This window comes from Pleurodeles waltl, chromosome 8, assembly GCF_031143425.1.
Source record: "Pleurodeles waltl isolate 20211129_DDA chromosome 8, aPleWal1.hap1.20221129, whole genome shotgun sequence".
In the NCBI taxonomy this organism is placed as follows: Eukaryota; Metazoa; Chordata; class Amphibia; order Caudata; family Salamandridae; genus Pleurodeles; species Pleurodeles waltl.
Genome location: NC_090447.1, coordinates 1,387,870,939 through 1,388,159,296, shown reverse-complemented (window position 1 = coordinate 1,388,159,296; position 288,358 = coordinate 1,387,870,939). Strand labels below are relative to the sequence as shown.

Below are 288,358 nucleotides of genomic sequence, written 5' to 3'. Positions count from 1 at the left end.
ACGCCCCAGATACAGACACAGACAATTCCGAGATACACCACCCCTATTGCAGGATCACAGCCAGACATGTTCACCCTGACAAATCATAAGGCAGGAATAGTGCAACCATGAGAGCCAAATGTCAGACCAAGCCCAGATGCAGTGTCAGTACCAGTTACCATAGGTCCCGTCATACCATTGTTCACCCAGGGAAATAGTGAGAACAGTGTGCAGAAGTCTCGGAACCTGAGCGTAGAAAGGGAGAGATACAATGCGAATGCAAGCATGACGACTCCCATGAGACCAACATTTGATGGAACAGGTCCGTTAATTGATTTATGTCCTTTCAGGACTCCTCCAAACAATGAGGTGAGATCATACATAGGTCCAAATCCAAACATGGTGGCACCAGAAACCCCAAATCTGGCAGTACAGCAATTGCCAGGTGTGAGTCACAACAATATTACATTACAAGAGTTGACAGCCCAGCAATTGCCTGAATGTTTAGAGAATTTGAGTACCCCTCAAGGAGATTCTAGCAGAGGAAGTGCCCTGAATCTGACCAGGCTTAGACTAGAAGTAGAAGACCTAATTGAGGGAGCAATACGGTTAGACAGGATTGACACATACAAAGAAGGTGAGTTATGTTACTTGTGCCAGTTGATTACTACAAAGCAAGACTAATGCACCAGAAACTCACAGAGGTAGCAGACAAATATGGCATAAAGATTGAAAATACAAACCACTAGAAGAGGAGTTACAGATTAAATGTTGACTCAAAAAAGTTTGAAAACTTGAAAATGCTAGGAGGATTGAAGATTCACATTAAGGAGCTAATGGGTGAAGAAAAGAGACAAATGTGTGAAGATAAGAGGCGAAAGGGAAAGGGATTCTGAAATTCTTACTGCAAATGTGCTGCAGGTTAAAGACCCAGTGAAAATTCTATCAATGAGAGAGATTCCAGGAGGGAATTTTGTTCATGTACCTTGGGGCAGAAGTGATATTCTGTTATTTACAAATGATTATCTCAGGTTGAGAGAGAAGCAAGTAGAATGGTAACAACAGACAGACAGGTTTGTGAAACTCACAAAATGTCTGTGGGAGAATTTGAACACCCTGTTAGAGATAGCTGTTCAAGCAGACTTATGGGTTGAATGCAAGAGAAGCGTAGATTGGCTGACAAGAGAACCTCAGAGAGATCCAGTAACAGGTGCACCATCCCCCGATGTAATGAAAGAACATGACTGGCAGAGAATAAACAGGTCAGCTCAGGAAGCGAAAGAGTCAATACATGGCTATTACGAAAGATTGTTTCAGGCGTTCAAACATTACAGTGGTACAGAAACAATTGAACTGAAAGACATGATTCATTTTGTGTTCAAATTCGTTGAAGGATTGAGACCTGAAATTAGCCAGATGATTAAGAGTCATTTGGTTTGCTGGTAAGCAAAACCAATGAGGTATTGCAGTATGCGAAGTACTGTAGCAATGAAATTGAGTTGAAACAGAGGAAATGGTGATGCAGATTAAAGCAGCACAACCAAGCATGCAAGGAAACTTTCCACTGCAACAGCTGCAGGGAAAATGTGGTGTTTCAGAATTAAGTAAGAGGTAGAGGTCGTGGAGGAATTGGGAGTGGAAATCATAGGCCCTCATTTTGAACATGGCGGTTCGGCCCGCCATGCCGGCTGGCGGGCCGAACTGCCACATTATGTACATGGTGACGGCTGCCTCCCGCCGTCAGGCAGCCTGGCGGTGGGTTGAAACACCATCCGCCAGGGTAGCTGCGCTACCGTGCACATAATGTTTCCTATCCCGCCAGCCTTTTCCTGATGGGATATCCTACCAGGAAAAGGCAGGCGGATGGGGTGCCCCGGGGCACCTGTGGGGGCCCCTGCACTGCCCATGCAAACTGCATGGGCAGTGCAGAGGCCCCGGTGCAGAGCCCCATTGCGCAGGTCGGCAGTGATCTGCGCGACGGGTGCAACTGCACCTGCCACACAGAGGCATTGACGGCGGCTCCACTTCAATGTCCCAGCCGAGCCTTTCTGTGAGCCGGCGGTAGGAAACAAGGTTTCCGCTCTCCGGCTCACAGACAAGTTTATTATCTGGCCGGCGGGGTTCCGGGGTCGCTGGCGGTCAGTGTTTTGACCGCCAGCATGAACACGGCGATTGTTTCCGCCGTGTTCATAATGACCCCCATAGTCCTGATTTGAATACTGTAGTGGTTCAAAATGAGGTGCAGGGAATGAAGAGATTGTTGTCATGTCACGCTTGCCGAGGAATCAGACATTGAACACAGGAGTGTCCAATGTTAGAACAGGAAGATGTTGTTCAGCAAACAATCGACATCAACTTTTTCTAAAACATGAGAAGACCGAGAATGAGAGGTCATAATCCAAATTTTCAAAGCAATGCGAATCAGGTGCAAAATGTTCAGCCCATGCAACAGATGCAAATGCCACGTTTGTAGATACCCCAGTCACAGCAAATGCATCTGCAAATCCAAATACCTCAAGCCCCAATGATGCAGCAGGGTTTGAATCTTCCTCAGCAGGGCACAGGTCAAAGGTTCAATCAGAGTAATAACACAGTTCACCAATTCCTGTTACGCAGTGAGAATGGAATAAATGATGATTGGGTGAGTGAGAGTTCAGATGAAGAGGAATGTGTGTTATCAGCTTCCCTAGAGATAGATCAGAAATGGCTATATGTATAGTGAAAACTAATGGGTCATAAGGTTTCCTTCTTGGTTGACACAGAAGCTACAGCTCTCAGCAAGAACTGCAGAAGTTCCAAACTTGCCCCTTTCAGGGAAAACAGTCCATATTGTAGAAGTCGCAAATCAGCATTTGACAAACCCCATTACAGAACCATTTCAGGTTTAATTTGGCAACTTTAAAGGATTGCACAAATTCGTAGTTTGTGATTTAAGTCCAAAATCCTTACTGGGAAGGGACTTATTGTGCAAAACAGGATGCTTAATTTCTTGCTCAAATGATGGAATTGAAATCAGACAAACAGTGATGATGAAGATGACCTGACTCCAGAAACAGATTGTGACACAATAAACGAAGAGTACCCTTTGATTAGCTTCTTTCCAGTTTCACAATGAGAGATCTTACTTTTGACTTACAGGGAACTGTTAAAATGAAAGTGTGGTATTCGACAGGAATGGACATTGGCCTAATAGGAGGAGTTGAGCCAGTTAAGTTCCTGATAAAGCCAAATCCGATTTTTCCCCAGATTCCTCAATACCATATGCCACAGGATACGATTGAAGGGATTGCACCCATAATTGCAGATTTTGTAAACCAAGGAGTTTTGAAAGAAGTGTTGAGCAGTCCATGTAATTCACCGATAATGGGATTGTGAAAGTGCTGTGGGAAATTCCAAATTGTTCAGGATTTTAGAAAAGTAAATGACATTGTAATTAAACGTTGTCCTGTAGTACCAAATCCAGCAGTGATTTTGTTCCAGATCCCATGTGATGCTGAATGGTCCACCATCATAGGCTTGTCACAAGCATTTTGTTCTGTACCTCTTCATGAGGACAGTCAGTTTCTCTTCTGTTTCAAATTTTTTGATTGAGTCTACTGTTAATGTTGAATTCCTCAAGGGTTTTCAGAGTCGCCTTCTATTTTCAACCAGAACCTTTAAAAAGGATTTGGAGTAATTGGAAATGCATTTCTAATCAACGTTACTACAAAACCTTGATGATTTGTTGATTGCATCCAAAACAAAGGAATAATGCAAGTATGATACTATTAACTTGCTGAGTCATTTAAGGAAGAATGGTTACAAAATGTCACGAGCAAAATTACAATATTGCCAGAAAGAAGTAAAATATTTGGGTCACCAAATTGAGAAAGGAATTAGGAGAATTTCTAGGGGAAGAGTTACAGCTAAATTACAGATGAACCCCCGAGCCACACAGAGAGATGTCAAGATGTTTTTGGGAATGGTAGGCTATTGTCGTCAGTGGATTCCCAACTTTTCAGTCATTTCGAAGCCATTGCAGAAGCTAACTCAGAAAGTAGTTAGTGTTAGATCAAGCCTGTATGAAAGCATTTTCTGAGCTGAGAGAAAGTTTGTGCAAAGCCCCGGCTTTGGGAATGCCTGGCTACCCAAAACCTTTTGAGTTGTTTTTTCATGAGCGTGATGCATGTTCATTGTCTGTCTTGACTCAAGTCCATGGTGGTGTGAACCGCCCAGTAGCCTATTTTTCAGCTACTTTGGACCCAGTTGCAGCAGCTTTACCAGGCTGTCTGCGTTCAGTCAATGCCGTTGGACTGAGCCTCACTCAGAGTGAGAGCATTGTGATGGAACACCCTCTAACGGTCATCGTCCCTCACTCCATTGAAGTTTTGCTGACCCGAACCAAAATGCAATATCTTACAAGTGCCAGGCTGACTTGTTAGGAAACGAGCATCCTGGGGTCCCCAAATGTGTAATTGAAAAGGTGTACAGTGCTTAACCCAACAACCTCACTCCTGAAAGATAATGTTGAAATTGACAAATTGGAAGAAGTTGAGCATGATTGTCTCGAAGTAACAGATCTGTGCACAAAACCGAGACCTGATATTAGAGATACCCGATTGGAGGAAAATGACAAAATTATTGTTGTTGATGGTTCCTGCTTAAGAGACATCACGGAAACACTGAGAGCAGGATATGATATGTTTACAATTACGAGTATACTTGAAGCATCCTGGCTTCATGGAGTATATTTTGCACAGGTGGCGGAACTGGTAGCTCTTACTACTACGTTTCTGCGCAGCTTAATTTACCATCTATACAAACAGCCAGTATGGATTTGGAATAGTCCATGACTTTGGCCAACTGTGGTCACAGAGAGGTTTCCTGACCTCTTCTGGTTCACCAGTCAGAAATGGTGAAAGAATTCATGAATTGTTACAAGCTATTCAAATGCCTGAGAAGATTGCAGTGGTGATATGCTGTGCACACCTGAACTCACAAGACTTTGTGTCGATGGGAAATGGATATGTGGATCAAGATGCAAGGTTTTGCACATTGAACTGTATATCGTTCAAAGATAAATAGGAATTGCTATCAGATGAAGACAAGATGTGCCCGAGTTATGCATTACATGTCATAGATACCTTAGAAGAATTGAAAACATTGCAGAATAATGTTTAAAGGGAATAAAAACGGTCATGGGTCAAATTGAAATGTGTACAGCGTGAAGATGAATTGTGGTTTTCAGAAGAAGGTCAGCTAGTGTTGCTGAATAGTTTGCTGACTCAAATGACTAGATACTATCATGGTCAAGCACATATTGGGAGGGATGCCATGATTCAAGTGTTCAAACAAAATTGGTTCAATCCAAAGTTTAGACTGGTTGCCGAAGCAGTTTGCCATCCTTGCGTCATTTGCCAACAGATGAACGTAAGCAAAGGGACAGCGGTCAATTTGAGCCACATTGGAAGAGCAGGAGGTCCATTCAGCAGAGTGGAGATGGATTTTATTGAGATGCCTGTATGTGGAGGATTGGGATATGTGTTGGTGATTGTTTGCATCTTTAGTCAATGGATTGAAGCTTATCCTGCACAAAGAAATGACACTTACAGTCGCAAAATTGCTGCTTTGGGAACTGATACCACTGTTTTGGTTTCCGGTCTCTTTAGAATCAGATAGAGGAATTTACTTCAACAATGAAGTAAATAAATTACTGTGTTCAGCTTTAAACATTGAGCAGAAGTTGCATTGTAGCTATCGCCCTGAAACATCAGGACTTGTGGAGCAGATGAATGGTACCTTGAAATCAAGAATGACAAAAACGTGTGCATCCACGAATCTGAAATGGCCTGACACATTACCGTTAGTTTTGATGACGATGAGAAATACACCTGACAGGAAAACAGGACTGTCACTGCATGAGATCCTCATGGGCAGAGCAATGCGGTTGCCAGCGCTTCCTGTAAATGCTCTTGTGAATATGGTGTTGGACTGCTGCAAAGGTCTGGCTGATGTGGTTCGCTCTTTCTCTCATCATGTGGAAGCTACCACACTGCAACCGTCTCAAGATCTAGGACACAACCTGAGAGCAGGTGAGTGGGTTGTGATCAGAAAGCACTTGAGAAAGACGTGTTTGGAGCCTCGGTGGAAGAGCCCTTATCAGGTAGTGCTGATCACTACCACAGCTGTGAAGTACCCTAGAGTTCCGAACTAGATCCACCCAAGCCATACGAGAAAAGTGGCATGCCCATTGGACAATGAAGAGGAGCTGTTGAGAGTACCGACAACATCCAGACCAACTCCAGAACTGGAGAGGGGATAAGTACAGACTGAGACTGAATCTGGCCAAATTGAAAGCGATTCAGCCACTCCTGTGAGAGACGAAGGAGGAGATCCACAGGAAAGTGAAAGCGAACCAACCTCAAATGAGAAAGCAGGAGAGTCTGGTCAGAGGAGGGCTCCCTCAGAAGCAGACGGTCTTGAGAGGCAAACAGAAAAATTGACTGACCCCAGTGGGGAAGAAGTTGAGGCAGATCAAAGCCAATGTGGTCTGACTCCTCCTGAAGCAGTTGCAGGTCCGTCAAGAGAAAATACTGCAGAACAAGGAGAAATCTCAAGTCTGATACTGAGAAGAGCATTGACAAAAAGTCCACTGAAAGGAGGTAAGTAGCCGAAATCACAAGCAAAGAGAAAAGAAGCAATTACAGTGACAACAATTGAGGAAGAAGTAGACACGACAAGGAGAGAAGATTTGAGTGAAGGAGAATTAAATGGAGATCGCAAACTGAAAAGGTAAAGGATTGCAAGTCCAAAGTACGCTCGCCCTGAATGGGCGTATGTAACGACAAGTGATTTGCAGAAATAATTTTTGTCTTTTTGTTTTGATCGAGACATTCCGGATCAATATTTTGACACTTGAAGGAAATTGATGAACTGAACTATTGAAAACTGTAAACTGAAAAAGTGACAGAGATAGAGACTATTCAAAATAACCAGAAAAGACTTTTGATAACTTGACTCTGACAAGCTGCTAAACTGATCAAAAGGATCCTGGAAGAAAGACTGAAAGCTGTAAATAACTGCTAAAGAAGATTGAGGAATGGTTTTTGATTTTGCTGCATAGTTATACATTTTTCCTTCTACTTTCTGATTCTTTACAGATCATGAGAAACCTTAGCCAACAGGGCAGGAAGAATAGGTGCTGTAAATACATGTGTATTGGTTTGGCGATTATATGCACGGTAGTGTGTCTGGTATTGATTGTGGGTGTGTCTCTTTTAGATCAGAGTCTGGCCAACCACACCACAGCTTTAGAGACAACTAATGCATTCACAAACGTAGATAAATTTAGGTTAGATGAGAAATATTTGCATGTAGATAATTTACAAGGAGAACTTTCTTCTAACGTTGTCTTTCGCTTATGGAGTGAGTATGTTGAGACAATGAATGCAAGCGATTGTTAGGTTTGCACGCAGATTCCTTCATCAGTCGTGGAAGGCGTTACTTATCATAGTTTACCCCTTAATTATGGAATAAGTTGTAGTCTGTTACTAACAAGATTCCATAACCAGGAGTACATTCAGTATTTCTATTCCAATCATGATATGGTGTTTTCATTTGTTCCTATAAATAGGTATCTGGGTAGAGGAACGAAGATAATGATATGGTATCAGTGAGAGGTTTCTTTGAAACTACGTTGACGTTTGGCCCTGCATACACGCACCTCAATAATTTGACATGCTTGCTTACACCTATAGAAAATAGCTTCTTAGATCCGACAGACGACAGGCGAAAAGCGTTAAAAGAGAAATTAGAAAAAGGCTTAGAGAAAAGGACATTTAGAAATGATTACGCATTTAGGGGCATATTTATACCCTGTTTGCACCGAATTTGCGTCAATATTTTTGACGCAAAATCAGCGCAAACCTAACACCATATTTATACTTTGACGCCCGACCCCGCGAACTTCAAAATTCAGCAGTGTGCGTCATTTTCTGGATGCGTGAAACCGCTTTGCGTTAATGACATGCAAGGTAGGCATTCCTGTCCAAAAAATTACTTTAAGGCATGTGCGCCTTAATTATACTCCCGCGTCATTTTGACGCACAGGAGGGGGCGGGCCTTCAAAAATGGCACACAGCCTGATTTGCGCCTTTTTCACACATGGGTGAGGGCAGGCGTTAAGGGACCTGTGGGCTCATTTCCATGGTCTCTGACCATGGAAGCAGTCCACAGGTGCCCTTCCCTGCCCCCAGGGACACCCCCTGCCACCCTCTCCCACCTATGGATGGGGGAACCCATCCCAGGTAAGTACAGGTAAGTACAGTTAAGTATTTTTGTTGTTTTATTTGGCATAGGGGGGCCTAACTTGGGCCCCCCTATATGCCACTGTGCCCAATGACCATGCCCAGGGGACAGAAGTCCCCCGGGCATGGCCATTGGGCAGAGGGGTATGACTTCTGTCTTTCCTAAAACAGGAGTCATTTCAATGGGGGTTGTGCGTCAAAAAATGGCGCAAGTCCGGTTAGAGCCAGGATTTTTTACTCTAACCTGACTTGCACCACTTTTTGACGCACAACCCCCATTCTTCCTTAAGCCTGCGTTGCATGGTTAGAGTAATTTTTTGTTACTCTAATCAGGCCGCAGTGGCGGCTAATGTCAATCCATAAATAAGGCGCCCGTCTGGTGCGTTGGAATGGCATTAGCCGGCGGTAAATTGTTTTACGCAAACCTGCGCCGGCGCTGGTTGTGTCAAAAAGTATGAATATGGGCCTTAGTGAGACAAAGACACAGGGGAGATTAGCTTTAGATGTGCAACACATAGGAAAGCTTTGTGTATATAGGCCTAAATCTAGAACTGATACATTGTTTGTGGGAACAAGTGAATGTAGACATGTGTTTTTGTTTCAGAGTAAATGGACATTCATGTTGAATGGACAGGATCTGGCAGTTCCAGGAGTTTATTACATCTGTGAACCAAATGGATGTTACCGTCGTCCAAGAGGATGGTATGGCACTTGTTTCTTGGGGATAGTTTTCCCAAAGATATTTCAACTTGAGCACTTGAATAAGTTATCAAAAATGACTGAATGACATCATGTTAGACAAAAGAGAGAATAATTCCTTCAGTAGGAGTTATCCTAAATTCTGTAAAGATTTGAAAGTTGTCTACTTTTGTGGATAACATGCTGACAAATTTTTCAGGAGCCATGATCCTAATGGATACAGAAATGGCCGCTGTAAGATCTATGACTCTTCAGAACCACCTTGCATTAGATATTCTTTTAGCAAAGGATGGCGGAGTTTGCAAAATATTAAACTTGAGACATTGTTGTTCATTTATTCCTGATAATAGCAAAGAAATTAGAAGTTTGGTTAGTAATCTGACTAATGATATTGTTGATTTGAAAGAGCTGAAAGAACTAGGAGTTTGGGAAAAGGTTGGAAAAGGAGTTGCTTCCATGGGAAATTGGCTTGGAAATCTACAGAAAGGGAAGATACTGAAGATAATACAAGGGATACTGATTATTGCAATTTGTATAATTGGAGCATGAGGACTATGTTAATTGTATCGTATGATTAGATTTAGAAAGTCAAAAAAATGATCAGAGGACAGAAGAAATTAGAATGGAAAATTTGTTGAGGGAAAATACGAAAAGGGAACGAAAAAATAAAGGGGATAGAGAAGACAAATTTTTGCAAAGCAAAAATTTTGTGTGGGAAGATGTAAGTGTGATGAAATATTTAGTCATCAGAGGAGGGATTGTTAACAATGACACTTTACAAATAAATATTCATGTATTCTAAATGTTAAACCTGCATAGAAATTTATCTAATATAGAAGATAATGCACAACTTGGAAAATATGCCTACTTGAGTGGCCGCCAGTAATCACGAAGTATCCTTATTAAATGCCTATTAATATGAAATGTATATTCTTATGATTAAATTAATGTAGTAATATGTTATATTAATGATTACTTTTTATGTATTTGCTTTGTTAATTGTAGGCCTTAAGTTAGCGTGGTCTTCGGCCAAGTTGCACAGCCTCATGTTAAACTGTACTGTTAAGCTAATAATGTGAGAAAATGTTCTCTTGAAGAAATTAAAATGTGAATTGTTTTCCACTGCGTTGACCAAACACTAGTAAATGTTTTTCTTTCCCATGAGAACTGCTTGCTAGAAAGTGATGTACTAATTATTGAAACTTTGTAAAGTTTAATGTGTATCAAAGTGATGTTCCCAGGAGCTAACAATGGATGCACTGACTGAAGGGCAGACGATACAAATGTGTTACCTGACGAGACTGATGATGGGAACAGGAGAAGAGGAACCAGTCATCAATATGTGAAAGACAGTTTAGCTGTATCTTAGATTTTAAGTTTTATTTTCATTGGACTAAATGTAAATGTACGATTCTTTGACTAATAGCAACAAGGAAAGTGTCTTGAAGGATTTTAACTTAACCTGACTGCACTCAGAGAGAATATCCATTTTTTTCCATTTCCTTCTTCACCGATGAAGTGTAGTTGCCTTGAATTCTCTTACTGGGAGAATGAATTCTTTAACTTTATTGCTTAGACTTTTTTGCTGCTAAATGCTGATCCTTAGATGTTGTTTTCCATATGGTTCAGATAGCTTAGAGTCCCCTGTTCTGAACCATTCCCTTTCAAGGCCCATTGCTGATGCTGACCGAACTGATGTCCAATTGACGAAGACAGTCGCAGTTTGCTGATCCATACCGAGGAGAAGTATACGATAAATGTTATTGATTGATGTAATTTGTGTTTTGTTTCTAAGTACCAACTGCTAAATTTGATAGACCCATAGCTAGATGTTTTTCCAAATTCCTGTTGACTAAATCGTTCTGCATGAAGCCCAAACTGCTATTCTAATCAGAATGTTAGTTAGGAGACTCATTGAAGATGTTTGCTAATTATTAGCAACAGTTGATCTCATTTCTTTGCTGAATCTAATGTATGCTATTTCTATTGTTCAGTTATTCTTGCTATTGATTTGTATAGTAACTCTAGAGTGCGTGGCGATCCATGCATTAATTAAACTGAGATTCTTTAGAAGATTTGCAACTAGTGTTGTTTCTGTATGCTTATTTGATATTGAGATTAAGTTACGTGATACTAGCATTGTTAATATATGGAAATAAACATTCTAACTTTACATAAAGGTGTGGTTATTCATGGCCAAAGGGATCATGCTGCGTGTAAATTACTGACTCCAATAATTGTTGTTGTTATTGATTGATATTGTTATTGATTAGTATTAAAATTGAGCCTTATGGTGGGATTTACTCTAAGCGCAGTGAAAAGGTCCATCGAACCTCTAACGCATCCACTTATAAAGTTACTATTAAGAAACCAATTAAGATCAGATAGGGTAACACATCCCAATCACCAATCAGTTTCCAACCATATAGCACCTTAATGCAGACAGGTCAGGGCTCTCAATGCCATCCAGTGTCATGCCCTGCAGCTCAAATCTTATGTACCACAGAGCTGCAGCCTCCAAGCCTTTCCTCAGTAGCTCCAAATTCAAAGCAGGCTCTGCTGCCATGTAGTTGTCAGCAAGCCACAAAACCCTCATGTGCTACTCTCTGGTTCCTCCTCTCCCCTCAGGCTATCACCAAATCTCAAGTTCAACTTGACACCTACCCTGGAACCTTCCAGGCCCACCTCGCATCCATCTGATGGTACCGACACACCAGTCCAATGTCTCCATCTCTCAAGGTTGTCAGCAACACAACTGTGGCCTCTGCCAATCTTCCTGAAGCATTGCTCGGATCGGGGCCATGGGGGAGGGATGCTGTTCTCCGACTGCGCTCCAGCTCCTTGCGGTATTTAGCTCAGGACCTCCCAGTGTCCAGACCTGGCTCACCACCACTCTCTGGTGTCAGTGCCCTTATTAGTCACTTTGCTTCCCTAAATACAGTGCACTGCATAACCGCGGCTTTGTCGTTGCTTAGGGCGCCATGTAGATTTTAGGCCTACAGGGGAGCGTTGCCACCTCATTTAACAAATTTCTCCAGCGTCTCCTTCACATCCCTTCACGCAGGACCTTGTCTTGTCTCCTTGTCTTCAGGCTCAGTCACGTCTGTCTTTTAGGATTCCAAGGGCTTCGAGAGTGGATGATGCGAGATTAGACTATGGGAGCCTCTCTTTCAGGCAGCCATCTTTGCCACTGGTCCTCTTGCACCCCCTACACCATTTCTTCCATTTAGATTCTTGAAAACACAAGGTCTGAGCATCACTATTTCACAGAAAGAAATGATACATTTAAAATAAAGGAGCCCATAGGTTTACTCTTTCATGGGAAGGGCCCACCATTAAGATTCTTGACATAGAGCATTGTTGCTCATGATTACACAAAGGAAGAGGGAAATGACTGAGGAAAGAAGATAAAGAAAAATAACGTAATTTCACTACCAAGAATTTGAGAAAAGTAAGAAAAAACATGGACACCATCACAATCAAACAATCCCCTTAAGCAATATTCACAACACAGAGACAAGAAAAGACTGGGATGGAACCTAGGTAAGCTGACCTTACAGACCACTCCACTCCCATTACCTGGGTGCAGGGTCCCAGGGATCAGGACCATAAGTGTAAGGGGGAAAAGTTAAACATTGTGAAAACCTTAGACTCATTAGGCTAACCTGTGAGACCTCACAATTGGATTCTGAATTATAATTTAGAAGAACAGTGAAGGAAAATTCTGTTTTAGTCTAGCCGACCAGGGAGCTGTTACATAGGGTTTCAGAGGAGTGCTAAGATTAATCCAGACATCAATTATCTTCCTTCGTGAGCATTGAACAGATAGTGATTTACCTTGTTTAGTTCTTGCTCGATGGATTGTGCGGTGACGTCTGAAAGGTCTTTTCATGTATGAATCTCCTTACTTGGTAGTTGGTTTTCATCCTTTTCAGGAAGTTTCAACCCCCATATCTTTTAAACTTCAGACATGGATTCCACCTGATGTTGCTTGGTTTTAGATGTGAACAGTAATTTGAAAGAGAAGCAATTCCTAGGCTGTGGCTTCTTTTATTTCCCTCCATTTAGAAAGAGTCACTGATGACACATCTTGAAAACTATTAATTACTAATAGTATAATAGCAATCCTAGATGCTTTGAACTGAATCTCCACTGACCCCAAAATGTTGCCTTTGAGTTGAAAATAAGGAACATGTATGAGGACATTAGTAGTGAGATTTCTACGCATCTGGAAGTCAAAGAAATCTCTACCAGTCATTTACATGATTTCACAATGGTCGGCAGTATTGAGGAACAGATAAAACAGGGCTTGCACATGACTTTCTAGGTCATTATTGGGTATTTATTTATTCCATGGATCTGTAGATTATTTTTCTGTGAGGGATTTTCTCCGCCTTCAATCCTGTTCCACATTTCTATATGTTGTTGCTTTAAGAATTGACCCTAGCCAATCGTTTATTTTGTTCATGTATCTGCTTTGAAAGGTTAAAGGTTAAAGTCAATTTTTTACTTTCTGTAGAGGGTGATATAAGCCAGATAAGAATTTTGCTTAAGTCTTGTCTCAAGACAAATATATCTTTGCAGAACTCTAATCAGAAGTTAGATGTCTCCCTTTGTATAAGGAGACTATGGCCCTCATAATGAAGATAGCGGCAATCACTGGCGACCGCTGTGTCGACTGTGAACAGAAGACCGCCTGTGGCAGTGAACAGCACACCACCGTATAATGATGCCAAAAAGTCAAACCTCCAAAAATCCCGCAACCTCCAAACAAATAATGATGCACAAATCAGCGTGGCGGATAGTGGATGTCGAATAACCACTGGGGGTACGGACTGCTACGGCCAGCAATGGGACCCAACAACAAATGCACAAATTGGCAAGTTTGTAACCCATGCACCTGACACACATCCACAACACTATAAAAGACTCACATGCACATCCCAACAATCCTTTGCATCGCCAATAGCACAAATGAGACTGACAACACAACATGCATACACTGGACACAACATAACAAAAGTCACACACACAAATACACCTCCAAAACCCATACATTCCCAAAACACCATCACAAGCCACACACCCAACCACACAACAGCACCCTCACCAATACACCCATAACACCACACCCACAACACACACCATGGCACCCCCTAAGCACTCCCGCTTCACAGATAGGGAGCTAAGGACCATGGTGGACAAAATACTCAAGGTTGAGCCACAACTATTTGGGGCACAGGTGCAGCAGACAACCATCGCCAGGAAGATGGAGTTATGGCAGTCGATTGTCAACAAGGTCAACGCAGTGGAAAACCATCCATGCACAAGAGACGACATCCGCAAGAGATGGAACGACCTGCGTGAGGCAGGTGAGGTCAATGGCTTCCAGGCACAACATCACTGTACAGAAGACTGGTGGAGGACCCCCACCTAAACCCCCTGACTACACCGCCTGGGAGGAGAAGGTACTGGCTATCCTGCAGCCAGAGGGCCTCACTGGACTCGGGTAAGTCAACTACAATTTCTTCATATCCACCACACCTGTAATGCGTGTACCACCCCACCCCTCCCACTACCACCAGGACCACACTCCCACCCAGGCCACAACACCCACATTCAGTTACCCTGCATGCCCACAATCCCACTAACAATCCCCCATCCTGCCCCCTGTGCACAGTCACCTACCCCTGCAATAATTCACATTGTCACTACAGCACCCACAACGCACCTCCACCCCCATGCAAAATGAAAGGATAATTCCACGAAAGGACCCTGCATGGCACGACAGGGGAATAAAAGCACAAAATAGGGCAGAGCTGTGCATCCATTTCTGAATTAGTACATGAAACATAAATGTCCATTCCCCCCTACAGGCACCACCACCCATAACACTTAGACGGAAAGGTCAAGGAGTGCCAGCGCCTGACACGGAGACAGAGGCCCCACTCAGGAGACTGGAGAGGGATGTATGGAAAGTGAGGAATACCCTGGCCCGTCACACAGTCCTGGACTGTCACCATCCAGCAGCCCCACCGAGGATACCACTGACAGCCCTACAACCCAGCCACCACCATCAGCTCTGGCCAAATGACCCCACACCAGTGCCTCCCGGTCACAGACTGGCGGCCCACATGTACAGAGGCCAGAGTCTCCACCCACCAACAGGCAGGATGATGATGGCCCCAGTGCAAGTGGGACTGCCAGACCTGTGCAGGGGACACAGGCACAGGGGGCAAGGATCAGTGGGAGGGCCCGGGGGGAAGCCTAAGGATGGATGCTGCAGCCCAGGAGGTGATCTCTGAGGTCCTGGGAGCATACCATCATACCCAGGACAGGCCAGATCCTGGCCACCCTGGAGCAGAATCAAAGCCTGCAGATAGCACACCACCAAGAGACCATGGAGCAATGGAAACAACTCAATGCCACCATGGCCACCATTGCAGGGGTACTGCAGCACCACTACCCTAAGCAGCCTGAGACCCACCTGTAAGCCCCTACCACTAGCCAGCAATACCGTCCATGGGGCATAGGGCCATATCACATAGGCCAAGACCCCACTTGACTCCTGCCTCAATATGGAAAGAACACTGCTGGGGCATCAGGTCAAAAATACACAGGTACCTTAGAGGGAAGGGGGGGCACCTCAGCTGGAAGATGATACAACACCACTGCTCCTGGAGGGGCTACATGCCCTCTGCTTGGTCCGGGGAGTGCAAGGCCACAGTCTCTCAAGTGGGTGGTTTGCCCACTGCTTGGTCCTGGGGAGTGCAAAGCCACAGTCTCTCTAGTGGGTGGTTTGCCCACTGCTTGGTCCTCGGGAGTGCAAAGCCACAGTCTCTCAAGTGGATGGCTTCTCCACTGGTTCTGGAGGGTGCCTTGTGCCAGTATGCTTCATCCTGGCAAAGAGGGGGTGAGTGGATGCCTTCTTCCACTGGTTCTGGAGGGGGCTTTGTGCCCAGTGTGCTTCATCCTGGTAAGGAGGGGGTAAGTTGATGCCTTCTTCCACTGGTTCTGGAGGGGGCCTTGTGCCCAGTGTGCTTCATCCTGGCAAGGAGAGAGTGAGTGGATGCCTTCTTCCACTGGTTCTTGAAGGGGCCTTGTGCCCAGTGTGCTTCATCCTGGTAAGGAAGGGGTGAGTGGATGCCTTCTTCCACTGGTTCTGGAGGGGGTGTTGTGCCCAGTGTGCTTCATCTTGGCAAGGAGGGGGGGAGTGGATGCTTTCTTTCACTGGTCCTGGAGGGGGCCTTGTGCCCTGTGATGCAGCACATGGGGAGTGCAAGGTCACAGTCTCTCACCTGGGTGTCAGATCCACAAGATTTGCTGTGGGCAGGATGTATGATACTCCATGGTGGCAGGACTACAGTCCATCCACCGGCGGTGACGGCTGTACAGTGGTGGCAGCGCCGGTGCTGCCAGCGGTGGGGGGAGGCTCCAGCCCTTCACCTGCAGCCTTGGACGGCTGCTCACTGGGGCTGCTGCTGCCAGTGGTGCTGGTGGCGGTGCTGTTGGCGGTGCCACTAACTGTGCTGCCAGTGGTGGGGTGAGGCCCCAGCCCTTCCCCTGCAGCCTCAGACGGCTGCCCACTGGGGCTGCTGCCAGTGGTGCGGGTGGTGGTGGCGGTGCTGCTGGCGGTTCCAGTGGCAGTGCTGCTGGTGGTGCTGCCAGTGGTGGGGGGGGGCTCCAGCCCTTCCTCTGCAGCCTTGGACGGCTGCCCACTGGGGCTGCTGCTGCTGCCAGCGGTGCTGGTGGCGGTGCTGGTGGTTGTGCTGGTGGTGGTGCTGGCGGTGGTGCTGGTGGCGGTGCTGGCAGTGGTGGGGGAGGCTCCAGCCCTTCCCCTGCAGCCTCAGACAGCTGAAGCGGCATGGTTGGTGGTGGGGGCTCAGATCCTGTCACAGCACCAGGCCTCCTGTCCCTCCTGCCTGCAGGGGCAGGGCCTTTGCCCTTGCCCTTGGCAGCTGGTGGTGCGTCCTTGCCCTTGGCAGCTGGTGGTGCCTCCTTGCCCTTGGCAGCTGGTGGTGCATCCTTGCCCTTGGCAGCTGGTGGTCCCTTCTTGCCCTTGGCAGCTGGTGGTTGTTCCTTGGCCTTGGCAGTTGGTGGTCCCTTCTTGCCCTTGGCAGCTGGTGGTTGTTCCTTGGCCTTGCCCTAGGCAGCTGGTGCAGGCACACTGCCAGTGCTGATGGGTGTCTCCTTGGAGCCGCTCATACTTGCAGTAGCTGCCGAAACTGCAGTGGCTGTGGACTGAGTGGCTGAGGTGTTGGCTTGGGTTCTGCCCACCCTGTCCTGAGATGAAGGACGGGGGGAGGGACAGGGAAGAGGTCAAGGGTGGAGAGGAAAAGCTTCTTAGGGACACTGGTGCGAGAAGAGGGTGAAAGTTTGGGAGTGGAGGAAGAAGGAGTGGTTGTAGTAGGTATCTGTCTGCTGTGTTTGGGTGCAGGTACATGGGCTGGATGCTGTTGTGACGTGGATGGCTGTTGGGTGTCTGAGTGCTTGCGTTTGTGTACTTAGAGGGGGGATCGACACAGTGGGAGAGGACACAGGGGACATGTGCATGGATGTGGGGGTGGTGACTGCCAGTGAGGGGTGTGTAGTGATAGGCACGCTGGTGATGGAGGTAGTGGATGAGGATGTAGTGCATGCAGGTGTGAGTGGAGACGCTACTTGGAAGGAGGTGGACGACGAGGAGGAGGGGGACACAGTGGAGGAAGTGGATGTTGGTGTGTCTGCTTCTGGATGGTGTTTGTGTGAGTGCCTGTGGGATGATGTGTGGTGCTCATGTTTGCCTAAGCCACTACTCTGTGTTGTCTTGAGTGCATGCTGGTCTGATTGTGTGCTTGGGATAGGTTGAGGTTGAGGGGAATGGGACTGGGTAGAGGAAGTTGGAGGGGGGAGGCTAGAGACAGGGACAATGGCTGCCATCAGAGAGGAGGCCAGAGCCTGGAATGATCTATGTTGGGCCGCCACGCCAGAGTGAATGCCCTCCAGGAATGGATTAGATCTCTGTAGGGCAGCCAAGCCACCGTGAATGCCCTTCAGGTAGACATTGCATTGCTGCATCTGGGATGCCAGCCCCTGGATGGCATTCACTATAGTTGACTGCCCTACAGAGATGGATCTCAGGAGGTCAATAGCCTCCTCACTCAGGGCAGCAGGGCTGACTGGGGCAGGGCCTGAGGTGCCTGGGGCGAAGGAGATGCCCACCCACCTGGGTGAGCGGGCACGGGAAACCCGCTGAGGGGCTGCTGGGAGGGCGGTGCTGATTCAGGGGGTGGCGGCTGTACCTGTACTTGGGGTGGCCAGAGAGCTGTCCACCACCAGCAGGGAGCTTCCATCGGAGGAGGTATCACTGTCAGAATTGTCCCCTCCTGTCTCTGCCGTGGTGCTCCTCTCGCCCTCCGTCCCACTGGTGCCCTCACGGTCGGTGGATTCGGCCTCCAGGGCCATGTGGGATGCAGCTTCCTCCGTCGCCGGTGCCTCAGCTCCTCCACCAGATGATGCTAATGCACCAAAGGATAGGGTGACAAAACAAAAAGGGGGGGAAGAGACAGAGGATACACTTGGTCAGTGCCAGCAACAACGCCACCGATGGCATACACAACACACAGGGGACAGCCCTACGCACTATGGGATACACTACCTCTCATAATGCTAGTCACCAGGCCATGGACAGTAATACCTAACGCCAATAGCAGCATGCCCATAGATCCCTGTCCAGTAGTTGATGCCCACTAGCATGTTTGGGAGTGGAGTGCATCAGCCCCTACCAAACATGGAACCTACCCTGCAGTGTCCGGCCTGGCCTAAGGGCAGCCACAGGCACACATCTCTGACCCAGAGATCACCCCTCCACGCGCAAGTAGTATATTGGGAACTGTACTCACCCCCTTGTGGCTGCTGTGATGCCCTCAAGCGCCCATCCAGCTCCGGATAGGCCGCCGCCAGTATGCGGAACATCAGGGGGGTCAGGGTTCGACGGGCACCCCTTCCTCGTTGAGAGGACATCCCCAGCTGGGCCTCCGCCGTCTTCCTTGCCCAGCGTCTCATGTCCTCCCACCATTTCCGACAGTGGGTGCTCCGCCTGCCGTAGACCCCCAGGGTCAGCACGTCCTTGGCGATGGCACGCCATATACCCTTTTTCTGTTGGGTGCTGACCTGCAGAAAAATGGAAGTGGAAAAAGGGATCAGTCATACCGTCTGGCCTGTTACACCCATGGCCCACCATATCCCTCCCATCCCCTTACACACATACATTGCCCACCATATATGCTGCACGCTGCCCAGGACCCCTCCACGCCCCCCCTTACACAAAGCCTTCACACACATCACACCATGCATTCATGCCCCATGCATTGTGCCTACAGTGTACTCACCTGTTGGTCTGGAGGCCCAGAAAGCAATCAGTACTGGGATAGGACCCCATGCACCAGTTTCTCCAACTCCGCAGCGGTGAAGGCAGAGGCCCTTTCCCCATTGACTCAAGCCATGGTCGCTTCCAGACACACCTCACAGCAGCACTTGCAGTATAGGTCCTCTCCTTTTGAAGGTCAGGTAGCAAGTGAGTGAACAGATAGAAAATGGCGGTCACGTCCGCGGGGGTGCATACTGTCACCGCTGGCGTACATCACCATTGGCCACTGTAACCCATAGGGCCCAATGATAACCAATGAGGAGCTGCACAACGGTAGTCGACCGCCTCTCGCAACGGCGCGCAACGTCAGCGGCATTACCTCATTTCCACCTGTCCCTCCACACAAGACAGACGGACGCCATTTCAGGGGGGGGCAGGCCATGCCACCTAACTGTGTCACAGCCGACATAAGCACATTTTGGGAATAAACATAAAGATACTGTTTCTGTCACAACATACAATGCATTGTACATTGAGGAAATGTTAAACTGACCAGATGCTCATCGTTTTGCCCCCTAGAGTATAATCGCTGAGGATGACTAGGAGATGGAGACATCCCCCGTGTGCAGGCCCCTAGTGGACTTGGCAACAATGGAAGATAGGCACATTGGCGGTCATTCTGACCGCAGCGGGCGGCGGTCGCCGACCGCCATGCGGTCACCGCCAAATGGCCACTGCGCGGTAAGGAGACCGCGGATGCCATTCTGGCTTTCCCGCTGGGCCGGCGGGCGACCGCCAAAAGGGCGCCCGACGGCCCAGCGGGAAAGCCCCTGCAACATAGAAGCCGGCTCCGATTGGAGCCGGCGGTGTTGCAGGGGTGCGACGGGTGCAGTAGCACCCGTCGCGATTTTCACTGTCTGCAAAGCAGACAGTGAAAATCTTTATGGGGCCCTGTTAGGGGGCCCCTGCACTGCCCATGCCAGTGGCATGGGCAGTGCAGGGGCCCCCAGGGGCCCCACGACACCCGTTCCCGCCATCCTGTTCCTGGCAGTAAGAACCGCCAGAAACAGGGTGGCGGGAAGGGGGTCGGAATCCCCATGGCGGCGCTGCTTGATTCCCTGGGCCAGGGGAAAACCGGCTTTACCGCTGCGGTCAGAATGGCCCTGGAAGCACCGCCAGCCTGTTGGCGGTGCTTCCGTGGTCCCATGACCGCTAGGGTCGGAATGACCCCCATTATCCTCACCTACAGACTTGATAGGGCCACAATCCAAGGGCTGTGTGCCTAATTGGAGCCAGACCTGATCTCAGCTATCCATCAGCCCACTGGGATCCCCCCTCTTGTGCAAGTCCTATCTGTGCTCCATTTCTTGGCGAGTGGCTCCTTCCAAGTGACAGTGGCCATGGCAGCAGGAATGTCCCAACCAAAGTTCTCAAACGTGCTGACCAGATTATTGTCTGCCCTGATGAAACACATGCACAGATACATTGTTTTCCCCCAGGTGGAGGATTTGACCACAGTGAAAGCTGACTTCTATGCAATAGGGCATATCCCCAACATTGTTGGGGAAACTGATGGTACACATATTTCCTTTGTACCCCTCCCTGGAGAAATGAACAGGTGTTCAGGAATCCAAAGAACTTTCACTCTATGAATGTGCAGATAGTGTGCCTGGCGGACCAGTGCATCTCCCATGTGAATGCAAAGTATCCTGGGTCTGTCTGTGCATGATGCCTATATCCTGATGAATAGCAGCATCCCATATGTGATGGCTCAACTCCAGAGGCACCTGGATGTGGCTAATAGGTGAGCCCATGGTCCCCACCCAGTGTATGTTGGTATATTGGTGTGGGGTTGGCCCTAAGGGTGAGTGTCGGACTAACAGGTATCCCTCGATATTTGCAGGTGACTCTGGTTACCCCAACCTCTCATGGCTAATGACCCCAGTGAGGAATCCCAGGCAAGGGAAGAGGAACATTACAATGAAGCACATGGGCGAACAAGACGAATTATAGAGCAATCCTTTGGCCTCCTGAAGGCTAGGTTTCGGTGCCTCCATCTAACAGGGGGATCCCTGTGCTACTCACCCAAGAAGGTGTGCCAGATCATTGTGGCATATTGCACAACCTTGCCTTACGTCGGCCAAGTGCCTTTTCTGCAGGAGGATGAGGCTGGAGATAGGCGTGTGGCAATGGTAGAGCCTGTGGACAGTGACGAAGAGGAGGCAGAGGATGAGGATGTGGACAACAGAACATCTATCATTTGACAGTACTTCCATTGATACACAGGTAAGACACTGTAACTTCACCTTCCATTGCAGTTTTGTGTTGCAAATTGTCACTGGCAGGCTGCTGTTTCCAGTATTATGGCCACTTACTGCACCCTTTGACATGTCTATTCACAGATATCTGTGCCCTACTCTGGCTCCTGGTGTATTGACTGCAGCACAATACAGGTCATACCTATGTATACATTTCTGTACAGTCTACTTGCAATGTCTACAGATTGTTAAAGGAATACATACTTAAATCATTTGACATACTACATACTTGTATTTTTTAAAGTGGTGTTTATTTATTTGCTGAAAATATAATGGGGATGTGCAATGGGCTTGGGAGATGGTGGAGGAATGTCCATGATAGAGTCCATTCTATATGGATCACGTGGTGCATTGTCCAAGGGGGCATAGGAAGTGGAGCAATGGCAGTTCAAGGTGGACAGGGTGACAGAGTGGGACACAAGGGTGACATTCAGGAGAGTCTTATTTCCTGGTGGGGGTCTTGGCAATGTTCTCTGGCTTCTGCCTGGATGGAAGGGACCATTTGCGAGGTGGTTCTCATTCTGCAGGGGATGGGGTGCTGGTGGCCTGTTGTTCCTGTGGCGGGGCCTCCTATCCACTAGCGTCAGCGGAGGTGGAGGGCTGTTCATCAGTGTGGCTAGTGTCAGGGGCCCGTTGGTGTGCCACTGCCTCCCTCATGGTGTTGGCCATATCTACCAGCACCCCTGCAATGGTGACCAGGGTGGTGTGGATGTCCCTCAGGTCCTCCCTGATCCCCAGTTATTGTCCTTCCTGCAGCCGCTAGGTCTCCTGCAACTTGTCCAGTATCTGGCCCATCGTCTCCTGGGAATGGTGGTATGCTCCCAGGATGTTGGTGAGTGCCTCGTGGAGGGTCGGTTCCCTGGCCTGTCTTCCCCCATCACACAGCAGTCCTCCCAGCTTCCCTGTTGTCCTGTGCCTCTTTCCCCTGAACCGTGTGCCCACTGCCACTTGCCCCAGGTCCCTGATCATCCAGTGTTTGTGGGGTTGCCTGGGGTCCCTGTAGTGGTGGACACACTGCTGATTGACGTGTCCTGGGGACAGATGGATGGGCCCGCTCGGTGGGTGCTGTGCTGTTTTTTCCTGAGGGGGGGGGGCTCTGTGGTGGTGTGTGACTGTGGCTGGGTAACCAATTGTCCGGAGGTCCCTCATGGGCCAGGTTGGTCATCCAGATCCAAGCGAGCAGAGCTGCTGTCATCACTGTGGGCCTCTTCTGGGGGGTCAACTGGATGTTGCTGGCACCTCCTCTCCGGTGACTTTGGGTGTGGGACCTATGGGGATGTAAATGCAGTGTTATTGTTTCTGCGTGTGACATCTTGTGCATGGGTGCGTTGCTCTGTATGGTTGTGATTGCCCTGTGAGCTTTGCCTTGTGTGAGTAGTCATTTTGTGGGCTAGGTGACTCTCTCTAGTGTGCATGCTGTGGTGATGTGTGTCCATGCAGGGCTGTGAGTGGTGCCCATGCATTGGTATGGCATGCAGGGCTTAGCATTGGGATGAGTGGGTTGTGATGGTAGGTTGTGTGGGAGGTGGTGGAGTGATGGGAGTGAGGGCAAGGGTGGGGGTATGTGATAGCATGCAAGTAGGGGGGGGTGATGGTAATAGAGAGTTGACTTACCAGAGTCCAGTCCCCCTGCTACTCCTGCCAGGCCCTCAGGCTGCAGTATTGCCAAGACTTGCTCCTCCCATGTAGTTAGTTGTGGGGGAGGAGGTGAGGGCCACTGCCAGTCCTCTGTACAGCTATCTGGTGTCTTGCAACCACAGAACGCACCTTCCTCCGTAGGTCGCTCCACCTCTTCCTGATGTCATCCCTTGTTCTGGGATGCTGTCCCAATGCTGTGGGCGTAGTTCTGTTGGTGTAACGGTGTGGGTTTTGCTACCGCAAGTTTATCACTGACCTTTGGGCTGGCAGACTTGTGTTTGTGTCCGTTTAGTGACAGATTGCTATGTGTGGGTCATAATATGGGTAGCGGTATTTCCGCCGAAGTCGTTGTATGTTGGTGGCAGTCGGCATGGCGGTAAGCGGGATTTACCACCAAGGTTATAACGAGGGCCTATGTATTAGAAGTAAAGCCAAATTTCCATAAAACAGCTTCACCCAAATAGCGATTATCTTATTTTAAAGGACCCAGAGTCCCCAGTAATTGACGTGAGAGTTTGGTGGACTTCTATTCCACTAAAGGCTGCCATCTCTCAGATTTTTTAGAATGACTTTCTGTGATAGGACATTCCTTTCACTTCTACTTCATGAAACATACAATTTCAAGGACATTTTGGGGGTCATTCTGACCCGGCGGCCTGGCTGGGACCGCCAGAATACCGCTGTGCGGTCAAAAGACCGCCGCGGGTATTCTGGGTTTCCCGCTGGGCTGGCGGGCGACCGCCAGAAGGCCGCCCACCAGCCCAGCGGGAAACACCCTTCCATGAGGATGCCGGCTCCGAATGGAGCCGGCGGAGTGGAAGGGGTGCGACGGGTGCAGTTGCACCCGTCGCAATTTTCAGTGTCTGCATGGCAGACACTGAAAATCTTTGTGGGGCCCTGTTACGGGGGCCCCTGCAGTGCCCATGCCATTGGCATGGGCACTGCAGGGGCCCCCAGGGGCCCCACGACACCCCATACCGCCATTCTGTTCCCAGCGGCCAAAACCACCAGGAACAGGATGACGGTATGGGGGTCGGATTCCCCATGGCGGCGCAGCAAGCTGCGCCGCCATGGAGGATTCCCCAGGGCAGCGGGAAACCGGCGGGACACCGCCGGTTTTCCGTTTCTGACCGCGGCTGTACAGCCGAGGTCAGAATGCCCATGGGAGCACCGCCAGCCTGTTGGCGGTGCTCCCGCGGTCGTTGGCCCTGGCGGATTTTACCGCCAGGGTCAGAATGACCCCCTTTGTCTCATAGGGCATCAATTCTACTTAGAAATGGTGCTCTAAAGTCTGATACCCTGGTCTTCTTGGGTTTCTGTGGCCATGGCTGAATCTTCTAAGAAAGCCTTGTTCTGATTCCACATTTCATGTGGCAAAAAGAGGCTGTAATCAGATGATCCTAATTCCTGCATGTGAGGCACAAAACCAAGAACTGTAAGATTTGCCGCATCTTTTCAAACAAGGATATCAGCAACCTTGAAGGTCATCACCTGAGTTGGTTTCAGGAGACAAATGTGACAACCATCTTCAGGTGAGGAAGTGTTTCCTTAAGTCAAAAAGCTTGACAAGACACAGATGGAAGCAAACAGTATAAGAAGGCAGTGCTTGTAAAAGCAATTGCCCTCCATGTAAAGGCAAGCTCCTGAAAAGGGAGAAAGAGCCAGACTTATCACCACAGTTTGAGATCTCTAAACATGTCAACATGGCTCCTGGATATATGAAAGTCTCATGCCTACTCATTTTTCCGGATTGCTGTGCAATCTTACATCAAGTCTAAACTCCTTTGACTGTCGAACCTTATCAGGCAAAATAGATTTTTTTTTATTTCAGGTGTTAATCAAGAGGTTTACATCCCATAACTTCTAAATCACATCACCTTCTGCTGTATTTGTTGGAATTGGTCAATTCATGGTTTGAAAATGCTTCCTTTAGAATACACTTACCACCAATGTTGTGATTTAGGTGCTCTTCAGATTCCACTTGTACCTTGACTGGATGAATTATCTAAACATTTAAAGGGTTTGTCAGGGCTTCACCACGCTTGTCACTTGCTCCAGCAAAATGGGAAATTAACACTGTTCTTAATCAATGTATAAAATTACCTTTCAAGCCTATAGATAAGGTGGACATTAAGTACTTTCTCTTGGAAAACTGCATTGTTATTTTCCATAACCTTCAACAACAGAGTAAATGAGAGGCAGACTTTTTCCAGTAAAGACCTATATTTGTGTTTCCAAAAGACAGAGTTAGTCTAAGGAATAACCCTAACTGAATCACAAAAGTTCCATTGGACTTTCATCTGTAATTAATGCTCAAGGCCTACTTCCAACATCTTGTGTCTGAGTTTGAAATAACTATTCATTTGTTGAATATTCAATGATGTCTGAAGTTCTCTGTTGTTAGACCTGTCAGCTCATGGCATGGCTTCCCCTGTCTTTTTGGCTTCTGACCTCCTGTTACGATCCTCTGCTGAACTTTGTTTTTGCTGGCCTTAGGACCCTGGGCACTCTACCACTGCTAATCAGTGCTAAAGTGCATGTGCTCTCTGTCTAAATTGTATTGATGATTGGTTTATCCATGATTGGCACATCTGATTTACTGGTAAGTCCCTAGTAAAGTGCACTATGATTGCTCAGGGCTTGTAAATCAAATGCTACTAGTGGGCCTGCAGCACTGATTGTGCCACCCACCTGAGTAGCCATGTAAACATGTCTCAGACCTGCCACAGCAGTGTCTCTATGTGTAGTTTTAAATTGCCAATTGACCTGGCAAGTGTATCGACTTGCCAGGACAATCTTCCCTTTTACTACATATAAGTCACCCCTAAGGCAGGCCCAAGGCACCCCATGAGTAGGGTGCAGTGTATTTAAAAGGTAGGACGTGTTTGGGTATGTTTTACATGTCCTGATAATGAAATACTGCTAAATTTGTTTTTCACTATTGCAAGGCCTACCACTTCCATAGGTTAACATGGGGATTGCCCTTAAATATCTTTTAAGTGCAGTTTCCCATTGGGAGCAGATTGAGATTTGGAGTATGGGGTCTCTGAACTCACAGTTTAAAACTACATCTTTTGGTAAAGTCAGTTTGAAAATGCTACTGTTAGAAAATGGGCATTTTCTTGCTTGACCATTCTGTGCCTCTGTTTGGCTGCTGGATACCGGTCTGGGTCAGACTGACAGTTGGGCTGTCTGTGAATTCACACTAGACAGTGACACAAATGGAGCTGAGGTGTGTCCTGCATCCCCTGAGGAGGCGTTCTGGGCTAGAGTGGGAGAGAGGAGCTGACACCTGCACTTGAAACGGCTTTGCCTATCCTCACACAATACAGTCTCCAACCTACTAAAGTGTGTCTGGGGAAGGGCAAGCAAGAGGCAGGGTCTTGTGCACTACAAAGACTTTCCTTTGAAGCTTGCCTGCTTCAAAGGCAGAAACGAGTATAAGTAATGGACTGCTGACCCCACAACTTCAGAACACTTCTGGATCAAGAGGAACCTCTACCAGGGAGAAGAGCTGGATGCTTGAGGAGGACCTGCCACTCTGCCTGTTGCTTTGCTTTGCTGGCCTGCTGCTGCTACTTCTGCCCTGGGAGTGAAAAGACTGGACTTTGCTGCGTATCCTGCTTGTGAAGATTCTCCAAGCACTTGTTCTGAGCTTGCCTCCTGTTAAGAAATCTGAGGGACATCAAAGACTTCACCTACCAGCCTCTGGGTTTGTTTGCTGTGGACCCTAACTCTCCAACTGGTGACCATTCCAGTTCCTGGGCCCTTGGGAGTGTAAGCTGGCCTAAAAACAGGAAAACCAGGTACACCGACTCCGGACGGCTTCAGGACTGACGTCACTGCCTGCACCCAAAGCCGTGGTCCCAACTTGAGTGTGACGACCGCAACTGACACCACAGACCCGACACCGCTGCAGCCCTACTGAAGTCCAGTGATATCATGAGTACTGAGTGCCGTGTCACCGACGTCCGGGACAGCCAACTCCACCGCCGCACCTTTGGCTCCGTGGTGTAACCGCGACCCCGAGAGGTCGCTCCATCACATCTAGACCCACCAGATTCATCGACCCCGCCAGATCATAAGGAACCAACACCTCGCCCCAATGCCGCATCACCTCGCCCAACGCTGCAACGCCTCCCCTGTTCTGCAGTAAGGAGCAGGTACCGCACCGGATCCAGCAATGCCTCACCTCCCCGACTCAGTGCACCGGGTTGTTTCCTCATTAGCAAATGGTCCATGCGACTCCGTGACTGGCGCCTTCCTCCTAGCGAGTGGCATCGGACTGTTGGGAATGACTCTGTCAACGATACCATGATAGCCCCAGTTGGAGCTATTGTGATTCTAAGTAATATACTGAAGTTTAATCTTTGAAAATTAATATTTTTGCTTGTGTATGTTGGATTTTTGTTGTTTTGGTGTTGTTTAAATTAGATAAATATTGGTTATTGTGTGGAGTCCTTTTGTGGTGTTTCACTGTGTTACTGTGTGTGTTTGTACAAATACTTTACACATTGCCTCTGAGATAAGCCTGAGTGCTTGTGCCAAGCTACCAGGGGGTGAGCAGGGGTTATCTGAGCTGTGTATCTACCTTACCCATACTAGAGTGAGGGTCCTGACTTGGACAGGGTGTAAACTGACTGACAACTAGAGACCCCTTTTCTAACATCTGTTAATCAAACAAAAACATTCAGAAAGTCTGGTGTTTGTTGCATTTTGCCTCCCTTACAATTGGACCCGCTCTCCAAACAAAAGACAATTCAATGGATTGTGTCAGCTAGTGCTTTCTGAGATTTCAAACTGGTTCTTTTTTACACACCTCAGTGTGGGTTCAGTCAATAAGAAGTGTAGTAGCTACTGTAGCATTTAGATGCTTGCGTTCCTTTGGCAGACATTTGCAGGGCAGCAACTGGAAGAGCCTCTACAAGTTTGTGAATCATTACTGCCTATATTCAGAAATGTCAACTCTGTAGTGGGCAGGCAGTCAGCTATGGGCTGATGAGGTCATTAAGGCTGCTGTCACTAAAGTTAATGTAGAACATTTGCGGTGGCATCGCTTGTTGGTGATTCCAGATTCCAGACAGATGATACTGGATCTGGAGGGCTGGCTGGAGACATTGTGTGCTGTTCATACTATTAGCGAGTAAACTCTTTATTTCATGAAGAGACTAAGGGCCTCATTGCAACCCTGACGGTAAATCCCACTTACCGCCGTGCCGACGGCCGCCAACATACTGTGTCCGCGGCGGAAATCCGCAATGGGTATCATGACCCACACTGAGAATTCCGCCACTATACAGACACCCACACAAGTCCGCCAGACCAAAGGTCAGTGATAAACTGGCAATAGCAGAACCCACACCATTACGCCAACAGAAATACGCCCACAGTATCACAACCCACGAATCAACGCAGTGGTCTTTCAACTGCGGTAAACCATTGGCGGTACACACCGCCGCACTCAAAATACACACACATTTACAAAACACCACTACATTAGGCAATTCAAACTACACACACCTGACACACATACACATCCCACACCCACACACTCACACCACTATAAAACACACACCCACATTTCCCACAACCCCTTACAGTGAAAAATTTGGAAGAAGCAGAGAGAGAGAAAAGCAAAGACCACACCAGCATCCAGAGGCACACAACACCAACACTCATACACCATCCACGCACATCACACCACACACCCCAACACAGCACCCCACACATCACATCAACCATCACCTCACACATCATTGCACCTCAAAGACACCCCAGCTTTTCTGAGGAAGAGCTCAGGGTCATGGTAGAGGAAATCATCCGGGTAGAGCCACAGCTATTCGGATCACATGTGCAGCAGACCTCCATTGGTAGGAAGATGAAGCTATGCGGAGAATTGTCGACAGGGTCAACGCAGTGGGACAGCATCCAAGAACAAGGGATGACATCAGGAAGAGGTGGAACGGCCTACGGGGGAAGGTGCGTTCCGTGGTATCCAGATACCAGATTGCTGTACAGAGGACTGGCGGTGGACCCCGACCTCCTCCCCCACAACTAACAACATGAGAGGAGCAAGTCTTGGCGATCATGCATCCTGAGGGCCTCGCAGGAGTTGCAGGAGGACTGGACTCTGGTAAGACAAAACGTAACTACTTTATCCCCCCACCCTACCTGCATGCTATCACATACTCCCACCCTCACCCTCACTGCCATGACTTCACCACCTCCCACACACCCCACCACTCACACAACCAAGCCCTGCATGCAACAACAATGCATGGACACCCATCACAGACATGCATGGACACCCATCACCAAAGCATGTCCAATAGAGACACACCACCACAGAGCCTCCCCCCTCAGGAACAAACAGCACAGCGCCCACCCAGCGGGCCCATCCCTCTGTCCCCAGTACACGTCAATCAGCAGTGTGTCCACCACTACAGGGACCCCAGGCAAACCCACAAACCCAGGACGATCAGGGACCTGGGGTCAGTGGCAGTGGGCACACGCTTCAGGGGATGGAGGCACAGGACAACAGGGAAGCTGGGAGGACTGCTGTGCGACAGGTGGAGGACAGGCCCAGGGAACCGACCCTCCACGAGGCACGGTACTGGCCAAGTTTCAGGAGACCCAGCGGCTGCAGGAGGGACAATATACGGGGATCAGGGAGGACCTCACCAACATATATACTATCCTGGTCACCATTGCAGGGGTGCTGGCTGACATAGGCAAGACCATGAGGGAGGCAGTGTTACAGCAAAGGGCCCCTGACACTAGCCACACTGAAGAACTGCCTTCCACCTCTGCCGGCGCTAGTGGACAGGAGGCCCCACCACAGGAACAACAGCCCATCAGCACCCCACCCCCTGCAGAAGGAGAACCATCCGCAAACGGTCCCTGCGATCCAGGCAGAAGACAGAGAACACTGCCAAGACCCCCGCCAGGAAATAAGACTCTCCTGACTGTCACCCTTCTGTCCCACTCTGTCACCCTGTCCACCTTAAACTGCCATTACTCCCCTTCCTATGCCCCATTAGACAATGTGCCTGTGATACCAAGAGACTGGACTCTACTATGGACCTTCCTCCACCATCACCCCAGCCCCTTGCACATCCCCCTATACTTATGAGCAGCTAAATAAACACCCTTGAATCACAAACCAATCTGGAGTCAGTCTGTTCTTTCACAAATGTATTATTACAACATCACCAAAAAATATCAATGTAAATATTCATTTGCTCATACCAATGTATGACAGTTGTTGGGCAGCAGTACATATAGCAGAAGGCAGAATGAGATACCCAGATCTGTAAAAAGGAAATCCAAAGTGAACTGTCAGTGTTCATAGACAGAGGTGAAGAGGCAGACTTATACAATGTCCTACAGTATTCAGAAATGTGAGGAGCAGTGATAGTCTCTTACCTGTGTGTCACTGGAAGTACTGCATGAATATGTTAGTTCGGTTGTCAATACCTTCTTCCTCTGCCTCTTCTTCCTCACTGTCCACAGGCTCCACCGTGGCAACAAGACCATCATCAGGCCCATCCTCCAGCAGAAAAGGCACCTGGCGTTGTAATGCCAAGTTGTGCAACATGCAGCATGCCACGATTATCTGGCACACCTTCTTCTGTGATTAGTATAGGGAGCCACCTGTTAGATAGAGGCACTGAAATCTGGCCTTCAAGAGGCCAAACGTCCTCTCAATAATACGCCTAGTTCGCCCATGTGCCTCATTGTAGCGTTCCTCTGCCCTTGTCCTGGTATTCCTCACTGGGGTCAGTAGCCATGAGAGGTTGGGGTAACCAGAGTCATCTGCAAATGTTGAGTGAGAACTGTTAGACACACACTTACCCTTAGGGACTACCCCATACCCAGACACCTACTCATACTGTGTGGGGATCCTGGGCTCACCTATTAGCCACACCCGGTGCCTCTGGAGTTGGCCCATCACATAAGGGATACTGCTATTCCACAAATTGTAGGCGTCATGCACAGAGCCAGGATACTTGGCAGTCACATGAGAGATGTACTGGGCCGCCAAACACACCATCTGCACATTCATCAAATGGTAGCTATTTCGAATTCTGTACACTTGTTCATGTCTGCGGGGGGGGGACAAATGCCACATGGGTACCATCAATCGCACCAATGATGTTGGGGATATGTCCCAGGGCATAGAAGTCAGCTTTCACTGTGGGCAAATCCTCCACCTGTGGAAACACGATGTAGCTGCACATGTGTTTCAGCAGGGCAGACAACACTCTGGTCAACACGTTAGAGAACATTGGCTGAGACATCCCTGATGCCATGGCCACTGTTGTTTGAAAGGACCCACTTGCCAGGAAATGGAGCACTGACAGGACCTGCACGAGGGGGGGGATTCCGGTGGGATGGCGGATAGCTGACATCAGGTCTGGCTCCAATTGGGCACACAGGTCTTGGATGGTGGCATGATTAAGTCTGTAGGTGATAATGATGTGTCTGTCTTCCACTGTCGACAGGTCCACCAGGGGTCTGTACACCGGAGGATGATGCCATCTCATCATCTGTCCCAGCGAATGTGCCCTATGACAGAGAATGGTGAGTAGAGGGTCAGGTAACACATAGGTTGCACAAATGTCTTTGCAGTACTGTGAGTAAATCCGTGTGTGGCATAGTTTGTCCATATATATGCCAAATTGCTCTGTGACACAGTTAGGTGCCATGCCATGTGCCCCCCTGAAATGGCGGCTGCCTGACCTGTGAGGAGAGACAAGGGGAAATGAGGTAACTGCGCTGGCATCCTGCAGCGTTGCGGAAGGCAGTCGAAGACCGCTGCGCAATTCAGCATTGGTTATCATTGGGCCGAATGGGTTCCAGGAGCCAATGACTATGTGCGCGGGCGGTGACGGTACACACTGCTGCGGATGTGACCGCCATTTTCTATCTGTTCACTTACTTGATACCTGACCTTCAACAGGAGAGGACCTACACTGCAAGTGCTGCTGTGACCTCAGTCTGGAAGTGACAATGGCTCGAGTGTCTGGGAAAAGGGCCCCTGCCTTCACCGCGGAGGAGTTGGACAGACTGGTGGATGGGGTCCTCCCCCAGTACACGCCACTCTACGGTCCTCCAGACAAACAGGTGAGTACACTGTGAGCATGCTGCGTGGCCGATGCCTGTTTTGAGTCGTGTGGATGGAAGATACATGGGGGGGTCTGAGGCCTGCATGTGAGGATGGTGAGTATCTGCGCAGGGCATGGGTGGGAATTGGTGGCCAATGAGTCTGATGGTCGGGACGGCTGAGTAATTTCCTTTGCTCCTGTACCTTTCCTCTAGGTCAGCGCCCACCAGAAGAAGGGTATTTGGCGTGCCATCGCCAAGGAAGTGCGGACCCTGGGGGTCTATCATAGACGGAGCACCCACTGCCGCAAGACATGGGAGGACCTGTGCCGCTGAAGCAAGAAGATGGTGGAGGCCCAGCTGGGGCTGGCCTCCCAACATGGAAGGGGTGCCCGTCGCACCATGACCCCCCTCATGTTCCGGATCCTGGTGGTGGCAGATCAGGAGTTGGATGGGCACTTGAGGCCATCGCAGCAGCCACAAGGGCGTGAGTATAGTGTCATTATGCTGACTCTGTGCGCCTTACTAATTGTCTGGGCGGGGATGTGGGCTGTGGGTTCCCCTAGGCCAGGGAGGACTTGGTAGGGTAGGTCCCTTGTTGGGCAGTCTCAGGGGCACTCCAACCCCAATATTTTTATTGGCCATCTACTACTGGGCAGGCTCCTGTGGGTTCCAGGTGTGCAGCAAATGGTGTTAGGCATAGTACCCCATGGGCTGGTGACTTTCCTACTAACTGCTAGTGCATGGCCTAGTGCATAGGGCTGCTCCCTGTGTGCTGGGTCCACCAATGGTAGTGGTGTTGCTGGCATTGACCATGTGTGTTTTCTGTCTTTCCCCCCTTCTTGTTTTGTCACCCTGTCCTTGTGTGCATTAGCATCATCTGGCGGAGGAGCTGAGGCACCGGCGATGGAGGGAGCTGCATCCCACATGGCCCAGGAGGGTGATTCCACGGAGGGTGAAGGCACCAGTGGGACGGAGGGCATGGGGAGCTCCACAACGGGGAAAGGAGGGGATACCAGCGACAGCGACTCCTCCTCTGATGGAAGCTCCCTGGCGGTGGCGGACACCTCTGTGCCCACCCCAACAACAGTTACAGCCGCCACCCCCCCACCAGCACCGCCCTCCCAGCAGCCCCTCAGTGTGTTCCCCGTGCCTGCTCCCCTAGGAGGGTGGGCATCTCCTTCGCCCCAGGCACCTCAGGCCCTGCTGCCCTGAGTGAGGAGGCTATTGACCTCCTGAGATCCCTCACTGTTGGGCAATCAACCATTCTGAATGCCATCCAGGGTGTCGAGAGGCATTTGCAGCAAACAAATGCATCCCTGGCGGGCATTCATTCTGACGTGGCGGCCCAACAGAGAGCATTTCAGGCTCTGGCCTCAGCACTGATGACAGCCATTGTCCATGTGTCCAGCCTCCCCACTCAAACTTCCACTACCCAGACCCAATCCCCTGTACCTCAGCCTATCCCATGTACATACATCAACACACAAAAGTGGCTCTGGCAAACATAAGCACCACGCATCCCACAGGCACTCACACAAGCACCATACCCATGCACACAGCACACATACCAACATCCACTTCCTCCACTGTGTCCCCCTCCTCCACATCCTCCACTTCCCTTCCAGTCTCGTCTCCCCTCACACCTGCATGCACTACATCATCAACCACTGCCTCCATCACCAGCACGCCCATAACTATTCTCTGCTCATGTGCAGTCACCTGTGTCCTCTCCCAGTGTGTCTGTAAGCCCTCCTCCCAAAGTACACAAATGCAGGCACACACCCACTCAACAGCCATCCACCTCACAACAGCCTCCAACCCATGCACCTTCACCCAAACTCAGCAAACGTACACCTCCTACAACCACTCCCTCTTCCTCCACTCCCACACCCCCTCCATCTTCCCGTCCCAGTGTGTCAAAAAAACGTTTCCTAGCAAACATTAACCCTTTTCCCTACACCTCCCCCATCCTTCCCCTAGGGCCAGTATGTCTAGATCCCAGCCCAGCACCTCAGCCACCAAATCTGCATCCGCTGTGGTCCCAGCTACTCCAGTATGGTCTAAGGTGGCACCCGTCAGAGCTGCCAGTGTGCCACTGACAGAAAAGAAGGACCACCCTATTCCTCCACTTGCGAAAGGTCAAAAAGGGGCCTGCTTCCAGCAGGGGACAGCACACCACCCACCCAGCAAGACCTCGCCCAAACACTGAGTGGACAGTGCCAAGGTCCATGCAGGGACTGTCAGGATGGGGAAGGGCCACAAGCCAAAGGACACATCACATATGGGCACGATGTCTCCTGGTGAGGGGCTGGTGACCACCATATCATCAGGGATGCCAGCCACTTGCACCCCAGTCACCACTGCCGCTCCGAGCGCCACCTACACCGCCACCTGCACCGCCACTTGCACCGCCGATGCCACAACATCAGTCTGCAGCATCCTCCCGATGGATCAGCCATCCGAGGTTGCCAGAGACAGTATGGTGTCTCCATCCACCACAACAGTCACTTGCACCACCGCCAGCACTGGCAGCATCTCCTCCGCAGCCAACGCCACCTGCACCCCCATCAGCACCGCCACGTGCACAGCCGATGACACTCTGTCGGACGTCAACCCCATCCCCAATGTGCACCCGTCAGGGACTGCAGGTGACGTCTTGGACCCTGGACATGCCACTTAGGACACCACCTCCAGCACTGACACGAACCAGCAATTGGCAGCCTAAGTCGCTGCAGGATGGAGTGTGGCACTGCCTCCATAGAGTATCATGCTACCTGTTCCAGGTACATCGCGTGGCTGAAACACCCTGGTGAGACGAAGTGAACTGCCACACCCCAGGTGCAGCATCACTGGGCACAAAGCCCCAGCCAGAACCAGTGGAGAGATACATCCACTCACCCAGTCTTTGGCAGGATGAAGCACTCTGGGCACAAAGCCCCCTCCAGAACCTGTGGAGAGATACATCCACTCACCCAGTTCTTGGCAGGATGAAGCACACCGGGCACAAAGCCCCCTCCAGAACCAGTGGAGAGATACATCCACTCACCCAGTCCTTGGCAGGATGAAGCACACTGGGCACAAGGCCCCCTCCAGAACCAGTGGAGAGATACATCCACTTACCCAGTCCTTGGCAGGATGAAGCACACTGGGCACAAGGTCCCCTCCAGAACCAGTGGAGAAGCCATCCACTTGAGAGACTGTGGCTTGGTACTCCCCAGGACCAAGAAGTGGGCAGTGCAGCCACTTGAGAGACTTGAGAGACTGTGGCTTTGCACTCCCCGGGACCAAGCATTGGGCATGGAGTCCCCTCGAGGAGCAGTGGGGTCGTACCATCATCCAGCTGAGGTGCCCCCTCCCCTTCCCCCTGAAGTGCCTGTTTTTTCATCGACCTGATGCCCCTGCAGTGTTCTCTCCGTTTTGAGGCAGGTGCCATGTGTGGGCTTCGCCCATGCTTTTTGGGACCACTGGTCCTCGGACATTTCATGGGACAGTGTACAGACTTGTGTACTTGCTGTAAATATTTATGTATACTGTTTATTTGCTGTTCTCTTGGTCTTACTAATTGTTCGAATATTACACTAGTTCAACTCATTTTGTTTTGTCCTTGCGTTCTTCCAGGGGGTGACGGGGTGTATCTGTGATGTTATTGGATATGTGTGTGTTGTTGTGGGTGGGGGGTGGGGGTGTTGCGTGTCGCGTGTGTGTGTCACTCCCTTTTCCCTCCTCCCCTCCCCTGTGTGCTAGGTGCCGTACTCACTGTCGTCGTCGCCACCGCCGCATTCTTTCCACTTCGTGATGTATTAATAGGTACAGCAACATGGGTAGGATCTGCAATTCGGGCTCCATGGCGTCCTGGTTCTTCGTTGAGTGTCGAAAGGCGAGTGGTTTCCCTTCTGTGTTCTGTTTCCGCCGTGCTTTTGATGGCGTTGCTACCGCCCCGGAAAAGCTGGCGGATTGGTGCCTTGTTATAGTGTGGGCGGTACATTGTCTTCCGCCTGTCTGTTGGCGTTTTCCGCCATGGTCGTGATCCCAATTTTTTTACCGCCGGCCTGTTGGCGGTATTACCGCCGCTTTAACACCGACCGCCAGGGTTGTAATGAGGGCCTAATCCTTCATGTGTCACTACACAGTCCTTCAGCATCCTTGTTAAAGTGAACCACTTCCAGCCTTTTTATATATATAATTGCAGTTTTTTGCTTACTTACGATATTTGTTCAAGCATGCAAATCTATGAAAGTTCAAATGATTGAGAAGAAACGTGATTTACCTGTAACTACAGTTCTCTAGCATTGTTATATGTCATGGATTCATAAGGCACTTTCCCCTCTCCCAAATCAGAGTTCTGAGGTTCTTCTGTGTTTACACTCATGCTATAGATAATCTGAGGTATGGGGGGGGTGGCCTTCAGGGCACTCATGTCATCAATTGGACTCTGGATCTTTTCAAATAAGGTGATTGGACTACTGGAGTGAAGCTGTTTCCTGTGCATTTCTACAGCATTTGACTTTACTTAAAATGCCTAAACACCATGGGACTCTTAAGCTCAATGATAGTTTAAGCTCAATGACAGGGAATGATTCAAGCAGAAGAACCTTGAAAGGTGCCAATACTGGAGCAGAATTTAGTACATAGTACTATGCATAGCACTATAAAATGACTTGAATTTAGAAGTAATTTTATTGCACTTGCAGCCGAGTGGATTAATTAAAAAATGCATGCATGTTCACTTTGCCTTACATGTTGAAGCACCTTTTCAGTACCAGTAGCATTGTCAATGTAAGTCCAATAAACATACCAAACAAAATCTTGTGAGCCCTCATTACTCTGGAAAAAATGATCAATAATGAAAAATGTTTCCTTCTCCAAAAATAATGAATTCTGTTAATTGTAGTTTTTGTTTGTGCGGTTATAAACATAAAACTTTCAGCGTGCAAAATGCTGCTGATCCAAAAAGGACTCTTGGGACGGAAAAGTCCTCTGCATGATAGGAGATGTGTACCCTTTCTCTGAGTGCCCAGCTATACTGTTGTCTGGATCCCTAATGCTGATCTTTTGTCATAGGCGAACACGGATCATGCATGTGTGTCATGACATAGGCCTGTTTTATGGATTATGGTCTTGTTGGACTGGGAGTGCCCAGGCACTACCCTCATAGTGGTGGAAGGCTACCACCGTCACCAGGAGTTAGGCAGCACAAGCCTGTGGTGGCAGCATACTGTGTAGTGATTAGTAGTAGTGAACAGGATTGCTTTACCCTTTGTCACTGGAGTGATGCCTACAGGCTCACTCAACTTTTTTAAAGTTCATCTGCTGTGCACTTAACTCACCCTTGGCCTACCTTGGGTAGATTTGGAGTGCTGTACAATGCAAAAGTGGTGATTCTGCATTTGTTGTATGTGGGCCTGGGTAGGTTACAGTACAAAGGTGGGGCAGTACTGTGCAGTATATGTGTGGTTAGTACATATGCTGTATGTATGGCTGCCTGAGAGGAATACAGTACATGAGATATATAGTGCTGTGCATAGTGCATGCATAGGGGCTGTATGTACTGGGTGTATGTGTGCTTGTGGGAAGTATAATACATGAGGAGTTGTGCTGTGCATACATAGTGGGTTTGTGTGCTGGCAAAGCCTGTGCTTTGAACCAACACATATTGGTTAAAGATAGGAAACCTTCAGTGCTGGGCAGTGTGCTCAGACTGAGTGTGTGCTGGATGCATGGGTACATGTGAGGGTACAATGCATAGAGGTATTCATGCTGAACAGAAAGTTGGCCACAAACGTATGCTGAGCGAGTGTGTGTGCAATGGTGCATTGTATGGAGGACCCTGGATTCCATTTTGGGAAGCCCAGGCCTTCCTGATGAAGACACAAGGAGAAGAGGAATCCCCTCAGACAGATTTGTCTATTACTGCATTACTGTGAGCTGTGTAGGGGCACACTGGAGGGAAGGAAGAGACTTCCTTTAAATCTCAAATGACTGCTCATTGATTCAGTGATAGATCACAAGGAAGGAGCTGGTACACATCTCAGGAAAGGAGATGGAGCTTCTAAGAGGATCATAAAGAGTAGGACTGGGGTCTTGAATTAACCCTTTGATGCACACATCACGTTGGCTGACATCCAGGTGTAAACTCTGGTCACTCCCATGAATTATGTTTTGGAAAATCATCTTTGGAGTCATGCGTTCTGTGGCAGACCTCTTTCATGAAGAAAGATGAAAAGAAGTGCCCACTTCAAAAGAAGCAGAACCTCAGCATAACACTTAGAAGAACCAGGCCCCTAAATCACATCTGGTGTTTGGAAAACGACTCTAAGAATGCCGGGGGGCCATCAGTGACTTAATTGGGTAGGTGCGTGAAACTTTAGTCCACTGTGTATAGGGCGATCGCACCAACAAGTCAGCACCCAATAGTGAGCAACATGGTAACCCCCATATGCCAGAAGGGGCTGCTGGTATTACTGTAGCCAACTTTTCAGTTTGTGGCCCGAATGTGGCTCTAGGGCATACACTGTTGAAGGTGCTGCCGCACTATAGATACTTGTGACTGAAAGCTTGAAGAATCAAAAGGGAACTCTTGAGTATGGCCTAATAGTTTGCATTCCCTGATGCTGCATCTATGAATCAGGCATAACCCTGAACATGTGATATGTAGGAGAGTGGGGTAGGGATTCGCTTGTCAATTACTAGAGCTCCAACCTCAAGGGGGCTTGTGTTGTTACATTATACAGGAATTACATGCTATATCTAGCACGTTGTATTTCCTCCTGCATGACACAAAGGCAAGGAGAGTGGAGAAGAAGAAAAAACTTTAGCCCCCTGAGCAAGGGGAGTCTGAAGAATAATTGCATATTTCTAGAGGGGACCTATAATCCGTCATTAAGAAGGCTGTGGATACGGCCATGATGGAGAAGGAGCTCCCTGCTGAAGGATTGAAATTGAACAGACAATCTCTGCTGAAATCTGCCATCTTCAGTGACCTGCCATTTGTCACTTCCTCAATTCAATCTTGTCTGTCTGACGTTTGGGAGCCTGTGGTGGGATCTGTTTGCCTCCCCAGAAAAAACACAATGTCCTCTTTTTTTGCACAGAGATACTATCTCTTCTAGCATGTGAAGTAGATGTTCTGGCAATCAGAACCACAATCTGGAAATCCTTCTGCCTCCGGGGTTGCTTTATGCTTTTCCTTCAATTCCTATCCTGCCAAAGAATTTCCAGAAGTTCAGGATGGAGAACGCCCATGTGATTCTGATTGCACACTACTGGCCCAGACATCAATGATTTCCTCTCATTCTGTCTCTATCCAAGGGACAGTTTTTTCATCTCCTACACGACCAGGCTGCCCTTGAATACCCAGTGGGAAAACGGTTGTGTCTGATGGCGCAGCTGTTGAAAGAGTGAGATTAGGGAATTTGGCTGCTCTTCCCAAGTAGGTCTGAAGATAAATTTTTCTCCGAAATAATCTACCCAGAAATCCTATAAAAAACACTAGAAGTATTTTTCAATATGGTGTTCTGCAATATTTGAGGATCCTACTGTGATTGATCCCTTTAAAATTCTTCATTTCTTAAGTATGGTTTTGTGACAGGATTAACTGAGAGTATACTCTTTCCTCTCAATGGGCGGCAATAAAAGCTTTTTATACTTTTTCTGATGATTTCACCACATTTTCTCTCCTGGTATTAGGGTTACTCAAGAGCTTCAGTTTGCAGAGGCCTTCTGTTAGGAAGGGAATTCCTTCTTAATATCCGTCTATTGTTTTACGTGGATTACGTTGTGCTCCTTTTGAGCCTCTTGAGGATTCAGAGTTGGTCTGGTTGTCTGCTAAGGTAGTGTTCTTGGTGGCATTTACTTTAGCCACATTTCTGGAAAATGTATGGGCTCTCAAGGCTGCCTTTCCCTATCCAAAATTATTTTCTGATCATGCAGTACTTAGTTTAGATCCCAAGTTTAGTCCTAAGGTCTCTTATACCTTCCATTATGCTCACTAGGTTGTTTTACCTGCATTTTCAGACCCATCTTCGAAATCTCCTCCCCCACTCTAGAGGTCAGAAGGGATTATCTGATTTATTTAGAATGCAAAAAACCTTTTTGATTATCAAACTTTTTGTTTTTTTGTGCATGGTTCTGTTGCAAGGGGAAAGTAGGTTTCTACTCAGACTCTGAGTAGGCGGGTTGGTCCGGCCATTCCTGCGCATAATTTTCTATGGGGGAACCCCTTCAGGCTGACGTCCTTTCTCACTAGGTTTCTAACTCCGTGCGGGTGTACTATACTAAGAGAATTTGGTGCTCTGGGACTGGAAGGACTGGACGAGCGTGCAGTCCGTTTTTCATTATAATTAGTGGAGACCCAGACGGAGGCGGGAGTGCAGATAGATCAGCCGGACGGATACCCGCCCGGCATAATTCGTTTTTGAATTGGAACTCCGTCACGGCACATACACATGGAATGATTGTTTGGGTAAGTGTTATAACATAGTGATGTATTTTTGAAAGTTTGAGCGTGGGGGATGATTTGATTGGTGTTGGGAATAAGACGTAAATACTCCTTTGGAAAGCGAGTATTACAATTAGCATTGCAGACATGTTTTCTTTGGATAATCGTAGTGCTGTTGAGTACTTGGCATGGGGGGGTTAAGTGTTTAGGTTGGTTAGACTTAGTTGGTATACATGGTAAATTACTTGATATGTATTGTTGTTTTTGCTTGACAGATGGTATACACACTAGGACAGGCGAGTTTAGTAAGCTGAATACATATGGTTACAGTATTAAAGAGTTGTTATTTTCAACATTTGAATTATGGTAGTAATACGGTATCAGCAATATGCAGGTAAGAAACTGGATTTGGTGTGGTTTTTCTTTCCAACATCTGGGTCTATTAGAGGACCACTACAGTTTGAGGTTACCCTATGGTTCAGAAGGAGTGGTGAATTAAGTTTTGGTCTCCCTATATTAGACAGCTTTTGTGCATTCCCCACAAATCTATACTAACATCACGATTTCTAAATTACTCAATGATGCACAGAATCAAAAATGGATATGATTATATGGCACTAACATGCCTGAGCATGCATGTCTACTAATGCTACAAAAATCATCCATCCCACCCTTTGGTGAACTGGTGGTGGATTTCCATTTATTCATATATTTCTGATAACTGACTCAGATTTTATTGACTAGAACTTATACAATTGCAGCCCTGACGAAGTCATTGGGGAAACCCCCAACGAAACACGTGTTGGCTGCGAGGATGGATGTGAGGTTTAAATGGACGGTGAGGCCCAAATTGAATGACACGCATGGAAAATATATGAGAATCAATTAGGATGACACACATGGAGAACATTGTCGAGCACAGACTTAACGATTTGGAATTTGGAGATTTGGTCATGAAATAGATTGGAACAAGATACACGACGTTCTTTTTGAATCTTCATTGATTTGGACCTGGACTAATATTTCATCACAGAACATTGGAATTTTTGTTGAAGTTTATATGCATTTCATTTTGATCATATTTTCTAGAAATACACGTAATTAGGTTTTGGCTATAGAACACTGACTCTGTAATACTTTTTGATCAATTTTGGTGAAGTCATGTTATTGTACGAGTGCCTCTTGTCGCTCATCCTTTCTCACTAGGGCAGTTTCCACCTCTTGGGCAGAGGCAGGGGGTCTATAGATTAACAATGCTAGAGTCACATAAATCATGCGCAAGACCAAGTGATACATGTACAGAAACAACACAGGCTGACCAAAGCATCTGAAAATTCTCAATCTAGCTAAAGCATCTATCATTTAACACTCAAGAACCACAATGCAAAATAGCAACAATAACAGATGAAAAATGGAAACAGAATATATTTAGCAATCACAGATGAATTTTATCTAACAGTCAAATTTAGAATTTGGCATCCATAACTATTACTCTGATTCGATAAGCATGTTTGGGCTTCATGCAAAAAGAAAAAGATGACAAAAATTAATTTGGAAAACATCTGACTATGGCGCTAACCAAATTTTGGCTGACACCAGGGCAATCACATTTCCCAAAACACACGTTTTCACTTAGGCCTTTAAATACACATTATTTCATTATTTCAAATGATGTTTTAGTGACACATTTTTATTAATAATGTTTGCTCTCTAACACTGCTTACTGTTAATCTTCATTACTTCGATTGGGGTCCTCCTTGTCGCAGTCTTCTTCCCTCCCTCCCTGGTTGCACATAGTTGTCCGCAGCTCGGTGACACAACAGGAGGAAATGAGGGGGGAGGAGTCATATAAACAAAATAGAGTAAATAGAAGAAACACTTTCATGCTGCCCCTGTCGGGGGAGGGACAATCCCTCAGATGTAAGGATTGGGATGAGGAGGATCCCTAATCGGGGTAAAGAAGTTTACCAGTAACAGGGCCAGACTGACCACAGCATTTTCTCAGGAGGCTGGAAGGGTGGGGGCTGGTTGTGCAGCGGTGAGGGCTAGTTTTGAGACTGGGTGCAGTTTTGCAGCAGGAATGCTGCAATATCAGCCCCCCAGTAACAAAAGCAACAGCAAGCTCGCCCGTTGCATACACATGCCCCACCCACCCCTGACCCCGGGACTGGTCCAACAAAATTGTCAAGTCTGCTTTGGGTTGCCAGTCCAGCCCTGACCAGAAAGTAACAGATTCGTTTCCAGACTGTCTGCTGTCTTGTTGCTCTGAAACTAGGAGTGGAAATATGTTTGAAAATGCTCAAATTACACTTTTCCTTGCTGCATGAACTATTGTTAGCAAACAATGCCATGTGAAGCCTGCCCTTTCAAGAGGAGACAGTGAAACAGATGTTATTGCCTGAAATAAAAATCGATGTAAAGGTCTGTGTTTTTTCATTTATTTGGCGAAACCTAGAAGGGAGGCAGCAGAGAGCTCCTTATGAAATTAGGAAAATATTGTAGATTTTGTGCGTACAATTACATAAAATGAGAGTCTTTGGTCTGTTTCACACATATACAGCAATCTTGTTGGACACCCGAAAACTTGCTGGAAACTAACATTGAACAGCCAGAGCTTCATAAAAGATGTTAATTGCGAATTTTGCTCCTCTTTTTGGTGTTTGATGAAAACAGGTCTTGGTATTTTCAAGACAACATCAGGAAGCAACTTTGGAAGACTTCTGAGCACTTAAAAGAACCTGATGACTTTGAGGAAAGCAACAAAATTCATCATGTGTGGTGTTCTGTTGAAAGAAAGACATTCTAAGGAGAAAGAAACCAGTATATGGTATAGGACTTTTAAGGCTTTATAGGAAAAACAGGTTGTGTAGTCACCTGAAACATTTTGCATTACGGTTTTCTACAAAATAACCATTATGGGACTGATTCACAAAGATTTTTGCGGAATTGATTTGTCTTGGGTGGGCCAAAAATCATGTGTGGTTGTATTTTAACACCTGACAAGGAAGAACATTTGACAATGGAAACTATGCAAATATGCAAATATGATAGGATTCCACAGTCAGTAGTTGAAGGTTAGGATGAAAAACGAATGTCTGTGGGGTTGGATTCGGAGAGGTCATACAAGATACGAGGAGCACCAGAACTTTATGGGCATTCACAATCTTTTTGTATTGTTGTTCCTCTTGTTGGCCCTGTGTGTATATAGGAAGTTGGATGCTAATTAAGTGAATTCATTATTTCCTTGTTTAGTGCACATTCACGCTGAGACACCTTGGTTCTAGAAGTACTAAAAGGCAAAACAAAAAAGCAGGTATAGCTAACAAGATATAGGTCTTCAGCCTTTTTCGGACATGTTAGTGTTAGTAATCCACAGTGCGACTCAGCTTGATTGGTAAAGTGTTCCAGAGCTGAGAGACAGTCATGGCTCTGATGAGATGAAGGAAGCCATTCTTGTCGGACTACTAGTGCAAGGTCTGATAGAAACATCTGGCTTGTTTCATAAAATGCCTGGTGGATCAAGCACAGTGAATTGAGAGGAACTTGCTGTTTTAGAGGAAGCCAAAGAAACAAGCAGCGAGCCATAGACTCATGATCAAATTTGACAAACCCACAAACCTGCTTGACAAACAAGTCCTGGAGACGCTAATACGTGTGAATCAAGGACTTTGACAGACTACCATAGACAGCATTGCAGTGGTTCATGTATGAGAGGAAACTTGCATCTATCACTGATGTATGCGTTGAAGCGGTTAAAAAGGGAGAATCTTTAGCACTATTCTGACTTACAAAAATCTGTAGACCAAGACCTTAAATTTTAAGAAATTATTTATATTTCAAGCTTAGATGGCACCTAAAAGTCACCTAGCTTGGCAATAGAGTGTGAAGTCTGCCTTCTGCAAATGAAATGATTTTAATGTATAGACTCTTAGGCATGCCACTGGAACTGACATTTTGTGACTGCTTTGCGTCCTCGTTTACGTAGTGATCCACTTGCAGGGATGCACTTCCTTCATGAAGTGTATCCTCCCAAGATGGCAGCGAAAGTGCAACAACTATTCCCCATAAGATGGCTGCCCCCTGTGAATGACATTGTTTAAGGAGCACAACAGCAAGTCCCCAGTGTCAAATACATCTGTGGCAAAACACAAAATGATGGAGGCCCCCTGCATATTATAAGGAGGGGCCCGAGTCTCCCAAATCTCATAGATATTCATTGACTTTGATCTGACTAGGGGCCTCCTGAAATGCTGATGGGGGCCCTGAAGGGGAGGGGCTCCTTCTCCTAAAATGGCTGCTGGGGCGTGTTTCACCCCTGGAAAGTAGAGGTAGTACAAGATGGACTCTTCAAGGAGCAATTCACCCTCAAATCCCTGTCGCAAATCACAGTATCAGCAGGTGTACTATGTAGAATGCAGAAATCAACTAATCAAACTTTGTCTAGTAATAATTAGCAGCAGCCCAACTGAGTGCACAGTGGAAGTACTCTGAATTTTTGTGTCACAAAAAGTAACACATCTTCTCAAATCGAGGGTGTAATGTTTTATTGGTCAGCCCCTAATGTGGCCAAAAGTGCAACGATTTCTCCTTGTTCTTCTCTTCGCCGGAGTTTTTAAGACCCGAGCACACTTCTAAACTTAATTTTAAAAATCACTCAGGGGAAAGGTTTTAATCGTTTTGGTCATTTGAAACCGCAGAATTTCTCAGGGAGATCGGATGGACTGGATAAACCGGTTTATATTTGTTGCTACCCAACAATCTCGCATTCATTGACGCCCATCACCTCAAGGCTTCACATCGGAATAATGACCTTTGTATCACGTGACAAAAACTGACATCAAACACGTACAAGGGCTGGCCACGCTTTGGAGTTGCACCGAGTCTAGTTCCCTCGGAAAAGCCTCGGTGGGGCGTGAGGAATGTGCACATGTAAACTAAACCCCTCTCTCTAGTGCCTTTCTCAAAAAGCACTTCTAGAATTTCTTTCTGCTTCTCAGCTTGTCTTCTCAATCTCAGGCCTTTCTTAGGGGAAACACATTCTCAGTCTAGTGATTATTGAAGCCTTAAAACATTGCTAAAACAAAAGTTTATTCGGTTTATTTTAGAGCGCAGACTTTAAATGGCCCCTAGTTTGTGTGACATGTGTAAACATTTAGAGGAATCGGCGGCGGTGCTCTCAAACAATCGGTGCTCACAAGCAATGAAAGCGAGGTTGTCGTCTAACTGCCAGAGCTGCTGGCTGTGGAGCTGGAGAATCGGGTTCGAGCCTCGGCGTCGATTCAACATCCTGTGATTCCGCGTAAATAACACCCCCTACCAAAAATTAATGTGTCCTTGTAAAGTGCCCCAATATCTTTGGGTCTATTTCGAGTCACGTAAAAAATACAGAAGGGGCTTGCGGGGCCTGCTCCATCCCTGACTTGTAAAGGGTCTCGCAGAGGACTACCGATAGAGCAGAGTATGGCCAGCGGCTGGGTCCTGGGGCAGCTGTAAAACATTAAAACTTCATGCCCCTTTAGGGGATGAAGTGCATAAGGTTTGAAGTCTTGAACCATCCCCCAGGGGCCAATGAATGTGAAGAGCAGTAGCCATCGAACTCTAGAAGTAAGATGTTGAGCACCAGGCCACCATCGAAGGATAGCTAAAAGATGCACAAACCCATCAAAGAATCTCCCAGAAGCACTGTGACTGCAACCAGTGCTTGTGAAAGTACATTCATCTTTGACTCAACTCGCAGGCCAGCTGTAGGTGGTGTGAAATCATCTGAGACAGATCATGCAAGGGAGAGGATGTGGCATTATGTCCAGAGCTGCCCACTTTGGAACTGGGGAACCAGGTTCAAGTCTTGGTTCAACGTCCTGCATTTCTGGGTAAATCACTTATGGGCAGGTGTCTCATTATTTTGAATAGCAATTACCTAATTGCGATTCTCTACGAGTCGCAACTAGATAATTGCTATTTGAATGTATGAAACTCCATGAGTATCATTTAGCGTTTACTAATAGGTTGTAATTTGACCTACCTCATTAATGTTGATGAGGCAGGTCGCAATTTGTGACCTATTAGGAAACTCTAAAATCACCGGGATGGTGGCCTGCTGGGCTCAGCAGACCACAATCTGTGATTGCTTTTAAATAAAGCAATCTTTTTTTTTAATGCAGTCTGTTTTCCCTAAAGAAAAACAGGATGCATTTAAAAAAACAGAATTTAAAAGTTTTATTTTTATTTTTTAAGAGTAGGCAGTGGTCCGTGCGACCACTGCCTACGCTTAAAAACGCTTTCACTATCATTCACAAAGGGGGAGGGGTCCCTTGGAGACCCCTTCCTGTTTGCGAATAAGTTGCCACCTACTTGAAGTAGGTGGTAAAATGCAAACGTTTTGGATTTAACATGTTACCGAATCACAAAATGGAATTCATACATTCCAAGATGCATTTTTGTAGTTGCAAACAGCCCGATTGCACCGTTTGCATCCGCAAAAATGCATGATACATATGGCCCTTAATCACTTTGTGCCTAAAAAAAAAGCTGAATGTGAACCTTGTGTAATGTAACTGGTGCTTATGTAAAGTGCTCCAATAACTTTGAGTCAAGTTCGCTCTATGTAAGAGTTAAATTAAGATCAGGTACCTGGGAGAGAAGGTTCCAGCGGCATACCCATCAGGGGCAGCTCCTCCTCTAGGCTGGAGGAGCGTCGCCCCTCTGCCAGCAGCAGGAGCTGCAAAACTTTTATAGTAAAACATAATAAACTTTGTTTATCATGTTTTTACTATAAATGTGGTTGGGGCCACGGGCGTCACAGGGACAGAGGGGGAGTGCCCAGTACTCCCCCTCATTGCGCATCTATGTTTGGCCGGCCGTCTTGGCACTGCGTTGCCGGGTTTGAGTGACCAGGCAGAGGCTCCCATTCTGCCTGCGTCAGGATTGACCGCAGGGCAGGCTGGGAGCCTGTGCCTACAAGGAGGGAGGAGAGCAGAACAGATGGAACGGTGCGGGAAAAAGGCACGTTGTATTTATTTTGTCCATCCTCCCTGCCACGCACCACGCTGCCCCGCCCCTTTACCCTCCCGTGAGCTATGCTTGATAGCAATGCACTCCAAAAGCTGCATTTGGAATCATGCAGTGGAGCCAAGGTTTGCCATTACATTTAGAATTTTAGGGATCATTTGTAAAGCATTTCATAGTAATATAAGTTGTGTTTTTACGATGTGAACTATGAAGACTCTAGCAAACTCCATGGTACAGCTACCTTAAGGGCAGAATACTGTATCTAATAAGTATAAAGGGGGTCATTGTCAGAGTTCCGTACAACATAAAACAAGAAGCATCAAGTCTGCTTCAATTATGCTCCAGGATGACATATTCTTTAGACTGTGGTGCATTATTCCATCAATTACCAATTGGTATTTTGTTCATGTAGCTGCTTCTAAGCTTAAGTTAGGAAACATGTTGCAATGTTTGAAAAAGTCAGATTTTGGTCTTGTAAATACAGCTTTCTGGTTTCGGGTGGCCTCTCATTTTTTCGTTCTCAAATGCTTGTTGCATTCTGAGGTTTTGGGTCCCTAACAGAAAGAATGCAAGTCACAGAATAAAATGTGCTGCAGGCAAAAAGTCCGGCATTCGTTGCTTTGATGATAGTGATTTATGGCAAGGGATTCTGGGGCTGGTAACCCGTTCCTCTGGACCTAGAAGGCAGATGGGGTGGGGACACAAAAAAAATCAAGCGCAGATCTGTGTCGGGCTATTGTGTACAGAAAACTCTGACATTGTATGGTTTTCAATTCATGCTTTTAAAATTAGGAGCCCTTGATTTGTATATTTCGTTTTCTGATATTTGTAAGTAGTGCTTACAGTGTATGTAAGACATTTATTTGCAATGCTGTAAAAGGCTATTGCTTTTCTAGGTATGTATTTAATAGGATATGCCGTGGTTCGTGGGGTCAAGTACGGTGTGTAGAAGAACGGTTTTGTTTGCAAAATATTCAGATCCATATTTCAAAAGATAAACCATTGTTGAACATCAGATGTTTTGTTTTGTCACTTTAACAATAAATGGAAAGGTCTATGGACACCATCATGGCTCGAGGATGGTAGAAGGAGAAACGATAAACTGGTCCTTGATGGCACTTCGAAACTATGGTGACAGCTACACTGCCCACTTCCTCGCGCACAGTTTCCTGCTCAGGCTTAGTGAGAACTAAATGTATTTAGCAATCAAAAAACTGTGTATCCGGCGGTAATGCTTGCGAATGGGGAAGTACTGTTGTATCATCCTGATGTATATTCACTGAATGAAAGTAAGGCGGCTACAATTGTGACTTGTAACACAAGGTCATTACAGACAAACACACTTTTCCTAACACCATATAATCTTCTAATGTGAAGAGGAGAATAGTTCATGCCCCACAGTGCTAACCATTGCATGCTATAATGCTCAACATCCAGGGCCACTGGAATGATGCGGCAGGGGAGGACGAAATTATTCTGCAACAAAAAGCAAATTATGAAATGTAATTCAGCACTTTGTGAGATAGTATTACTTCATTATTTTGTCATTTTTACACGTTAATACTGTCTGGGCAAAGGTTTCACCTCATTAGTACGAGTTTAACACTCAAAACCAACAATAAACAATAGAAAGTTGACCGGTCAACCTTTGTGATGTGTCACTATGTTTTTAGTAACTTTTGATCTATTTGATCTCGTTAGAAATGGGGTTTCTGGTTGGCTAGGGTAGGCACCAAAGCCAGGCAGTACCCACTACTCTAGTAAGGGAAAGGGAGCTACACACCTAAGATAACCCCTGCTCACCCCCCTCATGGTGAATGCCCCCACGAAATGCATCCAGAAGGGAGGGAGGCACATTATAGAGAACGGGGCCCTCCTGGGCTCACCCTCGTGCATGATTTCCAAAGGGGGCCGCTTCAGGAGCCCCTCATAGGAGGGATACGGTATGGACGAGTCTCCTGGCTCTGAGATGTGAAGCCCAGCACTCTCACTAGGCTGGCAGGACTCCTCGCACCACTCTGCTCCTGCCACGGCGATCCCACTGAGCAACACTGCTCCAAGGGCAGTGCTCTAGGGCCCACAGAGGAGGGGAACCTCAATGCTCTTCTGTCCCTGGGGGAAGATGATGGCCTCTCCTGTTCCCTTCTAATCTCCTGGGGCTGCAGCAGTGATGGCACCAAAGTAGGTGCCTGGTTTTGCCCTGAGGGCATCAACAGAAGTGCGCTTCGTCCACGCTACAGCAAAGGCTGCCAGAGGCTCGTCTCATGCCGGCAGCGTCTGTCCCTTCACACTCTAGTAGTAGAAAGTGGTTCACACGCTCTGGCCCATGCAAGACCACACACGCTGTGCAGGGCCCAGGGGAGCGTCAGGCCGCACCATAAGAGGCAACCTCCAGCACCTCTTCAGCGCTGGCAAAAGTGATTTATTCTGTGCAAGACAGTAGAAGGTAGGGATAAAAGGGACACACCACCCAGTCCCTGGTGACAACTGGAGGGCACCAAATGCAGGCAAAGCAGGAGAAGGCCAGAACATAGGGCAGCCAGGCAAAGTAGTAGTACCCTCTGCAGCCCATCAAGTACAGGCAGGAGTCCAGGACCACAAGTCCAGCAGTCCATATGGAGGTTCCTTCCTTATAGCACCACAGTCCTCAGGTACAGCATGTACAGCCAGCAGCATCTGGCGACAAGTTCCGTGCAATGTCTAACAACATGGGGAACACCCATGTACCTATACTCATTTTGTCTCTGATCTTAGGGGGCACTTCAAAGTACCTCCAGAAGTGCATAACACCCCCTTGAACTCCAGCCCTGGCTCTAGACATCAGTATGGGTAGATGAGCCCTTTGTGAGGGTGCAAGACACAGCCTATACAAATGTAAGTGCGCCCACCTCCCCTCTCTCAGCTCAGGGACACCATTCAATATGCAGATGTAATCCTGTTACAACTCCACCTTCCATGAGTGATGGCTGTCAGGAAAGTATGCACAAAGCCCAGCTGTCACTCTACCACAGACGTGGATTGGAGTCAGGCTGCAAAGCAAAAGAGTCATAAGCAGAGATAAATGCCCAATTTCTAAATGTGGCATTTCTATAATGGTAATAGAAAATCCACCTACACCAACACACAGCATTGCTTACTGCTGTAGTGAATCCTAGTTTGTTTTAAAGGGAAACAGGAGTTAGCTTAGCCTTTGGCTTGTAGACTTGTGCCCCGTCACCTAGTGACTTTTACCCTACTTAGCTTGCTCTGTTTTAGCACATTTATTTAATTATATCTTTTAAGATGGCTGCCTTGTTTTTAGTTAGGCCAATGTTTTAGTTTCATATCATCAGTGCCACCGCGCTAAGGAGTCAATATCAAGCAACAAAGACAAACAAACTGTAGGTGTTCACATTAGCTACTTTCCCCCTTCATGTCTTCGAGGGAATTGTTTACATAAATTACCGTCCCAAGCATGTCTTGTTATCTATTGTTTGGGAACAGACCTATGTCAGGGGTCCGAGCAGATCTGTGTAAATGCTCCTCACTTAGACAGATAGTCAGAGGGATTCCGATCAAATGCCATCACTGCGATCGATGCTGCACTTCGTCTTGACGCAGACCCAATCTTCGTGTCCCTACGGAGTCTGAGCTAGAGACCTCATTCCAAAGTAATGAGGGTTGGGGGTCTCTTCTCATGGACGTGGCATTGGCAGATTAGGTTTAACACACCTAGCTCTCTTCTAGGTTAGAGATCAGGTTTCCATTATTAGGGTATTAAGACATATTTCACACCTCATGTCATTTCATGTCATTGCAGGATGGTGGGGGTCTTTGTATTAATGACTCTTGTCTTTACCATTCTGTTTCTTGCACTGTCCATTACATTAATCATTGCTGCCCATGCAACTTATCGAAGATTGCAGTTTTGCTAAATAAAAGCTATTGAAATTCTACTGCATCTTCTTCATTGCATGTGTTTGATTGAGACATGTTGTTAATGTGAGAAAGGGGTAATCTCTGTTTAACCACAACACTCCCTGAGATGTCAAACTCTTGAGTCCATGCGTAAAGGCTGCCACAAATCACCTTTTACTGTCTTGGGTTTTTGGTGAGGTGCTGCTTGTGAGCCGGGAGGGTTGGGACGACAGTTGTGACTTGTTGTAGGATTAGTATAGTCGCCTACAAACATAAGTACTGTCATCTTTAAACCAGCAGTCTTGCCTAGAGCAAGAGTCAAACTATGACACTACCATTCCAACCATACCAAACATGCCTACGCTGTTCCTCATAGATAAGAAAAGACCACTTAGACATAGGCAAGGGCATTCCTAATACAAACGTACGAGAGAGGCAGCACTCACAGCAGTGAGAAACCAAATAGACTGTCTGTCACTACCAGGACAGGCCACACAATAAGGCACATGTCCTACATGCATAGTACCCTGCCCCTGGAGCTACCTAGGGCCTACCTTAGGGGTGACCTATATGTAGTAAAAGGGGAGTTCCAGGACTGGAAAGTAAATTTAGATGCCAGGCCACTGTGGCAGTAAACTGCGCACACAGGCCCTGAGGTGGCAGACCCAAGACAGGTTTAAAAGACTACTTCTGTGGGTGATGCAAACTGCGCTGCAGGCCCACTAGTAGCATTCACTGGCACTGGGTATAAGTAATACCACGGTACAAGGATGTTACAGATAAATTAAATGTGAAAAATAGGTGTAAGCCAATCATAACAAGTTTACAGCAGACAGCACATGCACTTTAGCACTGATCAGCAGTGATAAGGTGCCCAGAGTCCTAGAGCCAACTAAAAGAGTTCAGAAAAACACGAGGAGGAAGGCAAAATATTTGAGAATTACCCTGCAAAAAGGGCCAAGTCAAACAACAAACCCCCTTCCCCCACACCACCAGCCTAAAGACAATCTATACCTTGATCGGCTTCCCTTCTTGGGGCGATAGAACATGGACCCTGGCCCGCAACTGCAGGGGCACATTCCAGTTCTACGCCACTCTGAACCCAGTTGGCTCCCTCTGTCTGTGCTTCCCAGACAACCTAAGCTAACCCATGGGGGCTCCCTAGCTGTCTGTGGCCAGAGCCAGGCCACCCCTAGGCCATCCAGGAGTCTCTGAAATCTCTCTGAGTGGAGGGGAGGGGTAGGCTGTAGCCCCAGGTGCATAGCATCCTCTCTCCACTTCCCACCAGCTCAGGGGTTTACCCTGTCACTCGTCTTCCAGCCGAGGGTCTGCACCCATAGGCTGGACAGGAGTCAGGGGCGAGCCTCTACCCTCCATTCTCCTCCTTCTGGGGACCTGACTGGGCCACTCTGAACCTCCCCCACCCTGTGGTAGGGTACACCTGAGCCACTCCTTTCAGGAGTACACCCAAAGGCCTTTCCAGACTCTCTGGCACTCACACAGGGGTCTGCCTCTTTGCAAGCTCCCTGGGGTCATCAAACTTACACTCCAACAGGTGTCGGCATAGCCCTGGAAAACAACAACAGAACATGTCAACCTTACAATCAAACTGGACTACCCTTCAAAACTGTTTGCTGTGCTAACCTTCATCCATTCTTCCAGGTCCATGAAGCAATTCTCCACAAACTCCTCACAAGACTGGTGAGACAGCTTCCTGCTGCCCCTGAACCTCAACCTGTATTACTCAGGAGTAAAGCCACACTTCCTGATCAGTGCCTCCTTCACTTGGGGGTACTTCTGCCTGTCACTCCCTTCCAGGGACAGTATGGCATCCCTCCACTCCTCAGAATATAGCTCCCAAGGCCAGTCCCCTAATCCTTCTCAGGGATCACGTGTGCTACCAGAGCCTCCTCATATTCCCCCAACCACTGATGTATGTCCTACCCATTCCTGAACCCCGGCACCAAATTTGCAGGCATGTGGGGATTGTCCTTGACACTGCACTCACCATTGCTCCCACCACTGGACTCTACCTCCAGCGCTGGAAAGTCCAGACCTTTCAGACTGCGCTCACAAGCAAGTCTTTCCCTGGGAAAGGACCTCTCAACCTCTGCCACCCTCTCCTGGACTAAGGCCTTCTCTACCTCAGCCCTTCTGTCCTCCACAGCCAGCTGTGCTAGCTGCAACCTAAGGTCCCTCTCTTCCTGTCTATCTCTGAGATTCTCAGGAGACAAGGAATTGGAGGTGACACTGCTCCTAGGACTCAGCAAGCGACTCCCTCTCTATGGGGTCCTCCCTGTCAACTGATGCCCCTACCGCAGAGGTCTTCAAACTGGGAGGCGGGCCCCCTTTGGGGGGCCTCAAGTGATCCCAGGGGGGGCGCCAAACTCTGGCCAAAAGAAATATTATATAGATAACATGCCTTTGTTTTAAGCAAAAGCATGTTATTGCAGTTTTAAAAAGGTAACAATACTGAACTGCAATGTTTAAATAGGTTTAGACCTATTTAAACATTGCCATCTTTCTAAAATAAATGTGAAAAATTCTGAGGGGGGGCCCAATGATTTTTATATTTCAATTGGGGGGGCGCGGCATAAAAAAGTTTGAAGACCACTGCCCTACCGGGTTATTCCCTCCTTCCTGGTCAGTCTCTTCAGGGTCACTGCCCACTAGGAATATGGTCTGGGAACCCTCCCACTGAGAACCCTCACTAAGATCGGCATCCTCCTCTGGGCACCTCTCAGAACCACTACCCCATGGGTATATTTTAGTGACCTTATGCAACCTTTTGTAAAACAAAATATAGGGTTTTCACGAGGTCCCCACACTCTGGTAGTCCCCTCTCCCTACAGACAAAATGTAATTCATCCTGAGTGTAATCAATCAGGTTGTCTAGGACAAACGTTAACCCCATTTTGACAAGGTATCAACAAAACAAGTGCAGTAACAAAATACCCAGACGTAAGTGCTGAAACAGGAAAGATGACCAATGAGAGAATCAGTAAAAAACAAAACACGTAATGGTCTAAGTTCAGTTTGTAGTGGAACAATGAGTCACTATGGTATTGTGCATGTGCAAGTTCTAGCCTCACCGCTAATCACCAATGTTTGAAATGGGGGTTCTGGTTGGCTAGGTTAGGCACCTATGCCAGACAGTAACCACCACTCTAGTCAGGGCAAGGGAGCTATACACCTAAGATAACCCTTGCTCACCCCTTGGTAGCTTGGCACAAGCAGTCAGGCTTATACCAGAGGCAATGTGTAAAGCGTTTGAACAACACACACAACCCAGTGACACAATAAATACACCGCAAAAAAGACTTCACAACCAGCTACATAAAAATAAACTGTATTGCATATAAAAATAGACCTTACCAACATAAATCAGTAATGCTGTACCAATCAGGCACTTGTCACATCATCATCATTATGAATGCCAACAAAGGAAAAACATTTCCATATTGTGAATATCAGCAAACACACCCTCCCCATGCCTGCAATCCAGATACTGAAATTATACACGTCTTGAAAATCTACGTCACCCAATAAGGCCAGGACAGCATATAACATTACATCAGGGCATGCCCAATGCGAAATGAGGGCAGAAATCTTGTGGTGAAATGTGGCACCTAAAGGAATCACCACAAAGCACCTTCTATATGAAGGGCACCGTGCATCTCCCCTGCCTCTCTGTGATGGGCGGTAAATACAACACACCCCTTCAGCTCAGGAGCTCCTGTGCTCCTATTATTGTCAGAGTCACCAGATCCTCGGGGTCTGTGCACGTTCCCAACACTTCCACCACAAGACAGCTCCAATACTCTGATTAGATTTATCACAGAGTCTAAGAGAGTCCAAGTGGGGAAAAGGGGATTAGGACGGGAACAGCTGGGAAGGAGACCTGTAGGAAGCAAAAGGTTAAAACACAACATCAAAATTACATCTCATGAAATCAGTACCATGCTACAACTCTAAGCTTCGTCTTTTCCGAAAAACATGAACAACCCTAGAATAGTCCTAAAACTTACTAGGCTTTAGATGACCGAATGCCTGAGGAGGAAACAGGAAAAGTTAAATAGGACTTTCAGATTCGAGTACTTTCTTTAGCATGAGAATCAGGAAACACTCTGAGCAATTTCTAAACAACCATATGAATCTCCTTTTAAGAATATATATCAGGAACACACAGCATTACATCTAGAACACTGGTATTGTTGTGTTCATCTCAGAAAAAACATTGGGAAGTGAATTGCGCACATTGCAGATTTGTATATGAGTATTAAACACCATAAAGGATTGTGCACCATGAAATCACACAACGTAGATTCAAGGAATAAATCACGCAACGTGTCAACTTGAAATGCTACCAAGAAAATGTCTTAGAATAGTAGTGCACGGTAATTTACATTATTTATACACGAGGAAAGAATTGCGCGTCTTGCCGATTCAAATGCCACCATACAAATGCCAAGAAATGGTAGCGCACAATGAACAACATGAAAAGCACTCAGGGAAAGAATCGCGCGTGTTGCCGATTCGAATGCCACCATGTAAATGCCAGAAAATGGTAGCGCACAATGAACAGCATGAATTACACACGAGACGTGAATCGCGCGTTTCGCCGATTCGAATGCCACCATGTAAATGTCAAGAAAAGGTAGCGCGCGCGTAATGAACAACAAAGTTAAATGCTCATGAAACGAGTTGCACGTCTTGCCAACTCGTAAAACATCATGTAAATGTCAAGAAATATCAGCGCGCAATGAACAACAATGTAATAACGAAGTCAAATCTTTATGGAATAAATTGCGCATCCTCCCTATTTGCAAACCACCATACAAATGTCAAAAAATGGCAGCACACAAGTAATCTGTTATTCATTTAAGAATTAAAATCAAGATAATGAAAATTCTCAATTACGGTGTTGGAAAATGTCCAAACACCGTCTTACTGCCTGGAAACAGTGATCACCAATGAGAGATGAGTGCAGAAGACTAGAAAATCCAAATAGGCCGCCGGGACAGGAGCTCAGGAAGAAGCTGCTGCTCTGCACTGGGACCTCTGAATAGTGAGCACTGGAAGTTGGGCTGACTCTCTTTTTTAGAGTCTTGGCCCAGCCTAGAACCACGCCCAGGCATGTTGCAGGGAAAGTCTCTAGAAGGCCCTGGAAAGGGACCACACCCTAACACACTCTGAATGTCTGCAGCAATACATTGCAAATGTACAGTATTTATAAGCACCTTAAAAATGAATCTTTTGGATGGAATTCTGCAATGCAAAAGGTTAAACAATAACATATCATCACAATGCATAAATTACATTATCTTGCGAGTGTTGGGTTTTGCATTCTAGATGCCCGTAGAGCGCACACTGTCATGGTGTTGACAATTATATAAAATAAAGTACTGAAGGGCTCAGCTGTAACGGGACCTCCGTTGTGGACCCCTTCCCATCCTGCGAGCCATACCTTGAATGCCCTAATGAAATGCCAACAGAAGGGATGGGGCAAACACACTATAAAGAACAGGGGGCTCCCCCTCATGCAGGATTTCCAAAGGGGGACAGTTTAGGAGCACCTTATAGGAGAGATATGGTATGGACGAGACACTTGGCTCTAAGACACGAAACTCGAGCACTCTCTTTAGGCTGGTAGGGCTACTCTCATCACTCTGCTGCTGACACAGCACTCCCGCTGAGCCACACACCTCCAGCGGCAGCACTGTAGGGCCCACCGGAGCGGGGGGCGGGGTGATGCTCTTCTGCCCCAGATGGGCGATGACAGCCTCTCCCGGCCCGGTCTAAGACCGGCGGCGGCTCCTCTCATGCCAGCGGTTTCAGTCTCTTCACGCTCTAGTAGGGGAAAGCAGTTCACTCGCTTCGGCCCAGGCAAGACCACACGCTGTGCAGGGCCCAGAGGAGCGTCAGCCTGCACCATGCGAGGCAATCTTTGGGACCTCTTCAGTGCTGGCAAAAGCGCTTTACTCTATGCAAGACAGTAGAAGGCAGGTGAAAAGGGGGCACACTACCCAGCCCCTGGAGACAACTGGAGAGCACCAAATGCAGGAGAAGGCCAGCATATAGGACAGCCAGGTAAAGTAGTAGTACCCTCTGAAGCCCAACAAGTACAGGCAGCAGTCCAGGGCCACAAGTCCTGCAGTCCGGATGGCAGTTCCTTCCTGACAGCACCACAGACCCCAGGTGCAGCACGTACAGCCAGCAGCATCTGGCGACAAGTTCCACACAGTGTCTAACAACATGGGGAACAACCCCTGTACTTCTACTCATTTTGTCTTTGATCTTATGGGGCACTTCAAAGGACTTTCAGAAGTACATAACACCCCCCTTCAACCGCAGGCCTGGTAAAAGACATCAGTTGTCACTCTACCCTAGACGAGGCTTGGAGTAAGGCTGCAAAGCATAAGAGACATAAGCACAGAGAAATGCCCACTTTCTAAAGGTGGCATTTCTATAATGGTAATACAAATCCACCTACACCAATATGCAGCATTTCTTACTACCATTCCAACCATACCAAACATGCCCACGCTGCTCCTCATAGATCAGAAAAGACCACTTAGACATAGTAAAGGGCCTTCCTAATACAAACCTATGAGAGAGGCAGTACTCACAGCAGTGAAAAACCAAGTAGGCTGTCTGTCACTACCAGGACAGGCCACACAATAAGGCACATGTCCTTCCTTTTACCTACACAGCACCCTGCGCCTAGGACTACCTAGGGCCTACCTTAGGGGTGACCTATATGTAGTAAAAGGGGAGTTCCAGGCGTGGCAAGTAAATTTAGACGTCAAGTGGCAGTAAACTGCGCACACAGACTCTGCAGTGGCAGGACTGAGCCAGGTTTGAAAGGGTACTTCTGTGGGTAGTGCAAGCTGCGCTGCAGGTTCACTAGTAGCATTTAATTTACAGGCCCTGGGTACAAGGGATACCCCTTTACAAGGGACTTACAGGTAAGTTAAATGCGAAAATTAGGTGTGAGCTAATGATACCAAGTTCACAGGGGTGAGCACATGCACTTTAGCACTAATCAGCAGTGGTGATGTGCCCAGAGTCCTAGAGCCAACAAAAAGAGGCCAGATAAACAGGAGGAGGAAATCAAAAACGTGGGAATGACCCTGCAAAAAGGGTCAGGTCCAGCAGATTTATAAACAAATACTTGTTGTTAAAATCTGCAGATTATGAAGCAGATGATGGGTTTTAGTGCAGTTAGCACCAAAATGCACCTTTTATTCCCAAAAAAACTTGTGACAGACAATAATTATTACATTCAATAAATATGAAAAACATTGGTTTCGGTTTTTAGCAGGTGCTATAATTATCACATCCGATAGCTAAGTCATAATAAATGCGTGGGCAAAGTTTTTTCGCGGTCTGGTCTAGAAACAGCTTGAACTTTGCTATCTCGCCATCTTAATGTAACCAAAATAATTCATAAATGACAAAAATATACATCCATAGAGGAACTATGGGTCGCCCCCTTCATCCTTTGGTCTATTTAGCATTCATTCATGTTTTACTTCCACCCATAACAGCATAGAGCATGGACCCCACTTCATTCATTGGATCTCTTTCAGTGTTTCCTACTCATGTGTGCATATGCTTGAAAGGAATTGCACTTAGTTGCTACTTCTGGTGGCCAATACATTGCCAACTTTTTTTTTCCTTTTAATTAGGTTTTTGTTTTTTTGTCATTCTTGTGTGTTTAAACTGTGTCTTCAGGTGGCAGTAAATCAAAGCCCCTAATACATTTTCTATGCATCTGTACGAATGAACCAATTACTTACGGATAATATTCATTACCCTTAGGGTAGTCCTCGTAGTGAGAGCCATGACTTGTGAAGCTGTCCCGCCTCTGTGACGAGGAGGATTATCCTACGGGTAATGAAGATTACCAGCAAATAATTGGATCGTTACCCCTAAATCTGTCCTTCTTGTCATAGCTGGGAGAATGTACCTAAGCCATAAAGAAAAGGATGACACAAATATATGCTGCAAAAATATAATCCAACAATTACTTCATTGCTGTTCTCAGTACGAACAAACCATCATTGCCAGACTCATTAGAGAACAAATCCAATTTACAGTGTGCCAAAATGTATTAGTATATGCCCAGCTCTGGGGAGAAGCCTCTCCCATTTCAGCCCATGAAGCTGACACTGCCCTAGTGGGACTTGATAGGACATTACCCAGCAAAATCGACCTCCTAGATGCGTAGGCTTGGGAAACTGCTTGCCTTACCCACCTACTGATTGTCACTGTCAAACCTTTTTTTTAGAAGCAGTGCTTTAGGAAACAGAAAGAGACTGGGAGGACCCGAATATCTTTGTTCTGTCTATGTAATAAACAAAGCTCATCTCACATCCAAAGTTGAAGGAAAATTATCATGATATATTATGTTATCATTATCTGAACTGTGAAAACTTGGAAGGACAGTCTCCTGATTGGTTTGAAAAAGAGCCTTAAACTTTTGGGTCTAGTCCCAAAACCACACAGTCTGGAAACATTTCAAGTATGGAAAAGAAATTATCAAGGACATCAAGTTGAGTAAGAAGGTCACCTTGGCAGATAGTCAGGAAATGCCAGCCTGCTCCAAGAGCTCTAAAGAGTCTTTATATAACCCTTGTAATACTGTTAAGGGATCCCATGAAGAAATCAGCAGAGCTGTAGCAGGTTTTCACAATCAAAAGGTTCGAAGTAGTTTCTTTACTAGAGATTATATAGGACTAAGATTTCCCATTGTCTCTCTGCAAGATTTAATAGCAGCCCATTGAGAATTTAAAGTGGATGGAGAAAGACCTTTCGCAAACCCATCCTTTAAAGAATTCAGAATTTTAAATGGTTCTCCTGTTCTGGTGTAAACTGAGTAGTAGCTTTTCCTGGCGGACAGAAAGGAAGACAGTGAGCAAGAGGGGTGACCTTTAGGCTAACTGGTTACTATGCAGAACAATCACAGACTGAAAAGAAAGGTTGATTATCATTTTTCTGACAGGGGGCAGGGTGGCCTCACAAGTCATGGCTCTGGCAAAGAGTGCACTACTCCACCGACAACACTACCACCCTGATGTAGCACCTCAACTTCAAGCTTTGCATGGTCAACAAGACTACCATCAGAGGTACCCTAGCATACCAACCCACAGGTGCGCACACCAGCTTCTACAACACCATTGCAGACTTCATCGCGCCCCTAGCTTTTGACTCTAAGGATTACATCTTCCTTGGTGACCTTAACTTCTACAATGATGACTACAATGACAGCAACATCACACACCTCCTCAGCAGTATGAGCTGCCTCAGATTAACACAGATCATCCATGGCCCTACGCACACCGCATGACCCACGCTGGACCTCATCTTCACCTCCAGCAACTGCATCACGTACAGGCATGTCACCAAACTCACATGGACTGACACTCCATTGTCCACTTCAGCATCTCCAGCACCTGCATCAATGCCCACAAGACATCAAGGCCCAGATTCTGAAAGGTGTCACGCAGCACAGTGCAACAGCCAAAAATGCTGCACTGCACTGCGTGACAAGGAGAGAGCAGGAGAGCACCATATTCACATAGAAATGGCACTCTCCTCCCCTTTCCCTAGCAACGGCACTGATATCAACTGCAGTGCGCCACGCACATATCTTAGCGCCATAGTGCTAGGGTGTGTCCGTGAGTCTAGCATAGGTTTTGTTCAGGAAGGCTACCCTTCCTGTACAAAATACTATGCCCAGACAAGTGGAAATTATTTTCCTACTTTGTATGTGTGCTGTACAATGCAGCTCATGTGCAAAGTCAGAAAAGCAGGGAGAAATAAAAACATTTTTCTGTTTAACACCTGCTTTTCAGTGGCATTAATATTTGGCACTAAACCCTGTCTTATAATGATTTAGAATCAGGTTTAGTGCAAAAAAGCATGGTAGTGGCATGGGTACGCCCATGTACCACCAATATAATGCCCCCCTTGACGCACTGCAATACAAAACAGCATTTCACGCTGATTTGCATTACTTTGCCACATAAATCAATGCAAATACCAAATTGCGTTGGTATATAAATCCTCAAAAAGTTTAGCATTGGTTTAGTATTACAAAAGTAATGCTAACCCAACGCTAAACATTTGAGAATCTGGGCCCTAGTGCCTCCCACCAGGTGTGGAGCAAAGTTTCAGAGACCTACTGCACTGACACCCTCAGCACCTCTAGCCCCACCACCACCACTGACTTTGAAGAAGGAGTAAGGAACTTCAACGCCTGGATCACCAACTACGCTGATGGCATCGTCCCTGCCAAAAGCAGCATTAAGAGAAAACCCTCTAAAAAAGCCAGCTGGTGCACCCCTGAACTCAGAATAGCTAAACGAGACAGGAGGTGTGCGACAACCTTGCTGATTTCTTTCACAACAAGATTGCAACCATTTACAGAAACTTCGAACCCCAACCGACAACTACGAAGTTCATCGCTAGCCAACATCGCCAGATCCCACGGCCTCAACATAATCTTCTACACAGATGACACCCAACTCCTCTCACTCGCTGACGACCCCACCACCACCAAAACCAACTTCCACAGATGCATGATAAGCATTACCGACTGGGTGAAAGAAAACTGACTGTAGATAAGCACAGACAAGACTGAAGTTCTGTTCTTTGGCAAGACCAGCAAAACATGGAACGACTCCTGGTGGCCTTCCGAACTAAGATCTGCACCCATTCCCTCTGAACATGCCAGAAACCTCAGAATAATCACTGACAACAGGCTCACCATGGAATCACAGATTAACACTGTCTCCTCCGCTTACGTCTTCAGTCTGCGCACCCTACGTAAGATCTTCAGGTGACTATCCCCGCACACGAGTCACACCGTGACACAGGCCCTCATCACCAGTTGACTACACTACGGCTACACCATCTACATAGGAATTGCCTCGCAACTCCTACAAAGATTTCAGACCATACATAAAGCCTCAGCCAGACTCATCCTCAACCTTCCCCAACAACAGCACATCACGCCACTCCTCAGGCAACTCCACTGGCTCCCTGTGCAGAAGAGGTGCATATTCAAGCTGCTGACCAATGCGCACAAAGCTCTACACAACCAAAGACCTGCCTATGTTAATTGCCACCTGAATTTCCACCAACGGTGAAAAAGGCTACACTTCACCTCCCTATGGCTTGCCCACACTCCTCGCATCCAGCAAAGCAGAAATGGAGGACTTGCCTTCTCTCGCGTAGCAGAATAAAGCTGGAATAGCTTTTCCATGCATCTCTGCCCCAGCATCTCTCGTCCGGAATTCCATACAGCACTCAAAACCTGGCAATTCGAATGTGCTGCCGACATCTGCAAGCGCCTGGCTACCCTCGAGGGTGACATGTCACGCTTTACCAATCCTGTTTGATTGATTGAGTGTAATGTTCTCGTAGCCACACTTAAACAGCGGCATATTTATTTCCTTCTTTTTTTGTGGCATTGTCTTGCAATTAAAAAGCAAATTAATCATCACACCAGCCTATGCCAGATATAAGGGTTTTGCCAGTGCTTGGTTTTTTTTTAGCAAGTGTTGCTTTAAGAGAATGGAGACTTTATAATCCCACTGCCAGTTTACTTTTATATATTTGTTGTAGTGATACAACTCGTTTCATAAAGCAACATATACCCACAAAATGTAAAGCACGTGTGCAGCTCTGCTTAGATTCTAAGGTTTCGTGTGAAAAACTTTAAATAGAAAGATGTATATTAGGGAATTTAGCGAGCAGTCATGAAACCGCATGCCACAGTGCTGCACAGTAGACCAGAGGCATTCATCACCAGTCCTTACCCTTTTTAAAAACCCTCTTTGAATACCTAAAAGCCAGCAACAGTGCTCTAACTTGTAAACATGACTACCTATTAATTATAGTGGGAAATGTATGTTTGTTTTCCTGCAAAAAAAGTTTCATGTAAACCAGGGAGCTTAAGTTCTAATTTTTCTTTTCCTACTTGACCACATTTTGTGATCCTGTGGCATACACTTTTATCGCCCAGAGCCTTCTTGTGATTTCTGCCAAAACTGGGAGCACTTTTGTAGCATGCTGACACCCAGTAGTAGACACCAATTCACATTTTTACTGAAAAGGGCCATCATTTTTTAAAACTTATAACAATCACACCATTTATAGTTGTTTATTTGTTTTTGCACTACTGTGTAGCCTTGCTTTCCCCATGGAGTTAAAAGTGAACACATTTGAAAATAATGCAAGATTCGTAATAGCTCCCAAGATGACTACTGTCCCTTGAACGGTGTTTCTGGTGCATACATTTTCCTGCATTTTTCTCTACTAAAGAATATCCTTCCGGACTGGTCTGGAGAACCTTTCCCCCCACAGCAGCTCGGCAGGGCCGCGGAGTTTCAGTTGCGACTCCACCCGCCAGACATGACGACACTGGCACATAATAGGCACCTGCCTTCAAAGACGTGGTTCCTGTTTTACCACACTTCATACGTTTGGTTCATCACGAATGTGCGCAGGAAAACCTGTAGCAGGAAAAGCTAGATGCATGATCTGATTCATCAAGGTCGTTCGAACGAACAGCGAACACTCATTCAGAAATTATTTTACACCAGCCTTTTCGTGTTTCTAACTGTGAAAGGGCAAGACGGTACACTGGGTACGTGCTGTCATTGTTTTGGTAATTTACGCCTAATTTGGCCCGTAAGGTCCTTATGTGTGTTTGTTCAGCATTGACAAATTGTTTCCTATCAGCGTCTCACTCATGAGTCGGCAGTGGCGCCTGGTCTAGTGGCCCTAGGCTGCTTGTGGGTCAGGTGAGGTCTTCCTCCTTTAAATAGTCCCTAGTCCCAGACTTCCTCCTGCATGCCTAAGACTTATACCTATCCCCCTCCAAAGTTGACCTTTAGCTTCGGCTGGAAACATCAGGACTTTTTTACCACATCTTTCTTTGTTTTTACCTTCTAAGAGTGACTTTAACTGATGCTGGACCAGCCGGATACACATTTTGGAAATAGCATCAGTCTATTGGAGTCAAAGTTCACCTCACCTGCCCTCCCTAGTATTACATCTCTGTCCATATAATGGAGCCTTTTCTCAAAAATATGCCGGGAAAGGGAATATGGTGGTGGCCGTCAGAGTGTCACTACATGGTTAGCCCTATTGAGGATGAAATTCTTCTGGTGTATCCATAATTTAAACCATTGGGTGACAAACTGTTTTGACCCATCTGGCCCTATGTGGCATACCCACAATCCTGAAATTATTTCTGAGGGTCCTCCCCTGACCATTTTAACCTCTGTTCTCTAATTGTTTAGTGGGGTCCAAAAATGTATGACTGCTTCTTGTAGGGGCTGAGCATGTTCTCCTCCATTGATATCTGCCCCTCTCCCCAGTAACTTAGTCATCTGTGTTATGGTGCTCTTCGCACAGGAGAAGAACATCCAGACGGACTTCATTAATTCTTTCCTCAAGTGACATCTAGGTCTTCTTATAACTTGGAGAATGGTGCCCAGAGGGAATCCTTTCATATGGGTTTGCCCACCACCGCCACCTCAGAGGGGCCAGGTTGGTCACCCTGGTCTGATCTGATGTATTTCTCCATCTTGGTTTGTTGTACAGTGAAGAGGCTCTTATCTTTGGTCATGGCCAGCGGCCATCACATGCAAGCAAACAACACCAAGGTCCAGTGCACTTGCAAGGCCCAGAGGAATCTGCAGGGCCTACTCCACCGCCATAACCAGCAAGTTGAAAATACACTACCCAACAGTGTGTCGTTCAATGTCTTATGTGGGTAGCTTTTGTCTGAACCTGCTAGGTAATTGCTGTTGCAAATGATTATGTGCCACTCTGGTGTTCGTCTGGGCTTCTGGGGTCCCAAGGCTGATGGCGTACTCGGCCCCAACTGGATTCCTTCTCACAACCCCAGCAGAGACTTGGATCCAACAGATCTCCTCATCTCGTAACTCCTCTGCCACCAAGAGCTTCCGGTTGGAGGCAGACCAATTGAGTTCCCCAATCCATTAAGGCCAGGTGGCAGTCCCACCCCACTGTGCCTCTGTACAACCCATTCTTGCAGGCCTTGACTGGTTCTATGTGGTTAATTCCCACTAAGGCTACCAACCCCTATGCACTGACCGGGCCATGACTTCAGCTGTCTCTGTTTACCTCCTGGAGATCCAAGGCCGGTGTCACCTGAGCAAGCCAGCGACCTACACCCCACAGGGCAAAGGAAGGAAGGCCAAGATCATCAGTCCTTTGCCACTCAGATTCCCTTGTAACCTCATGGATGGAGGTAGAGGGAGATCATGCCCAACTAACTAATCATCTTCAGGGTTTTAGGGGATTGTCATAGTGTCCGGGGCCTCCCTGGAGTTATTTGCCATCTTGGTTCACTGGCTGATCCAATAAGTTATATTTATGCTAAAGTCCCCCGATGATTATAAAAAAAATGCATTGAGACACAAAGAGCAAAATATGTCTATTAAATCCACCAGTCGTAGAGTCACCTCTTCCCCCAATCAATCAATCAATCAATCATCTGTACTTATAAAGCACGGCTTATCACCCCGAGGGGTATCCAGGCACTGGAGTGTTTGAGTGTGCTAGCTGCAGGGTAATCACAGGTCGAACAGCCAGGTCTTGAGTTCTCTTCTGAAGATGGTAAAGGTAGGAGCTGTGCGGAGGTGGAGAGGGAGGTAGTTCAATGCTTTGGCGGCGATGTGGGAGAAGGCATGCCCTCAGATGTGATGGATGCTGGGAATGTAGGCGAGGGTGAGGGAGGCGGAACAGAGCTTTCTGGTGGGCAAGTGGAAGGATAATCTGTGATTGATGGTCTTCGGTCCGGTGTTGTGGAGAGCCTTGTATGCGAGGGTGAGGATCTTGAATTTGCATCTCTTTTGGAAGGGTAGCCAGTGAAGGTTCCTGACATGGGGCGTGATGCTTGCTTTCCTGGGGATGTCGAGGATGATCCTACCTGCGGTGTTCTGAATGGTTTGCAGGTGGTGGAGGAGCTAGGTGGGGAGTCCGGTTTAGAGGATGTTGCTGTAGTTGAGGTGGCTGGTGATGAGCGCTTGTGTGACGGTTTTTCTGGTGCTGGCAGGGATCCAGTGGAAGATTTTTCAGACCATGCAAAGGATGTGGAAGCATGATGGGGCTACTGGGTTAATCTGCTGTTTGAATGAGAGTTCCATGTCGATGATGTTGCAGAGGATGCGAGCATGGTCAGTTGGGGTAGGGAGAGTACCCAGTGTGGTCGGCCATGAGGAGTTGTCCCAGAGGGAGCGGTTGTTACTGAGGATGATAACTTCAGTTTGGTCCACGTTGAGTTTGTGGCAGTTGGACTTCATCCACTGTGTGATATTGGCAATGGTGCTTTTGAAGTTGGATCTGGCGGTGGAGTGTTCTTCCGAGAGGGAGATTATTAGCTGCGTGTCTTTGGCATAGAAAATGATCTTGAGTCCATAGGTTCGGACGATCTCCACCAGCAGGAACATCTAAGTATTGAAAAGTGTGGGGCTGAGGGAGGACCCCTGAGGGATGCCGTAGATGATGTTCTTGAGTTTTGATGTGTAGGTTGATCCTCTGGTTGCGCCCTGTAAGAAAGTTGTCAATCCACTTGGGGGTGTTGCTATGGATTCCCAGGAGGTGGAGTCTAGTAACAAGAGTGTGGTGAGAGACCATGTCGAAGGCAGTGGAGAGGTCGAGGAGAATCTGGGCTGCCTTCTCGCCCCTGGTGAGGAGGGATCTTATGCCGTCAGTGGCAGCGATCAGGGCACCTTCGGTGTTCCCGCTCAGAATGCAACTTAGGAGAGGACCAGGAGGGTGAGCCTTTTTAGGTGGCCCGCAAGTTGACGGTTGATGGCTTTTTTTAGGACCTTCATTGGGAAAGGGAGCAACAAGATTGGACAGTAGTTCTTGAGTTCGTTGGGGTCCACTGTCATTTCATTTAGGAGAGGTTTGACTTCGGACTATTACCAGATCTCGGGGATGGTGACAGTGTTGATAGAGGTGTTGATTAGGGGGGTGAGGATGCGGCTGATCCCCCAGCATAAAAAGTATGCAGTTATCAGATTCAAAGTGTATAGCTAAGTAATGAGATTAGACAAGAAGTCACATGTTATAAAATACTGTGACGCAAACTGCATACAAACAAAACTAAAGGCTTGTTGAAGTCCAATTAGTCCACTGCAATTGCAAAAGGCCTAGTGAGTGTCACTGTGGCAGTGAGACTTCAGCTAATGTTGAAGAAAAGGTTTGAAGTTCCCATGAATGAAAAAGAAAATCAGTTTGCTCGTTTTACCATTTTAAGCTGCAAAAGTGGGGTAAAGATTTAATTAGTAAAGAGCTGCATCTGCTTAAAGCCATGTTTTGCAGTCAATCCTCGTTCCCCTACATAATAACCCTCTTCCAAACTCATGCTGCTTCCCAATGCTTCTGTGAATTTTGCGGGGGAACTTTATGTTTTGGTTGGGGAGAAGGGTAGCCTGCGATTTACAAATGCTGTTCGGTAAAGACAACCGGTCTGCCATGTTTCACGATTGTACAGTCATATAGGCTTGAGACCACGCAGGGAAGTATAACACAATCTCTCAGTAAAGACGTCAAAGATTTTTCCCAATTGTCCGTATGGACCTTTGTTGGTTGACATGAAGCGCTGTAGGAGGGTAGGCATCAACAATACATTTCAGGCTTGTGCAACCAGTGTGACTACACAATGAGGAATCAGGAATCAATAGATGTGATTAAAAGGATTTATTTCAGGATATTAATCCATCCAGAACACAAGCATAAGAGGATCAAGTTCAAAAGATACAGCAATAGATCTGTTAAGCTGAAATATCTTAGTAGGTTTAGGTGCATTAAAATGAGATACAGAGTAGTGACAGCCACAGCAATATAGGAACAGAATATAACAAACAGGTGTTTCCTAAAGAAACTCCTCTTTGGCATGGTTACCCCCTGACTTTTTGCCTTTGCTGATGCTAAGTTATGACTTGAAAGTGTGCTGGGACCCTGCTAACCAGGCCCCAGCACCTGTGTTCTTTCCCTAAACTGTACCTTTGTCTCCACAACTGGCACAACCCTGGCACTCAGGTAAGTCCCCCGTAACTGGTACCCCTGGTACCAAGGGACCTGATGCCAGGGAAGGTCTCTAAGGGCTGCAGCATGTCTTATGCCACCCTGGGGACCCCTCACTCAGCACATGCACACTGCCTCACAGCTTGTGTGTGCTGATAGGGAGAAAATGACTAAGTCGACATGGCACTCCCCTCAGAGTGCCATGCCAACCTCACACTGCCTGTGGCATAGGTAAGTCACCCCTCTAGCAGGCCTTACAGCCCGAAGGCAGGGTGCACTATACCACAGATGAGGGCATATGTGCATGAGCACTATGCCCCTACAGTGTCTAAGCAAAACCTTAGACATTGTAAGTGCAGGGTAGCCATAAGAGTATATGGTCTGGAAGTTTGTCAAACACGAACTCCACAGTTCCATAATGGCTACACTGAAAACTGGGAAGTTTGGTATCAAACTTCTCAGCACAATAAATGCACACTGATGCCAGTGTGTAATTTATTTTAAAGTACACCAAGAGGGCATCTTAAAGATGCCCCCTGAAAACATACCCGACTTCCAGTGTAGGCTGACTAGTTTCTGCCAGCCTGCCACATACCATACATGTTGCTGGCCACATGGGTAGAGTGCCTTTGTCACTCTGTGGCCAGGAACAAAGCCTGTACTGCGTGGAGGTGCTTCTCACCTCCCCCTGCAGGAACTGTAACACCTGGCGGTGAGCCTCAAAGGCTCACCCCTTTTCTTACAGTGCCACAGGGCATCCCAGCTAGTGGAGATGCCCGCCCCTCCGGCCACTGCCCCCACTTTTGGCGGCAAGGCTGGAGAAGATAATTGAAAAAAACCCACCAGTCTGGACAGCCCCTAAGGTGTCCTGAGCTGAGGTGACCCTTACTTTTAGAAATCCTCCATCTTGTGAGTGGAGGGTTCCCCCAATAGAATTAGGGATGTGCCCCCCTCCCCACAGGGAGGAGGCACAAAGAGGGTGTAGCCACCCACCAGGACAGTAGCCATTGGCTACTGCCCTCCCAGACCTAAACACACCCCTAAATTCAGTATTTAGGGGCGCCCCAGAACCTAGGAAGGTAGATTCCTGCAACCTTAACAAGAAGGAGGACTGCTGACCTGAAGCCCTGCAGTGAAGACGGAGACGACAACTGCTTTGGCCCCAGCCCTACCGGCCTGTCTCCCAACTTCGAAGAAAACTGCAACAGCGACGCATTCAACAGGGCCCAGCGACCTCTGAAGCCTCAGAGGACTGCCCTTCAACCAAGGACCAAGAAACTCCTGTGAACAGCGGCCCTGTTCAACAACCCGCAACTTTCTTGCAACAAAGAAACAACTTTAAAGACTTCACGTTTCCCGCCGGAAGCGTGAGACTCTCCACTCTGCACCCGACGCCCCCGGCCTGACCCGCGGAAAACCAACACTTCAGAGAGGACTCCCCGGCAACTGTGAGCCCGTGAGTAGCCAGAGACAACCCCCCTGAGTCCCCACAGCGACGCCTGCAAAGGAAATCCAGAGGCTCCCCCTGACTGCAACTTGCTGTAGCAAGGGACCCGACGCCTGGAACCAACACTGCACCCGCAGCCCCCAGGACCTGAAGGAACCGAACTCCAGTGCAGGAGCGAACCCCAGGTGACCCTCTACCTAGCCCAGGTGGTGGCTACCCCGAGGAGCCCACCCTGTGCCTGCCTGCATCGTTGAAGTGACCCCCGGGTCCCTCCATTACTTCCTAACTAAAACCCGACGCCTGTTTGCACACTGCACCCGGCCGCCCCTGTGCCGCTGAGGGTGTACTTTCTGTGCCTTCTTGTGTCCCCCCGGTGCCCTACAAACCCCCCTGGTCTGCCCCCGCGAGGACGTGGGTTCCTACCTGCTGGCAGACTGGAACCGGGGCACCCCTGTTCTCCATTGAAGCCTATGTGTTTTGGGCACCTCTTTGACCTCTGCACCTGACCGGCCCTGAGCTGCTGGTGTGGTAACTTTGGGGTTGCAGTCATGGTACATGATGAACAGAAGGCTTCTTCTGACCATTAAGTCTCTACGTTTGCTGCTAAGTTCCTTCCTTCAGGCCTCATTATCAGCAGTCTAATACAATATCCCTTTCTCTAACTAATGAAACCATGAAAATCTTCCTGCAAAGGAAAGAAAGAACACACTGGTATAGCTGAATGCATTTCAAAATTAGGCCTACAGTCAAATTAAGCTACCATATCATTTAATATGATTTTGAGTGCATGACTTTACAGACACAAATATAACTTTTCAAAATGAACTTAAACAACATGATTACATGTTTAACTGAATATTAGTGTATTTGTATACAAAAATCTAATTTCAATGATGATTACATTTTTATTAACATGTTTAAATGCTTCACACGTTAATAAGATTAAGCCGCACAGTGAGAGTAATGTAAACTATGAGTATATGATTGTATAATTATGACGGATAAGAGTAAAGCCTAAATTACGCTGCTACAGGCTTCAATCTTTAATGTGACTTAAACAGAGGAGGGACTAGACTAGCTACAGTGAGTCCCGATTACACACCGCTGAAACAATTAAGCATTATAAAGAACAGCAGCAATTGTGCGATTGATAAGAACATTTACTTCCTGGGCTGAGGCACAAGATATTCAGGCATTCAAGAATATACCTTTTACAGATAAGGGTATTTGTTATGCTGATTTATGAATGATATAATGTCAGACATTTGTAATGTTCTCTGGTATCAAACAGAACAGATCTTCAAGGCCCACACACAGAAGATAGCATTACAAAAGGTAGTAATGTTGTCAGAAATTAAAACTGCTCAGAACAGTGTTCGTTAAATAAAGAATTCATCTGAAAATTTTCTCTGCTTCAGGCAGCAGCCTGCTGAGTAGAGCTTTTTGTAAGCAGCCTAGGTCCCAGACAGGCGAAGACCACCTTCATAGCCTTGCTCATCACTGGACTCACGCTTCTGTCGATAGTATTGACTGTCCTTGTCATTCTCAGTGTCCCCCAGAAAAGGATGCTTCACTGATCGTGCTGTAACCCTGAGCTCCCAGTCGATACCCTGGTCTGGTTTGTCAGCGCTGCTCTCTTCAGATAATTATGTGAGCTTCACTAGAAAGGGGTTTTTCTCTGTCTACATGTTCTGATTGGACAGAAGTTGTGTGCTTTCACAAAAAAGTGCTTACCCTCCATGCAGCTGTGACCATTTTGTTTATTTATCCAGCTGCCTGACCTTGACTTTTCAGGGGCGCACATATGATACTGTAATGCTATAAAAGTGTCTTAGATAGTTATATAATCTATGATGTTTTCCTCTGTCAGTAGTACATACAGGAGGAGAGTAGTCATTAACCTGCCTGGATGTTTAGGTCTGGCTTGACAGTGCAACTGTCACTTGACCTTTTAACCTACACCAATATTATTCTACAGTTCTTTGCTTCCACACAAGTACATATGTATTCCCTTGCTAGTTACCTGTGATGCATCACATTACCACACAACAGTAATTTAACGCACAACCTGTTGGCATTGCCAATGCTTGTTACAGTATTACTGGCAGCGGGGGGGCGCTATAATGTTTTTTTGTCACTTGAAAACAGGGTGCAAAAGGAGCAAGCCTTTGGACTAGTTATAAAAAAATAGCTCCAAAATGTGATCTTGTTGTAAGGGTATTATCACCCACCAAACAATTTTACCTTAAATTCAGTCACAATAAAGTTCCTCAGATGTGTGGAGAACAGTAAAGCGAGCTGCTAACTGACTGAAAGTTTCAGCATGATCGTAAATGTTCAAGCATTAACTCAACATAAAATCAGTGTATCCCATGGAATTCAATGGTTGCAAAAAATTCACATTATTCTGTCTCATTGAGAGGTTGCACAAATGTAAGCCTTAACCAACTTCCTTTAGCCACTGTTAATCTCTACGTGTTGTTGTAGCACAATAGATATAGGTAGTTATACGTAACATATGTGGGCTGCAACATTAGGAAGATAATTGGTCTGTTGTCCAAAATTCAAGATCAGATCACTGAGGTTGAAGCTGTTGAAAAGACTGAATACATGAGATCCATCACCTTTAACAGACTACAGTAGTCACATTGATTATCTCTCCAGCACTTCCTCTCACTGTTTTTTAAATAGCCAGTTAAGGTAAGGAGCAGGATTCGGTCAGCTTCCGTGCATGTTTACTTGATCTTCAACCTTCTACCACTGAGGTCGGCTCCCCATATCTCCTCGCACATTGTAAACATGTAAGTCCAGTGTGTTAAATAGATTGAATGGAGAAAGTGTATACCAGAGACAAAAGATAGAAGAACCCTTAAAAATAAGCACACTTCTACTTCAGAGATCTCAATTCATGACGCATGAAGCAGAATTCAAGAGTCCCATTATACAATCCATGAAACAAAAAACATAGCCAAGATTTGCCCACTCTAACTCAAAGACTTTATTCCTTGCAATTAATGTAAAGAAATAAAAGCAGCTTGGTTTCAACTGAGTGCTGTATAGTATAGTTATAGATCACTGAAGACTGTGGCATTCAGTGCTTTAAGAGGGATTAAAAAGATGGAGGAGGTTGTAGAAAGAGCATGAGTTAAGTAACACATTCTGGAGATGGAGGCCTATTTAACAAAACCGTGAGCAGTACACGTAAATAGAATCCCATGACTGGCAATTTAATAAATAGTCTTACAAAGAGGTTTACCAAAATTGGCAAGCAAGAAGGCCCATCTAGACCATTTCTAAATGAGCTCCATTCAGATCGTGCTCCATAAATTCCTTTTTCAAAACATCTTGGAGACTCCTCTGAAAAACCTCACTCAGAAAGTCTCCTTTGCCCCATCTACAACACTGGATTAATACCCCTTTCCAAATCTCCTTCAAAGAGTCCCGGCCAGACCTCCTTTTGTAAAGCCAGTAGAGACACTCTGTAAAAAGCCTTATCCAGCCCTGCTTCATAATGCCCATCTCGTCCCCCTGTTTAGAGCTCCATCCAGTCCCTAGACTGCTTGTTAAAAGTTCCATCCAGTCCATCCTCATCTAGAATTCATTCAAAATCCAAGCCCACTCTGTAGGAAATGGTCCTTTTTGCAGGGTTATCCCCAAACATTTTGCCTCTGACCTCCTGTTTTTGACTGTGTGTTGCATTTTGTTTTTGCTGGCTTTGGGACTCTGGGCACTTTACCATGGCTGACCAGTGATAAAGTGCAAGTGCTCAGTGTGTAAACTGTATTGGTGATTGGTTTATTCATGATTTGCATATCTGATTTACTAATAAGTCCCTAGTAAAGTGCACTATGTGTGCCCAAGGCCTATAAATCTAATGCTACTAATGAGCCTGCAGCACTATGAGTAACGCTGTAAAAAGTCTCGGACCTTCCTCTGCAGTGTCTGTATGTGCAGTTGTGAAACTTTCCCTTTTATTACCAGTAAGTCACCCCTAAGGTAGGCCTAAGGCAGCCCCATGGGCAGGGTGCAGTGCATTTAAAAGGTAGGACACATACTGATGTGTTTTACAAGTCCTAACAGTGAAATACTGCTAATTTTGTCTTTCACTATCGCAAGGCCCATCTCTCCCATAGGGTAACATGAAGATTACCTTGGAATACATTTTAAGTGCAATTTCCCATTGGGAGCAGCTAGCGATATAACCTTTACAGTCTCTGAACTCACAATTTAAAAATACATCTTTTGGTAGAGATAGTTTTTGAATTGTAAGTTTGAAAATGGCACTTTTAGAAAGTGGGCATTTTCTTGCTTAACCATTCTGTGCCTCTGCCTGTCTGCTAAATACACGTCTGGGTCAGGATGACAGTTGGGCTGTTTGTGCATTCACTCTAGACAGTCACACAAAAGGAGCTGAGGTGTGCCCTGCATATCCTGATGGCCCATTACCAGGCTGATGGGTCTTACTGAGCTAGAGTGGTGGGAGGAGCTGACACTTGCATCTGTGTCTGTTCTTGCACAAAGCAGTCTCCAGCCCCCTGGAGTGTGTCTGGAGCCAGGGCAGGGAAGGGCAGCGTCTTGTGCACTACAAAGACTTCTCTTCGAAGTTTGCCTACTTCAAAGACAGAAATGAGTATAAGTAGTTGACCACTGACACCACATAGTTAGAACACTTCTGGATTGAGTACATTCTGCCAAGAAGAAGAGCTGGATGAGGTAGGAGGGACTGCCACTCTGCCTGTTGCTTTGTTGTGCTGGCCTGCTGCTTGCTGCTTCTGTCCTGGGAGTGAAAGGACTGGACTTTGCTTTTTACACCCTACTTCCAAAGGTTCTCCAAGGGCTTGGACTGAGCTTGCTTCCTGTTAAGAAGTCTCAGGGACGTCAAAGACTTCACCTGGGCTCTCTTGCTGAGAGTCCTGAATTGCCAAGTGGTGCCAAATCCAGACCCTGGGCCCTTGGAATTAAGTTCTGGTGTGACAAGGAAGAAACAAGTGCATCGACCTCCAGAACGACTTCGGAACCAGCACCACTCTCTGACCCCGCTCAGCTGCTTGCATCAGAGCTGTGGTCTCCACTGAGTGCAACAACTACGACCGTCACTGCAGGGCCAAGGCCCCCGCAGTGCCCCTGAAGTCCCGCCACAGTGTGAGTCCATAGCGCTGTGTCACTGACGTCTGTGGCACCCAACTCTGACTCCGCCGCAGCACCTGTGGCCCTGTGGTATGATTGCGACACTGCAAAGTCGACGCCTCATGTCTTGACCTGCTGGATTCGTTGATCCTGCCTGGTCACAAGGAACCGATGCCTCTCCGTCGATGCCGCATCACCTCCCCTGCCTAGCAGTAAGGAACCAACACCTCACCTTCCTAGTGGCAGTAAGGAACCGACACTGCACCGGCTCCAGCGACACCTCACCTCCCCAACTCCGTGCACTGTGTTTGTTTCCTTATCATTTTCCAAGGTACTGTAACTGGGGTCCGGGCGACTTCGTGGCTGGTCCACACTCCCTCGTGAATGGCATCAGACTGTTGGAGATGACTCCATCAAGACATCATTATAGCCCCCAGTTGGAGCTATTGTGTTCCTAAGCGCGATACTAAGATTTAATCTTTAAAATTTGTATCTTTGCTCGTGTATGTTGGGTTTTTGTTGTTTTGGTCTTGTGTTACTCAGATAAATATTGGCTATTTTTCTAATTTGGTGTGCAGAACATTTGTGGTGTTTTCACTGTGTTAATGCATGTGTGTGTACAAATACATTAGACATGGCCTCTGAGATAAGCCTGACTGCTTGAGCCAAGCTACCAAGGGGGTGAGCAGGGGTTATCTTAGCTGTATGACTCCCTTACCCTGACTAGAGGGAGGGTTTCTACTTGTATGGGGTGCAAATCACTGCCAACTAGAGATCCCATTTCTAACACACGCCCTTCTGGAAATGTTTGTCCATTCCCAATTTCAATAACAATGCATGCCCCCTGGATGTAATTCATGAACCATCTAGTACCTCTTGAATTACATTTCCAGCTCCCATTCTTCTTCATTCCATACATCTAGTTTACTGCCCCATTATAGCCACAGTCAATGGTCAATGACTGTGATTGACTACCATGTTAAATACTCATTCTAAGCACAGTTCCTCAAGTGTCAGTGGCCAACACACTCACTTGTGCTTTACGAACATAATAAGAACAAAAAAGTCCAAAATACACATGCAAAATTTATAATGTTCTTAGTGATAAAACTTTTCAAATTGAGCCCTCATTCTTGGAACGGTAGGCATTTTTGTTATGATGAAGCCTTGCGCAAGAATATTTAAACTTCTTTTGCTACTGTAAATGGTCGTTTTTTTTTTAACTAGACATAATTTAGCTTTGGAACTACAGATAAGTTGCATGATGTACACAGACTAATTAAAGCACCTCTCTTGTGGTTGTTCAACATCTGCATGGGCCCCCATGACTCACATATGTGATGCTCTCAACATATCAATTCAGGTGTAGGTGAATGGGCACAGATATAGGTGTGTCTTCAAATGAAAAATATGCATGGCCTTTATTCAAGCGTCTCGATGAAAGAACACTGGACACAGGTTCTGACTCATCCATCTGAACTCTAACCTCCACCCTTCCTTTATTCTATCTATGTCTCTCCTGTACCATTCTTACCCCCTCACTGTCCCAAAGAGCCTATCACACTCATTCAGGAAACTGACGTGTGCACAAAATGAAGAGTGTTCATACTTTTTTTCAGCCAATGTAAAGACAAGTTATTTAACACCGAAACAAATCAAATGACGCGTGCCTTATAATTGCAGCAGAGAGGCAAAACTGCTTTTGTGCTCCTGGTATGAAAGTGGTTCATGTACACCCAGCACAGAGTGTGAACATACAGCTATCTGAGATAAAATTCCAATATTTTAACACAGAGATGAATGGCCATGGTTCGCCTGCAGATCGCAGATCCCTTTTCTGGCTATTAAGACTTGCAGCCCAGGTGTAATCTGGCTTTTGTGGCCCTCATACTCAGTTTGCTTGATGAGTCTGACCGCCTTGGTGAGCCTCTGGAATTCACAATACACAAGAATAATATCTGGATCATCTTGCATAAGGAAGATGACAGTATCTTTCAAGTTGACAATCACACAGAGCACACACTACTGAAGAATTATACATTATTACAGGTTAAATCAGCGTAAGATGTTTAAATCCTCTAGGTACCACCAATACATTTTTTTATTGTACGCATATTTATGCCACTATTTAGTCCACATGAGGCCTTTGCTTCCCTGCAGATTTCCACCGTTATTCCCTTTATTTCATTACTCTATTTTTATAGCTCTGAAATTGTGGTACTTTCGCGTGTGTAGAAGACTGTTGTGTGCATTTATGTTTTGTGCGTTATTAACAACTTGCAAAATGTGGTTTCACACTCTACACATGTGCACTCTGATATAGTACTGCCACTTTTTAAACAACTTTTCTATGGTGTGTAGAAGTGGGTTTTCCTGACTCTTGTCAACTAGGCTTTAATTTGGGCCATATTTTCCAGAATGGATGTGACTCCTGTCCTTTTACCCCCTCCTGCAGATCTCACTGTCTGCCATTTCTGCAGCACATAACCTAGCAGAATAATATTTGTTTTTTATCTTGTCATCGTGCACGTTGGTTTCAATGAATTTCCCCCGGCTCAGTCACAAACTGTAACCACATTTCAAGGTCATTCCGCTAGCTCACTGTACCCTATTCATTCATAATACATTCATAGTAGGTTGCTGTTGTTCGTGTACCTAGTTTGTTCTACGAACTCCTGATGACATTAGCAAAGAGGAAGTAAAATAGTTATTCATCTAGGGGCCAGATGTAGGTAGGTAATGGTTTGGGATTACCAAATAGTGAATATTTGCAATTCGCTATTTGGAAATCACAAACACCCGTGTGCAAATGTTTGTATTACACATGTTGCAATTCTAAGTGAGTCGGAAGTAAACTTACCTCATAAATATTAATGAGGTAGTTCTCGGTTTACGATCCATTGGGAATGTGTGTGACTACTTTTAAATAAAGCAATTTCTTTAGATGCAGCCCATTTTCTTTAAAAAATGGGACCACTGCCTACTCTTAAAAAATGTTTTTATAATCATTAACAAAAGGGAAGGTGTCCCTTGGAGACTCCTTCCAAATTGCGAGTGCATCACCACCTACTTGAAGTAGGCAGTAAAATGTGAATGCTTTGCACCTGCATTTTGGTTGCAAAACATCCACACATGCCACTGCGATTCGGTATTAGGAAGGGACGCCCTAAACATGCCTGTAGGAAGTTGGCTCTGTATGAACTATTTCAAAGTAAGGAATAGTATGCACAGAGTCCAAGGGTTCCCCTTAGAGGTAAGATAGTGGCAAAAAGAGATAATACTAATGCTCTATTTTGTGGTAGTGTGGTCGAGCAGTAGGCTTATCCAAGGAGTAGTGTTAAGCATTTGTTGTACATACACACAGGCAATAAATGAGGAACACACACTCAGAGACAAATCCAGCCAATAAGTTTTGTTATAGAAAAATATCTTTTCTTAGTTTATTTTAAGAACCACAGGTTCAAATTCTACATGTAATATCTCATTTGAAAGGTATTGCAGGTAAGTACTTTAGGAACTTTGAATAATTACAGTAGCATATATACTTTTCACATAAAACACAAATAGCTGTTTTAAAAGTGGACACAGTGCAATTTTCACAGTTCCTGGGGGAGGTAAGTTATTGTTAGTTTTAGCAGGTAAGTAAATCACTTACAAGTCTCAGGTTTGGGTCCAAGGTAGCCCACCGTTGGGGGTTCAGAGCAACCCCAAAGTTACCACACCAGCAGCTCAGGGCCGGTCAGGTGCAGAGGTCAAAGAGGTGCCCAAAACACATAGGCTTCAATGGAGAGAAGGGGGTGCCCCGGTTCCAGTCTGCCAGCAGGTAAGTACCCGCGTCTTCGGAGGGCAGACCAGGGGGGTTTTGTAGGGCACCGGGGGGGACACAAGTCAGCACAAAAAGTACACCCTCAGCAGCGCGGGGGCCGCCGGGTGCAGTGTGTAAATGAGCGTCGGGTTCTCTGTAGGTTTCAATGAGAGACCAAGGGGTCTCTTCAGCGGTGCAGGCAGGCAAGGGGGGGGCTCCTCGGGGTAGCCACCACCTGGGCAAGGGAGAGGGCCTCCTGGGGGTCACTCCTGCACAGAAGTTCCGTTCCTTCAGGTGCTGGGGGCTGCGGGTGCAGGGTCTTTTCCAGCCATCGGGACTTTAGGTTTAGGCAGTCGCGGTCAGGGGGAGCCTCGGGATTCCCTCTGCAGGCGTCGCTGTGAGGGCTCAGGGGGGACAACTTTGGTTACTCACGGTCTCGGAGTCGCCGGAGGGTCCTCCCTGAGGTGTTGTTTCTCCACCAGTCGAGTCGGGGTCGCCGGGTGCAGTGTTGCAAGTCTCACGCTTCTTGCGGGGATTTGCAGGGGTCTTTAAATCTGCTCCTCTGTAACAAAGTTGCAGTTCTTTTGGAGCAGTGCCGCTGTCCTCGGGAGTTTCTTGTCTTTCTTGAAGCAGGGCAGTCCTCTGAGGATTCAGAGGTCGCTGGTCCTTTGGAAAGCGTCACTGGAGCAGGTTTCTTTGGAAGGCAGGAGACAGGCCGGTAGGACTGGGGCCAAAGCAGTTGGTGTCTTCTTTTCTTCCTCTGCAGGGGTCTTTCAGCTCAGCAGTCCTCTTCTTCTTGTAAGTTGCAGGAATCTAAATTCTTAGGTTCAGGGGAACCCTTAAATACTAAATTTAAGGGCATGTTTAGGTCTGGGGGGTTAGTAGCCAATGGCTACTAGCCCTGAGGGTGGGTACACCCTCTTTGTGCCTCCTCCCAAGGGGAGGGGGCCACATCCCTAATCCTATTGGGGGAATCCTCCATCTGCAAGATGAAAGATTTCTAAAAGTTAGAGTCACTTCAGCTCAGGACACCTTAGGGGCTGTCCTGACTGGCCAGTGACTCCTCCTTGTTATTCTCATTATTTCCTCCGGCCTTGCCGCCAAAAGTGGGGGCCGTGGCCGAAGGGGGCGGGCAACTCCACTAGCTGGAGTGTCCTGCGGTGCTGGAACAAAGGGGTGAGTCTTTGAGGCTCACCGCCAGGTGTTACAGCTCCTGCCTGGGGGAGGTGTTAGCATCTCCACCCAGTGCAGGCTTTGTTACTGGCCTCAGAGTGACAAAGGCACTCTCCCCATGGGACCAGCAACATGTCTCGGTTGTGGCAGGCTGCTGGAACCAGTCAGCCTACACAGATAGTCGGTTAAGGTTTCAGGGGACACCTCTAAGGTGCCTTCTGGGGTGTATTTCACAATAAAATGTACACTGGCATCAGTGTGCATTTATTGTGCTGAGAAGTTTGATACCAAACTTCCCAGTTTTCAGTGTAGCCATTATGGTGCTGTGGAGTCCGTGTTTGACAGACTCCCAGACCATATACTCTTATGGCTACCCTGCACTTACAATGTCTAAGGTTTGGCTTAGACACTGTAGGGGCACAGTACTCATGTACTGGTGCCCTCACCTATGGTATAGTGCACCCTGCCTTAGGGCTGTAAGGCCTACTAGAGGGGTGACTTATCTATACTGCATAGGCAGTGTGAGGTTGGCATGGCACCCTGAGGGGAGTGCCATGTCGACTTACTCGTTTTGTTCTCACCAGCACACACAAGCTGGCAAGCAGTGTGTCTGTGCTGAGTGAGGGGTCCCCAGGGTGGCATAAGATATGCTGCAGCCCTTAGAGACCTTCCCTGGCATCAGAGCCCTTGGTACCAGGGGTACCAGTTACAAGGGACTTACCTGGATGCCAGGGTGTGCCAATTGTGGAATCAAAAGTACAGGTTAGGGAAAGAACACTGGTGCTGGGGCCTGGTTAGCAGGCCTCAGCACACTTTCAATTCAAAACATAGCATCAGCAAAGGCAAAAAGTCAGGGGGTAACCATGCCAAGGAGGCATTTCCTTACAATGCCCCTTTCTAATACTGAATCACAAACCCAATTTGAGATTCGGTAATAGGTTACGGGATCTCAAATAGAGCTTTGTACATACAAAAAAGCATTTTTCTGGTCACAAATGGTCTAATTCTGTGAATTGGGCCTTTTGCAACCAGAATAATCCTTTGTACATCTGGCCCCTAGAGCAATAGTGCTTAGGTGCTAGAGCATTATGATGTTTTATGAGACTATGCTGATTTTCTATGATTGTAACATTTTCGATAATACCATGATGATTCTGCAGCACAGTTAATTTCATATGTTAAAATAATGTATAAAACCCTTGATTGTGAGGGACAAAGACTTTCCTGCTCTGCTAGGGATGCTGTCAGTTTCTCTCCTGATTTTGCTGCCCATTAGGACTTAAACTAATTTTTGATTTTGTATGGTCTTATTTACTGAGAGCATTCATGAAATTGACTCTGTATCACATTATTTTTTGTAAAAAAAAAAACCTTTACATGGGCCTTTTTACCTAACACTGTATTTCTGATAATGTGATGCATTAAAAAGTGCCTAACTCTGAGACACATTGACTCATGAAATTGAGGTTTAACAGTGTTTCCGATTCATTAAATTGTGGAGATTCTGACTGAGGTAAATATTGGAGTGTGAAAATTGTGGGGTCCCTCGCGCCCACACTTGGCCGTTATTTTAACTTGACACCACTGGAAATCACCTGGTTTGGTATTCTGGAGTGCCTGGAAAGGTTTTTGATTGTTGGCAGAAGGCAAGCGGGAAGACTGTTACTACTGGTACACTGAAATCAAGATATGTTGCCAATAAACCTACCAGCATTTTGGGCTGGGAACAATGAAGATGTTGTGGAGTGAAACTACAGACTCCCATGGCACATCAAGGGCTATAACTGTTACTTAAGCTTTCTTGCCAGGGTTGCCCACAGGATGTGGGGGATGGGCAGCCAGCACACAATGAAAACAAGGGCCATGCCTTGGGTGATTACCTAAAGGAATATACTGTCTACTATGAAATATCATTTATTGGTCCTATACATATTCTTGGGAGATCACAGCTTTGACTAACACAACCCCTTATGCCTTCTACAATATACAACAGACACATTTTGCTCTTGGTGGAGCATTTTTTATGCTCTAGATTGAGGTCAATGGTCTTGTTACAGCAGGATTAGGTCCCATGGCAGGCTTGGGACCCATCGTCGCTGTCCTTAGTCTCCTGAACACCATTCACAACATGTATGAACAGGAACAATACTTTCTCAATCTCTCTATGTACCTTTTCAGGGTTGTTTTCTCAGAATCTCTATTAGTAAAACAATAGCACATCAAATCCAAAACAAACATTCTGTGGAAAAATACCTATAATGAAATGACACGTTAGCAGAAAATAGAAAACAGTTTCTCACGTTAAGGAAATTTTAGGCCTACTCAGGTCAAACTTAAAGGCAGGTTTGATTTTTGTGTTATTCTTAACACACATTTAATTCTATATTAATATAAAGGCTGGTTACGCGTTCTCATTTAAACTTCATGTCGTATTTTATAAAACAAGAATAATATTGTTAACATGTATCAAATTATGATAGAGAAATACATTTTTCAAGGTTAACCTTTTGCATTAGTACACACATTACATAAACTGCTATTCTTTTAAATGTAATGGCATTCACATTTAGTAAGGATGGTTTTAAGTAGAATGCCAAATGATTACATTTCTTTTAGAAATGTTAGAACACACATCTTAATTCCTCCTATCACTATAGTGAATGCACTCTAGTACTGGATTCGAATGTGTCACCTGACGTTAAACAAGGATTAGACCACACAGTTTGTTATGCCTGATGAGTGCATATATTTCATGATTGTGACTTCAGGGGTAACAGCAAATTCTCCACACCACTCTTTAGGAAAGTGAAGGCTCCCTCTAATGACAAGCCATGCAGATTTTCTGGGTAGAGCCAGTAGGCAACCTCCAAAGGCCTGAATCCCATTGTTGTATATCAGCTGCTACCCTTTTTCAGGCACATCTGCAGTAAAGCCTGCTGGGCCAGGGCGACACAGGGCTAAAGTACCAGAGACTTTCAACCCTACATGTTCCAGGTTTTCTTTTTCAGGAAACCCTCAAATTTGTAATCTAATTTGAGCTATGCATTTGAAATTTGATATGTATTTGAAAACTCTATTTTTTTTTGTTTAAAAAAAATCCTTAAGCAGTTTAAAAAAAAAAAAGAAAATGGTCCCCTCGCCATGGGAGTCCAGTCCCATGGCAAGGGAGCATTTATCAGGTTTCACTGGCCTTTATCACCAGGCTTTTCCTGGAGATGATGGACAGAGACAACTGACCTCTAATTCCACTGATCTAAATTAGGTGGGTGGGATTACAGGTCTGCCTCCAATGGCCCTTACTCCACAGGGCCAACGGAGATGTTTAATCATGGTGGAAATGGAGTAGTCTCTGCTGTGATCAAACCAAGATCCTCCTACATCTAAATTTGGACCACATTCTTGGCAGCAAGAGTATTCCATCGCTGTTGAGAAAGAGTATCCTAACGGCCAAGAATTAAATCATGCCCCGTCTCCAATGGTGAGCATGATAGAAGTTGTCAATGTTAACTGAAGTTGCTGCCCCACTTTGAAGTAGATACTGCCGAATTTGTTAGTAGCAGGTTGAGTTTGCTTAAGGTGCAGGCGAACTCATTAGCAATTAGGACCCAATTACGACTTTGGCGAATGGGATACTCCGTTACAAACGTGATGGATATCCCCCACGCTGTTGTACAAGTTCCATAGGATATAATGGAACGTATTAAAAGTTCCATTATACCCTATGGAACTTGTACAGCTTGTATCCGTCACATTTGTAATGGAGTATCCGATCCGCCACGGTCGTAATCAGGCCCTTAATGATCCCCTCCAATCTTAGATTTGAGCTCACAAAGCACCCTTGGAGAATATTTGGTGTGCCTAGGTCAAGGATTGCATCAGTTTGAAATAAAAGAGGAATTGGTGGTACATGTCATGTTTTTATGAATTGATTTAGGGTCCCTCACCTATGTTATGCTAGTTTCTCTTTAAAATAAAAAAGAAACATTGCTTGCCTCCCCACATTTCCCTTGGAATTTCAGAACTTGCTTGAAACATAGAAGACAAACGGCTTCCCTGTCTGCAGCAGGAACACCGTATACTGAGAGCTAAGCAGAACTGGGGTAACCCATTTATTGACCTTTTATAAACAGATGGATATGCTTCTGTTGAATCATGCTGTAAACCTGATGGTGTTAGCTGCAGTTGGAGTTGTTGCTGAGATCTAAATCGTACTTTGAATTCTGATATTATTCCAACTTTACCTGATGAATTCCCTAATAACTTATGAGGTGTTGGGAAGAACAAAGAGAAGACCATTGTGAGTGCCCCCTAATTCCTAGAGAACCATTTTGCCAAGAGGGCTGGATGCCACAGACTGGTACAGCTCCTTAAACTTTTCTATTTGAAATCCACATCAGGGGAGGATTGTGTACCAAATCAAGCAAGCTGACAGTTCTCCAGCTCACCACTCTTTTATGAAGTACCCTAATGGTGTCTAATTTAAGAAATGCTCTGTGAGTACTTCAAAGAAGTAAGAGATGATCTTCTCAGTTAACTTCTCTATTTTGAGTTACATGGATACACCTCAACCAGCTTTACACAACACATCCCAGCTTGCTCCTCAGTCTCCAACTTCCAGCAATTCAAACCCTAACATTCTTAGAACCTATTCTCACCTAGCAACAGCACTAGGTGCATGCAGAGGGTTCTAAGTAACAGATACCACACACCTTCCATTCTTAACAAAAACAACCATTCCTTCCCCAAATTACAATAGCTAAATACAATGAATACATGTGTACATTTTACTTTACAAAATTCTTTAAGGATGATGGTTTGACAGTAGCTCTCAAACTCTTCCTCTGGAATTCATGGCTTCCTCCACCAGTGTTGCCTGTCAAATCCTCTTTTTGTTCTTGTTTCATCTCCGCCATGATGAACTTTGCAACTCTGTTCAAATTCATATTTTATGATCTTCCGTCTTTAGAGCATTTTTCAACAGCTTGACCACTATCATGGGCTTACTATGTTTGGACACACCAGAATTGTACACAGCAAATTTAATTTTTACCCAATCTCCAACACTCACACATCACCTTAACTTTCTTCCAATTGCGAAATTCTTCCATCATCTTTTCCATTCTCGCCTCCACTCTGTTTTTCCACACCACATCCTAAATGTTACTTTCTATACTACTCCCTGTCCTCTAATTCGCCCAACTGGGGCACATTATACTATTAGGTTTTCTACCTCTGAAAAGTTCAAAAGGTGTCATCCCTGTGGTTGAATGAGGTGTAAGTCAGTATATCCTCATTATGTCATATACCTTCTCCAACCATGATCTCTTATTTGCTTGGGAGTGTTGTATGGTTTCCTTCAGTACTTTGTTGAAGCTTTCAATGATCTTGCCATTGCATTCTGGGTGGTATAACTCTGATGTTTTATGTCCAAATCTCTGATCTTTCAGAAAGCTCTCCATTTCTCTTGATGTTAATTGCACACCATAGTCATTCAAAAGCACAGAAAGGTAACCTTCCAGATCAAATAACAATTTCAAAAACGTTATCACAACAAGTTACAACTTCTAGCCCAGGCGAGTACCTGTCTACAAAGCTTGAAATATAATGGTCCACACCGTGGACTTAATGGGACTAACAATATCAAGAGAAATCTGTTCCCAAGGTGCAGAAGGCAAATTTCTCACCACTATAGGCTAAGTTGTGCATTTCAATATTCTGCCACAAGATAAACACTCAATACAATGCCTCACTTTTCTTTCCACCATGGTGTCCATCCCTGGCCACCAATAATCATTTCAAATTCTCATCTGCACTTAGATATTCGAAGGTGGCTCTTGTGACCCAGTGTGATAATGCAGTCTCTTAGAGTGATGGGAGGAATCAATGTATTACCCCTCAAGAGAAGTTCATCACTCACCATACATTCCTCTCTCGCTTCCCAGAAACCCTTCACTACTTCCTCACAATCTTCTTTCTTTGTCCATCCAGAGGAGACCAGATGTTTCACGAGCTGCAACGCCTGATCTTTTTTTATCTCCTCTATCCACTCTTCAGCAACAGTGGATCCACCTGTGATTTCACATACTTTGATCTCCTCATCATATACCTCACCACCAAAGTTATCTTCTTCCCCGTCACACTGATGGTCATTACAACACAGTCGACAAACACAATCTGCTAAGATATTCTTTGTTCCAAGCAAGGCTATGACCGATTTACATATTCTGGACGACACTGCGTTTATACCCTTAGACATAATCATTTGTGATCCATCTTTATTGTAAAGTTACTACCACACAAAAGCTTCCTCAGATTTTTAAGTGCCCAGAACACTCCCAAAGCCTCCTTTTCAATAACTGATTATTGTTCCTTTCTGGACCTCTTAATTTCCTGGAAACAAACAGAATTATTCTCTCTTTGCCATCAATCACCAGCATTAGAACTGACCCAAGCCTTTTGAGCTGGCATCTGTCATTTGCACTGTCTGCTGTCCTGTTTCAAAACTACTAATTAATCTTTATTTTCTTGTTTTGGTACATTACTGAATGCTGTCACCAGCTCTTTCCTTGGACCGATACCACCAGCAGAAATATGGTATACTAAGTACTCTATGTTGTCCTCATTAAGCTCACACTTGCTTAATCCAATTGATAGACCATAAAAATCCAGCATTGTAATGACTGCATGCAATCTTCTGTCATACTCCACCACTGACTCACCAAACACCAATACATCATCCTGATATATTTTGAGTCCAGAAATCCCTTTTCTGAACATCTTCCATCACCCTCTGGAACACCAGAGCCAGAGTGAAGCCAATACTAAACCAAAAAGCATCCTAACATACTTACACATACTATACGGGGTGATAAAAGACGTCAGATCTTGAGACAATGGATGCAACCTCATCTGCTGAAAAAGCAGACACTAAGTCTAGGGAGAAGAAAATGTTTGGCATTCCCTAAAGAGCTCAACAACTCGGTTATGTGGGCAAGGGGGACCTGTCCACTATGACGCACCAATTCAGCCCTCTCAAGTCAATGCACAATCTTGCTTCCCCATTTGCCTTCTTTGCCATCACTACGTGGGACAACCACTCAGAACCTTGCACCCTTTCAATTATGCCGTCTTTCTCTAACCTTTCTAATTCACACAGCATGTCATCTCTTGTCGCGTGGGCTCTCATTATTCTAAATGAGACTACTGGATTTCTAGGTAGCAGGATCGATAACGGTGTGGGGGACTGAGTCTGACCCACGTGTAAAGAACTCTGTCACCCTAAATCCGGTTTTTGCTCCGGCTAACTAGCAGTGCCTCATTTCTCCCATGTGGAAGGAATGATTTGGCAGCCGAGCGCATGACATCTTTGGAACTTCTCAGGGAAGTCGTGGTTACTCAGATCCAAACCAACTCTCCTATTTCCAATATGATCTCATATACAAATGACAAAGACAGTATAAGTTTTATATAATATTTTAATAAAACGACTGTATTTTAGATATTAAGGCGTGAGCCGCAATAACCAGAACGATACAACACAGTAGGATTGTGATAGTTACCAGGAGAGTAAAACATAAAAACAAAGCTATCATATTGTCAAACAGTTTCTACTCTCCCTCTGCTTGTTCTATCTAGAGCACAGCATGTTAAGCTTCTAGCTTGCCTATTAGAATCACTATGGGGATATCAGCCCTCATACCTGAGCAAAGACCTGTGATCTTGGTTCAGCATCTGCAACGAGGCAGTCAGCGTCAAGTTGTGGTTCCCTGGTCGGAATCTCCCTCTTGCGTGTATTGGGACAAGGAAGTGATTTTATAACTAACATGTTATCGTGATCACAAAATGTCCCTACGCAGGAATGCCAAGTCTAAACTCTTACCACGTCTATCGGCAATGTACCAGACTGTATCCTTGACTGAAGCACAGAGTAAATATGTTATGGAGAACTCCAGTGCTGAAGTAGGCAAAACAGTGTGATATGAATAAAAAACAACACCGTAGAACTGGCTATTTGAAAAATAACAGTACGAAGCCTAATAAAAAGCATGTAGAGCAGAGTGCACAGAGGCTCTAAGCTATCAGCAAATGAATAAAATATATTCAGGGCAAAATGCACAAAGGCCTAAAGCCTGAAGCTAAAGCGCAATGAATACGTAAAACTAACCACACTACACCCTCCCCTTGTCGGTAGCAAGTGGTTCCAATAATATAAAAGGATGCCCTAAATATAAACAATACCTAAAACTAGTATTTCGACAAGGTGAGAAGACAACAAGTCATAAATTTAGGTAACATGTGGTCATAAAACCAAATTCAATATACTGTCAATTTTGTAGAAATCCAATCGTCAGATAGAAGCAATAGAACGCAGGAGTTCCTCCACTTCGATATATGTCAATATCGGAAGATCCACGCCACAAAGTACCATGGAGCAGGTGTGATCCAAAGCCCCAAAACCATTCAGGGCGGCACCCCGTGCAGGGCCTATGAAAGAGACAATACCATCTTCCTCCAGGAAGGGAATCTCATAAACTGCCTCACGAAGCAAGCGCATCCGTAGTGCACAAGTCTGGGAATGAGCCCTAATCGGGAACATCAACAGATCAGTATCGACCATTGGAGGGCGCTGCAATGAGAGACAGAGAGCCAGTGCATGTTCAAACGAGCACCAAAGGCATCGAAACACGGGTTGCACACAATCCAAAACCGGTCTGAATGACAGAGACCAGCCGCACTCCAAATGTCCCAGGAGTGTCGCTCCAAAATGCTGCATCATGCGTTCACGACACAGCTGCGCTGATGGGAGCAGCAGTACAGGATCTCGTCGTGACGGGACAGCCATTGCGAAAAAATAGCAACAACAGCAAGACTCCAGCCAATAAAGCCAAAGTAATCGGGAAACCCCCAAAAATGCTTCCGAAAATAGAATGTATAACCGAAGGTATCAAACCGAATATGGAAGAGAAGGTATGAGCAAAACCAACACCAACGACTTTGAAAAAACTGTGCAATACCAGCGGTGCTGGATGCATTAAATATATGTCCCACAAGTTCACCGAAGTGAGTCGGAAAGTTAGTATTCAAAAGGGACTGTATCTCCGCCGATGACCTTGCCACCTGAAGTGCGTAGGTCTCGCTAGCAGATGTAAGGGCCACATGCTTTTGAAACAATAAAGCTTTTAGCCGACTCAACTTGTCGAAATCAACCTTGGAAGTAGCAATATGAGGCCAGATGTCCGCTACCTCCCTAATTTGAGTGGGGGGAAACAACACATTCCCACAGCATGTAACGGCTTTGTTGACAACGACGATGTAAACTATTCCGGCACGCATGCCACAGCAGCATTCGCTGTTAAGAACAATGTAACTGCCGTTAGAAAGCACCTGGAAAGTGTTTTTAATAACCGGGACTGGAACTCCCTTCAGATAACAAGCTAAGTTAGCAATCGAAGCATTACACGCCCCGTGCAAGGACAGCTGTTTACAAACCATTGAATAGCTGACAGAAGCTTCGCATTCGCTGCCGCTAAGAAAAACCTCCTTCAAACCATTAACACATCTGTACTGAAAGGGAAGATCCCACACCTCGTGTATGTAACTGTCTCCCAATAGTTCATATCTACCCACCGGAATGTGCTTCAAACACGAAGTAAATTGCAAAGTAGAGATAGGCAAATTAATAACCCCATGGATCAACCATTCAGCTGACGGAATCTCAGCTACCGTGAAAGGCAGTTTCTCTAATTTTTCAATATTTAACATAACATAGTGTATGTCGCTTCCTTTTTAGCCATCAGTTGTTGTTGACGAGTCAAATTAAAAGAGATAAAGATCTCCCTGGCACGAACGTGCTGCCATGGAACGCGACCCGCCTTCAAGGTCTGAAGAGTCCAACCCAGCTGCATGATGGATCGTGTCTGACTCTGCCCATGATATAAAGAAGACATGTCCGATTTAATAATGTCTATAGCAGAGGACACAATGCTGTCAATCGTGTAAACACGTTCAGAAAGGGTATGCATGCCATTATCAACAACAGACAAAGTCTGCATCAGATTTGCTTGATCAATCTGCCTCAACCGGGCTGCAGCCTCTTGTTGTGAAAGCTTCCAAATCTCATTATAAACCTCGTATAAGAACCTTTTCTTCCGTGGTACTCTGGGACCTGACAAAAAATCTTGTAAATCAGTATTATTAGACAGTAACATGAGATGTGACTTAACTGCATCCAGCGTGGAGGACTTCAACCATTGCTGACAAAGCTTCCCCACACTGTATGTAGTTATAACATCAGCATGTTCTGGTGAAACGTAACGAGGGTCTGCCCTACTAGTCCTGAACCCCCCTGAAGAGGTGACAAAACGTTGATGACACATATTAGTGTCTACAGGCCATAATAACCACCCGCCTGGATGTAACGATGAAGTGTTAAGTGTACCATTCTGGACCCAATGTGTAAAGTCACTGAAAGTAGCATTCACATAGTGCTGCCAATTTGTTAATTTAGAAGGGACAGGTATACTAGGCAAAGTTAACTCCTTAATCGTCGCTAAGCCCAAACAGCTAGTCTGTTGTACTGTGTCATTGAGGAAAATCATCTGCACAGGGATAATACATGCTCTAAATAACGTGTCCCTGCCTCGCATTTGCCAATTTTTCGTACCCCAAACACTTTTCAAGTCAACAGTTTTGAACCAGTATTCATATCCCTCGACCGACAGTTTAGATACAAACAAATTAGAATACAGTAATTATGTATCGGTCAATAACATTTGCTTATTAGAATACGGTGTAACTTTAAAATAGTAGGACCTAGCATTACGTGGATCATGGCCAGTAAAATATGCAAATTTGTCATAATACGTTTTTGAACTCCCTTGTGGAGGAGTCGAGCAATGTTCCCATTGCACATAATTAAACATGGACTTAGGGCTACTAGCTTTATGAATAAAGTGGTGTCCATAATAGTTGTAACAAAACATGTCACCATGATTATTTCTAAACTGGTAAGCATCTTCATCGTCATAGACAGTATAATATTGCAACTCCGTTAGCATAGAATCTACTGTCTTCACATCCCAATCATCAGAAACAATGCCAGGTATAACAATATAATTCATTGATAATTTGAGGACATACGGTATTTGAATCAATTCAGTGGGACCATATATATCAAACATTACTTTATCCCACGCAATTCCATCCGGAACTGGTATAGCAGAAATGTTCACTGTGGACAAGTCTCTTCGAACCATATGAGACGAAAAATGTGGTTTCAACACAGTCTCCACGTGCTCAATGTCAGATCGATCAGGAAGAAAATGACCATGTATTATCAGAAAAAAAGTAACCACAAATCCCAACCATAATAAAATAGTCATCACGGCCAAAAACAGCCAAAAATAGTTCCAAGGAAAAACAAAATATGTTCGTTTAAGCCATCCCAGCAGCCGTCGTGGACCGTGGACAGAAGACATTGAAGACGAGGAGCCGGACCCATCATTATCAGCGTCGTTGAAGCAGCCTGAAGCAGTTCTAGCAAAAGGTGCAACTCTGAACGAAGAAGCAGACGGAGGCTCCCGCCGTGGCACGCTATAAACCACATGTTCAGAAACATCAGTAGAACGTACAGCAATTTGATCACAAGATTCCATATTAATCGCCGTCGGTGGAACGATCGCAAGATCATCATCCACCCTCCCCAAGCTCGGAGAGGAAACAGTGTCGGTGAAAATCACCTGCAGCGGGACCTCATCCCCAGTAGTGAGAGGGATTCCGGAACTACTGGGTGTCCATCTTGGTCTGCTGTGCAGAATCGGCCACATGTTGTAACTTGACATTATCAATGGAAACAAAGCGATTTCCTTTGGCCCCTCGCAGCGGCGGTAAAATCACAGTTCTTGTGCCGCTTACCCCTAACACAGGGACAGGTTCTCGATAAGAAGGACCAAATTCTTTTTTAACTGCGACCTTTTCACGCACCAGATCCCCAATCCTGGGTATCCAACCAGTAGGTGTTACTGGCTCATCCTTAATTACTGAGGAGGCAGCATTGGCAGAAGAGTTATCTTCACGGAATTGTTGTAAATCCTGCAAAACAGTGACACGATCATTTATGTCAAAGGGCGTATCTGCCGCCTCCACACCAGGACCATCTAGATCAGGAACATACATTCGTGTTCCAAACAGGCACTCATATGAAGTACGACCCCCCAGTGACCTTCTAGGCAAGTTATTAAGTGCTCTCTGTACTCCATATAGGTGGGCTAGCCAACCACGACCCGTACCTATAACTCTGGCCGTTAAGGACTGCTTTAAATCATGATTTAAACGCTCCACGACAGAATTTCCCTCGGGATGAAATGGAGACGAGAATTGGAGTTAGACCCCCAACAAAGCCATGGTGTCCCTGAATGCCTTAGAGGCAAAAGCAGGGCCCTGGTCCGAATGAAAAGCCGCAACTGCAAATATATCGACAAAGATGCGCAAATCTTTAATAACAGTGCGAGCGTCAGCCGAGCGTTGTGGCCATACCCATACAAATCTGGAGCACGAATCTACAGCAACCAATATATATTTGTATGCACTATCTGGTGTCAGCGGACCACAATGATCCAAGTACACACACTGTAATGGTTTGTTTGAAATCAGAAGGGGCGTCTGCTGCGGGCGTCTAGCCGACGATGTCTTAATTTGTTGACAAATGTCACAACAAAGGACATACTGTTTCGTCTCTTTATAGAGACCAGGCCACCAGTAACGAGCCTGTAAAAGTGAAATTGTGGCAGCCACCCCAGCATGTGCAGAAGCCACCCCCTATTGTGCTGCAGAAATCAATCGAGGTCTCTCAATTTTATTGGGAATTTCACGTACACCAATGCCTGGAATTGTAACAGTAGCATGTAGCGCACCATTCAAGCAGTAACTATATTTTGAAGGAAATCCTTTAGGAAAAGGCGTGCCATCAGCCGTAGCCTTTATGGCAGCTGAAATTTCTGTGTCTGGTTTTGAACTCGAACGAGTCACTGCGGCTACAGTGGCGACAGCCACTGCCGATTTCGCGGCTTCATCAGCCAAAGTATTCCCAGCAACGTGTATTCCAACGCGCTGGTGTCCAAGTGTATGCACAACATGGATATTAGGAAGCGTTTCTTTTAGATCCGCAACCTTACCCCACAACATTTTATGCTTAATGGCGTTGCCTTTAGAATCTCTGAACCCATTCATCTTCCAATAGTGTAAATATTCGTTGAAAGACTGCACACAGTAGTAGGAGTCACAGACCAGCAAGGTTAAAAGTGCCGGATCCGCGTGCTCCAATGCTAACAATAGAGTTTTGAGCTCAGCCAGCTGTGCTGTGCAATCTCCCAAGGTTTTAGTATAAGTATGTCGGGGGCAGAACACCTCCCCCTCCATATTGCCGCTCACCACCGCACATGCAGCAGAATACTGTTGTTTAGTCCCAACCGCCGGTTGCGCAGAGCCATCGGTATACATGACCACTTCATATTGGTCAATAGGCAATGTACCAGCAGGAACAGGGTATTCTATTTCGTATTGAAGAAATTCTTGAGTCTGCAGTTTAGGGTCAAATACATAATCTACATCAGTGGCTGTCAAAGACGTAGCCCATTGTATCCATCGCGGGTGTAGAGCCTTCGAATTAGGAACACTCGCTTTAGTAACAGCCTCTAAGGCCGGAACCGGGGAAACGACAACAATGCGTTGACCCTGGGCCAGCGGTCTTTCTTTAATAACAGCCGTCTGTACTGCAGTGAGAATTTTCTCAGTTTGTGCAAAACGTTGCTCTGCAGCAGAATACAAGTGAGATTTGTATGCAATCGGGACAGTCTCCCCTTCATTAAAGGTGACATAAGTAAACCCAACAGCCTCAGGTATTACCCTGATCACTAAATGTGTCTTATTGTCCCGAGTGTGTAAGTGTTTAACTGCTAAAAGATCACTCTGTAATTCTCGCAGTATGTCTGTATGTTCAATCGTCCAAAGTTTACTCGAAAAATTCGGGCGAATCAACTCGTATAATGGTTTTATACGCGTTGCATATTCAGGAATGTAAGTTCTGCCAAAATTCAGAAACCCCAACAATGACTGGAGCTTCCGAACCGTATTAGGAGGCTGCAATAAAGCACATTTCTCCAAAAAATGTGGCGCTAAGCTCTTGCCCTCACTCGACAACTCAAATCCCAGGAAAATGACGCTGAGGAAAGCAATCTTTGATTTCTTAAAATTGAACTTATAGCCAATATCAGCAAATCCCACAACAATGCGCGATACACGCCTTAGATGTTGCAGAATCTCATCATCTGTCAGATATATGTCATCAACATATGATAATGCTTCAGGGTCGAACTCATGCAGCATTTCAGTTACACGAGCCGAAAACAGTCCTGGGCTATTCTTATACCCCTGAGGCAAACGACAAAAAATTTTCTGAGAGCCAAACGCACTGAAACAGGTATAGTCCCGACTCTCGGGCGCTATATTCTGGCAGAAAAATCCATTCGAGATATCCAATGTTGTTTTGTATTTTTTACGCACTATATTATTCATAAGCGCTGCGCTATGTGAATTCTGTATTGCATATGTGCGTGTATGACTATTCAAATGTCGGTAATCCACCACTATCCTATATGAATGGTCCGGTTTAGCAACCGGAAACAAGGGATTATTCGTCGGCGAGACACAGGGCTCAATAACACCCTGATACTCCAATTCTGTAAGAATTTTCCTAACCGATGCCCTAGCTTCAAATTTGATAGGATATTGCGGTTGTGGCTGAGGTTCGCCCTTTATCGGTATAACATGATAAGGTGATTGTCTGTCCCACCCCACGTTATTTCTATACAAGGCGGGAGCCTGTGCTAGAGCCCATGATTTACTATAGGACTCCGCTAGTTCTCTCGGAACAAGTGGTGAGAAGGAAGGTGTAATAACCTCCTCCCCAACTGGACAGTCGCGAACAAAGTCAGGTGGCCAATCTTGTTCGGCCAACAGAACATCATATGATTTTACCACATGGTCCCAAAAAATGGCGTTTATAACACGGTCAATGTCCCCTTCCAATTGCATAGTTACTTCATATACTCTATCAGGATCAGAGACTCGCATATCCGCCGTTTCTACTTGTATGAAGTCATCAGTTGCTTTCACCTCCAGATGCTCTAGAAGACTCCGGCGAACTATTGTGACCTCTGCCACGCTGTCTAACAGTGCTAACGCCCATGTCTTGTTCGTCAAGAGAACTCTCTTCTTGAGCGGCATGTCTAACTGAGACAGCTGCCACTTTCTTCTTTTTGAATTGCTGTTTCTGTTGCAGCGGTTTCTCTTCTTGTTTAATAGAAACCTCTGCTGAGCGTTGTGAATCCTGTCTCGGTTTCACGTACTCCGTCCTCCGCTCTGACCGCCCACCTCTCTCACTTCTTTTTTCCGAGGAGTCCTGAAAGGAACGAGATTGGCGTGTATCAGTATATTGATATCTATCAGGCGTCTTCAAAGTATCCCTATTCCTGAGATTATACTTATTCTGTGGGGTCTCCGTTTGCGGAGACTGCCCATCATCCTTCTTAGGTGTTTGCTGTTTCTTTTCCCAGCGCTTTTTCGAACCCTCAGGTTGTTGCTGTTTAGCATTATCTTTAGTATTTTTACCCTGTAACTGGGGTTTTTGTGGTCTAGCCCCTAGGCTATCACGACCAATACTAGAATATGTTTCCGCTATTATTCTCGGAAGCTCCCGCTCCTGTTGAAGTAGCGGAACATCCCGAAGACGCATACGCACTGCTAGTGCTACTGCCTCTCCTTTGAGATTACTCAAAATAATAGAAGAAACTGTGGCAAAATTGCCCAGCAACTGCATGCCCAAATCCAAGGCAGGGGCAGCCCCATATTCTTCCTGAATCTGCTTAAGTACGTCCGGTAAATTAGCTAATGTCGGTGTACCGTGTGCCGTAGTGTAGAGCGCGGCAAATACCGTGCCCCAGGTATTACAAAGGTCCACCGGAGGAACCATCCCGTACGGCAAACACATCGTCAAAATTCTATGTTTATCCTGAGGTCCCGTATGGGGAAATACTGCTTCCAGCGTATTAATTTTTTGCGCCAGCCAAAACGGAGTCTCCTCTCGTTTAGCCGGTGCTTTACCCATAACTGAGTGTACAGTGGCCGGAGTAAGACCCGGAACCACCGCCTGTGGGTGCGCTGGAGCAACATGCGCTGCATTCGTATTTAATGTCTGCATCACAAACTGAACTAATCGTCTATATGTAGCCGTTAATTCTGTATATAAACTACGAACTTTAACCACTGCCAATTGAGCAACCGCAGGATGTGGTGTATATGTAGCCAATAAAGGCCAGGTAGGACCATCATTACTCAGTGGACCTAACCTTACTTGTGCTATTGTGTGTGGGAGGGCGCCATCAAGCCAATTATGGTGTTCTTGATAAGATAGAGGTATTTCTGAATAAGCGTAAGCCCTGTATTGTCCAGGGGCATTCGCAACTGTGTATTCGTGAAAAGTATTTGTTCCCCCATCCACTGCTGGAAAAGCGACCCAAGAATAAAAAAGTTCCGTTCTATAGGCTGCATGGGCGTCCACCACAAAAGTGACTGGACCCCCCTGGACTGTCAGTCCATGTGTCAATAGATGTCCCGTGAGCGGATGTCGCATATTAATTGCTATGTTCACTACATTAGGATTCGCCATTTTATAAAAAACGGCTGCAGGTCAGAGAAGGCACACCAATATCGGGGTTTTTTCCTTTCAAAGTTCAAGCTTGAACAACCGATCACTAAGCAATAGGAAGCACCTATGCCGTGGCGGCGGAAACCCTCAGCCCCACGGACGTCTCCATATACGGAACCGAGGAGTCAAAATATATATGAGACCAAGAGAGTCAGTCGGACCTAATCATTAGAGCCAGACCAAACGTTGGCGGCGCCATGTCGCGTGGGCTCTCATTATTCTAAATGAGACTACTGGATTTCTAGGTAGCAGGATCGATAACGGTGTGGGGGACTGAGTCTGACCCACGTGTAAAGAACTCTGTCACCCTAAATCCGGTTTTTGCTCCGGCTAACTAGCAGTGCCTCATTTCTCCCATGTGGAAGGAATGATTTGGCAGCCGAGCGCATGACATCTTTGGAACTTCTCAGGGAAGTCGTGGTTACTCAGATCCAAACCAACTCTCTTATTTCCAATATGATCTCATATACAAATGACAAAGACAGTATAAGTTTTATATAATATTTTAATAAAACGACTGTATTTTAGATATTAAGGCGTGAGCCGCAATAACCAGAACGATACAACACAGTAGGATTGTGATAGTTACCAGGAGAGTAAAACATAAAAACAAAGCTATCATATTGTCAAACAGTTTCTACTCTCCCTCTGCTTGTTCTATCTAGAGCACAGCATGTTAAGCTTCTAGCTTGCCTATTAGAATCACTATGGGGATATCAGCCCTCATACCTGAGCAAAGACCTGTGATCTTGGTTCAGCATCTGCAACGAGGCAGTCAGCGTCAAGTTGTGGTTCCCTGGTCGGAATCTCCCTCTTGCGTGTATTGGGACAAGGAAGTGATTTTATAACTAACATGTTATCGTGATCACAAAATGTCCCTACGCAGGAATGCCAAGTCTAAACTCTTACCACGTCTATCGGCAATGTACCAGACTGTATCCTTGACTGAAGCACAGAGTAAATATGTTATGGAGAACTCCAGTGCTGAAGTAGGCAAAACAGTGTGATATGAATAAAAAACAACACCATAGAACTGGCTATTTGAAAAATAACAGTACGAAGCCTAATAAAAAGCATGTAGAGCAGAGTGCACAGAGGCTCTAAGCTATCAGCAAATGAATAAAATATATTCAGGGCAAAATGCACAAAGGCCTAAAGCCTGAAGCTAAAGCGCAATGAATACCTAAAACTAACCACACTACACTCTCACCTTCAAAGGAACGTTCCTCACTTTAAACACCTTAGGAATGGACCCTGCTTGATCTTTCTGAAGTGATTGTACTTCTTCAAGCAACCTAAGCCCCCTCTGCACACGTTCGGGTACAAACTTTCATGCTTTTTCCTGCACAACACCACATTTTCTTTTTCTCTCAACTTCACCGCTGGAGTCTCATTAGGATCCAGGTAAACACCTAAATCTCTCTGATGAAACCAACTTATAAGAGATTCTCCCTTCATTGACACATAGATTTTTCCGACATTGATCCTATCCCCAAATACATTGTCTCCTTGGAAGTAGCCTAGGAGCTTAATAGTCTCTCCACCATACCTTCTTTGGTTTATGTCTGCTTTGAACAATTTTACTTTTTCTTGATCATAAAATTATTTTGGCACCAAAGTGATGTTGGCCCCAGAATCAAACAACATGCTTACATTAGACCATCGAATACACACTATAGCCACAGGGCCCACATCACCTTTAGCTCCAACTTTTAACACAACTACATTACAGTCATCATCTGAAATGTATTCCACTTCTCTCAGTTTGACAGTTAGCCATAAAGAGACCTTCACGCCCACATTTCTTGTACACAGACTTCCATCCCGGGCAATCCTTATTATTTGCGAAATGTGAAGAACTACTACAACAGAAACAGAGGAGTGAAGTTTTCTTCACATCTTTGATGTCATCTTTTATACATGTTCTATCCTTGAAGTAAAATTGTATATGTTTCAACCCTCATACTCCTAATCTTATCACCATCACCCATTTCATGCACACTGGCTCCCTTCTTATTAGTATCAACACAAGCCATTGAGTGCTCTAAAGTTTTTGCTGTGGTTAACACATCATTAAGAGATGGATTGTCTTTTTGCCACAAAACATCTCTTGCTTTTTCAATAACACAACGCAGCATGAATTGATCCCTTAATTGCTCCTCGCACATTGCTCCAAAATTGCACGTTGATGCTAATTTGCATAATGTTATATATTCTTCCACTGATGCTTTCCAAAGTGGTACCACTCCAACACGGTGCTCACCTTTGGAAGATAATGCAAATCAAGTTTCTTAACACAAATTTCAAATTCATTCAAGTTAGAAGAGTCTGCCACATTCAAATCGGAAAGATGCTCATATACCTCTTGTACTTCTGGACCCAAGCAGTGCATTCAAAGAGAGGTTTTGCATTCAGCACTCGGAGAAGTGCCACACACCTTCGCGTAATGGGTGAATACTTTCTTCCACTTTGACCAAAGAAGCAAGGGTTCCTAATGGGATGATAGAAAGAACAGAGGAGGGTTTACATTCTGCATTATTGCACAAAGGATGTAAAATCACAAAATAACAAAAGTGTATTATAAAGTGAATCACATATCACAGGTATGCAGTTAATACCCAAGAGTCCAAACCTGTCAGGAAAAAATTGGTTAATTAAATTGTAATGCATCAGCTATTGTTTTTTTTTAACTTGAAGTAATGACTCTATGGAATTAAAAATGTGAGTAATCTGAGTTAATTTGAGTTAATTTGATAAATGTAGAATTAAAGATGCTGTCTAGATGAAGTTAACTAGTTTCTTGTATTGTTTTAACAAAAAAATGTTATTGCTACTTCTAAAGTCAAAGTTCCAATGATTGAAATAAATAAAAAGAAATAAAGTAGATAATGCTGGATGCAATAAAAACTTGTATGCAGGAATTCTTTGTATCAAGTTGCTGTAGAGTCAGGCAGTAATACTCCATAAAGTTAGCTGATGCTTTGCAGTATACTGATTTCCCAACTAAAAATGGCTGCACAGGAGACAGGTGAAGGCTGTAGCTGTTGATATTGGGCATGGCTGGCACGCAGAAGCTTGTTGTTGCCACAGAAATGGCCTGGCAGAAGAGCAGTGGTGTCATATGTGCTTGGAAGCTTGCAGGTCACTTGGATACCTCAGGGGTGCCAGGCAGCGTGCAGATGCTTACTGGGATATAACTGCATGATTAGAGTGGCTGTCGAGGCTGTTGAGTGACTGACAGCGTGAAGAAGTTAAGTGCTGTGAATATCGTGCGTGACCAGGGTGCAGATGCTTGTAATTGCCACAGAAACGGCCTGTTAGAAGCGTGGTGGCATCACACATGCTTAGGAGCACGCAGGTTGTTTGGATACCACACGGGTCAAAGCGCATGAGCATTATGCATCCCAAGATTGTCAGCTTAAAGGGGCCAAATAGCCCAAACAATAGTGGCCGGGCACAGCAGCACATGAAAAAGTCCAAAGCACACTGACCTGAATTAACTCTGAATATTCAATTCACAGAGATCCGGCCGATGAATGTTCTCTTCTAGCTGTTGAGGTGTCTCCTGCGATGTTTCTTTTTCGCTTGTCACAAGTGTGAGAACTTCAAAGAAGTATCTTCTTTGTTACCTTCTTCTTTATTTTGAGTTACATGGAAACACCTCAACCAGCTCAAGACAACATGTCCTAGCTTGCTACTCACTCTCCAACTCCCCGCAATTCAAACCCTAAATTTCTTAGTACCCATTCCCACCTAGCAACAGCACTAGGCGCCTGTAGAAGGTTCTAAGCAACAGATGCTACATGCTTTCAATGCACCTCTGTACCATTGAGCATTTTGGCTAAATTAACTATTATATTGATACTTCCCTTTTCCATAATATAGGATTTATCAGTTTTGCCTTCATTTAACCTCTTCCTTTACTTTAGTTAGCTATGAAATACATTGCACCATATCCATTCAAGAACTGTTACTGTTTAACAGACCACATGGAATATGTAGAACCACTCAAATTGTTTTAAGTATACTTTTATAAGTTTATTTTTATGTTTGGGGATTTATAGAGCTCAACAGCTACTCATGGAGTGTGCGGGCACTATGACAGACACAAATCCTTGAGGACATAGACTTAGCAATGCAAAACTATAAGTACTCTAGGTAACCCCCTAAGAAGTCCATCTGTAAAGATGTTAAAGATGGGTGGTGTATAATGCCCCTATTTTCCCCGAGAGCCCCTGTCCTATAACGGGAGGAATGGCTAGGATCCAAATTACGGATCTTCAAGGGTCATCAGTCTTTATATGGGAAGTTGAGGAACCAGAGTGTTGGAGAAATTAAGATAAAGTACAGCTAAACGCAAAGGTAAAACTGGGCAGATAGGTGAGGGAAGTCCAGTAGGCAGTAAGAACACAATAGGGGTGGTACTTCAAACTGATTGTAGATGGTAGACTCTACAAATGAAAACAAAAAGGGACTATGTTGGTCAGATGTCACCAGGTGTGTTATTTGGGCTAGAGATCCAGGTCCTAAAGCATCCCCACTTAGGCAGATGCTGAAGCAATATTAACTGGGACCAGTACTGAGAATGTAAATGTAAATGCTCAGTATTCAAAGGTACCCTGCAATAGAGGAATGTGTATTGGGATACAGAAATAAGGTGTCCAGTGCTGGGGACTGGTAAAGTATTAGTCTCAAGAAAGTAGGGGTGAGTACACTATGGCCCTCATTACGTCCCTGGCGGACGGCGGTATTTTGGAGAAAGGTACTGCCAACAGGCTGGTGGTACCTTTCCCCAAAATATGAAATTGGAGGTTTGCCCCAAGCCAAACTGCCAATGTACAACTCCGTCATCCAGGGCGGTAACTACCGCCATGGTTTTTGTGGCAATTTTACCGCCACGAAAACCATGGCGGTAGGCACTATCAATGACACTGATAGGGGTCTCCCCCGCCCCCCTCCCTCTACCCAGAGTCTTTCTCCACCCTCCCCCTCCCGAACCCCCATCAACATACGCGCACATTCATGCACCAACGCATACACATACTCATACCCACATTCACCCTTGCATGCATACATTAATTCACACACACTTCAACACACACTGACATACATACAAGCACACACGCATTCACACAACACAACATACACGCACTCACACCCATTCATGCACACATGCATTCCACAGGCCACACACTCGCATGCATGCACACACAAACATACACACACACACACACCCCCACACACTCACACAACACACCCCACCCTCACCCCCCTCCCCTGTCGGAGCACCCAGCTTACCTGCTTGCAGGGGGTCCTTCGGCAGGAGACAGGACTGGCAGCAGCACCACCTCACCGCCGTCCGCCGCCATTATAGTAGCCGTAATTCCGCCAGCCTTCTGGCGGGATTCTGGCTACAATCATAATATGGCGGATGGTAGGTAGCCGCGGCAACGGTGTTTTGGCGGCCGTCGCCGAGGTGGTAGGCAGTCATTACCGCCATTGCCTTAATGAGGGCCTATGTTTTTTAATTTGGAGAAAGTAGCCTGCAAAGTGAAGGTCCATCTTTAGCACCACATTGACCTCTTGGATCTACATTGCAACTTGGCCCTTTGACTAACCTCTCTAGGGCTCCTCGAGATTGTGAAATCTTTATATATGTTTCTTCCCTGCTTTTACCCGTTCATTGGGACATTTCATAATGACAACATTACCAACTGTCAGCTCATGTTCCTCTCTGAGCTTTCCTGCTTTTTCCCCCCAACAAGTCTATTTGGGACCTTTGACATTCCTGTCACCCAGCTCTACCTTGCCATCCTTCTACAGTCCTTCTCTGCTCTGCTTAAGTGTGTCATGATTCCCTTTATTAAGGTCTTGCTGGGAAGCAACCATACTCTGTCCCCGTTAGCCATATCATAGTTCTCAAGTCCCTCTTCCGGTTTGATCACTACTGGTCCCCAAGCGTCTATCTCTCCTACCGTCCCTCTTGCTGATTGCTGCTCCACCTCCACCAGGCCACCTCACTAACCTTGCGGTGGTTGCTGTATTCAAAAGAGGGTAAGACATGATGGGGTAGTTCATAATTGCTCGCTTAGATTGCTCCACCAATGAAACTCCATTTCTGGGTTTTAAGGGGAGTGTGTTTCATGATCCAGGTGTTGCTTCAAGGAAGCACAAAGTCTTCACTCATAGGTCTTCTCTTCTATATTCTGGTTTGGACTAGAAGGAAGCTTCTGACTGGCATTGGCTGATCAAACTCCTCCTCACAGAGATGACAGTTATTGCTCTTTGTATTCCTTCAATAATTCAGTAGTTCAGCATTGAGGACATGGTCTCAGTTCCAGGCTCAACGGGTGAGGGCTCACGTCTTATGGTTTCAGGATTACTACTACCTCAAAGAACCTCATGCTCCCCTAACCTTCACTCCATGTTCACTTTGCAAAGAAGGTACCAGAGTCTCATCATAGTAGTTGAGTATCGTACCCCAAACCTGAAGTCTCTTGGTAGCCCACACGGTTGATGAATGCAGTATCCATTTCCGAGGACCCTTTGGTAGTCTGTGATGGGCAGCATTAGGCTGGATGATCCCATACACCATCATTACCTGCTCCTTCACAATATCCTCTTCTGGATATTAAATACCGTTTCTTACCTTTTCCTTCTGGGCCTTGAATATGCCATCCTCTACAGGCAACTATTCTGATCCAGATTTCACAACCAGAGAAAAGGACCTCAGGTGGAGCAAGGAGCAGGTGAGACGGTGACACCTATATGTCTATATAACTAGTGTGTGGCAGTGTTATGGCTTCTGACTCTTTGCTTTCATTGGAGGCACAGAAACACTGCAAGGCATATGGTGATTTTCTATGCACAGACAGCAAGGGATTAGGCACTCAGAACTATGTCAAGTGCATTTTAGTTCAGAGACGACACTGTACTGCCAGGTGGCACTACTCTGTTTCCATAAATCAGTTGTATTCTCTTAATTTCTATCTTCAAAAGTGATAATTGGTTTTGCTGTGCTCTGTTCTATGGACTGTACAAATTAAAGGAGGTTCTAGATGGCAGTTCAGATAATCTCATGCATACAACATTCCCTTTTCATGTATTTTTCTGTGTGAGACCCTGGAAGAGAGGTCATCTGGTCATGCTCACTAGTTCCAATGCAGGATAAAGAGTCTAGCAAACCTCCAATGGTCATGTGGACTCATTTGGTCTTGTGATGGTGATGTCCTTGAAGGCTGCATGGCTTGTGTTGAGGCACATGGCAAGATCCTTGTGCTACTCTATTTCTGTTATACATATTTAAAGCATAAAAAGAACAGAAAACTGTTGTGTTTCACTTATTCCTCGTGCTCAGGCTCCCACGTGATTCAGTGCTCTGTTCTACCTTTCATCCATGCAAACATCTTAGCTGTCCTAGATATCAGCAGTTGTGATTCTCAGCAACTATGCAGCTTAAAGGATATTTTTAACTGAGTGTTGAACTTCAGCTGCTTTGGTTATGGCCTTCACTAATGCTAACAATTTCGTTTTTTTTATGATTTATACTGCCATTGGATTTTGTAGAAAGGGTGCATGTTGACAACCAGGCACTTGGCCTCCTCTACCCAAGAGCCGCCAGATTCCCAAAGAAGCATTGTTTGATCCAGACATGGAGTTCCTTGGTGGGAAGCAAGCGGGCAGTGTGCAGTAAGACATCAGTCAGGGCTTCCAATCTGGGAGAGTTAGTGGGTACCAAGGCCGTGAAATTCTAATGGGGGTTCCGTCCTACAGCGATTGCCACACTCCTTTGCATATTCCAGTCAGTAATCACATGCATAGCTCAACAGTAAGTTGACTCAAAAGGTTTATTTACCCCTGCTTGCATGAAGAACGGTACCTCCCTGTTTACTATATCACTGCCTAGATTAGCTGGTGAGAAGATGACTGTTCTGGATGATGATTGGGGTGCCACTGGGAAGGCCAATTGAGCCCTGAAGTGATGCTGGCACTTGTCATTTTTGATTTCAGGTTGTTGGTGGAGAAAATACAAGGGCCTTGCAATGATGTCACAATTTACGATGATCACAATGTCTACAAGTCGGCATCTGTTAAAGAAATTGCCACAGCATCCAGAGGCTTAGACCTGATCTGCAGCAGACAGCACACATTAGTACAGTGCAATTGAAGCAGGAAGACAATTTGGTGGGCTACATAGACTATTTTCTTGTCACTGTCTTCCGAACAGGTTCTCTTCTTTTTTCCAGTCTTTGCTCTCTGCACTGCAGGTATGGTTACGAGTGGACTGGGAGCAGTTTGTGGCTTCTGGTCTCAGCAGCTTCTACATCACAAAGCCCCTCATAGCAGTGCCCTGGGTAGAGGGACTCAGGCACAGGTTTAACGAAAGGCAGATTGTCTACACACCAAGCAGCCTAGTGCTTCCTTCTCTTCAGTTTGCAGCAGCAGTTAGATCTTTAATTCCTGGCTTATTTTTCCTTCAGGCATATTTATGAGCCCCTTGCGCTGTGGTTGCATCACTTTTTGTTGTGCAACAGCAGCGCAAACCTTTACATTATTTATATCTATGAAGCCACGCAAAGCCACTTTGCGGGGCTTTGAGTGGCTTCATAGATATTGAGTAAGGCAAGGAAGTGCAAATCACTGCGTTGTCTTAGTCTGCGTTAGGAAAACAATCCATGGGCATTGTGGTGGGTGTTCCCATGCAGCACCTATGGATTTGATGCATCTTTAGGTTTACAAGGCCTTGTAAAACTGGGGATGCACTAAAACCTTACGCTGAGTCCGCACTCCCCTAGCCTGAGATCTGATTCCTGCTGAAAAACAACTGCCCTGCATTCTGTGCTGCGACAAGACTCTGCTCCTAAGTGTCAGATGTGTTTCTTGCAGAGTTTCTACATCCACCTTATTTCTCTGTAAATAAGCCACCACCTTCCGTATATTTTCCTGCAGTCACTAAGCCAGCGAATATTCCACATAACCATGTGCAGCGGTGGGGGACTAGTAGAACCACCAGTTGGTACGTGCTGATCACTTCCCATCCTCTAGCAGTTGACCATTCATTAAAATCTCCAACAATCGTGCACTCAACATTCATAGCTAATGCCATCTCTTACATTGCAGCTGTAAATAAAAGTGGAATCCCTGATCCACGTTGTGAAGCCCACAACAACAAACACAGTGAGACATTTACCTACTTACTCCCACCCATTTCCCGCCCCAGGAGATCCAGTAACGGCAGCTCCACGTAGAACTCCATGTTCTCCATAGGCGTGGATTCCGCCACTCCCACTATTACTGCGAGAGCGGGCTTTCAGGTCCTCAGTCTTGTTTTGGCAGGTAATAAGCAACGTGTCCATCTTTTCCAGAGATGCTGTCAGCATGATCCTCCTGACCCCTTTGCCGCTTCTGCAGATTAAACTTCCACTTGGGTTGCATTTTGTCCAACGTCCCCATGTCCTTCCAACTCCCCACACTGGCCCCAGTCTCCACAGAAATATATTCTCTAAAGCTGTTTCACTTTTGATGACCACTACTCACTGCAGCCCAGTTCAATGGCCACTTCAGATGTACCCAAGAAGGGCCGACGGCAGACCCAGCAGGGAGGGTCCTGGGCAGTGAGCGCTGCTAGTCTGTGGTCAAGTGTGGAAGACGCATACTTGTACTGCTACGCTACCACTGCCTGACAGTATGCCTTCAGATGGGGACAAAACTTGGAAGTCTAGCGCTACACTGTATATGCAGTGAGGTAAATGAATCAGAGTCTCTGTCAACACCTTGCAGGCCCAGGTTCAGGCTCCCAGCCCCTGCAGCGCCCAAGGATCCAGTCACTTTCCAAACGGAGCCTACCTCGTTATATTGCCTCCAAGGCCTGATCCATTTCGTGCAACAACTCCTAACCTTATGAACAGTTTGTAGTGGGAGATCGCAGTGCAGCAGTGTGCGAGGAGGGTCACATTCTCATCAGAACCTCTGTGCATGAACACAGCCACCTCGGAGGCACCCGGGGGTCTGGCCCACGCCTCCTAACACCAGCGGGAGCCCGGCTACCTCCTCTCCAAGTGACACGCTGCAGCTCACCACAGGTCTGCAGGCCGTCAGGAGAGTCAGGCGCAAGCCGTAGACCTCCGTCAGCGGTCCCCGCAGCAGTCGGGACGCTCCTGTCTTTAATGGCCAAATGCGGCCACCACTGTCTCCGGCATCCCCATTCTCCGTCAAGTGCTGCCTTGGGACAAATCTTACCGATCCATTCACCTCAGGGCCTGTAGCTCTGATGCCGTCCCCTCACTCACAAGTGAGCCTGCAGCCACGAGGCAGTCTGCAACTTGCTCTTGCCTACTTCCATCCAGGGCAAAGGCACACTCTAGGGGCCAACTTTTGTAGCCACTATTTGTAGGAAGCAACGGCAGGGGTTCACAGTTGATGTCGATGCAGGATGGGTGTCAGGATCGTGTCTGATTGAGATTCGGCCTGAGCTGTGCTCTGACTACACTGCCATCTTGAGCTCAGCAAGCTCCGCCCCTCAAGTTTAAGAAACTTTTGGATTGCTCCCTATACTTTACCAAATAGAGAGCTATATCAAAAATGTAAAAAGGTTATTAAACTTGGAAAAAGTTAAAATATTTTATGTTAACTATTATTGTAAATTAATATTATATATGTATTTTATATGTAGAACAAACATGTTACAGCATTAATAACTTTATTTTGAACTAAATACTTAATTTTATTATAATAAACTCAATTAACATTATTTTGCTATAGTTTCAATCAAAAAATAACTCCGAACTAAAGTTTAAAAAAATGTTTACTATGCATTCGAAATTATTAAAAGTGGGAGATAGAATTAATGAAAAAGCATTTAATAATGTTTTATTAAAAACTAATGTTACATTATTTCTTAATTTTAAAAAAAGGTTGTTAAAATATTTTATAATTCAATAAGTGTTATTTTTTAACATGAAATTAAATGTATCTATTTTTTTACTTTCTAAAAATAATATAATTTAATTTAACTTTAATGATTTGGCTGTCCCAAGCATCATCTGATTTCCCTGCAGTTTAGTTATCCTGATTTTCTTTGGGACCTTTCAATTGTTAATTCTTTTTGTAGAATCAATTTGGATTTGTTATACATACCTTCATGGATCATGGTCAACAATCTGCTCTTGCTTCAGAGCATTGCATTTGCCCTGATGATGACCCTTTAGTCACTGCAGGTTGACATGCGTCATCTCTTATGACATTGTGAACAAATACATCTATGAGTTGTACCAGAGTCTAATTGTTTGCAACCCTTGACCTGTACAAACTTACTTATTCTGTTGTTCCATTACTCTCTACTCTCTCTACACACTACTGTACTAGTTTATTGGCACCCACCATGTGATTTCTTGAGCACAGAGCACTGTTTTTCGGATCCTGATAAATTGTATGAATCTAAATACAATTAATTAGGATTTATGCAAGTCCACTAGGATTTCCAGTATTATTTCACATTGTTGTTACATTTGAACTATAATTGCTTGTGCATAACGGCATTCCTAATTGTTATGCCATCCATAACCTCTATCATTATGGTTGTTCATATGCCCCTGATCCCAGGTGGTTGTAGGGTGCCCCTGGTGCTTATATTATTTGTGGATATTGGAGGGGGTCTTCTTTTTCATCAGGGTCTGGATTCCCCACCATCCTAGCAGGCCTTTCAGTCCTCTCATAGCTAAGAGCCGAGCTCACAGAGACAATGCCCAGGACAGCAGGGACAACATGTGCAGCTCAGTCCCCCACCCCACAATAATCCAAAGCCGCAAAACCATTTTACTGTGTCCTTGCCAACACACAGCCACCTGGTCGGAGGCAGGATTTGATATTTCCACCAAGGGTGGCAAGCCATCACTTCAAACAAGTGAGTCCTACGAATTGCACATTGAGGTTTTGCCATCCCATTGCTCTCCAACCCGCTGCACCTTCCACGACCATCAGCATTGCTGGCGGAGAACCACCTGTCTATCCTGCAGCAGAAAGTGCAGGCCTTTTTGGCCACATGGGCCATTGAAAGGGTTCTGACCTAGGAAGTGGGAACTGGGTGTTCCTCCCACTACTTGCTTGTGCCAAACAATGACTTAGGCATTCATCCTATTTCAGATGTTCATCTTCTCAGTGCGTTCCTGCAGAAGGACAAATTCAAGATGTTCATGGTAGCTTAGGACCTTAGACACTGGAGACCGGATGGTGATGTTGGTCCAGCAGGATGTGAAAATTTAAGGGGGAACATCTGGCAAAATAGCTCAACTGACCACAGACCTACACTTGACAGAAAATACCACTTTTTTAGATCAGGTCTGCAATTTGGCCTGTGCACTTACTTAAATGCCCATTTTGTAGCCCCCTTGCCCCTGGGCTGGCTTGACCTGCACCATGGCTAATAAATCCAGGCCACATAGCACTTTCATAGACAAATCACAGCCTGTCCTAATAGCAAGTGCCATCCCCTTACTCAAATAACCCAATAACGTAAACTATTCCCTACTCACAAATCCACTTTTTTAACCTTAAGGAGTGCAAGGGTAGAAAAGCTTCCTAGCCTTCTAGAGTGAGAGTAACTGGCCAACTGTGCCAGAACTGTACGCATCCTAATCTAAATAGCCCCCTGGGGCCCCACCCTTTAACCTAAAAATGACCTGTTTCTTGCCCTATCCCCTTCCATTCCTTGTGGCCAGCACTTCCTGCCTGAAGAAACCCAGAAAGAGACACTATTGTCTCTTGGTTCTTCACGGTTTTCCGTGGGGCGAGAGGGTGCAATTGACCACAGACCCATACTCAGCAGAAAAGGAAACTTTATTTGGACAGGTTTTCAATAACACATACTACAAGTACAAAAAAATTACCACACCTCACTAATACACAACCCCTTCCCTTCATCCTTCCTGATTTCCCAGGCTTCTCATTACACAATTCATACCATCAATCACCCTTACTTCCTCTTCTTCCATGCATCCTTCCCTACCAAGCCACTCCCATTCCTTATAACCTTTAACCTTTGGCCCCTGCCCCTTCTGAGATGCCCCTTCTGAGATGCTCCACTTCCTATCCTTCCTCTCCTCTGGGCTGGCCAGACCCTCACCATGGCAAACCAATTCAGAGCACCCAGATAAGGTGTTTTCCTACCTCACCCCAGATCAAAAACAACTTTCGCCTATCCGCACCATAACATCTCTCCTAAAATGCCTGCCATCAATTCTCTGAAGCACAGGAGATAGTGTTTGTTATCTAAAAAACAAAAATGCACACCGCCAGAGCGGTCCAGTGAGAACTCCTCAACAATGTTTGTGTGTATTGACACCCCGAAACCATGTCCTCTACAAAATACTCCCCTCTCTCTATTGATCTTCCTTCCATCTCTGCCCATGGCCTCATGCTTCAAAGCCCCTCTCCACACTCTTCTTGGCCCACCCAGACAATGTGCCAGCCCATAACTGTTTCAAAAGGAATAAGTCCACCTTTACCATCTTAAGAAGAGCCAAATCCATATACTAAGGTTATAATGAGGAGAGGAAAATTAGGTGGGAGTACCTGTTTCAATGGAAAAAACAACTCTCCCTATCTTTACTATGCAATTGTAAACTGTTAGACATGGCAGCTCTTGCCTTGGTTTTCCCTGTCGTTTCACTTCTGACCTCCTGTTTTTGATCCTGTGCTGAATTTCATTTTGCTGGTTATAGGACTCTTGGCACTCTACCACTGCTGACCAGTGCTAGAGTACAAGTGTTCTCTGACTAAATTGTGTTAGTGATCAGTTTATCCATGAATTGCATATTTGATTTACTAGTAAGTCCCTAGTATAGTGCACCACGTGTGCCCAGGGCCTGAAAATCAAATGCTTCTAGTGGGCCTGCAGCATTGATTTTAGGAGTAGCCCTGCAAACATGCCTCAGACCTTCCACTGCAATGTCTGTGTGTGTAGTGTTAAACTGCCATTTAGACGTGGCAAATGCACCCACTTGCCATGATTAAACCTTCCTTTTAATCCCCTGTAAGTCACCCCTAAGGTAGGCCCAATGCAGCCCCATGGGCAGAATGCAGTCTATTTAAAAGGTAGAACATGTACTGGTGTGATTTACATGACCTGGTAGTGAAATACTGCTAGTTTCATTTTTCACTATTGCAAGGCCTATCTCTCCCACAGGGTAACACGGGGATTGCCTTGAAATATCTTTTAAGTGGAGTTTCCTATTGGGAGCCGATAGAGCTGTGGAGTTTGGGGCCTCTGAACTCACAATTTAAAAATAAATGTTTTGGTGAAGAAGGTATTTGAATTTTAAGTACACAATGCAAATCGCTTTTAAATTAATCCTCGTTTCTGTGGGGAGCCAGTGCAGTTCCTTAAGTGCACTAGATCTGCAGGGTCTATTGAAAGCCAGTTTTGCAACAGCACAACTCCAGCCTCTCCTTCACTCCCAATTTCAAACTGCACTAGAGCACCAAAATAGACTTTCATAGGCTCATAAAGGAGTACCATGAGAACTTTTTTTGTTCTTTGGTTATAACTTCTAAGCCATAACTTTGCAGCACATACTGCTACACGTTGTCATTTGAATTCTTAAGTTAGAATGTAAGTCGGATAAATTGTGGTCTGTTGATATGAACTTGCCACTCACTTGGGATACGAGGGTGAAAAAATCCACAAACATTGGAATTCGCAATTGTTTGGAATAAGGTTTTGTGAAGGTTATGTTTTCTTGTCTCTGACATCTACCTCGACGGGTGGGCGGGGCTTGTTTGGGGCGTGTTTTGGCGGAGCTTGGGTGTCATCGACACGGCTTTGTTCCTGGTGAACGGGCTTTGACAACGGTGGGCAGGCTCCGACCAGGAAAAGGGATTGGCCCGGAGGGAAGCGGCGGCGCGTGCCAGGGAGAGGCGAAAGTGAAAGCGAGGGGCGGGGAGCGGCGGACTCTTAAAGCGCCGCGGAGCGTGTGTGTGCCAGGCACATGCCCTGTCAGCGCCCCTGCAGCGACAACCTGAACCGCCGCTCTCCGAGGTACTCCGTCCGCGGGACAGGCAGGCGCAGCCATGGCCATCGCAACCATTGCCAGCCAGTACGTCTTCTCCGACTTCATGCTGAAGGAGTCCGAGAACAAGTACAAGGGGCTGCGGCAGGAGCTGGCCCTGGACAAGATCATCAGCTGCCTGGCCGTCGGGCTACCGCTCCTGCTCATCTCGCTGGCCTTCGCGCAGGAAATCAGCACGGGTAAGAGTCAGGGGCGACCGGCCGGTGTCGGCTATCCACCACCAGCAGCAGCAGGCACGCAGCCCCCCACCCCTCCTCCAGTCTCCGCACCCTCCTCCCAGACATAGCACCCGCCCCTCCGGCCATGCACCCTTCCTCCCTGTTGTAAACAAATACCCAAGATACCTGTCAACATTTTGGGATCGTCCAAGAGCGAGTGTTTTAAAAAGTCAGGGGAGGATTTAATTTCTGCATTTACTTGCATTAGAGTGGAAGACGTTTTAAGTTGAAGAATGCGAAAATAGCATCACAGAAGTCCCCGTCTGAGTAGGGGGATTTTTGGAATGATTCATAAGCGTCTTCTGCCCTGCCCAGATGCGATTTAGGACCGCCTGTACTCAGTGAGGTCTTCTCCACTCGACACTTAATCTCTGCAGACTACCCCTGACCCCAACACAACAAGCACTTCCTGCAGAAACAATGCAACCTTATTACACAGGAGTGAATGTCCCCTCCCCTGTGGCCACATCGGGCCACCCTGTAGCAAGCTTAAGTTACTACACAGATCATATTGTCACTGGCAGTCACTGCTCCGCCATCCCCGCAGAGCTCAAAAGGTCATAAGAAGTATGGTGCAAGGTGCAAGGTATGGCACCCATGCTTTAAATGGGGGCAGGCACTGTCCGGTACTGAGTACCTGCACTTCTTTAATTTGAAAGGTATAGTGCCTGCACTTCTCAGCACTAGTGTAATACACGTAATGGCAGCAGCAATTGTACATTTTCATTTAACGCCCTGCATGACACCATCTGCAGAGATACCACCCACACGTTAGTTCACCGCCATGCGACGCTTTCGCGACATGCAGCTCTTGTCGTAAACATAATTGGACATGTCAGATGCAGCGATTTATCATGCAGCGGATCGGATGTCTGTGATTTCTTAATTTCAGTGGTATTCCTTGTACCAAACATTCTTAAATGTTCGTCTCCAGATCACCCAGCTTTAGTGATATGTTTAATAGTAGGGTAACATTAATTCAGGACCAGCATTGCCATTTCACCTCTTTCTTGTAGTTTCACTGAACCACTAGGAGCAGTGGGCGCGGGGTTCTATATGGAACTTTTTCTGACAACCAGCTCGTGTAGGGAGAATTGCTTAGATAACAGGAAGGGAAACCGGAGGGTTATTTGTTCAACTGCATTTTGAGACCCAGAATAACGAATCCATGAATGCATCCTAAGACGCAGAAAGTAAAATGTAATGGTTGGAAGTATGTTGTACAGTGGGTGAAGCAAAACGTCTCTCTCCAATATAATTCATTGAGATAATGAGACAAGAGAACCGACTACATCACAAACCAGGGTAAAACATTAATTCCCACATTATGTACAGTCAAAAGGAATCTTTGAAGTCATGATCCATCTGCCCAGGACTAAGGAACACCAAAATAAGTTGGCACATACTTGTACTCATACAGCGTAACAGTAACAGAACATAAAATAAGCTCAACTCATCAAATAACAAACAACAGAGGATATCATGAGCACTTCAAAAGGGTATCTTTCAGCTTCTTCTACAAACGGTTACCTTTCAACCCATGAACTCAACAACAGTGGAACAGAGATATTTCAACCAACACAAAATGTTGGATGTAAAATCAAGAGCGCATTACGAGCCCATGATTAAGGACACAAGTTCAACCAAACACAAGTCTTATTGCTGTTTTTCTTTTTTTAGGTGGGGTAACAACCTAACACCCCAATCACTACTCTCACATAACATGAAATATTTATTTATTTAAGACATTTGTAAAGCGCATCAGTGACCATGACTGATATTCTGGCGCTGCAGTAACTATTTGGAAATGAAGAAAAGAACTGAGCATAAGGAAGCCTGGATCCGAGGAGAAAGTCTAGTTGGGAAATAGCCAAGTTTTCAGGGCTTTCCTAAATTTCAGCATCTCAGAATGCGCTTTCACAGTGACTGGAAGCGCATTCCACTGCTGAGCAGCTTTAAAAGGGGAGATTTTCGACCCCCTCCCCCCCCCCCCCAAGGCGAGCACTTCGATATCTTCGTGGCTGCACCAAGTTGGCCGCAGCAGAGCGCAAAGCTCTAGATGGGGCATATCTTGGCAATTTGAGTTGAAGAAGTACTGGACCTTCCCCTGTAGTGCCTTGAACGCAACACATATCACTTTAAAACAAATCCTCTGTTCTGTGGGGAGCCAGTGCAGTTCCTTAAGAGTACTCGACGCAGAGGATCTGCAGGGTCTAATCCAAGCCAATTTTGCAGCAGCCAGCTGGACTCTTTGGAGTCTCTTGAGCAGGAAGTCTGGTGTGCCCAGAAGGATGGCATCGCATTAATCAAGCCCACTAAGTATGACACTTCCGGTGACTAGTGAACTGGCTTGTGTCGGTAATACCAGGAACAACTTTCTAAGGCCATGCAATAAGGCAAAACAGGCAGCAGCCACCTTGGTCACATGCTTCTCCAAAGAGAGATGGGAATCAAGCGTAACCTCCAGATTTCGAACAGCCTCCGAGGAGCTCATCTCGATTTTCGTAGCTAGAAGCCAAAAATCCGGGGGTAGTGTAATTGGGCTCTTGTTTGGGGCACATCAAAGAAATTCAGTTTTATCCCAGTTTAATTTTAGGGAGATTTCATCCATAGTTTTCACAATACTGATCATGCACGATTGAAAAGAAGAAATCTCATCCTGTTGATTAAGTGACATGAGCATTTGTTTGTCATCTGCATAATTTAGAACCAAGATGTTATGACTTTTTACTAGAGTAAAGAGTGGCTTTATATACACATTGAATGGGGTCGTACTAAGTGTCGACTCTTGCGGTACCCTGTGTTGAAGCCTTCTGAATTCTGAGCAGTATGGGGGCAAAGTCACTGCCTGACTCTGGTCCTGTAAATAGGATTGCATCCATTTTAATACAGAACCACCCAAGCCACAAGACTAATCTAGTTAGGAGAGTTTTGTGATTAACCAAATCAAATGCTGCAGTCAGGTCAAGCAGCACCAGTATAACGGCCTGACCAATGTCTGCTCTCCTACGTAGCTTGTCTGCTGCATGCTGCACTCACTAGGGCTGTCTCAGTGCCATGACCGGGCCTAAAGCCAAATTGTTCTGCCTCTAGTATAGAATGAACTTCCAGATAATGTGATAGGACTCAGCTAACGTATCGTTCCATGATGTTCACTGAATAAGGTAGGAAATAAATAGGGCTATAATTACTCAAAATGGCATGGTCTGCTTATGTTATTTTCAGTAGTGTGGCGGGGGGAGGGACCATGGCGTTTTTCCATATTCTGGGAACTTCTCCTGTACTCGGTGATAGATTACAATGTGTCTTCAGGGGAGGAAAAAGCTCTCCTGACCATTTCTTCCATTGTCTAGCTGGTAATGGGTCTAGCGGGAATCCCAACATAGTGGCCAAAGCAATATTAAGGAAGTTTTCCTCTGAGATAGGTTCGGAACAGTCTAGTTGAAAATAGATTCTTACTACCCTATCCTTTGACTGTTGTAACTCTATGTCTTCAGCACAAATGACATTGCCAGAAATTACTTCCCCCGATTAATCGTGCTTTTCCTCGCCAGAATTTGAGTCAATATCCTCTATAATTTTTGTGACAATAATATTTTTCAGGTATTGGGGAGTTAGATAATTCATGGAGAGTTTTTTTTTTTTTGTTTTGCATTATTGGCGGCTGCTAAATTGGAATTAGCGTAATACTCTGCCTTCCCCTCCCAGTGTCCTTTTTATGTTTGCCCAAAATTGTCTTCAGTTCTTGTTTATCCATATCTGTGTGACATCTTCACCATTTTCTTTCCAATTGCCTACAACCCAGCTTATCAGCTCTTCTCAACCCAGTGAACCACTGTGCAGAAGGTTGCTTCCTGTGTCTGTGATGGGAAAAGGGAATACAGTCATCCAATTTGGCAATGATTTCTTCATTAAATCGCCTACAATTTATCTCAATAGAATTCTCTGAGTCAAAGGTGTTATTTAAATCAAAAACTGATCTCTACTCAGGGTTTACCAATTTGTGCCAAGCTCGGGTTAAAGTACCCAAGTTGGATGCCTTCAACCAGTGCCAGGGTTCCTCCTTATCTAGGTGAGGAGATTAATGCATGGTCAGTCCAGCATAATGGAGAGAGATTATTAACCGCAATTAAACCCTCTGTCGCAAAGATAAAGTCCAATATATGACTCTCTTACTGAGTGGGGTCATGGACATGTTGGTTGAGACTTGCAATCTCACAAGCAGTCCATAGCTCTTTCCCCGAAGCAGGCAGCTTGTGGTCGACCCAAAGGTTAAAATCACCTAGTTACAGCCGTGGGCCAAGGCCAAATTGGAGATTACCTCTGTAAAAATTCTGATGAACATCCATTATTTCTAGTTCCACTAGGACCTCCTGTACCCGTGTCTACATAATCCCCCTAGATAGGGTACTTCAGGTGAAACTTTGTGGAGAACAGACTGAAACAGGGAAGCATATTAGCTCCCCTTTTATTATATTTTGCTAATCTCCTGCAGTTTTGAAATGTGATTCTTTACCTTCCTTCTTGAGTAGAAATAAAATCTTTGAATGGTTTAATGTATTCCAAAAAATAAAGTTTTTTTTTTTTTTTTTTTTTTTTTACTTAACCTGGGTTTGCCTCCATAATAAGTTGTACCCTTTTTTCTGAGTATTTGAAATATCTGAGTTTAATAAACCAAGGTCATTATTTTGGTTTTTCTGACAAGTATGAATCATTTAACTCCCTGTTACAATGATAACTTTAGATGCCTATTTAAGGTAAGCTTTTCAATTCAGAATAAGTTCTCTACTAAAAAATTAGTATAAAAGTCAGGCTTCTAAACCCACACATGTTGGTGTGACTTACTACGATTTTTTGCTATTTTCGCAGGCAGGCTGGAAATAAATTCACTTTTAATGGTGTATACAGCAAAGATACCAGAATGTAACTTTTTGCTTTTGAATGCTATGAAATTTCTGATTTATAGTCTTTTGTTAATAGTTAAAAGGTCACTTTAGAAATCATGCCTAATGATCAGGAAAAACTTCCGGCGAGGTGCTACAACTAGAGTTAGACAACATCGGTTTATTTTTCCAGGTATATGATCAGTATCCGCACTTGTAGCAAATCTGAAAAACAAGCAATCAGTTTTTGTTAAGAGTCTTGTTTACAGTGACCTTCTTAATTTCATCCCAATTGTTTTTTATTGTGCTGTATTAAATGCTGCTAAACATCTTTTAATTGAACTTGATGCAACTGATTTTGCAGTGTCTAAATCTATTTGTAAGAAATATCTTAAAAGGCTAGGAAAGAATGAAAGTCGACTTCATGATGTTAATAATTGTTTAAAGGTCAAAAGACTTAGTCTGCTTAGCCATTATTCGGCTACTCATGGTATGCGGTTCTATCTCACAACCATTTCACACATTTATGTTTGCTGTTTTCACGTGGACAAACCTCATCTAATTTTACTAGGAAATTAAGATTTTATTGTATGTTCCGTGGACTGTAGTTTGTTAAATAAACAAACAGCTGCTAATAAGATCATTTACATTGTGAAATGACCACAAAGTATAGGCTGTAAACTATGCCAAAAAGTCTGAATTGTAGCCACCTGGATGCAGGCCCATATAATCACTCTCATGTCATCACACTTCCTTTCTTTAAAATAGTAATTTGCTTGAGATCCACAAGCATCTGCACACAACCACCTACACAGTATGTCACATAGTAGCTTGAAACAGAGATGCTTGCTCAAATATTGGTCACAAAAATTTCCATCCCAGTAGATCTCGGCAACCTGGGTACTGACAAACGTTTATTCTCTTCCTTGGTTTTAGTATGCCGAGCAGTAGGGCATACAAGCATCTTCAGTGCATATTGTAGCAACTGCCGCAAGTAAAGCACAAAAGCCAGTGTTGGGTGGTTCATGCTCAGAAATGTAGTCTGGCACATACTGTGGTACCTCATCTCAGTAGATGTTTTGTGAGGCAGTGGGAAATCCACTCCTTAAACAAACAAGGAGTTACTGGAATCAGGGTCTTTTTTCACCAACAGTCTTGCACCTAATGTTTGCTGTCACGTTTTCAGAGGTAAAACCGCCTGGAATTGTGTGGCAGTGGCAACATCAATGCCAAACACAGACTCTTGCTACAAACGTATAAAAAAAACTTGTCCTATATTGTGGCCAACCCAGCTGACAATAGTCACAAGTGGAACTCCACCTACATGCATGAATCCCTGAAATAAATCTAAGGTCTTGCAGCACTAACTCATTCCTCCTGCAGATGAACTTACAAGACAGGGAACAGGCTAATCGTCTCACATACACTTCAATTTACTATGTAGTCTTCAAGCACATGGCAATCTTCTCAACAATTAGGATCAAATCCAGTAAGAGTACACTGTCTCTAGAAAGTGTGCATCCTCTCCCAGCACCAACCACAATGGTGATCCTCATTAGGAAAAGGCACAAATATTGTTCCATCACAAGTCACAATGCCTAGAGTCTCCCAGGAGCGTCCAATGATCGTTGTAAATTGTGTCTTAGAAGCATCTTTAACCAGCCTTGAGCACAGATCTACAGAAATGGAAACTGACTGATTGTCCCAAGTAACCTCTCGAGTACTGCTGCAGCTGACGGCAGATCATGTTGGCTACCACAAAGGAGAACAGGATACTGACATGCAAATGCTCAGTGTTAAAATTGAACTAATGGCTGTTGTTGGAAAGTGGGTTATTGGTAAGGGCAGGTAGATACCTACACTTAGCAATAGGCCACAGTCCCCCACTATGTCCAGTCAAGATCTCAGTACGTTAGTCCTTACTCAACCCTTGGTAGCTTGACGCACAAGCATTTAGGCTTAACTTAGGAGATAGGTGTGTAAAGCATTTAATATCAACAAAACAGTAAATGAGTAAAACACAACACACAATAAAAATCCAGCATCAATTTATAAAGATATGAAATATTTGTATCTTTAAAATGACACAAAAACAACCAAAGTACAAGGAGGGAACGTGAGATATATATTTTTAAAGATTAAAAGAAAAAAGAAATGTGGTGCAGGGTGACACCGTCTGGTGTGACCACTTCTTCTGAGGTGTGGCAAAAACCAATCCTAGAAAGCACCATTCTCTAAAAATCCAACATGTAGAAAATTAATCCTTGGAGGTTAGATCTGGGCGAGTCCACCCACTGGTATGCCTAAGTCTCCCTTGAAACACCCCTTTCAGCCCCTCTTCTAATCTAATGATTGGGGCTCACATTCGTCTGGGCGAATAGGAAATGGAATGGGGGCAGTTTCTGTCCCAAGTGGCCATCCCTCGTTTGAAAACCAGTATGGCTACCTTCTGCCATCCCGCTTACCATCTGCTGCAGCAGTTCTCCTTCCACCAGATGCTTCCTTTGTCTCAGCGCAGGCAACTTCACACCTCCATTAAGGTAGCTTGGCTCAGGCTGCCAGAGGCTGACCAATTAGGAAAGGGCACTACAGGGCTGAATTTTGTAACATTTTAGAAAGAGTTCTAAAACTTTTTTTTGTGCTACTTATAATAAATTCAACCTTGGCAAGTTGTTGGATGTATTATAATATTTAGTTTGATACCACATTTGATATATTTAGCTCCTGTCTGTCAGAAATAAGACTTTATTATTTTTAAATAAAGTCTCCCTATGTAGCCGTTTGACTGTAATTGGTAAACATGAATTTGGCTGTTTTTCCCTCACCAGGGCTTATAAAACATCTTTTATAAAGTCCCTGCTCATATTTAGACTGCACTCAACCCTTGTGGCACCTAGGGCAGACATTAGGGGTGATGTGCACAAATAAGGTAGTTTGAGACTTTGGAAGTACTTTTAATGCCAAAGTCGAATTTGGGGTTAATTGTAACTTAAAAGCAGCCAGCAAGGCTGGCTTGCCTTTACAATGACAGCAGAGACCACAGCAGTACACCCAGGGGTGCCCTATCTACCCTTGAGTCCCTAAACCCAGATGCCCTACTATATACTACAGACTTAAAGGTAGGTTGTCAGAGCTCATTCTAATTCTGCCAAATTTGCATATACCATTTCAAACAGAACACTGGCCCTGGGACTTGTTAGCAGTGCTCAAGGCACAGACTGAGTCAGGAAGCACCAGTATCGTATAAAAAGGGGGGCAAAAAGTGAGGGGGCTTCTGGAATCAGCCTGGTTTCCCACAGCTTCCACAAGGTCCCCTGGTGTGTAATGGATGGGCAAACCTGGATATGTTGTTGTCAAAGTAATAAAATTACATCCTGACAGTAGTGGGCAAGATGCTTATTCATTCCGTTACCAGCACACCCCATGTAATTTCACTGGCTTTTCCCACCAAGAGTGTATAGCTTTTGCTTGCAGCCCTCTCCTCCCGTCAGCAGCTGACCAGGTGCACTGAACATGGGATTTGCATTTCACAGCATCATAGCTTCCTGCATCCAAAACACAAACAAACCCCCCCCGCTTTGATCTTTACATGGTTAAGAAATATAACACTGGTCATAAGATCACCCACACCTCTCTCCTCACAAAATGAAAACGGAAAGACCAAATGATTTGCATGTAGATTGGCTGTTTCTATGAGCTGAGAAGTGAACTTGGTTTACAGATACCCTTTTGTAGTACTTGTGGATTGATAGACCCTGTTGTGCAGGTGGGAAGAATGGGCACTCTCTAGTAATGTCTGCGGGTAGAGTGATTGTGAGGGTTAAACTTTTCCTGGCATTGTGGGCATATCCGTATTTTTGAGCCCATGAATTGATGGAGACTGTTGTGGGCTTTCCTGGTCTCTGACATCATTGGAGCTGGTGATGTCAGAGAATAGAATGAGAGGACTGTGGGGTTCTGAAGGAGTTGGGAGAAGGTGGCTGGAAGCAGGAATGAAGAGTTGGCACAGACGTGGATGCTGAATAAATAAGGATCTTGACATACAAATCTTGACTCTGTGGATATTGAATCTTAACAGTGGCGACGAGGGTCTTCAGCATCCATTGAACCTGGCGTGCAATGGACCAATGATTGATGGATCTTATGCTTGTAAGAAGAACCGCAGTGTCTGGACACTTTGATTTTACAAGTATCTTAAATACTAATGACTTGGATCTACAATTCTGAGTTTTCCTGCAATGATGACATGATACCGACATGATACTGACTATTGAACTATTGAGCAGCGTTATTATTCTGTGTGCTTAGAAGAAACAAAGGAGTATTTCGTTGCACTTATCATTTTTACTTTACGGAAACGCCTGGTAATACTTTTTGAACTGCTTTATATTTGTTTACATTCTTATATTATTAGCGGCATCAACGACAGAAATACACAGTTGGGCGGTTTGTAGGGTTAAACTGTAACATTCGTAGCGTGCGACTGGAACTGCCTGGTGTTCCTTAAGCCGCAGCTGATCGCGTGAAGCCGTCGTGCACTGTGTGTTGTTGCCGCCGCTCATTGCGGTAAACAGCGGCAGCTGATCTTGAAGTCGCGCGACTGCGTGTGAAACCCTAGTGAAGAAAAACATTTGGAATAATAGCAATCTGGCAGTCAGCAACTCACCTTGAAGTCGCTTGATGGCGCGTTCAATTTCTGGAAGAAAATCATATTTATCTCCTCTTCAATCTCGAGTGAAATGCCTCATACCCACAGGAGTTTTGTTTTTAACACTGTGAAGTTGCTATTTGCATCAAATCTCGCGTGTGTTGAATACTCAAACGACTAGACTGCTAACTTCATTTACTTATAATTTATAACTTCGATGGAAGGTAATTAATGTTTAGTGCTCAATTGTCAGTATTTTGACTGCATTTTAGTGTTATAGATATTGTTATTACTCTTACGTTTTTACGCAATGTCTCAATTAGCTACGCTTAGTTTGGCTCAACCACCGCAATTCTTATCTGAACGTGGAGAACCCATTCTAAGAAGTGGTTTAATCTTTTTGAATCTTATTTAATTGGGATAGGTGGAGAAAAATTTTCGCCTGCAAGGAAGCAAGGTATTCTTCTTCATAATTTGGGTATTGAAGGCAGAAATATTTATGACAGTCTTGATTTAATTGCGCTTGGCACAGCGGATGGAGATCCTAGAGATGTTTATGACATGTCTGTCATGATGTTAAAAAAGCATTTTGATATGCGTATAAACATAGTCATGGAACAACATAAATTTTTTATGAGAACACAAGCCAAAAATGAAAGAGTGGGTAATTATATTGCTGCTTTGAAAACTTTAGCACAGACTTGTGAGTTTGCTGGTTTAACTGATTCTCTCATCAGAGATCAACTAGTGAGATGCACAAATAATCCAAGGGTTCAGGAAACATTATTAGCTAAGAATCCCTCTTTGGAAGAAGCTGTTGCCATTGTGGAAAGTTTAGAACATGCTACTTCTTGGGTTCAGGAAATGAAGAACACCACTTCAGGTTGCTTAACTGAACCGTTGGTTAATCCAACAGTAGCTAAAGTGTCGACTCAAGTTGACAGGAATGTCATACAGAAACCGCTAACGTATCGTTTGAAAGGAGGCAATGAGATGACCAAAGATTCCAGACCAAGATGTTACAAATGTGGTAGTCCTGGACATTTGGCGAATAAACCAAGATGTTTTGCTAGGAATGTCAACTGTAGAAATTGTGGGATGAAGGGACATTTGGCAAAAGTCTGTAAGAATCAAAAGGTCAATGCAGTAGATGAAACTGTGTTAACTCAAGATGTAATCTTAAATGTGAAGGGTCCTATCATTCATAATTCTCTTATAAATAGTGATACTAAGTTAATTATGCCAAAATGTGATATAGAAATTGATGGTAAAATTGTTCAAGTTCTTGCGGATTCGGGTTCTCCTTTCACATTAATAGGAGATAAAAATTGGGAAACAATCTTTGGCAATGATCATATTTATCTTCTTCCTCCAGACATTGATCCCATAGGCTATGGGGGACAGAAAATTGATTTATTTGGCTATTCTCTAATGACAATCAAATTTAAAGGTCGTGAAACGGTTGGGAAGATTTATGTAGCCAAACGAGGTGATAACTTGCTAGGGTGGAGACATCAGAGGGATCTTGGCATTATTCTCAACCCAAACTCTCCGGAACAAGTTCTGTCTATATCTAATTTAGGGAGTGATACTTCAATTGTGAATGAATTTTCTGATGTGTTTAGTAACAAATTGGGTTTGTTATTTGGTTTCAAACATAAGATCATTCTAAAGGATTCAGCTAAACCAGTAGTATATAAGGTAAGAAAAGTTCCTCATTTGATGTTGTCTCTGTTGCAGGATGAGCTCAAGAGACTGTTAAATTTGGGTGTTATTGAGGAAATTGAGGCTTCTGAATGGTTGGCCCCTGTTGTTTTGGTTCCAAAGGATAATGGTTCAAAAATTAGGATGTGTGTAGACTTGAGAGGCCTCAACCAGTGCATATGGGTTGATCGTCAACCATTACCTAACATTAATGAGACTCTGACCATGCTCTCGGAGGCTAAAGTATTTAGCGTATTGGATCTATCGACAGCCTATCATCAAGTTTTACTTCATAAAGACTTCGAGACATCTAACTTCTTTTGTCACGCCTTTGGGGGCTTTCCGGTTTATTAGAATGCCGTTTGGTTTGGCATCGGCTGCTGCATGTTTTCAAAGGGTAATGAAGGAGGTTCTTAAGGGTTTAAGTTCAGTGTTATTTTTCCAAGATGATATGCTAATATATGGGAAGGATGAAGTGGAACATGATATTGCTCTCCGAGCAGTTTTGAGAGAACTAAAAGAAAAGGGTTTAACTCTAAAAAAAGAAAAGTGTAAATTTGGAGTTGGTACAGTCTCTTACCTGGGGCACACCATTTCTGGAGACGGTATCAAGCCTAAGGTGACATTGGCTAAGTCCATTATATCTATGCCTATTCCTTCTGAAAGAGATCAAGTGCGATAATTTCTTGGTTTAGCTGAATACTACTCGAAATGTATTAAAAAGTTTGCTAGTGTAGTACAGCCTTTGAGAGCTATGTTAAAGAAGGGTGTTGATTTTTTGTGGTCTTCGGAGTGTGATGAGGCTTTTGATATTGTCAAATCCAGGATTGCTGAGATGCCCACATTGGGGCATTTTGATACTCGAAGGAAGACTTTGTTGTCCACAGATGCAAGCCTTAAAGGTCTGGGTGCAGTCCTTTCACAGTTGGTTGATGGTGAGGAGAGAGTGGTGGCTTTTGCCTCTCGTTCCTTAAGAGAGGCAGAAACACGTTATTCAGTAATAGAGCGTGAAGCTTTAGCTTGTAATTGGGCTGCCAACCATTTTAGATACTATCTTTGGGGGTTACCATTTGTTATTAGGAGCGATCATAGGCCTTTAGTACAAATGTTTTCATGTCGCAACATAGAGAATATGACTCCTCGCATCAAACGTTGGGTGGAGAATCTAATTGAGTACGATTTTCATGTAGAATATTTTCCAGGAAAGGAGAATATTCCTGCCGATTCTCTTTCTAGATTACCTTTGTCAGACTATGCCACAAATGTTCAGGTTCCAGTTCTGTGGGTAAAGGAGCCAGCTGTTGAAAGAAGAATGGAAACTGGAATGTGAACATGACACTGATTGTGCACTTATTTTAGATTATGTTGTGAAAGGTTGGCCTGATTTACACACTTGTCCGGACAGTATTAAAGCGTTTTGGAATGTTAGGGATGAATTGAGCATTGTGGGGATGGATGTATACAGAGGTGATAGATTGATTCCTCCACTTGGTTTGCATGAGAAGCTGATTAATTTAGCTCATGAGGGACATTTAGGGAGGAATTTGACCAAGTCCAGGATCAGAGAATGTTATTGGTGGCCGGGCTTGGACAGACAGGTTGATGAGATAGTAAAGGATTGTATTTACTGTGCAAGGAGTGATAAATGCAGGAATGTAAGAACTGCTCCTTTATCTCCAATTGGTATCCCTGATGAGCCATGGTGCAAACTAGGTTTAGATCTTGTGGGGCCATTTGAAAATCTATCTCATAAAAAGAGATTTGTAATTGTATTGGTTGATTATATGTCTAAGTGGGTCTCTGCTTGTTGTGTAAGTGGTATTACCACTAAGGTGGTGATAGAATTTTTGACTGACGTTTTTGCATGTGAAGGCATTCCGAAAGTGATAATTACCGATAATGGAGTGCAATTTACGTCACTGGAAATGAAGAATTTTCTCAACAATTTGGCCATCACCCATTTTCGCACGGCTTTATATTCACCTCAAGCCAATGGGTTGGTTGAGAAAATGAACCAATTGGTGTTGGCCAGTGCTCAAACTGCCATGAACAATAATGTTCCTTTAAAAACGTTCTCAGGGAGAAATTATGGGCTCACAGGAATACCCCCAATGCTGTTACTGGTATGTCTCCTTTTAGACTATTGAAGGGTAGATTGGCCGGTTCTAAACTCAATCCCATGTGGTTATTGGCTGACAAGGGTTTTGGGGAGTCATCTCCGGACAAGGGTTCTGTCCAACGCAAAGTTATTGATAATCAGGCGAAGTATAAGGAGGCATTTGATAGGAGACATGGTGCCCATCAAAGGTCATGGCATGAAGGTGATTTGGTGTACATTAAAAAACCTTTTTGGACAAGAAAGGGAACCTCCAAGTTTATGGGTCAGAAGAAAATTGTACAAGTAAAAAGAAATGTTGTTGTTGTTGAAGGAGGTGATTTATGGAGCATGTCGCGTCTAGCTAAGTGTATGAATGGAAAACCAGTATCAGATGAATCACCTAAAGAAGGAAATCTTCGTGATGGAAAACCAGTATCAGATGAATCACCTAAAGAAGGAAATCTTTGTGGGTCTGATCTAGATTCCAATGAGAAGTTTAATAAAGGTGTTAGGAATAGAACAATTCCAAAATACTTAGAAGACTTCATACGTTGAGGATGTCATCGCATGAGTGGACAATACTTGATTATATGTTGATTGGTTATCTAATACTCATGATTTTGTCATTTTATTGTTTCTGTTTGCATTCTTATGAACTGTAGCTGTAATTTCTGTTGATGTTCCTTTTTATTCTTATGTTGTTGAGTTTACAATGTTCCATGTAATGTTCAAACTAAATTTGTTATTATTTCTATAGAAGGGAGATGTGTTGTGGGCTTTCCTGGTCTCTGACATCATTGGAGCTAGTGATGTCAGAGAATGGAATGAGAGGACTGTGGGGTTCTGAAGGAGTTGGGAGAAGGTGGCTGGAAGCAGGAATGAAGAGTTGGCACAGACGTGGATGCTGAATAAATAAGGATCTTGACATACAAATCTTGACTCTGTGGATATTGAATCTTAACAGAGACCTTCATCTTTGTCTGTGGGTTGTGACATGCTCTCGGTTGAAGTATACTCTGTTTTTGTTTACCTGGTTGAGAGGTGGATCATTTGGTACAAATAAATCTATACTATTTAGTATTGAGATGTGGAAAGATTAAATCTGGCATAAGACAATGCCTCTTGTATTTTTTTAAAAATTATAATCAGTGCCACTGGAATTATGTGGCAGAGGTGCACCAGATTATTTTGCAGGGTGACAAAATTATGTTGCAAGAAAAGACAAATTATGAAGCATAATGCAGCGCTTTTTATGGTATTTATTCATGTTTGTTATTTTTACACATGTTAATACTTGCTTTGCAAATATTTCATCTCATTAGTGTCAGTTTAACAGCTAAATCTAGAACTAAGCAAATGAAAGATGACTAATTAACCTTTGTGGCAGGCCTTCTACTTTATCATGCCAACATGTTACCGCACTTATGTGACGAATGCCGCAAATCATAATTTGAGGGGAAAGGCTGTGACCCCAGAATTGCACAATCCTGGTGGCCTTGATTATAGTTTAGACACAAAGTGGACTTTGAGTCAGCCTAATTCAGTCATTTGCTTCTTTGGCCGAGGACCCTTCAGTCAGTGTCTTGAGTCATTGTTAATCAAATCATGGATAAGCCACTTGAGTATTATAGTCTCTCTTGAGCAATTTCTTGCATTATTTGCTGGACAGTCACCTGCAATGTAATACAGAGAAAAACATAACCTTATTGTTCGGTCAGTTGAGTGAGCATTGATTTTATGATTGCTGGCTCAATGACTTCATTTCGACTCTTGATCCCTCCAGAACTGCTAAGAAACTGACTGTTAAGCTGCATGTCAAACTGTCTTTCTAACCCCAGATCCTATGTGTTGCTGGGACATGTGTTGCCCTGCTCCATTCTATCAAAAAGGTTTTGCATCTCTTCCCGTCTACTCACGCAAGGCAATGGTCCTCTCACTGAAAACCTTAAGGTTGGATTATGGTAATATATTGTACTTTGGCCTCCACTTCATTGATTAACTGACTTCAAGTGGTTCATCATGCGACTGCCTGCCTCATCCTGGATATTCCGTAGCAAGAGCACATGTCTCAACATCTTTGTGATCCACTCTGGCTTCCTGTCAGAAAAAGGGAATGTTTTTCAGGCTTTTACCATTATGCACCGGACCTTTTTATAAGCTCTGCCTACAGTATTAAGTCAACAGAATCCTGCATTGCCATCCCTCCAGACCTCTTCGATGTGCCTCTGCATTGCTTGTTTCAGTGCGCAGGGTTCACCAAATTAGGATGTGAGGCCACTTCTTTATGAGTCTCGCCATTGCTGAAAGAATTCTACTACCTTATACTTTCATGTCATTCATCACAAATCCTCTTTTAGGAAAGCTCTTAAAACCCATCTGTTGGCTTCATATTAATTTGCCAGGTTCATATGGTTTTGCTATTGTCACCAGGACACACCTTGGAGTCGCTTTGTGCTCCATGAAGCATTATTTATTAATTTCCTGGCTGTTTAGGTGCATTATTCTGCCTCCATTGGACTTCATGATAGTCTATTTTAAATCTATATAGTACATTATGTTTTTTTGTTTTCTGAAAGATATACAGTCACTGTCACACATTCCAAACTTAAATGCTCCTCTTCCCTGCCATTAGGCGCAGCTTTCTTTCTGTATGCTCCACAGATTAAGATTCATTGCTCAGCCCCATCCTCCTCAATGCACATACATGATCCCTCTGGCCAATGTCTTCTGCACACACACCAGCATCCTCTTCTATGCAGCTCATACTCTCCCTCTTGGACAAGACACCCAACACAAGAAATACTTTTGTTGTCTGCATGACCAAGGTGACTAACTATATGAAAGCCAACTGTCCCAAGCTCAGCATGGGCAAGACAGAAATAGTGGTCTTCGGCAAGAACACCTCCCTATGGGCCTCCAACTGGTGGCTGCCAAACTCGGACCCACACTCAGAACCCAGGCCACAAACCCTGCAATAATCATCAACAGCAAACTGGCCATGACCGTACAAGTCAATACAGTTACTGCATCCTGCTTCCACACCCTGAAGATGCTGAGGAAGTTCTTGAAATGGCTCCCAAGCAACAGAGGAAAAACTGTCACAGATGCCCTAGAGTTTAACAATGGGAACACTCTTTATGCCGGGATCGGCAAGCAACTCACTGGAAGACTTCGGACCATCTAGAACTGAGCAGCCCGACTCATCCTCAGCCTCCCACACAAAGGTCACGTTACACCACACCTCGGGGGACTACACTGGCTATCAGTACACAAACACACTGAATGCAAACTTCTCACACACACATTCAAGGCACTCCACAACTCCGACCCCACTGACCTGAAATGTTCCATCTCTTTTCCACCAACCATCCAGACACCTCTGCTCCGCAGGACTCCCTACTCTCCAACACCCCAGGCATGAACAGAACTAGCTCAGGAGACATCACTCCTGAAATCTGGAGCGATCTCCCTCTCTACGTCAGAGCCTTATCCTCTCTTCTTGAGTTCTACAAGAAGCAGAAGACCTGGCTTTTCAATTAACCAACCTGCCACAAGCAGGGCTCTGCACTTGCACCTGCTCAGTGCCTGGATACCCTCGTAGGTGACAGTGCAACAGCTCTGATGTAATCCTGTGATCCCCTCGGTTGTTGTATGCCAGAGCACCCGGCGACTCTTCTCCCTTGTTGGGACAGTCTCGCACCATGAACCTGCAGAGTGACTCCTCTCATCTGCTGCGGCACTGCTGCTAGTAAGTGCTCTGTGGCTTCCTCCGCTTGCCCATAAAAACTGGCAAAGCCCGTGGTTTGTCTTGTAAATCAAATGCGAGACAGACATTTTGGCTTAACCAGAGTCTGCTTCGCCTTTGTGTTGTGTAAAAACGGAAGGGTGTAATGTGGCTTGATTAGCAGTGTTTTAGTTATTGTCTCTTGCATCCTGGTACACGTTTGAGTGAATTCTATGTTACAGTAATGCATGAGCTTTGACGCTGTGGCGTTCAGTGTGCATAAGACGGGGAAGGAGAGACTGCAGCTGCCTTCGCCTGGTGTGGGGCGTAGTTTCCATCCTACTAAAGTGTTCTGGAACCGTAATGAAGGAGTTACGTTTTATTTCTAATACCTAGAGGTGGCCTTATTGCAATAAACGTGAGTCACTGCAACGTAGTCCTGCCGCGGTTCCAGTGGAAGTCCGGGATCGAAGGAATTGCGTGATCGGAACGGAAATGCAGCGGCGACGCTGTAAAGCTTGAATTTGCCTCTGAATCTCGTAAATAAATTGCACACCGGAGTAGGTTGATTTATGCGTGGATTTCTTTTGAGGGATGTAATGTGAGTGAGAGTTGTGGTTCCTTTTCGAGCGTCAGCAAAAGATCTCGAAAGCTCGGTGTGCGGTAGTGGATTTTATGAAGACAGCAAAGATTTGAGAAAGTTTATGGTCAGTCAGGACTATGGCCAATGACTGCTTTTATCTGAAGCGGATTGGGGGGGCGGGGGGGGGGGGGGGCGGGGTGTCCTAGGATAGAATGTGGAATTGGTGCTTGCAGACAAAATGGCCCCGGGTGAGATGACTCCGTGGGCACATCAACCGCAGTGTTCACCATGTCTGGCTTGGTTTGAAAAAGTGGAAGTGCATGTGGGGTTTCTGACTTCTGCGCAATAAGTTGATTGACAATGTTTACCATAACTGCATCCGCACAGAGGCTCACGAGGAACTGAAACCGGAATTGAAACTATTGCACGATTCAGATGGCAACCCATAATACCATTTCCAAGAGCTCCAGGACTTCCTACTCATTCCTCCGTGGTCAGCCTGATGATTCATTTGTAGGCGAATAATATATATGGTGTGAAATTGTCATAGCACGTTCTAAACACTGCTTAGTGTATCCGTCGCATACATAGCTCTTATTAAACAAAGGAAATTAAAACAAATATTAAAACAAAAAACGTACTCGGCATAAAGTTGCTCGATGATCATGTGTCACTGGAATCTCGGTACTTGGATTCCAATTACCAATTAAAAGTCTAGTGAGCATTCAGTAAAAAAAAAAATAAGGAAAGTACAATGTTTTGCACTTAAAAACCCTATAGTGAGTATTTGGCCTTTCTTAGAAACAAGTTGTTTGTATTTACCATATACATTTATTTAGAAATGTCCAATCAAAAATCGTAATGTTTTTGCAAATACCACTTGTTGTAACACCAAAACAACTATTAGAACCTGCTAAAATGTTTACCTTTAACCTGTTTCTAAGTGTTCGACAGGTATAGAACCACAGCATAAGGAGTTAAAGCAATTTTCAAACTATTTGGTCAAGTGAGTAAGATGGGTGTCACCCATGGTTCATTGTTTCTTGAGTTGACACATTTATCTCCTGCCTGGATCTCTGCTCTTGTGGCAGTATATGACTGCACAATGTGGCATGGAATGCCTTTCATAGTTGCCTTCAACAGAGAGCTGTGAAATTCGGGGTACTCAGTTCCTGTTTGTTAAATTGGATCATTTAATACATTTGTTTGATCAAAACCTTGACCCTTATGTAAAACCACATGAGTGTTGCGATGTATAGGCATACTTATCTGTATTTCTCAATGCCAAGCTGAAAGGTTGGTGTAATCCAGACTGCACTAAACACTTTTTACACTTGTTCCAATGACTGCAAATACTCATGATAATCTAGCTTTCCATTTTTGGGATCGTTTTATTATAAACAAGCATCCTAAATAAGCTTTCTTGAAAGAAAATAACTGTTTGTAGCACCCTCAAAACATAGGCCTATAGCAGTAGCAATGGAAATGAAAAATAGCAGATGAAAAGTGGGAGAACTCTTCTTTACCAAACAAATACTCTATGTTCTGAAGCATGCACGCTTATGCAAAATTACTTGTGGGGTAAACACGTGACTTTGGACTCGTAAAACCTCAAAAATATAATCTTCATCGTTATCAGAAATCACACCTTTGAAAAGCTTTGGCCCATCCCAGGAGCAGCAGAGTGAGTTAGTCTAGAGCCTCAGTTATCTATGCGCCATTAACGACAGCAAAAAGTAGAAATCAGAAATCTGAGAGAAAGGGCAGTCTCTGAAGTGATCTTTAGATAGATACTTGAGCCATATTATCAGATCCCTTGTAATCCCAATTTGGCCACTAACAAAATAACCACCAGATAAATTTAGATTAAAAGATCTGCAAAGAATCTGCCAAACTACCATGCGTCACCCAAAGATTCCCCCTTTCTCTGAGTGAAATGTGGGGAAAACCCCAGGGTCTCGATTGTAATCTCTGTATTGAATTCACCCACCCAAGACTATCGCTGCATATGTCTTTGTAAGTCAAGGAGTTGGATGTACTGGGGCTTACTCCGGGGAGATCGTAATGAGGCCCACTCGTCAAGCCTTAAAGGAGTTCAGGTAGGTAGAAGCACCTTCCACCTGACAAAACTAACCAGGTTTAAATAGTCTCAGTATATGATTAGTTTGGGTTTAAGTGCTCAAATGCAAGGTCTCTTAAATAACAAATCTGGCATTGTTTTCAGTAGAGAAAAACATTGTTTCTTAAACACTGTGCCATTAACCCTCAGTTTAAGTATTATTTGTTTTGAGGAGATCCCCCATGCTTTCTGATAGGAAAGTGTGTGTTGGTCGTTTAAACAGTGGGCCTTGTGTTTTCAGGAATGTCCCAGATCACCCTCAACGAAATTAGGTACATTACACTTGCCTGTGCATCAAGGGCCAAAAGAGTCTTCCTGAATCGCTGCGCATCACTTCGTTTGCTAGCATTGATTGGGCTGATACGGGGGGGGGGGGAGTGCAGCAGCCTGACCGCAAGGCAGTATCTTCCCTATATTGGTCAACCATCACTGAATTAGTTCGTACTGCACCTCCCCATCCATAAATAGTAGCACTGTGTCCCTCACCGTTGTCATTATCTTGCTTGCCCCTCATCGGCAGACTCGCTGCATAGTGACTGCAGTTATGTTGTAAAGGAAAGTCCATTTTTCTCTTCAATAGGTTTATGGACCCTATCCCTTACATGGGTTTCATTTCCAGACTCTTTCCAGCCAATCGCACGGGGCACTTTCAGAAATTCTTTGAGCCTTTTAACTTCCTCCACATTCATAAGTGAAGCAGTGGTGCAGGGTTGAACATTTGCATTGGATTATTTTCTCTATTGGTAAGTGTTTGAAAATAATTTCACCTCACTAGTTCTTGTGGTCAAAGCCTGACATGTCTTCTTGACCCCTGCGGCCTTTACAGACATGGCCTAGGTTGTTTTTTCTCCTCAGCCATCTCCTTGTTTTCCCTTTCTTCTTTTAGAAAGACCATGTGTTTTACTACCTGCTGATCCATGAACTTCCGTCTCCTCACTTTGGTATGGTCTGGAGCAAAGGTTATCCCCAAAGAAGCTAAACCTCATGGCTTTTTCACAGCCCTTCTGGGACCGCCCCATCTTTGCTGTTGTGGTTGGTCGAAGTGTAGAGATCTGCACCGTCAACGCCACCAAACTTGGATTAGGACTGTGAGTGGTCTTCTGGATTAATCTTTCTCTTGGGCCTGGCAGCATGTGTCAGGTGAGCAGGAGACTGAGCCCTCAGCCAAAACAAGAGGTAACTAGAAATGCCCCCTCCATTCCAGCTGCTTCCAGATCACTGGTGCTCTGGGCTTTGGTGCTACAGCCGGTTCAGGCATTGAATCATCAGTCATTTGTGCCGTGGCTCATCTCCGGTTAGAACTGTGTTGATAGACAGCCATGCCAGGGCTTCATCTCGAAAAACAAAATAGCACGATGTGCCTTCTTGAAAATGTATGCACTGCAGTGGGGTCTGGGGTAGAAAGGATGGCCACATGAACATGAGGGAAACAGTTTGCCTCTGCGCCCATGTCCTATTATGGATGGGGGTGCAAAGGCAAATAGGCACCACAGAGATCTGGTGCACAGTTAGTCTGCTCCTCTGGGGGGAGGAAAAGGGGTCCCATGCCCCCCCCCCCATCCCACTTAGTACAGTCACTCACTGAGTCTGTCAGCAGGGCGATCTCTGTGCCCCTTTTGAAATGCCCGAGGGGGCCCACTGCACATTTGTGAGGGAGCGGGTGAGACGGGGGAAGATGATGGTGGTGGTGGGTGTCACAGGGAACCAACAACAGGAGAAAGGTGAGACGAGAAGGAACAGGCAAGTGGTGACACAGTAGGAGGGCAAGCATCAGTGGGCGAGCAGTGACATGAGAGGGTAATGGGTGAACAAATAAAGACATCTTGGGGAAAAAAATGAAAAAATCTCAATCCCAGGAAGAGCAGAGGAAGAACACCAATCAGAAAGAAGCAATCAGTACATGGTCCTTGCTTCATGGATGGAAGAAACAAACAAAAAAGAGAACTGGCAAACAGTGACCACTCAGGAGCCATCAAAGTGTCTATTAAGCGACAGCCACAGATAGCGGAATGTGCTTTTAACAAAAACAAATAAAAAAAACGTGATAAGCTCCTCATCCCTGGCAAGAGACAACTTGATATCTCTGAACTTCCAACTACACATAACTGAGTCCTTCATTGAAATGCAGTCACCATAGGTGAAAAGAAAGGCCATTCAACGCCGTACACATATCTGAATTCTGTTCACATGGTCAAGTTTCTTACTAGGTTACATTGGTATCAAGTGGCTTGAGGTCATGTCACATATTCGGCCAGCTCCAGCTTCTAGTTAACAGCGTTTTACTGCAAAATCTACTGCACCAGGAAATCCATGAGCCCCTGGCAGGAGCGGAAACCTCACAAGTAGGGGGTGACAGGCTTAAGAACTGGGTTGGAATACTACACTGAGCAGTGGGCTGTTATTAGGCTTATTGCAAGCATCCTTCCGTCACCCCTTATGTGTTTGCGGTTCTACCAGTGACATAAGTTGTTAGTAGCATGGTTCTTCATGATTTAAAAGTATGAAAGCAAGATTGTCTCTGTGGAAGAGGCCTCCGGCAGTGTGATCTTGCCCAGTGGTGCCTAGCAGTCCTTGTGGATCCAAGGTAGTGTCAGCATCCTCCTGCTGTGCCTTCCAGACCTAGAAGACTAGCAGCAGGCTGGTACTGGTAACGTCTCCCAACAGCACCTTCTCAGTGTCAGAAGGTGTAAATGCAAACTGTCACCATTTTGCACGAATTATTTTCTTTTATTAATTATTTTCCATAAAACCCAGCTGTATTTGTATGTTTATACATTTCGAATGACTTTCAGTCTCTAGTAATACGACCAGTGGCTCCTCGTTTGGGTCAAGACTAACGTCTCAAGATACTCCCTTTCCGCTCCAGATATTCAGTGTCTCCGACAGCTCCCCCACTTTAAATCTCCACCCTTGTGCATCAGTGCCCCATTCGTTCTATTTGACAGCGGTCTGTGCATTCTCTTCGGAGGGTGCTTTAAGTCCTGTGTCACTCCAGCTGTGTTCTAAGCACATCTGAGCAGTACAAGCATCCTGTGGGCATTTTCTTGTCACTATGACTGTAGCGGCGACAGCTTCCTGAACTGTACCATCACTCCAGTGCTTTTGTACACCAGAATTGTGTGCCTCTTCCAGGACTGTCCTGTCAGGGTTGTGGACTCTGCTGTAACTGCTTTGGGATACCGGAAGTGTGTGACCTTTCTTCACCAGTGCTCAGTTACTGCTATGGCACAGTCGTGTGAGTTCTTCACAAGTGCATTGCAACTTTTAAGGGAACACAGCGGTGTGAGCTTCCAACACAAATGCATTGTAACTGCGGTGGGACACCAGCAGTGTGAGCTCTCTCCAGAAAAGAAACGGGTTCAGGAGCCATGATCGAACATTGTATTGAACAAATGTTTTGGCAACCGGCTATCGGACACTGTAATCAGAAAGATGTTGCCGCCTTTATAATCCCTGTGTTTGCAGTTCACAGTGAGTACAGCATGTTGAAAATGGCAATATGCGTTCGAACAATTGTAAAAACCTATGCGAGATTACAAACGCTTGATTACGGTTATAGGTTCTTCGAGACCTATTTGAAAAGGGTGTGGATGTTTACTGATGATATCTATCGTTCGTTACATAGCCTTTCATATCATTATATATTTTCAAAGTTTGGCTATACTTTATTAGAAAATCGTGTACATATATTTGGAATGCGGGTTTAGTATTTCTTTGTTTCCAGATTATCGCGCTGTAGTTTAGGGTCTATTGGGAGTAGATCGCCTCCCTTCGTGAATCTTTTAGAGAATTAGAGAAAACAATAAATTGTTCTTAAAAAAACATTTTAAGATTCTCCCTGTTTGGCTTCGATTTCTTCATAGAGTCTACATAATCTTTGGCGTATGAAATACAAATATGAGGAGTTGCAAAAGGCATAGGCTGTGCCTTGTTTCCCATAAAGCGTGTATCATGGGTTGATAATAGCAGGTGAGCTTGTATGCAGCTTCTCATTTTTTCTTCCCTTTTAGTTTTCTCTTTCTGGCCCATTTATTTTCTAGCAGTACAACATGCATGATCTTTTGTGATAATTTCTGTAAGTAGGTTCTTCTATCTGTGTGAACACAGTATGTCTCTCTGTTGATTTAATTTAGACCCACTGGCTAGTTGATTCACACTATTGCGATGCATGTACATCTTTATAGGGTGCCCAAACTACTAATATATTTAGTGAAAACGTACTACACACGGGTGTACTTTATTACCACACTGGGTGTCTGATGCACTTGGACGATTCAGATTCCGGGTTGACCAGTTAGTAACATTTTGATTTTTTTTTGTCTTCATTGATTCATTCAGAGATTGGCTTCATGGACGAGACCTCTTTTTGTAAATTTTAATAAGTAAAGGACAATATATTTGTGCCCTGAAGAAGGTGTGTGACCTGTCGGCCACATTGCACCTAAACGTACGTCAGCACTTTGTTTCGCTAGGAGGTTGGTTGGAGGCTCCTGGATGTGGAATCAGATGCACCAGTCGTCTACAACATACAGCAAAGGAGTACATATTGAAGAAGCAATAAAAACATTATAAGAAACCTACAAGGGATAGTTGGGATTAGATGTGTATCCTGGACCTTGGATGACAAATTGTTACATTTATTTATTTTTTGATATTTATTACATCATGAGTAACTGTGCCCACCTTAATGGCACATTATGATGACAATTGTACCAATTAGCCTGATTTTTTTTTTCTTCTATTTATTTTCTATTGATGAATGTGTGTGGTATATGTGGGTATGAATGATGACCGAGAGAGTCTTTCACTTTCTTATTTGTATATATAAATGATTGGTGATTAATAATAAAATTATGATAAATATTTCAAAATAGTTTAGTATCGTGTGTGTATGTTTCATTCTCAACGCTGACAATATCTTTTAGGATTCGAATGTTGGAACCTTTATAGGAGGCCTTGTTTCCATATTGTGATGCAAGATGAAGCCATTGGTTTGGACCCCGCTTGCTGAGATATCCGATATACTGTGACTTGCAGATGAAAAAAAGAAAATATAAAAATGCTTTATGCCGGTCAGCACTTCTGATGTAGCTCTTTGTGCAGCATAGAGGCACTGTGGTCTAGCTTCAGGTAGCATTTTATATATACCTCATCGAACACTCTACTCCACTGACAGCCGTGCTGTGTTCTTGCTAAGATTTTTGGCATCCCACATAATGTTGTTGTCAAGAGCTGACCACCCTGGTTGGCAATTAGAAATTGAAAATCTTGAGGGGAGAAAACCTTGCACCTTGAAACTGAGACCAAGTTTTTGAAGACTTTTAATCTGTGGACCGACCAACGCCAAATTCCTCACCCACGTTAGACTAGCTAATGTCTGCTCTACATATTCAATTTTAACCCCACAATTTAGGACAAATGATAGACTTGAATGCTTTAGATCTTGGCAATCGCACAGCCAAGCCGCATCGGCCAAAGACCCAAGAAGACCGTCAACTTGACTCTTCCATCCACCGTATTAAGATGTTGCAGCACTGCAAACGGATTGCTGACTTAGGGAGAAAAGTGGACTTCATACAGTGGCAGGGGCTATGGAAGAGAGGTAAGTGACACACAAACACACACTCTACCTTAGTCATATGTGTATCCCCTACTGCACCCTTCACAACACACCACATTCAAGCAATAACCCAATGCCATTCTGACACAACACAACCCATACATACCAAAAACACACATTGACATACATCCATGACGCAATATACACACACAGTTGACACTGCACCCACATATGACACACCCACAGCAACCAACACAACTACACACTCAGCTACCCAAATACTCTCATACACATGCACAACTACAAACATCATGACAACGCCCGCCACACAACAACCATGCTTACCTGAATGTGTCACATGGCAACACAGCATACATAACAATATCGGTTTCACATGCAAGTGACACACATACAGACACAACTACATCACACACTCGAGGTCCCTCTCCCAGCCAATGATATTGCATGCACACATAGTGTTAGTGAACACATAAACCACCCTCTGGATCTGCCTTGGCCTGCCATGAATGTGATCATTAGTATAGACATACCTTTTCTTTTACACCTCATAGAAATTCACACTGTGGCACTTTGGCCACGAAGACCAGTTCACAGGTGTGGAATTTAATTAAATATCTACTTGTCAATGGGACAGGTTGCTGTATAAATCTACGTGTCCTGTAACTCCGCTTGTCCCTTTGGTGCCATGTAACGCGGCGACAAATTATGGCAGTGATCTCATTATGTAAGAGCTCCGATAATAGTCTCTCTGATTATGCCAGGGCTCATTCTATAGTACATCTTGAATACTAGGAATTCCCTTATTTTGCCACCTTTGTGCAGATCTACATACTGGAACTGGAAGTAGCAGTAAGCAATAGTTCCAGGGTCGCAGTGCCCTTTCGAGTTTATTGCAGACTTAATAACTTGTATGCTTTAGGGGGTTTTCACCAGCACTTCTCTAATCTTTTCCCATATTTGAAAAGGTTGGAAATTTACTCCTTGACAAGAGCAAAAGTTAAACGTCTTCCAGGGTTGGGGGAAAAAATGGTTTGGAGGGAAAGTGAACTTGTAAACTTGCTCAACATATTTTTGCATGTGCAAATCTACGCATGCATATTTGCTCGTGCTAAAATAGAGTTCACAAATTTTCTAGGAGTATGATTTCCTAGCCTACTAACGTAAATTCTTGTGAATTCATGAAAACCATAAATCTATACTAACACAAGGACATATACCCTGGGTGAATGCCTGATATCAAGAATTAGGCATCTCATTTGGTCTGGTGTTAACAAAGATCTTTCGTAATTATTAAAGTTTATCTCCCTATCTGCTTGATTCACTGGACTGCATAAGGAGCATATCAGCACACAGAGGTTTGTTCAGTGCCAGGAACTAATGTGGCAATGTGTGCTTTTTGAGACTCAAAAATATATATATTTTTTTGCTAATGTTTGTTAAAATGGCGAGGGCACAGCAGCTCCCACAACAACAACGTTTTACAAAAACCATGTCAAAACAAGACACGCATTGACAAAACTAAAAGGCTGGCCACCAATGTTAGACCTATTGACTTTGACAATGCTTGTTTATTTTAATATTTCCCATAATCTTGTTGAAATTGGTTACACACATTTTTTCCATTATGAATATTTTTAAAAAAATGCTAGCATGTATAAACACATTTTACCAAATGGTGCCTAAAATTTCACAGTATTTTAGTACAACGTTTTTTTTCCTAGTTGCATTTTTGGGGAACATTTCATTTTGGAAGCAAAGAATCATTAATCTTGTTTTCAGTATCTGCAAATATTTGCATTTAATCAGAGAGCATTCTGGGAGCATTATATGTAGCCTCTTATTTTTATACTTGTGAAACATGTACACATTTTTATACTGGACCCCCTGTCAGTAATGTAGACCGAGCTTGTAACATTTCCTTAGCGTGCTCACCCTAATAATAAAGAAATAAAGGCTTTGCAGTAATGAACCACAAATACAAGCTTGAACAGTATTAACAGGTGGACAGAAATATTGCCTTAACTGCAGACAATGCCCTTCCCTGCTCCATAATGTATTACAGTAATCTGTCAGTCAAAGGGTTTGTGCTGCAGGGGGTTGGGCCTACTTGTCCCAAGGAGAAAATAAACAATAAATCTTGTTGTCCTTGAGTAGCATTTCCAGACCCCTGCCAGTTAAAGCCAATTGTTGGTTTTGTCCCACTATGACAAGACCAGCCCTTCCGGTTCCACGTTCAGTTTGAAGGAAATGACTCAAAATGTGTGATTCCCATCCAATATGGAATTACAGGGCACTGTGTATAAGATTTTTGCAGTAGAGCAGATGTTGCTAGATTTAGTTGAGGGTTTGTTGTTTATCAACAGCTATTCATTGGTGCTGTATAGATTTTAGAAAGTACACCCATAGGTATCAAGGATTCACCAGAATAGGGTCTTGCTGGCATTCCACGGAAGCTCTAGAGCAGTTGTGAAACTTGAAACTGTTTTTGATTCTTAGATAAAAGATGCCTGTTCTGCAAGAAAGGCTGTTTGTGGCTCAGTCCGCTTTACTAGAGCTAAAATAACCAGCCCTGGAGCCAGTTTGACATACTTTCCTGCGGCTTTTCCCTTATTTCATCAGCTAGGATCCTAAGGTGCTTAGAATTCCAGAAATGGCCTGATAGCTGTGAGATCCAATTGGGCTCAGAAGACACTTAAGAAGCTGAGGAGTCTATTGATGCTTCTTGCTGTTTGGCTTGCTGTACATACATGAAGTGAATGTGAGTGCATGTAAATTCCTGTGTTCTATTAAGGGAAATAGAACATTGGGATTTTGGGAGCTCCTCTGAAGACAACGAAGTGGCTCAGGGCTAACAATGGTTCGTATAAGCCTTTTGCTTCAGCAACATTCCAATGTTTAGCTTTTCGTTTCTCCTTTTTTATGGGCGAGTGCAAAGCGCTCCATCCATTCTGTAATCTCTCTTTGGGCTTCAAACCACGCCTATGTCACGTCAGTCGCTTACATTGGTTCGTGGGCTTGCCTTTTAAAATCCACTTGCTTTCATTTGTGAAAGGTATGCATACGTCATGCCTTTTCCGGTGTCTAGCCCACCTACACAGCAGCGGTAAACTACTAAAAACATGCGAGGCTCGATGTTTTCAGCCTGGGGTCCGGACTACTTTATCTTTTTATTTTCCACGCAGTGCGATTGTGCTGCATTTTACATAGCGAGATCGCGCTGTTTTTTTTTTTTTTTTCTTTACAACACTAATAGCTCTAACTCGAGCAAATGCGAGACCCGTTGCATTGAAAATGCTTGTTAATTTAGAGCTGTGAGTGGGATGTTCTCATAGCCTTAAAGCCGGTCTGCCTACTATTTGACTGTGTCAATGTTTTTTTCCTTCATGCTGTGCACCAGCGTGGGCATGGTTGAAAATTTGAAGAAAAAAAAAAAAAAAAAGTGCTCCTGCCAAATCTTCTTTTTTTACTTTTAGCCTCACAGCTTGGCAGCCGCACAGCTGCTCAACATGGCTAAAAAAACACAAAGCCAATAGATTGAGCTTGGCCTCGAAAAATCCTAGTCCACTTGCTATGGCAGTCAGATTTTGTCAGGGCGAGCTATTTTAAGCACCTGCTTGTCCAATCTGGTGAGTGAATTTAAGCTGTAAAGGAACAGGTGTTCTGTTCATTCAGAAAGTGAATGAGCAATAAAGGTGCCTTTATATCTTATTTTTATGTTGACACGGTTGCTGTCTGTTCAAGGACAGAGGTCAAATGCCAGTTTGTCATTTTACTAATTGTTGCTTATATTATTCTGGAAAAGTGTGTTTACTTTTTTTCTCTTTTTAGACTGAGAAGTTTTTGTCAAATGAGCTGTCTGGCAATCATTGTGAAACAAAAGGCTAGACGATGTCAGTTTTTTCCTAACACAACATTTAAACAGTTTGTAGAAGTATTTCAAAATATATTGGGATTCCGAAAGATTTTTTTTTTTTTAATTCAGAATGGAAACAGATATTTGACTAGGAGCAAAACAAATCCAAACACTTAACTTGGTGATTTGCAACTGACAAATATTTGCAGGACCTCTATTTCCACACATTGATGTCTATGTAGTTTTATCAGTAAAACCACATTAGTGGGACATTTTGTGGCCATTTAAATGGAAAATCTGCTCATTGCAAATAAGTGTGCTACCACTTCATGCTTCAGGTATGTATTTATTAAAATTGATAGTTTTTACACATGATTTGAGAAACATTCCTGCCCCCGCCCTGAGTACAGTGCGATTAATGAACTAAGAGGCAAGTCAGGGGTCATGTGTAAACTATATGTAGCTAGATTTATATTGTATATGTAGCAAAGGTTATTCTATTAAATCAAACAAAAATTGTTTTTGTACAGCAGACATGCTAAACTTCTGTATTTGAAGTTTCTCTCATAGGTGATAAAGAAGAAAATGCCAGCTCAGTGAATTAAAATATTGGCCCAGGATATCATAATTTGAAACCAGTAAATAGGTTAAGAGCATTATAATTAGGTTGAGTAGATTGAGCTAGACCTGCAGATCTAGTAAAATTTTTAGGATTTTTTTAGGCTTTGCCAATTCTTGTTCATGGAACCACTTCTTTCAGCACATTTAGTCACTAATGCTAACCAGGTCTTCGCTCCAAACCCATTTGACTGTAGTTGGCCCACACCAAGTGTATAAAAGGAGAGAAGTAACCAGTGCTATGGAATGAAAGGCAGAACCAGAGATCATGTAGGGATAAGACTACAGACTAAGCACAGCAAGACCACAGCCTGGTTCAGTGTTAAAGCTGGCCGAGTGGCATTACTTGAGCAGGCCTCACTGCTGCAGGGATTGAGAGTGCCTGGCATGGCGCAGGTTGCTCCCTAGTGAATGCGCCAGCAGTACTACCTTGGCAGAAGGCTCCTCGATCCTCATTGACCATGCTTTGCGGTTTTACTGATGTGGGTCTACTGGGGGTATGTTTCTGCTGCTTCAAGAAAGGTGCCTGGGAGGTCAGTTCTTGTTTTTGTATATCCCCTTGGGTGGGGGGGTGGGGGGGGGGGGTTGAGAGTGAGAGTGAGTGAGTGAGTGTGTGTGTGTGTGAGTGTTGGGGGAGGGGGGTCGAGGGGGTCTGGACCATCTGTACCTGCAGTGTGTGTTTCCACAGTTGGTGTGTGCAGTATTTCAGCAGTACATGTGTATGCATGGTGAGCCTGGGGTGCGTGGGGGATGTGTATGTGTGCGTTTGTTTTCTTTAGGCCCTGTTGCTGACTAGGCTGTGAACATGGTAAATATTGTACACAAATCTTTCTGGCTACAAATTCAGGAGATGATTCAGCTGCACTCGCTACTGTACCAGCACCTGTACCATGAATGAAAACTGAAGGTAGAAAAGGAAAGATGGCTAAAAGACACAAGATCTGTTTTCCCAGTAGCACAATTGTTTTACATTCGAATTTTTGCAGAAAGTTCTCTTTAATTGGCAGTTCCATTAAAACAAAATATAAATGTTAGCACTGTGTGTATCTTAGTCCAGCTGATTGATTTGCAGCGTAAGGGTGACAAGTGGGCTTCTTCACAGGACGTGTTATTAAAGGTTTACTTCCCGTTGACAACGATGTTTTAAATTCCACTCCCTTGATGCAAACAGTGAAGCTGGATTAACAGTCAGCCATATTGTGTGTGGTTAGTACCTGTGAGCGCGGCATTGGGCGGTGTTTGTTGTTCCCAGGAGGGTGCAGTTTAATGCTGCCGGCTTCTTCTCTGCTGCTAAACTTGCAAAATAGATCTCAGCAAGCCCCGATTCTTGCCCCGAAGCATGTACCTGTTAAATACACAAATTATGTGCTATCATCCGGGACATAAAGGCAAATCGCATAAAGTTTTTGCAGAACATACGTCTCGTCAGAGCCTCGTTATCAGCGCCTAAACCTTGAACTCCAGCTTTTAAAGCGCTCGTCGCTTTCAGCTATTCGGTTGAGTAGAAAGTTTGAGGTGGATCAGCCATTTTACCTTAAGAGTGTCGACATAGTTTTGACAGTTTGAGACATGAAAGCACCGTGTATTTCTGTGTTTTTATTTGGGGTACTGTTTCAGGTAGTCACTTGGAAAATCAGATCTGACGCGGAAGGAAAAGCTGTCCCATAGTGACAGACTTCTGTTAGGAGAGGGCTGGAAATACCCGGAGTACGCACAAACAGCGTTTTTGCAGTAATACCGCACTTCTAAGATTGTTCCTTGTGTAGATTTCGCCCCTTGATAAATTGCAAAATACGCGTGGGGAATAAAGAGTTGACGAGAGACAATCTACAGCAATTGGGTGCAGAAACTGTGATTCTACAGGATATCCCTCGTTGCACATCTAAAGCTCAGGATGAAGTGGAAATTGCACCCTGAGGCTGGTACTTCAAGATGCAGCACTGAGGTTCACCGAGGGCATTTTTACTGGTAATTGGGGGGGCTTGGTGTTTAAGCACTGCATAATTTACTGCAGGAGAGGTGGATGCTGGGACTGACTAACTGTCCAACAGGAAACTGCTCTGTATATCTCCTCATAGACAAAAGGCCTGCGATTTAGGCCCTTTTGTAACCAGCTGACATATCCAACATGGATAAAACTAGGTATTTTGTGGCCATAAGTGCACAGCCTAATAAATGGCTTAATTAACACTATAGTTGTTCCATTTTGTTTTTAACTTGTGAGCAAATTGTATTGTTTTAAAATGCTAAGTGACTTATACAAGTATGTATATACCTAAACCATGAATAGTCAGAAGAACTTTGATGTTTGAGTTGTAGTGTCAGAACCTCGTTGGGAGGGGCACGGAGCAAGCAAGAGCAACTGGGGCCCAGCCCCTGGGGTTGAGGACTTTTACTCCTGGTGTCCTGCGGCCCGGCCTACTATGGATTCTGAGCAACTGAGCCAAGTACTCATTCAGCTCTGGATGCGGGAGCAGCGCAGGTCGAGCAGTCCAAGGCTTCTCGGGAAAGGGAAGGAGTGTTAGGGCTAGGGGGTAAACACAGGGGGCGGAACAGGCTCACCACTCAAAATAGATTCAGCAGCTGCAGTAAATGATTGTCCTATCAAAGATTTTCATTTATGACAAAAGGAGTATCTGTGCACAACCACAAAGTTGTTGGGCAGCAATTTTCATCTGCTGAAAGCAGTAGGGCTTTAGACTGCGAGATTGCCTGCAGGAATGGCCTGAATCCACCAATCCTTTGCTCAAACTGTGTGAGAGTTAAGGAATAGCCATATGGTTGGAGGACTCTTTGGATATACAGAAATAAATGCTGCTGCTATATGAACCAGTTCTTGATAATAAAATCAAGCACGTGTTTTTCAGTTGTAACACTCATCAACCACAGATGCACTGAATGTGAAATATTATTTTTACTTTACAGTGTCAGTGATGTATGCGTAAAGTTTTTCAGAGCAACTATATTGTTGTTAACTATGCCCATGTAAATGCCTTAGCATATGAGGACATTTTTACTGTGGTGTTGATTGAAGTTTTGGAGCTGGAGGACGCTTCTCCCCTCTATGCTGGGGGCTCCTGGCGACCTGAAATGGCTTGCCCTTTACTATCTGAGACCAAGTACTACATCGGAGATACTAGTAAGGTTGGCACATCAACACTGAGGGGTCCTAATGTTCCAGTGCAACCGTCAACATGGGCAATCTGTGGGTATCCTTTGAGCTATATAAAACTGAAAAATAAGGCATAGTCATGAGATGATGTGATTTTGATGTTGGTACCAGACAAAGCATTCAACTCTGCTAGAGGTATGTGATGTATCTAAAGTGGTACGCCTCTCAAAATTAGACTGCTGTCTCCTTATTATTTAGGCCATGTTAATATTGATGGCAGCTATTCAGTAGTCATTGGATTTTAACCTTTTACCTGCTTCCTAGGGTGGTCCTTGTGGTTGTCAGTGCATCACTGTTGCATAGTGTGTTCATTGGTGACTTGATGTCCATATTAGGCCTTTGTGAAGCATTAGTGTTGTTGCCTTTGATCTTCTGCAGCCTGACATCCATGTGAATCCTGTATGTCTGGCTGAACATCACCTTTGCACCCTTTGTTCTTCTGTGATCAATTGCCCATGTGTCCTATATCTGATGCAGCAGTCTCCTGCAGAGTGGTCACACCATAATGAAGTACTGTGAACCTTCCCAAGTGCTGTTCGCTTGCCCGCCTGTGTCTGCTGCTTCTTCTTAAAGCTGACATTTCTGTGAGCTGTGTGACCATTACAGCATCTACTAGTGCCAAATCAGCGTGGTCCCTAACTGCTGCTCAAGAAAGCCACGTGTGCTTTTAACAACAGGAGGTGATGCAGATATTGAACTGTGCTGCCAAGAACACTCAAGCCTGATTGTTGCTCTTGGCTATATTCACAAATATATCAATGCAATTGTACCCCTGCTGAGGCATGCGAAAGTTGCTCTTTAATTAACTGTGTATTCAGAAGTAATAATCGTACCATAAAATGTGTTAAAATTACTGAGCGTATTATCTTAAAGTAAATTAAATATTAGGTATTTCATGAAAACATTAACCTTGCTTTGATATTTTATTGTTTAAGCATATGCGCCACCTGAAATGGATGATATACCCCCCCACTCTCCTCCAAGAGTAATTTTTGACAATTAGGCCTTGCTACTTCTTCAAAGCCAGAGCCTAAAATGAGGTACTTGGCAATTCTGTAGGCTCGGAGTAGTACCTGGTTGCTGTGTTTCCAAGAACAGTAGCAATGTGTGTCACAGATTACCTACATGTCCTTCATTTGCATTGGCCCTGGAAAAATGCCTTGACCGTGTTAGAGGAGATGCTGACACCATGGTAGATGATTATTGAGCTACGTTCTTCTCATTTCAGGGGAGGAATTGAACTAAAGTAAACATATACTTGTTTTTGGTCTCCTGTGTTGAAAAGAAAACATTTTTTTTTTTTGTTCATAGTTATTTTTTCGATTCCTCTGACATTGGTGTCTCTTTAAACTATGAGTTGAGTCTTGGATTCTGTGTCAGAAAGATAGTCTGGAACCCTGTGGGTAAATTGTTTTCGTACTATCTAACTTTAATCGCGTTTGTTCTTTCTAGTGTTAAAGTACTAAGGGCCATATGTACGAACACTTTTTCCCATAGACACAGAATGGGAAAAACCTTTGCTACATCTGACCCTAACTGTTGTCTATATATCTATCAAACCAAGGCCCTTTCAGGGTTAGAGTGATGCATAAATTATGCAAAAAACAAAGGAGAACTCTGGGAAGTTCCCAATTTTAGGTGGAGAGCTGCTCTAGTAAGGAGTACCCTGCAACACCAGCGACACTCTAGATTTGCTCACCTCAAATGTCTGCTTATCTAGCAAGGTTTTTAAGCATAGGATCAGCACAGTGCTATCCTCGCCGAGCTAGATAGTGACAAAGTCTTTTGCCATTTGTACAGCAAAATCTTTAAGCTTAGGATTGACACAGTGTCATCCTCGCCGAGCTGTAAAATGACAAAAGCCATTTACCATTCCAGGCACAGTATTACAGCTTTGGACTGGTCAAATACCGTCCAAGCCAACCTGGAATGAGTAAAGCAACCCCTATATGTCTATATATATATATATATATATATATATATATATATATATATATATATATATATATATATGGATTATATACTTATTACCATTGTAAAGGATTCCTTTATTTTTGCTTGCTTTAGTTTTTAGGGTTGAGCGCTCCTTCCCTGTTGTAATCTCTCTTTGGGCTTGTAACCACGCTTATGTTATGCCTGTCACTGTCATTGGTTTGTGGGCTTGCCTTTTAAAATCCGCTTGCTTTCATTAGTGAAGGCATGCATAAGTCATGCCTTTTCCGGTGTTTAGCCCTCCTTGAGCGCACCGGCCAACTACTGAAAACTTATGAGGTCGATGTTTTCAGCCTGGTTTCTGCACTACTTTATCTTTTTATTTTCCACGCAGCACGATCGCGCTGGGTTTTACATAGCATGATCACACTCGCCTTTTTTCCTTCAATTTTTGTAGCAAGAAAAGCCTGGTTAGGAGTTTCAACGCTAATAGCTCTAACTCGAGAAAATGCGAGACCCATTGCATTTCAAATGCTTGTTATAATTGCAGGGTCTTCTCTCACCCTCTTTTTCTGAGGACTGAATCTGTCAGTTTTTTAGGTACTCTGCATTTTTTAAACTCTTGGTCCTTTAATTTTTCACTTCTGTGACATGGTCTTAGTTATAAAATTAGGCCATACACCGAAAATACAATTTTCAGTGTAGACACCTCCCTAGTTCCCTCTAAACAGGAATTGTTGCCTTCATTTCACCCCCATTCGTCTCCATTATTATAACCTACCTTCGCGTTTGACTGACCGCCTTTCAATCCTACTTTTCTGTACATATCTACTTGTAGTGCAGTTTTTAAATCTTTCTCAGACTTGCAGCAACTCCGCCACCCATCATGTCGGGAGGAAGCATGATTTTTGGTTTATGTGTGATAGGTAGAATTCTGAGCGGTTGAGTTTTGCTGATATAAATAAAGTTAGCACATTAAGCATAACTTTTTAATTCTAAATAATGTGTAAAGTATATTATTTAAAACTAGAAGTGTAGATTTCTCTATCCTGGTTTAGCTACAGATCTTCAGAGTTGAATTACCTGCCTGGCTTTCAGTTTTGCTTAGGATTTTTGATGTTTCTTTCTAATGTTTACTGACGAACTGAGAATGACTTTCAGGCAGCCCTGCAGTTTTCAGCAGTAGAACTAAAGCATGCTGGAACTTGTGATTTAATTTTCTTCAGAATGAGCACATTCCTGTTAAGTCACCCAGAGTTTGTGGGTGTTGTCTGAATTTCGAGTTAAGCACCCCCAAAATAAGGCTGTACCCAGAGATACTCTGAGCTGCATGCAGGCCTACCTCTCCATGTAATTTCATGAGTGACTAATGTCATGCCGCAGAAATAAATTCTTCACTAAATAATTATCGTCCGCATGTGACCCCCCTCTCTCCTGAGATGCTGCTGACCTCCTGCATTTACAACACTGGGACCCTAAAGGAAAGGGTGAAAAGAGCAGGACTTTAAGTGGGGTGAATCGTGCCAGGTAAGTAACAAGCACTGGGGAAGCCAATAGGTCTCGCCTTTGTAAAAGCTATTAGCTTTGCCAGTGTGTTTTACCCATGTTGTACACCAGCATGGCTGCTGTTATGCATGGCTAAAAGTTAGTTGGGTGGAGGAGAGTGACGTGGAGTGTCGTAGAGTGGCATGGCAAAGAGTGGAGTAGAGAGTTGTAGAGTGGAGTGTCATGTATTGGAGTGACATAGTGTGAAGTTGTGTAGAGTGGCATATGCTGGCATGGAGTAGAGAGGACTGGTGTAGAGTTCATTGGCGTAGAGTGGTGCAGACTAGTGGCTTACAGTGCAGTGGCATTGGGTGCAGTAGCATTGAATTCAGTGGCGTGCAATGCAATATCATAGAATGCAGTGGCGTAGATTAGAGTGATGGATAGTGGAGTGGCAAAGAGTGCAGTAGCTTAGAGTGGTTCAGAGTAGAGTGTGGTGCCGTAGAGTGCAGTGGCGGAGAGTGCAGTCCTGCAGAGTAGAGAGTGCAGTGGTGTAAAGTGGATTAGGGTACGGTGTTGCAGAGTAGAGTTCAGTGGCTTAAAATGCAGTAATATTGAGTACAGTTGTGTAGAGCTGTAGGAGGCTGGCCTGGCTTGTAGTGGGTACCAAGGGGTACTTACACTCTGTACCAGGTCCAGTTATCCCTTATTAGTGTAGAAGAGGTGTTTATAGCAGCTTAGGCTGATAGAAGGTAGCTATAGCAGAGCAGCTTAGGCTGAACTAGGAGACAAGCAAAACTCCTACTATACCACTGGTGTCATATGCACAATAAGAAAACACAATACACAGATATACTAAAAATAAAGGTACTTTATTACTTTATTTTTATGACAATATGCCAAAAGTATCTCAGTGAGTACCCTCAGTATGAGGATGCCAAATATACACAAGATATATGTACACTATACCAAAAATATGCAGTAATAGCAAAAGGAAGTAATGCAAGCAGTGTAAAGTTACAATAGATTGCAATAGGAGCACATAGGTATAGGGGCAACACAAACCACATACTCCAAAAGTGGAATGCGAACCACGAATGGACCCCAAACCTATGTGAGCTTGTAGAGGGTCGCTGGGACTGTAAGAAAACAGTGAGGGTTAGAAAAATAGCCCACTCCAAGATCCTGTAAGGTAGGTGTAAATTGCACCTACAGCCCCCAGAGAGCACAGAAGTCGTGATAGGGGGATTCTGCAAGGAAAACAAACACCAGCAATGCAACAACAGTGGATTTCCGGACCTGAGTACCTGTGAAACAAGGGGACCAAGTCCAAGAGTCGCGACAGTGTTGAGAGTGGGCAGGAGCCCAGGAAATGCCAGCTGAGGGTGCAAGGAAGCTGCCACCGGGTGGAAAAAGCTTGGTGTTCTGTAAGAACGAAGAGGACTAGGAACTTCCCCTTTGGAGGATGGATGTCCCACGTTGTGAAGAAGCCTGCAGAGGTGTTCCCACGCAGAAAGACCGCAAGCAAGCCTTGATAGCTGCAAGGGTCGCGGTTAGGGTTTTTGGATGCTTCTGTGGCCCAGGAGGGACCAGGATGTCGCCACTTGGATGAGGAGACAGAGGGGGCGCCCAGCAAGTCAGGGAGCCCTCACAGAAGCAGGCAGCACCCGCAGAAGTACCGGAACAGGCACTTAGAAGAGGAGTGAACCGGAGTCCACCCGAAGTCACAAAAGGGAGTCCCACGACGCCGGAGGACAACTCCGAAGGTTGTGCACTGCAGGTTAGAGTGTCGGGGACCCAGGCTTGGCTGTGCACGAAGGAAATCCTGGAAGAGTGCACAGGAGCCGGAGCAGCTGCAAATCACGTGGTACCCAGCAATGCAGTCTAGCGTGGGGAGGCAAGGACTTACCTCCACCAAACTTGGACTGAAGAGTCACTGGACTGTGGGAGTCACTTGGACAGAGTTGCCGAGTTCCAGGGACCATGCTCGTCGTGCTGAGAGGGGACCCAGAGGACCGGTGATGCAGTCTTTTGTTGCCTGCGGTTGCAGGGGGAAGATTCCGTCGACCCACTGGAGATTTCTTCAGAGCTCCTGGTGCAAGAAGGAGGCAGGCTACCCCCAGAGCATGCACCACCAGGAAACAGGCGAGAAAGCCGGCAGGATGAAGCGATACAAGGTTGCAGTAGTCGTCTTTGCTACTTTGTTGTGGTTTTGCAGGCGTCCTGAGCAGTCAGCGGTCAAACCTTTGGCAGAAGGTGAAGAGGGAGATACAGAGGAACTCTGGTGAGCTCTTGCATTCGGTATCTGAAGAATTCCCCAAAGCAGAGACCCTAAATAGGCAGAAAAGGAGGTTTGGCTACCTAGGAAGGAGGATAGGCTAGTAAGAAAGGTAAGAGCCTATCAGAAGGAGTCTCTGACGTCACCTGCTGGCCCTCGCCACTCAGAGCAGTCCAGTGTGCCAGCACACCTCTGAATCCAAGATGGCAGAGGTCTGGGCACGCTGGAGGAACTCTGGGCACTCCCCTTTCCTTTGTCCAGTTTCGCGCCAGAGCAGGACTGGGGTATCCCTGAACCGGTGGAGACTGGCTTATGCAGAGATGGGCACCATCAAAGCATTTCCAGAGGCTGGGGGAGGCTACTCCTCCCCAGCCCTGACACCTATTTCCAAAGGGAGAGGGTGTAACACCCTCTCTCTGAGGAAGTCTTTTGTTCTGCCTTACCTGGGCCAGGCCTGGCTGGACCCCAGGAGAGCAGAAACCTGTCTGAGGGGTTGGCAGCAGCTGCAGTGAAACCCTCAGAAAGGCAGTTTGGCAGTACCCGGGTTCTGTGCTAGAGACCCTGGGGATCATGGAATTGTCTCCCCAATGCCAGAATGGCATTGGGGCGACAATTCCATGATCTTAGACATGTTACATGGCCATGTTCAGAGTTACCATTGTGACGCTATACATAGTTAGTGACCTATGTATAGTGCACGCGTGTAATGGTGTCCCCGCACTCACAAAGTCCGGGGAATTTGCCCTGAACAATGTGGGGGCACCTTGGCTAGTGCCAGTGTGCCCACACACTAAGTAACTTTGCACCCAACCTTCACCAGGTGAAGGTTAGACATATAGGTGACTTATAAGTTACTTAAGTGCAGTGGTAAATGGCTGTGAAATAACGTGGACGTTATTTCACTCAGGCTGCACTGGCAGGCCTGTGTAAGAATTGTCAGATCTCCCTATGGGTGGCAAAAGAAATGCTGCAGCCCATAGGGATCTCCTGGAACCCCAATACCCTGGGTACCTTAGTACCATATACTAGGGAATTATAAGTATGCCAATGTGAATTGGTGAAATTGGTCACTAGCCTGTTAGTGACAATTTGGAAAGCAGAGAGAGCATAACCACTGAGGTTCTGGTTAGCAGAGCCTCAGTGAGACAGTTAGTCGTCACACAGGGAACACATACAGGGCACACTTATGAGCACTGGGGCCCTGTCTGGCAGGGTCCCAGTGACACATACACTAAAACAACATATATACAGTGAAATATGGGGGTAACATGCCAGGCAAGATGGTACTTTCCTACAAGAGCGCACTGATTAAAAGTAGAGTAGCATAGAATGCAGTCACATAAAGTGGAGTAGAGTGGTGTAGAATGCAGTGGCATATAGTAGATTGTTTCAGAGTATTGTGAAGTGCAGTAGGATAGAGAGTTGCAGGGTAGAGGCCAGTTGTGTAGAGCAGCATAGAGTATAATGGCATAGAGTAAAATGGTGTAGTGTGCAGTGGAATAGAGTGCAGTGGTGCAGAGTTGATTACAGTGGTGTTCAATGTGCTTCATTTGTGTTCCTAATTTTTATATATTCTGAAATACCTACACAGTTCATTTAAATGTTGTTTGCTAGAAAAAAGTTTTCTTATCCCTCAGTATCCAGCAAGATTGCCATATAAATTCTCTCACTTTGAAGTCAGAGAAAGAATAGTAAACAAGCGCCCTCAGAAGACAGTGCCTGACATTTTGCCTCGATCTTTGAATGCAAACCGAATGTGAGGAGATAAGAACAAGATCTACAGGCCTCTTTATGGAAAGAGAGCACTCGGATGGATACCTTAAGTAAGGTTTGGGCAATGGAAGGTACGAACTCAAGCTGGACAGCCTAAGACAAATAAAGACAGCAAATGAAAAGCAAGAAAATGTGAGTTACAAACCACAAAGCCAATTTGCAAGCAACGGGCAAACTGAATTCCTAAGTTAGCTTTCTGAATGTCACCAAGGTGTCTTTAGCAAGCCAGACAGCTGTGTTGTCTGGTAGTCTGCAACCTACAAGTTATTTTTGAAATGTTTGAGCTCTTTATTCATGCCCTCTGTGTTTACATTTCACATGTTTTACTTAAGCATACATTCCATCTGCATTTTCTGTAGTTTATTGGACTGGCTTGATAGCACAACTGTCACCATACATTCTGATCAACCCCGAAAAAGGGTTTTAAGAAGCACTACAAGAGGGGCATTGGCTCCGCCCATATGTTAGTATCCATGAGTACAGGTGGAATATTTGCCTCCACAAAAAAGTGCTTGCTTTCTGATAATTTTGTTTATTAATCGAAATGCCTGAGCTTGAAACTTTCAGGTCCACTCGCATGACATTGTGATGCTATTAAAGCTTCAACTTATAAAATTTACAGCAGTGGTTCCCAACCTTTTGACGCCTGAGTGTCCCCAATGAATCGCTTCTGGAAGTCGACGACCCCCACGCAATTTGTATAATTTAAACTTCAACCATTAAAACAGTAATTCTTAAAAAATACACAAACAAGTACACACCAAACAAATACTCAAATTACTAAAGGTTTTATTATTTTATATTGAAAAAATGTAGTGGGAAGGTTGGTGCTTCATCTCAGCGACTACCTTTTCAATGTTTGTTTTTATTTCGGAAAGTTGAATCGTCAGGTCAGGCTCTACATTTCCCAAGCGATTTCTGTATTTATTTTTTAGGTACATAAGATCTGAGAAAGCTTTTATACATAAAAATGTAGTAGGGAAAGGAAGTAAAACCTTAAGGGCTTCTCATCTCTCCATAGCCCCTCTGTCACATGTATTTTTTTTTATTTTTTTTATTGCACCTCTCTTACAAGTGTAGGGTGTGAGAGCACTTTTCATCACATATATACAGACAATCATACATGTGTAATTAAGTGAATAGAAAATGTTACATAAGGCAGAGGGGTTTACAAGGTGCAGGAGTCACATGTCATCCATACTGGCAAACGTTTTCCAAGAGTACTTGGCCTGGAGAAGCTCAAACTCCGGATTCAGAACATAACACAGTGGTTACCATTGACTTTACTAATAAGAATTTTTGTCTATGCAAACAGACATTTTTAGCAGCATCAGGATAATAAAAGACTGGGGAAAAAACACAACTTTCTAACTTGTACCCTGCTGTTTTCATGCAGCTCCTTGATGGCAGTGCCTGGTTCACTGTGATAGATCACGATTGAAACTCATGAACTGCACAGTAACAAAAGAATCTCTATGACAAAAGCAGTAACCCACAGTGCTATGCACATAAAATACTGTTCTTTGATTATGCATGATGCACATTCTTTGCAGCAGGCATAGTAACCATCTGTGCTACCTTAGATGAGTCAAACATGCCACTAGACAAACCTCCCATCTTTCTCCAGCAAGTACAATAATCACCAGCGCTATCTTGGCACTTTTATTTGTGCCCAAATACTGGTTGATATACAAGGAACTTTACAATGATTTTAAAACAGCTGCAGAAATGAAGTAACAAATATAAAAACACTCACTTGTTTCTGTCAAGAGGCCCCAGCTGGAAAGATGCCTTCCTGCCTGCCCAGGCCTTGATATACCTGTGGACCCCCTAGGAATGTGTCACAGACAGCTGGTGGTCCGTGGACCACAGGTTGGGAATTGCTGATTTCCAGTGTTTGTTTTTCTCTGGCAGCAGCACAGATGAAAGGAGGTCGGTCATTATCTTCAGACACCAGTGTGAAGTTTCAGGTTTGAGAGCGGAGGTTTACAATAATGTGCATGGGTTTTTAGGTTTGCCCGGATATGCAACTGTTGCTACACCTTTTGTGATCAGCAAAAACAATGTTTTCAGAGTACTATTGAGAGGGGGCTTAAGCTTCTCCCACGTCCGTTCCCCAAGTACAGGATTTGATTGGGGTGAATGTATGTGCTTTCACAAAAAATACTGTTTTCATTTCAATTTTTAGCTTGTAGCAAAGCTTATACTTGAAACAGCAGGACTGAGTGGATGATGGTGGCAAGCTAATGATCATGGCTGCAAACCTAATCTGTTTATTATGAAATGTTATGCTAAAGGCACTAGGCTTGACATATTTATTGTGGAAAGCATATTTCAAAGTCAATATACATTTAAATGTGGATTATTGTTTCTCTCTGATAAAGTCTATAGATAGGTATTTTGTTACATGAAATTTCACAGATTACCATAGTAGGCAATGATGTTAGTTACTCTCTGTGACAAACCATGGGTGGAGAAGGTTTCCTCTGTGAGGATATACGTTGGGCCGTTTCACGAGTGGTAGGATTTTGCTAAGCAAACTGTAATTTTGTATACCTTTCTAACTTGCCTTTCTTTGTGGGAAAGCTTACACTCAACCAAAACTGTAGACCTGAGTTGGTTATAATGTCAAGGTGCACGTCTAGTTGGTGCCCTGGGAAATGTTATGTCCAATGCCATAGGTCTGGTCTGACAGTCATGAAATGTTATGACAAAGGCAGGGCAAAGGTCTAATTTATTAACTGTGAAAATCATTTGTTAAAGCCATTAAGCCTTTAAAATGTTGTTGTTATTGCATTGTATTACAGGCTATAGACAGGTATTTTGTTACATGTAATGTCGCAGATTAATTTAGTAGGCAAGGGCTTTGGTCATTCACTGTCACAAAACTTAAAGGTTTTCACTGTGATGATTCTTGTTAGGCCCTGTTGATAGGAATTGTCTTGTTTTGCAAGCTGTATGGCTCCACACATTTGCATTAATATTATAATTGTATGCTTGATTGCTCCCTGTTGTGCACACTTGAATAGAGGTGTTGGATAAGGTGCCAAGCCAATGGTAAATGCTAAAGGCTACATCACTTAATTGTGAAACGTCATGACAGATTTAATAGATTTGATCTATTTATTATGAAACATTATGACAAAACCAGTAGCTCTAACTTACTCATTGTGAAAAGCATTTGTTAAAGACAATAGGCTTTTAAGGATGGATTGTTACTACACTGTGCTAAAAATGTTGCCAAGTACTTTGTTAGATGGAAGTTTCACAGGTTACCATAGTAGGCAAGGGTTTTGGTGTTTGTGATCCATCTGAATAAACCAGGGGAATAGAGGATATATACTACAACAATCCTTCTTATGATCTCTTAGGAGAGATAGGGTTTTGCTTTGCCAACTGTAGATTTGTGTATATTTGCTTAATAACTGTATGCCTGCTAGTTTACGCACGGTATAGTAGGCTTCAGTTGGTTATGGTGACAAGCCAATGATAAAAATGATAGGGCTGATTGTTTATAATGAAAAGTTACAATAAAGTCAGTAGGCTTGACATGTATTAAAGCCTACAGATAGGTTTTTTGTTACTAGAAATATTTCAGACTACCGTAGTAGGCGGGGTTTAATGTTTGTTACTCCCTCTGACAAATGGTGGGTATAAAGATTTGAAGTCACAATCCTTTTAGTCCCTTTAAGGAGAGATAGTATACAAAATTACAGTTGCCAAAGCAAAAGTACTATGTAGTTTTATGACAATGCCTGATGGTTTTGTTGTGGGAAGATTTAAACTCAGTATGTGAGTCCTCTACTGATTATGGTGGAAAGCCAATGACACAGATAGAGACCTGACTGGTTCACATGAGAAAAACATAGTAGATGCTATATGTCTGATCCTTTTAATTCTGAAATGTTACAGTATAACGCAGCAGGCCTGACATGTGGATTTTGAAAAACATATGTTAAAGTCCGTAGGTGTTTACCAGTTGTTATTTCTCCGTCACAAAGCCTACAAATAGGATATGTTTGTTACATGAAATGCTTATGTGTACGTGTGGGCATCTTGGAGCTAAAATAGGTCGTAAACTTCACTACTTTTGCTTTAACTATTCCTTCTTTGAACCTGAGGCAAAAGCCATGTCTTCAACTTTCCTCTAAAACTGAATCTCTCTTCAAACTGTCTGGAAGCACATTCTGTTTTTGGGCTGCCTCTCCCAAAAATGTGCTGCCTCCAACTGTCATGCATTTCAATCTTCGAACTACAAGATTCAGTGTGGAGATTGATCTTAGAGAGTTGGAAGGCCAAGAAATACATCTTCACCTGATGTGCGAGAGGTGTACAATTTGGTAGATATACCACCTTGTGTAACAAACAGTGATTTAAACAAGGCTATTTCTTTCACTCGCAACTAAAGACATTTTGCCAGTTCGGAGAGATGTGAAAACTAATTTGTGCACCTGTAGCCAGTCATTCTGCAAAGGTCTGAAACCATTGCAGTTTCTCCATTGAACAATCTGAAGACCCAGATAGATGGACTTTGAATAAGGTAGGCGTGATAATACAAAGTTGTCCAAAATTGTGATCTTCGCACTGGAACAAATGCATGCAACAAAATGTATGCAACGCTTGTTTAAGAGAGTGCAACTGAAATAGGAACTTTTTAGTCACCATTTGCATTTGGTCCTTGAGGGATAGTGAAGAGTCAATTTGAATTCCTTTTTAGGTCAAGCAAGCAAACGCTTTTTGACCTGTTGTAAGTATTGTGGGCTTTTAACCACGCCCATCACTTTCATTGGTTTGTGGGCTTGCCTTTCATAAATTTCTCGATGTCATTGGTAAATGCTTTACGTTTGTCCCCTCTTGGGGCAGTTTTGTTACCACTTTGCAGCCCGACCCTGATACATGGATTATTGCACCATTGTCGATATACTTCAGCATGGGCGAACTACTTTTTCCTTTTGTCTGCGCTCTGTGGCTGCCATGGTGCTCAGCGCGAACTCGATCGGCGGTATTGGAGCACTGCTCACATTGTTTAAACTGTTACATAATAAGAGTCATTTCATTTTTGCTTTTGGCTTTTATTGGTATGATCTGTAGGTTACTGGATTATCTTCCAGGATAATGCATGGTAAATATTTATGTATTAGGTTTTTATTCGCACTAGCGCTTCCAGTCAAATTGGAATTAATTTCCTTTCCAGGTCCTGAGGTGTGTTGAGAGCACTGTCTCCTCTCATGCCGGGGCAAGCTGTAGGCGGGTGTCCAGTGTGGGAAATTAGGTCTCTGTGGAGTCAGAAGCAGGGGGTAGGAAGCGGGGACATAACAAAGGATCACCAGGACACATAGTAGAGACCTTTTGAGTGACTTCATAGCTGAGATTTGACCTGGAGACAGAAATACAAAGCTGTTCTTTCTCCAGAAAGAACATTAATCTCCAGAACATTTTTACATTAAATGCACTCTGATCTGCTTAGTACACATTATTTGCAGCAGGCACATTAACTCTCTGCACTACCTTCTAATGACTCCAAATTTCCACTAGACAAAAGTATGTCCTCTCTCCAGAAAGAACATTGATCGCCAGAGTTATTTGGCTATTTTTACATTATATGCACTTTGTGATCTGCCTAGTACATATTCTTTCCAGCAGGGACATTAACCCTGTGTGCTACCTTATGAGTCCAAGCTTCCACTACAAAAAAGTACATTCTCTCTCCAGAAAGAACAATAAACCTCTGCACTATGTTATGAGTCCAAGCTTCCACTAAATAAAACTACATTAAAACGATGTTCTATCTCCAGAAGTAACATGAATCATGAGAGTTATTTTGACATTTTTACATTATATGCACTTTGTAACTTGTTTAGTACACGCTCTTTGCAGCAGATACATTAACCCTTTGCGCTACCTTATGATGACTCCAAGCTTTCACTAGACAATAGTATGTTCCCTCTCCAGAAAGAACATTAACCACCAGAGTTATTTTGACATTCTTACATTAGATGCACTCTTAAAAGAAAAACGTCACAAATGGGGGGGAAAAACACCTGTAACAGTGAGCTGAAGAGGCCGGTAGTGGCTGGACATGGAACATATAGGCCCGATATAGCTTTAAAAGTTACGTTCCCTCAGTAGTTAGTGCTTTAATTTATATGCAGCAGCCGTGTTCTTGCATAGCGCTTTGAATCGATTTTCTGCTTTGAAGATGTTTGGGTTTTTGGGCCTCCAGGAATAATGAGTTCTTTTTTTGAGTGCAATACCACAACTTTATGGAACTCCTTAATAAATACCTTTGGAATGTGTGCACCCCGGCCGCTTCCAAACCCTGTGCAGCCAGCAAACCCCAGCTCATGAGCTGTAGCTGAAGTCCATGATGAAAACAGGTGAGGTGCTGAAATCCTGGCTTTGCCGTGTTTTTACTGTAATGCACTACTATTCAAGAGGGCATTCCAACTGTAAAATCGGAAAGTTGGAAGCCAGCCTTTGGAGTATTATTCGTAGCATTGTCCAGCTCTCTAATTCAAAACGTGATTCGCTCATATTTAGTTTAAGTTTCTGCTTTGCATTCTGGGACTTAAAGGTTTATTTTTATAATATGATGCAAGCTGGAAACCAGCCCTTGGAGTAGTATTTGTACCATTGTCTAGCTCCCTAGTTGGATGTGTGATTTGCTCATTTAGTTTGTTTCAGCGTTGCATTCTGGGACTTGTAGTTTTATTTTATAACCCTGGTACAAGCTGTGAATACAAAGCAGAAACCTGACTGGATGAACTACACACATTTGAGTCGGTGAAACATCAGCTGTGTGTTTGTGTATTTATAAAACGAACCTTGAGGAAAGTTTAGAGTTTATTATGCTGTACAGTGGTCAATATTTTATAACTAATATTTCAGTTCAAGACTGAGTGAGGATTATTAATATCATGTGAGATGGCTCTCCTCAAGCGTGTGAAAAATCATGGGTGTTTTGTTTGACTCCCCAGACTGCAGTAAAGGGGTATATTTAACATCTTACCCCCTATATATCCCTTTCTGACTATTGTATCTTATGGCACTTTCCTAGACCCTCCTCCAACCATATCTGTCCTTTTGCCTATTTATCCTCTGTCTCTCTCGCTGACCACCTCATCATGCCTCTTATCTCCCTGCTCTTTTACTCTTTCTCACTTTATCTTTTCCTTGCTGACGCCATCTTTTGACCCCCAATTTGCTGTGTGGGAAGTTGGCATGACCCTGGTTAACTGATAGCCCCAGACCGTACAGGGCTTAAGGCTAGTTGGGTAGCTGAAGTTGAGGTGCATCACAAATGGGTTGGCACCTACATGTGTCGGATCCCTGAGAGCAGGACTGGGACTTCACCAGGATGGGTAATCTGAATGATGGCCGACAGTCAGACAAATTCACATCCTAAGGCTGCTGCTGAACACTCGATCGGGTTAGATTTTTTTTTTTAATTATACTAATAGTGCATAATATTTTTTTATTTACTATTGGTATAATAAAGAAGGGCAGAAAGCTAAGAGGGCGAAGCCTCAAAACCAATAAATGCAAGTTGCCACTGCTAATAACCTCCAATATCGCCATGCCACCAAGGGTGATTTTCCATAAGCAAATATCACCCTCCTCCTTGTCTTAAATAGTTGACAGATTTGTAACCGTAGCCCTGCAATCCCTCGGGAACCTCCTTAGGCGGTTGGAAGCAAAACCAGGACTGGCTGACAGGCGCCCTCTTGGCATGGTGCCCTTGACTGCTATTTTGAGGTATTCATCAGTGTTGTTTTAGCAGCACATTTCACTGTTTAGCTATGGATTACCTCCCGGGTGGTATTTGAAAGCATTTTAAATTATTTCAGCCACAGCACCTCTGGCTGGAATTTACCCACCTGTTCTCCTCCCAGGCCGAGGCTGCTCCATTCAGCGTTGCTTTTCCAATGTCTTGTTGTAACAGGTTTTTCATACTTACCGCTAGGTTTCTGCTTGTTGTGTGTTGTCATGTTCTATAGACATCTTCACTAGCGGGTTTTAAAATATCATATAATACGATGACAAATGACATTCCTTATTGAGCCCCGCCCGGTTGCGGATTAAGACACATGCGCACGTGAATAGCGTCTTCTCATTACGTATGAACATGCGACACTTTTCCAGCAGCAGAAATAAAACAAGTAGGGACGGGTTGTTAAGTGCGCGTGTTATGTAAGGCTGTGTCTGCTCTGTGGAGATAGTGTACGGTGGGGTGCTCTGGGTAATCCCATTCAACGCTTTAATCCCCTTCGACATTATGCTGCTGCTTAGGCCACAGGTTGTCAACTCCAGGACGAATGCAGAAAAGAAGCTTGTACACGAGACCACAGCGCTGTGCTTAAAAACATTCAGGGGTTTACAAAAATAACAAGAGGAGACTTAACACCGAAGGTCTCCTCCCAGCCGTGGAATGCACATGGAATGTCACATGTACATTTACCTTTAGAACTGAGCTACAGGCAAGCCGGGGGGGGGATGAGGGGGGGGTTAGTAAGGAGTGGCTACCCTGGAGGTGAAACTGAGGAAGAATGGGCAGTGTGAGAGGAGCCTTGGCAGGAACAGAGAGGTACTGGAAGAGCAGAAAGAAGGGGAACTGAGTGAGACCCGATTTACAAGTCCGCCATAAATCTGTACCCCCAAAGTTACGTCCTTGTAGGCCTCAGATTTACCACATCTGGCAATTTTAAAAGGTTTCCAGGCATCCTTCCGGAAATGTTTTTTTTTTTTTTTTTTTAATTGACAATAGTGGTTATGCACCAAACACAACAAACTTTGTCAATACCAACACGTCTGGCTTGCCTGGAATACATAGAATAAACACATGTTGGTACCATTAGCTCACGCATGCAAATTAGCCAAGCACAAAATGTATCGTCTTCACTCTGACTTTATAGTAACGTGCACCTCCGCGATATGCCCTGGCACAGTAGTATGGACCTCGTTGACGTGCCAACAAACAGCTAAGCTGTCTGTAGACAGACACCACTCAAAAGCCCAGTTTTCCTCCAGACTCAATCATTCATTTTGAAGCCCTGGTCGGATCTGTTTTCTGCACATGCCACCATCGATAACTTCATCAATAGTGGATGCTACCATTCCCTTGCTTAATCGACCTCAGTCTGCCGCCTGTCAAAATAAATCCACCATTCACGAGTCTCACAATAAAGCAGAGTTGCACTGTCGGTTGGGTGTGTATTAACAACTTTCCAAAATCCACCAAGCTTTTCTCTAGCACGCCTGGAAAGTTGTCAGTTGCTGGTTTCCAGATGTACTTTAGGAACGCTTCTGTAAATGACAGATTTAACTTGTGAATTGATATTTTTTTCTTGTGTTTACATAATATACAGTTATACCTGTTTAACTGTCAGCACCCTCGTGCAGTGGCACGTTTTTGTTGTCGTGTGTTTTGATTTTTTTTTTCTCCACGTGGAAAATATTTTTCTTCATGGAGAAATCTCTTCCCTGTCACTTTTTAGGGTTGCACATCCCCCTTCGCAACCCGGAAACAGGTTTAATCCATTTGCAGGGTGGTAACGGGTGGGGTGGGGGGGGGGGGGGGGAGGGGGCTGCGAATGGGCGTAAACTAATGACTTTATGGTTAGGGATAAAGAATGTTATTGCAGCTCTGGCACACTTCATTTCCCCGACCATCAAACCCCTATTCTGGCTTCTTGCCGAAGGAAGACCCTCTGCTCTGCCCACAAATGCACCCCGGGCCAGGTCCCCCAAAGGCTCCATTAACAGTATAGGGAACCGGTACTCGCCGGCCCCCCTGCCCGCGCGGGAAAGTAAAGCCTACGAGAATGCGTCACATGCCGCCGCGAGGTAATTGCAGCATACGTGCATGTCTGCTGAGGTGGATGGTTTCAAGTTTCAAGTGTGCTCGAGGTCGGTTCTGTTGTGTTCGTCAGGGTAGTAATACCCACATACCTCGCACCGGGTTTGGCTTTTAATGTTGGGCACAGGTTCTTCATGCAAAAGTGCACTTCCGTGATAGCTCATTATTGAGACGCAACAAGGCCGATGTAAGGGGGGGAGGGGGACTTGGCTGAGCAGTGTGTATCTCGTTTTCATACAAATCAAATCATTAACATTTATAAAGCGCGCTACTCACCCGTGCGGGTCTCAAGGCGCTAGGGGGAAGGGGGGGTTACTGCTGCTTGAAAAGCCAGGTTTTGAGGAGTCTCCGGAATGCGGAGTGGTCCTGGGTGGTCCTGAGGCTGGTGGGGAGGGTGTTCCAGGTCTTGGCTGCCAGGAAGGAGAAGGACCTCCCACCCGCCGTGGAGCGAGGGACGGCAGCGAGCGCGAGGCCAGAGGAATGGAGGAGACGGGTGGGGGCGTAGAAGCTGAGGCGTCGGTTGAGGTATTCCGGTCCCTTGTTGTGGAGGGCTTTGTGTGCGTGGGTGAGAAGTCGGAAGGTGATCCTTTTGCTGACTGGGAGCCAATGCAGGTGTCTCAGGTGTGCGGAGATGTGGCTGTTGCAGGGTACGTCGAGGATGAGGCGGGCCGAGGCGTTTTGAATACGTTGCAGGCGTTTTTGGAGTTTAGCGGTGGTCCCAGCATAGAGGGTGTTGCCGTAGTCCAGGCGGCTCGTGACGAGGGCGTGGGTCACGGTTTTTCTAGTGTCGGCGGGGATCCAGCGGAAGGTCTTGCGGAGCATGCAGAGGGTGAGGTAGCAGGCGGAGGACACGGCGTTGACTTGCTTGGTCATGGTGAGAAGAGGGTCCAAGATGAAGCCGAGGTTGCGGGCGTGGTCTGAGGGGCTCGGTGCGGTGCCGAGGGCCGTGGGCCACCAGGAGTCGTCCCAAGCGGACGGGGTGTTGCTGAGGATGAGGACTTCCGTTTTGTCAGAGTTCAGCTTTAGGCGGCTGAGCCTCATCCAATCTGCGACGTCCTTCATGCCCTCTTGTAGGTTGGTCTTGGCGCTGGCGGGGTCCTTGGTGAGGGAGAGTATAAGTTGGGTGTCGTCGGCGTAGGAGGTGATGATGATGTTGTGCTTGCGTACGATTTCGGCGAGGGGGCTCATGTAGACATTGAAGAGTGTCGGGCTGAGCGATGAGCCTCGAGGTAGGCCGCAGATGATCTCGGTGGGGTCTGAGCGAAACGGTGGGAGGTAAACTTTTTGAGATCGGTTTGAGAGGAAGGAGGCAATCCAGTCCAGGGCCTGGCCTTGGATTCCGGTGGCGCGGAGGCGGGTTATTAGGGTGCGGTTACAGACGGTGTCGAAGGTAGCCGAGAGGTCGAGGAGGATGAGGGCGACGGTTTCACCGTTGTCCATCAGGGTTCTGATGTTGTCTGTGACTGAGATGAGGGTGGTTTCAGTGCTGTGGTTGGTTCGGAATCCGGTTTGTGAAGGGTCAAGCAGGTTGTTGTCCTCCAGGAAGGTGGTAAGCTGTTTGTTGACTGTCTTCTTTATTACCTTGGCAGGGAAGGGGAGGAGCGAGATGGGGCAGAAGTTTTTCAGGTCGCTCGGGTCAGCCGTAGGTTTCTTTAGTAGGGCGTTGACTTCGGCGTGTTTCCAGCTTTCGGGGAAGGTAGCAGAAGAAAATGAAGAGTTGATGACGGCCTGGAGGTGCGGGGCGATGATGTCGTCGGCTTTATTGAAGATGAAGTGAGGGCAGGGGTCCGATGGGGCGCCGGAGTGGATAGAGTTCATGGTGGTTTTGGTTTCTTCAGTGTTGATGTGGGTCCAGTCGTTGAGGGTGATGGTCGGGGGTGTGGGTTCGGTGATGCTTGGTTGGGTCTGGTGTCCGAAGCTGTCGTGGAAGAAAGTGGCGAGGGAGTTGCACAAGTCTTGTGAGGGCGTGACGGCGTTGGCATTGGGGTTGGAGAACTCTTTGACGATGCTGAAAAGTTCTCTGCTGTTGTGGCTGTTTTTGTCCAGTCTTTCGGTGAAAAAGCTCCTTTTGGCAGCGCGGATCAGGTGGTGGTGTTCGCGGGTTGCGTTTTTGAGGGCGGTCATGTTGTCGGCGGTGTGGTCCTTGCGCCAGGCCTTCTTGAGGGCGCGACATGTTTTATACAAGATTGCTTAAAGTAGAGTAGGGTTCTGTAACTTTTGTTTCATTAGAATTTAAAACTTTCTAAAATATGTGTTATTAGCTTCATAACCGTATTATGTCCTCTCTTATTCGGAAAGTCTATTTTGAGGGTCCCATTAATATATTGTGTTGAAACAGAATGTTCATATGAAAGTGTAAATTCTGTGGGGAAAACATCTTGGGATATAACATTTTACGGTGGGCAAATATGGTGAAGGAAACAGCACAGCTTGAAACAATCAAACACGGCACCAACACTTAGTAACAATTATGGTTAAGGGACGGAAAAAGCTCAAGGAAAAGGAATGAACTATGTTGAGGGAATGGTGAGACAAATGTCCACCATGTTTATATTAAATTACACTGTGAATTCCCGACAAAAATCAGTCTTTGAAAAACAAATTTGTATTTGTTTTATTTGATTATAAAACTACATCCTATGAAATGTCAAATGCAAGCTTCACCAATAAACATAAGGCCGTTTAGTCACAGTCTGATTCACTGATAAAAACTATTATGCGAAATTAAAAGAAAAACTAACATTTTTGAATAACATGAAAAAAAAATCCAAAATGAATCACTCCGAGGTGAATTTCTCTAGAGTGGCCTTGAAGTAATTATTTAACCAGGTGATTTAATCTGGATTTAACACATGGAACGGTTGGATTGGAAAGACCATTTTTCTTGTAATATTACTCCGGGTGTGTGCCTGACTCTTTTCAGCCAAACCTGTACCATTCTCTCACATCAGTAGCCTCTTTCCGTTGTCTGCCTCTGGAGTTTTGGATATGTGTTTTTATGTACTAGCATTTTCCATCAAAGAGTAGTGTGTACTTCCTGACCTAATAGCATTAGACATGCCAATGTTCTCATAGTACAGCATTGCTTGTTTTCGGTGGTTCATGCAGGGCAGCAGTCTTAAAATCTGAAAAACAAATTACTGTTTGAGCCTAGTTCTCGGAATCATGTGCTCGGATTCAGTTTACTATTGAAAAGGACACATTGTTAGCTTTGCAGACTGGCACTAATGGGGTTTGTTGCAGCAAATCACCATCATCCTCTCCAACAATGCACTTTTGTTTCTTGTTCAAAACACGTCTAACAATCATAATTTTGAATATTCCCAATAAACAATTAGGACATTATTTTGTGGAATCTTGGTTCATGTTTTCAGGTAGTTCTGTGAAATGACATTGATATTTAATTATGTGGGTTTTTATTTTTTAAAACTTTAAATTAGCAGTGCATCTGCATGCATTGGTACAGAGCATGAGAGGAGCCACTGGCAACTTTATAAAAATTACTTGTATTATATGGTGCTTAATGCTGCACTTGTTTAGTTTCTAAACACTTTGGTACTATTACTTGATTTAATATTGTGCACTGTATCAACTGCAGAAGGATGAGAGCACAAGTTGTGCCTACTTTTATTCAGGGTGGTAACCTGAGGGTCACAACAGTTGTCAGACGTGAGTGCTGAACACAGCGACCTTCTTGCTAGCTGAAAATACTGAAGATAGAGAAGTAAACACGCTTGAGGCACATCTGACATATTGGAGACTACCGGGTAGAGTACATCTGTCTAATGCTGAGGCCTTCCAACCTTTTTGCTCTGAGCCCCCTTAAGCCAAATATTTCAAAGTGGGGTCCCGCCTTACAAAAAATATGGTAAGAGTAGGGTGACTTGGAAGGGCACACCTAGTTTTGTGAAATTAATTTTGTGTTAAGGCATTTTATTGCATTTTGTCAATGAGGGGATATTGTGGGTGAGTATAGGCTGTTGAAGGCTTATGTGAGAAGCGACATCATATCTAGAATTAAGCCTAATTACACACAGGAAAATAGTTTTCTTGTATTGTAGAACTGTTTTAATTAGGTTCCTAGTTTCCATGTAGTATTCTTCCCAGGAATATGCCTTATACTAATAGCAATGCCTACCCTCATTTCAGATGCATGTTAATCCTATCCATGGCTCAGATGTTGCTAAGTCTTTCACCTGTAGCTTCTCAATTAAGTGCATGAAATGATCCCTCAGGTTGAAGTAACCTTTTTATGTGTATCAGTCAATATGTACTTGTCTTGGCCAAGGAATCCAGTAGGTAAGATGCTGTTAACTCCTACGTGAGGACATGTGCTGTATGGCCTATTGGTTGCCCCTTTGAGCCAGGTGCACGTCTTTGAAGACTGTTTATAACCCGTGGCAAAATTAGATACTGATGATTGTCTGTGTTAAATATTTTATTGATGAGTTTATATTAATATGTTGGCTACATGGTTGTCATACCTCCATTTATGTGAGCACGGCTGAGTGCTGCTAGGTAGCTATGGAATGCATGTTTTGTATTCAACAGCAAGTAAATCAATGTGGTTGTAATACAGCTACAACAGAGATACTATTAGAATTATTAGTTTAATTTCAAAGAAATGGCAGTATTAGGTACAAGAATAGCTTGCCCGCTAGTGTATAGACCAATGATAAGTTGCTCAACTCCGCGATGATAAGTTGCTCAACTTCGCGAACTAATGGCCAGATGTACAGACAGGATGAAATTGTGTACCACCATTTATGTGACCTGTCTGTAATTTTGTGATGTAACCTATGTACTTATAAGTCATGTGTCAAAATCTCCTGTCGCAGGGATTACAGTACGAACTGCCTAATGAATATTAATCCGGCATTTATGATCTTCTGTCAGTAACTGCAAGCATAGTGTCGATGGCCTACAAGAAAGAACCGACCATCATCTCTTTATTTGCATCCTTAAAAAGGATATTTTTGTTTTTAAAGCAGCCCTTGCCCTTAAAGGGATTCGTGCTGTTTAAAAAAAAAAAAAAAAAATGATTCCCGGTTAGATGACCTCAAGGAAAGGGGGCTTGCAGTGGTCGCATGAACCATTGCTGGCTTCCTCAGATGCCCCCGCCCAGTACAATTCACACGGTGGAAGCTGTGCAGTGGGAGTACTTCTCTTTTGGAAATGTGTTAACTCGACAATTTATGGTTTGCGACCTCACTTGTTACAAATTACTGAAACATCTCACTGCGATTTGGAGTTAGGAGGGGACTTACTTTCACTCCACTTTCTAATTGTGATTTGGAATGAGTCTGTAAACCCCTTTTGCGATTCAGCAAGGGCTTTCTGACTCACAAAAAGGATTTCGTACGTTGCCCAATGTCATTTTGTGGTCGCAAATACTGACATTTTGGAAATCAGAGTTTATGGCTGCAAACTATTTAAATACATTTAGCCCACTGTGATTTTGTTCGGTTTATCAGTCCTAGTGTACCTCTTGTGCAAAACCATGTTATGTTTTACTCTAGACATTGTCGGTGAAATGGAATACAGAAATGGTGTTAAGCAATATGTATTCTTTTTTGCAGGAGCCCAAATAAGTTGCTTTGCCCCATCCAATTTTTCCTGGCGTCAGGCTGCGTACGTTGACTCTTTCTGTTGGGCCGCTGTACAGCAGAAACATTTATCCAGCAGTGAATCCGGGAACATGCCTCTGTGGCTTCATAAAGTAAGTTTCAAAATATATATATATTTTTTTAAGTATTTTGTTGGTTTTGGACTATGGTTTTATTGCTCTCCTCACTTTTTCATGCTTGGGATATGGACACTATGGCATGATATTAATATACACGCTTTTGGATGCTATTTTAAAATTTAGTCTTTGAAAGTGAAGTATTATCACAGCAGGCATTAAAATCCGCTAGAAGTATAACTTTCAAAACATATATGATTAAAGTCCCAAAGCTCCTCACTATTTGGTTATAGGCCAAACATAAAGAGAATACAAAGATCGATAGCTTTGTTCAGAAAACTGAAAAAAAGCCCTTTCCTCCGACCGATGTAAGGCAGCTCTCCAGATGGACAGTATTTGTGACGTGTACTGCTTTTCATCGCTAGACTGCTGGTGCTGGGTATTGGTATAGTCTTTGAGATGCGAACAACATCCATGCTGGGCTTTGACTATCTGAGGGTATCGTTTTTGGGTTCAGTGTACATCTCCAAGTTCTGTGGAGATTGTACTCTTATGAACCTAAAGGTGATCCGGGAACGCATAGCGAAGCTTTGTCACCGAACACCAAAAGTTGAGCGTGCAGACACATTCCGCCTCTAGAGGCCAATCCTGCGGCAGGTCTTTGTCGAGGTCCAAGTCTTCCTGTATGTCTAAGTCACGCTCTTTGTTCTCCACAGAGGAGCTGAAATCGCAACTGATCCCAATGCATCTCGAGTTTCTTATTCAATGGGCGACGTTGCAATAAATCGAGACCTTTAAGGAGACCATGTTGTGAATTTGTGGCTGCCTTCCAGCTCCCTTTGGCAAGCTTTCAGGTCCCAAGACACCTAGGCACCTTCAGTTGGATTACTGCCAGTGGGTCAACCCTTGGCACAGTCCATGGCTCCAGAACTCGCCTCAGGTTTCCCTTCAATGCTGAAGCTGACTTCAATCAGTCACCAAGATCCATGGCAGTCCTCTGAATTCAATGCCACCGCTGCCGCCATTGGTGCCCGAAGGACAACTCTTTTCCTATGGTCTACTTTGACTATGAGCTGAATCCATTTCGTCCTGATCGAGGTCTCACCTTGACGCCATAGTGATGCACCCAGCCCCAGCCCCATCCAACAGAGACAGAACCATGCCTTTGCTTCAGAGCCAAACTTCTGCACTCAAGCAACTTTTCGGTTGAGGCTCTGAACCGAGCCAAACTGCCTTTGAGAATGATATTGGAGACAAGGGGGGTTATTTTCCCCAACCCTAGGATGACAACATGTACTTTATTCATGGGCTTGCTGTACGCCAATGGGTTGGACTCTTCCTTAGTAATGAGTCATGTGGCAGCGGTGTTGGATTTTCAAATGGCAACTATGAAAGTCAAAACCAATGTTCTAACACGTTTGCAACCAGGAGAAACTTCATCAGAATTCTTGCTTCCATTTAATAAAGCCTGACTGACACCCTTATGATCTTCTGGTTAAAGCCTGGTTGCTACTAACCAGTGAACAGGCAGGTTGCCAGATGTCACAGGCCAGCGACAGGTAACCTTGATTTCTTGGTTCAGCACCCTACACCAGAGAGTTTGGTGGTTCAAGCTTTTACCACTAAGGTAAACCCCAATTCTTTCCCACAGTTCCTCCTGGCAGATTCTAAACAAAGTAAGGCATTCAAGAAGCAGATGTTTTCCTCCATTAGTCTAGCCCTCTAGTCAGGCAATGCAGCAGCTTACTGAGGAGCTACAACCTTGCCTTATGGGACACTGTGGGCAAGAACTTACTGACAGTTCTCGAGGTATTTCGGGCCAGTTTGGCTCAAACTACCCATGGTGGTCAAATCCAAATCCAAATCATTAACATTTATAAAGCGCGCTACTCACCCGTGCGGGTCTCAAGGCGCTAGGGGGGAAAGGGGGGGTTATCGCTGCTCGAACAGCCAAGTCTTTAGGAGTCTCCGGAAAGCGGAGTGGTCCTGGGTGGTCCTGAGGCTGGTGGGAGTTCCAGGTCTTGGCCGCCAGGAAGGAGAAAGATCTCCCACCCGCCGTGGAGCGGCGGGTGCGAGGGACGGCAGCAAGTGCGAGGCCAGCGGAGCGGAGGGGGCGGGTGGGGACGTAGAAGCTGAGGCGTCTGTTGAGGTATTCCGGTCCCTTGTTGTGGAGGGCTTTGTGTGCGTGGGTGAGAAGACGGAAGGTGATCCTTTTGCTGACTGGGAGCCAATGCAGGTGTCTCAGGTGTGCGGAGATGTGGCTGTTGCGGGGTACGTCGAGGATGAGGCGGGCCGAGGCGTTTTGGATGCGTTCAGGATTCTGCAACGTAAGTCATCCATGGACTAAACATTAATGAATGCTTGAGCAGAGCAGTTAAGTTAAAATATACAAAAAGGGATGGATGAGGATGCTGAAATTAATTTCAGCCACTGGTAATTACTCTGGCCACGTCCTAGACCAAACCTGACTGATGAGGCCTAACTGGGTCGAAACTAGTGCTGGATTGCCTTTGTTCCGGTTCAAGGGCGACCTTCCCTGGCAGTTTGGCTGAGATCCACTGGCTCTCTGGGGACGGGAAAGCCTCTCCAATGGACATGCCATTTGATGGATCTCGCCTGCTTGGCAAGAAGGCTGACTTGTTGAAGCGCTTTAAAAGAAGCCGTGCAACAACACATTCCAAAAGCTTTCCTACCGCCATGAGACATTATCCTCAACAGTTTTGCCCCTTTTGAGACTCGTTCCGGTTGTTGGTATACCATAGAGATAGGCCCACTTTGGGGACGTGTATCAAGCAGACAGTATTCAGGCCCCCAGAAGCAACAAACCCCCCTGCCCCTGCCCCTCCTGCAAAGCCTCTGAACTGTTTCAGTTTGGCTTTCATGGCATATGACTCCCCTGTTGGAGGCAGGGTCCGATATTTCTGCCAGCTGTGGCAAACTATAACATCCAGCATGTGAGTACCTGTCCTGCTGTCATATAAATGTCACTTTGGGTTCAAGATGGGCAGGGATCATTTTCAATTTGCTGTGCTCCCCGTCGGTCCAACCGCTGCCTCTCGGATGTTCACAAAGTTGATGGCTGTGGTCACCTCACATCTTCAAAGGTTGTAGAATCCAGTTTTTCTCTACCTTGATTACTGGCTTTTGAAGACACGCTCACCACATTCAGTGTTAGACCGCCTGCAGATGAAGGCGAGCCTCCTGACAGCATTAGGGTTCACTATCAACTTGCTGAAGTCACTCATGACTACTTTTCAGAGGTCCCTTTTATTGGAGCTAACCAAGATACAGTGCAATTTTGGGGCCTCCTTTTACCACAACAAGTCCAAGACATTTGGGATATGATCCAGATATGATCCAGATGTTTCAGGCTCTGTCCAGGGTTTCTGTAAGAGTGGCTCTGAGGCCTCTGGGCCTCTTAAAATACTGCATTCAGTTCATCAATGCCAGGTGACAAATGTGAGTTTAGCAGAGGAACCTAAAGTCTCAGTGTGCCCATGTTTCATAGGAGACTGCAAAACATCTGCAATGGTGACTTCTCAACTGCAATAATACTAGGTACCAACCCTTCTCCCTGCGTCACCTCTGCTGGGATGGATAGGTCATTGTGGGAAAGGTGATCAGAGAATTCGGGTGTCTGGCAGAGACCATTCTCCACATCAACTGTTGGAATTGTGGGCCAGTCACCTGACAGCAATAGACGTTCTACCAAAAATAATCAAAAGGAGGCTGGTGCAGGTTCCCACGCACACTGCCACCTCAGTGTGTGTACTGAAACCAGCAGGGCAGGGTCCTGAGTCATGTGCCAGAAGGAGCTGGCTGGAGTGCAACAGCCCAGGACTTCCAACTGTACACATACCTGTCCCCCTGCCAGAGCTTTGGTCCAGCGGCGATAGTAGGATGCACCAACAAAGCTGCCAGCTATAATGGCACCTTTCAGGAGAGAAGATGTGAGCATGAAAGAGTGAGAGATAAAGGTAGAGAAAGGAATGAAATACAAGGTGGGGTAAGAATAAAGACAGAGCACATTAACTTCAGAAATGAAAGCTGTGCCTGAGCCATAATCATGCTAATGCCTCTTACCCATAATCGGGGCCGACTGAGCATGGATCAAGGAAAAAGGTTGGGGGTGATAGCTGATAAAGGTGCAACACTGCATGATAGGGCAGAAGGACATACAATTTCATTTTGTAGTAATAGTTTGTGGTAAAGTACTCTTGTATTTTGAAAGGAGAAGGAGTGTGATGGATATTCATTAGGTTTTTGTGTGATTGTTGAACTTTGAGCTGGAGCAACCCCACATTAACTCCCTGTTAGACCTGGCAGCTTTTTGGCTTGTCTCCCCAGTCATTTTGCCATCTGACCCCCTGGTTTTGGACTCTGTTTTTGCTGGTTTATTGTCTTTGCAAGCTTTACCAGTGCTAAAGTGCAAGTGCTCCCCATATAAATTGTACTGTGGATTGTTTATCCATAATTGGCATATTTGATTTACTAATAAGTCCCTAGTAAATTACCCTAGAGGTGCCCAGAGCCTGTGAATCAATTGCTACTAGTAGGCCTGCAGCACTGGTTGTGCCACCCACATTAGTAGCCCTGTAAACATGACTCAAACCTGCCACTGCAGTGTCTGTGTGTGCTGTTTTAAACTGTCAATTCGACTTGGCAAGTATACCCACTTGCCAGGCCTAACCTTCCCTTTTACTACATGTAAGGCACCCCTAAGGTAGGCCCTAGGTAGCCTCATGGGCAGGTTGCAGTGTATGTTTAAGGTAGGACATATACTAGTGTGTTTTATATGTCCTAACAGTGAATTACTGCCAAATTCGGTTTTCACCGTGTAAGGCCTATCTCTTTCATAGGTTAACATGGGGGCTGCCCTTTAAATATCCTTAAAGCATAGATTCCTTTTGCGAGCAGATAAAAATGTGGAGTTTAGGGTCTCTGAACTCACAATTTTAAAATACATCTTTTAGTGATGTTGGTTTTTAAATTGTCTGTTTGAAAATTCCACTTTTAGAAAGTAGTCATTTCCTTGCTTAAACCATTCTGTGACTCTGCCTGTTTGTGGATTGTCTGCCTAGGTCAGTTTGACAGTTGGGCTGTTCACACCTCTCCTCTAGACAGTGACACAAAGGGGGCCGGGGTGTAGCCTGCATATCCTGATGAGCCATCTGTGCTGGAAGGGAGGGGAGTAGTGGCCACTCACACGTGAAAGGACTGTGCCTGCCCTCACACAATGCAGTCTCCGACCCCCTGGTGTGTGTCTGGGGCCTGGCCTGGCCAAGGAAGGATCTTGCAAAAACTTGAGACTTTGCTTTGAAGTTTGCCAACTTCAAAGGCAGAACAGGGTATAAGAAGAAGACCCAAAACCACAGACTTTTAGTATCTTTCTGGAATCAAGAGGAAACTCTGCCAAGTAGAAGAGCTGAAGAGGTGGAGGACGAGTACTGTCCCTTTGCTGTGTTGCTTTGCTGGACTGACCTTCGGTTGCTGCTTCTGCCTGAAAAGAGTGCAAAGGGTAAACTTTGCTGTGTGTCCTGCTTGAGAAAGTTCTCCAAGGGCTTGGAGTAGAGCTTGCCTCCTGTTGGAAGTCCCAGGGACACCAAAGACTTCAGTTCCCTCGACCTGCAGCACCGGGAACTGTGTGTTTTGTGCTGCTCAAGAGGAGAAACAACTGCGACGCCGCTGGCCTGCACCGTGACCTGCCAATGCCGCATGGAGTTGCATTGCCCTGCTTCGCACCGCGACCCTGGTCTCACCAATGCCGTCATCGGACGACTTCACCGAGCTGCTGCTCGCACCGCAACCTGTGGGCCCCACACTCATGCATTGCCTGCTCACACAGCAGCCTGAGCATCCCCGACGCCGCAGCTCCTGCTGACACTGGCACCGCTGCCTGCACTGTGGCCTGTAGACACTGCTCTTGAGGTATGAAGCACCGTCCCGTCCCACACCGCAGCCCTGGTCCACTGACGCCAGAATCATGACTCCAGTGTCGTCACCAGGTATCCTGCTTGAACTGTGGCCTGTGAGCACCGTTCGTGAGGGTCCTGAAGCACCATCGCACCCCTGGCTTAGGCCTACCGACGACAGCACTTCAGCAACGACGACGCTGCTGCCTGCGTCGTGACCTGGTGACACCGCACGTCGCACCGCCCTGCTTCACACTGCAGCCCTGGTCTCACCAACGCCGCTGGACGCCATCACTGAGCTGCTGCCTGCACCGTGACCTCTGGGCACCGCACGTCACATCGTCCCGCTTCCCACTGCAGCCCTGACGCCATGCACACCAGCGCTCCTGACTTCATCAGCCCAGAGTTTGATCTGCAAAGCATGTGACTTCAAGGACCTGAAGACTCCCGCACCAACTCCGGAACTGACACCGCAACACCAGTGACGCCGTTCTCCAGAGCTCACCGTGAGGATCACAACACCCTGCAATTCCAAAGGTACTGTTTGCGGGTCTTCCTGACACCGTAGCTGGCCCACGATGCCGCTGCTGGCTTGAACTGTTGGTTTTGTTGATCACAATACCGTGATAGCCCCAGGTGGAGCTATCAACTTCAAGGAACTGTATTTTTGAGTGCCAAATCCATATTTTTATTACTGTATGTTGGATTTTTATCGTTTTGGTCTTGTTTTATATAGATTAATATTGGCTATTTTTCTAAAACTGGTATGGTGTCCTTTTGTAGTGTTTTCATTTGTTACTGTGCGTTATGTGCAAATTCTTTACACATTGCTTCTGAGATAAGTCTAACTGCTCGTGCCAAGCTACCAAGTGGGTGAGCAGGGGTTATCTAAGCGGGTATCTCCCTTATCCTGACTAGTCTGAGGGTTCCTACTTGGACAGGGTGCAAACCGACTGCCAACTAGAGACCCAATTTCTAACACTCTCTAAGAAGTTTGCGATTGTTTGCCATCGCTACCACCGAGAGTGAAGTGCTGAAAAGGTTGTGCTTGGCTCAGTTTGCAGAGCCATGGTAGGATGAACCTCGAGACAACAAAGGCAAAGGACGTTAGCCCCTACATTTGAGCCCAAGTAGCCCCTGAATGCCCAGTGGTCTCCTGAAATTGGGACTGACCCTTATCTGTGTATGGCAGATGACCACACTAGCCCCCACAGACCTTGCCTGAGTACCCATCATATCCAGTTCATTTTCCATTGCAAGTTTTGAATCCACCAAGCCATCTTCCAAAAGCTCTTGAATAAGTTGACAATATGATTCTGGTATGAATCAGGCCTGGCTAAAGCCGACATTTTCAAAAGGCATGGGTTTGCCTCGACAACAAGCAGTAGTTTTGGAAGCTTCTAAAGCCATGTTACGTGATGTTGCAACTCTTATCTGATAGATAATTAGGAAGATATATATTTTTTTTAAACTTGAGGAAAAGTGAAATACAAGCATTTCAGATAACGGATAGGCAGATCCCTTCCGGCCACATTGAGGGGCTGGACTGGATCAGCTGATTGTTTTTAATCAGAATTTCCATAAAATTAGCTTTACTTGCTGTGTCTGAAGCAGGATAGCCAAAGACTCTGTGACGTTTTGATGGCAATCATATAGTTTGAGAAGTCTGAAGAATAAGTACCAATTGGAAAGGGCAAGACATATTCTAGAGAAATATCAAGTTCAATGGTGTTCTGAATTCTTCAGGTTAGTGAGTTTGTTGAAGGCAGAGGGAAAGAGCTCATGAAGCCTCCAAAATTTCAGTCTCTCTCAAGTATGACTGTATTGCAATTTGAACCATGTTCAAAATCTCATCCCTTTTAGAATTTACAGTGAAAATTATCTTAAGGACCGTTGCCTGTAACTATGTGATTGACAATGACTTTGGCATTGTAGAAGCAGATGTCACTAATAATTTGTTTCACGGCCAACACCAGTAACGCCAGGAGCCAGCTTCATGCCCAGCTTCGAAGAGGCAGAAATGACAGACAAAAAAAGGAGTCACCTGATTGGTCTGGCATCAACCAAAGTCTGTCTCAAGATCATCTTTATGGTTGCCAGCATGACTTTTTGAATAGTTTATCTGATCTTTAGAAGCCCCTGGAGAAGGGAAACCCACCTATTTTACAATTAGGAGTACCAGAATTTGTTCAGAAAAAGACGAGGGTCTTTTCCTGTAATGGTTGATATGCCCATGGACCATTCTTGGCCCGAAGTAAACTTGTATCTTCTCTACCTGAACAAAAGTATTATTGCTTTAGCTCCAAATTTTGGCATTATGAGACTTCCTCAAAAAAAGACTGTGAGGAACAGTTAGTAACATTTACTTCCTACAAGACTTTCATGTCTTAAAGCCAGAAGACTTTGAAAGAGGCTTTTGAAAAAAAAACTTGATAGACTTAAAAGCAAGACAGTTTGGTTCCAGGTTTTGCATCAATGAAGGTACGCAAAGAATGGATCACATCATATCAGATATCCTTGTGGCCCAGCTATGAACACTGCTTTGTGCTACTGATCATTGGTGGCCCACTAAGACAAACAATGTACATATCCTGTTCACCACCTTTGGAATGGTTCATGTGAGGAATCAGCGGGAGCAAGCAACAATTAGAAATGCAAACTGTACGAACAAATATTGGTGGGTATATTGTTTGCAGAAAAGTGCAAAAATGCTTGATTGCCTTGGCCTCTGATAGTGTGTTTGTTTGCAATCTTAAGTTTTTAAAGAAGCTTAAAGCCATTTCGCTAACACTACACTTGATGTGAAGTTCAAAAACTGTGACCATTACCCAGCTGGATAAGTTCTTCAAACAGATCCCAAATCGAGGGAAAGTTAAGAAATATCATAACAACTGTATGAGACGTACAGCTGGCATTACGCCTTCAGGCAAAACAAAGGCTCTCTTAGTTCCAGTGGCAGATGTTCCATTAGCGCACTCTTTTGATTTTCCTGTTACCACTGCAAGCAAATTTAATGTAATAACTGTGTGCACATTGCATTGGCTAACCAGTGGCAAAGCTGCTCATGTCCACAACTGCACCTTTGTCCTTGATTATCATCTGCCCTCAAATGGGTTTCTACAAAAAAATGTGTTATTTGTAGAATCGGATTGATGTCACCGTACAAGGTGTGACCATGGTTGGATTCTGTTTTGAACCTGGTTTAATTAGAGTTTAAAGCAAGTGAATGGAGACTTGTGGACCTTCCAAGAGTAGGAATGCCTGTTTGCCTAAAGGATAGGTAAACAGATGCCTGTTGCCTTTATTGCCTTCAGATCATTTCAGCTGATCATTGTGATAACGCGTCCGTCTATGTTCATTTATACACATCAGGACTCGTTTTAGGCCGATGAATCTTTGGACCCAGTGGTGAGACACCGTAAGACGAGAAAACTGATCAATATATCAATCAATATGTCAATAACATTGTCAACAGATAACACCAAAATATATTTCACTTTAGTCATTAATAAACCTTCGGCGCAACCATGACTTTTCAGTCACGAATAACCACACCTTAATGGAGTTTTGTGAATTTTATTCCCTATTGATTACAATCTAATAGCAGATGTATTAATCTCAAAACCAAGAAGCAAATGAACATAATCACAAGGCGACAACTATGATAAGTTTTTGACAATGCAAAGATCAGAAGCATAAGATAATCATGTGAAGATAAGCAGATCACAATACATAGAACCTCCTAAAAGTCTTAGTTCAGCATAGCACTACGTCAGTCACGCCAGTTTCGTCAGTTGTAATGAATACCTCATCTAACCTCAAATTAGCATTACCATGTTGGGCTTCATGCAAAACAATTTAGAACATCAATTTGGAAAACGTCTAACTAAGGTCTCTAATAAAAAAAAACACACAGCAGTTGGTACCTAGAAAGAAAAGGCAAAAAAATGAATTTCCATTAACAACATTATAATTACCCTCCTCAGAATAGTTCAGCATACAGGATCAGTCTTCGTCTTCAGGACATCAGTTAGATCACCGTCAGTCTATCTAAGTTAAAGGCAAGGGACACTTTCCCCATAAGGAGGAAAGTGTAATGGGCAGTATATGGGCAAGGATGGTTTTGTCTAAGTCTCAAATCACCAAATAGAGTGACAGAGTTTCTGGATGCAATCGATATCATTCCCTACCTAATGCACTTTGTCTCTTGTGTCATGGGTTTTTATCCCTTTTTCGTAATACATTCCCCCAAAATTATATTGGATAGTCACTACACCCCACTATCGGTAACCTATCAAATTATACATTAAGTAATGCATTTGTCACTTCATGATATATCCCGAGTTTCTAATTGGTCTTCATAATTGACGGTTTTCGTAGGTGGCACATCCGGGGTTACTTCATTTCCTTGGCACACATCAGGTCAAAAGTTCTCTTCTCCACGCTTTACCGTCCTTGGAAGTGTCCATAATTGTTTCGAAGTTTCATATTTTATACTAAAAGCTGCTAGCATGCGAATGAGAAAATCTAGCATTGTTGCAAACAAGTAAAGAAAAGAACAATCGCTGGGTCATGGTCTTTTGCAAGTCAGCACACTGGAGAAACAGAAAAATACGCTTTAATATGAGAGTTACACAGCTAGTTCTCGACTCACGCTAACTTAAGATATACGAGTTCTAATGAATGCAGTTTTATACGGGTTAATGTGCTCAGTTAGGCATAATATAAACGATTATTTCTTACAGTTGACATTAGTTTACACATGTGAACAATTCTCCACGTTTATGAATAATATCGTTAATGCGGTATTGTTAAACATAAGCATCTCATGTCTATGATATGTAATATTTCAACTACGCTCTCTCAGTCCCTCCTCTGATGACGCTCGTCATCACACAATCTTTTGATCTTAATTTTTCACCTTGCGCATGATACGCATTTCAACATCTTGCCCTTTATGTGAGCTTTCCCATATTTCATTGAACATTTTCTCCCTTTCACTTTCTTCATTTCTTTTGGTTCTTTTAGTCCAATTTCTTTTTACTTTGTCATTAATTTTGCATACCCCCCATAATCCTAATAGACAAATCAAAACAATTAATAGACCCATCATAATTTTTGCAAGTACCCCATTCCAAATGTTGGTAAACCAGCTTCCCACTCGGGCAATTCCTTTCCCAAATTTCTCCCAAACACCAGGTTCTTTTAGATCCTTCAAATCTGTACTATCTCTAGTAAGGTTAGTAAGCATGCTTCTAATTTTCTTACTGTTATCTGGAATAAATGAACAACAATGACGTTCATTAAGCATTTTGCACACACCTCCACTCTTTGCTAAAAGAATGTCTAAAGCAAGCCGATTTTGAAGAGTCATAGCTCTTTCAGCAGCAAGTTCAGTATCCATCAGAAGTATAGCTCCTGTAAAATTTGTCAGCATGTTATCCACAATAGTAGACAACTTTTGAATTTTCATAGAATTTAAGATAACCCCTACTGATGGGATTATAGCTCCAAATATGTCACCAATGACAGCCGCCACTGATTCTCGCTTTTGTCTAGTATGTTGTAATTCAGACGTTTTAGGTATTTAAGTCATCAATCTGGTATATCTTTGGGAATACTATTCCCAAATAACATGTCCCATACCATCCCTTAGGGAGACGGTAATATGCATTTAACCCACAGATGTAATAGATTCCAGGAATCGCTGGGTCTTGTCCATTTAACATAAAGGTCCATTTACTCCGAAACAGAAACACATGCCTACATTCACTCGTTCCCACAAACAAATTGTCTTGATCAGATTTCGGTCTATATATACAGAGTCTACCTACGTGTAATGCATCTATAGCTAACTTGCCTTGTGTTTTAATTGCTGTGTAAGCATAATCATTTGCATAAGTACGTTTTTCTAAGCCTTTTTCTAACCTTTCTTTCAATGCTTTGCGCCTATCATCTGTGTGATCTAAAAAGCTTTTCTCTACAGGAGACAGTAAGCAAGTCAAATTATTGCGATGTGCATAAGCAGTTCCGAATGTAAGTGTTGGCTCAAAGAATCCTCTAACTATTTTAATATCATGCTCTTTAGCTAACTTATTTAAGAATTCAATTACAGGCACAAAAGAAAACACAACATCCAAATTTGAATAAAAGTATTGCACATGCTCTTGATCATAGAATCTTGTTAATAGCAAGCTGCAGCTAATTCCATAAGTAAGAGGGAGGCTATGATAAGTAACTCCCTCCTGCACAGATGAAGGAATTTTAGTACACACATAACAGTCTTTCGCATCCATAGTTTCCACATACTCATTTAGTAAGCGATAGAAGACATTAGTAGAAAGTTCCCCTTTTGCATTAGTTCCCTCATGCAGATGTCTTGCATCTTGCTCAAATTTCTCCCACGGTGATAGTTTATTAGCAGTAGTAGTCTCAGGTTTTGAAGTTGCATTAATAGTTTCTCTCTCTCTCTCCATGGCATTCCTACAATCACTCCTACAGTCATTATTGCGCATACAACACCTATCATAACTCCTAACCAACCACACACCTTACATCCTTTGCTACTATAAGCCATGTTTGTATAGAATCAGAATAGCAGATCAACAATCAACTTAAGAAGGCAAAACTCTTTCTGCGTATTTTACAGCGTCTTCACTCACTCCAGGACCCTTTTCGTCAATTCAGGTTAGCAGCTTGTCGTAATCAGGTTTCTTGAAGTCAAATCCAGGTTTAGTGTCACTTTCCGGTAGTTTCTAAAGACTCTTTCTCTTTTCAGCTTTCACGATTTCAATTTTATCCGAGTTTTCTTGTAGAATATCTTCAGGTACCATAGTACTGGCCTGGCACTTCTCGATCAAAGCAGAATGCTAAGAATTCTTGTTGCCATTCAGAGGTTGTAGCATATGCCCATTCAGGACCTGTATATCTTCGGTTTGCTATTCTCTTTCTTTTTAATTTTCGTTCACCTTGTTGTTCTCCTTCACTCAGATCATCTGCCTGTGAAGTATCGCTTTCTTCTATTATTGTCTTGTTTGCTATTTCTCTTATTCTAAGATGTGACTTGTCTGGCCAATTATCACCTCTGTTGTGTCTTGTTTTGGTGTTTTCCTTCAGGACGTTGGACAGCACCCTCCTCTTGTGATATGGTGTTTTCTCTTGATGGACTTGCAACCGGTTCAGAAGCCTCTGATCCGTTTCGATTTGAATTTACAACTTCTCCTTCTCTGTCGTCTTCCGGTTCTACACTGTATTCAGGCTCTGAATTGTATTTGTCTACTTCTGGGAGAACCTCTCCTTGTCTTAGTTCTCCTGCTGCCTCAACTGAGATAGGTACTCTGTCACCTCTCTCGAACTCACTGTCAGCTTGAGGGACAAGGCTGTTCTCAGTGGGCTCTCCTGTAGTCTCAGATCTTTCTTGACTAATCTCTGACTCTGAGACTTCTCCTCCTGAAGTTGCTGTACCGGAATCTTCAAGTTCCTCTTCAACAGGACACGTTACCCTCTTTGTATGACTGGCATGTATCCAGTTGGGAACCCCGGCACACTTCACAGCAGTAGTGGTTGTCAATATTACTTGATATGGCCCCTTCCAACGTGGCTCAAGACACGATTTCCTCACGTGCTTCTTGACAACCACCCAATCTCCAGCTTGCAAAGAGTGTCCTGGTTCGCCGATTGGTGGTAACGTGTTAGCTTCCACCTGGTGAGAGAAAGAACGAATCACGTCATCCAAACTTTTGCAGTAATCCAACACCATATCATCTGTAATATTCACTAGTGCATTTGCAGGTACCGCTGGTAACCTCATTGTTCTACCCATGAGGATTTCATGGGGGGACAGTCCCGTTTTCTTATCTGGCGTGTTTCTCATAGACATCAGTACTAGAGGTAATGCATCTGGCCACTTCATGTTTGTTGCTGCACACATTTTTGCTATTCTTGATTTTAAGGTACCATTCATCTGTTCAACTAGTCCTGATGCTTCAGGGCGATAGCTACAATGCAACTTCTGTTCAATGTTGAGTGCGGCACACAGAAGTTTAATCACCTCATTGTCGAAGTGTCTGCCCCTATCTGATTCTATAGAAACCGGAAACCTGAACCTTGGTATTAACTCTCTGAGTAGTAGTTTTGCAACTGTAAGACTGTCATTCCTACGTGTGAGATATGCCTCAATCCAATGACTGAAAACACACACAATCACCAACACGTACTTCAATCCTCCACAAACAGGCATTTCAATGAAATCCATTTGCATTTTGTTAAATGGACCTCCAGCTCTTCCAATGTGGCTCAAAGTTACCACTGTTCCTTTTCCAGCGTTCATCTGTTGACAGATGACGCACCTGTGACAAGTAATTTCTGCGGCATGTCTGAATTTTGGATTGAACCAATCAATCTTAAAGGATCTGATCATGGCATCTCTTCCTAAATGTGCCTGCCCATGATATAATCGGGCAAATTGTGACAGAAGACTATTTGGCAGAACCAATTTTCCTTCCTCTGAAACCCACATGTCATCTGCTCTTTGTACACACTGCATTTTCTGCCAGGAACGTTTTTCTTCTTTGCTAGCACGGCTTTGTAATGTCTTTAATTCGTCTAAGGTATCAACCACTCGTAATGCTAGGCTTAAGGTCGTGTCGTTCTCAGGTTGTGGTAACAATTCCCACTGCTCTTTAAATGATATACAGTTTAATGCGCAAAATCTTGCAACTTGGTCTGCATAACCATTCCCCATTGACACAAAGTCTTGTGATCTGGTGTGAGCACTGCACTTCACCACGGCAATTTCAAGAGGCAACTGAATCGCATGTAACAAATCTCTTATTTGTTCTCCATTTTTCACTGGTGAACCAGAGGATGTCATGAAACCCCTCTGTGACCAGAGTTGGCCAAAATCATGCACAATTCCAAATCCATATCTGCTGTCAGTATAGATTGTGACTTTCAAATTCACAGCAGCGTGGCAGGCTTTTGTAAGAGCTATTAATTCTGCCACCTGCGCAGAAAACACTTTCTCGAGCCAGGAGGCCTCGACTATGCCAGATATGGTACATACTGCGTAACCAGCTCTCAATGTTCCTGTTGAATCTCTTAAACAGGACCCATCAACGAACATAATGCAATAGTTTTCTTTTAACTGGGTATCCTGTATGTCTGGGCGAGGTTTGTACAGAGTTCGGTCACCTCAAGACAATCATGCTCAAATTCTTCCCCATCTTTGATTTCTGTATTCTCATTGGGAAGTAGAGTTGCCGGGTTCAGCACAGTGCATCTTTTTAATGTAACATTTGGTGACCCCAGAATAATCGTCTCATATTTGGTAAGTCGTGCATTTGTCATGTGCTGCGTCTTAGTTCGTGTCAACAGAATTTCGACAGAATGTGGAACCAATACTGTCAAAGGGTATCCCATGACTATGCCCTCACATTGTGAAAGGCTTTGACCAACTGCTGCGACTGTTCGCAAACAGCCCGGTAAGGCTGCTGCGACAGGGTCCAAAGTAGCTGAAAAATATGCTACAGGGCGATTTGCATCTCCGTGGACCTGTGTTAAAACAAATAAAGAACAAGCATCACGTTCATGACAAAACAACAGAAAAGGTTTCTCATAATCAGGCATTCCCAATGCTGGAGCCCTGCACATGCACTCCTTCAACTCTAAAAATGATTCAAGCTCTTCTTTTGTCAAAGTGATTGTGTATGGTTCATCCTTGACCTCTTTTCCTGTCAATTTTATTAAGGGTTTTGAAATGATCGAGAAGTTGGGTATCCACTGGCGACAGTAGCCCACCATTCCCAGAAACATCCTGACATCTCTCTTTGTTGTTGGGGGATTCATTTGTAAAACAGCTGTTATTCTCTCTTTTGATATTCTTCGGGACCCTTTCTCAATCAGATGTCCTAAATATTTCACTTCTTTTTGACAGTATTGCAACTTCTTAGGTGACACCTTGTGTCCATTCTTTCCCAAATGATTCAACAATGCAATGGTATCATATTTACAGCTGTCTCTGGTTTTAGATGCAATCAACAAATCATCAATGTACTGCACAAGAGTCGAATTGAAAGGCAGCACAAGAGGTTCCAAATCCTTCTTCAATATCTGATTAAAGATGGATGGTGACTCAGAAAACCCCTGAGGAATTCTGCACCAACTGTACACCTTATCCAGAAATTTGAAACTGAACAAAAATTGGCTATCTTCGTGAAGAGGTATCGAGAAAAATGCTTGTGATAGGTCTACCACGGTAAACCATTCAGCATCACATGGAACCTGAAACATTATTACTGCTGGATTAGGTACCACAGGGCAGCATTTTATCACAATTTCGTTTATTTTTCTCAAGTCCTGCACAATTCGAACCTTCCCACAGGGCTTCTTCAAACCCATAATAGGAGAGTTACACGGACTGCTCAAAACTTCTTTCAAAACTCCCTGTCTGAGAAAATCTGCAATTATCTGTGTTACTTCAATGAAGACATCCTGAGTCATGTGGTATTGTGGCACTTGTGGGAACACTGCATTTGGCTTTATCTGCACCTTGACTGGCCCTACTCCCTTGATTAATCCAACCTCTTTTCCAGTCAAATCCCACACTTTCTCTGTTACAGACCCTTGTAGATCAGCAGGTAGATCGATCAAGGTAAACACTGGTAATAGAGTAATTAGAGGGTAATCTTCATTCGTCTCTCCTCCTTCTTCTATGAATTGACCCTCATCTCCCTCATCGTCACTGTTTGTCTGTACTTCTATTCCATCATTGGAACAGGTAATCGAACATTTGGTCTTACATAATAAATCTCTCCCTAGTAAGGACACTGGGCTTGAATCGCATAGAACAAATCTATGCAGGCCTTTGAAATTACCAATTTCAACCTGCACTGGGTCAGTAATTGGATTAGTCAGGTACTGGTTTGCCACACCGACCACTCGTATGGTGCGCCCTGAAAGAGGTAATCTTGGTACTTCTGCACTTCGAACTGTAGAGCGTGTAGCTCCTGTGTCAACTAAAAATGAAACTTTATAGCCCATTACTTTTCCCTCTACATATGGGCCTCTCTGATCCACCTCTAAAGATGCTGCAAGCCTACACTCTTCGCTGTCTGAGCTGTCATCTGACCAATCCCCATTCATGTCACTTTCACCTCGTAATGGGAATTGTTGCACAGTGTTGTTTTGGTTTGTTACCTGGCCTGTGACCTGCTGAGGAAGCGTCACCTGTTGCTGTCCCATCGGAGCTAGGGGTAACTGCATTTGCTGTCTAGGCACCATAGGGATCTGCTGTTGCATTGGTTGCACCGACACTGTCTGGAAACGCGGCATTTGCATCTGCTGCATGGGTTGTACCCCTGGCATTTGTACCAAATTATTCTGAAAATTCGGGTTCTGATGTCTCATTTTTGGACCTCGTGAATTTTGTAATGTACCGACATTAATGCTCTGCTGAACTGCACCATCCTGCACCATATTCGGACAATCCTGTTTCCAATGCCCCCGCACGCATGACATGGTGACATCTTTTTCATTCCCTGACCGTCATTTTGAATAACAACATTATTCAGATCCGAATTACGGTTCACAAAACCTCGACCTGTGCCTCTCGGCTGTGCCTGAAACACACCATTCATTTGCGGTTGTTGCTGTATCATTGGCTGAACGCAATTTCCCTGTATTCCAGCTTGTGCAGCCCTTATCTGCATCACCATCACTTTCTCCTTCAACTTTTTCTGCTTCAACTCAATTTCATCACTACAGTATTTCGCATACTGTAACACTTCATCAATCGGTTTAGCTTGCCAGCAAATCAAATGATTTTTAATCATCTGGCTGACCTCCGGCCTCAGCCCTTCGACGAACCTAAACACAAGATGATTCATGTCCTTCAGTTCGATTGTCTCAGTACCACTGTAATGTTTGAACGCTTTCAACAATCTCTCATAATACGCATGTATTGACTCTTTAACCTCTTGAGAGGTCCGGTCGATTTTCTGCCAATCGGTCACCTTCGGCGACTCCTTTTGTTTCAAAAACTCAATTACTTTATGATAATATTTCATCACCTCTTCAGAAGGTGCTCCAGTCACCTTATCCCTTGCCGGCTCCTTCGTGGGCCAATCTACCCCTCTCTTGCACTCGAGCCACAAATCTGGCGGAACAATGATCTCAAACAAAGTATTCAAGTCTTCCCAGAGACACTTCGCAAGCTTCACGAATCTATCTGTCTGTTGATACTACTCGATCGGCTTTTCTCTTAACCTAGGATAATCATTCGTAAAGGACAAAATGTCTCCCCTAGACCAAGGCACATGCACTAAGATACCACCAGCTGTTTCTCTCATAGGTAGGATTTTCACCGTGTCTAAATTGGGTGTGGTTGTTGCTTCATTAGACCCTGGGCTATCTCTTTTTCCCTTATCTCTTTTCTTTGCCCACCGGCCTTCCCATTTCTCTAGTGCACCCCAAATTTGTGCACTTTGCAACAGCTCTTTCAAGTGTGCCTTCATGCCTGCAGATCTCATGTGTTCAAAATCTTTAGTGTCAAAATCTAATCTGTAGCTCCTTTTCAAATGTTTCGTGTTTCCAATATCGACATTGTATTTGTCTGCCAAATTCGTTAATCTCTGGTGTACTTTGCCTACCTCTTTGGTAATCTTGGGGCATAAGTATCTCAATTCTGCCTCAGTGTATGATTCCAACCTATTCACTCCCATTGTTCCTTCCACCAACTCAGCAGCTTCTGCTCCTAGTCGTACAAGATTCAGATATTCATCTTGTTTTTCCTTTTCAGGTTCAATTGTGGTCACTGTAGTCTTTTGTGAAGTACAAGTTTTCTCTAACCACTCATTTAACTGTTGTACTGTAAAACCTTGCAGTGAAATGTTCCCTGCATGTATCATTGGAGTGTGGGAGGTATTCATACTCATAGTTTGGGGAGTCAAGACTCCCAACCCTGCTTGCCGCATTGCTTCAAGAGGTGCCCCTATTGGACTAAGGTTCATTAAGGGTCTCGGTTGTTCGCATACCTGTTTTCTCTGGGCCATTATTTGTGGAGTTCTAATAGGCCCTCCTCTTATCGCTTCATGAGTCATAACTCCCTGTTCACACGTCCTTTTCTCCTGTGCATATAACGGCACCGGGGGACCGACAGTAATAGGTAGCGATATAGCGGCAGGTGTCTGACCTGGTCCCAGGCTTCTTGGAGCTTCAACACCATAAGTCTGCTCTAATGTACCTGGTACAGGTTCTATCAGTGGACCCGCTACGGGGTTATACCCAGGTATCAGCTGTGGCGGTTGAGACACTAGCTTTGGAGTTGACTCAATCTGTATCAACCTTGGCTTTGTATATATCGGGTCTGGCGGCACCACCAAGTTCGTAGTAGTCTCAAGCACTGGGACATCAGGGTAAATTCTTTTTATCTTTGGTGGAGGCTGCAACTGTATTGGCAAGTCTGGTGCAGTGGGTACACTGACACCATTCTTTATCAAGGCTGTATCACTAGTCCGTACCGTATCAGTAACTCCCTTTTCCTTCGTCTGGTTCCCAGGATTCAAGCTAGTACTTGGAGCACTGTCGCTCACCGCATACGGTGGCGGACGATCATGTAACAATCTATCCATAAACGCCTCATCATCTGAATCATCCTCTTCTTCCCAGGACCTTTTATTTTCCTTAGTTTTGCCTGAATCTTTGTCGGTTTTGCAAGAAGCTTTCTTTCCCTGTGTCTCTTCTCCCTGTGTTATTGCCGGAAACAGCTTTAACCCATCTACTATTCCTCGTCTCCACATTTTGTTCTCATTATCCCATCTAGCCTCTGCATAGGTTTTTCTGCTCTTGTCAATCTTCTGTGAAACCTTTCTTGCCTATGTTTAAGAGCCATCAGGTCCCAAATCGCCAAAGCCTCGTATTGTGCCGGTCTCGGAGGTGGTTTCTGTACACTTAACATCCACCTCAAATTTTCTAACACCTTTGGATTGAATGTCCCATGTTCTGGAAACGCTAGACACCCCTCTTTCTCTGTTAATTTGCGCCATTGTTTCATCCATAAACAAGGTGCGACACCCTTTTCCTCCATAACTGTATAAGCTGGAGTACCCTCAGGTGGTGTAGGTTCCCCATCGGTGGCAACAATATATACATCTCCCTTCAAAGCGCTTTTGAATGCCTTAACAAAATTCATTTTTTGCAATTCTTTATTTCGTATTTAATCAGAAAACGGCTTAGTTCCCAGGACACTCTTCACCTACCCTTTTCTCAACCTATTGCCTCTCGCGGACGGCAGCCAATCCGTGCGCGACCCCTCTCGGCATCTGACCTATCTCAGCGCGGCACCACTGACGTCACACTCACACACACTGCAGCTGACAAAGTCTTGCGGCTTGTCCACACCTCACTAACTCTTTACAACTCATACAAACTAATGCGAATTATTGCAAGCACTCAAAATGACAACACAAATCTGCCGGTTTACTACAGGAAGGGTAACACATTTGCTTCAGAACTTTACAGAGATTTCACTTGAAGCCTCGGCCACTACTTTCTCCTTCTCAGTTCCCACATACGCAAGCAGAATTCGACCTGCAAATCCTACTCTCGACTTGTCAATGACTCCTTCTAGTGCACTTTAGAACTTGTCAAATCTCCATCGAAGGTTTCACACATGCATCATAACTCGAAACTTGACTTGTCAACCACGCCCGATTGTCCTATTAAACCGCACAGATTACAACATAAACCACATTTATCATCATACTCCGGAGTCTTAGACCTCAATAGGTCCGTATACAACAACCAACCACGTGGATAATTTTGAGTAATAAGCGCTGCATTCACATGAAGTACGCCGACTTCCCTACTCTCATACTGTGGAGTACGCCCACTCCTTCTAAACAACACTTAATTTGGCCTAAACACACGCAAATTTTCACAACCACCTGCAGGATGCATAAGATTTAGTAAGCGCAAAGACCCTAACCACACATACTATGGCGCCGAGAACATTCCCAACTCATTTAGGCAGGCTCCGAGATCCCGGGAAAGCCATGGTGAACCTAGCAACTCATCATCTCTCCAAATTGCATTATCACAGAAAAACAAATTAAACAATGAAACTCCGTCCTAGGGCCCCCAAGGGCCAACCCGTCGCTCTGCTACCAGAACTGATAACGCGTCCGTCTATGTTAATTTATACACATCAGGACTCGTTTTAGGCCGATGAATCTTTGGACCCAGTGGTGAGACACCGTAAAACGAGAAAACTGATCAATATATCAATCAATATGTCAATAACATTGTCAACAGATAACACCAAAATATATTTCACTTTAGTCATTAATAAACCTTCGGCGCAACCATGACTTTTCAGTCACGAATAACCACACCTTAATGGAGTTTTGTGAATTTTATTCCCTATTGATTACAATCTAATAGCAGATGTATTAATCTCAAAACCAAGAAGCAAATGAACATAATCACAAGGCGACAACTATGATAAGTTTTTGACAATGCAAAGATCAGAAGCATAAGATTATCATGTGAAGATAAGCAGATCACAATACATAGAACCTCCTAAAAGTCTTAGTTCAGCATAGCACTACGTCAGTCACGTCAGTTTCGTCAGTTGTATTGAATACCTCATCTAACCTCAAATTAGCATTAGCATGTTGGGCTTCATGCAAAACAATTTAGAACACACAGCAGTTGGTACCTAGAAAGAAAAGGCAAATAAATGAATTTCCATTAACAACATTATAATTACCCTTCTCAGAATAGGTCAGCATACAGGATCAGTCTTCGTCTTCAGGACATCAGTTAGATCACCGTCAGTCTATCTAAGTTAAAGGCAAGGGACACTTTCCCCATAAGGAGGAAAGTGTAATGGGCAGTCTATGGGCAAGGATGGTTTTGTCTAAGTCTCAAATCACCAAATAGAGTGACCGAGTTTCTGGATGCAATCGATATCATTCCCTACCTAATGCACTTTGTCTCTTGTGTCATGGGTTTTTATCCCTTTTTCGTAATTCATTCCCCCAAAATTCTATTGGATAGTAACTACACCCCACTATCAGTAACCTATCAAATTGTACATTAAGTAATGCATTTGTCACTTCATGATATATCCCGAGTTTCTAATTGGTCTTCATAATTGACGGTTTTCGTAGGTGGCACATCCGGGGTTACTTCATTTCCTTGGCACACATCAGGTCAAAAGTTCTCTTCTCCACGCTTTACCGTCCTTGGAAGTGTCCATAATTGTTTCGAAGTTTCATATTTTATACTAAAAGCTGCTAGCATGCGAATGAGAAAATCTAGCATTGTTGCAAACAAGTAAAGAAAAGAACAATCGCTGGGTCATGGTCTTTTGCAAGTCAGCACACTGGAGAAACAGAAAAATACGCTTTAATATGAGAGTTACACAGCTAGTTCTCGACTCACGCTAACTTAAGATATACGAGTTCTAATGAATGCAGTTTTATACGTGTTAATGTGCTCAGTTAGGCATAATATAAACAATTATTTCTTACAGTTGACATTAGTTTACACATGTGAACAATTCTCCACGTTTATGAATAATATCGTTAATGCGGTATTGTTAAACATAAGCATCTCATGTCTATGATATGTAATATTTCAACTACGCTCTCTCAATTGGACACCCAGTTAGTTGCCCCTACAAGTTTAGTGATGCAAAGTTAGGAAGGTAACCCCACATTTGACATTTGCAACATTGGAGGCAAACTATTAGTTGAAGGAGTTTGGTATACAATTTTTGAAAAAGATCTTGTTTAAGAATTATCATGCCTGTAAAACCGATACTTTCAAAATGCCTGGTATTTTTAAAAGACTCCATGTATTTCAGACCAAGGTCCTTCTCCGGAGGGCTCTCATATTCCAATTCATAGTATAAACCACCCTGGTGGTGTGCATGGGCACTTAACCCGATCACGTTGTGACTTGTTAACCTAAAATAAACAGTTGGATGATTTATAAATAATCCTTGGATTTTTGTCTGATCAAGAATGAGCATATGAATTGGTTGATTATCTTGGGCACCAGTCATGCATTTATGCTTTTCAAAAGAAAATTCATATCATCATTTAGCTTGTGTGTTTTTTTTGTTAACACTTTTTATTGATTTTTAAAGTAAAGCAAATGTGGACGTAACTGCTTTGGGAAGATCTACAACTCCAACACTTGGGGCCTGATTATGACCTTGGCAGAGGGGATTACTCTGTTCAAATGTGACGGATATCCCGCCTGCCGTATTACAAGTTCCATTATATTTTATGGAACTTGTAATACGGCGGATTAGATAACCGTCACATTAGGGATGGAGTAACCCCTTCCGCCAACGTCGTAATATGGCCCTTGGAGTCTTGTGTTTTACCCATGGCCAGAGTCATGACTGGTAGTAATAGTACCTTTGAAAATATTTAAACATAATAATCTGGAGGCAGGAAGAAATTGTCATTGTTCTTAGGGGCCGTTTTTGCTTAATTCCAGTTGTTAGCTATCATTACCAAATCTTTCTCCTATTTACTACTTAACTCCTGCAGAGAATTTCAGATTACTGCTATGGATATGTGTATCACAGATAAAACTTTCTTACCCAATGGTTCGATAAGAAATTTTTCTCTAGGGGACTGTGTTCAGGAAAGATCTCTAGCTTATTGCCGTAGGTACTCCAAGCATGCCGCAATTGTGGGTATCTAAAAATGGAGTCTTGTGAAGCGTGAATCCCTTTGTCAGCTTGCAGAATTAACAGATATTAGGTCCCATGAGTTGAATCTGGGTAACTGTACTGCATGGGCAAGTCAAGAGCCCTGCTATGGAGGGTTTTACACCCGTAGGTATACTGTGCCACTCGATATGCTTCAGTGCACTGTGCCAACACAGCTGTGGTAATTTTGTAGTCAGTGGAGGGAATGTAGGACAACCTTTTGTATAGTAACGCAAGCAACCTCTATCTTTCTATCCATTCTAGTTACAACCGGATGGATGGGTAGTGTCTGTCGCCAAAAACCAAGTCATCGATTGGAATCATCTGAGAGGCCCTGTAATGCAGTCTGATGCCCACTTAACCCAGACCCACTTTGTATGGGGACTACTGACACTTTGCAGAAGAGACTTGTTGGGTTTTACAGCCCCATAGGAAGTTGCTAATCAAAGACCGTAGTGCCCAAAAAAGGAAGGTAGTATTGTAAATGGGTAATTTTGTAAGGTACATACAAACTGGAGCAGTGAAATCATCTTGAATAATGCCCCTTAGCCCATTATACCGAGTGGGAGGGAAGCCAACGATTTAATTCCTCCTTGAAACCTGCCATTAGGTGGTTGATGTTCAGGTTAAGTCAGGTCAATTTGTATGCTGGTTTCTAGTTATTTCCATGCCTAAGTATTTAAAATGGTTACCAGCTATGCACATCTTAGTGCTGGCTAAAGGGAACAGGAGGCACATTGGTTGTGGATGTATGTAGATTTTTCCCCAGTATGCCCTCAGTCCTGATGCATCCTCGTATATCTGCAGCATCTCTAAGTCTCGGGAGAGATGTATTGTGCATGTTGCACCTACATTAGCATATCAACTGCAGAGAGCAATATTCTGTCTTTGTGGCTGTTTCTCCACTGCAGTCCCAAAGCTTTAGCATCTTACCTCATCTACTCTGCCAGTGGTTATTTACCTAAATCTATGCTCTGCTGTTAGTGGGCTCCTCCATTGAGACACTATCACATGAAGACACCTTAGGCAGTGTCTGGCACTTCTGGCGGGCATAAACCTGTTCTGATCTTCATGCACTACGGAGCACATGAGTTTAACCAATCTGATTGCTAAAATGTTAGCCAGTATCTTTACTTCAGAATTAATTAAGGAGATAGACTGCACATTATACCGCCCTATCGGCGGTTTGTTTTGTTTAAAATGACTCATACTGTTGCCCTGCACAAGTCATATGGCAGGGTTCTGAGACTGTGGCTCATCAAACTTCATTTTCCTATGAGGGATTATTATTGTGGAGTATCTCTTGCAGAGTTTAAGTGGGAAACCATTAGAACTTGCGGGTTTGTCTAGTGGATATCTCTGTGTGTTAAATTTTTCTGCCTCTGTGATGCGGAGGTCAAGTTCACGGTGAGACTCTGTATCATAGGGTTACCTCTTTTGATTTCAGGGGAATCTCGTCTGGGGTATAGTGATTTATAGTAGGCGGCAAAGGCCTGGGTAATTCCAGTGAACATCATGACCATTTGCCCGTCACCCTTTAGTGTGGGCGGGTGCAGTTCTAGCTGCTTGTTAGCCAACTAGTATAATAGTTTTAAGATCCTTGCTGCCTAGCTTGTAGACTCTATTTTGGGAGGCCAGTCACGCCGTACATGCCTCGTCTAAGCTTTTGTTTCGAGATGGCCCTCGCAGTTTCAAGAAATCTTAGAGTGTCTGCACTCTGAGAGGGATGTTGTAATATGTTCCAAGCTAGAGATTAGCCTTTCAAGATTAGCTACCTTCCTCTCCGTCTCTCTGTTTATACACCTGACGTATACCATCTCCCTCGCTATAATAACAGTTTTAAATGCCCCCCACAAGGAAGCTGTCAATGCCGTAGCCAAACCTCTCCGAGGGGAGGGAGTAAGGGCGGACATAGAAATGACTACAACTGCCCGACCAATTTAGATGGGCGCACATGTCGCTTTTTTTTCTTCTGATATGAGACAGTAAAATGTGATTAATGCCATGCCCCTCAACCAGGGGAAATGACTTCCATGACGAGGGGAGCATTTTTTTATTTTTTTTTGGAAAATTAAATTTTCTTTTACAAAATAAAAAATAAAACTGGTGCAGGGTTGCGTTATGCTCGCGCAACCCTGCACCAAACAGTGATATGCATTGACAAGCTCCACCAAGACGGCAGTATCTGGCAATGCTTTATATATTACTGCTAGCTTGACGATCATTTATAAAACTGACGGGGAACCAGCAGGACGGAGTAATCTACTCTGTTTCAGGTCGTCCATCAAAATATAAATCTGCCCCTTAGTCTCGTCTACTGGACTTTTCCTAACGTTCTTACTCTAGATTAAAGCTGATCACTCCTTATCAAGACTCCTGAAGACTGCGAGTCACATCTGTGGGAACTCTCTAAGTAGGGCCACATCTTTCCCTTGCATAACTTGATGGAATGGCTTGCTGACCTGTGAAGTGGATTAAAAGCATATGCACCTAGACTTCGTAGTCAGGCAAACCCAGTGTGACTTCTAAAGTCCCTGTTTAAACTAGCTTGAATCAGTAAACATTAATCCTTCTCAGAAACCACAGTTTTCATCACCTGTTTGCTCAAGGCCTTTGAGGTGATCAATGGCTGCATAAAGAGTCATTTTTTAGTTTGAAGCCTACCAGGCAGCGCAACTGTCTGTCCTGCTAACGACATCTTGAGGACATTCTAAAAACGTCCCTGGAAATGCATTCCGCCTGTTAATTACCATTGGCTTTTTGGTTTGTAACTCACATTCTGACGGATACAGCTACCTGTGGATTCCTCACCTTATGACTTCTCCCAATGCTCCAGCATTCAGTGGAAATTTTCTTCCCAGTTTTTCATGTCGACGAGGACGTCACAATTGCACGGCTCCGCACGCGACTCCGTCTGACGTCATCGTGGCAATAAGAAGTCCTCGCTGGCATGCTGACGTCCGTTCCCTTTTTTCTGAGCCTTCGCCGCTAACTGTTTTTTCTTGGCTCTTGAACAGCTACTATTTCGAAAGTGTTCTTTGTTGTACTAGATACAATGCCTCTACCAAAGAAATCAGGTTTTAAGCCTTGTCATGAACTCGGGGGTCGAATGTCAGTCACAGATCCTCATGATGACTGCTTGTGGTGCCTAAGCTCGGACCACAGAGAGGTGGGTGTCCTGCCAGCAGATGAACCTGAAGGCCTTAAAAGAGAGAGAGGCTAAGTTCTTCTTGGCAAAAGCTAAAAGGGGGCACAAGGGTCATAGAAGATCTAAGGGGAGGGACTCTTCCTCACACAAGTCTTCGAGATCTCATAAGAAGCGGCGCTGGCTCGATTCTCGACGCCTTTGTTTCAGAGATCGGTCTCGGTCCCCTCCGAGACAATGCTGTATGGCGTGGGAGGTCAGTCCAATTATCACTTCTCAGCCTCAGAGTCCACCGGCTTCTCTGGCGCCAGCATTGATTGATGTTGTCGAGCCCTCGGCGAGTCCTCCGATTCACTTTTCACCCGTGTTAGCTCAGGAGCAGGTGGTGCAAGTTTTGGATCCGCCTGAAGTGCTCAAGATGAGCAGAGGTTTCCTGCCTTCCTGACTCCGGGAGCAGATCCTAAGGCGTTTCTTAATGCTATGTTTAGCATTTTCAACAAGGCTATGGCCCCTGCTGGTGTACGGCTGGTCCCACGGGTCCATTCGCTTTTTCTTTGGGTTTGCCGGCGCTGTACAAACAGGTTTCGTTTGTACCCTTTTATCCGGCTGAAGTTGCTGGTTCGGTGCCGATGACGTCGTCGCCTTAGATTATGTTGCTGATGGAGTAGATACTGGCGCCAAATGGATCCCGGTCGGGACGCAGTATATCTCCACCATCTCCTCCGCCAGAGCGTCCATTTGCCTTGAAACTGTCGTCGGCAGCAAATTCTCTGTTGATTCCGAGATTGGAGGCCAGATTAAGATCAAGGAGGAGAGCCTTGAGGCTCTTGGAGGAGCAGGAATATCAGCAAAAGCTGTTGGAGGAAGGAGAGATTCCTGAGCCTATGGGGGAATTTCAGGGTCTGGACTCTGAAACTTGACTGGATACATCCCCTGAGTGGGATCTTTCATTACCGGGCAAATTCAAAGAGGAGACGGCATCTTATCACAGTGTTATAAGGAAGGTTGCAGAATCTTGGAACTTCCGTTACCAGCATTGGAGGTGAAGACCAACATCGTGACTGAGGTGTTGCATCCTTCCTCAGCGTCTGCGGATCCCCTCCTCCCTTTTATTAATGCCCTTACTGAGCCCATTTTAGACATTTGGAGGAAACCTGTCACAACTCCAGCGGTTTCAAGGACTGTGGCTGGGAGGTACAGAGTTGCTCCTGGGGATCCTCAATTTTTGTCTCAACATCCAAGTCCTGAGAGCTTGGTGGTTCAAGCTTCTTGTTCTGCCCAATCTGCACCTGGCTCATTTCCTGCTACTCCATCGGATAGGGAGTCTAAGAGGATGGAGCAAGCAGCCAAGAAGGGTTTCTCCTCATGCAGCAGGGCCTTGAAATCGTTCAATGCTACCTGTGTGCTGGGGAGGTATTTTCATGCCCTGATGGACACGGCAAGAGCTGTGGTGCCGAACTTGCCTCAGGATGTCCAGGGGCAGTTTGATGCACTCCTTTTGGACACTCAAGCGGTGGCCAAGCAGATTATCCAGTCGGGTCTGGATACAGCTGATTCAGTGGCCAGGGCAATGGTCACTTCGGTGGCGACCAGGACGCAAGCATGGCTTAGGTCTTCTGGTTTTTCCACGGACGTTCAAACAACTTTGTTGGACCTTCCGTTTGATGGCAAGAAGTTGTTGTTTGGGTCCCAGGCCGACTCTGCTTTGGAACGTTTTAAAGACAGCAGGACTACTGCAGGAGCATTGGGGCTACAGGCTTCGGCATCCACACCCTTTAGATCCTTTCAGAGGTTCAGGGGGTTTGGCTGTGGATCCTCGTTTCACAGAAGGCCACAGTCCAGCATGCAACACCCTGTCAACACTCTCTACAGGTCTTTTAGAGGGCGGGGAGGGTTAGAACACGAGGAGCCACCCAGCAGCCTCATCCTCATCCTATTCCTCTGGGGGAACCCAACAGAAAAAGCATCCCTAGTTTTCTATCTATCTTGGATCATGATTCTCCCGTAGGGGGCAGGCGGTTTCATTTTCTCCACAGGTGGGAGTTAGTCACATTGGACTCTTGGATGCTAAGTATTGTGGGGAAAAGTTATGCCCTTCCATTTCGTGAGTTTCCCCCTCCCGCCCCTCCCGCCCCTCCCCGTCATTCGTTTTGCTCGGAAGATCATCTCCTGTTGCTTCAGCAGGAGGTGCAAGTCCTTTTTGTTAAAGGGTGCAGTGGAATTGGTTCCAGAGCAGGAAAGGGGTCAAGGATGCTATTGGAGATATTTTCTGATTCCCAAGAAGGATGGTCGATTGAGGCCTATCCTGGACCTGTGGATTTTGAATTGGTTCCTCAAACGGGAGAAATTCAAAATGCTGACTCTAGCACAGGTGCTTTTGGCGTTGAACAAGGAAGACTGGATGGTGTCTGTCGACTTGCAGGATGCTTATTTTCATATTCCCATTCTGAGGTCGCACAGGAAGTATCTCTGGTTCGTGGTAGGGTTGCAACACTACCAGTTTGCGGTCCTTCCGTTTGGTCTTACTTCCACACCTCGGGTCTTCACGAAGGTGATGGCGGTGGTTGCAGCGGACCTCAGAAGAAAGGGAGCCTCTGTATTCCCTTACCTGAACGTTTGGCTGATAAAAGCCAAGTCCCCAGAGCTTGTGCTGCATCACTTGCAAATAACAACACAGTTGTTGTTCAACCTAGGCTTTACCGTAACGTGCCCAAGTCTCACCTGGAGCTCTCTCAGCGCCTTCTGTTCATAGGGGCATTACTGGATACAACATTGAATCAAGCCTATCCTCCGCCTCAGCGGATTCAGGACATTCAGGTGTTGATTCCAATGTTTCAAAAGGGAGCGGCTGTTCCGGTCCTCAAGGTCCTACGTCTGCTCGGTCTGTTCGCTTCTTGCATTCTGTTGGTCACTCATGCACATTGGCACATGTGGGCTCTCCAATGGTGCCTCCACAAGCAGTGGTTTCAACACAAAGGGGATCTCGAGGAGTCGATAACAATCTCCAGATATGCTGCAGCGGATCTACGATGGTGGACTGTGGACGGCAACCTTTCCCAAGGAAGGGCGTCTTTCCTCCCACCTCCGGTGGCCATGGTCATGACATATGCTTCCATTCTGGGGTGGGGAGCTCATCTGGGGGACCTGGAGATCAAAGTTAATTGGTCTCCAGTAGAACAGATGTTTCACATCAATCTGTTGGAGTTACGGGCAATACGTCTGGCTCTCAAGGCCTTTCTCCCGTCACTTTGCGGTTTGTCAGTTCAAGTCTTGACGGACAACACTACCGCGATGTGGTACATCAACAAGCAGGGAGGAGTAGGGTCGTATCTTCTCTGCATAGAGGCTCTACGTCTCTGGTCCTGGGCACAGGACCATCGGATTTGCATAGTAGCAAACCATCTGCCCGATGTTCTCAACGTACATGCGGACAGTCTCAGTCTGCATTTTCCGACCAATCACGAGTGGCATCACCATCCAGATCTGGTTCTTCACATCTTCCGGATGTGGAGTTTTGCACAGATAGACCTGTTTGCTACTCGGGAGAACGTGCACTGCCCGTCGTTCTCCAGCCTTCAATATCTGGTGCAAGGAGCGTTGGGCAACGTGTTTCAGATGACTTGGTGCGACCAGTTACTTTACGTGTTCCCCGCCCCCATACCCTTGATTCCTCGGGTTCTGAGGAAGATTCGTCAAGATCGGGCTCAAGTCATTTTAATAGCTCCAGATTGGCCAAAAAGGGTGTGGTACACAGACCTTCTCCAACTCTCACTGTGCCCTCCGCTCCGTCTCCATCACAGGGCAGACTTCTTCTCACATTTGTAGGGGCTGGTTCTACACCCCCACCTCCAGAGCCTGCACCCTACATGCCTGGAGATTGAACGGGGCAATCTGAGTTATTTTTCTCTCCCTCCAGAAATGGTGGATGTTATCTTATTGGCCAGGCGACACTCCACCAAGACTGTCTATGCTAACCAATGGGCAAAATTTGTTGTTTGGTGTGGAGAGAAGCAAATTGATCCCTTGAAGGCACATTTGTCTGATGTTTTGCTTTTTGCCCTTTCCTTGTCACAGAAGGGATGTGCAGTTGCAACTGTGAAGGGTTATTTATTGGCACTGTCTGCCTTTCTGTGCCTTCCTGATCAGCCTTCCTTATTTAAGTCACCTATAGTTATTAGGTTCCTGAGAGGCCCGACTAACAAGTTTCCTCCCACTCCATTTCTTATGCCTCAGTGGAATTGAATTTGATTCTAACTTTTTTAATGGGTTCACCGTTTGAGCCTATGCATTCTTGCCCGTTAAGATTTTTAGTTTTGAAAACAGTTTTCCTCACAGCCGTCACGTCTGCTAGGCGTGTGAGTGAGCTCCAGGCTCTTAGCGTGAAACCTCCTTTTACATCCTTTCATGCTGACAAAGTGGTGCTGAGAACCAGGGCGGCTTTCCTTCCTAAGGATGTTACTCCCTTTCAAATGGGGCAATCTATAACACTCTCTCTTCTTTTACCCTCCTCCCCATCCTTCAAAGGTGTAGGAACAACTTCATCGCCTAGATCCAAGAAGGGCTTTGAGTTTTTTACATTGAAAGGACCAAAGACTTTCGTATTGATGATCAACTCTTCATTGGATATGTGGGCAAGATGAAGGGCAAAGCCGTCCACAAGAGAACCCTATCCAGGTGGGTCATTCTTTGCATAAAGATGTGTTATTCACTGGCAAAGAAGGTTCCTCCTGAAGGTATTAGGTCCCATTCCACCAGAGCTAAATATGCCTCTTCGGCCTTGGCTAGAGGTGTACCAGTTTTTGATGTTTGTAAGGCAGCAACTTGGGCTTCCCTCCACACTTTAACAAAGCATTATTGCTTGGTCTCAGAAGTTAGGAGCGACTGCCATTTTGCACGTTCTGTGTTGCAGGATTTCTTGGTGTAACTGGTCAGGCACCCACCTTTGAGTGTGGTATTGCTTTGGGACTCTAGTCATAAAGTAAGGAATCCACAGGTAGTTGTATCCATCAGAAGAACAAGTTACTTACCTTCGGTAACTCTTTTTCTGGTGGATACAGTAGCTACCTGTGGATTCCTCACAGTCCCACCCGCCTCCCCGTTGCCTGTCTGGTCATACGAAGGCTTCTTTTGCTATAAATATATATACGTTTTTGGTGTTTTTTTATATAAGCAAATATTTTGATTTGTATTTGGATTGATATATATATATATATATATATGTTCGATGGCATGTGTAGCTGCAGATACACATGCTGTGCACATCCCACCATCTGGTGCTGGGCTCAGAGTGTTACAAGTTGTTTTTCTTCGAAGAAGTATTTTCGAGTCACGAGATCGAGGGACTCCTCCCATTTCGGCTCCATTGCGCATGGGCGTCGACTCCATCTTAGATTGTTTTTTTTCCGCCATCGGGTTCGGACGTGTTCCTTTTCGCTCCGTGTTTCGGGACGGAAAGTTAGTTAGAATCTCGGAAAAATCGTCGGTATTGTTTGCGTTCGGTATCGGGTTAGTTACAACAGACCGACACCAACTTTTGAAGAGCTCCGGTGGCCCTTTGGGGTTTTTTCGATCCCCCGTCGGGGCCTGGTCGGCCCGGCCACGTGTCTCTTCAAGGCTGATGGAACGGACCCCATTCCGCTTCTGCCCAAAATGCCATAACAAGTATCCATATACAGATCAGCATCTGGTCTGTAACTTGTGTTTGTCGCCAGAACACAAGGAAGATACTTGTGAAGCCTGTCGAGCGTTTCGGTCCAGGAAGACACTAAGAGACCGAAGAGCAAGAAGACTGCAAATGGCATCGGCGCCGACAGGACAAGAGCGTTTCGAGGAGGAGGAAGAAACCTTGTCCATCCAGGAATCGGACTCGGATGAGGTCGATCCCGAAGAAACGCCGAAAACCGCGAGTAAGACGTCGAAACAGAAAACTCACGAAAAGAGCACAAAAGCCCAGGGGACGCCACCGCCAACAGGCCATGGCTTAACCCGAAAGATAGGTGACCGAACATCGGCACCGAAAAAGGGCACGCTGGTGTCGAAGTCATCCGACTCCGGTCGAGATACCGCCACACAGCAATCTCGGGCCCGAGATAGCGGCTCCGAGCAAGTTCGGCACTGAGACAGCGGCACCGAAATGAGTCGGCACCGAGAGACAACGACGCCGAAATCAAAAAAGGTTTCGTCAGAACCGAAAAAGGTAGCCGAAAAGGTTTCGATACCGAAACATCCGGCTTCGGAACCGAAATCAAGTTCCTACACAGAGGAACAAGGACTGTCCTCACAAATGAAAATACATAGATTTGGACAGGAATTAGAGTCAATGGAGCCAGATTACCCCCAAAGAAGGCTCCACATCCAAAAGGGAACGGGAAAGATCAGCACTCTCCCTCCTATTAGAATGAAACGCAAACTTGCCTTCCAGGAGAAAGACAAGCAACCACAGGCAAAGGTGGCTAAACAAGTAAGCCCGCCACAACGCTCGCCGCAAACATCACCGGTAGCCACTCCACCTATGATGCAATCCCCGACCCACACAGGGATGAGTCAAGATGACCCTGATGCATGGGACCTTTATGATGCACCAGTGTCAGATAATAGTCCTGACTGTTATCCAGCTAGACCGTCGCCACCAGAAGATAGTACAGCCTACTCACAGGTGGTGTTGAGGGCAGCGGCATTTCATAATGTCAGCCTACATGCAGAGCCCATTGAAGACGACTTTCTATTTAATACATTGTCGTCCACACACAGCCAGTACCAGAGTCTTCCCATGCTACCTGGGATGCTAAAACACTCCAAACAAGTGTTTGAGGAGCCTGTAAAAGGAAGAGCCATTACTCCAAGAGTGGAGAAAAAATATAAACCGCCACCAACAGACCCCGTGTACATCACACAACAGCTAACACCGGACTCAGTTGTAGTAGGGGCAGCTCGCAAGAGAGCAAACTTGCATACTTCAGGAGATGCACCACCTCCAGATAAAGAAAGTCGCAAATTCGACGCAGCAGGCAAAAGGGTGGCGGCACAGGCAGCAAACCGCAGGATTGCAAATTCGCAGGCTTTGTTGGGCAGATACGATAGGGCTCATTGGGACGAAATGCAACATTTTATAGAACATTTGCCCAAGGAGTTCCAAAAAAGAGCACAGCAAGTAGTAGAAGAAGGACAGAGTATCTCCAACAATCAGATACGGTCAGCAATGGATGCTGCAGACACAGCTGCTAGAACTGTCAACACAGCAGTGACAATAAGGAGACATGCATGGCTGCGTACATCAGGATTTAAACCAGAAATACAGCAAGCTGTGCTGAATATGCCATTTAACGGACAGCAGTTGTTTGGGCTGGAGGTGGACACTGCCATCGAAAAACATAAGAAGGACACTGACACGGCCAAAGCAATGGGCGCGCTCTACTCCCCACAGAGCAGAGGCACATTTCGAAAGACGCAGTTTAGAGGGGGGTTTCGAGGGCAAAGCACAGAACCCTCAACCTCACAAACAAGACCCACTTACCAGAGCCAGTATCAGCGGGGAAGTTTTCGGGGACAATATAGAGGGGGACAATTCCAAAAGAATAGAGGGACGTTCTAAAGTCCCAAAACTCCTCAAAACAAGCAGTGACTTCCACGTCACACATCCCCAACACGTAACACCTGTGGGGGGGAGACTAACCAAATTTTACAAACATTGGGAGGAAATAACAACAGATACTTGGGTACTAGCAATTATCCAGCATGGTTATTGCATAGAATTTCTCAAATTCCCTCCAAACGTCCCACCGAAAACACACAATATGTCAAAACAACATATAGATCTTCTAGGACTAGAAGTTCAGGCGTTACTACAGAAAGAGGCAATAGAATTAGTACCAAACCAACAGAAAGGAACAGGAGTTTACTCTCTGTACTTTCTCATACCCAAAAAAGACAAGAGTCTGAGACCTATATTAGATCTCAGAACATTAAATACCTACATCAAATCAGATCACTTTCACATGGTAACATTACAGGATGTAATCCCACTGCTCAAACAACAAGACTACATGACAACACTAGACCTAAAGGATGCATATTTCCATATACCGATACATCCTTCACACAGAAAGTACTTAAGGTTTGTATTCCAAGGGGTACACTACCAATTCAAGGTGTTGCCATTCGGAATAACTGCGCCAAGGGTTTTTACAAAATGCCTAGCAGTCGTAGCTGCACATATCAGAAGGCAGCAAATACATGTGTTCCCATACCTAGACGATTGGTCAATCAAAACCAACACGCTAGAACGGTGTTCACAACACACAAAGTATGTCATAGAAACCCTCCACAAATTAGGTTTCTCAATCAACTACACAAAGTCACACCTTCTGCCGTGTCAAACACAGCAATACTTAGGGGCGACAATCAACACAGAAAAGGGATTGCCACTCCAAGCCCACAAAGGGTTCAGGCATTTCACAATTTAATACAGGCCATGTATCCAAAAGAAAAAATACAAGTCAAGATGGTGATGAAACTCCTAGGCATGATGTCCTCATGCATAGCCATTGTCCCAAACTCAAGGTTAAACATGCGGCCCTTACAACAGTGCCTAGCATCACAATGGTCACAGGCACAGGGTCAACTTCTAGACCTGGTGTTGGTAGACCGCCAAACATACATCTCGCTTCAATGGTGGAACAGTATAAATTTAAACCAAGGGCGGCCTTTCCAAGACCCAGTGCCACAATATGTAATAACGACAGATGCCTCCATGATAGGGTGGGGAGCACACCTCAATCAACACAGCATCCAAGGACAATGGGACACTCAGCAAAAACAGTTTCACATAAATCACTTAGAACAATTGGCAGTATTTCTAGCGCTGAAAGCCTTTCAACCCATAATAAGCCACAACCACATTCTTGTCAAAACAGACAACATGACAACGATGTATTACCTAAACAAACAAGGAGGGACACGCTCAACACAGTTGTGTCTCCTGGCACAGAAAATATGGCATTGGGCGATTCACAACCACATTCGCCTAATAGCACAATTTATTCCAGGAATTCAGAATCAGTTAGCAGACAATCTCTCTCGGGATCACCAACAGATCCACGAATGGGAGATTCACCCCCAAATACTGAACACTTACTTCCAGAGTTGGGGAACACCACAAATAGATCTATTTACAACAAAGGAAAACGCAAAATGCCAAAACTTCGCATCCAGGTACCCACAAGATCAGTCTCAGGGGAATGCGTTATGGATGAGCTGGTCAGGGATATTTGCTTACGCTTTTCCCCCTCTCCCACTCCTTCCATATCTAGTAAACAAGTTGAGTCAAAACAAACTCAAACTCATATTAATAGCGCCAACATGGGCAAGACAACCCTGGTACACAACACTACTAGACCTCTCAGTAGTGCCTCATGTCAAACTACCAAACATACCAGATCTGTTAACGCAACACAAACAACAGATCAGACACCCAAATCCAGCATCGCTGAATCTAGCAATTTGGCTCCTGAAGTCTTAGAGTTCGGACACTTAGACCTTACACAGGAATGTATGGAGGTCATAAAACAAGCTAGGAAACCTACTACTAGACATTGCTATGCAAATAAGTGGAAAAGATTTGTTTATTACTGCCATAATAATCAAATTCAACCCTTACACGCATCTGCCAAAGACATCGTGAAATACTTACTGCATTTGCAAAAATCAAAGCTAGCTTTTTCTTCCATTAAGATACATCTTACCGCAATTTCAGCTTACCTGCAAATTACGCACTCAACTTCACTATTTAGGATACCAGTCATAAAAGCATTTATGGAGGGCCTAAAGAGAATTATACCACCAAGAACACCACCAGTTCCTTCATGGAACCTCAACATTGTCTTAACACGACTCATGGGTCCACCTTTTGAGCCCATGCACTCTTGTGAAATGCAATACTTAACATGGAAAGTTGCATTTTTAATTGCCATTACATCTCTAAGAAGAGTAAGTGAGATTCAAGCATTTACCATACAGGAACCATTTATTCAAATACACAAGCATAAAGTAGTTCTACGGACAAATCCTAAATTTTTACCAAAAGTCATACCACCGTTCCACTTAAATCAAACAGTAGAATTACCAGTGTTCTTTCCACAGCCAGATTCTGTAGCTGAAAGAGCACTACATACATTAGACATCAAAAGAGCGTTAATGTACTACATTGACAGAACAAAACTTATTCGAAAAACAAAACAATTATTTATTGCTTTCCAAAAACCTCATACGGGAAATCCAATTTCTAAACAAGGCATTGCTAGATGTATAGTTAAGTGCATTCAAACCTGTTATCTTAAAGCAAAAAGAGAACTGCCTATTACACCAAAGGCACACTCAACTAGAAAGAAAGGTGCTACCGTGGCCTTTCTAGGAAATATTCCAATGACCGAAATATGTAAGGCAGCAACATGGTCTACGCCTCATATATTTACCAAACACTACTGTGTAGATGTGTTAAGGGCACAACAAGCCACAGTAGGTCAAGCAGTACTACGAACATTGTTTCAAACAACTTCAACTCCTACAGGCTGAGCCACCGCTTTTGGGGAGATAACTGCTTACTAGTCTATGCACAGCATGTGTATCTGCAGCTACACATGCCATCGAACGGAAAATGTCACTTACCCAGTGTACATCTGTTTGTGGCATTAGTCGCTGCAGATTCACATGCGCCCACCCGCCTCCCCGGGAGCCTGTAGCCGTTTAGAAGTTGATCTTGAACATTTGTAAATTTGTAAATACATAACTTTAAGCTACATTAGGTACATACATATTCACTCCATTGCATGGGCACTATTACTAGTATACACAACTCCTACCTCACCCTCTGCGGAGAAAACAATCTAAGATGGAGTCGACGCCCATGCGCAATGGAGCTGAAATGGGAGGAGTCCCTCGATCTCGTGACTCGAAAACACTTCTTCGAAGAAAAACAACTTGTAACACTCCAAGTCCAACACCAGATGGCGGGATGTGCACAGCATGTGAATCTGCAGCGACTAATGCCACGAACAGATGTACACTGGGTAAGTGACATTTTCCATATATATATTGTTCTTGGAAAGTCGGGATTCACCTTTTTGCCTCGAAGGCATGTTAAAAAATGGTGAAACTGACATCAGCATGCTGGCGAGGACTTCTTATTGCCACGATGATGTCAGACGGAGATGCGTGTGGAGCCGTGCAATTGTGAAGTCCTCGTCGACTTGAAGAGCTGGGAAGAAAATTTACGTTGAATGCTGGCGCATTGGGAGAATTCATAAGGTGAGGAATCCACAAGTAGCTACTGTATCCACCAGAAAAAGCGTTACCGAAAGTAAGTAACTTGTTCTTATCTTGCTTTCTATTTGATGACTTTGTCTCATGCTATCCAACTTGGGTTCACCCCCTCCCTTGCCAATCCTTATTTCAAATATCCTTTCTAGTGCTCCCTTTCTGTAAACAGGCCTTCAAATCTTGTTCTTATGTTGTCACGTTTGCTGTGCATTCAAGCGACAGAGGTCAAATAGCAGGTTTTGTCTTCCAGGGAGCTTAGTGTTTACTTTTCTTTCTGTGATTTAAAAGGGAGAGGGTCTATGTGACAATAATGTTGGCTACTGGGGGTAATTCTGAAGTGTGGTGGAAAAAAATATTTTAATACCATCAAAACAAATCAATACACTAGGTGCATTTCCATGCATTATAGTTTCAGGATGTATACTTTTATCAGTAAAACTATCTGTCTGCAAATATAATGATCATTTTAGTTGAATGTGTTGTCTGTATTGGCAGTGCGGTACCACACCATGCCAACTCCATTTTACCCTGCCCCACTTCAGTCTACTCTGCACAGCTGTATCCCACTCCACTCGGCACCACTCACACTACACCATTCCACACTGCGTCACTGCTCTCTACTCTGCACCATTCCACTCTATTGCACTTTAGTCGACTCCTTTGTACTCTGCAGCACTCTATGCCCATGCACCTACTCCAGTTTACTTGGCTATGCATCACTGTGCTCTTCTCCACTGCACTCTACACCACTCACTCTACACCAATCCACTCTATGCCACTCGACTCTGTAACCGTGCACTCTGTGCCACTGCACTTTACACCAGTGCATTACATGCAATCCACTCCATTCCATTCTGATCTACTCTGCACCACTTCACTCTTCTACTTTACCATGCAACACTCCAGCCTACCATGCAGCACTTTACTCTGAAACATTCTACTCTGCACTACACTCTGCCACTCTACTCCATGCTGCACTGCTCCTCACCACTTTGCTCTGCTGAGCTCTATGCCACTCTACTCTAAACCACTGCGCTCTACCCAATGTACTCTACACCACTTTACTCAAAACCAATGCCTTCTACATCAGCTACTCTGCACCACTGCATTCTACACCAGTATACTCTTCTCTGCAACACCTTACGCCAGTGCACTCTACGCCAGTCTACACTATTGCTCTCTGTCTCTGCACTCAATGCCCTCTATTCTACTCTGGACCACTGTATTGTGCACTACTGCTCTCTACAGCACTCTACTCTGCAACACTCTACGCCAGTGCACTCTGACACTGTACTCTGCAAAATTGCACTGTCTGCAACTGCACGGTATGCCACTCTACACCTTTGCACTCTATGCCACTTATTCTACTCTACACCACTGTATTGTATGCTACTGCTATCTACAGCAATCTACTCTGCAAGACTGCATTCTCTGCCACTGAAGTCTAAGCTACTCTACACCACTGCACTCTGCTCTGCACCACTCATCTCTATGCCGGTGCACTGTACGCCACTGCCCTCTACACCACTGCACTATATCCTGCACCACTGCACTTTACCTTGCACCACTTCACTCTACTCTGTAACAATCTACTGTACGCCACTGCACTATACGTCACTCTATTACAACCTGTGCACACCACCCTGCTCTACTCTACACTATACTACTGCACTCTATACCACTGCATTCTGTGCCACTGCACTCTACTCCACTGTACTCAAAACAAGTGCGCTCTAAGCCACTGCACTATGTCACTCTACTGTATACCACTGTACTTGACACCATTTCACTCTATGCCACTCTGCTCCACTGTACAACACTCCAGTCTGACACTCTAGCCCATTAAACTGTAGTCCAATCTGTGACACTCATCCCCAATATACAACACTGTAGTCCATTCTGCGCAACACCCTCTACACCACTCCTCTCTCCCTTACACCGCTCCACAACACTCTATGCTACTCCACTCTGACACTCTTCTCCACTTTGACACTTCTCCACTGTACACCACTCAACTCCACTCTACATCACTCAACTCTATAACACTCTACTCCCTTCCACTCTGTGATGCTCTAATCCCTCCACAATACTGCACAACACTGTGTCATTCTACTCTATGCGACTCCACTTCGCTCCATGCTACTGAACTCTCCACCACTTCATAATACTCCACTCCCTGACTGACACTCTACCTTTCAACACTGTCTTTTATGTCATTAACTTTTAGCCATGCTGAACAGTTGCCAAGCTGGTGTACAACATTGCAAGAACTATTGGCTTTGCCAATATGTTTTAGCCTAGACAAGACCTATTGGCTTTGCCAATGCATGTTACTTCTAGCATCTACTTTTATCTTGGCTGAAGTTGGAGGTCAGAGCCGCAGACTTCCTGCTGCGCTAAAATGCTAGGCTGAAACAAAGTGGGTGGACATATACACAACCGAAAAAGAGAAAAAAACACAAATATCTGGCTTGAATTTACCCAATTCGATCTCCACTGGGAGCCCAGTCTGCATGGTTCATCAGAGAAGACTCAGTACCAGAGTCTGATACTGGGCAAAAGTCAAAAGCTGGTATTGAAGACTGAGAAGGCAAACTTACCATTGAGTAATTGTAGTCTGAACTTTTCACCCACATCTAAGGGCCTGGTTTATAGTTGTGTGGTAATGTAAAATGCTTGGAGGGAAAGATGAGTCTGGAGGAGAATGCACGAGTTGTATTTCCTCCACAGGTATCCATGTAGTAGTGAAAATTCCATGGGTGGCTTATCCCAAGGATGTAGCATTCACTCCAGAAATCGGTCGATTTTTCCAATCCCACCACACATTAAATTGGATTTTAAGTGTCTTCATGGACATTTTCCGCAGGAGTAACTACCGTCTTCACTGGTGATGACGGTGTCCCTGCTTGTATGGCCACTTTGGGTCATAACCCTTGATTCTGCACCTACCCCTACAGTGCCCTAGTGCTGAAGCTGTCTCGGCTAGCTAGCTAAGGTGGTGCTGTTTTGGTGGACTTGTCTTGAAAAGGTTTCTTGAGGGACCTCATATGTGTGGAACTTGAGGCCAAACGCAGAGAAGAGCAGCCTGAAGAATCTTCAGAGAGCTTTTCCGGCAACAGGTATATTATCTGCTCATGGGTGGCAGATCTAAAAACAAAAACATTGGTGAGGTTACTAAACATCAGTTTAGTCATTTTAATTTCCCTACTAATGAAGCCCTTGGGAGGCCGGAGACAGGTCTTTGCCAATATTCTATGACTTGGATGAATGCTTCTTATGCAATGTTTCACCTACTTTTCTATTTCTGGCTTTGGACTGTTCTATTCGGGATTATTTCCTTTTTACTCATCCAGTTGATGCACGAAGTGTCAGTTCTCTGTCAGTCTCGGCGAGATTCCAAACATTGCACAACATTACATTGCAGGTCTTGGGCAAGCAGCTCTATTCATAGTCCACTGATGAGATTCCATCTGTGATCTTGATCACGTGTGTGACAACTCTACAAGTCCTGGATATGAGCAAGGGGGTGGAGCACAACCTTGCTAGGTTTCTTTGGCATAACCAAGTTTGACCAGAACAAGGGAGGCTTAAATTTCCTGATTTGTGTCTTTTTAAGGACGAGTGCCAATTTAGCGTGACCAAATTAACGAGTGAATTCAGCATAGTCTTTTAACTCGGAATTATGAGTCTATACATCCTAGTAGAAAAAATAATTTGCCATTTTTGCATTTTTTTTCATTATACACACACAGACGTGTGTGTGTGTGTATATATATAAATATATAATATCACATGAAGAAAGAAAACGCTGCACGCCCAGAGGCTGCTGATAAACCTGTCATTTATTCATCCTGATTCATGTTGTTTCAATACCATCAGTGGTCAGTCCAGCACCACAGCGCGTTTCGACTGACTCGTCTTTTTCTAGTGGTTCCTGCCATCATGAGCAGGGGGGCATTTCGATATTAATACCCCCACGGAATCCTTTAACAAACGAGGCACTTCCGATGTCAGAAACATGTTGATATGTATCTGAGCTTTTAACCACGCCACCGCACGCTCATCTCTCGTTCGTGGGTTGCCCTTCAAAAATCCTTTATTTTCGTTGGTAAATGCTGTACGTTTGTCCCTCCTTGGGGCAGTTTGGTTACAGCGCCCCTGTTACATGCCTAATTGCACTTTTGCCGATATGTTTGACTGGGAGCGAACTTCTTTTTCCTTGTGTGCTGCTTCGGGCTGATTCCTTGGCGCTTTGAATCTTCTCTCGCTTATGTGAAACTGTATAACTTTTCATTTTCCATTTATGTGGCAAGAAAAGTCCGGTTAGGAGTTTACAACGCTAATAGCTCTAACTCGAGCAAATGCGAGACTCATTGCATTGCAAATGCTTGTTTCTTAATGTGTGTTATTGTTAAGTGACTTTTGTAGGTGGCTTTACTGGATGTACTGTTTGGAGCCCATTGAGACCCAGCTAAACGTCATGCCTCGGCCTCCGTTCGGACAGGATTCGGTGTGTTAACGCGTCTCTAGAAGATCAGCTTCTGTGCTGAATCTCCAGGGAGCAGGGCTGCTCGAGAGACAGGCATCCCGAGAGACAAGAGGCTTGTACCACTCAAAGCTCCCCAGTTCGCCTCTGTTTATTGGCTTCAATACGCCTTGTGTATTCTGGACAGCACGTGGCACATTGCGGTAATAGCCGAAAGCTGTTTTATACAGTTCAGTGCAAATGTTACATAAGCACATACCAGAGTTGGATGCAGAACCAGTTCTAGCACAGGTCTAGCGGTAGCTTTCTCGGGCAGAATTTGTTCTGCTGTCAGTCACAATCCATCCTTTAGTTCTGGTTGGTCCGGGGGGCATTTCTGATACCATCGTTGATGTATGTGTTTTTATTAGTAGATGACTTGTTGTGAACTTAACACTTGGCTAGATAGCATAGTACGGGGATACGTGTGCTTCGCAGGTCCGTGTGTAAGCCGAAGGCTGCCATGATGATTCCCAGGCTAGGCCCGGTGTTTTGTGATATATGGGATCGTGTATCCCCTGCTTCTCGGCGGTCTTCGAGCTCTGCCCTCTTGGCCAGCTTTTCTGTGGTCGCACCCCTCACGGAGAGGGCACCGCAGCGCTGCCTCGGCATGGCCAGACAGAAGCAGCCGAGCTCCGAGCCGTCCACCTCTAGTTTACCAGGTGCGCGTCCAACCTGTCTGTGGCAACTGTTAAATAATTCACTCATAATAAACACAGGTTATACTCGCCCAACTAATACGTCAGCAAGAGGACTGAAGCTGATAGTGCCCATGTGGAGATGCTGTTAGCAGTGCTACCCACTGAAGAAAGATTCATTATTAGTAGTAGTAGGGTTACATCTCGGACCTCGTAGTTCAGAACTTTAACATCCTTAATGCTTATTTGTTTAACTTAAAAATAAATAAAAGCACCTGCTACGTCATGCCTTGAGCTGGCACTTAGTTGCTGGCATGTTCCAAAGCATTTTATTTATGCATTTCAGGTGATGTTGAGTTGTATTTGTCAGAGGTTGTGAAATTAGAATTTCGGTCAGTTTCCCAGTGTCCTAGTACATACATTGCAATCCTGTAATTCCTGTTAGGCATCGTGTTGGGAGTATCTGCACACCCTGGGCTTGTCTTTAGCCGCCCAGGAACTATTGTTTCGCACTAGTGTGCGACACACTACTCTGGGCGTGTTGTGCCTATTAAAATACTTACTGTCCAGAAGGAAAACACCGTACAAACGTGCACACGCCGCACTGAAATATTTGGACCTACAAAGAATTTACTCGGTTTAAAGGGGCTCGGTAAACAAATTATGGATCCTCCTTCCAAAGAATAGAGAGTTCCCTGGAACAGACTACAAACAGAATATCTCTTTGTCCATAACAGGTGTTATTATTCATCGATACTTGTTTATAGACTTGGAAAGGCTGAAAGCCTACGTTTGCCCTGCTCACTCAGAGAATCCGATCTTCTAATTACACGCACATGGCTTAACCAAGGCGTTCAGTCCACTGAACCAAGTGAGTTCAGTTCAGAAACCGACTTAATTTGGTGCATGCAGCAGTCTTAGCCTCATAGCAGTGTTTTGTTTGTGAGTGTTACTTGTGGGTTCTCATTCAAGCAGATCACCCCAAATCCTACACAACACGGACACCAGCTGGAGTTTTAAATGCCACAGCGTGACTCTCCATTCTCAGATCTGACCCTTGATGTGGACAAATCGAACTGAGTCGACTAACTGGCACATTCCACGCGATTCCTTAGTACCCTCTGATGGTGCCTTCTATTGCCTTTTTGTCTCATCTTCACTGATTGCCATAAATGATATAGGGGTGTGACCCCACCTGACTGCTTTGCTTGCTCACAAGCCCCTCCCACACATTGGTCATTCTGCTGTCTACACTAGGACATTACATGACTGCTGCCTCTAATTTAGATTTCCATTGAATAATACATCTCAAAATTCAAAGGACAGTTTTTCAAGATCCAAACCTTTTTCATGTGAAATATCCTCACACTTGTGTAATTTCTCCAAAAATTTGTAACAGAAACGTGTCGACCATTCCTATCTTAAATTTCGAATTCAAATAAATACATACATCAGTAGACAACGAAGAATGCATCACATGCCAGCACAATTAGTATCACTCACATAACAGCATAGAGTAATGTGCAAATTCTAAATAAAATATTTTATGGAAATACTGATAACGTCCCGCAGATTTCCTTTCAAAATGATTGTGTCAGCCAAAACATTGTGTTTCCGGATATTCCAGACATACCATTGTGGCGCAGTTGTAAAATATTTCACTTCACTATTGTCACTTCATTTACAGAGATTAAGCACGTCATCCCTGTTGAGAATAGAGCATTACAGCAAAAATTGTGTTGTTCATCGGTTCCTCAAACTCCGTAAAACAGACAAAGAACATCTGACTCATACTCCAGATAATTCATTGCATAGACACCGCAAAAAATGGCCAACTTGCAGCAGCTGTTTGCTTTTTATCCCAGAATCCCAGAATGTGCTTTTTTACCAGGTCAGCGCATGCTGTAGTTACAGTGCCACGGTCTTGTGCAGCTGAGTCACTTTTATGGCGCGGAAGGTAGGCCTGTGGTGTGGATGTTTGCTCCGAGTGAGTCTGGGAGCAGTGCCAGGGTTTTCTGCAAGTGGTGCGAGGGGAAAAAGGGACTTTGAGCTCCTAGATCTGTGTTCAGGCCTGCCAACTTAGTATGCAAGCGTATTTGAGCTGATGGCTTCCATGTTGTCTTATTTTCAGACTGGGTTAGTGGAGATTGGTGAAATAGTTCAACCCATAGCCTGCGGGGTCTTCAGGGCAATCCATGCATAGACCAAGGGTTGATGAAGCAAAGCCGAAAAACATACTCGGGAAGAGTTGCAGAGAGAAACGCTGTAAATTGCATTTAGTACTTACACGTCTAATAGAAATCTAAGTGACTGGATGTATCAGTTAAACTGGGTATGAGCAGGCTGTTTTTCTTGTGCTTCCCTGAAGTTACTGAGATTACATCTTGTCCTGCAGCAGGATTGGATCTTCTCAACAATCTATTAGCCAATTGATTTGGTCTGGTGAGTCAGTGCTTCAATCAATCAATCAATCAATCAATCACATTTATAAAGCGCGCTACTCACCCATAAGGGTCTCAAGGCGCTGGGGGGGAGGGGGTCAGTGCTCGAAGAGCCAGGTCTTGAGCTGCCTTCTGAAGGGGAGGTGTTCGGGTATGGCGCGAAGGTGACTGGGCAGGGAGTTCCAAGTCTTCGCTGCCAGAAAAGAGAAGGATTTTCCTCCGGCGGTGGTTTTGCGGATGCGGGGAACGGCTGCCAAGGCCTGACCGGTGGAGCGCAGAGTGCGCGGAGGGGTGTAGAAGGAGACGCGGGAGTTGATGAGTTTGGGTCCGAGGTTGTAGAGGGCTTTGTGTGCGTGGGTGAGGAGTCTGAAGGTGATCCTCTTGTTGACCGGGAGCCAGTGGAGTTTTCTCAGGTGTCCGGAGATGTGGTGGTGGCGAGGTATGTCCAGGATGAGTCGTGCTGCGGTGTTCTGGATCCGTTGAAGTTTCCTCTGCAGCTTGGTGGTGATGCCGGCGTACAGAGTGTTCCCGTAGTCCAGGCGGCTGGTGACGAGGGCGTGGGTGACGGTCTTCCTGGTGTCGATGGGGATCCAGCGGAAGATCTTGCGGAGCATGCGGAGGGTGTTGAAGCACGCTGAGGTCACCGAGTTGACCTGTCTGGTCATCGAGAGGGAGGAGTCCAGGATGAAGCCGAGGTTGCGTGCGTGGTTGGTCGGTTGGGGAGTGCTGCCTAGGGCGGGGGGCCACCAGGAGTCGTCCCATGCGGAGGGGGTAGGGCCGAGGATGAGGACCTCCGTTTTATCTGTGTTCAGTTTCAGTCGGCTGTCTGTCATCCAGGTCGCTACTTCCTTCATGCCGTCGTGCAGTCTGGTCCTTGCTGATGTGGGGTTGTTGGTGAGGGATAAGATGAGCTGGGTGTCGTCGGCGTAGGATATGATGTCGAGTCCGTGTTTGCGTGCGATGTTTGCCAGGGGGGTCATGTAGACGTTGAATAGGGTGGGGCTGAGGGAGGATCCTTGGGGTACGCCGCAGATAATCTCCGTGGCTGCGGATCTGAAGGGGGGGAGGCGGACTCTCTGGGTCCTTCCGGAGAGGAAGGAGATGACCCATTCCAGGGCCTTGCCTCTGATGCCGGCGCTGCAGAGGCGGTCTATCAGGGTGCGGTGGCAGACCGTGTCGAAGGCTGCAGAGAGATCCAGGAGAATGAGGGCCACGGTTTCACCCTTGTCGGTCAGGGCTCGGATGTCGTCCGTGGCTGCGATGAGGGCGGTTTCGGTGCTGTGGTTGGCCCTGAATCCGAACTGAGTGGAGTCGAGGGAGTCGGAGGTTTCCAGGGCGGCGGTGAGTTGAGCGTTGACGATTTTCTCAATCACTTTGGCGGGGAACGGTAGGAGGGAGATAGGCCGGAAGTTTTTGAGTTCGGTGGGGTCTGCTGTAGGTTTCTTTAAGAGGGCGTTGAGTTCTGCGTGTTTCCAGCTTTCAGGGAAGGTAGCAGTGGTGAGGGAGGCGTTGATGACGTCTCGGAGGTGGGGTGCGATGATGTTGTCGGCCTTGTTGTAAATGTGGTGAGGACAGGGGTCGGAGGGTGATCCCGAGTGGATCGAGTTCATGACGCGGGTGGTTTCCTCGGTGGTGGTAGGGTTCCAGGCGAGGATGGTGGAGATGTCGTTTGCGGCTTCCGGGGGCGGGTTCATGTTGGTGGTCGTGAAGCTGTTGTAGATGTCGGCAATCTTACGGTGGAAGAAGGTCGCGAGGGAGTCGCAGAGGTCCTGTGAGGGAGGGATGGGGTTGGTTTCTGCGTCCGGGTTGGAGAGCTCTTTGACGATGCCAAATAGTTCCTTGCTGTTGTGGGCGTTGTTGTCAAGTCTGTTCTGGTAGGCTGTTTTTCGTGCGGTGCGGAGGCGTTGGTGGTGTTGGCGGGTGGTGTCCTTGAGAGCTGTCAGGTTTTCCTCTGTTGGGTTGAGGCGCCATGTCTTCTCGCGGAGGCGGCATTCTTTCTTGGAGTTTTTGAGTTCGGTGGTGAACCAGGAGTTTTTCTTGTGGTTGTTGGTGTTGGTTTGGGTCTTCAGAGGGGCCAGGAGGTTGGCGCAGTCGGAGATCCAGTTGGTGAGGTTGTTGGCGGCCTCGTTGGGGTTGCTGGTGCTGGTGGGTTGGTTCAGGGAGAGCGTTGCTGCGAGTTGTTCTGTGGTGATTCGGTTCCAGTATCTTTTTGGTGGTTGCCGGGTGTGGTGATGCACGGTGGTTTTCTTGAAGCTGAAGTGGACGCAGCTGTGGTCCGAACATGTGAGTTTGGTGGTGTGGCTGAAGGTGATGTGTTTGCTTGAGGAGAAGATGGGGTCGAGCGTGTGTCCGGCGTAGTGGGTGGGGGTGTTGACCAGTTGTTTCAGTCCCAGGTTGGCGAGGTTGTCTAGAACGGCGGTGGTGTTGTTGTCGGTGTGGTTCTCCAGGTGAAAGTTGAGGTCTCCTAGGAGGATGTAGTCGGTGGATGAGAGTGCGTGGGGGTTGACGAAGTCTGCGATGTCTTCGCTGAACTTGGTGCGGGGTCCTGGTGGTCTGTACATGAGGGTGCCTCTTAGGGTTGTCTTGGGGTCGATGTGGATCGCGAAGTGGAGGTGTTCGGCGTCGGGAAGTGAGTTGTCGGTGTGGGTCGAGATGCTGATGGAGCTTTTGTGTGCGATGGCGATGCCTCCTCCGGTGCGGTTGAAGCGGTCTCTCCGGATGATTTTGTAGCCGTCGGGGATGGCTATGGCGATGTCGGGTGCCGAGGAGGGGTTCATCCAGGTCTCGGTGAGGAAGGCGATGTCTGGGTTCGTTGAGTTGATGAGGTTCCACAGTTCGATGGCGTGCCTGTGGACGGAGCGGGTGTTGACCAGGATGCATTCGAGGTTGCTTCCGGGGGCGTCATTCTTGGTGGTGGCGGTGTGGGTCCGTAGGCAGGTGAAGCGGCAGTTGCTGCAGGTGAAGGGTCCGTGGGTACGTTTGGGGGTGGCGCGGTAGCAGCCCGGCGCGCGGCCGGGGTTGAGGTTGGCGAGGGTGGCGGAGTCATAGGTCAAGCGGGGGGCGCGGGGGCCAGGGGTTCGGGCACTAGGCGCGGTCCAGGCGCGGACGGGCGCAGACGGGCTTGCCTTAGGCGCGCCTTCGGCGCGCCAGCGGCGCGCCCGCTGCGCGCGTCCGCTGCACGGCCTCGCAGCGGCCGCCATTTAAGGGGTAGGTGGGGAGGCGGGGTCAGCTGGGAGGCGGGAGGTGGGCGGGCAGGGGAGCTGGAAGCGGCAAAAAAGAGCGGCAAAAAAGAGCGGCAAAAAACGGCGGGAAAAGCGCGGTAGGAGCGGCGGGAAAAGCGGCAAGACGGCGAAAAGGGAACAAGAGCCTACTAAAATCTACTAAAAAGGAGGGGCTGAGAGGGGAGGACGGCGCACGGCACTCGGGGGCACACGCACGGGATACAAGGAGAGAAAAGGGGAATTTCAGTCACTCAGGGGCACACGCATGGGATACAAGGAGAGAAAAGGGATTTCAGTCAGCACCAGCACAAGCTCAAGCACTCGGGGTACACGGGCAAGAAGGGGGGAGCACACTCACAGGAGAGGAAGGCAGTCAGGGACTGGAGGCGCTGCGTGAGCAGGGGAGCGACCTACCCGAGGGTCAGTGGTCGCTACCTCTGCCTCGCAGCGGCCGCCATTTAAGGGGTAGGTGGGGAGGCGGGGTCAGCTGGGAGGCGGGAGGTGGGCGGGCAGGGGAGCTGGAAGCGGCAAAAAAGAGCGGCAAAAAAGAGCGGCAAAAAACGGCAGGAAAAGCGCGGTAGGAGCGGCGGGAAAAGCGGCAAGACGGCGAAAAGGGAACAAGAGCCTACTAAAATCTACTAAAAAGGAGGGGCTGAGAGGGGAGGACGGCGCACGGCACTCGGGGGCACACGCACGGGATACAAGGAGAGAAAAGGGGAATTTCAGTCACTCGGGGGCACACGCATGGGATACAAGGAGAGAAAAGGGATTTCAGTCAGCACAAGCTCAAGCACTCGGGGTACACGGGCAAGTGCTTGTGGTCTAGCGCCTGAACATGTATTATCTACTAACCTGCATTTAATGATTACTAGTGTTATGCGGCCCCCACTGAAAGGGGCTGCGTTTTAGGGTGGTAGAACTTCAGAACAAGAAGACTGGGTCCATCTACACCATCAGTAACTGCTGACCCAATCCCTAGCGAGCTCGCAGTGCCTCACCTGAACCCCCAAATTTCCCAGGGGTAACAGATGTTTACAGCAACCTTGAACATGACACTCTGACTCCCAAGGAAGTCGTGGAGTCAGATCTTACCCCTTTGGTTGTTTTACTCAAGCATGCCTATGGTGAACAGAAGAAAGATACAAATAAAGTTTTTCAAGCATTTATTGAAACTATCATATTCTTGCATAAACTGAATGTGCTCTAATAATTAGGCAGATGAAATAACATGTTGTAAACAGTACTCTTAACATGGTGAAGATTATAAACAATCCAACCATGGTGATTTTAGATCTTCCTCTTCCTACCTAGTGCTATCTGAGAGCATAGTGGGTGTACCCTCTGCCTGTGCCCGATTTAATAGGATAGCCTCAGACCCCATACCTGTAGAGCTGGGCCAGGGTGCTTGTCTAGAGTGGACTTGGCAATATTTCTCTGCCAAATGGAAGATCAGCGTCAGCAGAACCGCCGGTCAAACACAATATTCGTTCCGAGACGATAGTGGCTGGAGTGCTCCTCTGATCCCCCTAGGGCAATGCACAGTTTACATAATCAAAACTACCCTGTTTTAGAGGCACAGCTCTGATGCGGTGATCGGTCTAAATGTTGGAAGCTGTCTCTGAATGGACAACTCAAGCACTAGGGTATCTTCTTCTTTGATCCTAGACTTGAACAGAGTTTACAGAATATATGTTGAGAAAGGCTAACTATAAACAAGCAACATGTACAATGTATTTCTGGGATAATAACGGGCAAGTATAAAATGTGTCAAATGTCAGTGCTAAAAGCGATGTCAGCTAAAAGATGTAAAATTGGAAAATGTAAAACCGAGTTAAAATGTAGAACCAGTTTAGGCCCAAGAAAGCCTCAACACTAATCCAATCCATTTCAGAAAAGCAAAGATATGACGATGATGGGCTTAGACTGAACCTTATTGATGGTCCTATTTAAATGGGCCATACAAGTTACAGCTTTATCCTCTGTAACATTCACTGCTGCATTGCTTTTTGCAAATTAATTCTCTTCATTTTTGCAGACTTGGGAAATAAAGTTAAATTCAGAGATTTAGATAACTCTGACTGGCACATTTCAGAAGTCAGAGTTATTCCATCGAGTTCATGGGGAGTTCAGGTTGGCCGAGTTTAGCATTTTCTGTTGGTCTTTACGGCATTATTGCTCATTATGCTGGTGGAAGGAGCCTGATACTTCTTGAGCCGCACCTTATAGAAGGCAATTTTGGAATCTAGGATGTAGCCTATTGACTTGGGTGTGGTGACCAAATTTGGAAGAGGTACATGTGTAATACCTGAAGAAGTTCAACTCTCTTGGAAGCAGGTGGTAGGGTTTAGGAGATAGAATGAGAAATTGTGATCCAAGTGTGGTTTGAGTTTCAATTTCACATATCGCCAACATGTTTGAACTTTCAATATGCACATAGTGTGTGAGTGTATCATGCAGATTGGTGGAGGATTACTCCAGGCCTGTGTAATAATTCACATACTGGTGCAACATGTAGGTTAAAAAGTAGTGACTAGACTAGTGATTGAAAGCCAATGCAGATCTGTCATCCAGGCCCATCCTTTTGTGTAGTAATGTGAGGAGAATGGCACCGGTAGTTGACTCAAACACAGACGAAAGATCAAGAAGAACTAATAGGCTTGTGTCCCTTCATCAGAAGGCAGTTTTGTTACACTTCAGTCTGCCTGATCCTCTGTGCCTAGACCTGCTGACCAGTATTGCTCTGAGTCTCACCGGACTACTTCGTTTAGGGGTGCAAGGTGTCCCATGCTGTGTTATTGCAGAACGAGTGGGAGGAGGAGACCAGACTTCTCCGAATTCCCTTATGCTGGCGGCATAACAAAAGGCAATGATTATGCACAACAAGCACATCACCATCTTGATGTCAGGCGGAGAGTCGGGCCATACCACTATATCCATTAGAGCCCCCACAGTGCTATCTTCACCTGTTCTGTTGTTGATGAAACTCTGATTCAGGGTCCGTCAGCGCAAGAGTTTCCTGCAGGATTATAACCACTGTGTAATACCTGAGCTATGCTTAACGTCCATGATTGAAGTGCTGCCCTCAAATCTTCAAGAAGTCAGTGTCACAAATGTCCTTCTAACATGCACAATAAAACAGACATGATTTTTTTTCACTCGTCATCAATTTTTCACCTACAGACTGTTTTTGGAAATCTTTAATCCTTTCCTAACTGCACGTCTGATTTACTGCGTATGTCTAATGAACTACGTTTAAAAAAAAAATGAAAATGTTAAGCCTACTGTTGACACAAATCTTAAAACTTACAAATTATTGTTGATGAATTTAAAAAACTGTAGATTTGCACCAAAACGCTGTCAATTCATGCAGACCTACTTAATGTACCTCTATGATCTGATCAGAACTTGTTTGCTAATTACTAAATAAGCTCACCAAATTTTCTTACTTGAGCATTCATTTTACAGAATTCTTTTTTAGCTGACCCTACTTGACCCCTTTTCGCAAGTAGGGAGTATATGCCCCCTATTTTATTGGATGCTCTTTTTTTTGTTTTGACTTCATTGATGGGTGCTTTTGTGTATCAGTACTCTCAAATAAAGTCAGTTGAAAGGTGGTTTGTTTGAGCTACTAAGCAGCAGGAGCCTGGTTTGGTATTCACAGAGATCAACCCCTTGACATTGCTCTCCAATCTAATAAATTACATTATATGTCTAATTTGATTAGCACAAAAAGTTCCATGAATAGTAATGACATAAAGACCCATTACCGTGGCCAGCGAATTCATTTTATTTTTTATTTTTATTTTTTACTTTGCCTGTAGCTGACACAGACATAGGATGATCTTTAACAATGCTCTCACAGAACGCTGCACCATAACCATTAACTATAGCATCTCCTGCCACTGCCAGGCAAAAGAATTATGTTGAGGGAAAATGGCATCAAATTAGTCTAGTGAAACTGCTATTAAAGTTGCAGCCGTTAAAGCTAATCCTGAGTCTATCAGAAGCGAGGTAAATACCGTTGCGGCTGGCGACGGGGCAAAGTGGAAGGGCGCGGTTGGATACAAAACAAAAGTAAAACATATATATATATATATTTTTTTTAAAGTACCTTAATCGCTTGACTGCTGCACCGCCTTTCTCTGCTGCACTGGAGGCACAGGCCCTAGCCTACCCTGCGGCCAATCCTGAAGCTGCTAAGAGCAGCGTTCCGATTGGCTTGAAGACCCTGGTTGGCCGTTCGAGGCACACTGGGAGCCTCTGCCTGCTGTCTCCAACCCAGCGACAAAGTGCGGGTTGGAGAGAGCCCTGTGCGCATGTGTGTTTGGCCGGCCCGAGATGGCCGGCCAAACATACATGCACACTGAGGGGCAGTGCTGAGCACTCCCCCCTCCTTGCCTGTCATCCCCATTGCCCCGCCCCTTTAAAAATAAAACGATAATAAACATTGTTGATTATCGTTTTATTTTTAAAGGTTTGCAGCTGCTGCTGCTGGCGCAGGTGACGCTCCGCCATAGGGGAGTATCACCCCTGGGTAAATAAAATAGAATCATACAGTACGTGATATAACATAAAACGTCATTGCTATGAAGCAGTTTACGAATGTAATAGTTTCTAAGGGAGACTATATTAGTACAGCAGATAGCAATAATATTTTTAATGAAATAATGCCTTTTAAAAGTAATACAGTTACTTTCCTGCAAGAAACTTGTTTGCTTAAAAAAGACCAACTACGTGTGGCATATCCTATACGCCGCAAGAACTGGGCCTCTGCCTCAGGTAATACTGGGGGTGTGGCCATTCCATGTAAACTCCACATTGGTCAGAGCACTCTCAAAAAGAGAAACCAGAAGGAAATACAAGACCCACATCTAGTATGTGTGAAGCTGAAATCACTAACAACCAGGCCGGACAAGGAGGCGGTGCGCTGTCCCGCGTACATTCCTATAACACTACATACACAGATGCCAAGTTATATAAAAAAAAAATTGGCAATGAGATCGGACCCTTTTCAACTCCGGTTCATAGACTGATCAAGCCGGATTCATTCACAACTATCAGAGGGTGGATAACGTGAGACTGCTTACTCATCTGGTCGAAAAAGTTCTGAAACAAAATATCCCAGCTCCTGTATGCTGAGATGCTAGATGATAACCAAGCGTTTGACTGGATGAGCTGGGCTTCCTTGGGCGCTGCCGCCGATAAAGTTCAAATGGGGCCTAAGACGAAAAATAGGATCACAGCAGGGAACAAATCCTTCACAGCAGCAATTATACAATCATAATTGATGGCAAATGCTCCTGACCCTTTTCACTCACTAGAGAAACCAAACAGGGGTATTCATCATCTCCATTTAATTTTGCTCTATTTGTAGAACCCCCGCAATTCAGATTAGTCACTAACAAAAAGTGCTGGGCACCCAGTTTGTGGGTGCTCCCCATAAGGTCAGTCTCTTTTCAGATGATTTGCACCTCAAGCTGGCAAACCCCGTCATATCTTTCAACAGTGGCAGACCTACTCAATAGCTTTTAGCATGTCCCAGCATTTAAAAACCGGTAAAATACTAGGGGTTAATCTTTACAATGCCTCACCATGATCTATTCCAATTGCAAGCCGTTGTCCCTTTTCTTTTCCCTGGGCCTCCCAATTTATCTCAACCTTAATATAACCCTCCATTCAGACTGTTGGACCAAAGCAAACTGGCTTGGCTGCTGCAAGAATATACTGGAGGGCCTTCAATGTTGGTGCGCCCTATGCATTTTCTGGTTTGGGTGCATTGATGGTATCAAGATGAATGTCCTATCTGGAATATTACACTTATTTCAGGCCTTCCCCCACCACACCTCTGGCATAGACACTCTGCTGAAAAAAACTAGGCATGTTCATCGGGGGATGCAAAAATCTCCATATCTCAGCTATGCTCGTGCCTGATGTCAGTCAGGGAAAGAGGAGGCCTGGCACAGTCTGTGACCTGCCATGGCTTTCTCGACAACAGCGACCTAAAAGTGTATACCTCGCTACTCTTAATAAAACAGGATTGAGCATCAGGGACCAAGTGGAGGTTACCTAACACACCCATATCCCCGAACCTAGATATTTTTCCCAGCAGCTATACCCCTAACTGTCCCCGAATGGGGGAAGGGCAAATGCAGGATATTAAGTAACAGTCTTTAAAGGAGGGCTTATAAAGTCTTTTGAAAATTGAGGACAAGAGTTCCAGGTGTCTAAAAACATTTGGCTTCAATATTTCCAATTCGGACACTGGGTGCTCCATGCAGCTAACACACTAGCAGCCACTAAGCTCCTCACTTTGTTTGAAAACCTAATTTGTAAATGTAAGGGTGTGAATCGTCTAATTTCTAAAAACGTATCACATTATTTAGGACGGCAAAATAGCTGCTAAACATTCATTTCAGATGAAATAGGATCAGGATACTGGGAAAGCTATCCCAGATAAGCGGTAGGAATGATTATGGCGAGAGAGCCCTCCAAATGCACTTAAGTGTCCCTCGGTTGGAGCCAGCCTACAAGGTGATATATCAGTTATAGCTAACACCTGTGCCCCTCAGCCAGATGTTCCCTTCGTCTTCTAACTGTTGCTGGCTGTCTTGACAGGCAACTGGTTCGTTTATCAATATCTAGTCGATCTGCGTTGCGATGCAAATCTTCTGGAAGGAAATCCTGGGATATACGAAGAGGCCACTAGATTATCCAGTCCTGGTAGAGCAGAGTACCTTTCTTCTAGGGTTTGAACCAGTGAACTTGGAGGTTATATCAGTAGACCGGGCCCTCACATTGCATATGTCGGGAGCTGCTAAGAATGAGCCCCCCTTCTGCTCACTGGTTTAAGAGAGATTGGCTGACTTTAGCCATGGAACAGATTACCCACAACATCACCCACTCGGAAAAGAAATTCATAACTAAGTGGTCACCCAAAAAAGAATGTTAGAAAATTTGGAATATCATGTTGAAAAATACATACATTCTTCAGATAAGCAATCTTTCTGGAATTTGATTACTAATGGAATGGTAAAAAAAAAAAAAAAAAAATCTAAATGCATACGAATCTTAACCATGAGTTGGATTCAGTGCATACGCTGTCTTTACTGTGGTGCTACGCTGTCTGTTTATCAGCCTCACCTTTTGCCTTATTCGGGGGCAGGACTTATCACAGGTACATACGTAGAGGAGCTATCACTAAAGCCAACGTTTACAACAAATTGAATCCAGATAGGCTTGCTGCCAATATCTTAAAGAAGGCACCCAGATGGTGGGCTTCCTCCTACGACGTGCTGTACCTGATGTTTGGGAAGAAACGGTGTCAGTCACCATGTTTTAAAAAGGTAATTCTAAAACTCTGAGTGGTTGTTTGCTCGCAGGGATACTCCCCCTTTCTCAACAAAACTATTCTGTACAATAATATCAACTGAATGACAGACCTGGATGAAGGTTAGTAGAGTTCTGTCTATCGCCCAGTTAGGGCGTTGACAAGGTCATTCTGCAGTACATAGTAGAGCATCCCTATTTTTGATGGTGATGTGGTAAGCTGGCACGATTGCACGTTTGTATATTTGTTTTACACAAAGCTTTTGATTTTATTGATGAAACTAACGTTTGGACCAAGTTACAATATTTACGATAGCCATTGATTAAGATGTCGGCAAATTATTTAAATCCCTGATTTAATGTAAATTTAAATACGTGTAGTCAATTTCACATTGCCGAATTCAAGACTACAAGAACGAAGATGTATTCTGCTGCTGGTGTAACTCAGCCTGTCTTACACCGGCAGTGTGAGTCAGAATGGCATCCCTGTTTTACACAGGGATGCCGTTATGGCTCGCAAACTTTTTAACATTTATCTTGGCAATCTTAATACTTTATGATTACAGGCCAGTGTATTTCCTCCAGTTCTTGGTCACTTAATATCAGTGTACTATATTTTGCTTTCTACACTCGGGGATTACTCGAGGAGGGCAGGCGCGCGCGATGAGGAGGCGGTCGAAGGGCCTTTGCGATGATGTCATTCACATCTCCTGAGGTGACCAGCTTTCTCTCAGAAGACCATATTGGAGCCCACCTCCTGCCCTGGGACAGCATTTCTTGGGAGCATGCTGGGGGATATTGGGGAAAGTTATTTGTAAAAGGGGGCGCCTTTATAAAATAAACGCTTAAGGATGTATTGTCGCTTGGGAAGGAGCGGGCGGTCAGCAGGACGCCTGAGACAGAATTTGGAGGTTGCACGGAAGAGTCCAGAAGGTTAGGAATGAAAGAGAGGATGTCGCTTGGTCCTTGGATAGGCAAATCTGCCAGGCGTGAAAAGCAGAGGGGTGAGGAAAACAGCCAGAGGAGCCTCAGGGAGGCATGAGCACATATTTAAATCAGATTGCAAACCTGTCAAAATATTAGCCAACATAAATTGAATAGTGAGTGTCAAGATAAACCTATTCTTAGTCTCATTTGTGTCAATTAGGGTCCAGTTCTGACTGAGCGTGAAAATCGTCACAACTTAAGGTGTTGAAAACAAGCAAAACTAATCAAGGGCAATCATGTTGCCAGCCATTTTCAGTCTCTGATAAGTTGTACCACGACTACTAGTATGTGGATGTATAGCGTATACATATATTTCCTGTTTAATTGAGGTCTGCATTGGATAACATTTCCCACTCTCCAGCAGATGGTGCTCTAGGACCGCTGTCAAACGCGGTTTAATCTTAACATCGAGTTGTGATTCAGACGATTAATGGATGACTACATTTTAATCACTTGGCATTTTTGTAAACTCTTGTGAAGTCGATAAGTTTAAGGGGTAACAACAAGTCACTGACACAGGCCGTTCATTTCGTTGCTGCATTCCAGAGTGCTTTTCTCCTTCGATGTCTTGAGGTTAATACACAGCTATGTTTACTCTGCACACTTGCAGAAATCAGTAAACTGTCCCTAAACTCTGTCCGCTACTTAACTGTGACTGTCTCATAGGCTCACCGAAGCTGTGTCTGAGCCAGTCGATGGCCTTTTATTATGTAAACGTGTTTTATTATTGGCTCATGTAAAAGTCACTCTTAGTTATTTATTCTCTATGCCCATGAATCCCCGCAAACACTCCGAGGGCCCCAATTAACTGGCTCTGCAATTATCGGCACCCAGGTCACCTTTCAGAATCGCCTCCAGTGCCCGCGCCGCCATCATTCCCAGTGCCCCGTTGACTGTCGGTGCCCACGTCAGGGGTCACCATCGCTTTCAGTGCCTCTGTTTACTGTCGGCACCGTCAGCTCTAGGGTCCGCGTCGTTGTCGTTACCCTTTGCCCCGCTAGCAAACACTCCGAGGTCCCCCCTTTGACGGTCAGCGCTAGTGTCACTTCCACTAACACTTTTCACTATCACTGTCACTTTTCACTATGCTCAAATGGTTTGCCTCCTTCCTCTCTGATAGATCCCAAATGATCAAAATAGCGAACAGTCTCTCAGCTCCTTTAGCGGTCAGTCAAGGTGTTCCTGAAGGCTCCATACTTGCACCCACACTGTTCAATCTCTATTTAGAACCGTTGGGAAATCTCCTGAGTAAATCCGGGATCCACTATCATCTATATGCGGATGACACTCAGATTTACCTTAAGGTGGCCTCCAATCACGATCTCTCCTTCCTTAGCTCTACTCTCGACTCCATTCAAAACTGGATGTTAACTCATCAACTGATCCTGAATCCCTCCAAAACAGAATTCCTCCTCCTCTCCTCCTCACTTTCTCATCCCCCAGTGCAATCATGGATGGATCAGATCAATCTAATGAACAATAAGCCCATCATTGTCGAGAGCGCAAAATCCCTTGGTGTCATACTCGACAAAAAACTCAATCTACTCTCCCACATCGACTCCATTGCAAAGTCTGCTCGACACCAACTGCGCCTTCTTTGGGGAATTCGTCGCTTCTTCCCGAAGCACGACCTTAAAACCCTGGTCCAATCGCTGGTTCTCTCCAGATTGGACTACTGCAACTCTCTTCTTACTGGCCTTCCCAAATCCCACCTTTCCCCCCTGAAGTCTATTCTCCATTCAGCAGCTCGTTTCATATATGGGGCCAAAAGAAGCGACCACATTACACCCATTTTATCCACCCTCCGTTGGCTTCCCATAGAGGCAAGATCTATCTACAAATCTGCATGTATCACCCACAAAGCCTTGCACTCCTCCTCCCCTCGCTACCTGGTGAATAAACTGAAACTCTCTGGGGGCTCCAGACCATCACGTAATGCAGAAAAGTTATTGCTTGAACCTCCCATTTTCAAGAAGGAAAGATCGATGGCCCAATCCTTTTCAGGCAACGCAGTGAGAATCTGGAACTCACTTCCGCCTCAGCTTCGGACCACCACCTCTTCCCAGGCCTTCAAAACTGACCTCAAAGCTCTCCTCCTTCAAAGACACTTCCAAATTTAATTCAAGCCCTCTATTTTCTGAAGGAAGTCCTTCCATTATAGGAAATTCTGTTCTCCATGCCTATAGAAGTGCCTTCCCAGGGTGTTTTTGTGTTTTGAGTGTCTGCCATTTAGTGCAGTTTTATACCTCTACATGTATTTTGTACTCTTTTGTATCATGCACACGGCACCTTTCCTTTTACAACGTATCATTTGCTACCTCTTTTATCTTGTTTGCTTTTGATACATGCACAACGGCCACCACTGCCTCATGTAACGTAACTATTGTTTTAGTGTTTTGAGTGTCTACCATTTATTGCAATTTTTTTTTTTTTTTTTTTTCCTCTACTCGTACTTTATTTGCTCTTGTAACCTGCACACGTCACTTTCTCCTTTCGTATTACCTCATGTAATGTAACGTTTGCGTTTGTAACAGGCTCACTTGTAATTCCTCTCCTCTTGTATCTTTACTTTGCCTATTGTGAAGCACTCTGACACCTTCGGGTAAAGTCCGCGCTATATAAAAACGCATTAAATAAATAAATAAATAAATAAATAAATAAATATCACTTTCAGTGCCCACGTCACTATCACAATGACTTGACTGATCACTGCTGGTGTTCATTTTCACGGATGCGTATTTCCAGTTTGTGTTATGGTGCAGGAATATCGAGCGACAGAAATGAATGTGAATTAATTTATTGCATCGAATTATAATTTGACACAGCAACTTCTGTCTGCCATGTCGAGATGCCCTTCAGTTTTCAGGTAAAGCGCAGTTTTTGATTTCGATTACTCGATGCGATTCTCTCTGGCTTTTTATTGATTACTGGAAACTATTGAGCAGTACCAAGATTTAGGTCTCCTTTCCCCTTTACCTGCGAGCCACATTAATATTAGTGAATTATTTTCTTAACTTCCATGAGGATATCGTCGACGAGATACTAATATCAGCAGGGATGTTCAGCATATTTCTTCCTGCGAAGTTGTGCTCCGTTCTCAGTTATCGCCCGTGGTGAATCTTGCAGAGCTTAAAAGGAAGTTGTTAAGTCTTTGCGAAATAATATTCCCTCCAATTCAAAATACGTGCACAATTTTTCTCAGCAGGGTTACCTTTTGCGGAGCTTTTCTATGCACATAGGGATTGAGGTGTAAAAGAACATGTAACTGAAAGATCTCTCTCGTGGATCCCATTAATCAGGCCATGCACAACAGAAATTGTAGTGTCACTTCAGATTTTCTTATAGAAGTAGCAAAGAGAAAACTTTACGACCTTCTTCAATGTTCAAAAACTTGAAACGCCACGAGACATTCGGTTACAGACTATTACAGGTTTTTTATGTTAGTTTATGCAAAAATATGCTCTTTAATTAGAATGAGATTTCACGATGTACATGTTTTTTTTTTTTTTTTTTCGGGCAATATTTTTTTCTTTTCATCCGGCTCTGTGGAGAGGTGTCTTCAGTACACAGGAGCTGCCTCCATTTTATTTGTGTGTTTACACTTTAGAGAAAGTACCGTCTTGTGCATATCAGACCTTTCTTCGCAGAGGAAACTTATCGAAACACTTCAATAAAATTTTGAGTAAATTGTAAAATAAAGCCAACACGTTTTAAAAGATTCTTTAGCTTTTCAGATTTTTGCGAAAAAAAAGCTTCATGATTTTGTACATCTTAATTGGAAAACGTTTTTAAACTGTGGACCTGCTTTTAATAGAGAAGGGATTTCTTGCATAAGATGCAATTTATCAAGCCAGGAACCTCCGGAGACTGTCAATTTTATTAAAGCACACAGGTGTTTAATTATGAGTCAAACTATCGACTGAATGTGATGTGAAAGCCCATGTGATGTTCGTAAGAAGTGGCTGCGTGGTTCACCTTTCCGGCCCTGGTGGCATCACGATGGATGGCTGTTAGGAGGACCAGAATTGTCTGCAGGGAGGGGGACGAGTGGGACGGTGCCATCCTCAATTTTCATAATTGATTTCAGAGAGTACACCATCACATGAACTACTGGGAGGAAGTCATAGTCTGAAATGACTAGTTTCAGATGCACTTACAGGCTATGTAAGCACTCATATGAGTTTGCTCTATGGCTAAATTAGTGCTGCAGACAAACGATCATATGTAAACCGCACACGTGATATTACTTTTGACTGTCAAGAAGCTGTTGTGTTTTATAGCATGTTTGACAATCGGGCGTTTCCAAGTTTTTTGGTAATATCCCACTACCTTCCAGGTGTCAATCAGTCGGACATTTAAGGAGGCATGGGAATAGGAAAGGACTTGTAGATCAGAGATCCTTGTACATGGAATTTCTGGTGTAGATAATTCAGCCACTCCTTCGGCGACTTCCTGGTAGGCTGTCTTTTATGTGCCATGACCTTCTGTCTTAGGATAAAAGATACTTCATTATCTCTTGTTGATCCCTGGGCACTATGTTAGAGCTAAGCTTGTGACCCCTGCCAGAGGATTTTAACAGTGACTATTATTTTTTGCCATCTCCCCTCTTTCCCCTCTTCCTAATCAACAACCCTCTCACTCACCCCCCCAACTCCCCAAGTGGTGGGAAATCAAAGACTATAAACGGATGTCCTTGGCATTCAGTGAGCTTACAGTAGTTTCTTGTTCTTAAGATTCCAGTGACAAGCCTTGTGATGAATTTCTTTTTACACCTCCCATGCACACAATCTCGAGCAGAAATGGGAGAGTACGCACATAAAATAGGAGAATGCACGCACCAATAGGGAACTACCAACATTGTTCAATCAGTGTGGCAAAGGTTTAGCACCTGGTCCTCACAGGGGTCGCCAACAGTTTCTGCCTTATGTCCTGTCAACAGAGTCTCCTTATTCTCATCTGGTGCACTTCTTTGCTTCAATGTTCTTTCATACCTGTAGCTGTCGTGTTTGTCAGAGTTGCGACTTGCAAGAGTGTGTCTTGGCCACAGAGACTCCTACATGACTGCTGCAAAGGGACATACAGCTTTTGCTACCAGGAGAAGCAGATCCAGGATGCCACAGAAAGTGTACCAACGTCTGTAACCTTGTAATCCTAATCCTCAAGGGAGCCAGCAGTCCATTTCACCAGTACCATGAGCTCTTCCCTCCCGCTCCTGTGAGCAGGCACTAAGGGCTGCCTTCTTCTCTCTGTCTGGAAGATAATGAGAGAATGAGACCTTCTCGCTCCATGATAACGATCTTGCTCAGGTTGGGCAACGGCAGAAGGTGTTCTGTCTTTAACAACTCCTGTATCCAACAGTAGTCCTCCTGACAAATTTAGTATCTCATGGGCCTTGTCATCCGAACATCGATGTAATGTCTTAGTTCACGGAGTAGTCGACCTACTACTTCTTCAGTAAAGCAACAGAATTCTTTTTTCTGATTTGGTAAGAGTCTGGGTCTGACTCTATACAAGTGCAACCAACACTTCTGCCTCTAATTTAGTCCTCCCTGGTCTGTTGCATAACATTTCCACTTGAAGTCAAAGGTGAGTATGAATAGCTGCCTCACAGGGCCTCATAATAGTTACAAAGAGCAGCAGTTGGGTTCAGCCCAACCACCTAAGTCATTCGAAACTGATGCAGCACTTAAACTAGCCTATGTCCTTCCTGAATGGATATTTGGGTAAGAATTGGGACCATTACCATAAGTGTATTCTTTAATGAAAGGAGTGGTAATTCTCTTGTGCAGTTACCTTTAGTTAGATTTTTTTCTATTTCTTTTTTGTTTCTTGCATCAGTCTTCAGAGGTGTTTTACTAAGACATGGGGCAATAGCACAAATCTAACAATCTTTGGATCACTGTTTGGTTTAATCATGCACTCCCTACCAAACAGAATAAGCATTCTCCTTTCCTGGCAGTCACACTTCACTATATTTTTGTCATTAGATCAAACATCACCTACCCCCACATCCCGCCTCTAAACTACGCATCATTCTTGAGATCCGCTTCTTCAGATACAGGGCTACCAGAAACAGCAACCCCTCCTTACCTGGCTGAGAACATAACAACTGGAGGCCATCAGTGTCGCACTGTGAGCCTGGACATTGTACGACTGGAGAGGAAGTGTTGCAAGAACTACTCGGTCTACTGGCCAGCATCTGGAGCAACATCTCTACCAACATTGGAACTGCTGCTGCTCTCATGTAGATCGTGAAGGAACAGAAGATATTCCTCTTCAGAGAACCCTACCTGCATCCACGACATGTTCAGCGCTGTGCTGCCCCCCCTTACCCCCCCCAAACCCCAGACCCCCTCCACACCCCATACCCTCTCCACACTAAGGTTCAGGATCTGTAGATATTGTGTTTGATGATTACCAATCTCGGCCAACAGTGATGTGCTTTTGAAGTTGAAAGGAGCATCCATGAATGTGGGACCTTTTAAGAGTCGAGATGTACACTGTGCTATGGAAACATCGGTGCACTACTGGTCAGAGTAAACTAACTAAATATAAAACATGCCGTGTAATATTCCTGCTATAATATTAAAGGAAACGAGGAGAGGCGAAAGACGGGCCAACGGTACTGATTAGGGGAAAAAAAAATCATAACAAACATATAATTGGGTGATGAAGTAACGTAAACAACTACAGGAAATTAGCAAAAGAACTTCAGGAGAATGAATAGGAGTACAATATTTGTATTTGAATAAAAATCCAGGAATATGTAGTTTGTGAGAAACAATGGCCAATGAAGGAGATAGATGGTATGAAACACAAGAAAGTTAATTAAATGCATCTCACAATACAATAAAACATATCTGGAAGTTCCTATGCAAAGGTTAAAGGATTCAGGAAAAAGGCATTACAAATATAGCAAACATTTGCAGAGTATACGAGATTATTTGTACTGGTCTCTCACCAAACTTAAAAATGAGGACTGAACACTGTTCCAAAGCTTTTAGATAGTTTGAAAATGGAAGCGATTAAAGAGAAAATGACGTGTATGGTATCTTTTCAAGTGTAATAATATGCTTTGTGATGCATGGTCCCTAACTTAGAAATGAGGCCATATCTAGAAGCTGATGGTGACCCCCCATCCCTCCCACCCGACACAGCACCAAGAAATAACTGCAGAAACGGCTAGACTCAGTACCAAGTATTGTGTGATGCTTCTCTTTGAGTGAGGGCCGCTTGCTCGATTCTACAGACGGGGAGAATCCTACCTCTGCAAAGAGAATCTCACCTCCTTTTAGACATAGGGAAACTTGGTTGACTTTCAAGTCAGATGTCCCTGTCAATTTAATCTGCAGAGCGGTCACCCAGGTTGTGCCTCGTGCCTCCTTTAAACACTTTGTGGGGGCTGCTGGGGCCACTACTGATGTCCAAATTGGTCAGACCACAGTTTTTATGTGAAAACATGTTTATTGGTATTTTACAGCACCGCATAGTACAAAGGCAGCTCATCAGATTATTTTACCGACTCTTGTACATCAGCGTGAATATATATTGGATATACACATACATCTGCATTGTCACTACTTACAGCTTAGATATTACATCACCTCGTATTGCGGAGCTTATCCAGTGTCTGTTGTGGTTAACCTCATTCAAACAACCCTGGTTATCCCTCTCCCTCCTGCCACTGCTCCATTGTCTCACATATTATTGCATATCTCAAGAAGAACTACAGAACCCCGCAGACCTTTACACTGCCTTATCCATAGGTATTGCCTGGAGCTCCCCTGAACTACATTAGTAGTCAACCGGTTCTTCTCCTCAATATCCCTTGAATATGCGGGAGCTAGGGGTGAGTCTGCTTTATATCCCTGTCTGCATTTGGGGCCATGAGGGTGTCAATAAGATTATCCCAAACCCGTACATTATCTACTTTCCCAACTCCTCTTTTCAGGTCCCTGTGCAGCACCGTGTCTTCCAAACCCGCCCACTTAATCAACTCTTCCTTCCATTTATTAAACCTAGGCCCTTTTGCTGCTTTCCTTTGCATCGCCAATTCTCGTTTAGCGGGGACCAATGACAGGTCTGTAAAGCAGATGGTTATTTTGCATTTTTTTAGGCTGAGGGAACACCCCCAGTATGCAATGAATGGAAGTACTGGGAATCTCCCGGAGGGTCACCTCATTAATATGGAGCATTATTACCTCCCAGAACCCAGCCAGAGAAGGACATGTCCAGAACATGTGATAAGTCTTAGCTCCGATTTAGCCACATCTCGAGCAGGATGCCATTGCAGATGGATCGAGTCTATTAATTTTACCCAGTGTAAGGTAGGCCCTGTGTAAGAAATAAAAGTTAATTCGTTTAAACACTGAATTACATGACACAGTAGGAGTATTCACCAGTATCTTATCCTAGTCAGCATCTGTGATGTGTGACAAATCAGTTTCCCATGTAGCTTTTAGGTCATCTAGTGGTATAACAACATCGTATGGCCTGATATTGGCATGTTACCACCTTGAATTGTCCTGTTGCAGTACCAAGCTGCTGGCAGCGGTGATATTCAGGTTCTGATTCTCCCATGCCCCAATTTTTGCGTACTACAGCTATCGCTGAGCAGTGTAATAAGAAATGACCGCCCTGTATCTCAAATTTGCCTGAAAAGCTTTCAAAGGGGAGTAACATACCATCTCTATAGAGATCTCCAACACTTGTGTCTTTGCCGGTCGCCCACCATGCCAGACCTCTCTGCACTTCTCCAGGGGCTATTCGCTCCAGCCATCTTAATGTTATATCAGGTGAAGAGGGGGCACAAGCGTGGGTCTTCTGAAGGCAATGGCGCCAGCATCTCTGCATCACCAGCACCTCCAGAGATACCTCAGGAAGGTGACGCTGGGGGACCATGAGTATGGACATAAGCTCTCTAGTGTCAGGGGAATCAGTGGTAGCCCCAGTCGTTGGGTGTAGGCTATCAAAAATCCATCTATTTAACCATTGCAGTTGCACTGCAAGGTAATATGTATCCATGTCTGGTGCTACCAGGCCCCCATCAGCTCCCTTAAGCCATAGGAGAGGCCGTGAAGGTCTCGGGTGATACCGTGGCTCTGGTAACCAGGAATAAGTGGGATTTTTTTCCAATTAATGAGGAGGCAGGAAGTCATTCCAAACTGCTCCAAAAGGCCTATCACCCCTGGGAAATACCGCTCTACATCTCGGAGGAAGAGCAGCATATCATCTACATATAATACTGCATAGTGTGTCTGTCCCTGAACCCGCACTCCTTTATAGTGCCCACCCGTGCACGCACTGCAGGCCAGTAGTTTCACTGCTATAGCAAACAGTAACGGGGAGAGGGGACACCCTTGTCGGGTTCCCCGTCCAACAGGGTAAGGATCCAAGATTGTCCTGCCAATGTGTACCCATGCCGTGGGGGCGGAATAGAGAGGTTTCGTCCACTGAATAAAGCTCGGACCCAGCCCTGTTCTCGCCATGACCTGATAAAGATAATCCCATCTCAGGCAGCCAAAAGCTTTCTCTGTGTCCAGCGCCATAACAGCCGCTGTCTGTTTGTCAAAGCAGACACCATATAAAATCGAGAAAAGCCTTCAGATATTAGTTGCGGTGTTATGTCCTGGAATTAAACCAGTTTGGTCAGTGTGGATTAGGGTGGTCATATGAGGGAGGAGACAGGTTGCCAATATGCGACTAAGTATTTTGTAGTCCGCGTTAAGCATGGACAGTGGGCGATGAGCATGGACGTCAGTGGGTGGGCGCCCAGGTTTTCAGGAGCAATACAACTAATGCCTTACAAGTGGACACCAGTAGGTGACCTGCTTTGTGAGCAGCTGTGTAGAGTTACTAATTTCAGAGCCAAAAAAACCCCATAAGAAGCAAAAACTCAATCTTTAATCCATCTGCCCTTGGCACTTTGCCACGCGCCATGGATTTGATGGGAGCCCTGACTTCCTGAATCATAATGGCTCCACCTCAGGTATCTGCAGTGTCTGGGGGAAGCACTGGGAGAATGACAGGGTTGAGGAAGTCCTCAAACGAGCAGTGTGTTATTGCTGGCAAAGGGGCATAGAGTGAACTCCTGGAATCTATTGTTGATGACCGTCTGACCATACAGAGGATCCCCGGTCTCCGATTCTACTTCCAAACTCAGAGTTCCGATCATTGGGGTGGTAAGCTATGCTAATAGGGGTACCGCCTTATCCTGCTCCACTTGCATGCAAGTGACATATTCCCGATGGCCAAAGCAGCGTAATATTTCAATGTGTTTAGCTAGTAGCTCTCGCGCTTCTAACAGTGGTCCCTTAAGTGATGCATTCCCAGGTCCCAACATCTACAAATTCTCAGCTCTTTTTCATGTTTTTCAACTTCAGACAGAAAGGTACGTCTGACCCCCCACTACTTCAGCTATGCATCATCCCCTGAATACCGTCTTGAACGCATCCCATTCCGTTAAGCAGGAGTACGTCCTGGTATAATCAGCAAAGTAATGGAAAAAAGCTTCCCCAAAGTATGCTTGAAGGCAGGGTCTTTCAGTGCCTCAATGTGGAGGCACCAGTCAGGGATACAAGTTCACTCCCGATCTTAATTTAGGGTAAGCAAGGCTGGATTATGGTCAGATGATGTATGACAGAGGTTCTCTGTTATGGACTGCGCCCTTAATAACTGGTGTGCATAGGAAAGTATTGAGGCGAACATGTAGTTCATGCATGCCTGAGAAAAAAGAGTAATCACATTATGGGATACAGTTGTCTCCAGACATCTACCAATCCCCATTGCGTTTGCCATGCCAGTCTTTGAAATTACGGGCTTTGCAGTGCACAGGGGACTCATGCAATGGCGGCTACGACCTATCAAGGACAGGGTTAGTAATACAGTTGAAGTCACCTCCTATTAAAATATGTTGTGTTAGAAATTGAGCAAGCACTCTGGAGAGTTCCGCAAAAATCTCCCCTGATTTATGTTAGGGCCATAGATTAGATTCCAACAATGGCAAGATCTTGCCCCTCCTACCTACTAGGGGCCACCACATATCTACCCTCTGAGTCAATAAGTTCCCTTTTTTTCTGGAAAGATACCCCTGGTCTCACCCATATCCAGGTTCCCCTTGCGAAGGTTGAATATGTTGTGGCATATATCTGGCCCCTCCAACGTTTATGTAGTGCTAGTGTCTCTGCTGTAGTGAGGTAGGTCTTCTGAAGCAGCACTACATGTGCGTCTCATCTTTTACGGTATGCGTACACTTACTACACTTAGACATGTTGTTAAGACCCCAAACATTCCAGGATATGAAGTTGTAATATGGGAGGGGGAGGTGGACATTGTGACATTCAGACCTTTCCAAGTAGTAGAGTGGGGCAAAGGTCACATCTCTGCCAGACAGCGCAAGGCTGGTCCCTATCACATGGAGCAATGGAACAGAAGTCAGTGGCACCCCTAGAATTCTGCTGTAAACTAAAACGACCCAAACAGCCCAACTCCAGGACTAGAAGTAAACTACTCCCCATCCAAATCAGTCTCATAACAACCAACATATGTGCATACACCACACACAAACATAGGGGGTTGCCGCCTGTTAGGGTGCTCCCGGGCTAGGTAAGTCACCACCAAAGTGTCGCATATGGTATAAACCACTTCTCAACAGACCCTGTAAAGGAAAGGAAAATAAGGTTAAACTGGAGGCAATAGAGAAGGATATTGCAGCGACAAGGATAGATCAACAACTAACTTTCCAAAGTCAATTTTCAAGTTAAGTGGAATAAATTCTATCAAACAATTTAATCAGAGGCACCAGGCGTGATCTCATGTAAAGATTCTCCTGAGGTGCCGAAGGAGACCAAGGACGTATCAGAGCCAGTGTCACATAGTGTCTCTGTGCCGTCAGGTGAAGGTGGAGCAGTGCTCCCTCTGCTGCTCAGGGCCGCCACCTCCTCCAGTACACACCAACCTTCAGGTCTCACCTGGAGTTGTGATGAAGCAGCACTCCGCATACGTTGGCATGCTTCAGAGGATGTTGCTGTCAGGATCTGTCTTTGGTCCCCTGTGTTCCTGCGCTATGTTGGGAGAGGAGATCTATCCAATCCCATACTGCTTGAGGTGAGGTGAGGTGAGGTAAAAAAGTCCACTTTATCAGGGGTCGTCACTCTTAAGCGTGCCGGGAATAGTATTGCATATTGTAGACCTCGTTGCCGAAGTCACTTCTTGGATACCATGAACAACGACCTCTGCTTCTGCTCCTCCTTGGAAAAAGCATAATCCTGTGGTTTTCAGTTAGGATCTCCTCATGCAGTTTAGCCTGGCTGAGAATACGGTCTCAGTCTTTATAGTGTAAAAGTCTTGTTACTACTGGGTGGAGCAGTGCACCAGGAGGTGGGGCCCGATGTGCGTGTTCTAGTGCCTAGAAGGGGAGCAACCCTTCTGAAGCTATTTCATCTCTGATCCATTTTCCAAAAGTCAGTCATGTTGAAACCAGAGCTTTCAATACGTTCCGGGAGTTCCATGACCCTGATGTTGTTCTGACAAGCCCTGTTTTCAGTATTTTCAATGCAAGATTCCAGGATCTTGACCCTCGTTTCCATGGAAGTCATCCATGTCTGCAATGAAGACAGTTCTGGAGTTAGGGTAATCCATGTTAAGTTCAGTGAATGACTCATTCAGCTAACCTTCATTGGTCGTCCCGTAGCAGGCACAGGTCCGTCACCACAGTATCTATTTTCAATTCTAAGGCCTCCCTAGATGCAGCAATGGCCTGAAGGATTGTATCTAGCATAGGACCAGGATGGTCAAATGCAATAGTTCCTGGGATCTCTACCTCTGGGGGGTGCAATGTTCAGCAAGGTCTTTTTCCCCTCTGGTGTTTTTGCCTATGGCAGCTGAGGCAGGGCCAAGTGGCGTGGTCCCCGAGAGGTCAGACTCCCCTCCAGAGCTTCTGCAGGATGCAGCACAAAATGTGCTGGATAGTGCCAGGGACAGCAGGGTGAGGGACAACCCCCCCCCCACAGATACAAGGCACACCCTGTGAATGCCAATTGTCCCCGTGATGAGCTGTGATGAGAGTAGGGTGCAATTCAGGTGTTGTAGTCCCAGATATCAGGTGCACCTCCACCAGACAGAATATTCAGGGGCGCCAGAGCACAGGCCTAAATGGGGGGATGGGAGCAATTTGGCTACCCCCAGTGAAATGATCCAGAGATCCAGCAGCCCTCAGTTAATGTAAAGATATCCAGTCTCAAATATCATTATACAGGACAACCTTACAGCCAGTCCATGATCCAGTCACTCTTTATGAAGTTTTACAGATGGTAGTGTGCGCCAATGGGCAAGAGTCATGAAGTGGTACTTCACCGCTCTCCTCTGTACCTGTACCCAGCTAGGAATCCCTCAGGGCTGCCTCTCCAGGCCCCCATGCAGGAGAAGCCCGTGTCTAGAGGCGCCCATACAGAGGGTCCAGTAACACCCCAGTAAGGCAGGGAGAACTGCTGCCCCTTACCTTCGGCTCAGTTCTGATGGTGGGTTTTAGTAGAAGCGTTGCACTGGAGGCATCAGATAGGGCAACCTCAGCAAGCTGTCCGATACGCTGTGTAGACGATGCAGATTGCAGTTGGGTTGCAGCAGACCGATCCACTAGCCGGGCCCTGAACCAACTCTCAGAAAAGGTAGACCGCCCCTGGACGAAGGGCCCGTAGTCAGCAGCCAAATGGGGGCAGCGCTCTCAGCCCCAGGGAGTGTGCCTCTGTCAGCATAGTGCCTGCCTGTTCAGAGATTGTGGCAGCAAGCTCACCCGTAAGTGCCCGACAAGCCCACAGCCCCTCCTCTCCCAGGCAGCACAATGGTTGGGCTGCACAGCAAGCTTGAGGCCATGATTAATAATGTGTGGCAGCAGCAGTTTGGCACCATCCAGTTCCTTCCCTCACATTTGTCTGAGCCATAAGTCATGAAGGGGTGCATCTCCTGTGCATGCCTGCCCCCACGCTGAGTGCAAGAGTAGGTGCCATGTTGAGAGGGGATGCACCAGTCGCTAAAAGGGGCAATTGTAGGTAGAAATTGGCAGCAGTCATGGCCACAGTAACGGGGCCCCAGCAACTTAGGGGATCTTCTGGTGCTGGTCAGTCGGGCCTGAAGCATTGGTTAAAGGCAGGATGGTTTCCGATGGCGGTGCCCGGCCAGGGAGCCGCTCAAAACATGTCCTGCACCATAGGTGTCAAACCACGGCCCCCAGTCAGACCACAGTTAAAACGTATCTGGCAAGACCTCATCTACGTTCTGGCTACAGTGTTTTCATGCTTAGAAAAATGTTTGATAGCAGTGGCGGCCGGCACTTTTAGGAGGGGGGGTTGGCGGGCGGGAAGCACACTCTTTCTTTCACACACACATGCACCCATCGCGCATCCATTAACAACACTCATCAACATTCAAACATACACACACACACACGCACCAGTCATTTAAAAAGATCACACACACACTTACCTTCAGCCTCGGAGTTCCCAGGAGGGTTGGCACTGCTGCCTTCCCTTAGGTCAGCCAGCGAGGGAAGGCAGCAGTCCCATCTTCGTCACAGAGTGGGATGGGGTCAGTGAGACTGCTGACCCCTCCCCACTCTGTGACAAGGTGTCCCTGGTTGACACTCGCCCTGGGCGCTTCAGGGCTGAAACCTGAAGCGCCAGGTCGAAGTCAATGGGTGACGCTTCCCTCGTCACCCGTGGGAGGGCCTCGAGGCACCTTTGCTGAGCCGAGGAGGTCACGCCCACAGGAGCTCTGACCTCTTCAGCCCAGCAGAGTTCAGCTCCGGCAGCCAGGAGTCTGTGCAAAAGAGTGTCTGTCAGGCTGACCTTTGTTCAGACTGACCGGCACTCTTCATGAGGGGCAAAAGGTGGGAGGGGGGTGGTCCCTCCGCCCTAAAGGACGGCCCTGCCTGTCTGATAGTTCGGGACAGAGAGCTAAAATGCAGAAAATAAGATTAAAATACTCATTGTATAACTCTTGTACTGTTGTTTGTTCAGCACCCTTGTGGTATACCATCAACTCACCTTCCCTTCTGCATGTTTACAGGCATAAGTCATTAATGTAGTGGGGCAATGGAGCTTAGGTAGTAAAGCCCTAAGGGCTGTGGAGACTGGTTGGGGATGCCTATGCCTAATTTTTAGTGGCAGAGCGTGAGTTTCACTGCAATCCTTACAATCCAAGGCTTGTCCTGTAAGTAAGCCTGAGGAAGACTATAGGACCAGGACTACAGAAGTATGGTTGAATAGGATACAAGTAGACAACAAACTATCAAATAAGTGCCCTTAGTAAAGTGGTTGAATTTTACTTCTATCTGGAGCCTGTTTCAAATGATCACTCTTGTTTCTTCCTCCTTACAGTTCTTTCCATACATTCTTCTCTTTGTGGCCATCCTCTTGTACCTCCCATCTCTGATTTGGCGCTTTAGTGCTGCTCCACATCTTTCCGCGGACTTGAAATTCATTATGGAAGAGCTGGACAAGGCCTACAACCGGGCCATCAAAGCTGCCAACACCCTCCAGGGAGGTGACAAGAGGGACGGAGGCAGCATCTCTCCTGTAATCGAGAACCTTGCTCAGAGGTACGATTTTACGCTTTATCTTCTTTTGGAGATGTAAGTTTAACATTGCATAGTGTTTTGAAACGTCTCATTTTAAATGAATACACTGCTTGTTTCCACAGGTGTTTCTAATGAAAACGTAAACCATGTCAGTGGCTTCCCGAGTTTACATTAGTTCTTGTACCGTATTCAGATTCATCGTGGGGCTGTGCCTAATATTTTTGTTAACTCTACAAGTTTGTACGTGGTAGACTGTCTTAATTTCACAGTTAAGTCAGGTACACGCGTGACGATTTTCAAACGGAGACCTGAGTTACGGTTTATAAAGCAAAATATTCAGAGTTCCACTCAAGAGTCATTGGATCTCACGTTTTATATCACAACTGTTAAAGCACAGGTGACCTAGAGCAAGGCGATGGGGGCCAGTAACTAAGACATTGGCTTGAGGGTCGACAGCCTTGGTGGTAAGAGCCCCTCACTCTAGTCCCAGAATAGTGTAAAAAATGAGCTAGATCCATTTCCCTTGAAGTGAAAAAGTAAAACATTGAGCATGTATGTAGGTTTTAATAAACCCTAAACATGGAAATAAAATCCTTACTTCTACAACAGAGAAAGTAATGCTAAAAAACACCTCTTGAGGTGCAACCTGTGTTCCATAAACAACAAGAAGTATCATTAGTCAGGTCAAACCATCAGCACCAAATAGATGAAGCAAGCAACCTCTTTAAAACCTATTGAGATCATAAGACAAGTACCCAACCCACTTTCTTCTAAAAAAAATACAGAGAACAAAAATATTGGGGGGTATCAGTGAGGCTTCCATACAGGCAGGATAAACACCACCTTTCAAGTAAGTATCCATGCTGCACAAAACAAGCTGGTCTCCACATCCTTCTAGATTTCTATACATTTGCCATAGTTGTCAAGGTACACTCCTTAATACCCAATATCCTTAATGGACAAGGAGGGATAATTCCTCACATCGTTCTATGCATGACTTTTTTAAAAGTATATATCTAAGTCATGCCAGGATGGCGGCTGTGTCTATGCTATTTTCTGTACTCCTATTCTTTTCAGTTTATACTGGAACCTCGCTGAGCATTTCTTGGGAGCTCAAATATAAGAATCCACCAACACACAGACAATACCCCGTTGTATTTCGAAATAACTGCTGAACAGGCATCACTCCGCTGGAAACAACACAGAATTGGAAATTGTAATACGACAACTGATCAGGTCATAAACAAATTCAGTTTTTAGTCCTCAAACAACGCATCATGATCTGGCTTAAATCTTCTTAAGTGTAAAGCACCTCATCCCTGAGTTTCTTGTTTTCCTGCCAACTACACCTTCACCTTCCTTTGTAATGCATGGTCCAAAGAGCACATTTATTTTTCTGTTTTCTAGGAGCCTTAAGAGTCTGTAATAGTCTCCTGCTACAGTTGTAGTAGCCTTTATCAGACCTTTGATGGAGGTTCAGACTAGACAACAGACTTGTACTTGTATCCCGCAGAATATCGCGAGAGCATTGCGAGTGCAGTGGGCCTGTTTCAGCACCAAAGAATAGTTGTCAATAGATGCAATAACTTTCTCAAAGTGGGGTTAACTCTATGTTAAAAACTGATAGTTAAATGGAACCTTCCAGTCACACATTTCTGAGGTTTATCTGCATTTCACTAAAAGCACTTGCTCCTCGGTTTATCAAAACAAATTGGGTACATGGTAATATAATTGTGGGTTAAGTAGTTCAGAGTTTGTCCATGCCTTCTGCTAAGACAGGCACCCCATGCGGTCCTTCGATTCCTCCCCAGGTTCTATTACACATGCTCCTTCCGCCTGATATTGCAGCACTGAGTTATATATTCCGTGCTCTCTCTACTCCATCTTGCCCTTCGTTGGTCACCCTATCCGAATTTCGACGTACCCATACAGTACCAGGCAACAGATTAGGCCTACAATCCCCAGTTTGACTTTTTTTTATAGAATTTCTCAACCACCTTAAGTTCGGATGAGACTACATAGAGCCAACCAGTCTGACCTCTGGACCCCCATGGTTCCACTAATCCATACACAAGCTTCCTCCTGATAATGGAGATAAAGTTTACAAGCTATCGTGCTTTACTCCTCTAGAATCTATACTTCTGATACTTTGACATACGGTCATATCCTACAGCAGAGACCTGTCATAGAATGAAGCCACATCAGTCCCACATCCAGAAGCAGTTGACAGTGACCATAGCTTCCTAAAAAAACAGATTGGATTTTGGATTTGACAGGGCAAGCCAAGTTTATGAAAGTTGGGTTATAAACTCTGCAAATTGTAAGATATGGTGATACATGGTTAGCTTTCTGTGGGTTTTATGGTTGCATTGTCTTTTTTGTCTTTTTACGTTTTCTCCTGAGCTAAAATTGAACCGAAAAGAAACCCTTAGAGCTTACAATATGAGTGCCTCATATGCTTCAAAAAAGATTTTTACCAACGAGCCAGCCTACTTTGTTTGGGACAGTCTTTTGAACATTCCCACCACCCCTGTGATAAGCTAACACTTTTTTGACGAAAAAAAATACTAAAACCCGTGGCAGCCGAACAGTTGTTTTTTTGATCGAAGCTAGAAAGGTGTTTGTGAGACTTTGAAAATTCGAAATGCTGTTCTAACCAGCTGCACCTGGAATAATTCTTAGAAACTGCTAAATCCATCTCTCTGGGGTTCCCTTTGGATTCTGTCCCTCCTAGGATTTTAAGTGAAATGTGCCTTTCTTTGGCTAATCCACTTCTGGCTATTTTTACAAAATCTTTGTCAGAAGCTTTGTTACCAGCAGATGAAGAAAAAAAAAGTGGAAAAAGGCATTGATGATTCCTCATGGGAAAACATTTTAACAGACAGCTGTCATCAGCTGTTGTACTCTACTCAGTATGACTTTTGTCCTTTCCATGGCACTGACAGTGCCTGAGTCTCGGTATTGGATGACTTCCGTTTTCGATACAGTGCCCTATACCATCTTTTCTTCAAGCCGGGCAGATCCCTGCATCAGAGGAAAAGCTTTGAACCGGTCTTACTTAGAAAACCTGCTAGGCAGCTCATCTCCCACCTTTTCAGTCAGAATTCTAAGTCTTGGGTCCAGGTGTTGCCCAGTCATCTGCCCTGAGCCTGACTGCTTGGCACAGCAGATTAGATCTTCTTTTTTGGGGGAGAAAGGGGGGTGTTTCTAAAGTTCATGAACTGTGCGGATGACCAACCGTTGATTATATCAGTTTACTGCACAGTGTTTCATCCCTTTGACGCCTTTGCTCATGTATGAAGAAGATCTTTTCCTGGCTACCCTGAAAACGCCTTGAAATTCAATGGAGATAACACGGAAATCATTCGTTCTCTCTAGAGGTGTTTACAAAATTTTCTGTCCGATTTTTGGCCGATGTTTGGAGACTGTATGCCTTCCATTTTGGCCTCATTTTGGAATTTGGGTTTCCGTGTGGACGATGATGTATGAATAATTAGCCATGTAAATAAACTGTCATCGTCCTGCTTTTCTTTTTTGCGCCTTCTACGCGAAATACTGCCGCTCATACTCCTACTTTGGTAGTACAGGCGACAATCCTAAGAAGTCTGGATTGATGTAATTCTTTATTTCAGGTTGACCAGGCTATTTTGTGAAACTGCTTTATTGTATTCCAGCCGCTACTGCCGGACTAGCCTTGCCACGCCCATGATGATCTTCTGTGTAGGGCATCCTTGGTGCTTTGCACTGGCTGCTTTTGCCTAAGAGGAAGCTGTTTAAAGCGCTTTGCTGTATGTATCAGGCCGTCCATGAATCGGGCCCATTGTATCTCCAGCAGTTTGAACGGTACATACCAAGACGTTCTCTGAATTTCACGGATGCAAATCTGGTTTTATTTCAAAGTAAAGGCTAGATTGGGCAGGAGGCAGAGGCTTCTCAGTTAGGACTACCCACCTGCGCAAAGGCCAACCTCCATCACAGCAATCCACATATTAGTTAGCATTTAGAAAGACTTTAAAAACTGGTTTTACATATTCTGGGTCATTTGCAGCGTTAATTTTGTTTGCGGTATAGGTAACAGTAGTGCTCGATAAATTTCTCAATAATGCTAATAATCCTGATGATGTCTCTTTAATAAGTCATGTACACCGTTAAATAATAATACTTACTTTGTTGACTTCTGATATATATATAGTTTTATTATTTTCATGCTTTGCACGACTGTATTGAAAACTGAACTAACGGGTTCTTATAAAAAAATAAATTGACATACTAGCATTACTAAATCTCACAAATGTGTCCATGTCGTACCAAATGAGAATTGCGTATCCCTGTATAATTGTTTATTTTCTTATTTCTTTAGTTTATGGGAGATCTCAGAAAGCCACTTTAAATATCCCCTGGTGGAGCAGTATCTGAAGACGAAGAAAGGCACCCGGAATCTAATAATCAAGTATCTCTTCTGCCGATCGCTGACATTCTTCGTCATCCTGCTGGCATGCATCTACTTGGGATATTACATCAGTGTGTTCTCCTTGACTGATGAATTCACCTGCAACATCAGATCTGGGATTTTAAAGAATGACACCTCGCTGCCTGCATTAATTCAATGCAAACTTATTGCAGTTGGAGTCTTCCAGCTTCTCAGCTATATTAACTTAATAGTGTATGTGCTTCTGATGCCTTTGGTCCTCTATACCATATTTAAGCCGTACAGGAAGAAGTCTGATGTGCTTAAAGCATATGAAATTCTACCTACATTCGATGTACTTCAGTTCCAATCGGAGTTTTACGATGACTTGAGTATTTTTCTCCTGTACCTTGAAGAAAACATCAGTGAACTTAAATCCTACAAATGCCTCAAGGTTCTAGAGAATATTAAAGGTAGCGGACAGATATTTGACACAGTGCAAATGCTAACCAGTTTAGGAACGGTAAAGACAGATACCGTGGATGGCAAACTTAATAACATTGAGCAGAAAATTGGAACAGCTTGTGAAAATGAAACTGAGCTGAAAGGTAAGTTGTAAGATGAAGTGTAACAGTGGTGAAGGAGGCTGCCAAGAAGTGTTGGTCTTCTATGCATTGTAATAGAATAGCAAATTGAACCACTAAGCCTACGAGTTCTATTAATGTATGTCTCTGTTACACCCCTAGCTTTTACTCCTTCAAACTCATTCTACACTACAGAAGGTGTCGTTAGCCTCTACAGTGGTAAACTGCAGTAGTGCATCTCCTTTCTCCTTATTTGGTTACTGAAGTTCTGAAAGCTACTGTGCAAAGTTGCTAGCATCCTAGAGGGCAGAATGCTGCAGTACTGTTCATTGTCGATCACCTATGCAGAGCGTGTGGAAATGGACTGGTAATCTTCCTTTGCCCCAGTGGTGTTATGTGACCTACACCTATGGCTTGAGGACTTAAGTATTATATTCCTGATATAGAATTTTACTCTTTGTCACGATTTACTCTTTGCCACGAATATCAGCTAGAATTCCGGTAACTGTTAAAGTGCTGACCTTACAGGCTTCTTCGTTTTTTTTCGTATAAGTTGCCCAGCCGATCACTAGCACATCTTGTTTTTATGTCCTTTTAATGGCCATCATTTGTTTCTGCCATTACTGTCTAGTGAAGGTTTCTGTTGATCAGATGCAGATGGTTTCTCTAGTTTCGGCATATGGATTTTTGGATATTAGACAACGTGCACACTTCCAATGGACAAAAAGCAATTTTGCTTGTTAAATTAATGTCAACTGAAATCAATGACCATTTAGACACCAATAACATGCCCGAGGGTGCATGTGGAGTTGAAAGAATTGGCAAAAGTTAAGTAGATTTGTAAAAGTAAATAAATATGACACCAGACAGTAATTAGAGCAGCCCCACTCAGGAGGGAGACACCGCAGACTAATTGGATTCAGGCTTTTTCCTGTATCTCTCAGAGCTTTTCATCTCCCAGGGGCCCTCCCTATTTATATAATTGCTCAGTTAACCACGGGCAAACGAGGCTGAAACATAATACAGGGATCTCTACAATAGGCAATGTATGACGTGGGAGATCACATTAAAGGGTTCATTACGAGTCTGGTGGTCCCAACCACAGAACTGTCAAACTTGCAGGGAGGACGCCACCGCCATGGCCAACCTCAGTCCTATTACTAGGTTTCCACTGGGCCGACGGGTGTAAACATTGAACTAGAGTGTTACTGCCGGTCAGATCGGCAGGAACAGTGTTACAAGAGTTACTTGCCGAGTGTTATCTCGTAGCACAGAGGGGGCCAACCAGCACCCTCGAAATGCGGACTGTTTGCAAAGCAAACAGTGCGCTTTCCAATGGTGCTGGGCTGAGCAACCTGCAGCACTTGTTCTCCGCCAGCCCTTTTCATGGTAGGGAAACCGCCATGAAAAGGCTGGTGGAAAACAAGGTTGTATTCAGCCAGGAGGTGCTGAGTTCAGCTCAACCCTGGCTGACTGCAACCAAGACCGCCGTCACCACGTCTGGAACAATGTTCCTGGTGGCGACTGCAGTCTTTAGGTGAGTCCGCCTGCCAAACTTGTAATGTGGAGGTCAGACGGCCACCGCGAGGCTGGTGGTCCTGTGACCGCCATCCTCATAATGAGGCCCTAAGAGTTTTACCACACTACAAGTGGAGTTCCAATTACATAAACTGCAATTTTGCAAAGTACCTGCAACTCAGGCATGCACTTGAAGGAAATCCTTTTGCCCCCAGATTCTAGAAGAGTTAGCCTCTTTAAAGCCAGGATCTTATTGAGATGCCTGGAGCAGGGAGCTATCTTCGAAAAAAAAAAAAAAAAAAACACTAATATAAAATACTCCTAGTACTTTACATGATTTGGGGTACAAATGGAAGTAAGACTTAGCAAAGCTTGACAAAGCAAACTGGAAAGAGATGTTAAGAGTTCCACAAACTCTGACACTAACGACCAGACTGCGGTGGATTCAACTGTACCTACATAGCGTGCAGCTCAAGAACATGGGAAGGACCCAGTCCACGGCCCATTTACAGGAGAAACAATTTACAAGGCCCGGGTAAGTCTGTGTAAATATCATAAAATCTGGGTTGCTGGTGAGAGCACTTCCAAATAATGACAAAGTAAATTAAATTAAACAACTTTGTCAGTATGGGTGCATCTTAAATCGAACTAACTGATTATTTGGTGCAAGATCTGCAACCCCAACATGTGTTGATCTGCTAATAACTAATCGCCACCAGAACTTATTGTTCAGGAATTGCATGTTTAGTTTTGGTTCTATAATACATGAAAATGATGAAAAGATTAGCTATAAAAAAACAAGGGTAAAACCAGACCTGTTTTGACTGGCAATTGGTTCTATACCTCTATTCTTTTCTTCCGTACACTCGTAACATTACACTAGTAGGTGGTGTAGCCGGAAAGAGCTCCACACCAAGGGTTTGTCCTGGTAAATGTCCATGAACGTTTTTAAGCACTGCAGAAAGGTGATGACCGTGAACATAGGGTCCTAATATCCATGGTTCATTCGGTCTTTAATATTTTTTTTCCAAAGGCACTTAATAAAACAATTTCTAGTTCTTGTATGACAACATTTTAAAACACCCTCCCTGGGTTGTGGTAGAGTGTATAATAAGCTAAACTCAAAATACCCATAGTGCTTCTATAAAACCTCTGCATTCCTATCACAACACTGATTCAGGAGGTCTCTTGACTGCTCACCCACTCCACCACAACTTAGTTATGTTGGCGACCTTCCTTTCCCTGAGGGCTTCCACAGAGAGCCAAAACCATTTCCCCTCATTCCTTCCTGCGCTGCTGCATGCCACCTTCCAAGATTCTGTGGTGAATCGCTTTCTAGCTACCAAATAAGCTCCTGAGCCCGCCTTGTGGCACCTGAGTGCGCCTTAATCTCGTCTACGTCCCCCACACATGGGCTGTTGCTGACAGACTACCTTATAGAGAGCAAGGGTACATTGAAACTACAACTGTCTCCCTACATGGCTCATGCAAGCCTCTGCAGCATGGTTGCTCCTGGCCAGATGTTTCTTCAGGTGGCGTTCTCAACACTTGAAAAGTTCTCAAGCCTTCCTGTCCAAAGGAACAGCTCAAGAATACTCTATCTAAAGATAGGTTCTGCATTGGAGACCATTGCTGTGAAACCCGTGCCCCTTGTGTTGGTCCATGTGACTTTCATGGAAGGAAATTCGGTGCATGAACTAAATATCTTAACCCCAAATGTCAGAAGTATTAAATAGTTAATTTTGAAAAGCCAGAAGAATTCTGCCTCTTGCCCTCCACATACTAGATCCATACTATCGTAATCTGATGATTTAAAGTCCTCAGTGTTATTGGTATGCTGCACAGAAGATCTGACAGTAGGTAACATACACTTTTGACTTACGCAAGTGGCATTCTTTCTGTGGTCCTTGACTTTTTGTTGTAACCAAAGAGAACATACTTCCAGCCTCTCTGCTCATGACTTCTAAACACCTAAAACAAGTTGCTCATGGAGTTGTCTACACAAATCAGGGCTTCAAATTTGCTACTGAGTGGACCATTGCAGTTACGCTGGGGACTAATAATTCCAGCATAACTACAATTACCAGTTGAAAGTGCAAAAAATACAAACCCATGGCATCGGAAACACTCTGTCAGAGTCTGTTAGTTGGCAAACAATCTATCCAAAGCCTATCTCAAAAAGGTTCTAATCCCCAAATATCAAGGTAGTAAAAAAAAAAAAGTAATAACTGTTGGGTTTTTAGTAAGAGTGTTGTCAAGCGCCAAAATGGGTAGAATCCATGACATCAGCACATTACACGAAACCGCTTTTATTATCGATTATATTTGGTGCCACATTCCATTTATCTCATGCTTCGTTATCTGCCAGTAATACATGAAACCTTTGCACTGGAGGTATACATGTTACGTGAAGCCAGCTATGCAATTCAAGGGAGATATTTTGTGTTTACGCTTTACCTAATGGTGAATTCTCTGAACAGATTACTAACATCAGCAGATTGCTGTTGACTTTGAAAAATAAGTTGTCCGTTATTGCCATAAATCTCCTCTGTAATACGGTTCAAGCGCATTGTAGGGTTGGTGTAACAGTCAAACCACTGGTCTGGACCCAAGCACTGCATGGCCTGCGTGGCAAGTGTTGAGTTTTTTGCTTGAGGCTCGTAGGATGTGCTGCAGTTATGTCACTGCAAAGTTGTAGCTGCACTTGTATAAGTTGTAACCCAGATGGTAGCATGTGACAATATTGTTATCCAAAACATCTTTTACAAAAATTACTTTTCAAAAACATATGCTACTATAATATCTTAGAGCAAATTAATCATTGCATTCTGTTGCACAAGAAAGGAGGCTTAGCTTGAGATATGCTGTTGTAATTAGGCAACACTTTTTCACAAAGTAAAATGTATTAACTTTCACTTGAGAACATTTGTGCTTAATTTTAAACCTATATTATGAATATTTTGGAAGGCTAAATGATATATATAGGTGTAGAAAGAGGTAAGATACATGTGTATTTAAAACATAAAAGGGCTTAAGGGAGGTTTGTGGGGTCAAGACCCCCAAAAACAGATAAACAATATAAAAGCAAAATCATATATAAATTAAGAGGAAGTTGGGTGGCTAGTACCCCACCCCTAAATAAAATAACAAAAAAATAATAAACATGACGGCAGAACAATCAATACTATAATGTTTATTCACACCACCAGAGACCACTGACTCATTTTGACCCAAATGCTTTTCTTTTTATAAAAAAAAGTGAATTAATTAATTGTTCAGAAAAACCAAAGTGCTTTGGCTCAATATTCGAGACTTAGTTGTGGTTGGTGTTGCCTTGTCAAAATGACATAGATATACACCTTTCATAGATAGTGAAAAAACACTATCAAAACAACAGTGAAAACAGACATCAATAATAAGTGCCTGCTTCAAACCTGCCGTTACAGAATGCATTTTAGTATTTCATTGTAATTCACCACAATATTTCTTTCTCTAGAGCTTATGTGTAAATAATAAATACAACCTGCACAATCGCTGACCCACCTCAAGATCACAGTTTCATAATACCGTAAACATCCGTCTCTCAAAATTCTTGCTATTTTAGTACACATTTTTCTTATTTTATATTGAAGTCCTCTTTCACTTTTAATTTCTTTTTAGACGTGCAAATATAACTCATGTTGAACATTCGATGATCCTCATTTAGCTTGATCATATGCAAACTATATAACCCAAGTGGGTAAAGCTTTATCTTAAGAAACGTTGGTACCCTTGAGGATAGCTTCTTGCTGTCAACCAGAAGATCGAAATTCATAAAACGAAATTTGGTCAGTATAATACACTACATGGAAAAAACGGTGTTCTTGTAAAAGATGATCTTGAAAAGTGAATTTTGCTGAAAATGTTTTGGAAAACGATGGTATCACCCAGAACCAGTCGGAAGGGTGTACAATAGATGGAGCTGCGCTTGTAAGGGCAAACCTTAACCCTACTGTCTGATGGATGAGCGAACTGTTTCAGCTTGTGTGATGAGCCTGAATTTTGGGTCTGTTGTTTTGGAATAATTAGTATTGGAAATTCTTTACTCCTGCTGCTTGAAACAAGGCTTTCTGAACTTAAGGTTGGTTCAGTGTGAATGTGAGGATACTTTTTTGGCTGACGTTTGTTTTTCTTGTAAGAATATCAGTCCTGTGTGATGGATGGTTTCATTTGCTATGCTCAGCCTTTAAGGAAATTCATCTTGCTGCAGACAGCAGGCGGAGAGCTTGTAGGGTTGGGGTGGTGTGAACCCAGATGCTGAGCTGTAGAGTCTGTCTGATGAGCACATTCTGGATCTACTGGGGCCAGAAGAGCGCGAAAAGTGTGGCCCGAAGTCTTAGCAGCCCACTGGCAGGAGAGTACCAAGGGGATGGTAGGCTGTACCTTCTCTTTGAAGCCAATATGTGGAAAATGTAACACAAAATTTTAATGGTGAAGAATGAGGATTTGGTCACTTGATCACCTTATGGAACAAAGGGAGAATGGGTGTCCATGATCATTCCCAAGTTCCTCAGTTTTGTGTGGTGTTCCAATATGTAGAGTGCTTCTATGGGAACGTATTATCAAGTTTTCAGTTGTGAAGTACAACAGCTTCTAGCCACATCATTCTAATTAAGGTGTTTATTCCCCTAAGTGTGACTTAGGTGTTATACCAGAGGTGTGCGACATTAGGAAGGCAAATGGGTCACCATTTGTTTAATAAAAACATGGGACATATGCAGAGTGTCTAGTTTAAAAAAAAGCAAAAAAAACCCACAATTTTGCGAAGGGCTAAGTAGCCCCACTGCACCCTCGTCACCCATCTACAATGCCTGGCATGGTCTTTTGGCGCCTTTACCCAAGCAATCCAACACTGTGGGAGCAGTACAACTTTCGCTTTTGTAGTAACGTACGTGAAACAAGTAAGTTTGAAGCAATTTATTCTCAGTACCTGTAATAGCCCTGCACACCATGAAACGTCTCGTCCTGTCTCGGCCTCAGCTCCGACTGCCGATCAGGAGATTTCCATTCAGAACCTTGTACATAACATTTCAGATTAGCCCATTACTACACATCTTCCCTCTGAAACATTTTTGTTTTTATACATATAAATATAATACAAACACAGTAATTCTATTAAAGATAATGCATTTCACTACAACAACTCGTAACGCTATTAATGATAATACATTTTACTACAACAACTCCTAGTACTATTAATATGTTACTCAGTATAACCTCTAGCATTATCAATGTACACAATCTCTCAGGTTCATTGGTGTTCTGATATTCCTTCCAAACCTTCCCATCCTGCCTCCTGAATTAATGCCTCTGTTCTCACTCTCAGTTCTCGCTTCATTCTCTCTTCTCGCTTCACTACTCCCCACTTCTCTTCCAATAATATTTCCTTCCCAAGTATCATCCATCCAATCATAATTCCTCAATCTGCCTCCATCACACGCATTCTTACATTTGGCCAAACAACTCCGATGCCACACCTTCCCATCACTCAATCGTGCCGAATTACAAAATAACTCTGTAACTTCCAATGGTTCACTAAATTTACTTTCACCCTTGCGTACCTTACCCTTTTTTTTTTTATTCTTACCCACTCTCCAACCTTCACGGGTACCAATTTCACATTCTGGTTCCGGTCATAATTCATTTTGTATATCCTTTTTGCCTCCAATAATTTTTTTTTGTTACATTTTCCACAGACCATTCTGAAACCTTTCCTTCCCGAATCCACGCACCTTCCTTACTCATGGGTTCCCTACCTCTCATAATAACAAATGGACTCTTACCAGTACTGCTACTGGGTGTTATCCTGTACGCCCAAATCATTTTGAATACTTCTTTTTCCCAATTCAATCCACTACTAACTGCCAATTGTATTGTACTTTTGAATACACGGTTAAACCGTTCAATTAAACCATTGCCTTCTGGATGATATACAGAAGTTAATTTGTGAACTATACCATTCCTTTGTAGAAAATATTTGAAAGTATCAGCGATAAATTGAGGACCATTATCAGAGATCACACTCCTCGGTAAAACTTCCTTCATAAACAACTTATCCTGAAACCCCACGACAACCTCACTCTGCACGTTATCTGTGATCTCCACCTCCGGCCATTTAGAAAAGTCATCCATAGCTACAATAACATATTTCTTTTCGCCCTGTACATTTTCAACCGGTCCCATAAGGTCAATACCAATTTTTTCCTGTGGCGTATTTGGGCAAGACACAGGAATCAATGGCGGATTAAAAGTTTTTCGTGTCTTAGCTGCATTCTCACACAGAACACACTCTATTACTAGTCTTTCCACCTCAACATCCAAACCCGGCCACCAGTACATGTTCTTCACTCTCGCCTTGGTCTTGGAAATACCTAAATGCCCTTCATGGCTTACTACCACTATCTTTGCACGTAACAACTTTGGAGGAACAAACCTGCCACACACTCAAGAGTATATTTTGCTCTTCACTGAGTTCATTACGAACTTCCCTAAAACTCTGTTCAGATTGACTGAGGAATGTTTTGTTCAGCCACCCTGAACGCACATAGGTCAACACATTCTGTAATTCATTGTCAGCCTCCATGGCCCTTTTACATTCAATCATGTTGACTCCATCCTGTCCTTCATCAAATAACAAAGCAACTTGCTCATCCTCCACAAACCTTTCATCACATTCTTTCTTAGGATCACAAGGTAATGGTAACCGACTTAAAAAATCAGCTACCCTATTCTTTGCTCCGGGTATGTACTGTACTTCGTAATCAAAATCCAGTAGTTTCACAGACATCCTGGCCAGTCTCGGAGAAGCATTTTGTAGCCCCTTGCTAGTGAGAACTTTTGTTAAAGGTTTGTGATCGGTTCTCACAATCACCCTGAGTCCCCATATATATTGCCTGAAATGTACTAAACTCCATGAACACGCTAGCATCTCTTTTTCTATTACAGAATATTTAACTTCCGCTTCCGTCAATGATCTTAAAGCGAAACCAACGATCCATTCTTCATTCTCATTATTTCTTTGAGATAAAACCACTCCTATCCCTTTAACACTGGCATCAGTAGTGATAAAAGTTTTACTTAAAGGATCAAAACCTTTCAGAAAAGGAGCCTTACTAATCTCAACCTTCAGTTTATCAAATTCCTCCTGACAATCTCTGGACCACACTAATTTAACTCTAGTTTTCAGTAACTGTCTTATGGCAAAAGTTTTTTCTGTTTTTTTTTTTTTTTTTTTTTTTTTTTTAATGAATTTCGAAACAAACTCCACCAAACCTAGAAAATCTTGCACTTGGTCCTTAATAAGTGGAACGGGTGCCATCAAGACAGCATTCACCAATTCTTCCTTTGGTTTTATGCCATCTTCACTAATCTCATGACCGAGATACTTAACGCTTCTGCAAGCAATTTTGCATTTGTCAAACTCTACGGTCAAACCTTTCATTTCAGACACATCCAGTACCATATGTAACCGCTCATCATGTTCTTTTTTTCGTTTTTCCCATTATCAAAACATCATCGTGAAAGAACATGACACCGCTTATATCAGATAATAAATCACTCATAATTCTCTGAAACATTGCAGCCGCAGAAGCTAGTCCGAAAGGTACCCTCGTGAATTGATAACAACCGAATGGTGTTATGAAAGTCGTTAATTTCTTGCTTTCTGGATCCAACTTGATTTGATGATATGCAGATTTCAAGTCAAGGGTAGAGAACCAACTCATACCCTTCGTGCATGCAAACATTTCATTTATCTTTGGTAAGGGGTACTGATCAATTATTATACTCTCATTCAAACTCCTCAAGTCAACACACAATCTGACCTTTCCAATTGTATGTTTTACTACAACCAAAGGAGAAATCCACTCAGCAGACTCTACACGCTCGTTTATACCCTCATTCATCAGCCGCTTGAGTTCACACAAAACTTCATCTCTTATAGAGAAAGGTACGTATCGGACCTTATGAACTATAGGCTTGACATAATTTTTCAATACTATCTCATGACTAAAGTAATTCAAACAACCAACTTTACCGGAAAAAACTTTAGAATACTTGTGCACAATTTCTTCGCTATCACTGGTTCAGAACCGTTTGGGTTAAGAATTATACCTAATTTTCCCTGATCTTCCCAACCCAAAACTGAAGGACCTTTTTCTGAAATATACAATTTGCTCATTGCACTTTTTCCTTTAAATTCAAATGCTGTGTTTTTGTACCCTAGAAAATTAATTCTTTCCCCAGTATAACTTTTTGCTTTTACGTCTGTTTTATCTAACCAGTCAGCATACGTTTCTTTGAAATTTTATATCCAAATCTTTTTTTCAATAATGGAGAAAGGAGAACCAGAATCAACTGTTACTTTAACTGCAATCCCACCCATGAACAGTTTGCAAACAGGTTTTCTATTCGTTCCCTTTTCAATATCAAGTAAATCATATTCTATGCAAAAGATTCCATTCTCATCATCCTTATCCTCCTGATATTCCGAATCACTCTCTTCTTCAATATACTTTACATTTCCTTTTTTGGAACTTTTGCAAACTCTTGCAAAATGTCCCATACGACCACATAATGAAAATTTCTGATTTTTTGCAGGAAACCTCTTATTATCAGCAAATTGATCAGCACTTCCACGTCTATAGCATTTTTTAAGACTATACTGATTGTTCCCTCTGCTTGTAGCGAACAGTCTTCATGTCGTTTTTGCAGCTAGGTTTCTCTTTGGTGAACAAAACTAGTTTATTGTCTTTCATATCCTCCTCAATGGCTCTGATGCATCTCCCAGTAAGTTCAACGGCGCTCCACCATTGACCCACAATTTAACTTGAATGTTTGGGTTACTCGTGTGCATTACTATTTGATCACGAATGAATTCTTCTTGTAATCCTCCGAATCTGCATGTTTTCGCTAAATTCCTGAGAGCTGCAACATACTCTTCAACAGATTCAGATTTAGACTGTTTCCTTTGAAAAAATTTAAATCTGTCCACCGCTACACAAATTGTCGGTGAGAAATGAATGTCTAAATCGTAACGCTTGCGTAAACATGTCTCCACTTTCTGCATCACTCCTAGATTTCTTTTCCATTTCATTGTACAGTTTCAAACCACCAGGACCAATGCAATGCAGTAATATTTTTTTTTTTTTTTTTTTTTTAGCAGAAAGTCATCTTCTTCAAATGTGTCTAAATAATTGCAAAAATATTCTTTCCTTTCTTGCCATCTCATGACAGGTTCCCCTTTAGCCTGAAGAAAAGGTTGAGGTGCATGTAAATTCAAAGAAGCCATTTTAAAAAAAAGAATTTTTTAACTTATTTATTTTTTATTATTATTTTTATTCGTAACTGCCCCTTGTAATTATTAACTGCTCCTCTGAAGGTCTGACTGCTCCTTGTAATTATCAACTGCTCCTCTGAAGGTCTATTCTATTTGTTGCTGCACATCACATATAAGTTGATTAAGGGATTTTCCTCTAACCCCTTGATAGCGCGCTTGACAATAACACATGCGTCGTGATCGCGTTGAGTCTTTTTTTTTGTTTGTTTTGTTTTTGTTAAAATCCTGGTCGATAGCGTCGCGTAGACACGCACGTTGCAGCGTGTGCCTGCGTGCCTTGAATTCTTGTGCACGTGCGTTCCAGTGTGCCTTCAATCCTCGTGCATGGGACGCGCTTAAGAAGTACCAGACGGCGCCGCGATGAAAGCGTAGAAGGCACGTGATGCGCTCAATAAGTATCGGAGGGCGCCACGAAGAGAGTGCAGAAAGCAGCACCTACTGATATCCAGAGTCAGACATAGGACCCCCAAAAACACATCAGATCTCCAGTGTTCCAAAATTCGAAAGCCGTTCAGACGAAACTGCAATCAGCGCAATTAAAACGAAGCAGCAGGGTGCTGTTGGGGCTGTTCTACTCCTCGTTGCCAAAATTCTGTAGTAACGTACGTGAAACAAGTAAGTTTGAAGCAATTTATTCTCAGTACATGTAATAGCCCCGCACACCATGAAACTTCTCGTTCTGTCTCGGCCTCAGCACCAACTGCCGATCAGGAGAGTTCCATTCAGAACCTTGTACATAGCATTCCAGATTAGCCCATTACTACAGCTTTTAGGGTCGAGCAGGCGCAAGCGCTCTGGACCCTGTTGTAATCTCTCTGTGGGCTTTTAACCACGCCCATGAGTTTGGTTGGCTCTTGGGCTTACCTTTTAAAATTCACTGGATTGTATTGGTGAAGGACATGCATACGTCATGCCTTTTCCGGTGTTTAGCCCTCCTCGATAGCACTGGTAAACTACTGAAAAAAATATGAGGCTCCATATTTTCCGTATGGTTACTGGACTGCTTTTTCTATTTATTTCCTATGCAGTGCGATCTCGCTGGGCAGTAATCGAGCGCTTTGCATGACATCGACCCTGTCACATAAATAATTGTATTTTTAATCGTAGCTGACTGAGGCTCAGGTAGCTGTCCAGTTTCCTGGATCCGTGAAATAATGGTTCATCCCGTCCAGGTTTTCATATTGCATTTGTTTTATCTTCTTTGGAAATCGGGACTACAAGTCCCAGAATGCAAAGCACTTGTCATGGACACCGTCTCCGCTCATTCAACGGACCTTGTTGCGCCCTTTATCGGGGCTTCGTAAACACTGTGGGACTGCACTTGTATCCCCTATCATTGAATCCTCTCCGACGCGTAGCACCTATTATCAGACCTTCACAGACGCCCTTGCGCCATTCTTAAGTCTTCGTGGGCGTCTTATTTGACAGACTGCCTGACATGTAATAAACACGGCATGCGCCCATGGGTAAAGTTATTTTATGACCCAGTGTCGCACCGGGCGAAATTAGTCATTTGTGATTATTTTACAAGCTCTTTTTGGGCGCTTTCGTTCAAGTTGCACAACTAACATTAACCTGGACTACAGTTCCCAAGATACAGTAGCTTTTAAAAATAAAAGCACTCGAGTGCTGTGCTGCCTAGTTAGTGATGACGTCACGTGACAGCCTTAGCTCCAATAAATTATGTGATGACCCTGGAGACTGACATGTTCTTTTCATATAGGGGTACCTCCTAGGTACTCCGATCCCTGCCGAGGAAGGGTGAAAGGTGACACTTCTAGGTATTCCACTGAGACATTTACGTTTCTCCTACTGTCAAACGCTGCTGTTTCGGTGTCTCTCACTGTCACAGGCTGGCTGGTGCTCTAGGGTTGTATGACAAGAAGTTTAGGTGTCTCTGACTGTCGCACGCTGCCAGGTATTCCAGGATTCTATGATGAAACATTTATGTGTCTCATAATGCCCCACGCCTCCAGGTATTCTGCGTTCTATGACAAGACGTTTAGGTGTCTAATGTCACATGCTGCCAAGTTTTCTAGACGCCTAGGTTGAGACAATTAGGTGTCTCATTTTGTCAAATACATCTGGGTGTTATAGGAATCTCTGGCAAAATATTTAGGTGTCTCTCACATTCCACCAGGTATTCTGGGATTCACTGGCGAGATAGGTGTCTCTCACTGTCACACTTCTATGTATTCGACTGAGACGTGCGTGTCTCATACTGTCAAACGCTGCCAATGATTCTACTTTAACAAGCCATTTACGTGGCTGTGACTCACACGCTGCCAGGTACTCTGGGGTGAGACGTTTAAATGTCTCTCACTGGCACACGCTGCCAGGTATTCTAGGGTGAGACGTTTAATTGTCTCTCACTGGCACAGGTTGCCAGGTATTCCAGGCTGAGACGTTTAAATGTTTCTCACTGTCACAGGCTACCAGGCATTCTCTGGTTCTACGACCGACGAAACGTTTAGGTGTCTCTCACTGTCAGAGACTGCCCGCTATTCTAGGGTTCGATGATGAGATGTTTAGGTGTCTGTCAGTGGCCCACACTTCCAGGTGTTCAGCAGCTTCATCTGGTTCGTCCCATTGTTCACCTGGTGAGACTGTGTCCATCACTTAATTTCGTCTAGTCTCTTACCTTAGTGATATAATCTCCAATGTGCACCTCCTTGGCTCTTCGGTGCAACGGGTGACACCATAAGTTTTATCTCTGACTGGCTGCATTTATCTACATAGTTTCGTATAGCGCCGACGAGGCCTCGTGTGCATCGGAGCACTGCACAGCAGACGCACAGTACATGACGTATTGAAATCTATGTGGGCTTTTAACCACGCCCACCACTATCACTCGTTCATGGGCCTGCCTTTCAAAAATCCTTTGGTATCAATGGTAAGTGCTTTAGGTCTGTCCCGCCTTGGGGCGGTTTTGTTACCGACCCTGTTACATTGATAATTGCACGTTTACCATACTTTTGACTGCAAGTGAACTTCTTTTTCCTTTTGTGTCTCTTTCACGCTCACGGCGGCCGTGGCACTTGGAATCAGCTCGCTTATGTCAACAGATTTACTTTTCATTTTCAATTTATATGCCAAGAAAAGTCCAGTTATGAATTTACAACGCTAATAGCTCTAACTCGAGCAAACGCGAGACCCATTACATTGCAAATGCTTGTTTAGATTTCCTGCTCCAGAATGCACCTCCCAAGTAGTAACCAATTTATGTCCCATTTCGGCGAGCTGCATATCCATGGCAAAAATTCCACACACCCTTGTTGAGCATAAGGGAAGAAATACTTTGACGGTTAGTAGCCTCAGCTTGCACGTTTGTTTGAAAACAAAGTTCTGTACCTGATGTTTTTTGCGCTCGTTTTCAGGTCATGCTCAAACCAAGGCCTTTCCGTGATGATGCTTGTACAGGAGCCAGGCCTCCGAGGATTTTCCATGCTTGAAAATAAAACATGCTGTGTTGGGAATTCCCCGTGCAGTATAAAAACGGTTTAATATAAACATCTGCCTAAATTGCTGTAATCTTCCTTTCACACCGCACAGGGGAACTTAGCTTGCTAAAAAAAAAAAAAAAAATGCTAGCGAGAGCCTGGTTCCTGTACCGTCATAGTGAAAGCAGAGTGGCTGTGGCTCGGTGTAAGCTTTGGCAACAACTCACAATAGAAAGTGTGGTTTTGAAACAGTCGGACTAAGGAAACGCTGTCTTTTATTTGTAGTTGTTGACGACTCCAATCTGCAGGGAGGAATCTTTCTTCTTGAATGGCAAAGAAAAACTAATGTAAAGGTGGGATGACCTTTGAACTAAAAAGAGTCCGGTTTCTTAAATCGTCCGTCTGTTGTCAAGCTTATAATGCTTATCAAATTCCTCACCGAAAAGCGTGGAAACATGAGTCTATATAAGAAGTCATGTTTAGAATGTTTAATTCAGAAACTTGATTCACGTTCTTCTTTTTGCCTTTGCAGAGCTATCCACAGCCAATGACGTGCAGACTTCTAGAGAAGATAAAAAGATTCGCCAGAGGCTCGTCGATTCTTCTTGTTGACTTCTCCTTCATTGGACGTGGACTTTCGTGAAAGCCATAGGATAGGACCCTAAGCACTGTCTTCACTCTGCTGAAAGTGTTTGGTTCAACCTCCTTATTATTGGACAGCTTGAGTATTACTCGGGTGGATAAGACCACTAGTGTCATAGGAACCTAGTCTGCCTTCAAGTCTAAATGCTGCACAAGGTCTTAATTCGCTTAATATCCTTCACTGAAGGCTACACACGATTCTTAAAAATTAGATTTTTGGTTTTAGGACCTCTCATACCATCTAGTATTGAACAGGCCTTTTAAAATATACATTGGTGTATATATTGTTTTTATATTCCTGCTGGTTAAAATTACCTTTGATCAGCTGTCCAGTAACTTACGCATCTGTTCCATCTTTGATTGGGGGGATCGATCATTGGAGGGATGGATTCGGGACGTACCCTTGGTGTATTGACTTTTGATACAAGTAGGAAAGCCTATAGCATGCTCCACGTGCTGCCAATGTTGGCACCATTACAGGCAGCACTGGGATGGTGTAAGTTACAATGATGAGCAGGGCATAGTAATAACACTCCTTGTTTACTTTGAATCGAGGTGTTTACTTTGGTGTGCACATAATCTCTGGTACAGATCTTGGAAATATTTCTACATCGGTACACATGTGCAACTGACTTTTGTATTGCCAAATAACATTTTTAAATATGTAGGTGTTAGCAGTAATACAGCAAATGTGTGTGCGTGCAAACGTAATTGTACACATGTATAGATACATATTTAACCATCTAGTTTTCTGACACTGCCAAAAAGGAATCACCATGTACTAGAGGCGGACAAGCAAAAAGTTGAAGATGCTTTCTCAAAAATGGTCCTTTGAGATTGGGCCAGAGACACTCTGCCTTGCGTAGGTCTTTAATATTAAATTGCTGCACCTACGCTAAAGACAAAGCAAATTTAGGTATGGATCGCGAGCGTTGACGCCTAGGAATGGTGTGCTTAGGGGCGGACTGTGTGTAATTGGTGTTACTGTAACTACACACAGTAAGTAAATTATATTGTCTCTGATTCACAACAGTCAGGTTGTAAAGGCCAGAAACCTTCTCCGACAGAATTACTCCTTCAGTTGGAGTAGTTTCAATTTCAGTGGGAGTCACAAAAAAGACAGGAGTTTGTTGTAATCTATCACAGTCGTAGATCACAAGGAAAGCAGGAACACTCTAAATGTACAAAGTGTCCTCATATGTCTGTTGAAGAACGATGCATGATTAAATTTGCAAACATTATTTTATACATTAATTTCTCCACTGGGAAAATTATTTTTCCAATGAAACTCATTCCCCTTTAGCCCCTTGAAACATAGTGTCGTTCGCTCTCCTGCCCCACCCTGGAAATAAATCTATTCCTCCTGACTTCTGGAGTACTTTAGTGTACATGTTCAGGGTACAAAACCAACTGTAAAATGTAAGTACTCCTAAACATACAAGTTTGTTGGTGTTCTACATTTACGAATTAGGAAGCTATACCATGCTGGCATTTTCTTTTTTTTTTATAAGCTCATACGAAAGCTATATTCCACTAGTACAAAAACTGTGACTCAGGATGTGGATATTCTCAAAGTTTCTCTTATGTGAAACCTAGGTACTCGTAAAGGAACGATCTGGCTCACAGGTTAACTATTACAAAGGTTTTGTCTTCTACAGCACTCTTTGATGTCCCTGTGTTCGCTTTTCTTTACTTCACCATGTCATATTTCTAGTGCTCTAATTGGAGCATCATTCCTCTTGAAATGTCCCCAGCTTATTTTTAATGTATGCACTGTCCCTTTAAAATGTGACTCCAATAGATGCTCTGCAGAAATAGAATGTGCGTCCTGAATTTGTTGATGCTTTACAACTACTTGGACACTTTGGAGTTAAGTTTTATACAAAACACATACAGTACAAGAAGGCAAGCGGTGTCATTCTATTTTAAGCACTGCATAGTGGATTTCATTTCATAAGATGCTCACCCACCAGTGTATTGTGGGTGGTAGGAACTACATTGTCCTGGATGGAGTGGGTAGCACCAGTTTTTATATGCCACTGGAAAGCAGCAACACAGGCTGTAGGGTGGTGGAGTAAAGATCCAGTGTGGAAATGCGCAGTTGCATATAATCTTGTTATTAGGTTAATTTATTAATGTATTTATTGAACATTTGCATCGCAATGCCTACATAGTGAATGACCCGCTTTAGAGCACAGAAGATTTTGCAGTCATAGCTTCTGATTGAAATACGCATGCTGTGCCTGTATTGCATTTTTAAGTCTCAGTCTACACTTTTTTGTGGTCTGGGTCTGCTTTCATCAGCATGGGTCATCTTCATAGATTCTCCTCTTCAAAAACTTTGCACACAGTGTATATAGTGTATGTATATATGTTACCAGAACAGTATAAATCGAGTTGAGTATAGCTGTACTCAATGTATGTATTGTTTGGCCACACTAAAACTGTTAGCCAACAAGAACTCCATTTGTCAACATGTGCTCTAAGCCAGTTGAACTCCAATCGATAGGGCCATTTAAGATTCACGAAACCCTGATGGATGTAGGGTTTAAAGTGTAATTATTTACTCATGATATCGTTAGGAGCCAATAAGCAACGTGTGTCAGTTATCCTTTCTGTGGTGTAGGCTTTTTAAGACGTTAAACTGATGGGGAACGTGTTTGAAAAGCAACCTATATGGAACATAGAGAGGTTGCAGGCAATAGAGCATAAACCCACAGATTGCTTGGTTTGTCACATAACAGTGCACTATTGTTGGAGTCAAAATGTATGTTTAGTATCTACTAAATAATGAACTGAATAAAAGCACGTTTGACATCTTTGTCAAATGGTGTAGATGACACTGACATGAATGTATAAATGGTCTACTTAAAGCTAGATTTACTGAGATTAATATGTATAGTTCGGGTATGCCACTTTCAGTCTATAAAATGAAAGCATCACCTGTTTGCTTCGCGTTTTCTATACTTTCTTCTTCATGAAGAAATCTGTAGATTCTAATATTGATTTACTACTGATTTGGTTTTTAATTGTCAGGGGAAGAGAATGTCACTGAAAACTGGTCAGAGGTTTCTAGGTTTATTATGATATAAAGTATTTGCTTCTTTTCGGTTTGTGTAGAAGTTCTACAAGAAAGTATATTTTGAAACCTTATTAAAACAGCCCCTTTATTGCGCCTTTGAGGCTGGACAGATTGCAAGTATTGAGTACAGCGACTTTCAAAGGAATGAGTTAACCTGTCAAGCAAAGCATAAACACACTAAAAAGGTTTCATGAAAATTGATGGTCTGCAACATTGAACTCTGCACATTTCAGTATTAAGGAGACATTAACTACTACAGACTTTCTTCTACAGTATACAGCAAAACGTTCAGTGCTGTTGATGGCTGCTGCTTTCACATCTGTGTTACTTAAAGCATTGTCCTTTAATTTTTTCACATCAGTTGTAAATAAAATGTTTCACTGCAGTTCCCTTCTGAGTATTTCAGAAATTTTACAAGATCATTGGACAAGAAGCCTCTCGAGTTTCCAATTTTTAGGTGCGATTAGCTCATCTAGCCCAACTATTTTCTTTGCATCCTGGTACTTGTTGTCCTTTTTATCTAAGAATAAATTCAGGACTAGATGTACTAGAATGCAAAGGAAAAACCTGGACTAGATGAGCTTACCGATCACAGCATGTTGTTATTTTTGTTAAGTTAAAAAATAATATTAAAATATTCAGTAGCACAGTGAAGTGACCCACAAATAAGTTACTGTGCAAAGTACCTTTTACTATCTGCTTATGGAATTGTTGATCTTATTTATTCTTTGAAGTCTACTAAACCGATACAGCTTGTGACGCATTGTTCCGGGTACCCACAGTTGTTAATTGCTAATCACTGTCCTGCTGACAGTGAACCTGGTCACTTTGTGGAAGTCACACTTTGTATGTAGGTTGTAATCATTCAGTTCTTGTGTCCGATTTTGCAAGCTGGACATTTGTTAATTGTAGATGTAAATAAGCTCATGTTATTAAGGACATTTTTACAGTTTGTAAATATTTTGTAATATGCACGAATTTGACTGTTGCATATTATGTGTATATCTGAAGCTTAGCCCTCAAAGTATGGTAGCTGTGATGTTTCCGTTTTTTCATAAACTAAATTTACACAAACTGTCCGTGCATTGTATGGTTTATTTTGAAACTTTTTTTTTTTAAGTTGTCAAGTCAATTTTGTATTTATGTAATATCACAAAATAGCGTGGGTTACTCATTCTGTGTTTTCTTGGCCTCTTTGATGCCTTTGGGAAAGTCCCCCTATTAGCGGGGTGCGACACTAGGCCCCGGGTCCCCTGAGGGTCGGGCCTCCATCCCACCTTGCGACTCACTGTCCTTGGGGAGACAAAGGGGAGCGGACGATTGCCATGATCTCACTTAAGAATGTCGGCCAATGTCTTCGCTGGCAGCGCATGTAGATGATGTCATCTACGCTCCCACTGTTGCGACTATTTGGTCTGTGACCGACTTTAATGTCTCCTCTCTTTGTGAGGCTTCGCGACAGCTGGGGTTGCGATTTAGGCAGCAGACGTGGTTTCCTTTCATGTTCTTCCCGGCGGCTTGGTGGCCAGCAAGCAGCTCTGCCGGCTGGCACCTGTGCCTCTCTCTGCAATATCTAGGAGTACGGGGCTAATCTGGTGGCGTGGGACTCTTTAGATGGTGGGCCCCCGGGGCTGATTTCCTTTGAGCACATTTTCTACTTACTCTCTCCATACTCGTGGAATCCTTTTTCTCCCTTCCTCTGCTTCTATTTTGAAGCAGTCCTTGCCATTATCGGGCACTGCATCTGCGCGGTTATTGCTCCAGGGACAGTGATCACAGTTAACTCCCTGGGTGCGTTGGTGCACGTATTACAGTGAAATACATTTTTAATGCTCTACTTGCTTACTCAGTCAGTTTAGTGTTGCCCATAATCCTTTTTCAGCTCTTGAGTTGTATTTTTACAGGAGTCACATGTCCAGTGGTTAAGGTCTCAGACCCTTGCACTGAAGGATAAGGGTTCCCGTATAGCTGTGTCAGTGGTCATTTGCCTGATTTTGAGGATAGCTTGGTAGTGCATTACAACAGGGTGGGGCCTTGGCAGATAGTTTGGGTCAGCCAGTTAGTGATTTAAGATGCAGGGTTTCCCCTTTTTTAAGCCCAAGGGAAGCCCTAGTGAAACCCCCTTTTGCAACGGGTTGATTTCACTTCTTTGGAGCCTTTCATACCTACAAGTCGGTTCTGGGCTGGGAATGAGGACGGGAACTCAGGTGAGCACTGTTGTGGTTACCATATTGCATTTATCTTTACGTGTTTTTGTTAGGGGTCATTGTACTCCTAGACTTCCGATGCCTGTTAAAGGTGGTAAGATGGCCAAGACGAAAGGTCTGGACCCTGGGTTTACCCAGTTATTGAAGATGCTTCTCGCTAAGTTGAGTGATGGTGGGGAGGGCGGCAGCTTGGTTTCTGCACAGGAGCCAGTATCTGGACAGGTAGAGATGGAACATCCGAGACAATGCAATGTTCCCCTACGGACAGCCTTCCCACCTTTAAAGAGATGAGCTAAGAGGCAGTTGTGCCAACCCCCCGCACAGAATTTGTTAGTGGTTGAACCTACTGTTTCAGGGACATCATTAGTACAGGAGTCCAAGACTAGTTTGGTGGTAACTGGCCCCGGTCATGATACAACTCCTCTGTGCTTTTTCCCACCTCAGCTGTAACGTTGCAGGTAGATTCAGGTTCCTGTGATGTACTTTCTGTCTTGGTTGATATAAGGCAGTCTGTGAGGCAACTCACAGATCAAAAGAGTGGGGATACCGCAGATCTGGGCAATATACCATTGCTGAGAGTGAGAGTCAGCCAGTTGGCTCATTGCTTCAGGTATCACAGGATTAACCAGGGAATGGAGCTGGAGTCCAGACAGATCCTTCCACGGGGTTCCTTTCTTCAATTGCATTCTTGCTTTGTCAGTTAGCACGTCCAACAATAGCGAATCAGGGATACCCAGTACTGACTGTCCCTGGGGCTCCATCTCCCACCTTGTTCTCCACTATCACTGATTTGCAGATGCAGTTTGAAGCCCTGGTGAAGGTGGGCAATAGAGCTCTGCTGGAGCTGGGGTTACAAAGGGTTGTTATGGGCCTCGCAGGAAGCATTGATTCCACCACGGCTGCATCATCAGTTAAAGTAACTGAGGGTCCTGTGAAGGACTCCTGCCCTGTGGGCCAAGCGATGGGTGGGCAAGACACTTTGTTTTCCAGGCCAGGAAAGTTAGCATTGCATGAATCTGCTGAGACCAAAGAAAATATTTGGAAAGGGGAATTTGTTGACATTTTCTTCCTGATTAGGCCCAAGAGGCGGGAAGGGGAAGTAAAAGAAAAAGAGGGGAAGGATAATTCCTCGAAGGAGAAGAAGCCTAAGGTAGAAGAGTTGATTGCTAATTGGTTGTTTGAATTTAATGTTTTCATGACTGTCATGCTAGAAAAGAAGCAGGAGCAAGCGGTGCCATGATCTTTAATGAAAATAAGATACAAAAGGCACATCAGACATACAGTGGTTTGCCGTGATAGGGACTTAGAGGGGGCTAAGGTGGAAGAGCTGGATATTTGGTGGGACCAGACGAAGGTTAATGTTTGGCTTGAAAGTGTGAATGGAACTCCTCTTAAACAGCCCTTTCAATTCCAGTGGGGTCCAAGGGTCATGAAGGGATCCTCTTGGGTGTTCGTCCAGCGGGATCTTGTAAATGTAAACATGTATGTTTGTTCTGCGGGCACCCACCATCTGGAATTCAATGTGTCATAAATTCCATAGGGAAGGGAATCATCTAAGTCACCTAATCAGTAAATCCTTACCCTCCCCAGTCTGGTTAGAGAAACGTCCTCCTTGGCTGAATTTGTACACTAACAAAAAGGCAGCTCAATTGTTGTATCATGGTTTTTCAACTAGGTTTCGCATCCCGGCCAATGGGGTCTTACCCATCTCGCATTGTAGTAATCTATTGTCAGTGCGAGCCCATCCTGAAGTGGTCACTTATAAGTTGGAAAAGGAATGTTTGTTGGATAGGATTGCGGGTTTCTTTGGTGAGCCCTCTTGGTCTGATTGTGTCTGTTCCCCCTTGGGTGTAGTGCCTAAAAAAGAGTCTGATCAGTTTAGGTTAATCCATGATCTCTTGGCACCTAAGGGCTTCTCGGTCAATGACACAATATATCCAGAGCTCTGCTCAGTGACTTGTGCTTCTTGTAGACAAGGACTTGACTAAGTTACGCACTTTGGGCCTCGGGCACTGTTAGCAAAAACTAACAATGAGTCCATCTTTAGGCCGCTGCCTGTTTACCCTGATGATAACCACTGCTCGGCTTTAAGTATGATGGTCAATATTAATATGGCAATTGTATGCCCCTGGGCTGTGCAGTTTCTTGTTACTATTTTGAGCAGTTCAGCTATTTGCTGCAATGGTTGTTCTCCCAAAACACTGGTTGCCATGATTTCATCCATTACAACGGCGACTTCCTTGTTATGGGCCTGCCAGCCTCAGGGGCCTGTGATTAGGACCTGGGGAAGCTGGCCTCTTTATCCCGGGATCTGAGAGTTCTCCTTGCCCCAGACAAAACAGTGGGCCCATCCACGTCTTTCTTTCTTTTGACATTGAAATTGATACCGTGGCCTGCAAGTGCAAATTGCCTCCTGACATAGTCCAGGCCTTTATTCGGGCTATTGATATCACTCTCTTGAAAAAGAAGGTAACCTTGCATCAACTCCAGGTGCTGGTCTGCCAACTTAATTTTGCTCTCTGCATTATTCCCATGGAGCACCCATAATCTAGGTCAATAGCCAGAGTGGTGGGAAGTCTCACACAGAAGCGCCATAAAACTAGACTGCAGGCCGTGGTGAGGGAGGACTTAAGGATCTGGCAGGAAATTTTGCACTACTTTAATGGTTCTGTAGCATGGCCAACCCTGCCCATTTCCAGCTAAACCTTGGGCTTGTTTACTGATGCAGCTGACTGTGTGGGTTTTGGGACCATTTTGGGGCATCAGTGGTGTAGGGCGGACTGGTCTGCTTCGTGGCACGATAGAATGTTGCAATTTTGGAATTGTTTCCCATTGTGATGGCGGTCACCATTTGGTCAACCATATTCCAGACTAGGTTGGTAATATTTTGGTCTGATAATATGGCCGTGGTTGAGGCTATTAACAAACAAGGTGCCTCGTGTAGACAGGTTTTGAGTTTATTGGAACACCTGGTCTTACTTTGCTTAAAGCTGAATGTTGTCTTTAAAGCTAGGCTTGTACTGGGCGTCTATAATCCAGCAGCTGATGCTTTATCTCGCTTCAAGTTACAGGAATTCCAGGGGTTTCACCCACATGGCATGGTGTGGATGACTGAGTACCCGGTATCACTGTGGAAGCTTGGAGCCCCGCACTGCCGGTTGCATGGCAGTGTCTGTGACCAAACGCATGTGGGGGCTTACCAGAGATGCTTCAGGTCTTACAGAGCCTTTTTTACAAAGGAAAAAGGTGTGTGAGCCTTTTTCGCCCACTTCTGTTTGCGTTGAGGTCCCAGGGCAAGCCAGTCTCTTATTCCAGGCCACATTTGGCTGCCATCAGCTTCTTTGTCAAGTTGAAGGGCTGCTGGGGTGTGGCCAATTGCTTTGTAGTGAGGAAGGCCTTAGCTGGATGGGAAAGGCTGGAGAGTATAATCCATGTCAAGAGGAGGCCTCTTGACACACAAGGTTTGGGCGTTTACTAACCAACCTCCTTAGGGTCTGCACCTCCGCACATGTGGCTAATTTGTTCAGGGCTGCCTTCTCTGTCACCTTTTATGGGGCTTTCAAGGTCGGTGAACTAGTGGGATCCACCAGAAATGATTCCTCTGGTGGCCTGCAATGGGAGGATGTTTCAATTATGCCCGACAAGATTACCCTTAAGCTCAAGAGATCCAAATCCTCCCCAAATGGTAGAGGAGCAATAGTTGAGCTTAGAGTAGCCCAGGGGTCAGTTCTATGCCCAGCCTCGCGTATGAAGGTGTACCTCGCGGTTAGGCCCTTCTGCGCTGTTCATCCTTGCCAAGGCCCAATGTTCAGTCCTCTGCGCTGTTCATCCTTGCTAATGGGAGACTGCTTGTCACAGTACCAGTTCCTGACGGTTTTTCACACGGCCCTCACCAGCCTTGGGATGGAACCTGAGGGTTACTCCTCATGTTCGTTCAGGATTGGGGCGGTAGCTGGTCTGTCTTCCATGGACATCAAGCTCATCAGGCGCTGGTCTTTGTGTTGGTTACAGCAGTATATCTGCCCAAGTTGCAGTGATTGTGCTCCTTCACATAATGTTTTTTCCTGCTTTCTCACTCTCAATGTTTTCTCTTTTAGTATGCCTCACAAGGTTATGTGGGTCCTCAGTCACTCATTTATGCAATGTGCTGCCTACCGTTTGCTACTGCATCATAGTTAGAAGCCATCAGGGTTGAGTGACATTCTCTTCCGAAGGTGTGGAGTTGGGGGGCCTCTTGATCATTCAACTAGGCCAGCTGGTGAAAGGTACAAAGGTTGCACGGGTTTACAGTTCCAGGATCTCATCATCATCATCATCATTTGTGTTGGCCTTAATGACATGCTGAAACTAGGGCAGTCAGGGAAGCCCTGTTCTGGGAATTTGGCTGGCTGGGTAGGACTTTTCCGGAGGCAGTTATTGCCTGGTCGCATATGATTTTGCAGCGCTAATGGGGCCCAAGTGTGTGGACAAGGACCCTGAATGTGTCGGTCAGGCGCCTTAATGCGGAAATGGCCATGCTTTACCCAGGGCCTGGAACATACTGCACAGATTGATCAGGGGTGACCAGATGTTCTATCGGGATGGGGTTCTGTTGTCTGATATGGGTACCAACTTGTTTATGATGGTGTTGGAAAGTGGGGCATTAGTTGTGTGGTCTGCACAAGTAATGTTGTGGTCTACACAAGTAATGGGTCCACACACGTCCATCACTGGGAACCAAAACCCCAATGTAGCGCTTGACTCTCATAGGGTGGCGTTGCAGAGCAGAAAAGGCTTACTTAAGGGTCGTGGTGTGGTCTAGTAATCATCATTCACAAGTACATAAGAATAACACTCAAATGATTGTCCAGTCTGTGCTTTTTCTTTTGAAAAAGCCAAAGTACATTTATATATATTGCGCACCCCCACCCTCGCCCCCTCAATACCTTGCAACAATTCACAAGCTGATGGAAATACTTTTGGGTGACAATGTATAATCACTCTTGTCTCCCCCAGAGGAGAGATTTAAACCAACAAACCATGTCAAACCATTTGCTTGGATTCTGATGCGATGTCTGAATATAACTTGGAGCAAGAGCACATAATACTGGCAATAAAGTACACCTACTTTGATCACGAGTGGCTGTCGGTCTCCTTATTCAAATAAAGCTTTTTCAAGGATCATGTACAGGTATGTTGGCATGATTTGTGCTAATAAGGTTACCCTTGGCATGACATACGCAGTCTAACCACAGCCCCTAAAGGGCAACACATTTATAATTACATCACTATGCACTTATAAACTTTCACCCCCCTAGGAGGTGTTGGCAATGTTTTATCGTATTCCACATTAAAGCATTCCATACAAAAATGATGCACATTAAACATAAACCCTAAAGGGCATCACTTGGTTTTTCACAATTGTGTATTACCATATCTCACCCCTAGAGGGTGCCTTTCCACATGACAATTCACATGGCACATCTTTGGCCACAACCCTGTATCCATACACTTTTAAACACATTCTGCATAAATACTGCACTTTAACCATAGTCCCTAAAGGGGGGGTGTTGTGCTACTCCTAAAGCTCCCTCATGCACGTTGGTAACATTTTGGAGGTGACCCTGCTCTCTCTGGGTCACCCCAAGCCACTAACAAGTGGTTTCCAGTGTAAAGTTGAGTCAAAACTGATGAGCCCCGCATTATGGGGCGCTTCTCCGGGAGGGTGCATACTACGTAGATGAGCATCTCTCCCACTGCTCTGGGAGAGCCACTGTGACGTTTTTTTAAAATTTATATATATATATATATATATACATATATATATATTTTTTAACATGCAGCCTCAGACAACAGTTGTCTTTCCTTCGGGGTGTCCGGTACCATCCGGACACCCCACGTGCAGATTTCCTCTGTTCGAGAGTAGCTTAGGGAGCCCACCTCCAGCTGCTCGCGATGGCTTCCCGCACGGCCAGCACCTTTGCGTGCTGCCACGGGAGCCGGCTATTCACTTTGGTCTGACCCTTGTGGTGCGGCAGCCTTCCTGGTTGCACGGAGGAGTGCTATGGCACCCTCCCCTCCTAACTCCAGCCATCAGTCTCCTGGGCTCTTCCTCCTCTTCGGGGTGGGGGGGGGGAGGGGGGAGGAAGCGTGACATCCCTTCCCCTATTGGTTTCTTACTTTTGGGGCAGCCCCCGGGTCCTGACCTATCCCGGGAGCACAGACTAGAACAGCGACGGAGCCCCAGGCGCCTTGTTGCTTGTGCTAGAAAGGTCAAAGGTCGCCATCCCTCCGGCCATATCTCTGACCCCCTTGGGCCAATTTTGGCAAATCAGGTCTCATTTCACTCCTGGTGGCGAGCCCTTGCCACCTGCAGCACTTTCCTCATGCCTCCTGGACTCAGATTCCCCACTCGGTAAGGAGCAAGTCTCACGACTCCCTGGGCCACCCTTTCACTTGGTTGTCTCTCTCAGGGCCGCACACCCTTCTTGTGCAGAAGCCCAGTTTTTCTCCCAACTGGTCTTTAGGGGGTATAATGGAACCAGCTTACCTGGTCCTGGGGAGTACCCCACGGGGCCTGGAGTAAATTAGATGCAGAGTCTGCTCCCCCCCCCCCATACCCCCTCCCCCCAAAGTTTGGCTCCAGGGGTCTGGGCTCTCTCCCTTGCTATGTGGCTTGGGGCAGGCCCAGTTCCTGGCATGGGATGGCAGCTGGCTGATTAATTGAGGGCCTTTTACCTGCTGCTGGCTAGCACAGTAATTAATCCAGCCCAGCAGGGCCACACAGGCCCTGGGCCTTGATCCTGAGCTGAGTCACAGAAAGATGACATTCCTGGATGACACATTGTAGGAAAGAACCATCTTACCTGGTATGTTACCCCCACATTTCACTTTATATATGTTGTTTTAGTGTATGTGTCACTGGGACCCTGCCAGCCAGGGCCCCAGTGCTCATAAGTGTGCCCTGTATGTGTTCCCTGTGTGATGACTAACTGTCTCACTGAGGCTCTGCTAACCAGAACCTCAGTGGGTATGCTCTCTCTGCTTTCTAAATTGTCACTAACAGGCTAGTGACCAATTTCACCAATTCACATTGGCATACTGGAACACCCTTATAATTCCCTAGTATATGGTACTGAGGTACCCAGGGTATTGGGGTTCCAGGAGATACCTATGGGCTGCAGCATTTCTTTTGCCACCCATAGGGAGATCTGACAATTCTTACACAGGCCTGCCAGTGCAGCCTGAGTGAAATAACGTCCACGTTATTTCACAGCCATTTACCACTGCACTTAAGTAACTTATAAGTCACCTATATGTCTAACCTTCACCTGGTGAAGGTTGGGTGCAAAGTTACTTAGTGTGTGGGCACCCTGGCACTAGCCAAGGTGCCCCCATATCGTTCAGGGCAAATTCCCCGGACTTTGTGAGTGCGGGGACACCATTACATGCGTGCACTGTACATAGGTACAGCGTCACAATGGTAACTCCGAACATGGCCATGTAACATGTCTAGGATCATGGAATTGTCACCCCAATCCCATTCTGGTATTGGGGAGACAATTCCATGATCCTCGAGTCTCTAGCACAGACCCGGGTACTGCCAAACTACCTTTCCCGGGGTTTCACTGCAGCTGCTGCCAACCCCTTAGACAGGTTTATGCCCTCCTGGGGTCCAGCCAGGCCTGGCCCAGGAAGGCAGAACAAAGGACTTCCTCAGAGAGAGGGTGTTACACCCTCTCCCTTTGGAAATAGGTGTCAGGGCTGGGGAGGAGTAGCCTCCCCCAGCCTCTGGAAATGCTTTGATGAGCACAGATGGTGCCCATCTCTGCATAAGCCAGTCTACACCGGTTCAGGGATCCCCCAGCCCTGCTCTGGCGCGAAACTGGACGAAGGAAAGGGGAGTGACCACTCCCCTGACCTGCACCTCCCAGGGGAGGTGCCCAGAGCTCCTCCAGTGTGCTCCAGATCTCTGCCATCTTGGAAACAGAGGTGCTGCTGGCACACTGGACTGCTCTGAGTGGCGAGTGCCAGCAGGTGACGTCAGAGACTCCTCCTGATAGGCTCTTACCTGTGTTACTAGCCTATCCTCCTTCCTAGGTAGCCAAACCTCCTTTTCTGGCTATTTAGGGTCTCTGCTTTGGGGAATTCTTTAGATAACGAATGCAAGAGCTCATCAGAGTTCCTCTGCATCTCTCTCTTCACCTTCTGCCAAAGGATCGACCGCTGACTGCTCAGGACGCCTGCAAAACCGCAACAAAGTAGCAAAGACGACTACTGCAACCTTGTATCGCTGATCCTGCCGCCTTCTCGACTGTTTCCTGATGGTGCATGCTCTGGGGGTAGCCTGCCTCCTCTCTGCACCAGGAGCTCTGAAGAAATCTCCCGTGGGTCGACGGAATCTTCCCCCTGCAACCGCAGGCAACAAAAGACTGCATCACCGGTCCTTTGGGTCCCCTCTCAGTACGACGAGCGTGGTCCCTGGAACTCAGCAACTCTGTCCAAGTGAGTCCCACAGTCCAGTGACTCTTCAGTCCAAGTTTGGTGGAGGTAAGTCCTTGCCTCCCCACGCTAGACTGCATTGCTGGGTACCGCGTGATTTGCAGCTGCTCCGGCTCCTGTGCACTCTTCCAGGATTTCCTTCGTGCACAGCCAAGCCTGGGTCCCCGACACTCTAACCTGCAGTGCACAACCTCCTGAGTTGTCCTCCGGCGTCGTGGGACTCCCTTTTGTGTCTTCGGGTGAGCTCCGGTTCACTCCTCTTCCAAGTGCCTGTTCCGGTACTTCTGCGGGTGCTGCCTGCTTCTGTGAGGGCTCCCTGACTTGCTGGGCACCCCCTCTGTCTCCTCATCCAAGTGGCGACATCCTGGTCCCTCCTGGGCCACAGCAGCATCCAAAAACGCTAACCGTGACCCTTGCAGCTAGCAAGGCTTGTTTACGGTCTTTCTGCGTGGGAACACCTCGCAAGCTTCTACACGACGTGGTACATCCATCCTCCAAAGGGGAAGTTTCTAGCCCTCTTCGTTCTTGCAGAATCCACAGCTTCTACCATCCGGTGGCAGCTCCTTTGCACCCTCAGCTGGCATTTCGTGGGTATCTGCCCACTCTCAACTTTGTCGCGACTCTTGGACTTGGTCCCCTTGTTCCACAGGTACTCTCGTCTGGAAATCCACTTTGGTTGCATTGCTGGTGTTGGTCTTACTTGCAGAATTCCCCTATCAGGACTTCTGTGCTCTCTGGGGAATATAGGTGCACTTTACACCTACTTTTCAGGGTCTTGGGGTGGGCTATTTTTCTAACCCTCACTGCTTTCTTACAGCCCCAGCGACCCTCTACAAGCTCACATAGGTTTGGGTCCATTCGTGGTTCGCATTCCACTTTTGGAGTATATGGTTTGTGTTGCCCCTATACCTATGTGCTCCTATTGCAATCTACTGTAATTCTACACTGCTTGCATTACTTACTTTTGGTATTACTGCATATTTTTGGTATAGTGTACATATATCTTGTGTATATTTGGCATCCTCATACTGAGGGTACTCACTGAGATACTTTTGGCATATTGTCATAAAAATAAAGTACCTTTATTTTTATTATATCTGTGTATTGTGTTTTCTTATGATATTGTGAATATGACACCAGTGGTATAGTAGGAGCCTTGCATGTCTCCTAGTTCAGCCTAAGCTGCTCTGCTATAGCTACCTTCTATCAGCCTAAGCTGCTAGAAACACCTCTTCTACACTAATAAGGGATAACTGGACCTGGTACAGAGTGTAAGTACCCCTTGGTACCCACTACAAGCGAGGCCAGCCTCCTACACACATAAATTGTACAGCTATGCTTTTGTAACCTACAACAGTGTTCTTTTCATACAGGTTGCAGTGTGCATTGGTAAGACTGTGGAGTATGTGGACCTTAGGGAACTGGAGTTGCCCCCAGGGCAGTCTTTCCCATTGGAATATATTGGAGTATTACTACAGTCAAGACAGTAAAGCACACTGACTATCCCTTAAATGTGGACACCCACATCATAAGGCCTCTTCCAGGTCACCACCCACCCTGAATAGTCCCTTCTGTGCTAGGCTGCCTGTGCACAGTTCTTGGGCTGCGCACGTGAGGAGTCTTCCCCGTGCAGCCCTCACATGGGTGCACACGCAGTCACATACAACCAGCCATGGGCCTCCTACCCTTGCTGCATTACAGCGGCCTTGTCTTAAAAGGCAGCACTGGCTGTAAACAGGCGCAGTCCATTTTACCACAGTTTTACTGTGGGTGAGCCCCAGGCTATGAGGTTCCCTCACAGTAAAAGGTTGAAATCCAGGTGATCCAAAAGCAAAAAATCTGGGCGGATCAAAAAGAAATGCCTTCTCACAGATGGCATCTGGCCCTTCGCCCAAGAACTGCTCTCTGGTGGGGTGGGTGAAGGGCAGAAGGCCCTGGTCACCCTTGTGCCACAGAAGTGAACCCAAGGATCACCCTATAGCAGCGGGGGAGTCCTAGTTTCCTAGAGCAGCCCTGAGGGGGGAAGGGGAGTAGGGTGGTGGGCAGTGAGCTGAATCCCGAGGAATAAATTGCACACCTGCTGGGGGCTAAGGGCGCACAGTTGGATGGTATAGGGCATTGCGCTTCAGTCCCTGGTCTCACCCTACGACCCCTGTGGGCAGTCTGGTGTTGGGGGGAAGGGCAGCCCCCTGGGGTGTGGACATGGTTGCCAAGAGTGGGGACTGCCCCTAAAGGATGCAGGTGGGAGTCACCTGTGTGGTTCTCCAAGGCTGAAGGCTGACTGGATCTTAGTAAATTTCCCCCTAATCAATCTTCCAGCACTAGGTTGCACACCGTTCTACCAACCCTGATAAGCTGCATTACTATGCTTGGGTTAAAGATGCCTTGTTTGTTATGTCTGAATTTCTGTACATTGTTTAAAAATGTCTTCCTATGTTGATATTTTGAAAAGCGAATTTAGATGATCTTGCTTTGATCTTATAAATGTAAAATGTCAAATCCTTTGTCTGTCATTGACTCGTTGGGTGTTGGGAGGGGGTACGGCCCGGCAGTGGGGGGCTCTGTGTCCTATGCCCCCAAATCACCCAAACCATCCTCACATTTTCCCATGTATCTCACTTCTTAAAGTACTTGGCAACTACCCTGTCTGGTGAAAAAGTCTGTTGTCATTGTTATTATACACAGGAGGTACTTCGGGATTTATGACTTTAAAAAGAGATGCAACATATATGTATTTTGAATAAAGATTGAATGCGCTCTTGAAATAGTTACAGCTTCAAAGAAGAGTGTGTGATGTGGACATGAATTTGTATGACTAGCCTAACAAAAATCATAACGGAGAAGGAAATATGTTTTCTAGCAGTTTGAAATACGTTTAAGTGTTGTTTTCTGGTGCAGACATAATCCTTTCCCATAGTTCATCCAATGGGAATATTTTCCTAAACTGGAGGAACATTTTCACTACTTTATTTGGCTGATCTTGGCAATCATCTGTGAAAGGTGACTAGTTAACTTCGTATACAGCGGTCTGTGGATAACAAATATAATAACATTTGATCCATTTGAGCTACAGAAAAATTGAGTTACGCAACACATGACGGATTAAGTGAACGTGGTAAATTCATGTTTATACGAAAAGGATTGTTGCTGCACAATCACGTTTTCCTAGTGGCCATGCCTAAATCACAAGGTACTCTCAAAACATTGGCAAAGCAAACCTGTATGTGTAAAGCAAACCACTTTACACAATCACATATCAATACCGTCCACAATCACACATTATGTACCATCTCTACAACTCATAACCCTCCACCCCAGCACCCACTGTAAACCAAACTGTTAAATGTATGCTATGCCTCTCGCGCCCCTCCCCCAAAGACACCAAAGACTGTGTTTATTATCTTTTTATTGTAAAAGGGGCGGTCCTTGGAGCATGACAGGCACAGAGACGGAGTGCACAGCTTCAGTGCACATTTGTTTGGCCGGCCGTCTCATGCCTGTGTTGCCGGAATGGAAACAACAGGCAGAGGCACCCACTCTGCCTCAGAGTGGCAAGCAAGGGTGCTCCAGCCAATGCTAATGCTGCTTTCATGCTGTCAGCTGCATGAAAGCAGCGTTAGGATTGGCCGCAGGGCAGGCTTGGAACCTGTGCCTCCTGTGAGTACCGAGGAGTGGCACGGCGGGGAAGGTAATTATTATATATTTTTTTTTATTTTGTTATTTTTGTCTGTCCTTACCCCCACCTCAAGCCGCACACGCGCTGCGACGACTGTCCCCACCCGCGAGCCGCGAATGCAGGCACAACTGTCTGTAATGCATGAATGTATATATACACACACACACACAAATTCAGTACACGCAACAAACACCACTAACTTGCACAAAAGCTGCACGTTAATCACACACAAAGCACTGATCCACGTCAATCAATCAGAAATTAGACTCTGGTCTGTGATGGAATTCTTGACACCACGGTTTGAATGTCCTCAAACTCGGACACAAGGCTATTCTAATGCACTTCATACAAACAACGACGCTCACAGAAACTCGCCCTTAGTTGCAGACTGTACCGGCCTGCAGGCAAATCCGTGATCCTACTTAAAACACAGAGCAGGGAGGGGCGTAACAGAGGCCCCAGAGAGGTGGGAGGGGTATCAAACCCTCGGCAGGACCCCCTCCGCTCTTCAAGGGAGCCACAGTCAGCCCAGTGTAAATAAATGTCTGTAAGATATGGGAAACTCGAGCCTCTGCAGGGAGGCTGCATCATTTTGTTACCCTACTGAGGGCAGGTTAGCCTGCAGTGAAAGAAAGAGCTTTCTTATACCACCGCTTTGTCTTTTACTGCAATAATTTCTCTTGCGTCATTGAGAATTGAGTGTATATTTGAAGAGCGATTGTTATATGAAAACCAAATGCACGACCTTGTTCCAAGCCAGGCACACCCTGGGATCAAGATGCAATTGGATAACAAGGGCCATATCATGAACTTGTGGTAGGTGCAGAGGTGAGCTGTGTATGGAGCATTGGTTGTGCTCTGTTAGTGCGCTGCCTGCAGCTCATGCATTAAGGGCCTCATTTACAAGAAACTGACGTATTGTCATCGATGTGTCATTTTTCTTGTGCCTACCGCACATCCCCTAACAGCGCCGTGGATGCACTGTATTCGCAATACAAAGTTCCATGGCGCACATTTTCACAGATGAGTCACATTCTGACACCTCTGTTGGTGCTAAAGTGACTCTTTGCTGGAGTTGCATCATTAAACTAATGCAACTCCAGCAATGCGAGGAGAGTGCCTTTGGAAAAAGCCTTGTGTCAATTTTACGCCTGGGCTAAGCAGGTAGTAAAATTTTGACACAGCGAAAAGTTGTAAATTCACTGCGTCTACGTGACTTTTTCCGTGGGAACGCCTACCCTGCATACATTATACCTAGTGCAGGTATAATGTGACGCTGGGCTTTAGAAACTGATGCATTATTCCCAACGCGTCAGTTTGTACATACGGAGCAGTGTAGTGTACTGCTCGTGCTGCTGCTGCGTCAAAAAGAAATAATGCAGCAACAGCACAAGGGGCTTGTAAATGAGGCCCAAAGTTTTTTACAGTTTTTGTATGCGTTATAAGTAGTGAAAATCTTTGGAATGAGGGGCACATCTATGTTTTCCACCCTCACACTTTCATAATATAGCCCCAAGCATTGTATGGGTCAGTGGTTCAAAGCCTTTTGACTTCTGTGGACCCCCACTTTATCATTATTGAAACCTGAGGACCCCTACTGAATCATAATTCAAATCCGGGCGCCCCCTCCTACTGAATCATTACTGAAAACTGGGGACCTAATCTCTTAATATTATTTAATTTTCTAAGCAGTCACAGACCCCCTGAGAAGCCTTTGCGGATCCCCAGGGGTCCCCGGACCACAGGTTGGGAACCACTGGTATAGGTAATATCTGGATGTGTTATTTTTTATTGCAAACCAATATAAATTGATCCCTTAAAAACAAACACATTTCTGACCAAAAACGTAAAGGACATACACATAAAAAAGACAAGCGGTTGGGTTTGTAGAAAGGATGGAAACAGAGCTTTTTAGGGCAGATTCCTGCAGCGAGTCATCGCATAAACAGTTAGTGGTCATGTAACTGTTTACAAGACAACTCGCTGTGTGGCACAAATCTACAACTCCTGCTAAGAAGCTGAATGTTAAACACCTGCCCTCCCATCTGCATTTTCTTGTCTACAGCTGATGCACCACGGATTTCTCGGAAGAATTAATTTTCATTTGAAACTCAGCTAATGATGATCTGCATGATGTAAGTTGCACACTAGGGATTGTCCTGTAGTTTAATTGTCCTGAAAGAGCAAAGTTGCATGTATCTGGAAAATTAAAATGTGAAGATGTGACTGGAGCTAATGTGAATATATTAAGCCTGGAAAGACAAATGGTGACTAATTGATTGTAAATGCTTGAGTCCTTCCTCTGAGGAAGAATTTAATGAACCAGGGGCCTTAAAATGCCAGACTGCTAAGTGCTATTAAACGTGATTGGATCAGCCTTCTCATTGCTGTCTGTTGCCTATTCTGCAAGGCATCAGGACTGCGGGTTCTATTCACAAACGTAAATTTACATGTGTAGATTTACTACAAGTACGTTTACTCTTATGCTTTTGAGTATCTTTACTACTTTGGCAAGTCACTATTTACAAGTGTAAATTTACTCAATAATGGAGTCTTGCATGTCTCCACTCCCTGAATTCAGCAGGTGGATCCTAATTTACAAGTTACTACTTGTACATTTTCACAGCTATGCGGAAGACTTTGCCACTGGGGTGGAAATCTCCCTATAGTAAAGTGTAAAAAAAAAAGTCTGAAACTTTAATAATAATAACAAAAAATAGTACAAATATTTTAATTTAAATATTAATGTAAATGGATTTAAAATATGTATTTATTTTAAAGGTAGAACAAACTGTAAAACATACTACAACCTTATTAACCTCATTTTTTGATTGGTATTCTATTTTAAATATTTAAAAACATTTTCTAAAGATTTAAATGCAAAATTACACAAACGTTTATGATTTATATTTCTCTATTATGTAGGAAAAAGGTTCCAATGTAAAAAAAGGTTAGCAATAAATTCCGTAGTAAAATGTATAAGTATGTTTTATGTTATTAAACCTCTGTATTTTTAAAAACTTTAAAGAAATTAATTTTACTTATCATTACTTTGTACATACTTTTATTTTAACTACCTTCGTGATTTTCTATGGGTGGGCATTGTAATAAAAGTGGTTAGGTATATGTTGTGTTGCATGTACTCCAGCTCCAACCTGGAGTACACCTACTACTGTTTTTGGCCCTTTTTGTCTGTAGTAACTATAGAAGTGCAGGTTGTAAATAGCAATGGAGTTACTCTTTTGTGGGTGGTTGAATGTTATCCCCTAAACCCCACCTTGCTCCTCCGTCACACCTCCCATTTACTAGTAGGTATTTCCATTTTTCCAGCCACTCCCCAGCCCTCCCACATTTGTAATAAAACTGTGGCAGGATGCGGAGGCATGCAGTTGAAAGGTATAGCGCTGCTCCGGCCAGGTCTCTCGGAATGTCAAAGGAAGCTAGTCATTGAGGCGGCACAGTTTCATCCATGGGTGTTTCAAGCAAAGTACTTCAGACTAGGGGAAAGCCTGAAACTATAACCCCCAGTTGACATTGCAGCAGGAGGGCCGCCTTGGTGTTGCACATGCGCCTAGAGGTGCATAAAATCAGCATATTCATCCCGGTGCGCAGGATTCCTGTTTTTCAGACTGGGGGGAGCCTGACACTACAACCCCAGCTGACATCGCGGCAGGAGGGCCACCTTGGTGTTGCATACGCACCTGGAGGCGCACAAAACCAGCATATTGATGCCGCTGCACAGAACGTGCCCTAGTGAAAACCAGGCCAGGAGCAGGCCTGTCAGCGACAGGAAGAGGCATGGCAGGGCCACCCCCCTTGGTTCCGTGGACGGACTGTCACAGACATTTTCCATGTAAAGGTACTGTTATTTTTGCCTAGTGTTTCCTGATTTGCGGGTTTGGTGTAGTAGCCGCCTGGGCTTGCCCCATTACCATCAATAGTGATTGACTTGGAGCATTTTCAAATGTGGTTAGCTTCGTACTGGGACCTTATCTTTTGCCACTGGAAGAGGCTTTTTGTACTATCAGTATTAAGACTTTTTTATCTTAGATATTTGTTTGAGTCTAAATTAGGTCTCAAAGGCGGATTTATTGTGGGGGGGCTGATTAGTGGGGGAGTAATTAATGCATTTATTTTAAGCCAAAGTCTCTGAGTTTGCAATGGCAGAACCAGGTCCAATAAGGAGGGTCTGCATACTTTCAACCGTATTAATGCCACTAGCCTTAGTGATTATATCTTGTTGGATATCCAGTTATGGCCGAAGCTTGTTGACATGACAGTGATTCAACGATTGCCCTGTCACTCGCGCTTAATTTAAATCTTGTAGGGTACGTTGATAATAGAGGACGGCCATTTGATTCTAGTTTAAGGATGTCCAGCAATAGATGTAGAATTAAGTGGAGTAATCTGGAGACTTCACAGGTGACTTTTAGCCAGATCTACGGGCTGGTGGCAGATGGTATGGAGGGAATGGTGTCTGTTTTCTCAGAGGGCGATTTTGCTGGACAGTTGAGGCAAATCATAGAGATCCACAATGGGATGTTTGATAAATTGAGAAACCTTTCCTGAGTTGGGGGGAAGGGGCAAAATGCTAAAAGGAATTGTCTAGAGGCATGGTATAATAATTCCTGCAGAGAAGCCAAGTCCTCCCTGGTTGCAGGCATAAAGGCTAAAGATGGCGCACTAATTTTACCTGCAAGGAGTGACATAAAAGGGTCCTTTATACAGCCAAATAGGATTGGCAGAGGGAGAGGTGAGAGAAGTTGTTAACAGCCGCCAAACAGAAAGATCGGCGGGTTCCAACCGACTGATAGTTATATATCCCCTAGTGATTGGGTTGCACATTTCTCAAGTCTATATGTATATCGTGAATTATTGATAGCCCCAATGGTGACTTGGCCAGACAGGGGCCTTGGGACGTTCTCCTTCCTCGATTTCAAGGGAGTCTGGAGATGGTCCAGATACAACCCAGATTGACATTCTTGCACCTGGGCCGGACTGACCTGGCTTGGAAATCTCAGCCCAGGAAGTATCTGTAGCTATCAAGGGCATTGTTCCCAATAAAGGTCTGACTCTGAATAAAATCCCTGGGGAGCTATTCAAGAACAAAATTGAAGTATGGAGGTCTTATTTTGCTTCCTTGTTTACTGCTTATTTTGAAAGGGGCTTCACTCACCGCCCCCCCCCGACCTGGGGCAGAAATCATTCCTATCCACAAGAAGGTTCCTTATGAACATTCAGCCAATTATAGACATATCGGCTTCCTCAATAGTCTTTTGTAGAGATATAGTTGGTAGGTTGCAGGAATTCATGGTAGAAAAAGACATTCTGTCTCTGTTGGAGGTGGGTTTTCAGGAAGCTACTAGCACGATTGACCAGGTTTTTATACTTCAGTTACTTTCTCTGTGGGGGAGGATGGTGGGAGGGGGTGGACACCCATATGTTGTGTGTGTGCACCTCTGTTCCACTTTTGATTTGGTTCCAAGGCCGTCTTTATGGATGGTTTTGCAAGAACTCTGGGTACCAAGCTATTTTTGAGATATCCTTGTGAGGCTGCATAAAAACAACTGTGCGCAGGTCAGGTGTGGACCGGCTGGTGAGTTGGCTGACCTGTTCCCAGTAAGTAGAGGGGTAAGGCAGGGGCGTGTTCTTGCCCCTACACTATTTTCGCTTTACATTAATGGTTATCTGGATCAGTGTGAAAATGATGCCCCTAAGTTAACGAATATGAGGATTCTGGTCTTCATGTTCACTGATGATACCTTCTTTGTCTCCACGTATCTCATGGGCCTCCAAAAGCTACTGGATAATTTTGAGACTTTCTGTATGTAGCCAGGCATAGAAATCTATGTGGGGAAGACTCAGTTTATGATACTTAATGCACACCACTCATCGAGGGACTACCTGGCACTTGCAGGGATTCTGCTCGACTGAGTACATACTTTTACCTTCTTGGGTATCACGTTAACAGAACATCTAGGATGGCAGAACCATGTCACTCAGCGCGGAGTAAAACTTGAGCAGGTGGCGGGTGGTATAATTAAGATGTCACACAACTCTTCGTTTCAACTTGTACAGCCGCCCCTCCAGGTGTATCATCATCAAGCCCTGGGGCAGCTACCTATGGAGCAGAGGGGTGGGGGCACCTGGAGGCGTCCACTCTAAGTCTAGTGGAGAATTGCTTTTTGCGACTATTGGTTAACGTCCCAATTAGTACCCCTCTATTCCCTCTTAGACTAGATCTTGGGGTAAGAGCCCTGTCTGATATGTTAGGGCTTTGTCCACTCCTTTACTGGAGGAGGCTCTTGGCTACCCCAGAACTCCAGCAATACTGGGAAGGACTTCAAGAAATTCTTACCTTTGCTGGCTGAAGTAGTTTACCCTGGATCAAGTTAGTAAAAGCCACTCTGGGGGAGATTGGGTTGGGATGTGTAGAGTGCCCCTGGAGAGGCAATGTCATTTTCTAAGTCTATTATTAAAAAAAGCCTATTGGCAGTTTAAAGACTCCTTTATACACTCCCGGGTCTGTGAAGGTGTATTGACAGATGGCTTTCTCTCAGTTAAGGATTCTTTCTATAAAGACACCTTTTTTTTTAGATGAGATTGAGCTCTACCCAGCTAGGCATTTATTGTTGTTATTTCATTATGGGACCCTACCCCTTCATTCTTTCACAGCAAAATGGACTAAGAACTTGACTATGGCTGAACGGCAATGTCTGGCCTGTGATGTCTTTCAAGAAACCAACGAGCATTTATTGTTTTTTTTGCCCTGCCTATATGGCTAGTAGACAATTTTGGATTCTTCCTCTTTGTCGGATCTGGGGTACTAGAGAGTACAAAGTTGCCTATAGGACGCTCAAGACAAATTTGTTCAAGCCTGTGATCTATGCCCATATTTGCTTTTTGTTGGCCATGTGGAGACCTAGGGCAAATATTTGTGCTGCTCATGAGATTTAGGCTAATTTAGTTGCCTAGTACATGTGATATAATGGGCACTCCTGCAACTTATTACAATCTAGTTTGTGTTCTGGAGTTTTTATAATTTGCTGTATTTTTTTTGTTTTTGTAATTCATTTAGTGTAATCTTGTGCTCCTAGTTTTAGATGAATTTGTGTTTGAGTGCTCTATTTATGTGCACTTAGTGCTTATATTTATATGTACATAGTGCTTGTTTTAACTTATTATGTTCGTTTTATTTCATTGTGTTTTTTTGTACTTTTATGGCTAATAGCCAAAATAAAGTTTTGCTTGCTAATAAAACTTATACCTACCTGGGCGAAAGTCTAAGGAGAGGCGGAGGCACAGAGCTCCACGTGTAGGTTAGTGACTAGCATTTTGAAGTACAGTAGTAGTACTATAAAAGCACTACAAAATGCAGTTTGTGAATAGGCCGGCTCCCACCAAGCAAAAGCAAACACTCTGGTTCCAGCGGGTGGGAGCTGTCAAAGTGCTTCCGCCCACTGGAAGCAAACGTTTCATCTCTTTACCTGCTCGCAGAGACTAAACGATTGCAGGGAAAGAGATGAAACAATTGCTCTTGCACACAGGGAGTTACATGTTTACCAGCCCACTGTGTGCAATAGCAATACCGGCTTGTGCAGGAGGCGGGGAGCGGCTGGGACCACGGGGGCCTTGAGGCTCCCTCACAGTCCCCATCATGCACACAGGGTGCCCTGCGGGCACCCAGGAGACCTGGCTGGGCCCTGGGGAATGCGGTGCCCTGGACCAAAATCGCCCTGGGGAGAGGGACCGCGTGGCCCCTCTCCCCTATTGAATGAAGGCTGGCCAGGGAAGGGGGTCCCTCTTCTATTAAGTGTGTTTACTCAGTGATTCCATATTGAAAAACAATCTAAAATCCTTTTTGGAGGTGAATGCATCACTGATCTATTGAAGCGCAATCTGTATGTGACTGTGTGGGTTCTTTCTTATCCTCTCCTGGTGAGAGTAAAGTCCTTGGTTCTCCCTTTAAATTGTACGAGTATACAACTGTGCAAATCACATGCCCGTTAGACCTCCCCCGTTAACCTTAGTAGTATGCAGTGGTCTTCCTGACTTTTCCCAGGATGATGGACAGCTTAATAAAGGCCCCCCCAGTGTGTTTGCTGCCTATATGTGGCACATTATTGATGCTGAGGGATATGAGGACATCTCCACAAAATGAAGAAGCACTTACATCATATAGGTAACAGTAAGGACTCTAGTTTGGTGGAGATTTAAGTCTTTGTAGTCTTGTCGGCATCTCTATAGGAGGATTCATGTTATATATTTTTAGTTAAAAACACACCAGGAACAATCTTATTGGCAAAATGCACACAGGGTCACTGGTGACATTTCCTTGTGCTCCAATACGCAGAATTAGTGTAGAATACATACTGGGCATTTACCCAAAGAGGCAGATATTCTTTGCATAATTGTAATTGTAATTTTATTTGCATAGCGCTAACTACCCATGACGAGTCATCAAAGTGCTTTTTGGCGAGTAACACACTACTGCGGAACCCAAGAGGAATTAGTGGTGTATTACTATAGGGAAATATGAGTACAGTATTAGTATTATTGAGTTATTTTGAGCAGAAGATAAGTGTGTTTGTTAGTTGGATTGACTAGAGTATTGGAGGGATAGAGGAGGGAAGAATCCAGAAGTATTAATTGGGAGTTTATAGTAATAGGATGAGCCTTGGGATGAGTGATGGAGAGATGGAGGAGGAAAGAGACTGTGGAAAGGGGTTATGGAGATCATAGTAGCGGGGGGTGTTTGGATGAGCCAAAGGTGAGATAAATGAGGGTGAATTTAGTATGGTTGTTTGGGAGATCATGGTAATAGACTGAGATTTGGGGTGAACTAGATGTGGTAGAGGAGGAAAGAGCTTAGGCAGGGTTATTTTGGAGATGAAAGTAGTAGAATGGGTTTGGGATGAGTTAGAGTGGGGATGGAGGATAAATTGATAGCGACATAGGGTGATGGGGAGACGGAGTAAAGCTTATGAGAGAGTAACATTTGTATTTTTTATTATATATATATAGTTTTTCATTTAATTTATATTTTGAATTTCATTTATAGATTTAATTTTATTTATCTGTATTTTTCTCTAGTACAGTAGGACTAGAAGGACTAGAGTAATGTAAATACATAGTAAGGGAATATATGTGCAAGGAATATAATAAAGGGTATAATAATATGAGAAGAAAAGTAGTATTGTATAAACAGACTTTCAAGATTTGTAATATTTGAAGTTAATCAATAAGTGTACTTTTCTAACATTCATTTATCTTTTCTTAATTTTTGAATAGTGAAATGCTTGCTGTTAAATAGTTAAGGTAATATTTGCTCATTGTGATATAAAAAAGAAAGTAAGGATTCATAAGTATCTAATATAACAACTTATCTAGGAGCTATGCAATGACCTATGAACATGTTAAGCATAGAATATACACATATATCTGCACGCACACACACACACACACACACATATATACACACACACACACACGCACACACACATATATATATACACACACACACACACACACACATGCACACACACATATATTTAACCGTGAGTAAATATACATTTGTTAAACAGGCTTAAAGAGTATGTGTATAATTTATTATGATGAAATAGTAACAATACATAGGGGGCCATTATGAAGACCACCAGGGTAAAGGTGGCTGTTTCACTGCCAACAGGCTGGCGGTGAAGACCGTCACATTATGAGTGTGGCAGTTTGGCCACTGCCAACCCGCCACATCTGC

General features: G+C 44.7%; 1 protein-coding gene across 1 annotated transcript; it reads left to right on the top strand.

The window, feature by feature from the left end:
• Window positions 1-111,922: 111,922 nt before the first annotated feature.
• Window positions 111,923-265,319, top strand: LOC138248661 (pannexin-1-like). Its single transcript, XM_069202430.1, has 5 exons — window positions 111,923-112,354; window positions 168,280-168,419; window positions 240,991-241,211; window positions 245,551-246,206; window positions 261,049-265,319. The coding sequence occupies exons 1-5, from the start codon at window positions 112,177-112,179 to the stop codon at window positions 261,126-261,128; spliced, it is 1,275 nt and encodes a 424-aa protein (XP_069058531.1). The 5' UTR covers window positions 111,923-112,176; the 3' UTR covers window positions 261,129-265,319.
• Window positions 265,320-288,358: the final 23,039 nt, after the last annotated feature.

Excerpts from the sequence above, each read along its gene's own strand:
- LOC138248661 (XM_069202430.1), top strand. The coding sequence starts at position 112,177 with ATGGCCATCGCAACCATTGCCAGCCAGTACGTCTTCTCCGACTTCATG. Across the intron at positions 112,355-168,279 it reads CGCGCAGGAAATCAGCACGG|GAGCCCAAATAAGTTGCTTT; the intron begins GTAAGAGTCAGG and ends TCTTTTTTGCAG. Across the intron at positions 241,212-245,550 it reads ATCGAGAACCTTGCTCAGAG|TTTATGGGAGATCTCAGAAA; the intron begins GTACGATTTTAC and ends TTATTTCTTTAG.